The sequence below is a fragment of the Plodia interpunctella genome, chromosome 10, assembly GCF_027563975.2.
Source record: "Plodia interpunctella isolate USDA-ARS_2022_Savannah chromosome 10, ilPloInte3.2, whole genome shotgun sequence".
Classification (NCBI taxonomy): domain Eukaryota; kingdom Metazoa; phylum Arthropoda; class Insecta; order Lepidoptera; family Pyralidae; genus Plodia; species Plodia interpunctella.
The window spans coordinates 368,584-646,704 of NC_071303.1; the positions used below are offsets into that span (position 1 = coordinate 368,584).

General features: G+C 35.7%; 17 protein-coding genes across 32 annotated transcripts; 10 read left to right on the plus strand and 7 right to left on the minus strand.

Moving 5' to 3' along the window:
• Positions 1-17,963: 17,963 nt before the first annotated feature.
• On the plus strand, positions 17,964-100,250 carry fz2 (frizzled 2). 2 transcript variants are annotated; one of them, XM_053750445.2, is made up of 4 exons: positions 17,964-18,009; positions 40,086-40,128; positions 96,343-96,537; positions 96,830-100,250. In XM_053750445.2, exons 3-4 carry the CDS (start codon positions 96,367-96,369, stop codon positions 98,273-98,275), a joined length of 1,617 nt encoding a protein of 538 aa, XP_053606420.1. In that variant the 5' UTR covers positions 17,964-18,009; positions 40,086-40,128; positions 96,343-96,366; the 3' UTR covers positions 98,276-100,250. The 2 variants fall into 2 exon arrangements, with proteins under 2 accessions (XP_053606420.1, XP_053606418.1); XM_053750443.2 differs by lacking the exons at positions 17,964-18,009; positions 40,086-40,128 and adding an exon at positions 72,327-72,704.
• Positions 19,494-25,493, minus strand: LOC128672923 (uncharacterized). The gene has a single exon (XM_053750459.2). The coding sequence runs from the start codon at positions 24,504-24,506 to the stop codon at positions 23,310-23,312; it is 1,197 nt and encodes a 398-aa protein (XP_053606434.1). The 5' UTR covers positions 24,507-25,493; the 3' UTR covers positions 19,494-23,309.
• Positions 100,251-101,372: 1,122 nt separating the features above from the next.
• On the minus strand, positions 101,373-107,621 carry LOC128672921 (uncharacterized). 5 transcript variants are annotated; one of them, XM_053750453.1, is made up of 11 exons: positions 107,481-107,621; positions 106,629-106,724; positions 105,519-105,602; positions 104,873-105,007; positions 104,490-104,598; positions 104,098-104,243; positions 103,619-103,796; positions 103,184-103,360; positions 102,254-102,356; positions 101,924-102,020; positions 101,373-101,633 (listed from the first exon to the last, which is right to left on the minus strand). In XM_053750453.1, exons 2-11 carry the CDS (start codon positions 106,719-106,721, stop codon positions 101,445-101,447), a joined length of 1,311 nt encoding a protein of 436 aa, XP_053606428.1. In that variant the 5' UTR covers positions 106,722-106,724; positions 107,481-107,621; the 3' UTR covers positions 101,373-101,444. The 5 variants fall into 5 exon arrangements, with proteins under 5 accessions (XP_053606428.1, XP_053606429.1, XP_053606430.1 ...); XM_053750454.1 differs by having other exon boundaries at positions 106,629-106,736; positions 107,481-107,608; XM_053750455.2 differs by lacking the exon at positions 107,481-107,621 and adding an exon at positions 107,273-107,455.
• Positions 107,622-107,680: 59 nt separating this feature from the next.
• On the plus strand, positions 107,681-127,403 carry LOC128672920 (longitudinals lacking protein, isoforms A/B/D/L-like). 7 transcript variants are annotated; one of them, XM_053750449.1, is made up of 6 exons: positions 107,681-107,820; positions 110,776-110,982; positions 111,422-111,685; positions 115,486-115,717; positions 118,422-118,493; positions 122,191-124,989. In XM_053750449.1, exons 2-6 carry the CDS (start codon positions 110,809-110,811, stop codon positions 122,856-122,858), a joined length of 1,410 nt encoding a protein of 469 aa, XP_053606424.1. In that variant the 5' UTR covers positions 107,681-107,820; positions 110,776-110,808; the 3' UTR covers positions 122,859-124,989. The 7 variants fall into 7 exon arrangements, with proteins under 7 accessions (XP_053606424.1, XP_053606421.1, XP_053606426.1 ...); XM_053750446.1 differs by lacking the exon at positions 107,681-107,820 and adding an exon at positions 110,032-110,266 and having other exon boundaries at positions 122,191-124,984; XM_053750451.1 differs by lacking the exons at positions 107,681-107,820; positions 122,191-124,989 and adding exons at positions 110,032-110,266; positions 120,223-121,093.
• Positions 127,404-132,759: 5,356 nt separating this feature from the next.
• On the plus strand, positions 132,760-134,570 carry LOC128672924 (cytochrome c oxidase assembly protein COX11, mitochondrial). Its single transcript, XM_053750460.1, has 4 exons — positions 132,760-133,123; positions 133,525-133,677; positions 133,796-133,963; positions 134,162-134,570. Exons 1-4 carry the CDS (start codon positions 132,887-132,889, stop codon positions 134,303-134,305), a joined length of 702 nt encoding a protein of 233 aa, XP_053606435.1. The 5' UTR covers positions 132,760-132,886; the 3' UTR covers positions 134,306-134,570.
• Positions 134,571-135,786: 1,216 nt separating this feature from the next.
• On the minus strand, positions 135,787-141,228 carry LOC128673319 (tektin-3-like). Its single transcript, XM_053751092.1, has 12 exons — positions 141,070-141,228; positions 140,829-140,968; positions 140,067-140,210; positions 139,615-139,722; positions 139,445-139,535; positions 138,978-139,119; positions 138,576-138,673; positions 138,393-138,512; positions 137,744-137,876; positions 136,958-137,088; positions 136,478-136,632; positions 135,787-136,035 (listed from the first exon to the last, which is right to left on the minus strand). Exons 1-12 carry the CDS (start codon positions 141,094-141,096, stop codon positions 135,825-135,827), a joined length of 1,500 nt encoding a protein of 499 aa, XP_053607067.1. The 5' UTR covers positions 141,097-141,228; the 3' UTR covers positions 135,787-135,824.
• A 255-nt stretch (positions 141,229-141,483) lies between these two features.
• Positions 141,484-148,365, plus strand: Nubp1 (NUBP iron-sulfur cluster assembly factor 1). Its single transcript, XM_053751101.2, has 9 exons — positions 141,484-141,703; positions 141,791-141,871; positions 141,987-142,147; positions 144,597-144,698; positions 145,452-145,542; positions 145,936-146,007; positions 146,630-146,823; positions 147,220-147,406; positions 147,978-148,365. Exons 1-9 carry the CDS (start codon positions 141,676-141,678, stop codon positions 148,010-148,012), a joined length of 951 nt encoding a protein of 316 aa, XP_053607076.1. The 5' UTR covers positions 141,484-141,675; the 3' UTR covers positions 148,013-148,365.
• Positions 148,366-148,625: 260 nt separating this feature from the next.
• Alr (Augmenter of liver regeneration) lies at positions 148,626-150,572 on the plus strand. The gene is made up of 3 exons (XM_053751104.2): positions 148,626-149,002; positions 149,387-149,610; positions 149,849-150,572. The coding sequence occupies exons 1-3, from the start codon at positions 148,868-148,870 to the stop codon at positions 150,009-150,011; spliced, it is 522 nt and encodes a 173-aa protein (XP_053607079.1). The 5' UTR covers positions 148,626-148,867; the 3' UTR covers positions 150,012-150,572.
• A 61-nt stretch (positions 150,573-150,633) lies between these two features.
• Positions 150,634-165,387, minus strand: E(z) (Enhancer of zeste). 2 transcript variants are annotated; one of them, XM_053751089.2, is made up of 16 exons: positions 165,184-165,387; positions 164,919-165,108; positions 164,524-164,691; positions 162,665-162,783; positions 162,112-162,266; positions 160,477-160,640; positions 158,036-158,136; positions 157,140-157,269; positions 156,667-156,753; positions 155,996-156,126; positions 155,539-155,687; positions 154,384-154,490; positions 153,471-153,633; positions 152,472-152,662; positions 151,980-152,145; positions 150,634-151,526 (listed from the first exon to the last, which is right to left on the minus strand). In XM_053751089.2, exons 1-16 carry the CDS (start codon positions 165,256-165,258, stop codon positions 151,466-151,468), a joined length of 2,157 nt encoding a protein of 718 aa, XP_053607064.1. In that variant the 5' UTR covers positions 165,259-165,387; the 3' UTR covers positions 150,634-151,465. The 2 variants fall into 2 exon arrangements, with proteins under 2 accessions (XP_053607064.1, XP_053607063.1); XM_053751088.2 differs by having other exon boundaries at positions 164,476-164,691.
• A 929-nt stretch (positions 165,388-166,316) lies between these two features.
• LOC128673328 (uncharacterized) lies at positions 166,317-169,985 on the plus strand. The gene is made up of 3 exons (XM_053751105.2): positions 166,317-166,452; positions 168,868-168,951; positions 169,734-169,985. The coding sequence occupies exons 2-3, from the start codon at positions 168,872-168,874 to the stop codon at positions 169,900-169,902; spliced, it is 249 nt and encodes an 82-aa protein (XP_053607080.1). The 5' UTR covers positions 166,317-166,452; positions 168,868-168,871; the 3' UTR covers positions 169,903-169,985.
• Positions 166,596-168,845, plus strand: LOC128673318 (uncharacterized protein). The gene has a single exon (XM_053751090.2). It carries the CDS (start codon positions 166,734-166,736, stop codon positions 168,675-168,677), a length of 1,944 nt encoding a protein of 647 aa, XP_053607065.1. The 5' UTR covers positions 166,596-166,733; the 3' UTR covers positions 168,678-168,845.
• Positions 169,986-170,307: 322 nt separating the features above from the next.
• LOC128673326 (uncharacterized protein) lies at positions 170,308-175,952 on the minus strand. Its single transcript, XM_053751103.1, has 7 exons — positions 175,641-175,952; positions 175,163-175,324; positions 174,716-174,813; positions 174,315-174,393; positions 171,490-173,631; positions 170,776-170,830; positions 170,308-170,461 (listed from the first exon to the last, which is right to left on the minus strand). The coding sequence occupies exons 1-5, from the start codon at positions 175,827-175,829 to the stop codon at positions 173,548-173,550; spliced, it is 612 nt and encodes a 203-aa protein (XP_053607078.1). The 5' UTR covers positions 175,830-175,952; the 3' UTR covers positions 170,308-170,461; positions 170,776-170,830; positions 171,490-173,547.
• Positions 175,953-176,273: 321 nt separating this feature from the next.
• LOC128673320 (uncharacterized protein) lies at positions 176,274-181,790 on the plus strand. Of its 4 annotated transcripts, none has more exons than XM_053751093.1 (7): positions 176,274-176,663; positions 176,879-176,950; positions 177,215-177,488; positions 177,937-178,319; positions 180,294-180,388; positions 180,906-181,078; positions 181,496-181,790. In XM_053751093.1, exons 1-7 carry the CDS (start codon positions 176,559-176,561, stop codon positions 181,741-181,743), a joined length of 1,350 nt encoding a protein of 449 aa, XP_053607068.1. In that variant the 5' UTR covers positions 176,274-176,558; the 3' UTR covers positions 181,744-181,790. The 4 variants fall into 4 exon arrangements, with proteins under 4 accessions (XP_053607068.1, XP_053607070.1, XP_053607071.1 ...); XM_053751095.1 differs by lacking the exon at positions 181,496-181,790 and adding an exon at positions 181,269-181,409; XM_053751094.1 differs by having other exon boundaries at positions 176,281-176,663; positions 180,297-180,388.
• Positions 181,791-182,267: 477 nt separating this feature from the next.
• Trax (Translin associated factor X) lies at positions 182,268-184,105 on the minus strand. Its single transcript, XM_053751102.2, has 4 exons — positions 183,891-184,105; positions 183,606-183,828; positions 182,877-183,301; positions 182,268-182,621 (listed from the first exon to the last, which is right to left on the minus strand). The coding sequence occupies exons 1-4, from the start codon at positions 183,901-183,903 to the stop codon at positions 182,446-182,448; spliced, it is 837 nt and encodes a 278-aa protein (XP_053607077.1). The 5' UTR covers positions 183,904-184,105; the 3' UTR covers positions 182,268-182,445.
• Positions 184,106-184,232: 127 nt separating this feature from the next.
• On the plus strand, positions 184,233-186,599 carry Arpc1 (Actin-related protein 2/3 complex, subunit 1). Its single transcript, XM_053751097.1, has 4 exons — positions 184,233-184,344; positions 184,463-184,568; positions 184,652-184,740; positions 184,999-186,599. Exons 3-4 carry the CDS (start codon positions 184,668-184,670, stop codon positions 186,045-186,047), a joined length of 1,122 nt encoding a protein of 373 aa, XP_053607072.1. The 5' UTR covers positions 184,233-184,344; positions 184,463-184,568; positions 184,652-184,667; the 3' UTR covers positions 186,048-186,599.
• Sec71 (Secretory 71) lies at positions 186,054-195,821 on the minus strand. The gene is made up of 3 exons (XM_053751087.1): positions 195,243-195,821; positions 189,291-194,158; positions 186,054-187,337 (listed from the first exon to the last, which is right to left on the minus strand). The coding sequence occupies exons 1-3, from the start codon at positions 195,367-195,369 to the stop codon at positions 187,197-187,199; spliced, it is 5,136 nt and encodes a 1,711-aa protein (XP_053607062.1). The 5' UTR covers positions 195,370-195,821; the 3' UTR covers positions 186,054-187,196.
• A 249-nt stretch (positions 195,822-196,070) lies between these two features.
• Bub3 lies at positions 196,071-198,528 on the plus strand. Its single transcript, XM_053751100.1, has 4 exons — positions 196,071-196,458; positions 196,661-196,885; positions 197,143-197,413; positions 197,714-198,528. The coding sequence occupies exons 1-4, from the start codon at positions 196,246-196,248 to the stop codon at positions 198,001-198,003; spliced, it is 999 nt and encodes a 332-aa protein (XP_053607075.1). The 5' UTR covers positions 196,071-196,245; the 3' UTR covers positions 198,004-198,528.
• Positions 198,529-278,121: the final 79,593 nt, after the last annotated feature.

The following is a 278,121-nucleotide window of genomic DNA, read 5'->3' on the forward strand; positions in this document are numbered from 1 at the left end:
CGCCACATTTAATTAGTTTCACAATAGTGTTGACGATATCAGTAGCATATTTTTAACCTGTGGAAAGATCTTTGTCTCATCTATCAACAGAAAGCTGGACAGTTAAATTCAAGACTTCACAAGATTTAGGTTTACCACTATATAAAATCACACGATATCTATTATACAACATTCTGCTGGAGCCGCGTGCTTGTCACACGTTTACAATAAATATTATATCTACCGCATTTTTATGAATAAATTATTATTATTATTATTTGTATCTCCTTTTGGGATTCACGGCACTAAGTCCGGTTCTTTGAGAGGCTTGCGTGGGGATATGGATCCAACACGTAGAGGCCCTTTGGAGAATTTTGATGTTGTTTATTATTATTATTAATATATTATTAGAGGACAAACCACACAGATTGAGCTAGCCCCAAAGTAAGTTCGAAACTTGTGTTATGGGATGCTAACTCAACGGTACTATATTTTATAACAAATACATATATAGATAAACATCCAAGACCCGGGCCAGTCAGAAAAAGATCGTTTTCCATCATAACCCGACCGGGTATCGAACCCGGGACCTCTCGGTTCAGTGGCAAGAACTTTACCACTGCGCCACCAAGGTCGTCAAAGAAAATCAATCTTTAAAGAAATATTCCTGCCGTCTGACCGTAATTTCATTTCTCAACCAGAATAAACCACTACGAATTCATCAGTATATAATATAATTTACATAATAATTCATTAGATATTTAGCTCAATGCAATAAAGAAAAAAATAAATAAAGGATATATTCTTATATAAATATAAATAGACAAGACAGATAAAACATATAACAATAAAGTTGTTTTATCTGTCTTGTCTATTTATAAATAGACAAGACAGATAAAACAACTTTATTGTTTTATATATTTTTATATACGAATATTGTTAAAATTTAAATATGACAACATTATTATTACCTGGAACGTATTATACGTTCAAACCGCAATTGGAAATTCAAAACAATATATATTCGACCAAACGTAACTTAAACTTTTCTAACTCTTGTTTTTAAACAAGAGTCGTTTGTCAAAGAAGTTAGAGATCGCAGAGTGGCCGGACCCGCTTGCAAATCAGGCTCATGTCAGTGACGTCACGAGCCTCAGGGCGACGTGAGACCAACTAGCGAAACAATCGTATCTGTTGCAGACGAGAGTGGGCGAAACACGTCCTTTTGTCAAAGATTATTTTTTTGCAGAAGGACGTCTTCATCTGATCATAGTTGAGATGATTCGTTTATTTATAAAATCATCTCACCTTTCTCAGAAATCACACTATCTATTAAAAAATCTCGCATCAAAATCAGCGAGAAGAGACTTTGTTTTATACTATGTAAAAGGCAAATTTTAAGCTCTTTATACCTTCTGACAGAGTGATGTGAGATTACTACGGTGCTATATTGATATTTTTGTTATTACACTTGGTATTTTTGTTATTTTTGTTATTATATATTATACTTGGAAAAATTATAAAGCAGGAGTACTATCTTTCTCTTTCTTTCATCTGAACTTGTTCGCGTTTGAAGTGCCTGTGTGTGATTTTATGATTGACCCTCTGCTCGACGTCAGTCCTCTTTAGCAATACTTTTATATATCAACTTTCAAGGCATAACATCTTGATCTGAAGATTCTGATTGAACTGAAATTGGACTTTGAAAATGTGGACATGATGAAAAAAGAAACTAAAAATGATACCCCTGTGCTTGGTACTTTTTCATGCTACTGGGCAGACAAATGTGCATGCGTCCCACCTAATTACTCTATGACAAAGGTGGGTGTAAATATGCAAGCTGTATATGCAAGTCAGAATGCAGCTGATAGGACGATGGTGGGAGGCAGGCAGTGTCGCCAGATAATATACGACCTCTATGAATCAAGCGCCGGGGGACCGTAGGCGATGTGCTAGTAAAAATAGTTGCACGGTTGCACCTTTGAATTTCGAATAGCCACAAGAATACTTTATTTTTTATTATATTCTGTCACGGAAATCTGTTAAATTATGCCAGTTACATTCCAACCATAGATGAAAAAAAAACTAAGTTTAGTTTTAGTTAAACTGACGAGGTATCCCTCGAAGCGCACTTGTTTTGAGCGCACTCGTCGATGCGCAGCAAAATTGTTCTTCGAACCGCACCAAAAAGTTGCTCTTAGAGGAATACTAAAAATATTTAGATTTGGTTTTTCGAAGCGCATAACTTCGGTGCGCTTCGACGGGTGCGCTCAAAACAAGTGCGCTTCGAGGAATACCTCAAACTGACGATATCTACGACACGACATTGGAGAAACGAGTCTGCGACCTTTTGGAAGCCCGGTAATGCTTCTGCGTTACCCAGGAGAGTAACGGTGATCACTTACCATCAGGTGACCATCAGAAATTATAACATTATTGTACTTTTATATGGTAAATAAATAAAATAAACGTCTGTATTTTTTATTGAAATTGGAGATTATTAATTTTTTTTACGATTTATTATATGTATTGATTTATAAATAAAATTCTTGCCCATAGTAAGCACAATGTCATTCAAGTACAATGCGTCGTGACCATGCGAATGATTACTATGCAGACACAAGTAAAACCCTGAGCTATGGCTTCCCCTCATCACAATGCACTCCACACCAGCTCTTGTTTAAACCAAATCGATGTTGTATCAGCTGTTTTGTATGCTGCGGACGTTTGGCGACGACCAGACGAAATTCCCGATAAACTTGTGCGTATGAATTGATTTGCGAATGGTTAGGGCGCTTGCTGTGAATTTAAATTGTTATTGATCCAAGAAGGAAAAACTTCAGAAATATATTACAAAGAATTCATTTGGAAATAATTCGTGTTAATATAGATGCGTCGATCACGTTAACATGTATTTTACACATTCATTTTAATCTAATTCATTTATGCATGCTTGTTCGTTCGAAGATTGATTCAGAGCTGACAACGCTCTTGTGACAATCCCGATTATTGCAGGTGTCTCCAGGCTGCGGTGACCATGCACCATTAGGTAAAAAAGAACAGAAGAACATATTAAAAGGTCATTTCCTAAAAATTACAAACATTGCCTGATGTTGACAAACGTTGCCTGATGTTGACAAACGTTGCCTGATGTTGACAAACGTTGCCTGATGTTGACAAACGTTGCCTGATGGAAGGTGTGAGCCATCTTTCCACATTTCGCATCTTAAGATAAATATCAAAGTATGATGCGCAAAAAACATCTTTATCACTATACGCAATATCTTATGATTATTACTAGCGGCCCGTCCCTGCTTCGCTCAGGTAAAACCTTAATAAATTATACACCTTAACCTTCCTCAGGAATCAAACTATATATAAGTAAAACCCGCATCAAAATCCGTTGCGTAGTTTTAAAGATGTAAGTATACATAGGGATACAGGGACAGAGAAAGCGACTTTGTTTTATACTATGTAGTGAAGTGATTTTGATTTCGTATGCCTTGCGATTGCAACGCTATGAATGGCTAGGTATCTTTGGGTATCGGTGGGAAACTGTATCTTTTATCAACAAGAAGTGGACAATCAAGCGCCATACCTTAACACCTACAACGGTAGCCATATCAGACTCCCTTCATGCCGCTGCCCACGCGCAAGTTTATGGTTCCTATTGTGTTCTAGACAATAGATTACGTCTTTGTTGGGATAACCATACATCGCACTCGTAGGGAAATATGCAAGGTATGAATTATAGAGGTAATACAACCGTTTACAATTCCATTCATCTTAACACTTATTTAACTCCCACTAATAAATTATGCGACGTTGGTAAGAGTTTGTGAAGGATGTGTGTTTCTTCTTTGAATAAAAAACTGTTTGACAGATTTTTATGAAATTTGCTGCAGAGATGGCTTAAAATCTGTAATAACAACGGGTACATATTATCTGAAATCTTTGTGGGAGCACATCGTCAGGGCGTTGCTAATATTATATGCAAATGTAATATTAGTATTAATATTATGTATTAATAGGTATTCTGTCATCTGTATCGAATTTCTGTGTTATCATTTATATATTATCATCAACGTCATGTCCTGCTCTGTGCTCCTCAGCTGAGCAATCGAGTTGATCTGGCGCGATCAAGATGTCACACGCACTTAGGGTCGGGAAGTTTGCCTTCGGTAGGTGTTCGGTTACATGCAGAAATTATAGGGCTGTCAGAAAATTACATTTTCTTATTATTTATTTTTTAAATAAAATCATTTTTTAGTGAAAGCGTCATCTATAGTAGTTTGTTAATGCGAATATATAATAAAATATTACGCATTTTGCATGTGAGCTAAAATTTTGCATTACATATACATTCGGCAGTTGTTCTTACTCGGCATGACAAATAAATCACATGTTGATTATATTAATTCAGCAAAGGTGTAAATACATTGCTGAATTAATATAATCAAATTTGAAGATCAATATCTGAATAAATATTTAGATTATATAAATAAATTATATAAATAAGTAATTTTCAACCACAAAATATTATTTTGTGATGGAGTATAATAATTGTAGTCATAATAAACTTCCACTAAATACTCTCATTAATCTACGTAGCTTTTAGAATATAATAATTTATTTGTATAGGACATAAGAAATATATAAAAATATTGTATCCAATTGTTGTAATTGTTGTCACAAAGGTAGAGTCTAATTTCGTGCTAACATTATAAAATAAGGTAATTGTCACAAATAAAAAATCTTATCCTTACATGTTCAGATTTACTCGTTCTTATAAGCAATTTATTTTTTTAACATGTTTTTTGTAATAAAACATTAAACATTTGTGAGAAGTGTCAACCCTAGTTGTCCGAGCGTGTGGCGCCCTGCAGAAACCTGATAAGCGGAATGAAGGGCGCTTTACACCTAATGCACCGACTTCATGGTCTTCGAGTTTCAGCGAACTGACGGATAGACAAATTACTGTGACAGATACCTTAGCGTTTGGGATGCGGTTCTTAATTGTACACGGGTAAAAGCTAATCAATATAAACATAAGATATTGGCAAAGCCACGGGGCTTTGCCGATGTGTCCCGTAAATTAATTCTATTATATAATAATTAAATATATACAAATAAATGTTTAGTTTTTCGCTTATTATTCGATTAATGTGAATTATCATATCACAAGATTACCACTAGACATACGATGTATATCTCTAGAGGTAATCTTGTGCTGATACATGATTTTAAAAAATCACATTTTCACACATATATATATAATATACATCATACAACCTTCGGTAATATCACAGGGTTTCGGTGAGTCGCTAATAGATTCAAGTACTTAAATATTTTAGAATCATTGCTATACATTTCTTGTACTCTTCTGGAGAAAGTTAATTGAGATATAGGGTAATCTTGTCCCATACATGTTATTAATTACTTTTACATATGTACTGGAATCGTCTTAAATAACTTGTGTATTTGTATATATCTCGTATGGACGTCACTATCAGTTACGGCAAAGACAAATTTATTTATGGCAAAGGTCAAAAATATGAAGTTTAGTAGTGACCAGTCTATAAGACCTCTGTTTTGTATCAGTTTCAAGCTTCCTCATAGAGTAACTTAGCAGTATAATTAATTACTAGCTTGGAAATAGCAAACATGAAAGCACTAAAGGTGAGATATCAAAACAAAACTTCTCCCATATACGAAAGATTTTACGTCAATAATAATTTATGTTTATATGGCTTTCTGGGATAAGATAGTCAATTAAATGAACGTTACGCGAAACTACTCAAATGGAAGATGCTACCGTTCAGCGCACCAATTGGAATCGCACCTAACAGCTCCGTTTACAGCGTAATTAATAATTAGAATGTGGCATACATTTTAATGATTACTTCTTGTACTTACTTGTGATGGAGTATATTTGTTTTGAAAAAAAAAGAAATTAAATAAAAATTTACAAATATTCAAATTTAAAAACAGCTACCTTGGTTTCTCTAAGAGAGACAAATTTTAATCATTACTCAAATGGCACCATTAAATATTGATTATTATTCTAAATGGTACCGCTGGAGCAATTGGAATTGGTGCGCTGACCGGTGTTCTCAAACGTTTGCTAACATTGACTGCCTAACCTAAAAGGTCACAAATATATTGCACTATCAAACGCTAAAACTAATAAAACAGAGCTATAAACCGCAAGAGCGACACAAGTGATAATAAAACAAGCCCCAACAAGCCATCAAGACAACTCAAACAGAATCTGTGTGTCCGTCTGTGTGTTTATTCCCCAATTACCTTATACGGTAGAAACAAATCTCAAACACGGCCGTCACACGATGCAGGGAACACGTTTGCTAAAACAATACTTGTGTGTAGATTAACGAGCACGTAGAAATACAGCTACGTCATAAAATATTCTTCATATTCCCCATGGCTGAGGGTCGTGGTCATTACGTAGAATGAAACACACACAACAACTTTCTTGACACTACTAATGGTGTGGTTTGCCATTGCCTCCTCAAAATAAGTTCTTTATAATAACAAGTTAGCTAATCCAAAGTATTCAGTATGTAACCGACGTGTGTGAGAGAGGCAAACTGCTATGGCAGCCACTTGTAAAATACCTACCTATTTATTGAAGCTGTTTTATTTTTATAATATGCACTCAAGTAATACTTCTATACTATAGTATGTTTTACAACACCGCGTTAAATTCACAAACTTCTACAACCTCGTATGGTCGCAGAATGGAGGAAATACAACTCTATATCGTTTGTAATAGGAATCATATTATATAAAACATAAAATAGTCCGGTAGCCAGTGAGTAAATATATGCAGTTGGTCGCCATTTATGGAGGAGCGGGACTAACGAAAAATAATTTTAAAGAAGACATCTTCAATTCTTATTTGGTTATATCTCTATTATTTGAAATTCGGTAAACGGGTACTATTTATCCGAAATTTTAATCGAATCGATGCCAGACTGACGACCTCGGTGGCGCAGTGGTAAAGTACTTGCCTCTGAACCGAGAGGTTCCGGGTTCGATCCCCGGTCGGGTCATGATGGAAAATAATCTTTTTCTGATTGGCCCGAGTCTTGGATGTTTATCTATATAATATGTTTTTGTCATAAAATATAGTATCGTTGAGTTAGTATCCCGTAACACAAGTCTCGAACTTACTTTGGGGCTAGCTCAATCTGTGTGATTTGTCCTAATATATTTATTTATTTAGACTACGTCACGACTGCTTAGTTGATAAATAAAAGTATTTAAATAATACGAAACTCCATCAAAATCGGTCGAGCGATTTAGCGACAACGACGAAAGACAAACTTTCGCATAGGTATGTAAAAAATAGGTTTCGCATAGGTATGTATAATAGTAATATACAATACATATAGGTATAGATAGACACTATTTAAGATTTAATACAAGGAAGGTTCACATTTCTGATGCACAATACATTTGCACACATAATTTAGCGGCCAGCAAAGGACAAGTCACGGGAGAAAGCTCGCAAACAAACAAACAAATCTACAAAGGAGCCGCGTACACTGACATGCTCAGTCTATTTGACTTTGCCCAGTGGTAGTCGGTTCGAATCCTTCCGCATTCCTCCTGGTGGTAACTAGCCATTTTTGTGCTATGGATTAATATATTTACCTAATATTGTACAAAAGTGCAAAAAAATATGCACAAATGTTAAAGCTATACGGCACTGTAGTAAAAGTACTAGCCAATATTTTGACCAAATGATGGCACTTTACTTCCTTCTGAAAATGACTCAATAAATACTGATAAGATTGTATACTCTTTCCAAAACTAATCATGCGATAAATAATGCCTAAAACTAATAACATTTTAATAATTAAAAGATTCTTGAAAGAGACGCCAAGTCATTGTGTCTACGTGCTTGTAATATGCCGCATCATTTCCCCAAACAAGAATTTTCGAAATTGTCACAGTATATTTGAGCAGTGGCTACCAGGAAGTCACTGTTAGTCAGTCAGCTGCTAACGACTTAGTAAACAAGCTAGAACAACACGATGATTTCACTGTCTGAAGCAGCACTGTCGATGTACTCGTATGGGCCCACTTTCCATGGTCGGTTTGCTAGACTTGAACATTTTTTTACAAATAAGTATTTTGGTGAATAAGAATTTACTTCTCGTAGATGTACTGCTTGATATTGGCGTGTTTCGTCATGTCTGTCGTATTTCATAGCAGTTTTATTCCGAAAATATTTTGTGAACACGAACTTTTAGAATTTAACGTGTATTGAAAAGCACACCTCAGTGACCCCAAAGTTGATCAGGACCTCCGAAACGATGGAACGCCAGTCTTCTGTCCTGACCTATGGTTGGGCATTCGACAGCTCCCAATTCACGCAGATCAGTTTCCACAGACTCCGCTGCTTTGGTCATCTGGAACGAATTAAGCAGGATCGTGTCAACCCTGCCCTTAAAATATTACTATGTATTATACCAAATAAAATTTGTCTTTTATCACTCTGTGCATCATAAACCTCTACCGAGAACAATAAAGTCATTAACAGCCAATTAAACACATGTTGGCGAGTAAAAAAAAAAAGGGTAATGATACAAAATACATGTGAAAATAGACTGGGTGTGACTCCTCGCTGATAGATGAAGTGTTACATTGTAATTGATTAGTCATTACTATAATCTAGGGCTGGTTCAAATTTTTAAAATAAAATTCGCAAGCATTAAGCAAAGAATCAAATCAACAAAAAATTTTCAATCCAGTCGAACAAATTAAATATATTATGTAAAACGAACACTTGCTGTTTGATGCTTTAGTGGTTCACTCAGAATGTCCCAAGTTAGAATCCAATACTAGTGACTCTTTCTTTTTTTCATAGGCCATTACTTGCTTGTGATGAAGGAAATCATCGTGAGGAAACCTGCACGCTAGTGAACTGATTAGTTCACTGTAGAGCAGTCGTTGTAAAATTCTTATCAAATTCCTTTAGGCGACTTGAATAAAATCTGACACTAGTGTTAATATATAATAACAATGCTCGATAAAACGAAGACAACTGTCGTTATCGAATTCTGGTCCAAATAATCGCGTTTAATATACAACCATCATCTCTGACAGGAAGACGCTAAACATTACAGCCCTGCAATCACATGTGCCTCCACCGAAACACTCACAGTCCGTCCCACATAAATCTGTCATGCGCGTGCGCAGTATCGTGAGCAAATTGTGAGTTTGTAACGCGTTAACTTGTCAACGACTCTCCTGCAGGATACGCCTGTTGTAAATAAATTAAATAAGTAAAAACTAAAAAGTGCTAGCTTGATATCGCCGTGGAGGTTATGCGACCAAACGTCTGACAACTATAGATGCAGAAAACCCAGCGAAGAGAAACAGTGAAGGTTCTCCTGACATTTCACTGACTCTAGGTTCCAACAATGAAATGAAGGTGAGAGAAAATTGAAAAGATATATGATTCTCCTCCACAGATCCCTCTTCAATCGATCGAGTCAAGAAATAGAAGATCGCCAGCTGCATTCATCCCTGCATGTTGGCTAGCGAAGCTAATCCTCTGTGTGAAAAAGCAGTCCGCACTGGAGTCATAAAGTATTGAACTAAAGTTTTAAATGGCACTCCGCGAATTCAACTTTACGAACTTCAAATCATGAACGGAAAATAAATGTCTACACAGCTATTGGAACATCATATTCATAAGCTTTATAAGAGATAAGATAGTCACAATCGACTTTGTACAATAATAGATACTAATAATTAAATCGTTTACATTACATTCCATAGATAGAATCCTCAATGTCTTAGTTTAACAATTTCCAAATCAATGTATCAAAACATCGACTTTAGTTTCTATAAATAACACGTGCAAAGTCATTGTGTCACATAGTTTTCTCAATTTATCTGCTCCGACAGGAAACATTTCTCGGTCGGAATGTGGCACAGAATTTGGAATAATAAAGATAATAGAATTGCCATTTGCTTTTGTACAAATATTTGAACATATTTGTGTTGTGTCATGGAAGGCACAGACATTTAATTTATCTAAGTATTGAATATCTGTGATGGAAAGGCATCGACTGTCTACACGCCAAGAAGAAAAAGACAACCATGTGTAGGTAATTGAGAATTCACTCAACTCTAGTGTGTGAGTGAGAGTAAGCGAAGGTGGTTCAGAGGCCTACGTGGCTTATGTAACGCGAAGTAACGCGTCTGACACTTCTATTGTATTATTATTCTCAGTTCTGTGGGGCATATGAACGCATGCTGTCATTCGGCTGTGATTCACAGCTTCGAAATCAACTGATCGTGCTAATTATGTCTAGTTATACCTAGACGAACTTAGACCACCCACAAGTAGCAACACACTGGTTGAACAAAGGAATTATTTTGGTCTGGGCTGAGCGGTTTATACAATTATCTTGACATGTTGTGAAACATTGTACATTTTTGACGACCTCGGTGGCGCAGTGGTAAAGTGCTTGCCTCTGAACCGAGAGGTCCCGGGTTCGATCCCCGGTCGGGTCATGATGGAAAATGATCTTTTTCTGATTGGCCCGGGTCTTGGATGTTTATCTATATATGTATTTGTTATAAAATATAGTATCGTTGAGTCAGTATCCCATAACACAAGTCTCGAACTTACTTTGGGGCCAGCTCAATCTGTGTGATTTGTCCTAATATATTTAATATATTTATTTATTTTTATTTCGATAATCCATGCTTCCATATCCATATTCAGGCTTAATTTTGATAAAATTTTGAATAGATATAATTTAGTTGATAACTTAACAGACATAGGCCATCGCGGACAGAGCTGCGTACATTAATATGCGCGCGTCATTAATATATAAATAACTTTTACGGTTCTAGCGGTAAAACAATACTGGACCGATAAAGTTTTAACTCCGTTACAGCTCGAATTACATATTAGCGCGATTGAGGGGATGAAAGTGGATAGCTGAAATTTGGTACCAATGCAGATTCCTAGGGAACTGCAGCAGAGTTAAAAGACCCAGTAGTCACACATGAACAGGGAAAACGGTTTTTATGGCGACCAAGCAACAAGCCAAACCTAGATTCTTTTACTGAAATTTCTATATCTTGGAATATTACGCGGAAGAGGTGAAACAATTTGTCTATGACGAATTTTACGGACAGATTCCTAAGATAATAATTTTGGAAAATTTTCTTTGTTATTTTGATTTGAAGCCGAAAGCTAAATAGTAAATATCGACCAGGTCATCAGGACACATCTTGTAGATGTATTTTCTTAAACTTAAATAAGTACCTACTACATTCCACAGATAATGTTTGTTGAATATAATCGAGTGCGGCGTGTTGCCTGTTAGAAAAAGTGATTGATTGATTTGCATGTTTTGTGCAGAGTAAAAACATTGTAGCTATGGTCAAATCATAGTCACGTTTCATTATTGATACAGTCAACAAAACAGAAATAATTAATTTTAATTTAATAAGTAATTTATTTATGACATAACCAGTACAACATACTACTTAATAATCTTATTACTACCTACGTTAATATTATTTCGAATTTAACAGTATTTGGTTAAAGGTATATAGAGTAGTTTCTATCGGTTGAAATAGGATGTTTTTTTCTGAAATTTATAACAAAATTTATGATTAGGCTTGTCGGATGCTTGACCGCGAGAACAAGTGACGTCACGTTTATTACAATCAGACAATCTTCCAAATATATTTGTATCGTGCTACTATGTAGACCGTACCTGCATTATAACTTGTGACCACAGAATTTAGACTTGTAACATGCCAGTTTCATTCTGCAAACAATAATTTACATTTAATTGAAATACGTCTGTATGTATGTATTTTTTATCTAAATATTTTTTACTTGCTACCAGTTCCTTTGTATATTTTCAGTACGCGCCCGGGGCTCCCCCTCGTAGGGATTTCTGGATATAAATTAAAGTAAGAAAGAGTAATTCAATAATAATGTAGCCAAAAAATCAAGATTTTCGCCGGACTGTTTAGACTTCATGTTTCCGGACTTTTTATAATATTAATTTGGATTACCTTGGCCTTCCTGGGCTGTTTATTACAATACTAACAATCCTTCAATAGCAATGTTTCAAAAAAAGACATCGTGTGAAATCGCAGGAGAGGAAGAATCGGCGCAACAAACTTCACTACAGCCTTTTCTGCTATTCTTCTGCAGCATCACATCTCAAATGGACCTATTTTCTAAATGGAAATCGATATATAAGTAATTTTATTGTACAGCAACCTGACATATTAAATACTGTTCTGGTAGATGGCGTGAAGATAGCGCTAGCGTCTAATTGCATTCGCAGAATATGGCATCTGTGCGTAGGGGTGTTGGGACACGTTCCAATTGGTCGAGTGGCTTGTAATACGTTCCATTGTACATAATTAACTGACGCATTGGTCTTGCATGCAACGAAATGTCTTAAACAAATAAAAGTTATTGCAATTATTGCCACTATAATAGAAATAAGAATATCCACAATAACCAATCCTAGTATTGATACAGATGCAGTTGCGATACTCGTAGGCCACGTTTTGTTGTATCTGCTGCACGGCGTTTCAAGCGCACTTTTTCACTTGACTTTTACGATCGGCGCGAGTTCTCTATTCTCATAAAATGTGTGAATCGCTTTTTCATCTCTAGCGCAGATCGCAAAATAAGAATCTTTAGAGAAATAATCCTTTGAATAACTTAAATCTTATCAATTGAATGCGCTAGTTAACGTTATCTAAATTTAGAAAAAGGCGAGTGAGCAAATAAAACCTTTTGCTGTCAAAACATTAGACGGTCGCTGCCAGCGCATGCGCATTGTGAGGTTTAGACGCGGCCATTGTAAATTTAATGATGCTGTAAAGTTAATAAGACCACACAGAATTATATGAATAATTTACAATTTGTACGTCGACGATTGTGAAACTGTGTCTGGTAAGAAATAGTTGCGTTATAGTGGTAATTCTGACCATATGGAGCATACATAAAAATGGTACAAGATGGATTTTCAAATAAAAAGCGCATTTAAATTCTGACATGTATTGTAATGTTCTGCGCAGATAAAATTGAAAACAAACGCTAATTTTTATATATTTATTGATAATCTGAGCGTTAAATATTTTTTGTAAATTAAAATTTGTATACAATATAATATTCACTAATGACATAAACTAAGACAAACAAGCGATCAAGTGAGTGGGTTCCGTAACCTAATTCTCAGTTATGTAAAATACCAACATAATTCCCACTAATTCATTGAATGTTCAAAACGTTTCAGCAGCAGTAGTGCTGTCTCTCTCACTCTCTCTTTATCATTCTTCGGCCAGGTAGGTCTTTCTTACTTTTTCTTCTCCACTTCGCACGGTCTTCGGCATGACTAATACTCATACTATTAACACGTTTATCCTCCTTGTTTGAAGATATCGACCTAGCACTTTCTTGGTTTTCTTCTTACGCTAGAACCTACATGAATCGACATGGTCTAATATTTGTTGCCTGCACTCTAAACTAAACACTCTCTTAAGCTTAACATGCCCCATTTATTGCCATAAATAATATCTCATTGTTAATTTTTGAAATAACGGTGTGTTAAATCGACAAAAGTTTGCCCACGTTATCCATCGCTGCCTCTAAATATTTATCGGGTCTACATTATGAATATTAACAAGGCTCGTTCGTAGAATAACAATCAGTGTGCCCACAAAAACCAACAACTCGTTTGATATAAAAACTGCTTGTTTAGTTCTTTTTGTTTCAATCAAGTTTTTGTTTGTGCCAAATATTTAATTATTGGAACACGGGAGGTTATTGTTGTGGTGATTTAAGAAAGGGCAAGTGTGATAGGTCACATCAAAGAGATTTCCGCAATTAGTTTTCGGTGCTGACAACATTTCTTAATTTTTTTAAAGGAATTTGTGTCACCTACACCCATTATAACACTGATCTAATTTTAGTTTAGATGATATGCTCATAGCCAGAGCCAGTAATGAAATTAAGCGAAATATCTAAACAGCCTAACTTGAATAAAAATCTATGTTAAAATATGTAGAAAAAGATAATTTACGATTGACATAACAAGTAATATTCATTTAGAAAAAAAGCAGTAGTCAAAAGGGTAAATAAGATTATTAACTCTTTAGATTCAACCGGTAATCGGGGTAAATAAACAAACACGATAATCTTTTTGGGCTATGGGCCATAAAATTTGTATCAATGGTCTATCATGAGGGTCGAACGTGCCTACCGCGAGATAAACATATACTTAAATATAAGATATGAATGGGACTACCACGATATGTACTGTTGTTGTTATTGCGTGTAAATTAGAACCGCTATTTAGACGCGATAACTTAACGTTAGCAAAACTACATCCAGGTTTTGTTAACTTATTTACTCCTTAAGAAATTGTGCGCCCCTGAGGAAAGAGGTCACCACAGACAATATTAAACAACTTGTGTTTCTATGGGGATAAGTCACCATAGCGAGCAAACGGTCGCGTTATTTTACCTGCTTAAAGACAGGCATAACCATTACAGGCCAAAACTTATATGAAGTTTTAGGTTCGATTCTCAGTGCGGGATATTAGTATAATAGACAAAGAACAATTCAGACATAGGTACTATTTGTACATATATAGTATAGTACCTCCCCATGTACAGTCATTATAGGTCCTAGTTTAAAAAAGTCTGTATCGTATTCTCACATATCAGCAATTATCCTTTCGTACATCACATTGTATTTCAATCCTCTTTATCACATTCACACAGCTTACGAAATATAACAAAAGATGCCAACGACAGATCCCAGAGATACGAAGCCTTTTCGACCCTTGTTATACGATTATCTATTGATTATTGTCAACAAAAAAAAACAATTGTTCCTTCACGATTCATAATAATCCAACCCGTCAAAACATTTGACGCGTAGACTACACTTGGAGACAAAAAATGTGAACAAGATGACCGGATTATTGTTGTTTTGTTTTATAATCTGTTATCGAATGGTATTTGATATAAACAATTGAGTTATGTATAATAGAGTTTAATATTTACATTTTGTTACTGACAGCAAAGTTACGTTAATTTTATGTGTGATTTCGTTTTGAAATATTGTAAACAAGATATATCATATTTATATTGATGTTAATTTGTTTGTATTTACATTCTTAAAAAAACAATTAAAAGTGTGCTGAAAATGGATGGCAAGGCAACTTGCAATGATAGCAAGATCAAATTTGCGTCTCTAAGCCATTTCAATAAATAAGCCAAAACGTATAAAATTTTTTCCTGTTATTTATCACTGCTTAACTTGCAATATAATTAAAATTGTGCTATGAACCAACTGTTTACCAACAAAAAATTAAAGATTAATTGATATTCGCGTGCCTCCCCATCCATACCTTTGATCATCTTAAGTTTTTGCGCAATACTCATTATTATTATTATTGACGTTTCTATTTAAGTGCCTTTTTTGTTGCCTCAAGTGCACTCCCACTAGCTCATAGCAAGATCAATAAAATATTGATCAATGAACAACACACTTTATTTCCATTTATAATGAGTTTTTATTATAATTATTCAAGAACTGCAGTGTAGAAAAATTAATTAATAAGTGAAAATTAACGATTTTAAAATGTGAAAATCATGAGATAATATATTTGTGTATAGCGGCCTTTCTATGATCCAATTAATTTATTTTTATTTATTTACTAGGTAGATGTGCTAATGGCCTTCGTTCTCGTAGGATTTCTCCTTAGAAATGCTATTGTTACCTATCAGCTGCCTCGGCTTTGTATCCCTTAGTTACCTCGTACAACATCTAGGGGAGGATATGGAGTGGTCATATCGTAGTCATTCGTAATTCATTTAGATCACAAGTTCCTCTAATGACATCATTATAGTGTACAGTGGCGCCATCTCCGGCACTATCAATCAACTAGACACATTACCTGCGTCTTCCGAGAAGTGACAAAAACGGCCGATGTCACGTTTTTGTCACTTTTTCGATGTCCCAACACTGTTTGACTTTTAAATCCTCATTCACGTATTAGCTTTTGGTGTTTTTTGTCCTCATCCGTATTGCTTGATAGATTTTATCGCAAATTCCAAGTAGTTTAGTGTTGTCTTTGATCATTTGATTTAGAGAATGAAATGAGAATTATATTTTGCACTAAGTATACTGTCATCATAAGTATTCACTATTCTAAAAAGATACAAAGAAAAAAAATATCATATCATCAAAGTTGTACAGTCAATCAACCTACCCACCGAGGTATCGGAGGCTCTAAGCAAAAGGTGAAATAGGAATGTTTTACTGTTCTTTATGCTTATTTGGCTACTTGACTCTCTTTCGCTCATCTAGTGTTTTCCTGGTTTCTTCCTCAGCCCAGGGTCACGATAATTTCTTCTTACTATTCCTGTCTGGACACTTTCTGCGTAAGGAGACCCCTTAATCAAGGGTTTTTTGGTAGAAAATCCAACATAATAAAAACCCTTGAAAGATCGTAATGGAATAGCTAGTGTTTTTTGATTCCCTCGGAGATTGAAATAGGTGTCCTGGTGGAACAGGGTAAATCCTAGTGGTACTAGAGGGACCAACACTGTTCAAATCAGTTTCTTTCGGCATTTCTTCTCAGCAGTGGTCGTTCCGAAATGCCAGTAGTTTGTAGCTTGTGAGAAATAACTATAAATATAAAGATTGACGAGAAAAAGTGCCTGTGAAGAATTTCTGAATAAATGATTTGAATTTGAATATATACTCAGAGGTTTTTTTTGTCAGAACGCGCTACCATTCTTTCAGTATATGAATGCCATATGTATGAGAGAAACCCTGTGTAATTCAAAATGCCAAATTCCGGGAGTGGATCCCCTGGGTACAACTAGTAAAATATAATCTACCTATGTGTTCAATATTTCAATTTGTTTGCTCCCAAAGACGACTAACATCAAAAACCACAAAGGCGGAAAGGAAAACAAACGCAGGTACTACGTGGCTTTTCATCTACTGTCCTCCACACGGAATTCAGAATAAAATCATAGAACTGTCAATCTCGCTGCGTTATGTTTCTCATTCTCTATGAACTTCTCAGGAACAGCGTAAAAATATTTATTTTTTAAGTTTTCCTGACGTCAACCCTCTTTGGGAATGCTACTTACGCAGTGTTGATGTCGAACCGGTTTCGGTCACGGTAACAGCTTCAAGAATTTTACTCGTTCGTGTGCTTGCCAATCATATGTGAAAAAAGCATATAAAAACACAATTTGAGCAGGTGGTTGGGTTTAACTCAAAGACCCAGTATAATGTCCCACATTTTCTAAATTCAAATCTGTCGATTAGATTTTTTTAAAAACGCGCTGTATAGAACGGGTAATTCTCCAATCAAAAGGAAGCAGTCTCACTTCTTGTTGTTTTATTATTGCAACTTCTGTGGTTTTCCATCACCCACACATCATACGCGTAGTGATTTCTATGAAAATGTAGCTGTTACTGCGCCCTATTGAAACATTCGGGGAATAAGAGAATTCTTCTGCATGTTATGATTTATCTTGTCGTGCGTGTAACTATTTTTGGAGTTGTTTATTGTGTTGTAAAAGCAAAAAAAATACTATTTATTTATCAATTTGTGTACAGAAGAAACTTAAATTATAGATTACATTATAAAAATGAGTACAAGATGCTACTTATTTAAAATGAAATCTCTTCCAGTTGACCCGTGAGTATGATAGTACACGACTAATCAGTAATCAGATAAAGAGACAATAATATCGATAGCTCAAAAGGAAGTCACTATTAATATTATTAAGTTTAAACTACAGTTGTTAAGCTATAACTTCAATTATCGATTCGATAATTGAAGTTATGGCTTAACAACTGTATGATTCGATCGGCACCACTTATTGCTTGTTAAATATTTTTACTTTTTGACACACTTTCTTCTTTTTACAGATAGTACCATGGCTGTCAATAGTTGATTTGAAAAAACTAAAGTAAGTATTCCATATACTTATTAATTCAAAATAAGTGGCGTCTTTTGCTTTTGTTTGTGTGATGGACTTTTATTTTGAGTAGTCATTCCGACATACTAGTAGTTTGTAGCTTTACGAGAAATAAGTACACATGAAAGGTGTTTTCAATTTAAATCATATTGGAGTACAAATAACTCTTTTAGATTCTATAAACACACAGATAATGAGAGATCATTATCTGTGTGTTTTCCCAGTTCCTTCCGCCGCCATCGCCAACGGAGCTCAGGGTCCGCTTTCCTACTTATTCTTCTCCACTTAATTCTTCTTTCTTTCTTAAGCATTCGGCATTCATAGTTGTCAGACCATTGTCACGCATATCATCCTTGACGAGATCAAGCTAGCGCTTCTTGGGTTTGCCTTCAGCCAGGGCCAGGCGGAAGCAGCATAGTTATTCTGCTGGTTTGCCTCGACATATTCTACAACATTGATCCAATAATTAATCTTTTAAATTATAAATTCAGTTCTGAAAAGATGAACGAAAATCGTCTCTTTAAATTCAACCTTATTTCACCTCCAAATTAATGTACTAACATTTTAATTGTTAATCTGCAGAAATAAAATTAAGATACAGTATAATTAGCCCGTCCTAATTAGGATGAAGTAGATTTGTGTAAAATATTCAATGAGAAATAAAGGGGAGCCGATAACTTCTGAGATAAGCCGGGGTGGACTGGACTTGACAGAGAATAGTAACGTAGATGGGACAAACCAAAGACATCTAGATTCGTTTCTACCTAAGATGGTTCTTTAATTTGAGGTTATATATTTAAGCAGGTACTTGCTGTAGGTAATTGCGTTAATTTCAAACAATTAAGCTTACTTCGTGAACTTTTACAAAATCATACACGCACGTACCCTTTTTTTTGCTCGAACAATGAAATACACTCATTATAGTGAAATGCGAAATTTTAAAATTAATAAGTGTATTGAGTAATTAAATAATGGAATTTTAACTAGGTACCTCTCCTTGTAATTTTGCAAATGTGTGGAGGATATAGTAATTGTTTTTCCTACTACTATATAGGTAGGTATTCGGGCTGGTGTAGGAAGATGCCATGAGAACAGAGTCAAGTGGGGCGTCTCCAGCAATAAGTTTTGCGACTGCGGTGCGGTGCATGGCTCACCTGCCGTCCTGTCCCAACTTCCCCGCGTTTTGAACTATGGCGGACTTTAACGAGGTCAGCGATATAGCGATCAGTGTGACCAGCACCTGCTAGTCGAACCCAGTCTGCATAGCCCTTCCAACACGACAAAAGATGAAGGCATGCAATAGGTACCTACTTAATTTTAGTTTCTGGGTCCGCTGACACGAATTAATATATTACAACATACCACTGGACCTTCTACAAGTTCACATCTTTGTCTGTTATCTGTGCAAAAGCATCGGGTCACAAGTCCGCGGCGCTATAAGGGTGTGACGTAGTCAGGTAAATGAAACGAGTGAATGCTCGAATAATACTACTATATTTGAAGGAATAACACAATTATATAGGTGGTACAAAGATTAACATAATAGAAGATTAAATAGGTACTTAGTCTAACCTCACATCACCGCACTTATTGAAAAAAAAAATGAATTTATATAATATATTTTTTTTTACAGTCAAATTGATAAAATATAATCTATTTTTTACGTTTTATAATAAGGTTTTGTACGGTTTTTATGTACAATGTCTATTTTACCATACTTATTTATTATCTCTACGTTTGGTGGTATGTCCTTAATAACTTTATAAGGGCCTAAATATATATTATCTAATTTATTACTAGGTGTATTATTTTTTACTAAAATTAAATCATTTTCCTTATAGCTTACAGGATTAATATTTTTGTCATACACATACTTTCTATTTATCTTACTTCTTAACAAATTATTTCTAGCCTCTTTTTGAGAAAGTTGCAAACGGTATTTCAATTCATGTGGATAGCTCTCATAATTATAAAGAGGTTCTACATCATTTGTCAGATTACTAGGGAGAGAACATTTCTTACCAAACACCAACTCGTACGGGGTGAAATCTGTTTCAGTATGAACTCCTGTATTGTAAGAGAAACACCAAAAAGGAATCCACTTACTCCACATCTCCGGGTGATTCTCTGTTTGAATACGTAGAAACGCATTCAAATGTTTGTGAGTGACTTCCAGAGCTCCTATGGACTCGTGATGGTGGGCTGTTGAGTTGAGTTGTTTAATATTTAATAATTTACATACCTCTTGAAAAATTTCTGATAAAAACTCCTTCCCTCTATCTGTAGCTATACATTTTGGCACACCATACCTGAGAATAAAATTATTAACAAACGATCTTGCTACTTCATCAGCTTTTTTGGAAATTAAGGGATAACCTTCTACATATTTTGTCAGTTCGCATTGACACGTTAGTATATAAGAATAATTATCATTATCTCTTTCCAAAGGAACCAACAAGATCTAAGAATACTTTTTCAAATGCAGTATGCGCTGTACTAGTAATTTCCATTGGTTCTTTCTTTGGTATTGAATGTTTTTGACGTTGACAACTGTCGCAACGTTTTACAAATTCTCTAACATCTTTATCAATACCAGGCCAGAAATAATATTTCTTTATGTTGTTTGACATTCTTCTCATACCAGCATGGCCACTGCTAGGCAAGAGATGAAAATCATTTAAAATTATTTTTCTATCATGTTTATTCTCAATTCTTTTTACATTACTTAAAATACATATACGCGGTCCGGACCTATTCTTATCGTTTTTTATTTTATCTAATAATTTTTCTATAAAAATTTCATTATCTTTACTCTTTAATATGTATATTTCTTCTAACTTTAATAAATTACAAAAATTATCTAAATCTCTCACAAATTCGCCTCGCGTCATTTGTGATTGAGAATCTAGAAATTTCACATAAATTGTTCTTTTACTTTCAATATAGCATAATATTTTATTTTCTTTTGTGATAATTCCCTCTTTTTTAAATTGTTTTAGTCCCTTAGTATCAATAAGTTTTAATTCTACTGATTCTTTCGGTCTTATATGGGTACTTACGACCTTTGGTTGATCAGGCCTCAAGTCTAAAGCATCCATATCTACCGATGAATCTAGTTTATTTAATTTTCTTGCGCCCGCTCTTGTCATAACATTAATAACACTTTCGTGCATTTCTTTTAAATCATTTAATGTGATTCTAGACAATGCATCTGCAGCTGCATTTTCAAACCTTTAACATATTCTACTTCAAAATTATATTCCTCTAATATGATTCTAAATTTCATGAGCCTACTCGAAGGATCTCTCATATTGAACAAGTATACTAGTGGTTTATGGTCTGTCAGTATTTTAAATGGGCGTCCATATAAATATGGACGAAAATACTTCACAGCCCATACTATTGCTAGCAATTCTTTTTCTATCACTGGATAATTCTTTTCACCTTTATTTAAGCTCCTACTAGCATAAGCTATTGGTCGTCCATTTTTGTTTGATAAAATTGCTCCTATAGCATTATTTGAAGCATCAGTTTGTACTATAAATTTATTTTGTTCCGAAAAATCGGGATACTGTAACACAGGTGGGCTTATTAGTAGTTCTTTTAGTTTTTCAAAAGAGTTTTGACTTTCGGTATTCCATTCAAATGGTACGCCTTTTCTAGTTAATTTATTTAAAGGATATGCGATTTCTGCAAATTTTGGTATGAATTTTCTATAGTAATTCGTGAAAGCTACAAATCTTTTTACTTCGTCTGAATTTGTAGGAACTGGATAATTTTGTACTGCAGATATTTTTGCAGGATCCGGCATTATACCTTCATTAGAAATCACATGACCTAAATACAAAATTTCTTTTTTAAGAAAATCGCATTTTACTGGGTTCAATTTTAAATTGACCTGACGTAATCTTTCAAAAACATCTTGTAAATTTTTATTATGAATTGTTAAATTACGGCCAAAAACAATTAAGTCATCTAAATAAATTAGACATTTTTCATAATTTAGACCAGCCATTGCCAATGTAATCATTCTGGAAAATGAACTTGGGCTAGTTTTAAGTCCCATTGGCATACGTGTCATCTGATACTGTCCTGAATGGAAAGCTGTAAATTTTCTACTGTTTTCATCTAAATTAACATTATAGTATCCTTGATGCAAGTCTAAATGTGTGAAATAAATGCTACCTGACAACGAGTCCAGAATTTCAGTAATATCTGGTAGTGGGAATTTATCGTCTTCAATCTGATTATTCAATTTCCTATAATCTACGACAAGCCTCCATTTTTTGTCTCCTGTTGAATCTGATTTTTTAGGTACTAACAGTATTGGACTAGACCAATCGCTCTTGCTAGGTTCAATTATCCCTTCCTCTAACATTTTATCAATTTGGCGTTTAATTTCGTCCTTTTGAGAGTATGGCAAACGATATTGTTTTGAAAAGATTGGATTTGTATTAGGTTTGACAGAAATAGTATGTGTGTATACATCAGTAGTACTTAATTTATCACCAGGGAGGTAAAATATATCTGAATATTTAGCGCAAATGTTCTCAATAGTTTTTTGTTCCTCAATATTTAAATGTTGCAATTTCATTAATGAGAAAAGTTTTTTCACTCTATTTGAATCGGTCGTTGACTTTTCAAATTCACAAATATTATAGTTACTAACTTTATCAATTTTTGGATTTATTTCTGTGAGTTGAACATCATTTTCAGTAACATTAAGTATTCTAACAGGAATCAATCCATCTTTTGGTGAACATATGGAACTTGCTAAAAATATACCATGTTTTATTTCTTGAGATAATATGACACAATCTTCATTAATGTCCGTATGTATAAAATGTATTGACTCGCTTCTAGCTGGGATCTCAAAAATAACATTACATGTATTTATTAAAGGTAAAGTAATTTTCGAATTAATAAATAATGTCAAAGTATTTTTACTGAAGTCTAATTGAGCTTTGCATCTATTTAAAAAATCACGGCCTAAAATTCCACTTCCTTTAATTGGTAAATTTTGAAAAACAAAAAACTTATGATTGAATGTTTCATTATTAAAAGTTAATGGTAAAAATAAGTATCCTATTGCTTGTACACTTCCACCTAAACCGTTGACTGTTACATTCTCCTTATGGATTGGAATGTTACATTCTATAGCATGTTTATACGTACATGCCGATATTGATGCTCCAGAATCTACTAAAAAATATTTTTTGTTATAATTATTACATGATGATGAAAGTAAAGAAATATAACAATTACTATCACTGGCTAAAATAAATTTTTCACTATTCCTCACGAAAAAACTGATTCAAAGAAAGTTCTGACTCTTCAAATTTTTCGAAATTATTATTATCATTATCATGCATTAAATGAATATTACGATTATTACGCATCCCTTGATTTCCTCTAGTTGAATTAAAAAATTTACCTCTCTGCTGTGGACCTCCGCTACTTCCTCGCGTGTACTGACCTCGTGACCCTTGTCCTCGAGAAGCTAGATGAGCTGCTTGCTGTCCTCGAGCTCTTCCTCTATGTACAGGATAGCGGCAACGTCCTCCACGCCAGCTTCTATAATAATTTGAACCATTGTTGAAATATTTATTATGGTATGGTTTCTTGTACATACCCATGATTTCTCCAGATGTTGAAGGAATTGATACTTCTTCATCTTGGGCTGCCTGTACAGCATCTTTAAGTGAACTATAATTCCTGGCAGAAATAATCGTACTAAGTCGACGATTACGCAAGCCGTCAGCAAATTGCTTAACAGCCATTTTTTCATTAATAGGTTTTAATATTTTATAGCATTGATCATTCCCGTCAGCTTGCGTTATCGTTAAATCAACAAATAGTTCCGTTATTTCTTTACCATAGTCAGCAATTGACAAGTCATTTTGTCTAATTTTTTGTAATTTATTTTGTATTGCCGTTGCAGCTTTCTTACACAATAATACATTTCTCATATCAATAATTAACTCATTAACTGATTCATATTTTGATTTTAATTTTAACTTAGCTTCAGGAGAAAGCCTACTTTTTAATACGAAATTAATTAAATTTTGTTTACATGTATCTTCTTTCAATAAAGTATTATAATATTCAATGTTATCAATCAACTGTTTTGTATTCGACTCCTCATTTGTCATAATAGGTAAAAGATTTAACGCCGTTTTTAAATCAAAAGAATTCATGTTGAACGATGACTTCGGCTTATCACTATTACACAACACTAAAATATTTTCATGTAACTCTAAAAATCGACTACAATAATTTTTGATTAATATAATATCATCCGAACTATAATATTTTCTCTTAAGTTTTTCTTCAAAACCTATCAGCCACGTCTCATATTTCTCATAGATTGCATTAATCTCATTTAATTTGTTTACTAACACTTTTTCCGTTCTTCGACTGGCTCCTAATTTAATTAAATATACTCTAATTTTCTTTAATTCCTCATACAATGATATAATAGTTTCCATTAGTCACTTACCACCATAACGTAGAGTAAAATATTCTTGTACCTGTGCACATAAAGAACATAACACATTAAAAAATAAATAAAAATAGACTTTAAAATATAATCGCGATTACAATTAACACTATCAAGTCCAAAGTTCAGTCACAGTGCATCATCCGTCCGTCCGTATATGGAAAGTCGCTGCATTCCTTACCGATGACCTATATCTCGTACATAAAATTATTATTAGGATATTTGATTATATATTTAAGATACTTTTTTTTTTTTTTTTAAGTAGATTATTGTATTTTATTATTTTCACTTTTTTTTTTTTTTTTAATATTTATTTTTATATAATAAATTTTCACTTTTGAAATATATTTATGCACTTTTATTTTTATTTATTTTTTACACCATTTCTTTTGAATAGATTTTTTGGGGTGGGTTAAGGTCTTCCAACTGTCGCCGGAAAAGTGATCTTCTTATAGTCGCCCGATTTATCTCCTTAACAATCCATTTTCTATGGCATTTTCTATATAGTCGATATATGAAGAACAGCACGCCACACAGTATAATTAACAGGATAACACACAGGATAATATTTGTGGTGCTCATATGAAAGCGAATTTGTTCTGTAGTTGCTTTATTATTGCTTTATTATCGCCAGCCGCAGCATTCTGGATGACCAGGGTTTCTTCTTTAGACTGTGGGGAGCCCATTATTTTTGTGAAATTTTTTATTCACGTGTACACTAGCGTTTAGTCCGAAACAAAGATAGAACTGGTACTTTTCCATTGTCCTTATTAACGATTACACGAGTAACGTCTCAAATTCGCGGCGCGGTGGAAGATTCCATAGGCAGGGTCGCCATATAAGGGTGTGACGTAGTCAGGTAAATGAAACGAGTGAATGCTCGAATAATACTACTATATTTGAAGGAATAACACAATTATATAGGTGGTACAAAGATTAACATAATAGAAGATTAAATAGGTACTTAGTCTAACCTCACAGCGCGTTAAGATGGCGGATAACTGATGACCGTTTGCTTTCCATCCACTTCTCCTATTGTACGCTTATTTTGCGAATTCTGCCCAAGGAGGCACAACAAAATACACAGGTCTTAAAGTGTGAATAAAATGTAAAACAAAAAAATTTTGTTAACCCAAAATTTCCGCAGAAATGGCTCTAGTGTATGTTACAACGTTAAAACAAACCAATGAATCTTTAGCCTTGACTCGAGATAGCGTGGTCAATGTGAAGGTGGCCGCTATCTGCCGGTGCGGTGGTTCGGGTCAGATGATAGCGATAGCGGCTCACATTTATATGTAATTTTAGTAATGAACCCTAACGCGAGTGAAATCACCGCATGAGCACTGTGGGGCTTTTTAAAATATCAACAAATAGTGACATGTACCCCGGGCTTCGGGGCGTCACAGCCGCAGCCAGAGGAGGGTCATAACAGAGTTTGCAACCAGGAACACGTGTCGATGAAAGAGAGAAAGGTACAGGCTATATAGTTACTCTGTTCTCATGGAACCCTCATAACGTAGCCAGTCACATCACAACACAAAATATACATATGTAATCGATTCAATATACGATTGAAACCGATACAATCGAGTAAATCCCGCGCAAGTTGCTGTAAGCCGATTACTTTCGTCTCCAATTTACATATAATCGAGTGTTTGAGCTTCAGCGTGTGATTTTTGTGACCTCACACGACATATGCTCGCTCTCATGTTTATTCAGTGCGACGTTTTTCCAAAACTCGGAATATAAATGCTAGAATAGCTTAGAAGATGAAGGTTTTATCTCGCCAATTTTATCTCCAAAGATCGCGCTTGACAACAGTGTAGCTGTGTGATCTCGCTTGACTACAGCCATAGAAGAAAACTTGTCGTAACTTTCCGATATGAAATTATATAAACAATCGTTTACGTTGAATTATTGTCATATCTAGTTTTCTATTTAATTTTATGGAGCCGTGATAAATTGCTAATGTTGTCTCCATGTCATAATGTAATAACTATTCTATCGTAAAAAACATATTCGAATCTTTATAGAAAGACAAATAATAATTACAAGGAAACAACAAAACTTGTCTGACAATAAATATATAGTTTCCTACTTACGTCATTGATTTTGTATTAATAACTAATTTTTAAAATCAAAATTAAACATAATTTTCTTATAAAATTTCAGTCTTTTTTAAGACTTTTTTAGGTTTGTATGTTCCCGGTCGGAATAGGCTCAGGCAGGTCATATGTACTCTGTAATAGGCGTGGGAACAATCGATATTTTGTTTGTTTCACAATCTTTTGTTAACCGAAATATTGTTTTTGCATCTCATTATTTCGGTATATAACTGTAGTACGACCTACAAAATCTGAATGTCTTTCGCAGGGTTCTTTTTTTGAAAAGAAAGATCAATGAACTAGTACTTCGCCTGTATTTTTATTTATAGTTGAAACCAGCTCTTAACCCAATAATTAAATATATACATTTTACACCGGTCAAATAAATATAGAAAATACTATATAAGTTATGAAACATTGAAGTAAATTATGCTTTTTTGTAGCAACTTTAAGAAAAACAAAAGAAAATATGTATTCGACATCGATATATTTTTTTCACTATCACATCCCTATCCTGCAGGTTACATGCTTAGATCCCGGAAATTGTCTCTCAAGCTCGCCAAATGGCTCGTAAATTCTACAATCTGCACTTTAACTTAAACTCACAGGATAGGAACAAACATCGCAATCTAGCTAACATCAAACAACCGTTACAAAGAGCCATTTAAAGTCAGGTGATAAGTGCGTGACTTTACTTGAGACTGGTACTTTCCGAACTTATACGCGTGATAGTTTGTACTCGATTTTCTGCATTTTCACGATGGGAGTAAAAGTAGTGACTATGTATGTTTAAGCAAAATTAATAGCTTCTGACGCACCGCGGTCTTAGGCAACAAAAGGAAACTGCGAAAAATGTATTAAACCGACTATCTCTTCAGAATACGTAGTCAGCGTCCTGTGTTAGCATCCATAATAAAAAACCAAATTACTTTATAATCCGACTCTGCAAAATTCCAACCTAATAATCTTAAGTCTTAACATTCTTTCGCTCAACTTTATTAATTTTAACTTAACTCTACAATGATTAAAAGCACCAAAGCTCAATAAAACCTTGGGGAAATTTCCGCGAAAATTAGTAAGTACAAAATAAGTGGGCTGAAACTGGGGCTTCGTCCTGTATTTTGGAATTCAGCCAGTATTAGCTCATTGTTACAGCGCGGTATGTCCGCCATTTTGTGGACAATGAACGGCCATCTTGTTCAGCGCACAGAGCGCGGGAAACGACGTCATAAATGATAGATGTGTATGAATTGCTACACCTATTTGCAGATACAACTTTGTGATTAAACTTGACTTGAAATATCTGCTAAGATCTACATGAGATGTTAGATAAGAATGGATGGTGCCCACGAATATGAATTCCTAACGAGTCTTGAGTGAATGGTTCATGAATAATGTTATTTATTACAATTATCTTCAATGTGTATAGCGAAATAGTCGGCACATATTCATAAAAAATATATTGAACAAATGATACAAAATACGATCGATGTGAAGTTATTCAATGATATCAAATAATAACAATATATTGAACATAAAGAATACTTATTGAAGTTTCCGTATGAAAGACCAATATTGTACTCTGTTTTCTGAATACTTCCAACTATCGAATAAGAAAACTACTGAAGAATGATTGTGCAAAGTTAGTCTACAAACTTCCATTGGAGATCCTTTATTCCGAGAAGAACAAATATACTTACTATTGTCCAAAAATAATTTCTTGTCTTAGGGTGAGTGCACCAGACAATTTTGACGTTGAATTTAACATGCTCGCAGCCGATGTTTAGATAAAATGGTGTACTATGCGTTTTTCTTCTCACGCAAACATAATACCAAAGTTAAACGAGCGGTGTAACTCATAAGATAAGTAATTATTTTTGGACAATAGTAAGCATATTTGTGATATGCTTACTATTGTCCAAAACATAAATAACGCAAAGAAAAGAATATTACCAAGATTTATTTTTAATCCAATCTCCAACGGGGGCAGCCCGTAGTGATTGAGTTATTCCGTCTGTCTGTTCGTTATTGTTATTAATTACGAATTTATTGGTAGCTGCGCCCACCGGGTACGCAGTGCTCATGGTGACAGACCGGTGACGGGAGGCGAATCTCAGCCCTTTTGAGAGCCATTATGTATTTACCACTCTAAATAATACCGAAATGAATCCAGTCCACGGGTTAAGAACTTTAAGAAGCTTATTTTTAACAAATTGCCCAAGTCTATATAGTAGCAAACGTGCAAAATTACTTTAACTTTCATATTGGTTTGATTCGTTAACATGTAACATTTTTCTACAAGGAAGATTTTTTGCAAAAACTATCAATAAACATCGATTCTTATACTAATATGTGTACAATATTCGTAAGAGAAGAAATACGTACATAACTTAAAACACGATTTATTTATATGTATAAACCGCTCCGCTTATCACTGTGATTGACAACTTATTACAAATGAATATAAATAACATTTTGACAAGGTGCGTGAGTGTCGCAGTAATAAATAACACAATGGCTGTAAATTGAGGATAGCGGCCGCCAGATAGCGGACGTAAAGTAATATCACGAACTTCTCACGAAGGAGCAGGAGCAGAAAATTCAAATTTAGGAGACAATCTTACGAAATACATAACCTTTTTTAAATCTAAACCCATCTACTTTCTAGCTACTGGATATTTATAACACCCCTAGTGTTACAAGCGTCCATAGACTGCGGTAACCACTTACCATCAGGTGGACTGCATGTCTGTCCGCTTGCAAAAAGAAAATAGTTTTTCAACGTAATGTACCAGAATTTGCTCATGTAGCATGTAAGGCTGCCAAGCTGAAATGGAACTGAGAAAGTCATGTATTCCAATGCTTTGCGACCGTTAAGCTTTTGTAGCCACTATGTGGCGTCCTAAAGTTGACTACCGAAAGAGAGGAAGACCATGGAAGAGGTGGAGCGACGATCGACAGACGAATGCAATCGAGAGGATCTTGTCGCAGGTTGCTCTGGATAGAGAGAATTGGAATGCGACGCGGCAGACCTTTACCCAGCAGTGGGACAAGAGAGGTTAAAAATGAGGGCAAAAAGCGGATACTTCGGAATAATCAGGACTATTGAACGTCTTTACTTTGGACAAGTCTGCGATAGGAATATAAATCAGCATCCTAAGGGACTTCCCGACTATCAATTGATTCGCGTGTGAGGTGTGCATCTCATGTGAGAATATTAAATACGCTTCAGATTTTGTAACTATTTACTTCTAAATAAATAAAATAAATAAATAAATAAAATAAATATATTAGGACAAATCGCACAGATTGAGCTAGCCCCAAAGTAAGTTCGAGACTTGTGTTATGGGATACTAACTCAACGATACTATATTTTTATAACATATACATATATAGATAAACATCCAAGACCCGGGCCAATCAGAAAAAGATCATTTTCCATCATGACCCGACCGGGGATCGAACCCGGGACCTCTCGGTTCAGTGGCAAGAACTTTACCACTGCGCCACCGAGGTCGTCAAATAAAAATAAATATTTTAGTATATACCTAAAAACCACATGTGATCTTGTAATTAGTAAATCTGTAAATGCATTCAACATTCGCGTGCCATCTGGGCAAGACATTTGGTTAACGCTAAACATAGTAAGTACATACTACAACCATTTATGAGCACTAGCAACGACGGACTTATCCGAAGGAGGGATCTCTTCTCTCTATTCTTCTTCTTTCATGTCTCCCGAAGTTGAGATAACGTTATGCCATATTCCTATTTTATTGGAAAGAGTCCTCTTATGCAATATTCAAATCTCGCGCAGCCATAAAACTTCTTTATGACACGTTCAGCAAACATCCAGAGATTGTTTAATTTCTTTATTATGCGGTGAATGAACCGCAGTGACTCACTCGTGAGCTTGAAGGCACAATCGATTTTTACGCGATTCGATATGAAATAAATAAATAAATTTATTAGGACAAATCACACAGATTGATAGCCCCAAAGTTCTAGACTTTGTGTTATGGGATACTAACTCATCGATACTATATTTTATAACATATACATATTTAGATAAACATCCAGACGACCTCGGTGGCGCATTGGTAAAGTTCTTGCCACTGAACCGAGCGGTCCCGGGTTCGACCCCAGTCGGGTCATGATAGAAAATGATCTTTTTCTGCTTGGCCCGGGTCTTGGATAAATAAATAAATAAATATATTAGGACAAATTACACAGATTGAGCTAGCCCCAAAGTAAGTACGAGACCTTTGTCCTAATATATTTATTCAAAAAAGATCGTTTTCCATCATGACCCGACTGGGGATCGAACCCGGGACCTCTCGGTTCAGTGGCAAGAACTTTACCAATGCGCCACCGAGGTCGTCTGGATGTTTATCTAAATATGTATATGTTATAAAATATAGTATCGATGAGTTAGTATCCCATAACACAAGTCTAGAACTTTGGGGCTATCAATCTGTGTGATTTGTCCTAATATATTTATTTATTTATTTAATAATATTATTTATTTAATAAATAATAAGCACTTTACTACTTCGCCACCGAGGTCGTCAAATCGTATTATCAGTGTAATATTAATAGATGGTTTCTTTGTATAGGCTACATAATGTTCATTAGATTAAACATTGTGCCTACAATGAAAAACAAATTGTAAGTACAATTCAAGACATGTCTTCCTGTTACAATTAAAATTTGAAGTTCCGTTAGTTATTATATATACCTACAAACTCATGTGTTTTAAATATACACACTCATATGTTTCGTCAGATATTGCTAGCTTCTGGTGAAGAAAAACCTCGTGAGGAAACCTGCACAAGTGCACACTGGCCGATTGTTTAGTTAGGTTGTGTGTGAAGCGGTGGTGGTCCAGTGGTTATGACAGCCCCATGTGAGCCGATAAGGCCCACGTTCGAATCCTACTCTTTCCATATGAGTTTATACAATAATCTACTGGACAGACTACTACCAGATACGAACAGACAATAAAAAATGATTTATAAAAGTCTAGTAAATCATCTAAACGCTAAACAGAAGCTCGTAATGAAAAGCTCCACGGCCCTCAAGCTTTAAACACATCAGCTTACTGGACGCGAGCTTCGAAAGCTGTTTATTATTTTTGCTAATGAGCTTTATTTAACCGGCCTTTTCAACCCTCACTTTTGATGCATCACTCACATCAGACTAAATAAATATTGGATATAAACCTTGTGTGTTTGATATAAGGTTTGTTTTTGAAAGCTCTTGGAACTTTGTGAGTGATTAGTTAAATGGCGTACTTAATGCTGTCGGTAATTATGTTCTTTTTTTTAATTTCATCATAGATGCGCTTCAGAATTATTTTGCTACCTTTTTCTGTGCAACATTTTTTTTTAAATGAACATTATTTTATTTTTAAACTAGGAATTGGTAATTAGAATAAGTTATTTATGTGGAACAACGATTTCCAAAGATGTGGAACGGACAGAGCTCAACACATAACCCAGGACTGTACGACCTGGGACGTCTGATAACGAGGAGAACGACCCCAAGTAATGGGAACAGGCAACGAAGAAGAAGTACGAAAATCGTCTCTCTCTCTCTCTCTCTCTTTCTCTCTGGTCAACTGATCATCTGAACACCTGAAGCCAGAGTCCGAATACTAAAAGAAATCGGTAAATGTACATGTATTAAAGAAAAAAACTTGAACATACAACATTACTTAGAATTCGATTTCAAAAGACAAAAATATTTACTGATTATACTAAATTCTCAAGTCATAGACAGACTAAAAACATAGCAAAACCAACATGACCTGGCTTATTAGCAAAACGAATAAGCGGAAACGTGTCCCGGGTTATTCAGACTGAGCTTAGAGCTAGATAGCAGGCTCTAATCCAGAAAGCAAGCTCTGTACGCCTATTTAAAACATTAGCACCGAGAGAGCGTGCAATAAAATCGGCAGCTAACTCGCGTTCCACGTGCAAGTTATAGAGATAAAAATGAATAGATATGGCATAGGGAAACAATAACTAATTGTTTATACTGCGAATGAAAGATAGAAACGATTAAGAAATAATGTTGGTAATTTGTATAATCACAATCAGACATTTTATATCGAACCGATTAAAAACACTTATTAGATCTATGTGATCCTGCGGGTGTGCCGTAACTTTCTTCACTTACCTACCTTACTATCCTTTTCTACGTCTCACCTCCACAATTTTCCAACTTTTAACTAACTACGTTACATTATTGTAATGGCGACTTCCCAGCAAGAGGGAGATATCTTACAAAAGCGCTCCATACACTTGAACCGTATCTAAAAAATTACTACCAGTATAAAGAAATAAAAAAAGACCAAGTGACACTTCACTAATCCATACTTCCATACTAATATTATAAAGAGATAAGATTTGTATTTTTGTGTTTTTTTTTTTTATTTGTAACGAATAAATTCAAAAGCGACTCGGCCGATTTTTATGAAATTTGGCACGGATATAGACCAAAACTTCAGGAGTGACATAGGCTACTTTTGGATAACGTTTTTACCTGAGCGAAGCTCGGGTGGGTCGCTAGTGATCTTATATAATAGACGTCTGTCAGCTTCCTAAGTCTGCGACGCAAACATAAAACTTCAGTGGAATGAATTTATTTCGCTGGAGCCGTCCCGGGTTAGCATTGTGAGCACGCTCTCGTGTTTTGCGGAAATCTATCCTGGTAACTCGATTGGCGAGTGTGTGTGTGAGCGGAGCTGGCGTGCACACGCTGGATTTATTGATTTGTTGCTAAGAATATTTTAGCTTTTTTATATTCCTAGTGGCGCATAATCATAATCGTATAACACAAAACAGACAGACACGGTTCGTAGATCTATATACTAGAACTAGAACTATATATACTAGAACTCAAATTCAAATTCAAAATTCTTTATTCAATTTAGGATTATATAGGTACTTCCCCTATTGACGAAACAGACTACTCGTAAGTCTTCAACGGGTCAAATCTTGGGAATTCCTATCCAATCTGATAGTTTTTTCGGTTACTTCCTCAGCCAATAAGCGTCATAACTCATAATTCGCTTTCCTACTGTTTCTTCCCCATTTCACATTTCCAGTTTTTAGACAATTACTACACTTAAAACAATATTGCATTTTCCTCAACATACGCAACTTCTTAATTTTATTACTATCACATCATTGCCACACGATCGAGCACCAAAAGTCCTATAGATGTCACAACATTAATTAAAAAATAACGTTAAAATGTGTCCGCAACCGACACCCGACCCTTATCAGATCGAACGTTTTGTAATGTCATATTTCTCTCAACAAACTCACGATCAATTTCACACAAACCATTTCCATTGCCGCATCGGCTTGCTACCATCATTAATTCAAGTTCAATATAACAGCAATGTATGACAAATAATGTAACTTGTCGTGTTTTTCGAAACATTTGTCAGTGAAGAGCCGTAATATATCACAAGATAGGATCAAGCTTAAATTTCGGAGGCGCTGTTAAATATTTATATTGATTGTTTTAACCGTTTAGGGGGACAAGTCGTTTGTTTATACATTTTTACGTGTAGTTTCTGAGACATGTGTCATTTCTCCAAGTTCAAAGTTTAATTTTGTCATTGTAATTGGAAAATACATACAAAGCTTTGTGAGGTGCCGATGTTGAGTGAGCTTACAAGCTTGCATAGTTGTTGGTTAATGTTATGTTATTCAAATATTATTTTGTCCCACGCTACGGAAAGGCCGTATTTAAAAATCTTCTAACGACGTCTTTGAAAAATCTTTCAAAATGTACATTATACACATGCACATTATAGTAGATAGATATTTTGAAATGATCTACAACTTGTATACAAGTTACACCAACATTTAAAAACTTGTAAATAGGAAATAAGAAATGCATTCCAATTTGAATTTGTGCAACCACAGAGTAAAAACTTTCCAGCGTTTTGCATTTAAATAAACTGCTTCTCTCCAGAATTTTCTTTGTTCTTTTCAAATTTAAAAATAGCTGCTATTTTTTAAATTTCATCTAGAGTTTAATATAGTAACTATTGCAACATTAGTCTCTTTCTCTAAACTAATTGTGTTTCCGGATTTATTCTTTGCTGTAAAGCCTCAGCGCTCGGGGTCCGTTTAAAAGAAAAATTGTTGTTTTAATTTCATACTTTTTCAAAATATTTTATAGTCAGCTACGAATATAAGAACTGCTTGTTAGCGCTTAGAAAATGCTGCATTTTATCTATTTTGGAAGCAAAAGCGAACCACAGATAAGAAATAAGTTATATAGTCGGCAAACAATGATATCTAGTATCAGATACGCGGGTCTGGTCCTGTAGCTGTTATCGGAACTAGTATCGAAATAACAGTATTCTAAATTTGCATACAATAACAAACCAGCATTTCTAAACGAATATACTATTTTTAGACAAGTCAATTTAATTTGTGTAATTTTTGATGAGCTAACATTTTATTTTATTTTTTATAATTAATTTATTCATCGTGAAACATAACATCAAGTATGCATGTTGTGTTCGCTGCAAAAAACTTAAGGTAGGAACTTGTTTTATGAATGTGTTTGGTAAACAATTAAATGTTATTCAGCCAGTATTAGTTAACCAAATTAATAATTGAAAAAAATATAAATACAAAAAATATGATACAATATAATACAATAAGAATTGCCTTGGCCCATCACTAAGCAGATTCAGATTCAGATTTTATTGCAAGCTTTTACAATGTCATTTTTTTATATATTCATTCACTATTTCAGTAAAAAATATATTTATTTCTTTATTCCGCAATTACTATACAGCGCCAAATGCTCCCATGAAAATTTCCAATAAAAAATCCAGATGAACAAAATTCAGTTTTAAATAAAAAAGACAGTTTTTTTAAACCTAAAATTTGCCTCCAATGTCTTAATTGAAGGAGGTTTAAGGTCTCATGCATAATTAATCCCATACAGAATTCAACTTGTGAACGAACTTCAGAAAATCGACAGTTCAACCTACATTGTAATTGCTCAAACTTACTACTTAACTAACTAATATAACTAAAGATAAAATGCGTCCTATATGTATACAGCTTCAAAAAGAAAACTACAGATGCTTACTATCCGCGGGACAGGAAACAATGTACAATGTGTATAATTTCATCATCATTGTCATCGGAAATATTTGTAGTACATGAGCTCTAAAGATGCTATCAGATTCTTGGTTTAATCCATCTAATTTTAGACTTTATGACGACCTTGGAAGAAGAAGGGCTTTGAAGAAAGAATATAGAAAAGTTTATACTGTATCTATAAATCTTAACCTATTTCTCCACCAATTTTAACATTTTCTGTTTAGGACTGACAATGAAAGCCTTAAAGCTATATATTGTTAACCTTAAAGTTGTGCAATAAAGTTTAAACAAATAAATAAATAATAAATTCTGCCTGCGTAAGATCAAGCCAACACCCTTCCGTGCACTTTCATAACTAAGTTTTGTTAACTGGTTAAGAAAAACCCTTTTTTATTATTGTTTTCACAACTGGTTTTTAAACAAGAATACGAAGTGTTCATTCATAACTGACAATCACAAATAGTTAAGAAACGAATAATTATGATTATGTTTTTATAACTAGCTACAGTCAGCAATAACATTTTTCCTTTAACCTTAAATCAAACACAGAATGTAATTTAGGTGAAATTAACTATTACTTAATATTTAAATGGGGCAATTATTTCTAAACAATGTCCAACAGTGATAGACTTATTTGTTAAAAGATGTGAAAAATGTTATTGCTGACTGTAGCTAGTTATAAAAACATAATCATAATTATTCGTTTCTTAACTATTTGTGATTGTCAGTTATGAATGAACACTTCGTATTGTCAAATCACAGTATGGGCAATGGGCAGGGCGCAATAACCATATTCAGTTTCCACACACCCTGCATTATAAATCCTACGCGTTGTCGGACAAATTGCAACCTTATGTCGACGACACGAGAATTAATTTCACAATTTATTACATCCCATTCTAAAATCAAACAGTTTAATCCCACAATTCTAATTTCAACCATAAGTTAAAAGAGATACGGTTCAATTTTGTTTTGTTATTTTGAGATTAATATGAAAATAGACGTTGTATGGTAATCCTTGCCCGCAGTGGATAACACTAATAGAGAGTCCAAGTTAAATACAACCAATGTTTGTACCAAAGAAAATATATATAATAATATAAAAAACGAATGATAAAAATCCTTTTGATTTCATATTAAAAACTAATTAGCACAGCGATTTCAAATTGTCTATTTCTCAAGCCATGGTGGCTTAAGCTATTAATTTTTAGACTTAAATTAGTTAAGTTAAAACATTGAAAACTTTGACAAAGATGGAACTCTGACCGGCTGCGAACCTCTAAAATAGAGGTATGACACAGGTTAATTGAGTTAATTTACAAAATCAGTTTTCTGAAAGAAAAAGACTTGTACTTTATTATGAATCTACTCTGTGTTTGGGCGACAGAATTAGTTCTTGATCAGCTGATTTAATCTGTAAGCAAGTAGGACGCCTAGCGATTTCGCCAGAGCTTATCGCGTGCTTTTGATATTGAGAAATAAGCTTGTGGTGGTCTGAAACGAAAGCTGCCTTGACAAAAACTTGGTAGGAGCTAGATTATGAATAGAAATTATTGATTTATTGTCAGACGCTTTAAATATATGGTGTTAAGAACAGGAAAGACATCGTTAAATTAATAACTGGCTGACGGTAAACAAATACAAAAATAAGTAGGAAAACAAACCCTGGCTACGAAATTTAACGGCTGAGAAAGAAACCGTTTCAAAGATCAACTGAGAACGGCACATGTTCGTATAATCGACTAGACTATCATCTAGGTATAATATTACAAGCACCAGGTAACATTACCAAGCAGGTGTAGATTTCTGGAGCCACTTCATTATCGGCCAGGTAATAAAATAGTCGTTAAATTAACACCTTTCTTTTATAGACCGGTAAATATGTCGCTGCAGTAATATTCCTGCGACTACTGAAGTAAACCTGACTTGACTCTGTTAGGAGGTCTATTTTCTTGCCAGTTGAGTGGAGGAGATCCCTACAAGGGATAAGTCCGCTGTTGCTATCAGAATTTCTGTGTTTTTTATTCCTATGCGTTTTAATATTTAGGCTGAATTGCAACAGTCTACCTAGCGCGCCACTGTCATTGAGATTAAGTCGCGCAATTTGCGTTTTTCTGCGCAGGTTAAAGTTAAGAGTAAAGTTGACTGGTACAACCCACCCTTAGTGTAACGATTGTATTCGCCATCGATACACGCAAAGAAGTCAATGAATACAGCATTCTGCTTGTTAGCAAGCAGGAGTATATATCTACGATCTCGGAGGAAGTATAACAAATTTCTCTTAAGAACTTAACACGTGAGAATCGATAAGCAGTTCTTATTAAATTGGTGATAAAACAATGTAGTCGATAAAAAAATCCAGAATACATACTAAGTTTGATTTAACTTAATAATAACAAGCGCTCCGTTCCGACTTCGCTAAAGTAAAAACACACATCTAAACCTTCCTCGGTTATACACCTAACCTATTGGTGAAAACCACATGAAAATCCGTGCAGTAGTTTTATCGCGAACAGACAAACGCGGCAGAGGACCTTGTTTTATAATATGTAAGGATAACTTGTGAAAAGGATAAGGATATCTTTAACTCAACCTCCTGACCTCAGATAACATAATCACCAGCTCTAGAAATATTTTGAGGTAATATATTTTAGCGCTTATAAATATTTCATCACACACTTATGAGTGTTAATTTATGCGTGTGTATCGTGTTATTAAATTTCTGGACTGTAGATATCCTTATTACTTATGCTGTATTTTATTATTAGTTCAAACAATTTAGAACCCACTTTATGCACCAAAGCCTTGTCTTTATATTATACGAGTGTATAGTTAAGCTACGAGCTAGATTATAATAAGAATCTTTTTACCACTCTTCCCATCTATCACGATTATCTAAATAACATAGACTAACTCGTGAGTACTCGAAATGGTCCAATACGAACCGATTATTCGACCCATTACTTACCACTCAACGATCAGCTATTCAAACTTAACCGTTTAACTGTTAAACTTTAACTATTAAGCCATTAATCTAGAAATTCCGCGAAGGTTCAGTCACGGTGGCCATTTCGCGTTTCCGCGCCCTTTTTACTCAACAAGATGGCGGCAATTGGAGCTCAGGCGAAACTAAACGTCAATACGCACGTGCACATTAAATCCTGTTTCCTGGCGCGTTGTTTACGAAATAATAATTTGCCACGCTCTGAATTGTGCGTCTACAAACTGAACTAGAGAATTTGCCGCCATGTTTCTGCCCTAGTACACATACCACGATTCATAACTCAAGATTATTTAAATTCTCTTTATGCGTGTGCGTGCATGTATACTCTATTATTAGGAGTTGATCTATAATTAGGAGAAACGGATTTTATCAACTACATTAAATTAGGTATTAAAAATACACACATATTAACACAATATCTGCATAACGGAAAGTTATACACACGAATGTAATTCAAACATACTTAGTATGCATTTGTGTAGGTAGATATTTACAATGTATATTATGTTCCCATGCGACACCTTTATGGCACCGCGCAGGTTGATGCTGGCTGATAAGGATTACGAGTTCCTAAAGTTTTGCATGAGAATGAAATATACTAAGCAAACATACAAAGTAGACTTTGTAATTCATGAGCTGTAATGATCCCTAGTAATTCTCGATTACTAAAAAACAAGAAACGTATTGTAATAAATTAATTTAAAAAGCACCAATATAAAAACACGATGTGGTCTAAAGTAGAGAAAAAAGATTATGTAAAAGAGAATACGAAATAAATATACATGTGACTAGGTTATCGCCCCATGTATCCTTAAGGTCATTCCCATAAAATTCACATTCAGTCAAGACACTCCTTATTTATATAAATCGCGGAATGAATCTCGCTTTTATTGCGAGCGTAAATTATATTAAGGTTAAAATTTTGCAAAAAGAAAGTGTGTCCAAGTGCGTACCCTGAGGAACGCCGCATCTTGAGTCGCCCAAATAAATACAAATGCCTTTTGTTGGTTTGTGGGAATTGATATTTATGGATGAAAAAAACGGTATCCCGTCGTCGTGGGGCAGCTGCGGCGAATGTGGAAAAAATGGAGGTTCTTTTTAATAAAGTTTTTGACATCAAACGCCGGATCCAAATCGGGAAACTAATGTTGTGGGAATGAAACGTTTAGTGACTTTATTAATTACTCTGTATCCTTTTGGTTTTATTATTTGTTGTATTCGCGGTATTTGAGAAGCTTACTCAATTAATTAATGAAATTCAATGATTAACATATTTAATCAGTGATGTGTTGATATAATTTTTATTGTATTTTCAGATCAAATAATTTCATCGAGTCTACCCCGAGTGTTGTCACTACTGTAAGTACATCATTTTTTAGACAGTACGCTTTCATTAAATTCAGTTTATCTTTACGTATGATAATTATAAACTGACATAAATATTATCGCTATGTTTCACTATCCGCATAAAAGTCATCAAAGATGTTTATATAACTGAACTTTTTTTATGTAGCTACCATTATCGTTTTAAATAATATAGTTAAATGCAAAATATTTATTCTATATTTAATGCGAACTACGAAAAAAGTTAATTAACTTGGTACTTGTGATAATGGAAATATTTACAGATGTCACGGGCTATCTCCTATAATTATAACTGCACCAAACTAGATATGTATCCTCATTAACATTAACTATAAAGTCGCAATGCAATTTCCTTGGTGTAAATTAAATTAAAATTCCATAGTCTGTGTAACCAATACATATACAGATAGCCGGGACCAAGGAGGCTAGTGATGTGATATTTCGGATCCGGATATGGTTAAGTAGATGCGGACATCAGTTATACATACATTCTGAATTCAGATCAGTTCAGATACTTATCTGATAGGTACCTATAATTAAGAAATTGCACAATTCAAAATATCCCCTAGTTTCAGTTACTGATAACTAATTGAGTTTTTAAGAATGGGAAGGTGAATGTTCAAGATTAGAAATACACGATTAGGTAATACTTCATTAAGACGAAATAATCACACGTATTCTAGAATTCAGAAAGGTAAAACTTAAGTCATGTCATTACATATCGTTCGGTTTTCAGATCCAGAATTATTGGAAAATTGTACTTTTTTAACTACAGAGTTATAAATATTTTGGATATCCGATCTCGAAATCTTTTTTGGACTCGATAACATCCCTACGGTGTCGTGTCTGCGTGATAGGCATTAACATCGGCACCTCGTTACCGAGGATACTTTCATTTGGATGCAAATTGATTCGCACTAAACTAATAGAACGGACCTACCTCTGAACGAGAGAGTTACTCACACGATTATTACATTGACTGTAAAGATTTGCCGTCGCTCTTGAGCAATTTTCTTTCTCTGAATATGAAGAAGTCAACATAATTAATGCACTGACAAAGACATATGTTTTAAATTAGATGATACATTTTCAAATGAACAATCTCAAGCCCATTTTGTAAAACCTATTCTCATTTCCGAAATTGGCAATTATTCACCCTTAATCATTGATTTAGAAGGTACTTCGTACCCTACTAATTCCATGCCCTTAATTTACAAAATTGTTAGACAGTTAGCCATGACAGCGCAAGTGCGTGACTTCTAAATTCATGATAATTTCTTAAAATTATTTACTTACCTAAAGCCTCAACGATTCTTGGCTTCCGATATTATAACCATCAACTATTTTCTGTTGTATTTGTTCGAAATTAAAAGAACAACTAAGTATACAAAACAATATATTGTAGCAAATAGTTACTTCCTAAATTAATATCCTCTTTCGAGAACCATCAGTATCTTCTGGGCTTATTCTCACCGTATGCAAACAAGGCGAGCAGCTAATAACGATCCCATAATAATTACAACCAGATTGATGCTGGTCAGACCGAATTAGGAATTTGTTTCGCTTATCGGCGATCGGACCTCCTTGATTTATTGCCAGTTGAAGGTGACTCTTCATTTACATTGCTATCTAAATAGATGAAAATATCAAAGTATATAAAGAGTCAGATATACGTTTTTATATCTTATTGTCTCTATTGACTTCACCGTTCACAGATTTATATACACTCAACTAAACTCTTTCACTTACGCCGTATGATTTACTTAGATTTTCGGCTAATACGTCATTAATTTTATAACAATCAAAATTATTTTATGGTTAAGTACTTCAGCATTAAGTTTGTTCTCTCATTTCTGCTAAGGGCACTGTGAAGAAATTAAAAACAAAAGACATATAAATCTGATCTGAACGGTTGTTTAAGAGGAATTTACAGTACAGTCCATAGAAATAGTGATTATTCAACTTCAGACTATTTTAGACCTTAACACACAGACTGAAGCGCCTTGTAGTACACCAATGATTGTACAAAAAATAAAAGAATTGAATAAGCTTGGGGACGTGACGAATGCATTTTGAACAAAAACAAACACACAAGACAGTTTGGTTAACCATTGGGACGCCATTTGTAATAATAACATTTTTAATGTTTATATTGTTCTGTGGTTCCTACTACGGAAATTATAAAATCTAGTTTATTGGTTTAAGAGAAATAAACAAATAGGCTCAGAAATAACTTACCTATATACATCATTTTCATGATAGTTTTGCGTACATATTTTAATAAATATAAGTATTTTTTTAAATCTGGTTCCTAAGAATAAGGTGGACCGATCAAGGAACCAGCAAGAAAGAAGAAATTTTTTTTATAAATTATCTCTTTTCTCATTAACGACCTACTTCCCAGTAGGCCGTTAGTGAGTATGTTACAAGTTATCTTAATTTAATTTACAAGTTATCTTAATTTATCTCTTTGGAAACTTGATTAATTTCATTCGACTTGCAATCGAGTAGACCGTAGTACAACCAACATGATTCTATAAAGTCATTGTTTAGGCGATGGTCGTCCGACCACGTCAGGCGTTGGACCAAGAGGTCGATTTTTGAATTTTTTTGTGAAACCAATCGAGTTTTTTTATCCACAGATGGAAAAATATCGGCAGCTAAATGTCATCCTGTATTTTTACTACTAAGATTATGATTTTTGACCTTAGCTTACTTTAAGTTATATGAGCTTCATCAACCTATCTTGCTAATTTGCTTCAAAATTTCAACTATTTTTATAAATACGACGATAATATAGGACGATAATTTCACAAAAAGTCGAAAGTTTATTATTTTTAATGAATCTAAGTTAATTCTAACTGTTCTTGAAGTAGAATTGCATACGTTGTGTAAATCTACAAGAAGGCCACTGCTCACAGGAGCCTCTATTATTAAATGTTTCTTTTAAATCGATTGATCAATTGGGTTAACTCGTATAAAATTTGAAAGCAGATTCGAACGATGATGATCGGTTCACCGATGAGACTCAAAAATCAAGTCCCAGGAGTTTGTCTTTCCCGCATACTTCCCTGGCTGTACCACACACCGCACCCTTCACACAAGTTGTTGTGACATTATGACATGGCATTGTTTGGGCTTGCTTTATTTTCGGATGTCAATGTCGACGTGTGGTTTGGTTTGCTAGTCGAAGGTCGCATGAAAATAAATAAATAATGTGATAAAACTACGAATGTTATCTCTTTTCCTATCTTCATAAATATTGAATCACTGAACATTTGGAAATAAAAAAAAATAACAAAGGTTCCAAGAAACGAAGAACTGATGCTAAAGCAGTTATTATTTGATGTGCAATACAGTGTAAAGTTTTCATTTTTACTAACAAGTATTTGTTTATTAAGTATATTCATTGTAACAAATCTATAAAACAAAGTGCAGGCATATGCTACTTACCGCTTGAAATAAATAAATATATTAGGACACATCACACAGATTGAGCTAGCCCCAAAGTAAGTTCGAGACTTGTGTTATGGGATACTAACTCAACGATACTATATTTTATAACAAATATATATATGCAAACATCCAAGAAATTAGTGATAAGATCAGAAGAGATTATGTATTTAGTTAGCATTTTATATTGTAAGTATTCACGATTCCTGTAGTAATTCCTTCAATGAAGCCGAAAGGTCGCCATTACTGTAGTAATAAATCGACTTCTTCCTATGCAGTTCCTTGCTCCTTCGCGTGTCTATTTATTTTTAATTCCGAAAGTTTACTATCGTTAACATTTTCATATTAACACAGATTGTAAGAAAAACCCCTGTACTAATTGCTTCGTTACTTATCTTATTCTATTCATATTTTTGCATTATTCATTTGTTAAGTAATCAATTCATCTGTTATTTTGTTATTATTATATGCTCTGGAAGTAATCGCACTAGCGACTAGGCCGCCTGCTGTACATCTTTCTAGTTGTCCTGTTCAAAATTGTATCTTGTTTATCTTGTTTATGATACAATAAAGTGTTTTTAATTACTTACTTTATTATTTATGTTACTATTTTATACTAATGTTAGCGAGCCAATAGTTCAATAACTAACGCCAATAATTCAAACTGTTTTTTCATCGTTTATGTAATTTTACTTGACCTGTTACGATGGTCTGTACACATGCTGGTAGAGTAAAACCGCATATCTCATACATGACAAATGATATCCCTATATTAATACCGCAACGAAGCTTCGAGACTCTGTTAGTTATACAATAAAATGTATATGAGCGAGCATCCGTTTCAAAGTAACTAAAAGTTAACAAGATCAGTGACAAACAGGAATATGGAGACAGGTTCGATATGTTTGTTTAATCAGTTGAGTCGGGCAGTTGCTGCAGACAAACAGACACCATTTGAACAGCGCATAGTTCACGTCCGTATGACACATGTGGTCTGTAACGCGATAGCGTGTTTGATCAAATCTAACTTGTGTTTTACCAGCTTTTACGAAACAGATAGATCTAATGTCAGTTTCAGGAAAAACGCAATACTTTACAATATTAATACTATCGAAGACTACAATCAACAGGCTCGACCATAGACCAACTACAAACGACTTTCAAACACACAAAAAAAAAACAAAAGAAGGAACTTTATGACTAATCAAAATATTATGACAAAAAGGCGTTACAACACAAAATTAAGAAGACAAAGAAGAAATAGTTGGTTTAAACACTAACTCTATAGCAATGCAAAGAAAATATGCTGTATCCATATCCTACGTGAAATTAAGTACTTATATAGGCTGTAGAAGAAATGTTCACAAGTTCATGTTGAGTAAATTGAACGAGCTCAATCCTATCGATTTGTTATTGAAATCTTATCCACTTTCGGAACAATAAAAGCATTAAATCAATGGCAACGCATTTCCACATTGATTCTGATTCCATTAATTGCTTATTTTGTATTACCGAAATAGGTGAGGTCAGTACAATAATTCACAACTCCCATCATCATGAAAACTGAGGCGATTGCCCCAACACAAAGGTATTTTAATACCAATGCCAACAAAAAGCAACAATCATTCATACATTTTAATAAACTGCACTATTAACGCCAGTAGCTTTTGTGTGACACCATAATTACACAATTCGATACATGCATTTACATTTGAGGTAAAAAGTGACTGAATGAGAGCGCAGTTCATCACCAGTGTAAATTGGAACACCCTTTTGAGAACAAACCACAAACAGAAATCAACCGTGATTTAGATTGTGCTATGGTTGTTGGGTATCTTGGTAAACTGGGTGATGCATATGAATTATTCACTCGGATAATTATAATTAGTATTCGATGCGAGTTTGTGCTACGTGTTGGGGTGACTCACACGTGTAGATTTTGGGATTTTCGGGGCGCGAAAAACTGATATGTGGGCTGTTAGTTCAGTGGAGTAATGTTTTAAGAGCTTAAATTTAAGATCTCAAGACTACATATTCTCATGTCTTTGAGGCCATAACATATAGGTTTTATAAATGTAACAACATTTGAATACAATTATCTGGGTAAACTGTTTTCTTTGTCTGAAATTTCAAGGAATTAATTTGTTTAACACAAGTTAAAAGACTAAAAAGCTATTAAGTCCTACGACAAATCAATTTAGGTGACATTTATTATTCTGCTAATCGTTCATGAGTCTATAATTTTTAGAACTTGTATGGATTTTCCTAATTTTTATTCATTTAATTAGTGTTTTTAACAGTTTATTTCACTAATACATCCTTTACATGACTGCGCTCATGTGGAGTCATCTCAACATTCAGATAAGTATAAAATGTCATTCTCAAAAATTCCGGAAATTCGTTCCAATGGGAAAGTGATATTTTAATAAAATACACATCCAGTAAACCGGTTACGATTTAATTTTTCAAGTGCTGTCCGGTTCGGGATAAAAAGTTTACGTTCCCATAAAATTTAGTACAATACGTAGGAGGCCGGTCGCTCCGGAATAAAATGTGTATATAAATTCAAATATGGCGAGAAAACAGATTTAATAATGCAAACAATACTTCGTACGGACTCAGCCCGCTTAGGGTGCTTACACACGCAATACTTTTGTATCTAAACCCTCGCGTGACTGAAACAAGAGCTATATTTTTCGTCTGAATAATCGCGTGTGAAACAACCTTAACAAGTTAGCGAGATTTTTAATCGCATTTCTCGGGTGTCCATGTATATGATAATTTAGTAATAAACTGGAACGCTGAACAAATCTACGCGAAAACACAGCTTTATTGGCGGGTTTTACGACTGTTCTTAATTTAAAATACGACTTCATTTTGATGACGTTGCCCGGAGGTCTATCCGGCCAGTATCTTTCTTGGACAATAGTGTTAGGACAACAAAAGCGCAGTGAAATAAGACATGTTGACTTAGGAAGCCAGCGAGATACGGACCACCTACGCTTGTCCATGGAGTGTGTTGTCAAATGTGAAATAGTGGCGATGGTCGAGACAAGATTGAGTGAGTTTTATGATCGAACGGTCCACCCGCCGTGATATATTAATGGTGTCGTTTGCACTGTCTTCTGACGTTATCATAAGATTGATGTTATTTTTTATCTCCTGGATACCTACCCTCTTACTGTTGCTTTATTAAAACTTAAAACTTTTTCATTCTTTGATTCGCACAATGGCGTGCCAATTTTTTCATTCAAATTTGCATATGGAAATCTCAACACGAAATCGTACATTCCGGGTCATAATTCGGAATGCTGTTCATTATTGAGTGGACATGTTCCAAGACGAGCGAGTTCGTGACAGATTGGATCGCTCGTGAGCCACCGGCGCGGTAATTGGAGCGCAGACTATCGACAAATATCTCGATTCTCGAATAAGACGCCATGTTGGTTTTTTTTTTCTTCCTTGAGGCTCGTTAGCGCTCAAGGCGCCGCTGTTTGCAGCCTGTCAGCATCAGACATCTCCTCATTAAGGATACGATGGGTAGCTGCAGGTCTGTGCCTTACTGTGAGGTTGGAAGCGCTAACGTGCGAAGCTACATATGTCATACATATTACGGATTTGACATAATATTATACTTTTTTTATTATGGTTTTAGCCGAGCCAAGCCGGGGCGAGTCGCTAGTATTACATAAAATAATAATGGGATTTATTTTTATGTTCCTAAAAGACCTTGTAAAATTATATTTGCCAAACAAACCATATAAATTTCACCCTATTGTGTCTCTGCGGGGTCGTAAAATTTTGAGCTGGTGATAAAACTGGAACTGTTATGTCAGATTACAGCTGAAGGTCGCGTTATAATAATTGAAAGTGAAAGTTAATTTTGTAAATTTAGTTTTAATTGCAACGTTGGTTTATATTACCCAAGCATGATTTAAGGTTACATTTACATTGTCCACCGGGTAGCAAAGGCCTCGCTTTCTGTATACCGCCAATACTTTTTTTGAAGTTTGAGTTCGCTTGACCTCTACCAAGCCTAATGGAACGCAGAGATGAAGTTAAAATATTACACTCAATCATAATAGTATCGTATGAATTTTTTATCCCCTGTTCTAAGTTAGTTATTTTAAGATTGATCTGTACATACTATACATGTATAATATAAATACCTGTGAATATTATCGTTGACATTAAGCCGAGTATGGCCTGCTGCTGCAAATGTACTTTTTATAGCTTCAGGTGCATTCTGAACAATTCTGGCGTGAATTTAATGGTTCGGTTGGCGCCATAATATTCCAATATTTATCGTACTGTATCTACTATTTTCTTCCATTTTTAGTGTCAAATGTATTGGGGAGGAAATATAATAAAATGTCTCTTGAGGATCAGAATATCGAAACCAAAACTTTTAATTTCAGAAATTACAAAGCTCATTGTCGAAATAAAATAAGTCTCAAAATATGGTTGTTCTTTTTTATTCAAAATTATATTTGAGAGTGTGAGCGTAGATTACACATAAAAACGAGTTAAATATTATGATAAAAATATAAAATTCATAGTTAGGCGTCCCGAACAGGTGGCAGGAAACTAGATACGCGAGTAACGTAAGAAGCCAAGCCACAGACCCACAGATGAGAAATGTTGAGGCGACGATAAAAATGACAGAATTCCCGGTGACAAAAAACAAAATTCCCGATTCTGAGAACGCGTCGCGTGGACGTGACATATTTGAAGATAATATTAGTTCGCTCGCCTTTCCCTGAAGTGTCGCGTTTCTGAACGGTGACGTTGACGTATTAATTACTAATACGTTTTCATGCGCCAAGACGGAATCTGAGGTGGCGACGTGAGATCAATACGACGATGAATGAATAAGTGAGACGATGGTGTCATTATAATTTCCGTTAAAGGGTTAGATGAAATGAACTGTCCAATGACTTAAATAACAGTCACTATGACTTCATGGCATCTCACAACGTCTTCTTCGATAACTAGTTGTATATGAAGTAGCGAATAAAATTATATTTTCATTGTAACTAGTTACATACTTGATATATATAACATTATCGGTTCTTTAGATATAATTATAATTTTCAGAAGCTCATAAATTTTGGAGATTTCGATCAAAATCGGAAATGAAAATAATAGAAAAATTGATATAATAAGTTGGGCATTACTTATGTATGATTAAACTTTTTAATGTAATCATATAGAAATAATACCTAAATATCAGATACAAGATATCACAACTATCAAAAACCGCCAACGGAATCCGAAACATTTAGAAAGTCATTAACGTACGACACGTTGCATCATACAACAGCAATTTCTTAACAAAATTATTTACTCAGAAATTTAATTGTTGTGCCAGCTACAATGACGGAAGTAATTCATCACAATTGGCAGGTAAAATGTTTACTTAAGGACAATTTAAGTTAAAAGCCCATGCCAAATTCCATCATGAACCGTGAGGTTGACACCCGCTGCGTCAAGCCCGGCTGTATCTCGCATCTTCTTTGCCATGAAATCGACTTTGTCACTGACCATAAATCTTTCCGCCAAACGCCAAAAAAAACAACAATATGGCAAATCGCGTTCCGATTCATCCATCGGATGTTTACACAACAGCTGAGGCGTTCACAACGAGTTGATTTTTTGTTGCGAATTTACTTAGAAATGTTTTTAGTACGGTCGTTGAATTCGCGCACTGTTCCTTTCCCATTGTTCGCGTGTTTATTGTTTTGGAATGTTTAGATGGAGTTGTCAAAAATGTTAATATAAAAAAAAATAAAGCGTTTCTATTTTTGAAACAAAACGTTTTGGCGGCCAATTTTGAATATTGCCTTTTTTGTAGCATTTTTTATTTTTTATTTTAATGCTCGCTTTGCATAAAGTGATTTACAATCACCCTTGGCAGCGACATATGCCATTATCGGAAAAATATGATGTTTTTCAGCTGAGCCTGGAATGAATTAATATGGCGTGCGTAGATCGGACCCGCTTCCTTTACAGCCTGGAGTGGTGCCAATAAAGTAGTTTTAAGGCGAAATTTCTGCTAGTGTCGACCATAATTCTTGTCTCTAGAATACTCCGATGGCAATAAACGTCGACTACCTCACACTATCAATCCGTTTCTGCATCCACTATCAGTTGTCTCCATCTAACGGCAGCCATTTCGTAGCAGGCGCGCCAAAAAGGTGATATTGCCATGCCACATGTAAAAAGGAGAATAAAAAATGTGGAGAGACGACGTCTGGAATTGTGGACAAAAAACGTGCCGTATGGCAAGCGTCCGCTGTGGTTTGTACAGGCTCAGCTTGTTTTACGTTTATATTGAGCGTGGATATTTATAGTTCCAACGGGATCTTTTAACTAATTTTGCTAATTTCAGTCTTAGTAATCTCTGTCTTCTCATAGTCAGACTAATATTAGTAGCGTTTTATGGTAAGCAGTAAAATGGAACGTTTTGCGGTTTTATGACAAGTGTCACGTTACTTTACATGCGTAATGTTGGCTATAAATTTGAGTGTTGCCAGTGTGCATTTAGGTTTAAAATGACAGTTGTGTGGTAGGCGGTTGAAAGGCTATTTGTTCGATTGATGGTTATAGTAAACTAAGCACAGATAAAATAAACCTGATGTTGGAGAAATCTTCCTTGCATTTATGCTGCAAAAATGACATCTCCTGTATAAACAGAGAAATCGGATCTGACAACAGGACACCCATATCATTACAGATTTCTCTAGCTAGCAAATCAAAGCTAAGCCAAGACATTTTTTGAAACAGTAATTCCCTCTTATCCATCCATAAGGAAAACCCAGCTGTGGGGATATTTATAGCTGTTGATAATGATGAATCCATCGTTATTTATTTCTCACATTTAAGTAAAATGTGTATTTATCTTGTGTTATGGTTAACTAATATCTTGGTTTTGACGTTCAGCTAGAACAAACATTTTTACCACACCATTAAATCACCACAGTAACCAACAATCTAAAAAGGAAAGCTAAACGCAGTCACACACCCCGGGCACACATCAATGTTAGAATAAAAGTGAAGCGTACGTTATATACATATTTTACACAAAAATTCTTTTTTATTTAGATTTACAACTATAGTCCTTGACATTTCAGATCTTGACATTTTACGACTTTGATACTAAACAACGAAGATTTTGACATTTTGCGACTATGAACATTTCAGACTTAAATATTAAACGTGCGCTAAAATATAATTTGGACTGAAACGGTTCAAATCATTACGGTATGTATGGTACGATCGACATCAACTACTCGTACGTGAAGTTTTTAGCCTAGGGGCCTGAGCAGGAAGCTTCTTTTCTTTACCACATTGATCTGTGTCCGAATGATTTATTTAACGTATTGTTTATGTTCCAAGCTCCATGAATGGCGTCTGTATCTTAAGTTTATATTACAATCGATTATTTACGTTCTCCATATTACTTATTTCCGTGTCGTAAAGTTTAAATTTAACTTTTGACATGGCTAAGCTTGTTATGCCGTGTGGTATCTTTGCCATATTAGTGTTGCAGATGTTTTGAGCGTTATATGTCTGTCGATAGAGTTGTTTTAAAGTGTAAATATAAGTATGGTATTGTAGTTTGTCAAGATGTCGTGGGTGGAGACAATGCAAGCGTGGGTTCCCGGGTGCGCTCGCACATTCTGTCTCACCTCCGCTTTTTATGACGGACATTACACATGCAGATTTTAATGTAGATTAAAGTTATTAATGTCTATCGAAACAGCACCATAGTCTTGCTAGTTAAAATTTTCCCTAAATTCAAGGGGGAACATTAAATTAAAGTATTACAAGTAGTATTTTTTCAGTTTGTTGGCTACGTTTGTGCCTTGTGACTATTTAACTATATAACTCACGTTTTCAGTTACGGGAAGTTAGGAGAATGAAAGTCCGACTACAATTTAAGTAATAAATCTGTAATATGTATTACACAAAATTAATTCTACAATTGACTAGCCATAGCGTAGGAATTTCGAAATTTCTTCTTCGTAATTGTGGCCATCACTATCACATACAAATATTTATTTTGAAATTGCGTAATAAACGCGTTTAAAAATAAAGACTTTGAAGGAATAATTTTTTTATATTATTAGCAAAGATAACGTATAAATATTGGTGGACTTCTTCCATCTGTTATGATAATATACGTAGGAGGGCCCGCTGATTTAGTAATTATATAGTTTTGAGCACTGGCAACCCCGGCGCCGCCTCGTTGGCGGTTAATGGCGCATTATTATGATACTTTATGGTTGTTTGTTTTTTATGACAGAGCAATTTGTAAATATTTATGTGTCGTGTGATATCGTAAACGTGTTAAAATAAATGTTGAATAGTAAACAATGCCGTTTAGCTATCAATAATTTTATTAATATTTGTTTATATCCAATTTGTTAAGAAATAATCCACAGCTAAACCGATTGAATTTTTAGTACACTATCATTCAACTCTTTTCTTTTCATTTCATTAAAAAAAATCGCAATCACGTATTCTTGGTCGAAAATTTTCATAGAGTTGAAAAAATTTCAATGTACAGTCAACGGCACATAAAGTTTCCCTGAATAGACCTTTATGGCGCGGTAATAGCGTGATTGCATTGAATTTGGGTAAGATAATGTGCTGTACTAAAATTATAAGTACTTCTTTCAGTTTTAGGCATTAATATTTCTTTTTTGCTCAGTCAATAAATTAATCAAATATTATTACACTGAATCAAACCAATAAAGATTTCGTTAACACCTTAACAGATTTGATCCGGTAGGTATCTCAATTATTTGCCAATAAACAATTAACATTCGCATCAATCGATTATAATCGAGTATAATGTGATAATCGACTCGTTCGGGGTCTAATTATCCGCGTCGAGCCGAGTCTCGCATTCTAATCGAGTATTATGTTTTCGATAATCAGATCATTGTCCCTTGTAAAGATATTTTATACACGTATATTTGTATCAATTAGTCAATTAGGAGATTTTGTATTGTACATTACATTACTTTATTGTTTAAATTTTTAGAAATATGATATATGACAATAACTTTGTGCACCGAAAATAAATGGCACTGAAATATTCCACAAACCATACCATCAATATTTTTTAATACACTTAATAAATATCATATTTTTAATGTTGTATGAACAAATATCGAAACGTCTTTATTAAGTAATCACCTCGTTTGTTTTATTTTTGTTACTAACATGAGAATTGAAAGGGCTTTTTTAAACCTTTCGACTGTAGGTAATGAACATTTATAACTCGAAGCTTCGAGCGTATTTATCTTATTACACTGTTATCGCTACCGTAATATCAATTACTCGCTTAGCAAATTGCAAGTAAGTATCGCTAAGAAAAATCCATTACAGCACCGCCGTACCGGTTTAATTACGGCATAAATTACCGTAACCGGCGCCGGCTGCCGAGACTTACCGGCCGAATGGGAATTTTGATTTAGTACAGAATTTGTAGAGGATGGATAAGTTCGGGTAGACCAGTGCTGGATACTAATACTGGGGAGGATTAGAAATTATATTGTTACAAAATTATTTATTATGCTTTTCTTGTCATAAATTATGTGTCACTGTATGTGCGTACCTACGAGACTTTATTTTCATTAAAACGAAAATTTTGTGCTATATTACTTACAAATTGTATCCTATTCTTTATTTCAATAAATTATTATTACAATAGTATATATTTTAATTATTACAATAGAATATTTAATTTTTAATTAATTATTACAATTCAAAAATTTCAATATCCTAATTCCTAACCTACACCCCTACATGTTGTAATAAAAAGATTCGCGTCTGTCTATGTATCTGTATGAACGCAATATAATTTAATGACTTAAAAAATACCGGACGGATTTTTGTATGTAAGGCAATTGATGGTGTGATTCCTGAGGAAGGTTTAGGCGTGTAATTTAGTATCGCTTTTCCCGACCGAAGCCTGGACGGGAAGCTAGTAATAAAATCGAAATAGAAATGTATATTTTATTAGTTTTTTTCATGATCAAAAACTCAATCAATTTTACCATGTTTTGAAATGGTAAAATTATAAACAATAGGTTCCAGTTAAACTCAGGCCATGCAGGAATCGTAAAAACGCAATCGCGCGCGACTGCGACCAGCGACGCGCGACGCCGCAAATCGTGCGACTAATCGTCCACACGCGCGACTGCACGCAAATCGCATGCTACTTGCTCGTGATGTTTTTGTTGCATTTTTGTAATAATTTTTTTAACTTTATTTAATAATACTATTTTTATTGTATTATAAACTAGCTTTTTCCCGCAACTTCGCCCGCATTTGTTTCTCTACCTAGTAACGCGAAACAAACTTGAATTCCATACAAACTTTCAACACCATTATAAACAGTTGATTTTCAAAAAAAAGTAGCCTGTTTGAACGGAGTTCTTTAACTATATGCTTAGGTACGAAATTTCATCAAAATCGGTCCAGCGGTTTAGCCGGGAAAGCGGAACAAACTGACAACCACGTACACTCTTACCACTAAAAATACGTTTAAGAAGAAAAATCAATCAACATTATCTCTAATATGGGCGTCTTTTCAGTTGCTTCCACCGTCATAGAGCATTAGAACCAACAGTCCGCTGAAAACTCGGTCACCATCGAGAAAAAATGAATATTCAAAAATAAATTTAATTTTTTAAGAAATATCAGACAATCAGGAAGCCCAAGCGCGCCCCTTCAGCTCGTGAACGTTATCTGTTACCTCAGCCATGTCAATATCCTGTTCTCATGTCACTGCCGTCACACTATCACGATCGTAGCATCGAATCACTATTCCGAATACGTATGTATCGATATGAGCGGACAAAACGACCCTTGAAGACGCAGGGTTGTTTGACAAAACTTGAATATTTTTTGGGACGTGTTTTTCCTGTTGATATTTTTTGTGGGACGTATTTTTTTAAAAGTCTTCTAAAAATAGATCAAATATAAGAATGTATTTGATCTGAAAGAAGTTTTTCGCTTTAAAATGTAAGTATTATTTGATTCGAGTGAGTTTTCCATACTCACTCGAATCTACTACACTAATCACTTCACTCGAATATTTGAAGTCCAAAAATTTTTTTTAAGTTTTAATAATTAAAAGATAAATTTATAAAAACCATATTTTATGATGAAGTTAACTTCACGGATTAGTGTTGGCAGCCCTGTCTCAAAACAATTCAATACTCACGCATACCTTTTGAATAATTCATCCGGTGAGCTGGTCACTTACTGTTTTTCATCAAATACTAGTGTAGGTTTGTTGTAGCTCATTATGAGACCATTCCAAACGTTTTTGTGACCCTTTATGATGTGAAAATAACGCAGGCGTACGCCTCAACTGGTTTATATGTCTGCCACACAGCTTTCTTATAATACTAGCAACAGCTAGTAATGTCCACAGCTCCTATTTCACTTTACAGCCCTTCAACTATCTCCTCAATAAAATCACCTCGATTCAATCCTTCGTTTTGGCGTGAAAGACGGACATACAAACACACTAACATATTTAAAATATTATTATGGATAATATGGATGGATATATTATAAAATAATAATAATTTCTTCTTCAAGTACAATCTAATGAAGGACATTAACGCTAAAACGTAATCCACCACTACCTTCTTTACTTAATAAATTTAGCATAGAATTTACTATTCATTTAGCGACATAACGAAAGAACCAAAGTTTTTAAACAAAATTTAAAATTAATTAATTTTTATAAATGATGTGTAAAACGGGATAAATACCTAAATATAAAATGAATGCGTGTAACATCAGTGCGCATTGTGTGTAGGGAAATAGGGGTATTATCTAGTCATGGAACTCAGAATATCATATAAAGTAAGGCGATTATAAGCGACAAGATGTTGTGTAGCTTAGTAGAAGCGTAGCTTATAAAAGTGCAGGCGCATAAAAACTAACATTCTGAACAATCCGGTTGGCTATGTGTAAATAATACACAAGTATTCGCTTTTCATATCAATGTCTTGTATATAATTTAACGGGTTTACAACCGTCGTAATTATCTAGGGTCTAGATAGTTATTTTTACAAGCTTTTTTATATCGATCTGTATCCAGATAAATCCGAAGCCATTCATAAAAATTACACATACGAGAGACGCATTTATCTTCATGCAATGAATACTGAAATATATAAAACAGTAATTCTTAACCCGTAATTAATTCTTAATTCTTAATTCGTAAATCATAGATAAAATAAAGTATAATACTATAAATGCCTATAAATAATGGGTAGAAACTTCAAATAGATTTTTGTCAAATGTTAGTCAATACCTTTTTTATTCGGATCTGAATGTATCCGGAAGCTCTAAAAGAATGGACAATAGTATTTTTTAAATTCATAGTGCACACCTATTTCGCAAATTATCCATTAAACACACGCCGGATGGAGTCCCAGTTGTATTATTAAAAAATCGTTAAATCGAATAACGAATGCCGTACGTCTCAACTGTTGGCTGTATTGGCAAATTATTCAATGTTTAGATTTATTTATGCTGTTTTAATAACATGTCCGAAGCGTGAATTGAATAATATGGTTTACTTTTGAATTTAAATTGTCGAATTAAAGATATATTTTTTATTTTACGATAATGGGGATCATAGGTAGAATAAATGTTTAGTTTATGCATAATAATAATAATAATATATCTTTATTTCTCTCCACAAACAAGATTGCTTAATACTAGTTGACAATATTGAGGTACAATTGAACAACTTGAGTTTAAATGCATGAGAGCATGCGATTCCCAGTTAAAATATTATGCAATCATTGATATAGGAATGAATGTCACGCATTCAGATTGCTGGCCCACACGAGCACGGCTGCATGAGGTAATACAGTCTGTGGAGAAAGTGAACAACACTTATTTAAAAAAAAACTATATTTTTTGTCATTGCAATACCAAAAAGAATGGTCAAGATTGGTTGATAAACACCCAGTGTTGCCGGCCAATAGGAGACAAAGCCCTCATTAAATTTTGTCAGACTATACACATAATAAGTGTGTCCAATGTAATCAACGTAGAGAACTATTGTTCTAATAAAAAATTATGTAGTTGACTGGTTTTGGAATTTTATTTCAATTTCAGCTTTATTAATGTACAGATAAGAACCGCGTTATGTTGTTAACAATAAAATGCAAAAGTAACATACTTATTTTCAGACGAATTTACAAGTTCATCTATACTTTTGATATGAATTTACTTTTAAACAGTCGATGTCGAATCTGATTCGAGTCGATATGTCGATTTTCAATCAATCGACTGGAGGTGTGATGTTTACGACTCATTTGAATTTGGAATGAGCCATTCACCCGAGATCTATTGCTAATAGATTATTATTTATATTTATGGCCAGTATATTTAAATTAGTGTTTAATAAGCAAATATCTAACGGGTTAAACGCTAGCGAGAATAAAAATGTAACAATGTTTCTTCTAATATATCACTACCATTGCACACACCCACACTCTCTGTCTCTCTCTCACACATTTTCGCGTGTTCTCGGTATTTTGAAGATTGTGACGTCGCAAAGCCCGAAACATAAACTACAAAGTTTTGAAGATTCGGCTGTGACCATACAACCGGCTGCTGACGTCAACCCGCATTGGGAATGATATCAGCTGTCAGGGCTAGATAGTATAATAAGTACATAAGATTCCTAAAACTATAAAAACTTATACAAAAATACTTTTGTAACACGTTTCACACAAGGAGATGTCACATATAAAGATAAAGACATAATATGTAACCTCACAAGGTTGGAACAAATACCTATATCGATTGAGTCGTCGACCATTTAATGATGCGAATTCACGCCAATCATTTTCAATGTTTATTTTCGTATCGTTATAACACGTTTTATCTTAAGTATTACATTTGTTAAAAAACAAGAAATATTTAAAATAGTTGCTTAAAATTTTGTTTTTATCGTTTTCTAGCACAGGTTTCCAGCCAGTTCTGACGGAATAGTGATGGCCAGGTAGTGTCGAAACTCACATGCAATTCAATTACTTTATCGATAGGCACTCTATGTGGACTGCGGTTCGATGCGGTGCGTAGGTAGCGCAAATAAAAATAAAAAATTTACATATCGGACGCGACCATCGTAAATATTCGAGAAAGCGAATACTCGAACGGGTATCGATTACATCTCGTGTATGGACGCCTCACTCTGCCTCCTACGGTGTTTGACCGGCGTTTACGAGATACGACACGATTATGTTACGACAGGCACATTCTGGAAATTCTATTAAAAACTTGTACAATTATATGATATTCGAAAATATTATTTTTCTTCTTCTTTTTGAGTCAAATAGCATACAAATTACATTGATTTAGACCAAATAATAATCACAGAAATAAATAATAAAATAAGAAAACTGAAAAAATAGAAGTTTTTAATATAATATAATTCATATATATATACATATTGTTGCGTCAAACTAGTACATATTACCTGTAAGTTTCAATATATTTCTCTGTGTCATTACTCGTGTTTTGAAACGCAAAATGTTCCACAAATTATTTTTTTGTGTTTAATTAGTGTGTGTTTATGACTACTAAATTATGAGTCTAGTAGATAAATAACATCTCGTAAAGTGTAAACAGACTCTATTATTTATGAGAAAATTACTTAAACAAATAAATTAAATTACAGCCATGTTCCGTTTAGTCGTTAAATAATTCAATTTGAAATTATATATTTTTATCGACATCGATATGAAGCCGACGTGGTTATTTATATCTTCTGCAGCATAAAAGTCGCACCACTACTAAATAAAATGTTTAAGTTTTCCACTTATACATATTTTATAGTCATATTTAATGAGAAGATATTAAGTTTTATTTGTCTAAAGACAGGTAATAAAATGTTAGATTTCTAAATATATTCCTGCATACCACTTACATAAGTTCAAATTCAAATTTCAAATTCAAAATTCTTTATTCAATTTAGGATGATATACATCACTTATTGACGTCAAAAATTACTTAAACTAAGTCTACTGCCGGCTTCCAAAGCGCAGGTGAAGAAGAAGCGGCGCAACAAACTTCACCGCAGCCTTTTCTCCAAGGACGTCAATTAACAAATATAGGTCTTATACAGATATTAAAAATTAGGAGGACGAATTTACATCATTATTAAAAATGTCAAAATTTGAATGAATAAATAAAATAAAAGTTGAATTTCCAATAAAATTATTGAAAATTGTCACACAAAATATATATATACATATATATATATTTATAAATAAAAAGCTAAATGTACAACACGTACGTAATAATATCATAAGGTAAAAGTTTTTTTTAGGATCACACTAGCTTCCAGTGAAGATAGTTAGGTTGGTGATATTTAGATGGCGGTAGGTAGTTGTAAAAAGGATGATGTCAGATGCCTTTAGACGACTTGAATAAAATATGACACCAGTGTTAGTAATAACACACTTTATAAGAAAGGAAAGGAGCCAACTATAATTTGGGTTCCGTCTGACTATGTCGCTAAATGGAATACTGAATCCCACCAATCGAAAAAATAATAGTAAATTTATTCTAATCTCCTTCCAAGCTCCTTTATGATTACAAAAAAAATTACAACTAGGAGAAATTTTCGTTGAATATTTTAACTCTATAGTTAGCAATTACATTCTCACTGATCAATTTCAAAGCCAGATTAACATAAATCTTATATTCTACTAAATACAATAGTTTCAGCAAAATTGACACCAACACTAGATATATTTTAAGACAAAATAAAAGTACCACATAAAACTAACAGCGCGGACTTTAAGACTTCGCGATATACCTCCCTGTGAGCATAATTTAATGATGATGAATATAGTAATTACTAACAATTGATTGCACCAGACAACTCTGATGTTAATTTTAACCTGCACAGAAAAATGTACGCCATTTTGTCTGAACGACAACGGCGCGGAGGTCAAAATTGACTGGTGCAACTCACCCTTAGCATCTAAAGTCTTACTTCGTAAAACCTGTAGTAATCCACGTCAAGACAGACAAAGAAATAGGTTTTTAAAGCAAAATTAAAATCGTTTTATTCATTTAGGAGCTACGATTACGGTTCAGGCCTGTGACGGAAGTTTTCAGACTGCGATCACGCTTGTCTTGGTTCAAAGATGAGGGTTCTTTCTCTCTCTAATCTCCGTAATTCCGTAATCTCTCTAATTCCGGTTGCGTTCGGGGTTGTGACGCCGCAAAGCTCGGGGTCAGTGTTGAATATAATACTTATAATTTAGTGATTAAGATTTGGCTCTGATTACAACTGGCACCTACCTAATATCAACCTTCCTTGAATACCCTATCAACTGCCAAGGAATGTATCCCTTAGTCGCTTTGTACGAGAGGACGTAGAATGATCTTAATCTATGACGGAACCACACGCAATTTGTGTAGTTTCTGTTGTCGACTGTACAAGTAGATATGTCTTGTCTAGTCTAATCACATTACCGTCTCGCCGACGACGATCATCATAATTCATCGCACAAACATCGATATCAACATAAACTGGTATATCGATTTATCGCCCGCGGCCATCTTGTGAATCGTAGCACACGCAATCCATTACGAGAGGATCGAATTACGCGAATTCTGCGCTCGAGTGTCTAGGAAATAGATTGATATCCTAGGAATGTTCTTACTTGCATTTTGTACAGGCATATGATTGCTTAACAAAGCTACGTATTTAACGAGATGCCTATGTCAATCTTTCTAAATCTCAAAGCAAGTTTATTCAGAATTCTCATTTCTTTGTCGCCTTTGTAAATAGTAATAATATTTTACTTTAAACTGATTCAGTTGAGTAAAATTTAATTTAAATCGGTTTAACAAATACACTCTTAAAAGAAAGAGACATGGACGCAGCTCCAGGATTAGCTCCACATTTACTCACGCACATACAGTATATAATACTTGCATAATGTCAACACCAAAATTTATAGCTTACATTTATAACTAACTCCAACTGACTGAGTGACCCAAAGTTACCACAGAATACAAACACATTTGCTCTAGAACCAAAGGCAGTTGCCGCCGCCATGGCATAATTGTTACAAACTAAACCAAACGCTGGCTAATTAGGGTCGCTCTCACTAATTTCAGTTGGATGCAAATTTAACGTATTATGTTAGTAAGTATAGGCGCCAGTGTTGCGACACAGACAGGTCTGGCCGCATCTTTAAGGACTAAATATTTTTTTTTTAAATCAAATACAAATATTTTTTCCTAGCTGTCACAATTTCATTATTTGATCCATCAAAAAGTCAGCTGTTACAATCGCCTTTATATATTTTTTTTCATGTTATATATTACGGGTGTTATTTTACAACTGGACGCCTGCCTTACGTAAAACCCTCTTTGGAAACGCCATTGTTTCCTATCAGCTGCCTTGGCTCCCTTAGTAAGACACCACGTCAGGAATATGGGTACTATTCTAGGGCGGAATCGAATGCCACACGATTTTTATCTATTAAGGGGATAAATAATATTAAGCGTGCTTACCCATCTCATGGCTGCTCTGTGGTTACCCACATCTCCTCACAACTCCGCGTCGTCCTCACGCGTATAAAGTTACTGAAACCAAACTAATGTTTTAACTCTGATACGTTCACTTTGATGTGACGCTAGATACAGTTTCAATTTTACATTCACTAATTGTCACCTCTCTGTTGTTGTTGTAACTTCATCGGTCTGTTGAACGCAAAGGGGCGAAACTTTGTGTTTCTTGATTTATCAACAAGTTTTTTTATTGTAATTTTCTTGTCATGTATGTTCCGTGAACCGGTCTAATGAATACCGAAAAAACATAGTGACAATCTTTTGTAAAATGATATCAGAATTAGTATTTGTTAATCAGTTACGCAAAAATCTTTTTGATTTTATACAGATATTTCGGATTTTTCACAAATAAATTCACACTTTAACCTAGATTATATGATTTTTTTTTAAACCTAATAGTATGTTTATCTATTCGCTCATTACGAGAAAACTTGCCCACAAGAGATTATGTAGATCTAGTATAAGTATCTATACTAAATTATCATCTAAAATTGGATATAAAGGCCTGTTAAACCTTGATCATACGTGTCATTTTACCAGGCCTTCATAGTTCCTGCATAATGCATCAATGTCCATTTTCGTTCCAGGCCTCATATATATTAATCTGATCTTATATAAGACGCCAGATCAAATAAAAAAATATGTCGACATAATATAAATATTATTTAGCAAGGTAAATCACAGATACTTGAAATTTGGAGCACAAGTGCTGGCTTCATGACATCAGGGTATGGCGTGGCAATGTTCTGACAACTAGGGATGCCGAAGACCGTGCGAAGTGAAGATGAACAGAAGAATAGCAGACTCTGAGCTTGAAAAACGGTAAACGGTGAGGGAGAGATCTATAACGGAAAACTACATTGTGTAGATCACTTTTAAACATTTTAGTTTCTTTCCCTAACGAAGTTTGTAGACATAACTAACTATACAGTATCCACTGTTTAATCTTCCTAAACCTTTTAAGGTCTTCGAAAGTTAATTGAAACCTTCACATTGGCCAAGTCAATAAATATCTGTAAATGACTAGGAAAGTAACTATTTATTAACTTTACTTCAAGAGAACCTGTGAAATGTTTTCATTCCAATAGTAAACTAACGAAACTGACCAATGAAACTGGTCTTTTCGGAAGTTTATGAGCTAAAACACGATCTGTTAATTATTTCCTGCGATAGAATACACGAAGACATTAAAAACATACAAGCATAACGAATGACAATTTTATTTGATCTGTCGACGAAAGTAACGACTGAAAGTGTCCTTTCTAATCTACGAGTGAAAGTAAAACATAGAATATACCAGCTGTTTCACCTCCTTTGTAAATTGTAATAGCCAAGGGAAAGGGCTGACCTGGAGATTCTTCTCATAGGCGATAAGACTAGCCTAGACTAGCAATAGCAACCAATCATTGTTTAATCTTAACTTCACCAACAACCAAGCCTTAATGCATCTAAGGTATTTTTCAGAGCGTCAGTCGAACGCTGTGGCCGCGCAGTCATTACAATTTCTCAAATTTTAACAAAGATCAGAATTAGATTTACTAATTTTAAAATAATGAACCTGTACTGTGGTAATGTCAATTTTATGAATTACTGATTTTGGAAATGATCCTCAAGAAAATTGACGGATCGTAATGACACCGCGGCCGCAGCGGTCGAAACGCTCTGAGAGCCACTCTAAACGTAGCCTTCAAGTTTCGCAACTTTTGGTTCCACCTTTTGGTCCGTGGTTCTACCGTAGTTAAAGACTTGATAATGTATCTCAAATTTATTAAATAGCAGCGACGCCCTCACCGAGCCATATAGGTAAGGTTAATTTCTACTTCAGAACGATGTGTACAAAAGCAGGAAGTAATATCGACCAATGTGACGTAAAGTGTTCTAGTCCAGAAATCGATCAGGCCGGGAAGTAATTTGGGCGGTTTAATGACCAGATTGAATCCCGACCAGTGAGTATTTCGCCCGTTTATTTGGGAAAAGGTAAATAGTTTCGTTTGAGATAAATTGAGACGGCTTTATCGCGCGGCAACCGTCTATAGAGGACTATAATTCAAGAAAATCATGAACAAATAAATAAAACTCCGTAGTAACAAAAATGCAAGTCATGAATGTCATGAAAGAGTTTTTCGGCACAAGACGCCCCAGCAGTGATCGCTCTTGTCTAGAAACGCATTTAGGAACTAGTGTTTTCTACTACCTTGCCAAAATTAAGACTAATTGCAATTAAAATTATACTAAAGAAAATAAATAAACTTTGTGTCAAACTTTTACATAATTACGTATTATCACGGCAGTATATCCCATGGGGGCAGAGACGAGGGATTTCCACTTGCCACCATCCTCACGAATCTCGCTCGCTTCCTCAAAGCTTTCTTCAAAATGTTCGCATGGATCAAACTTTTGCATTTTGATAATAGTGTCATCCTTATTTTTTCTTTTTTGTTGAATTGTTGAGTTGAATTTGTTGAATTATGTGTGCCATATACTTTTAAATTTAAGTATAACGTATTATATTTTAATTACAAATTGTATTGAAATTTTAAAAATTATACAAAACGAAATTGGAATCCCCTTCACATGACAAACGACGCCATTCAATTTGAGCCAGATGTCGCAGCGTCTGCACTGATAGCATCAATATTATAACATAATAAACTCGTTGCCTACTTGCAACGGAAATTGAAATTTGTCTTTCTCGAGCTTCAGAAAAAGGTACCTGAGCATTATATACAATTTCCAAAAAGTCAGAAGGTTAAATCGAAGTAAGTATGTATCACAGCTATCGCATTACTCATACGAAAGATTTACAATTACGTTCTGATTTCTTTTAGGCCAGATTTGAGCATAATTTTGTTTATTTCAAATCACTAAAACGATATATTTTTAGTTTTTTTTAAGACTACATCAAAAAAGTAGTTTTTTAAAGATCTCTATATCATCTAAGATTTTTAAAGACTTTATTTTTAAATATACAAAAAATATTAAACTCACAATAAAAAAAATAATATATGATGAATAAGGCGATTGTTTACAAGGCAAACCCTGCAGTCGGAGCCAACTCAATTAGTTTTGGACGACAAATCCATCTCTCTTCCTTATCTCTGGATCACAAAAACATGGAACCAGCATGTTTTTTATATTCGATTATTGACATCCTGATGTTAAAGGAAACAGTATTTTTTAATAAGAGTCGCTTCGCTGTTTGTGACGTAAAAAGAAAGATAAGGGAAATGAATAGAAAAAAAATCATAACTTTAACCACATTAAATTTAACTACTAACCCTCAAACTTAAGGGTATATATTTACTTGAAGATTAAATTAGTGTTTCAGGGAAAATTAAAACGTAGATTAACTTAATCGAAAACAAAAATAAATTAAAAATTCCAGTTATGACAGCTCTCTGCGACACTCCCGCAGGCTTAGTAGATAAGACGTTTCGTGGAAGACATGAAGGGTAACAGATTAGGATCCGCCGGACAGTATTGTGTCAACTGTGTTATCGTCTGTCAGGCCTGAGCTCCGGAACGAGGGTCGAGATTAGCGCAGGTAGGCCGATGATGTGGCTAAAACTAGATACAAAATTACGCTAGTTTAGTTAAATTACAATCCCGGCTCCACGCTAATGGCAAACAGTTTACTGAACTTAGCAGTTTTGACGTACATTGCTGGTTTTTCTTTTATGTAAAACAAAAGGTCACATTCGAACTACGCAAATTACATTCACTGTACCACAGTGTACCTTTCAATTATTCTAATCAAGCGATAGAAGAAGATAGTGAGTAAAGAAAGAGGAGAATATGGCTCCTTTCTTCATAAAAGTTGCTGAAAGATTCCAAAAAGATAAGAGGCGTTCAAAATCTTTACAACTATCTAAATAAAAAATAAACATTAACATTTTTAATAAAAAATAATGCCTATGTATTTTTAAGTGTGTGGCTCATAACCACACACTTAAAAAGAGACTAAATTCTGGCATTTTTTGACTAACTTAGCCACAAAAATTCAGATATGCTACATCTTTATTTTAAAATTTTCGAGCAAGCTTCTAGTCTTCTAGATTATGTTTATATTCGGTAAGTATGTAGAGGTTTTTTTCTTTATTATTTGAAAGGATGACGAATTCTCTGAAAGTTGTTGCTGATTACCTTTCAAAATATGTAATCGGCTTTCTTTTCAGGGGCCATTGTTGTTCAATGGTATTTTCACGCCCTAATCAAAAATAAGTGGTTCCTTGCTGGTTAGTTGTTTTTTATAATATAATGTAGTTTCGTGTCAATATTTTTCGTTTCGCCTGAGTGTCCGTAGTGTCCGTACTGATACTCACAAAGCTCACAATGGAGCTTTCTGGCCGAACTCCAAGTGGAACGTAAAAAGCAGAAATTCGGCGCTTTCCTTCGCTTCAGCCTGAAAGCTTGCGGAGCGATTTCATATAACTATAAGATCTCTTTCTAATAATGAATATTGTTATGCTTTCTAATAGGTTCGTATTTTTCGTTTCAGAAAACAGCTTTAAATAATTTTAATTATTTGAATCGCTCCTGCTGACCAAACACACGATGCGCATTAACTTATTAACAAAAATAAGTTGTTGAAAATTTTTTGAGTAGTATTTTTATGTGAATTAAAATTGAACGAATTGTTAAAATTCATAGAACAAATGTTATTGTTTATGATGAGCTATCTAGTCCTGGTTGCTGGTGTTCTCCATGTCACCCTATTGACATAAACTAAAATATATTAAACAATCGTTCGTTATATCAATAAGAATGATTAAACATTAATTTGTACCGATATTTTTTCAAATATATTACAACAAACGTCCCTCAACCATAAAACAAAACTAAACAGGACATAACGGTCCACTAGCACCGATTCGAACCCGTATACCTCGCGTGGATTTATGACCACTGGTACCTGACCTACCCGCATGCCGCCATTTTGTTTTTTTTTTTATTTTTTAATCTATTGTCTTGCGTCTGCGGAACCTTGCTTCCTAAGATTAGAGATATGTTGAGTGCTTATGGCCATAAATCTGCCAAAAAATAAAAGAGTAAGACATTTTTTTTATATTACGGTTTTTGATATGGGTGATACGGGCAGCTTGAGGCGGGTTTTGTTCGCAAAATTGTTTTAGCTCTGGCATATTTGTTGAGAATTCAGTTGAGAAAATATTTGGATTTACAAATTTATACTTTCAATATACTGCAAGCGTGAATCATCTTAAATGTAAAATCGGACTAAACTTTCTAAGAATGCGATGTCACGCAGTATAGCAATTGGTTTTTTTTGTCATTCATAGAGTTAACAAATCATTCTAGTTTGATTTGTCATTGTTTGTCAACAAACTTAGCCTTTCTAAACTTAATAATTCTCACACAATCTAAGGGATTTTCAAATGGGGTTTGTTAAAAATTTCGAGTAATAAAAATAGAGTGATTTTTCAACTAAAATAATAGTTTGTAATAAAAGAGTTCACAGTTATACTTTCATGAGAAAATAGCAAGTCAGATTTCCCTTGATTTATTTATTATATATGATATATTTTTCTTAATTTTATTGTATCTGGTTATGACATTGTTCTATTCTTTGCCAAATAATCCTCTAATCATTTTGAAAAATGGTGTCGCTGTGTTCCAAATACAAAATGTCTGTTCAGATTATAATTATCTTCGTTATCTAGCTATAATCCACATTTAATATATGCTAGCAAGACGGATTACCTGGATTTTCCCCCAGTTGAGACAAATATTGCAGCAAATTCGCATATATTAAAGAAAAATCATATACATACTTGAAGTGTCTTACTTTTGACTTCAAAATAGCAATCGACATTCGAAATGTTCTTGTGTATAAAGCTGAAGCTATCTCATATAATTCTTCCTACGAAAGATGCCACGTGGTATAACCAACAAGTAAACAAAGTTAAGAAGACTAGGGGCCCAACATGACTTCGCTCGAAAGAAAAAACAGAAAACGAAAATGCAACTCTTTTCTCTTTTTAACATAGTTTCGATAAATGAAGTCATTTCTATTAGATTTCCATTATGAAAATATCAAATCACATAAATAATTCCTAATTTAATAACTAATAACACTTTTACTTAGAAGTAAATTATTGACTAAACATGACTTCAGCATCTAATAGCGTAGTAAATTCTTTCAATATTCTTGTTCTATGAACTACTAACGTTGCTTCCGAGAAACTGCGCGCGACTGTACCAACCTTACGTGCTGTGTGTGCAGTCAACTGAATGTCAATGTACTCTGCTCTGTATGGACCTTATGCGGCGGTAATAGAGCCGTGTTTGCTGGTAAACCTGCACCACGGTACATTTAACTTCATTTCAAATGCAGTCGAATGATGCACTGTCTAAAAATACCATGTTTTACAAGCCATGAAACCATAAACAATGACTGAATCAAATAGTGAATGAACTTCGGATGTTATGTTCATCTAACTCCACGAGTTTACTGTTCTTGATAATTTTCTATTCGTTTGAAACTGTTGTTTGTTAGTAATAAAGTTGTAATAGGGTGTATATATAATAATTGTGCGTATTGTACAATGATTGGCAGATGAGATTTGAATAACATATAGAAAGTCAAGATGGTGGATACAAAAAGCATAGGTGTAGGCTCTCTATGCTGTAACGTTTTAATTTTTTAAGGAACGATGCTATTTCCTCATAATTTTAACAATAAATAATAGTGAAGTAATTTTCAAGTCCCTATATCTTTATTTATCGTCTATATATTTTAGAAGGGCTTAGGCAACAGATGTTAAATCCCTTTGTTAGTGAAAATAGCTGAATTCAGAGCTGGAGCCATAGACAACAAGGGGAATAGATTACGAAATAGCGAGTGTGTCGCTAAAGATCTGAGATTTTATTTTTCAGTAATAGACACATATGATATTGTGAATTTTTAACTACAACCCAAGAATGGTATTTACCGTAACGATCCGAAAATAATTACTAAACTATTTCGATACTACAAAGTAAATAAATAAAAAATAATTTATTCCAGACTTCCTTCGATTCATACAATTTCCATTTTTTCATCTTTTTTAAAAAGTATTTCTGTAATGTTATTAAATGAGAATTTAACAAAATTGCAGAAAATTAAATTAAATCTTGAATTGTACAAAACTTGATATTAATCTAAAATAAAAAATACAACGGTTCAAAGGTAGCCTGCAGCAATTGCCCAAAAGGCTGCATATTAATCTGTTTATATATCGAAGATTCTACAACAATTTCTAGATCGAAATTTTATGAAAACGTCCGTATAAGTATTAAATTCCCGTATTATTATAAAATGTATCATCGAATTAACAACCCTAGTTAAAATTTTACCACACGGAATGCAATATACAATGACTTTTGATGTTGATAAATTAATTCATTATCTACTTCCAATAAAGGTCTGTGACATCGGCAAGGTGGTTTCAATAAGCGCAGTAAAGGGCTTTGAATTATGGATTATTGCTGCTGGTTCTGATTTGTGTGTACTTTAATTGTTGATAATTTTACGGGTAATGGCTGTTCTTATTAAGATTTATATTTATTTGATCCAAGAAAAATATATTTTGCTGAAGCCGTGAGGGTATTTTTCTACTTAAAGAAACTCATATAGTATTATTTATACGTATTTATGTATGTTTTCACCTATAGCTATATTTACATGTAAGTATTCATATGTATTATAACTGTTATAACAAATCCAAACATAAGTATGTTCATTGCTTTTTTATTCGAAAAAACCTACCATAAAAACCAAATCAAACGCGTATTTTATTACATAATAAATATTATTCTAACAGTATAGTTAATAACCACAAAAATATAATGTCCACACAAGGTTACATCACACACCAACCTATATTCAAGCGCATAGACGGTAATAATTATACGCTTGAAACGAGGTGAGAATTTCACAAATCTTGTGAAACCATTTGATGCAGAACTCAAGCTAGAACTACCAAACGGCCATAAAGCAAACAATAGTATGCTACTGGTACAATTAAGGTACACATAATTAAACAATATTGTTATATATTAAATAAACTAAACATTGCCAATGGAGGCAAAAAGCGCCAATGTAGCGTATGGATAACGATTTTTCCCAATATATCGGCACCCAAATATGCCACATTGTTGTACATTTTCACAAACGAATGCTTACATAATGAAAGGATTAATAAAGTACTCTAAAATAAACATTTTAATCGACATAGCAAAAGGCGGCAAAGCTTTTGTGTACCTAACATACAGTGCTGTACTCTGGCGGGATAAATGTGCAGTAAGTAATACTCCCTATTGGCAATAGTTATTGTTTATGGCGTCGAATAAATTGAGAATAATAAACTAGTACTGGCGTAGAATAAACTAATGCCGGTGCCCGTTCCAGATTTATTATTTAATTATTCACGCAAATCAAAATGGCCGATAGCTAAATAGACCGCGATAAATTATACTCTGTGGTTATCGTTCCTATTTCAATGGAATTGGTAAGTTATGACTTTTCAAAAATAGAATTTGTCCTCAAATTTCATTCGCGGTGGTCTGACAATAAAGACTATGTTTAGTACCTATCTATAGGTAGGTGAAACAAGAATAAACTTCAATTCAAGATTTACCCTTTTATAAGGTATTTTTATTATTTTGTAAACTATTTCGATACTACAAAGTAAATAAATAAAAAATAATTTATTCCAGACTTCCTTCGATTCATACAATTTCCATTTTTTCATCTTTTTTAAAAAGTATTTATGTAATGTTATTAAATGAGAATTTAACAAAATTGCAGAAATTTAAATTAAATCTTGAATTGTACAAAACTTGATATTAATCTAAAATAAAAAATACAACGGTTCAAAGGTAGCCTGCAGCAATTGCCCAAAAGGCTGCATATTAATCTGTTTATATATCGAAGATTCTACAACAATTTCTAGATCGAAATTTTATGAAAACGTCCGTATAAGTATTAAATTCCCGTATTATTATAAAATGTATCATCGAATTAACAACCCTAGTTAAAATTTTACCACACGGAATGCAATATACAATGACTTTTGATGTTGATAAATTAATTCATTATCTACTTCCAATAAAGGTCTGTGACATCGGCAAGGTGGTTTCAATAAGCGCAGTAAAGGGCTTTGAATTATGGATTATTGCTGCTGGTTCTGATTTGTGTGTACTTTAATTGTTGATAATTTTACGGGTAATGGCTGTTCTTATTAAGATTTATATTTATTTGATCCAAGAAAAATATATTTTGCTGAAGCCGTGAGGGTATTTTTCTACTTAAAGAAACTCATATAGTATCATATTTTGTGTGTGCTTAGGTGTTATTTTATAACACAGTGTATCGTAGTATTATTTATTACGATCATACATTGTAGTTAAAGGCATAAAAGGCTAAAATAAGTAAATAATAAGAAAAGGATAAAATTACGAGTTTAAAGCGCGAAAGTTCAATTAATAAATTAAGGCCATTTCGTTTCAAAATCGGTTAATTTTGATTCCTGACTAACTTACAGTTCGCAATATTTAGATTACAAAGCTATCAATTCATAAACAAAAGCAGTTTGTTTACCATTTAAGATTAAAGTCACAATTAAGTTTATTTATTCGCTCATTTCTCGGGACCTGTGACGTTTTATATGGGCACGTTACCCGCGCTTATCAATATTTTTATAGCGCCGATTGACGAACCTAATTGTTATAATTAAAACTATTAAGATAAGCAGCTGTTGATAATACTCCTGGAAATAATAATAAACAATATTGGGGATTTATACATTGTTTTATGCAAAAATAAATAAAAAGGTCATCAAAGTTTAGGCAATTTTTGTTATATCGCACATAAGTGCCTACTTTAAAGAGCTGATGATTAAAAGAGATGATGATGACATGTAATTATTCAATAAACCCTGTAAATGTTTTTATAATTTTAGATAAAAAAAGACTGTAACATAACGGGTTATTCACCAAACAGTACGTTATGCCTGATAACATTTTTTGTTCTTTTGTGGTGTTTTTGTGGTGAAAAACAGTCTAACTGCCTGATAGACATTTTTTGTGTTATTTTTTTCAAGAATCTTCTTATCGCACATCGGTAGTCATCATAATTGATTTAAGGCGTTCTCTACAGACTATAAATCAAAGTTATCTTCTCGTATCGCGGCCGTGCGTTAGTCTATTGTTTATGGTTGCGACTCGCGACTATCATCTGTCATTCCATAGACAATGTTTATGATGCGCTATGCGCTGCTAGAAAGCTGATAATGTAATTTATAATAGGTGTAGTTTTTGATAGTTATTGCTTAATCTTTTACTCACTGTATTTTACGGCAAAGTAAGCGCAGAAGACGATATATGTAGGTAGTTAACTAAAAGCCAGTGATTTATTTCCCTATCGCGAACGAAGAAAGGCGAACAAACTTATTCGAATTCGAGAGAGTCGGAAAATTCGTTCATTATCATGAAAAAAATCTTGGATTTGACTACAACCTACCTACGATTACCATCAATTTTATTTCCGTTTAGGGAAGTCATTTCAAACCCATAGAATTGAAGAGTTCCTCCATAAACTTTAATTGATTTTCACTTGCGAATTCGCAAATAAAGGTCCAATTCAACCCCAGGAATTTAAAAAAATTTCTATCTCCACGAATCGAAAGAAAATTATTCCAATTCTATTTTGCGATGTCCTTACAGAAATGCAATGTACACATTAATTTCCGTCACATTATCACGACAAATAGAGGAAATTTAAAATGCGAAAGTGGATTCGCGTAAATTGATTCCAGATTCAGTCTGAGCGAAGGAAGCGACCAATCGAAGAGTAAACGTTCGGGAATCATTTGAAAACGTTTTCCTAATTTATAAGGAGGCAGGCGGGAGTCTCACCCACGTAATTATTTTAACGCGATAAAGAAAACCACACAGCCAGCCTGTGGAAATACGCGTGCCGCCATCTATCCGCACGACATACGAGTTATGTGACGTAAGTCGCCCGCTCGCCCTTCCTTTCCCCCTGAGATGAAGCGAGCGAACGACGGACGCGTTCTCGTTCTCGTCTCGCTCATTCGTTCATTCACTCAGTCAGTCTGCGTTCGTCTCGATGGGTGGACGTGTGCGTGCCGCTTCATAACGTGTATCGATATTATTGTTTCAAACATTCGCACAGCTGATCAGTGACAATAAGTTACCTTCGTCCACAATCTCCGGCAAATCTGAAACGCGAGTGCTGTGAACTCGGTGGTGAATAAATAAAAGCGAGGCAATCGAAAATATCTCGAGTCGAATGTAAAAATATAAGCGTCGTCGAGGATCGAGGAGCGTTGCCGCGTGTGACTGATCGATATTTTAAATGATAACATGGATTCAATTAGGTGTTTAAGAAGACGGTGAGATAGTGCATTAGTGTTGTGAGGGACTGGACTTGGCACCGTAGGAAAACTGTAAGTAACGATATTGATTCCGTGTGGTTTGGAGATAAGGCATCGAATTTGTTTTGAGCCGATAAGAGGCCGGCGAGATAGCCGGTGGAATTTGCCTGTTGTTGCAATAATTTATCGTCAACATTGCTGGTCACTCGGTGTCTTTGCCCACACAATGTTGCAGAGCGGTCAAGTAGATACACCACAAGTACACCTGTCTTTACTTCTTGAGACATAATAGCTTTATTTACATACTATAACCCGATGAACCGTTGAATATCTCGACATGCTTTATTTTAAAAATATCACGAAGTATCTAAATATTACACGACAAAATAAGTTACGATGGTTAATGTACCTCAACATACCAACTTAGTTACATAGATTAACCTACTTAATAAATACATTTGTAGAACACGCAAATAGGTACTTCCCAGTTGGGTAATGTAGGTGCTAAAAGGCATTAGTAATTTATTACACAATTGACACTAACTAATTGCTTTATTATACTGCAACACAGACATTATGAGGAGAGAACCACACCTAATGAATAAATTTGTCACGTATAAATACAATAAATATACCCAACTAGAATGGCTGTGTAGTACCTACCTACCTATAGGTGAGTATAGCTGACACAGGTAGCTGTGTAGCGGTTGATTCATTGCAAATTGCAATTTACTTCCATAGCCATTGGCTTCTTGTGATTAAGTAGTTATACCTATATAAGTAGGTACCTAAATATTGACAGGCAAGGAAGGTTCCGACGAAGGCTTACGATTACTGCGGAGCCTAAAATTTACAAATTCATACACTAGAACTAGGTAACCTACCTACCTAATAAAAACCAGTGCAAAATGTTGACGAACCATTTTTCCGCATTGCCGCTCTGAAATCAAAATGAACTATCGTGAATGAATGTTTCCTGTGGTTTCCTTGGGTTTCCTGTAAAAACGGCAAAATCTAAACAATCGTATTATTGAACAATAGCGAACGCAACCGACGACAGTGCAACACCCGTCGCCAATCGAAACGCATGGCTCAGGTAGGTACCTACTGCTGCCACTGAACACGACTATAGGTTATTCCACTGCACTTTCATTTGCAAGTCGAAAATAGCTCGAACCGAACACCGACTGACTCACGCTTTTATTTACGATCTTTCCATAGCCATCTTCCTGCGAGACTACTTTCCCGCCTAAATATCGTGTTCCACAATTTTCAAAAATACCTATTTTTTTTTATTACATCTAAATGCTTTGTATACCTATACAGCCAGTTAATGTATTACCTCTCAGTAGGTAGTACTTAGGTAGGTACTTCATTTATTTTAAAAAACTAACGGCGCCCCGGGCTCTTACACTCCTATGCACTCCTGTAAAAATTTGTGGTACCTACTCTGGTAGATAGGTCTGTCGTTAAAGTGGCAAAACCCATTCCAAGATATAGGAATTCTATTGCTGTACCAATTTTCATCTAAATCCATCCAATAGATTTCTCGAGTTTTACTAGCAAACATCCTGGCTCGCATCTTATTTTCTCGCATTTAATATTGCATATAATATTAATATTGGATAATGCCAATATATTTTATGTATTTTATCTTTTGCGTTATATCGTGTATGTAAATTAAATAAATATTTAGGAGATTTATTCCGATGGGTATTTCCATCACATTATCGTTAACATAAAGCGTCTTGTCGTCGTAACTCCCGCTAGAAGCTCCGTAGGGTTGCCAGCACAGCAGGCTACCATCAACTTTTACTTGACTTTTACTAAACGAATCACAAATAGGTACGTAGGTACCTACAACGCGAGTCAATTTAGGAACCTCAAATGATTCGCAGTTGTATTAATTGATAATAGCCTCCAGATAAAGAAGGCCAAGATCTATAGATAAAAAAGTAGACTGGCGAAACAGCGGTTCTTAAAAAAGAAGATTAATAATAGTTAATTAAAAATGTATTAAATTACCCAAGACCTTGTCGTGACCTAGAACGTGTTCCTTGTAAAACTAAATATACATAAGAATATTTATCATAATAATCGTGCAGATTATGAGACATGTTGCGCAATGAAGATTCGAAAGCTGTGCCAAGACCGGCGGCAACCCTAAGCTCTGTTGTCTAAAATCCGAGTATGTTTACAATAATCATTACATCGGCCATAGCTGTGTTTGTATTCGCGATGAAGCGTAGGCGATATGGTGGAAACACCTCATAAAGCAGTCTAATCGTATACGGAACTCTGTAAACAAGTCTGTCGAAACCGTTAAACACTGTTTCACATTTTGTAACACCTTCTAATTACAGGTAAAACGCATTAAATATAATTAGTGCTTATTTGAAGGGATATAAAGGTGTGGGTTCGATGGCCGGCAAGGCAAACACAAGGAGATCGCTCTACACTCACGCGGTTGGTCCACAATGCCGTGTTTGTTTCCGCGGCGCTCGGAACACCAGCCGAACACACACTCATTCCAACATTCATTAATTAATGCTGGATTACGTGTACCGTTTCGTTTCATTATCTATACCTTACACACGAATATTAATTAAATCTTGATGCTTTTGAAAAAAGAATAATTGCGTTTTTTGCACCACATAATTTAGGGTTTAAAAAATATGTTTTATTCTGTATCTGGCCAAAAATATTTTAATTTGGAATATGGTGCTAAAACGTGCAAGATTTGCATAAAGGTAGATACCTAATAAAAATCAAACGCTTCTATCGAGCACAAACGATTAAAAATTCCACAAATTCGGATACACGCACTGAAAACGTCCTGTCCTGCCTGCATAAAACGATCGCCGTGCGATTAACGAGCAGCGTCATGCACGCCCGCTGCGCTACCGTCGGCTTCATTTATCAAATTATAAATACACACGGCGCACACAGCCCACCCATCGCTTCGACCCTTGAACGACGTTTTTTTCTTGACCTTCCTACTTTACAATCATAAATATTCCTTATTTTATAGTTTGTTCGTATTTAATAGCTTGATTAAATTATAAAAAGTGAACGCGAGATCCGAATGTTTACTAGGCAGAGAATACATTTTCCTTGTCCATTTTAGACAGAGACACAATTATTTATTTTTATATGTACCTATTCTTGTAGAAATCTGTAGATGAAGCTACTGATTATATCTACGTCTAATCTTAAAGTGAATTAAATCACGTAGGTACTTATCCGCACCAGGGAAGCTCTAATCAAACAGATTAACTACCAGATTAACTAGATCAAAATAGATAGAACACTATGGAGTGAGCCAACAAAGAGCTCTTCATGTTCGGATACACGGACAATGATAATTATTATTAGGCACAAGTGGTCGTACGTAAGCCAGACCAGAAACCATAATAGACATATTTGATAAACAATTTATCCATGGTTTGTTTGATACTGTCAATTACTTTATACAATTTAGAATTAAATCCCAAACAGCCCTACTTACTCCATAATATTAAAAACTAATAAGTAATAACTGCCAAACGAACACATAAAGTTTCTTCTATGTAAGAGCTTGAATGTTTCTGAAAAATAGCGCAGACACTAATAATAATTTTGCCTCTAGTTCTAAAGTAATCTAAATCTTCGTCCGAAAATTATCATCGTATTTGATGGGATACGTTGACAATAGAATTTACACTGTGTTTGAACAGATGTCAACACAAAAGTTTTGTCCTATCCGAAGCCAGGTAAAAATGCTTACATATCCACCGCACCCGCATTTGAAACGAGGCCAGCTAGTTAACACATAACACTATTGATACCTAATTCCAAGTAGGTAAAATTTTCTGCAAAGTAGATTTAACAATAAATGGTGAGAAACTAAGATTTTACGCGGATTTTATAAGCTCATAAATTAGCTAATTTCCTCATGAGTTAATTATGTACCGTGTAATAAAATAACAATACGTTTGTTTCAAACCATTAATCCATGTGTTAGTAACAATAATAACCTTATAATCTAGTGTAAATGACCAAACATAGACCATAATAAGTAACTTGATTTCTTCACCAAAAGGCACACTAAATTTCATTTCTAGATTAACCCTTATTTTACCGCATATGCTGCTAAAAAATAAAATAAATGTTATGCACTAATAATCTAGAAAAGAAAGACTATTAATTAGGTCCTTTCATACAAGTTATATATTCAAATTAGTGTTTTTACATATTTAAATCGTTCAAGTGCACCAACGTGCTCCTTATCTGACAGACACTGACGTACGATTTACATTTCAAATGCACGCGAGTTAATTACTCTTTAATCCGCACTAATCCTCTTTAAAACATCCATCAAAACCAAAACGTATCACGGGAAAGCATATGGGAGTATAACTGTCATTCCACTTTTGATATCTCCCTATTTTTATTCACTACATCATTTTAACTGTCTTCATTAACTGGCTTGTTTGTCATAGATTAATGTTATAAATGCGAATGTCTGTTACCTCTTCACGTATTTACTCAACCATACTTGGAATTTTGCATATAAATAGAAGAGAACCTTTTGTCCCGGAAAACCTTATCCCGTGGAAAATACTAGGTTTTGCCCGCGCAAAATCTAATAATACATAGATACTAAATAAATCTTGCAATGTAAATTATGGAACTACAGTTACAAATATGGATTGTGTAGGTCAGTTTGTAGTATGAACCTTCACATTTAAAATGCACATCAATTCGATAGAAATTAAATTTGTATTATCACACAAAATGACAAAGGTATTTTTTGTGGGTATTAATAAACCTAACCATGCTTAGTATGTTATGCTCGTATTGGTTATTCCTACACATAGTGGCATACAATTTCGGCGTTATTCGTTATCAGTTATCGAGTTCTATCAATAAATCATCGAGTCTGTATCGATAACGATAATTAAACAGCATGATCGATCATATGTCAAGCTGTATGGTGCTCCTGCCTGGCATGGTTGTCCGATAAGCTGTGCTATGGAAATTTTAAAAATCGATTTCACTGAAGTTTAACTTCATTCACTATGTGGCAGTTGTGTTTTTTTTTTCATTTCTTTCTGTAGTAGAAACAGGAGTCAAACGGACTTACTATTTGATGTTCAACTTTGCCTCTGTCAAAGATATAAAATTAAAAAAAAAAAACGAATTTATCCTCTGATCCTCTGCAATTTCATTATCATGACAACATCCTTTTACATATTATAAAACAAAATCCTCTGCCGCGTCTGTCTGTTCGCGGTAAACTCAAAAACTACTGCAGGGATTTTCATACTGTTTTCACCAGTAGGTAGTGATTCCTAAAGAAGGTTTACATTTATAATTTGTTATATGTTTACCCGAGCGAAGTCGGGACGGGCTGCCAGTATTATATATTGTTCAAGCGTCAAAAAGCTATTATACCAATATTCAGCAGATAAAATGTAAATTTTTGTTTTACTTTTCCGAATTTATTGAGGGCAATAAAATAAATATTGCATATGTAGATATTCGATATGCATTGGAATTGGAATGCGTAAAACTGACAATTTTGTGCGTAAAACGGTCAATTTTTACTTTCGCCACCGTCACCGGATCCGCCCGCGATCCCGGTTTATCCGTCCGGTGGTTTTTCGGATAACGGATCCTGCGTGAACGTAGCGGACGTTGTGCTGTGGACAAATGACATCAATTACTTTGTGTTATCATATGAAAATACCCTGAATAATCTAAAACTTCCAGCTAAAGAATATTGCTCAATAATGCAGCTATTTTGGTATTACAAACTGACAGAATTTTAGCTGATTTCGTATCTTTTAGTTTATCTACTACCTATATGTTATCTGGCAATCTGCTTACACCATATACCTTGTAAGACATGTAACGAGTATTATTACACGACTGTGATATGTTTTCTGACAAAACTAATCTTATAAACGTTATCGGTGCGATATCGAAAGGATCATTTCTGATTTTGTACTCCGATTTTCGTTACTAAATAGACTGTGATTAAAAATATTTTTTTCTAACAGAAGTTATTGACAATTTTGGACACTTTCTTTCATAAACGCTTAAGAAAAAAATTCAAAAAATGGTTTTCATAGGTTCAAAAATTAGCAAAAAATTACTGTAGGAATTTTAATTTCTCATTAGCTTTGTATTTTCGCATTTCAATGGACAACATACAATATTATTAATAGACATTAATAAATGTAATAAGTGTCAATTACAGCTGGTCTGATTTTTTTCTAACAAAACTAATGACCGGGTCGAATGCTTTCCATATACGGTCGTTCCCCTTGCAGCTATTAATACAGCTTATTGCACCCTGCTCGGCCTGATATGAGCGCGATTTATCACCGGTATAAATTTAAATTCTCATTGAAATTTAGCGCAGAGCACTTGTATTGTCCAAATATTTCTAGAGCGCACACGGGTATTTTCGTAGGACCATTAAAAACGGGATGCGCCTTAACTAACAACCGAAAATAAGTCTAATTTATAATGTACTAAAGTCAGTTTTCCTGTAGCAATAACGAATCGATTATTCGTACAAACAGGGCTGTAATAAATCATCCACTCCCGGTTACCTGCTCCGTTCGATCGATACGAAAAAAGCCCCTATTTTAAACAGAGGGAGTGACATTTCTAACATAAAGGCGTCGGGACTCGAAATACTATGGTATTTGGTAAATGAGAGTCATTTGATGCCTCGTTTGGGTGAAATGGCAAGATTTGAAAAAATAAGGTGATATTCTCTAGGTTCAGTTTTTCTTATTAGAAAGGTACCCCTTGTGAACTTGTCCACACTGTGCAGTGCATGCCTATTAAATTAAACATCGATAAAAATTCTCCAGTTTGTGTCCAATTTCTTAATTTACTTGAATCCCATTTCGATCACAAAAGTTTTCATTTAATATTTTTTATCACACAGATATCAGTATTATACATCTTATGTACCCAACTAATATGTATTTTTATATGCATTGCTTTTTGTTTCTTATAGTAGGTACACAACTTTTTATATGCATTTTAACCTTATTACCTTCCTACTAGAAATACCGTTTACACTATTCAACTAATATTTGTCGAAATCCTCATTTTCTTCACTCATCTTTGCATATACTCAATAGTAGCTCTTAAGGCTTTCTTCATAAGGTATATAATTTTAATTTGAATAATTTAATGAAACAGTGGTTGTCTGATGAAGTTATAGCAAGTTGTTAAATTGCTGTTAAAATCTCTAGTGGCTGGTGGCAAGCAGTAAGCCCATGTCGCGATTTCTCCTTGTCTCAAACCGTTAGAACATAAAGCTATACAAACTTGCTTAGTATTTAACGAATAGTGTGTACCTGATTACCGGCATCTGAACCGCCTAGTAAATCTACAAATTTATGGTTAACATTTTTTTATGCTCTAATCAGGAAAAGGCATTTTTTCTCTTTATTCGTCTTGACTATACGTAAAATGTTATGACGATGTTTAAAATAAGTAAAAATATTTTATGTTATAAGAAGTAGGCGAGTGTAGCAATTTGTTTTAATATTTATTGTGTTCCTTCGATCTCAATTACTTTACAGCAATATAACTATAATAGAAGACAAAAATATTTACAGCCGTAAGCAAAAAAAATCGCAAACAACTTCTGTGAGATGTCAGATGAGAAAAACTTTCGGCTTGGCATTATATTGGAGCTAATTTAGGCAGAAAAACTAAATGGGCAATTTTTTTGTCGCTGGCGAATTTCTTTGCCCACCAATTTAGTTTTATTGCTCTCCTTCCTAGACAAACTGGTGGAATAAAACTCATTGTCTTTTCTGTTTTACTTGTGCTTCATTGTGGACAATGCTAAGGTAAATGACTTACTAGATGGTGTCTTGTTATGGTCATTTGCCGATAAGAACTGTTCGTTTTGAAATTCTGAAATATCAATTGTTTTATTTAAGGTTGGCATTGGATTGTTCTAGTCTGTGAGTTTTCTTTATAATTATTTTTTTTTAACTTGGATACTTGGAATGATATAACAGTTAATTATTTCTTACTTTTGCTTTATTAATTTAATGATTGTTATAAAATAGATTAAATTTTGTCATGAATGAAAGGTTTGAAATGCCTTTCCTTGAAAGCACTGGTCCATGAATACTGAATAAAGTTGTTACACAAAGTTGTCAAATAGCCGTCAATATGATATGTAATTCTGAACTTTCCTAACAGCTTCTACTATTCAGGGAACGGGTTCCAATGAATATTATGTGATTAAATGCTACATAGGGTAATCGAGTTAAACTATTAATTAGTTTGGCAAATTGGTCACCCATCCCGGATGATTTGAAGTTTGAATTTTAAACTAACGTGGAAGTTTGGAGTAACGTTAATTAAGTATTCGAGGTTAGTCTTAAGGATCGACTAAAGAAGCCGAGTTTAGAGAAACTCGGTTACCGGTCCGGTCAGCCGGATGAAATGTAAATTCTACTAATTTCACTAGTTTGAGGAATAAATCACGGACTGAAGCGTATTTCAAATGGTATGTCCTACACATCACATAATGTTTACTAGAGAGAAGGACTAACTAATAAATATTGAGGTGGTGTTTTCCTAGAAATAGGGCACTTATTTCTTATGAATTTGGATAGCTCATGCTCAAGCTGTTACAGAGCGGTCCTATTTATGGTCGTGCTACCTTAGACTGAAATTCAATTTACAATTACAATACAATTTGACAATTCAATTGCATTGTTGTAATAATTTTTATTATCATCGGAGTTACCTTTCAAAACCTCCCATAAAATGAAGTATCGGTCTCGTGCAATATAACTAATTAATTGGAGTATTTACTTACATAGGTATATTAATAACTAGCTAATTTGGCTTCAGTCTGGCTAATTTTCGTCTAAAATATTAATAAGAAGTAGTCTAGTAGTACCCGAATTCATTCCAAAATCGGCCCTATTGCGACCACGTAAAGGACCACGTAACTTGATGCACGGTTGACTGTACGTGAAAAGGCTCCGGTAGTCTCGAGTATAATATTTCACTCCACTACTATAAAACAAAGTCATGATAAACATCCGTTATAAATGGAACGTAAACGCGCCACCTAAAATGGGTATAAAAGATAATCATCTTTATTTTACATCAATTAATTTCACTCAAAGTCAAACGACACCTGACATATTGCTTTTATGGCATTCTGCCTTTTTATTATTCTCGAAAAAAACTTTAGATCTTCCAAATGAAACTTCCTTCTTTAGTTTTAATTTTTTTTATGGCCGAGTTAAAAACATGTGGAATTTGAATGTGGGAGTACTTTTGACGACCCAAATGTTAACAGACATGACATCTGCTCTGCTAGTTCTTAATAGGCAAAGTTGACATCTAGCAGTCATTTGAATTCACGTGTCTTGGGATTCGAAACATGTGGGAAATAGTTAATAATCTTTATTCTCTATCAGACCAATAATTACTAAGTTGTAATGTTTTTTTTTATATTGGCAAAGTAAGCATGATTCAAAGTTTTTAATCAATTCAAAGCGTAGTGTGAAGTCCACTGCCCGTTGTAATGTAACAAGCTGCAAGAAGGATGCCAGACTGAGCGCTTGAAAATGGATATTTTATGGCTTGTACCACAATGAGAAGCAAGTTTGATTTGTCAAGCGTAAAATTGGCGGGAACAAGAAAACGTTGGTCCAAGTCTCGCAAACTAATGGACGTTTTGCTACCTCAGCAGTTTATACCCGGGAAAAAACCCATCTCTGCTTCGTGATCTTAACTTAAAACTCCACCTTAAACTAAGGCTGCCAAACATAAAAAAAGCGTTAGTGTGCTTAGGGACACAGCTCCCGTAATAAGTTTCGGTATTAAAATCATTAAATGTATTCCCTGATATGGGTTTCCGCCCGGTCATACGTTTTTGGGACGTGTAACGTTAGTCGAAATCCGTACAGTGCAGTGCGTGTACGATCGTCAAAATAACATATAACATCCATTATTTAACTTTTGTTTTAGCTTTTGTATATAATAGCTATGTATATCGTCCCAGTTACTATGTCTGATCGCTTATGATAATCTGTACTAAAAATTGTCTAGTCAAAGGCTTCATCCAACTTGGCACAAACACGGATAGTTCAAGTAGAATTATTCTCACAACTAGTTTCTTTTGCGACCGTTAATGTTTCCATTCCTTCCTTACAACTTTGTAGTTTAACTATTAGAACTTCCATTTTTTATCACAGTTTATCTTTGAAAGCCGAGATATATTATTTTATATTTTCTTGTTGTTACAAGTTTAGATTTAGTTACCATTTAGATTTATTCATATCATTCAGAAAAACAAAATTGAGATTTATTTTACGACGTGAGATTTTGTTTACCCTTCTTCATATTTAAAAAATATATATACGAAATTACTATACGAACAATATAGTAATTTCGACACGTTTCCAGGCGAAGCCGCGAGTGGTAACTAGTCTACATAACATTGCACCCATTATGCTAGTTACATAATGCGCACACGCCGCTAATCACGTAGCGATCGCTGCCGAGAATAGCCGGGTGAGTCACTAGTGTAGATACCAGAACAATACCCCCTTCTTATAGACTACAGAGTTTATTCATGAGATCGCTCTGATAATGTACTGGTTTCTTTGCGGTTGGTCCTACAAACAGGAGCGAAATCTCGCTGTATTTATTATAATGCTTGGAATTACGCATTTTAAACAAAGATTTCATGTATCTCGTCGTTATCTAAGGTGATTATATCTAAACAAGCTAATAACTATAACAGTTATGTTTAATTAAACTTGAATGAATTCTGCTGGTAGATTCTAAAGAGCGTTTAGGCGCAAAATGTCCGATTCTCAAATGATCTCAAAGCGTAATATTAGAAATATTGCCCAGATTATCAATATTTCATGAAGCCAAATTAGCACGGGTCATCTTCATAATCTCAATTTCAATTGAATAACCCACATATTAACATATTCAACCATTTTGCAATAGACTTACATAAATACCATACAGAGATGCATACTCCGAGCATATTATGTTTTGGCCCAATTTCCGCCCGGGCGGAAACCCAACTACGAGATGGGTATACGCCGGGCATCAACATTTAAGCCGATCCCCGATTCCATGTGTTTGAATAATTCATTGTCCGTCCTGGCGTCGAATCTTAGTAAATGTTAAATGCAGCGTATAATTTACTGCCTACTCCTGTCATACAAACATTATCATAGCTATTTCTGATATGGAGGTCACCTTGTTTCTGTCCGCTTGGGCCAATGGTTTTGTTATTGGCATACGATAAATCATTCGTGCTAGCTAATACAGAAGTTTTAAAAGACAAACGAGGAGGAAGCAGAAGAAAAGTAAATTTTAATGTTTTTAAATAAGAATAAAGAAAAAAAGTGATAGTGTTTGTTCAAGAAAGGAAAACGTAAAGACACGTAACATAAAGAAAATCTCAAGGATAGTTGAAACGGTCCTACGTTTAAACCTGTGATATAAATCGGTAAATTCAATTACAAGTTGTATTAGACAAGTCACCATGCCATAACTCTTTTTCATAAGTGGAACACTGTTCATGCCTTCGAATACCATCCGCGCCTGGAAGCACGGATGCTGATGTTGTGCTACCACTATAAAAAACCACTTTGTGTCCATCAATACTGCTAAAGCCAATGTCGTGTGCTTGTTCAGGCATCATACCTGAGCCCAGAAAACCGTCACTCCTTTAAAGAAGTCATATAATCAGTCTTAAGTTGTTTCCCAACACACTACATATTTGAGATGACCTGTCCACATGATTATAATCGCCATATAAAGCCATCATCATTATTTAATCCGGTGATTGACACTAACGAAGTTACATTTAGTTGGAAGTTAATTTGGTATCAAGTCGCAGGGGACATGGTGACTGGCACAAGTCATGTTTGTGGAATGTTGCGGATAATCGGCGTACATTGCCTAGTTTTGTCTAGAGTGGAAACTAATCAACGTTATAACTGAGCAATGTATTGGCCGCAACGCAACCTATACCACCGTAGGCTTGCAGTATTAGCTGTGATTTTGCTCTAAATAGTTTTGATTCTCAGTGACAAATAAATAGGCATTAAATGAATGACTGACTTTGTTCGAGAATAAGTGATAAATTACTAATGAACTTAAATTTAATCCTGTCAATAGATATGTGTTGTAAATTCATGTTCATGCCTTCTGGTGATTTTAAATAGGTACCAATCACTAAGCTCAAAAAGAGAGTGAAGGCCCTACAATCAGTAAGGACCCCTTACTACTAAACTAATAATCCCATTCTAAGCGTATGTTGAACAATATTGTTTCACACCATATTCCTATGTCCTAGATACACATAATCAAACCGTTTTCCTGTTTTGTCACAATATTGAAAACAGATTTTCAAAACGCGTTCCTCGTAACTGATTTAGTATGCGCGCTTCGGCTTCGCATTTCCTCCAATGATACGTGCCGATCTAATCGTTTCCACGGATTTATTAGCCACAGACGTAAAACATTCCAAATTATAAAAAAAGAAAATATGTTACAAAAATGCTACATTGACTTTTTTACAATTCGTCTTGCAAGAGTTGGAATTTGTACTTATTTAATGGTACAGTTCAGTCATTGAGTTATTTGAACATGAGCTAACACCAAAAGGATTGGCTCCTAAAGAGGATTTTTTTTGCATCTGCGTGTTTGAAACTCATCCGTGTTCGATGACTTCCAAAAATAGATGTTTTCAAATTATGATTTCCTTGGTTATTAGTTTATGGCCGCCACATTTCCTCTGCGGCTTCCGAAACTACTATATCTCTTCCAATCGCAGATTGAACCAAACGACATTCCACGCTCGCGTCAGCACTTGCCTAATTGATACTGAACATTATAATTACGTTAGAACTAATTAATCACACAAAAAAGCAGCTTTACACAAAAATTGTATACTAGAAAGGCCAACGTTCAGAAGATTTTCCTTAAAACTCACATTATTAGCGTTCTTTTGAACGTAAAGGGATTTTTTACGATATTTAAATTACTACAAAAATATAATTTATCCTCCAACGTCTTTACAGCTTTCTAAACACCTAAAATAGCAGCTTATTAAAACAAAAATATCAGCCACATCTTAATTTTTTTATTGTAAACGTGCGAACGTTCCCAAGCGAAACGCTTAGAATGTGATTTTCCTTTCAATATCATAGAAAGTCGAGTTTGGACCGACACGGGCCAGTGACCATTGGGTTGACATTCTCTGGGCTATTGTCAGGTTTGTGGGTCAGTCGTGACTAAGGGACACTGATATTGTGAACTTAAAATATTAGGATAAGCGCAATAGATATATCATATTTTGCAATCGATTTTGTGATAAGCGAAATTGTTCTTCATCTTCGTCTGTATGTGGAATAAATTAGCTCGTTCCATTGGTTACGACGGTAAAAGTGTACCTACTCGAATAACTTACAACCAGCAACGTCCCTGTGACGCCCCTGGTACTGCAGTTGTTTCTGGGTAGCGGCGATACCATCAGGTGATCCGCTTTCTAGTTTGCCGTCCTATACTATAAAAAAAAACTTGACAAATTCTGTAAAACAAGGTATTTTTAGCTACAACACTGGAATTATAGACGAATAAATCTTTGTCAATGAGTTAGCGATGTAGCTTTAACTCGTGTGACATCCAGTCAAAATTGCATGGTATCTAATTGAAATTGCAGTTCATAAAACCCCGCGCTTGGGCTGCATAATATGTCAACAAAGAACTCGTTAATCAATATGACATTCCTTTCACAAACAACTTACTGCAAGCACGATCTATGTATAACTACTCCTACATTCTCGCGCCTTATTTGACTAGCCGCGCCCCGCGACGCCGCGCAAATAGGGCGAGGCCATGCGGGCCTATTATCGCCAATAATGTTTGCCAGTGAGGTCAGCCCAATTGTGGTGACCTCTGCCCCGGCTATGAAAACAGGTGGACAGGCAAATACATTACGCTGTTAACTCATACACGTGTTAAGGAATTATATTCTTATCTTCATTTTCAATATGTCCCACAGCTCGGCCTAACCTCTTTTTTGCAACTAGTTCTATCTCTTCAAATTCAAATCATTTATTCAGAAATTAGACCTTCACAGGCACTTTTTCTCGTCAATCTTTATATTTATAGTTATTTCTCACAAGCTACAAACTACTGGCATTTCGGAACGACCACTGCTGAGAAGAAATGCCGAAAGAAACTCATTTGAACAGTGTTGGTCCCTATCATGCCAGATCGGCTTACCATTATTGTTTCTTACAATGTTTTTTTTTTCTAATAATATATAAAAGTACGTAATGTACATAGTCAAAAGGTATATCAAAACAGGTTATGATTGTAATCCGAGTGCAATTCTCCATTGTTATTAGTCACAACAACTCATATACATAGGGTTTTTTTTTTTGCAAAATACGGCTAACATGGCCAATTAGTTTTGTACGCTTTATCTTTCACTATACTTACGTTTTCCTGATTATTATTGTCTATTGTTTTGGAACGAAATGTTGGTGAACGAATGTTATAAATACACTTCCTAAAGAGCCATGAAATTGTCCAACCTATGCCATATTTCTAGAATATATCACACAAATAGCATTCAGTTTGTGCACCGTGCTAAAGTGCTAAAATAGTTCGCGCCATAAAGGTCCTTCCTCAATAACGATTGGCAGTATTCTGCCTGGAGTCTAGGGTTGCCAGTGTTCAAAATTCCAATATTAAAAACGTCGTAAAGTTGTATTAGGTATGTGACCAGCCCATAAATTGATCGCACATTTGGACATAAGTAACGACGTGATGTGAATTTAAATAGAAGTAGAAGATATGGATGATGTGCTTTCAGCAAGATATAGCTAAGATTAATTAACAGGTATAGGTAGACTGATGATGAATATCGACATATAATATAGTAAGGAACTATTTCTTAACATTTTGGTAATCTTCAATCTACTCAAAGCTAATTTATTTGCTATTGATAAAGCCGTTGAAATGGCACAGCTGTTCTGGCAAGGATTTGACCTATGTAGCGAAATAACATTTACTTTTCCTGTATAGCTCTGCAAACGTAGCCAATAACGCTAGCAAGCAAGCCTTGTGTCCTCAGTATAAAAAAATACAACGCAGCCTTTATGGTTTATAGGTTTAGTTTTTATTGTCTCGCTAGCCCTGTCAGCAGGATTCTGCAGGAAACCAGTCTCGTAAAGACGAACTGTTACTGCGACCCGCGGTCACTGTGGTCTCGCCCTTATACCCACTCGTAACTTTAAAGACCTAGTGTAACGAGTATTGCAAACGAAAATATCCGAGCGACGGCCGGACCGATAGACATTCCAAAAGGCCAGCTTCAAACCTGTTAGGCCAAAACTGGGCGTTTTGAGTGAAGTGGACAGTTTGCCCATGTCTGGTTGTTTAGCTTATGGTTTTGCTATTGCGGTGTTTAGGTTATGAGTCTATGCATATTGCTTTTTATGCGTTGAAAACAAGTGCTGGCAACTTGGTTTTCGCATTTTAAATGCTACGCATTTGAAAATCGAAAAAAAGATTTTAGACTTACTGTTAAGATTGCACTTTAGTTTCTTCAATTACTGTACAATAAAAATTTGCTTGAAACACAGTGAAAATCGTTTTCACTGTCGCAGTCATAAAGCAAGCTAAAATTATGCATTACACCTATTTAATTTGTAACGCGATGTACACGCGTCGCATAATGTACTTAATGTAATATTGCAAGTTCGGCCACCTCCGCATATCACCTCCCTATGCTATGCAGATATGCACTGCACGCTGCATTAGCTAGTCTAATCTGGTTATAGCCGGTTGGAGTTAAAATCTATAGTCGACCCTTATATTTTTTTGCAAATTTTATTGTTTATGTCTAATAAATCCGTTTTCCTCAATATCTCATTTTCTCCTCAATTAATACGTTTTTAGTTATATTATCCAGTGTCACACGAGCTATCATATATATATCTGAAATATCAGACAGTAGTCAGTTTCATAATATTTCAACAGCACATATAATGGTAGCCCCAGCTCGTGTGTCTTCATTAGCAATGCCTAATGCTTTCTTGGAAGCCCAACTGGAAGGTCTAACGTTACGGTCACATATCATATTGTTAACGTGATATGCTCCGTCGGCGACAGACGTACAGACGCCTGATTCATCCAGGGCTGTTCAGTGTTTCGAGATTTCAGGAGGCCTGCCATCAACTATTACGGCACGATTCAAATGCAGCGCAGTTCAATTTAGGAACCTGAAATTAATCGAATTGGCAGATCAGTTTAGGTCCGGGGGCAACGTGGGGTAACGCGATCCACTTTACGACCTAAACTGAACTGCATCGCAAATTCGTACCATCGACTTAATTTTTTGTATGAATGCGATTCATTTCAGCTTCTTAAATTGAACTGAGCTGCATTGCAATCGTTCTGTAAAAGTTGATGGTAGGCCTACTGAAGTGGATCGCATTAAGAGTATTTAAAACGTCTGACTCCCCGGAACGAATCCTATAATTTGACTTCTTTTCTGAAAATTCCTAGGAGAATATTGGCGTACTAGCATTGTTCCACTGATGGACGATGGGAATGGGATTTTCTATGTTTCGTTCCCCTCAAAGGTGAAAAACTTAAATACCTTATATTTACGTTATACCCATCTTTAGCCGAACCCTTATGCACATACTGTGTACATATTTAATTGAACAAGTATGTTGTACAGTGCTGGCAACCCTAGATCCAGTGGAATTTGCCGGCTAACTGGAGCGGGTATTGTTTCAGAATATATTTGTAGGTCAGATGTCTGCCGGGGCTTGCCGGATTTAGAATATATCATGTTGCCATCATGTTATTATTACAATGGAATTACTTACATTAACTATTAGCGATCCTACTAGCGGTCCGTACCGACTTCGCTCGGGTAAAACAACAATTCAGGATAGCGTGATTCCTGAATTACCTAATGCTAAAAAAACTCCCGCATCAAAATCCGTTGCATAGTTTTAAAGATTACATACAGACTGCGAGAAGCCACTTTGTTTTACACTGTTTAAGTCATTTCCCTAAGTTTAATTTTGAACTAAATCATTATGACCTCCTTGTATACTTATACGACACCGCAAACTTTACAATAAATATGCTGCACTTAGGTCTAGCCGGATAACTTAAGCGTAGCCGGGCTTTTCGGGGTTCAACCGTAACCAAAAATAGATAAAAATATCTCAGTATCAACTCTTACATTCTATTTTAATGCTTTCTCACATTTGGTTTTACAAATTCACAATGTATTTGACAACTGTGTATGTTTGGCACATTTTATCGACGTAGCGAGATAGTAGTATCTCCTAAACCGCGATATCGACCAGCCACGTGCACTGATCGTTTGAACGTATTTTCATTAGTGCAGTTACGATGAATACCACCTCAAGGCATGAGAGTCAGCGATAGTCGGCAGAGCCGGGTTTATTCCCGAGCGCAAAACTGACGGACGAAACGAAATGATTTTGTAAGCTGTCTTAGAAAGAAAAAAGGTTTTGGAAGAAGAAGACATGTCACGTACCCCAGGTGTTGCAGGCGTCCGTCCTGTGGTGACCACTTCCCATAAATTCAGCCGCATACCAGTTTCTCCAGCTTTGTAGTTTTTTTTCATGTAGGCTCCACTACCGCCCAACACTGACAGATGCCGACGCGAATGCTTGAACATTGTATTGTAGTTTGCACAATTGCTTTTATTACCGCAATGAATAAAATTAGCAATATGCACCGAATCTGCTAAAGTTTAGCAAAACGGATAGTGTGGAGCCGGCTTTATACTACTTATTAAAGCTGGGAAACTGGCAAGCATCTTTATACAAGATACAGCTGTTTTCTCCAACCGCCTCCGCCTGCGTCTCGTGCCAGAATGGAAGTTACATTTAAACAGCCTGGCGAGCTGCCAGCCGATCGGCCGTCAACCCAGCAGACATGCCAATATCGGCAGATCTAACCTTATTGATGAACTAGCTTTGATGCTCGGTTTCACCTGCGAGGGAATTGGTTTTGAACAATAAGAAATTCGGAATGAAAGGTTTGCATGTCATCGCCGTAGACGTAGAAAATTGGGTCTAGGACTGACAATTACTTTGCCGTGGAAAGTGTGCCGATATTTGCGATGAAAGGTGATCAAGTGATCGATTCTGCAACCGTTCAAACTATTCAGATTGACCCTAATCTCCTGCGCGGTGCATGTCTAGATTCTTCGGATTTCAAGATCCAGCCAACTGGTTGATAAGTCCATTTTAAAAAAATATTAAAATTTGGCACTAACCAATCGATATTGGTTAGTGCCAAATTTTATGACTAAACTTTATTTTTATAATTTTTTAAAATGGACTTATCAACCAGTTGGCTGTATTCGTATCCACAACAGTTAATATTTCGTATTAACACAATGATCTTAGATACATATATCAACGACATATTTTTTACAATTTTCTGACCTTGTCATCTACCCTATTGTCCTGTAGACGAACAGTCCAGTGGTCGTTGGAGAACGGTTGCAGCATCCAAGTGATCTCGTTCTTACGTAACTTAAAAAATTTAAAAATAAAGTATTAATTATTGAGTTCATTCATAAAAATATCTTCATTTCTTGAAACAAATTCGAAATGCAAACTCGCTGATGCTGGTTTAACTAGTGTCATATACGATTCTATGATATATCGAATAAACTCCAAACAAGAAGATAATAATTTACGTTATTACTTTAATCCAGATTATTCTGCATATTCCAATTAAAATTGCAATGGAATAACCGATAAATCGTCAGAAAGCGAATTCATAAAATGTTCGCAACAAGGATGGAACCAGTTGGAACCGGATTGCCGGACCTGGTGCTTGGCCTATCTGAGTCTGCAGGGGTGCCAACGATCTGGAGAAGACCAGAGAGTCTTATCTAAGACTGCACCACCTGAAATGATGTCGAGTATCTCAAACATACAATTGTCAGACATACGATCTCCAAAATACCAAATCTTTGTAAAGCGACGATGCGGGGGAGGATGAACGTCATACAGGTACCAAATTTTGAAAAAAAAAAAAAATATACCAAAAACAATGGAATATGGAAAGAAATGCTAGAGGCATTAATCCAACGTTGAGTTGCAATTACTGATATTGTTTAATAAATTCTACGTCATCTTTACCCTTTTCCCATTTTTATGGCGTAGCATAATATTATGCAGCGTAACTAGCTAGCCAGCCCTGCTTTAGCCGCGGGCTGCGGCCAATAACTCAATCATAATTGGCGTGAACGCGCAATATAAACAGAACAACGTGCGCCGGCGCAGGAGACACGTTCCGCTTTAAAGAACCTTGTTCACTTGCGGAATCGGTTTGGGTTAAAAGCTCGTCTTAGGTTTTGTTCTATAAATATCTGACCACAATTCAAAGAGAATTCCTTTAATTATAAAAATATCATTGAATAACGATATTTTTGATTGGAAGTATTGCAAGTGAAACGAAATCACCGTAAAATACACGTGCGTTACTTAATTTCGCTTTGAAATTGTTTGTACTGTCAACAACACGTCAACCTATCCAAAATCATTGAAAATTCACCCCTATTACCATTGTCAAGTTGACGACATGCGGCTGAATGTGTGACTTGCAATCTTTTGCAATAAATAAATCTTCCTGAATCTCGGTCATAAGCTGGGTCCGTAGTGGCTATTCCAGTGGAGCGGAATAATCGCCAGCTAATAAACTGAATGCAGAGTTATGTGGGTTCGGTGAGCCGTGGTCCATGTGTCTAGTATAGGTTTGCATACCCATACCAATACGTATAATAAAAAGTACTAGTACCTATACGTTCAAATGTGAATAAATAGGTAGGGGCTTAGTTTCTGTGACCATATGGGCTATATATATGTCATTGAAGAAGGCTCACAAGATACCAAAAACGACGTCTCTCGACTCTCTTTCATATTTCGTCACCCGCTGTAAATACTTGGAGCCCAGGGTGGAACTTTTCTACTTGCCTGTCTTTTTGTTTGTAGTCTCTCCCATTAAAATGTGTTCCCGCGAGTTCTCTTCTTCACTGATTAATGCGTTTTCAGTATCGTGTTTTGTTTTTTTAACAAGGTTTAATATTCTATGGGGTGTATCACTAAATCTATATTACATGACATACTTAGGTAATAAGGGGAAGAAAATATCGTGTTTATTATATAATCTATGAATCAGTCAAGTCAATGATGGAAACTTCTAATCATCTTTCGAATAAAGTCCGTCCTTAAAATGTACGCAAGTTCACGAAATAAATTTTCATAAACAAAATTACATCGCCTGTTTTTTCGTTCATAGATTTATTTCGACGCGGCTATTAATAAAGTGTTTTATTATGTAAATATTGAGCGAGCGATCATAACACCAGTTAGCTGCCGATAATTTATCATTCAGATATTTTCGCAGATAATAATCGTAGGATATAACGGCCCCGCCCACTATGGGCCCACGTTTCATTTCACGCGTCAATTCTGTATGAAAATACGCGGTTTTGTTACTAAATTGCTTAATTGATTGACGTGATTGTGGAAAAGTGGTCAATTAAAAAAAAATAGGTATAACTAGGTGGTTTTTTATTAATATTTTCATGTCATTCTTCCTAATGTGTGACGTCATCATTGATATTTGAAATGGAACACAGCTATTTTCTGACTTTTGTTTTCATTGTGTGGTCCAATTCGTGAAAACTAGCCAACAAAATTACACGTTAATTGTTCAGTTTCCTCGCAGTTTATTGACAAACATATTTTACGCCATGCAGTATCTATTCTATGTATGTAGCTTCACACTTTAGCCCGTATAATTCGAGAGTAAAGCCGAATGTTCACAACGAAGCAAACAAACTTATCCCACTTAGCTGTACCATTGTAACGGTAGCTTTAGTGAGACAGTTTTCCGAAAGTTTATGTAAATCTGGCTCATCTTTGCGAGCTGAGATGTCCTTCACTACGATTTAAAAGACTATCCCAACACTAGAGAGGAGACTCCCGATTCCCTGACGGTATAAATAAATAATACCTACGTAACATTGCATATTAACTCGAAATCGCACATTTGCATGACTATAACTTTAAACCCTCCGAATAGAACCCAGGCCAACATATTTCACATTAAATACGTCCGCAAGTGGCGCTTACACTGTCTTATTCATGAGCTAGACTTCAATACTGGTTTAGCTCAGCTTTAAATAGGTGTTAACTGCGCTTTGATAACTAGCTCCTGTGTCAAAGCTGCCCGGAACTTTGAATATGCAGATTATTAGAATAACGAATCGTTGCCGTTGGATTTACGGCCAATGTTACCCAACTGTAAATTTGGTTTTTGGGGATAAATTGGGAAAATAATGGGTATTATCCATTCTATAGTGCCGTGGGGCTACACGAACAGCATACATTGCCTGAGGTATATCTCGACTCATGCAGCTTAGGTAACCTAATGAAGGACCATTTTTCAGGTCTAATTTAATTACACAGTTGCAATTAGAAATGTCCCGACTCTGTCTTTATTTTTCTATAGTATACGTGTTATGATCATTTTCCAATCCTTATATCGTCGTCCAGATTGAATTGGTTACAGACTTACAGTTACATATTCTTGTATTATCTATGGAGTAAAATACGGGTCGCCCTGAATATTTTTTGTAATTCGGAATTTTGGAAGTTCTTTGTGAAATAGTACATAAGTTTCTTCAGCATTTTCTCAAGAACCGGAAAAATAAACCCAGATCTCAATTTCGTCATCAGCAAATCACAGTCTTTTAGTTTAGTGACTGTTTACAACCACATTCCGTCGGAACACGCAATAAACGATCGTTTTTATCTGCCAATGTGCATGTGTGTCTGTCTGTGGAGCCTGCAGATAGCACGTGTCGTTAAAAGCACATTAAGCCGGGTCTGATTCGGTCCGGCGACCGGGGCGTCCGTGGCGTCTGCGCCATAGAGGATTTGGATGTAGAAAAGAAAATACGTGCATATGTTTGCCATGGACACAGATTGCATAATACCCCGCCATGGATAAACTCGAAACTACTTCACTGATTAGGGTGAAATTTCCGCTTCTTCTTCGTCGCCTAACTGAGACTACATTGGTCGGTCTCACTAGTTTGTCAATCAAGAATTATTTTCCTCGTAAAGACTACGATAGAGTGCAATTTTTAATCGGGAACAGCCTGCAGGGAAATAGGTATCGACATAATAAAAAAAATCAAAATTATTTATTTTCTAATAGAATTTCAATACTATCTATGCTAGAGAACCCTGTTATTCAGCATATAGTCGGGCATTCTATAGTTGCCCCCCTTTTTCTATTTCATAAGTTTAAAGTTTCGAAAATGTCGAACATAAAGATACGTCTCCTAGAGACATCTACTCGCCTCTCTAATCTCAGTTCATAGCAAATCATCTCCGTATATTTACAGCACATGTTCTCCCGAAATAAATACAACTATTCAACTTAAACGAAACCTGTCCGTTCGTCGAACCTGCCCACAAACATACAGACACGTGCATTTATAGAAATTTACCTTTTACGTCCGTAATTAGTTTTCCACAGACTGGATTACACGTCCGTTTAAATTGAGATACGTTATCTTTGAAGATAAATGAAGTAAAAATATCGCCAGTGAAATTCGCAATTTGAAAATTGTAAATAATCTCGAGAAGTTACATAGAAGGTAATCTAGCCCTCCCCTAGTATTTTTTTTACGAGTTGCATTGGAAATAACAGCAACTATTAAAAAATTCAAAGATTTTATGATTGTGTTATCGATGTTAATAATTATTGCAGATTTCCGTAAAAATCTCCGAAAGTTGTTTTTCGCCATAAAAGAAATTGAGATAAAAGCTATTTTTCTCTTATCATAATTTAATGATCCTTTTCTCTATAACTTATCTCCGAGTTAAAACAAGCAATAGATATTTCCAATATTTTATTTCAGTTATCGTCGTAACGAACAGTAGCGCGAACACGGTGTAAATGCGTATCATAATTGCTGATAAAGTATTGCTTATCAGGGCCTTATCGGCCAGATCCGCGAGTGACCTTCGGTTGTAAATAGATAAAGTATACACGTTTGGTAAGACTTGTGTGACGTACTATAATAAGAAAACGGATACAAGATATTATGACGTTATAAATGTAGAATTCTTGTGTGTATAATTCGATGTTGTATAATTACTCTTTCATTGATTTATTGCATGTACCGCTTGCACACAATTGCTTGTAAACGTACAAATCGATGAAATATGATGCCTTATCAATTTATGAATGACTGAGCACTCGTGTTATAAGCCGGAAGTAAACCTACGATTTACATTCTCACTAATATATAACATTAGTTTTATTATTTCCTTTTAATTTTACTTCAACTAACTTCAAAATTGAATTCACAAACACTGAAAAATATGTTCTCATTTCGACTGCATTACGTGATCTTTTTCGTATGCGTATTTATGCAGCAATTGTAATGCAAGAATTTTCAAAAAAATTCCATACAAAGCCACATGCGTTACGAAGTCTGTGTGCATTGGCCTTTACTTAGCTTATATCCCTCTACTCTATCTATTTTTCCAATTTCCATTTAAAATAGTCACGATTAACTCTTTCTTTCCAGATGCGGTAGAATCTCAGAATCGACATGTGGCGTTGCGCGTTGACGCTGGCCTTGTTGGCGCTAGCCCGGGTGCAGGGCTTGCAGCAGCCGAGGTGCGAGGAGATTGTCATCCCGATGTGTAGGGGGATCGGCTACAATCTCACTTCGTTCCCCAACGCGTTAGATCACGATACACAAGAGGAAGCTGGGCTGGAGGTCAGTACCATGTCTTTGTGTTTCGAGTGCTGTCCTTGCTGGGTTGGCTGTTGGGTCAATGTCGTGTAACGATATTAACTAGAGGAGTTTGACGTGATTATGATATAGTCTGTGCTAAACGGGAATCTACTAGCAGATTGATTGGTCTTTGACAGAAAGACCATTTGGTGTAAGCTACTTGTTTATCATTATTTAGATAATCTCGGTAATGAAAGATGTTTGGTGAGGTAATAGAATCCCTATTTTATTTAAGTAGAAACTCCAACCTAACAGTTTTTTCTTTTAATTACAGGTCCACCAATACTGGCCCCTCGTGGAGATCAAATGTTCAGCAGATCTGAAATTCTTCCTCTGCTCCGTATACACGCCCATCTGCATCGAAGACTACGCGAAACCTCTGCCGGCCTGTCGAAGCGTTTGCGAACGCGCCCGAGCCGGCTGCGCGCCCCTCATGCAGCAGTACGGCTTCAAGTGGCCCGAGAGAATGGCCTGCGAGAAACTACCGCGCATGGGCGACCCAGACCACCTATGCATGGACGAAAACGACAGGGAGCCCGAACCGGAACCGACGCGGCCTCCGCGGAAGACGTTCAAGCACTGTAAGGATCCAAAAAACTGCGAAAGCGGCCCGGCTGCAAGCCCGGGCTCCGGCGCCGGCGCGTGCGCGTGCTCGTGCCGGGCGCCGCTGGCGGCCGCGCGCGCGCGCAACGCCAGCGTGCTGGCCGCCGTGGCCGGGCCCGCGTGCGCGCTGCCGTGCCGCGGCGCCTTCTTCTCGCGCGAGGAGAAACAGTTCGCGGCCGTCTGGGTCGCGCTGTGGAGCGGCCTCTGCGCCGCCTCCACGCTCATGACGCTCACCACCTTCCTCATCGACTCCCAACGCTTCAAGTACCCGGAGCGCCCGATAGTCTACCTGAGCGCGTGCTACTTCATGGTCGCCCTCGGCTACCTGGCTCGCCTGGCGCTGGGCCATGACGAGGTCGCATGCGACGGCGCCGTGCTCAAGACTTCGGCCAACGGCCCCAGCGCGTGCACGCTGGTCTTTATATTAGTCTACTTCTTCGGAATGGCGTCGTCGATCTGGTGGGTCATCCTCTCGTTTGCCTGGTTTTTGGCGGCGGGGCTGAAATGGGGCAACGAAGCGATCGCCGGACACGCTCAGTACTATCATCTCGCCGCATGGCTCGTCCCTGCAGCTAAGACGGTGGCGGTTCTTCTCGCCGGAGCGGTAGACGGGGACCCCGTCGCCGGAATCTGCTATGTCGGCAACTCCTCTCCCGAGAACCTTCGGAGATACGTCCTCGCACCTTTAATCGTCTATTTCGCTTTGGGAGCGACGTTCCTCCTGGCCGGATTCGTATCTCTATTCAGAATCAGATCTGTGATCAAGCGACAGGGCGGCATCGGAGCAGGCTCGAAAGCCGATAAACTGGAGAAGTTGATGATCAGGATCGGAGTGTTCAGCGTGCTTTATGCCGTTCCTGCGGGCGTCGTCATCGGATGTCTAGCATACGAAGCTAGCGGCTACGAATCGTGGCTAAAGCGAGTGGCGTGCGGCGCCAACTGCGGCGAGAAGCCCTTGTACTACGCACTGATGCTGAAGTACTTCATGGCTCTAGCTGTAGGGATCACATCCGGGGTGTGGATCTGGTCGGGCAAGACGCTGGACTCCTGGCGGCGCGTGTGGCGGGGCGGGCGGCCGCAGCACCGCGCGCTCGTCAAGCAGGCGGGCGGCGTGTGACGCGCGGACGGCGGCCCGCTGCCGGCGCCGCTCACCGCCCCGCTCACCGCCCCGCTCACCGCCCCGCTGCCCGCGCCGTCGGCCGCCTCGCACAACCCGCAGCTACCCCCGTCGGCGCCGTCTGCCCGCTCGGGACAACCTTTATCCGACTACGGACCTGTTTAGTGGACTGATCTAGTTTCAGTGCGATTTTGAAGATAAACCGGGTGTAAGTGTTGAGTGCCCCGTGTGTTCTGCGACCGTGTCGCGTGTGCCATTGACGATGTGACTATAGACTATAGAGTGAGAGACCTCCCGCCGCGCGCTGTCTAGTCGTAGAGTATAAACGCGCGCGGCAAAACATATACGTAAATAGATTTAAGTGAACGGAACGGTGTGGCGTCTAGTGCCGCTTCCCGGTACGACTTGCGATGGTGTACCGTGAGTTCGACGACTCATCTTTGATGTTAAAAATTGGAAAGTTTACGCGACTGTATAACACTAGCAACATATTCGATAATATTAATACGTAACAGAATATAGTATCAGAACTTTTAACATCAATTGCTAAAGCAAATTAAATAGGACTTCAGAGAGTTAAAAAATCGACACAATAAACTGTACATACACACTAGTAAAATACTTTATTAATTCATAAGGTTTTCTCAGATTATTTAAAATAATCAGTTCTGTATACGCAAAAATAATACAGTAAATTACTGATGTGTATTGATTCTATATTAGCATGACTGATTTTGTAAATAAACTTATTATGAATTGTATACATTTACTGTTATAGATTTAGATTAACATATAACTTAATATCAACCAAAACTAACAGTAAATATGTACAATTATAATGTGTTCTGTCAAGCCAGGTGCAAGAGGCGAAATTAAATGTAAACGAATAAGCAGTTGTTAAGAATCTAGTGAATAGCACCAGTCAAAGAAAGTAATATTGTGAATTTTGTTACTTGGGAAATAACAGGACTCGTCTGAATTACTTACATGCCAATAAAGTATTGATTTTAAAAAAAACTTGTAATAGGAACGTAGCATGAAGTCTTTTTTGTGGCGGCCATGTAGTAATATAATCGGTGGCGAATGTAAACTTGCCTCCATCGTGATTGTAGTCAAAACCCTCAGTCACTACAATAAGGTTTCGTTTTAAGTTCCTGACTATATAATGACAAGAAATTACAATAGGTTATTGACATGTGTTGTAACAAACAATATTGTAAATACTTTTATACTCTCAAAACTAATGAAGACATCTTGTGATTAGCCTGTACAGTCCCACTGCCATTGCCTTTAGATTAAGAAAAAAAATACAATGTACACTATTTCAAGTTAAGAATTTGTAATATAACGATCTCGTAAATCGATATTTAAAACGTAATCACCATTATTGGAGTTAATCTCATTAAAACGCGAAATTTTCTCGTGCAAAATACGTTAAGCTCAAATAGTAACTTCATAAAAATAGGTAGATTACTGTATCGCGTGCAATCGTGTAATTTTGTACAATATTGTTTTATTTATGTGACCATTGACTTCAGAATATGGACCAGTAGTTGCAACTGAACTATTTATGTTGTATTTTAACAAATCAACAAATTGAATAGACAGAGTCTACACAACACAGTGTCATTGTATTGAATTAATTTTAAAGCCAAGATTTCCTAGGACTATAATGAAATATGATATCGTAATCAAAGAATAGCCACCTCATGTGTGTGACGTATAGTGACGTATAACTTTGCAATATTTGTACGTCCGTTTACGACTCGACGTACACATTGAAAAGTTATACGTGAGCTTTTTAATACCGCAAGGAAAAACCAGCAATGTACGTCGAACGTTTGAACTGGCTGGTCCATGTTTTTGAACCGAAAAATTGTTGATGACCGCGGACGCCGCAGCCGAACGCAAAAATTATGTAATTTATTTTATATCTAACTGTAGATAACAAATAAAACGACTTTTTTATGTACAATCCTCGTATTTTCATTTTTATCCTAAAAATGAGCCATTGAGAATAACGAAAGCGAGATCAGTCTGTAAGTATATTTAAAAAGACACAAAAGCGATTATTAATATAAAAACTAGTTAAGTATTGCTAGTTTGAACATGATTACTTCGTACATACATCTACATTTTGAAAATTTATTGCTGTAGTTATTTCGTTATTAAAGGTAATAACGCCATCTATCCATTTCTTTTCATACTTAAAACAGTACAGCGCCATCTGTAATTCCCTTCCAGAAATTAATAATAAATAATTCTCAACAGATGGCGCTACTAGTTCAATGCTCTAAGTTCTCAAAACTTATCTAAAATTCTATCACATTACAAATTACGTATATTTGTCGATTGGACAGAGCTTACTACAAATACAACAGGTGTCACTACGTTATCACGAAAAATGCTTATTCTTCGGCTTAAAGATAGCCTAGATACCTGGCACGGAGAAATATCTTACTAATCTCAATAGTTATTCTACCCTCATAAATTACGTATCTTCGTTATTATAGTTCATCCTACTTAAAAATAAGTCTAGCAGTTCACTAATAATCTAACTCTACAAACTTAATAAACGGTTTTAAATCAATCACTAACCATTAAATATTGAAAACAACCATATGCCTTCTTGGCATGTTTAAAATTAAGTAGGTAATACTGTGAAAATCTGTTTCTAAATTCAAACTACAGCCATTATAGAACGATGAATTGAAAATCTTTTCACTTTAGGATAAAGTTCACTCTCTAAAACCTTATTTTTGAGCAATACAGTTGAAAAATTATACAAAACTGTTATGTCTACAAAATCTGTGTTTTGGTCATGGAATTAGTAGGAACCACTTACTAATTCCATGGTTTTGACTTTTTGGGTTTCAGAGTAAAGTGGTTTCTAATAAGCTGCACATCGTTATAAATTAGAATTTTACAAATTAACTAGTAACGAAATGTGAATGCCATGAGCAAGAGAGGCAGGACCACAAAATGGCGGATCTAGCGATCTCATCTTCATGACAGTATTGTCTCCTAAAATTGGACACCAGAACGTTATTACGTTCAATTCTAGGGAAAATGTAACTTTCTTAATAATAAAACGAACTAATTTAAAAACCAACACAGCCATTATTTTAGCTTTGGGTCAAGGTGCCTCGCCATACGAGGCCCCGTACTCTCAACTGACTCCATTCTGATAGTAACTCTGGTAGTCAAACATCTGAATACTCTGAATGTTTTGCATGTCTATCATTTCGTTAGGTTGCATGTACTGTCCCTGATGTTGGTAGTAAACCTCGTGCGGTTGGCACACCTGCTCCGTTTCCTGCTTTTGGAAATCTGCTTGCTGCATCATCGGTTGGAGATTCTGAAAATTATAATAAATGGAATTAACTGTAACGTTTAACAAGAAAAAACTGAAACCGACTCCATTAGCTTTATGTTCGAGAAACCGGATATTGCGATATACGAAAAAAGCTTGAAGGTAATATATTTAATACTAAAAACGATTTTACTGTGTTGCCATCATCAAAACCAACCAATACGTACTATACGAATCACTTCGACACAGCATTCGTGTTCAGTTAACAAAGGAAGTTTTGACAAATGAAATACTGAATACTGAGCGAGATACCTACTAGAATTTTAGATGCTCACCTGCGTTTGGTATTTGCATCTCTTGAACCTTCCATAAAGGGACGAATACGGCAGGTTGTAGTGAATTGCTGCTTGATTTATAGACATTTGGCCCACTCTGGAAAAGAGTTAAAATTTTTGTTATAGTTAATTTGGATAGAATGGAAAATTAAATATAGGGTTGGCGCATAGTTTGCCTTCGTGTAGGTAACCTAACCTCATTTTATTTGGCGACTGATTGAACACAGTATTGTTGCCTGTACCTGCCACCGCAAACGGTAGTTTAATAAAAAGTTATGTGTTGGAAAGTCTGGTAGATGTGTTGGAGACAGTTGGAGTGCAGCTTCATACCTGACAGCAGCGAGCGCCTCGCCCATCGCGTCCTCGGACCAGGGCGTGGGGTTCGAGCGCGACAGCTCGATGCCTTCGCGTTTGCAGCGACCGTACAGCGTTCCTGGAAGATGATTAGGTATCATGTTTCAAATTATTTTTGGCTATTTTCTCGGTATGTAGCGAAGAATATGAGATTATTGCTCCCATGAACCTCAGCTATTTCATATGAACATATTTTTATTATGTTAGTTAACGATTTCAAGGTTAAATGGATCTTCCCATGGATGTCGTATGAGTCGACTAAGTTACAAATAGCTGATAGGTAATTACAGCATTCCCAAGGAGGGTTGACGTCAGGTGGCTGATTGTAAAATCACAGCCGAATATTCAAAATCGTAAGATTATTTTTACGAAGACACGAGGCTTTGCGGCGCCACAGTCCCGAGGGAATCGGGAGATGAGAGACAGAGAGAGAAAAATAAATAAGTATTAAATTCGTCTTCTTTTCGAGTCGAAATAGTAAACAAATTATTTTAATTTAAACCAGTACGTAGCCACAGCAATTTCCTAGTCATTGGCCTCATTCAGGTCTTCCATGGAGCAGATGTTTACCACGATGTTTATTGTGTGCGCATCGTGTTAAAAAAAAGTGAGGAAGTGTAGACGCAATAACGTACTACGTGTTTAATGTTTGTTTGTTGCCCTGCAGGACGAGGGACAGTTTGGATAATGAATAATATTGTCATCATCATGTTATTTAAGAGCGAGGTTCTTCTCTTCGGAGTTCCTTCAATGGAAGGAAAGAAGTGAAGGAATTTCTTCAAGGAAGGAAATTCAAGGAACTTCACCTTCGAGGAAGGAACTTCAATGAAGTTCTTCAAATGAAGGAAGTTCCTTCCAGTGAAGTTGTCTTCACTTCTTGATACGACTTCTTGCTAGTATATGTACCGGTAGGAATCCCGAACTGTGCGGCGGCGCGCTGCACGGAGCTGGCGCCGCGGCGCACGGCGTCCAGCGCGCGCTCGAGGTCGGCGCGGCGCCAGGCCGTGGGCGCTGCGTTGAACGGCGCCGCCAGTCTGATGCCCTCGCGCCGCGCGATCTTGTACAGCGTGCTGCTGGGAATACCTGCACATCGTGTTTTTTACATTAACATAGTAGCGTAGGTATGGACAGATGAAGTACGTATGGAAATATGGGAACGTGATATAATATGACGTAGTGTTAGTAAGGTTACATCTGATTGGATAAATTTGCTTAGACCGTATCTCGTCCGGATTACATTCGAAACGGGTTTTAACAAATAGACAAAAACTTGGAATAAGTTACCATTATGCATCAACCTCATATAATATGGAGGCAATAGAAACATGTACAGCGTCTCACCATAGGCCTTGCTGGCCTTGTTGGCGGAGATGGCGCCGGCCCGCAGCGCCCGCAGCGCGCCGCGGAGGTCGGCGTCGCTCCAGCACTTGGCGGCGCCCTCGCGCTTGGGAGTGTCGATGCCCAGGCGGTGCGCGCGCTGCCACAGCGTCGTCGACGGGATGCCGTACGTCGCTGACGCCTGACGAACAACATCGAGCTATACTGGAGCCCGCACTCCTAACATAGTATTCCTAATTTGATGCAAAGTATTTTTATTTGACACGACGAGGAAAGATGTGTGGACAAGATTACGACAAGACAACTTTATTTATACCACACTATCTATTCAGTCCTCAAAGCTCAAGTTCCGGAAAAAAATATCATTCTAGGAGTAAGACTGCTATATTAAAATCTTTTGCATAATGTATCTAAGTAGGTATATGTCATTGTGTAATTAAGTAGGTACTTCTTAAGTCAATAAAATGTTTAGTCAAATTTACCTTAGTAAGACTCATGTTGTGTTTCCTCAGCGCCTCGAGCGCGTTGTCCATGTCCCTCTGAGTCCAACTCTTGGGGCTGCCCCTCGACAGCGGCTCCGGCGGCCCGCACGAGTCGCTGGTGTCTTCCCCGCTGTACTGGTGTTGTTCTGAACGACATATTGATTTTGACCATTTATAGATAGAAAGAAAAATTATCTGACCAGATAGTAAATTAATTAACTTTTCGGAAAAAGATTCTGGAAAAATACGAGATGAAGCGTTAAAATGGTCCCAGTCAAGTTTAATTTCTACAGTTGGGTATTAAAGTTGATAGCCAGCGAATATCGGAATAGTTACAGCACAAATTTACTCGAATTATGAGGGGTCGTAAACTAAGAAGCAAGAAATCATACCTCCCTCTGACATTGGCTCGTCTTTCACAGTCATCAGCGGCATGAAGTCGGACGATTCAGGTGCTTCGGAGCACAGCATGGACATGTGACGGTCGAGCAGCGTGGCACCCTGGACAGTTTCAAATGGTTATTTAATTTGTTCATTTAACTTTATAACAATGGTTATTGATAATGACTGGTTGATAACCCAGTAGCATAGATATATGCTAAATGCTAAATCTAACCGATCAAACTAACACATAAAATCTATGTTAACTTCTTCACTATTTATAAACTGTTTTAATCCACTAAGTGGAATCCTAGTTGCCCTCTTAGTTTGCTGAGCCCTTGCAGGTAATTCTAAACTCGTGACTTGCAATAAACAAATCTAGTCAATGGTTTACCGTAGCGTGAGGAGCCGGTTCCAAAGTCTCGAGCGAGGTTGCTGGCGGGTCGTCGGTTGGTTCTTGCTTCACGCAGACCGGCGTGGCGGCGGGGCCCGCCGGCGCCAGCGGTGCCAGCTCCTCCAGTCCTTGGGACTGGTAATAGAACTGGTTAACATTTGAGGCCTATTTCACGAGACATACCTACGCCTGTCCAGGTCCCTATACAGTTCTATACAAGTTCGTAAAAATTGTTCGAAGTAGTAACCTTAATTATTTTATGATGTTTATTGATTAACTGATTGAAGAAACCAGGAAATGCTCAGATGAGAGAGAGAGAGAGAGAGAGAGATGCTCATTAATAAACTAAATGCGCGCGCAACGTAAATGTAAGATTTTTATTTTGTGGGTAACCGTTAAAATCATCAACTTTGAAAGAAAACAAACATTTTACAACAGTATCATTATTTGTCACAAGCTTTCGTTGTCATCAGAGAGAGTTGTTGCATTCAACGCGTTGAGCGCGCCGAGCCTGGATGCACCATCAGGTTATGCTTATCATAATAATATATTGCCGTAGATGGACAGACTGAGTTGACCGAAAATTTTCAACCCTGCATGAATATGTGAACTAAATACGAGCTTGTAAAAATAATTTTATTCTTACCTGTAAATGATGCAGAATCTGCGGCACACTATCGTCATGACTGCTCCCACGTTCAGGCTTCACGTGTTGTCCCAGCGAAGGTAGCTAAACATATTGCTCGTTATTTCGAATTTAGTGTTGGCTATCAATAGCCGAGTATCGAATCGTAATTCGATAGACTATCCATAGTTGAAGCTTAACCATGCTAAATTCAAAGTGACGATATCGACAGGCTATAGATAGAATATAGCTTTTATTTAAAAACATCGATGGTATTGCCTCATTCCTGTCAATTCTACCAACTGATCGATAGTTGAACTAACAACAGCAATGCACCGGTACCACTATTTAGTGCCTCTACGATTGTAGCTACCTACCGTCTTATGAAAAAAATAAGAGTAGAGACCAAAAAAATTGTAAATCCCGTAATTAATAGAACTGATCAATTAAAGTGACATTTTATTATCGTGTTTTATTTTTTAACCAGTCGAATAGCCTATTTGGTATCAGCCTTTTATTTCCGGTTCCGTTGGTTGTTAGTTTCATATTATTTCGTTTAAAAAATATAATTGGCGTACAAATGTTTATTTTAATATATTTCGAATAAATTGCAATATTACAAAACAAGCTTAGTTGTATGATTAGACACTTGTATAATTAAAATCGAATGCAAAATGAAAACTTATTAAATTGTAATTATTGCGAATCGATGTAAAACTTAATTTTAAAATTGAATAAGTAATTTGACTGTTTGTAAACCACAACAATGATAATTTGAAACGTAATTCTATCATAATCTACTTACAATTACAAGTATTGAATCTTTGTATTTCTTTATCACGATCTTACTAGCATGCTTTACTAGCACAGTTTGAACGTTCAAATTCAAATTCAAATCATTTATTCAGAAATTAGACCTTCACAGGCACTTTTTCTTGTCAATTTTTATATTTATAGTTATTTCTCACAAGCTACAAACTACTGGGATTTCGGAACGACCACTGCTGAGAAGAAATGCCGAAAGAAACTCATTTGAACAGTGTTGGTCCCTATCAACCATACATCAAGAATTTTCTGTTTTGTTAGGTTGATGCTGCTTGTTGATAATATAATAATGAAGTATTTTTTTACCTGATTGGCTAAGTAGGTATGAGCGAACGGGTTGCTGTCGTCTTCGTCCGAAAGAGGTTCGCGTTTTATTTTCGTTGCCCCGTTGCCAGGCATCTCCTGGAAATTACACTATCACTTATTCTAAACAAAGTTCAAATATTTATTCTGGATACATCTTAAATCAGTACTTTTCAAAATACAATTGATGTTAGTAAAATGAAGCTTATCATAAATATTATTTTGAGCATGTATTTACTTTCCCAGAACTGGATGGATGGAAAGCTATGCTCCATTTTCAAAACTGATATCGCGTGCCCGGAATCGAACAGTCGCAGTTATAAGTACATTTACATAGGCAATTAGACAAAAGGAAGCGAGCTTTATTGAATTTTTTCTCGATTGGTGCACAAACGAAGAGTGCAAAGTTGTTCCATCTCAGTCGCACACAGCGGCCCTCGCGACTTTTTTAATTCCATTTGTTTTCGCCCGCTCGCCCACAAAAACAAGAACAAGACTAAGTGCGATACGAGTCGATATAAACTACTACTGAAAGTTCCATAGGTTACAAATTTCCCGCGTGCCTATTTCAAAACTTTATCGTCCAGTGTCAATACTACATGCGACTCTAAAGAGAGGTCAGTAGGGTGTAAAACGCCGCGCATCACCTGTCGCGGTTTTAGTGAATGTAAAGTTTCGCGGGTAACCCTCTCGTAGTGTCCATGCCTTTCCTAAAGCACGTCTGCGCGACCCACCGCCACTTAACCGACACATTCACTTTCATCGTCTTCCCGGACGAAGGACGGTGTAAAACGGGCGCCGATAAACGCGAGGGAAGCGACACCGAAGACGAGGGCGCGAAATTCACTCACTCACCTAGTCGGTCAGCGGAAGCCGCCGCAAACGCTCGCCCGCGCCACACATGCAACGCGGATGCGGAACACTGCAACTTGACCTTCAGGAGACGAGGAGATGTCGCAAATGAAAGTGAATTCGGCACACACCCGGCCGAGTCTGCGTCGCTGCGTGGCGCATGTTTAGGAGGTGCAGGGCGGCGCGTGCTGATTTTTTTCCGCGCCGAAGAAATAAAAACAAACGCCTTTTTGCCGGAACCGGCCGCGGTGGCATGGCTACCTCCCGCCAGCGACCGCGACTGCTATATTTGCATCTTAACGTAAAACTTGGTTAAAGTCACTACACATACTTTGTTGAACAGGTACGCACAAGTTTACAAGTTAGCGCTAAGTTTAAAAAGTACTCAAGGAAGTACGTGGAAAAAAACTGTACAGTACGATTGGGGGGGTAGATGCAGTATAGCGCGTGTAGGTATGCAGAGAGTGGAGGCGAGGGTGGGCTCCCGCCCGACCAGTCGGCGCCCCGCACGGCGCCTTCTCTCTCCGCTCCGATTGATTTTTATTACAAGAATTTCGCTGGTGGTTTTTTTTGTTTCCCGCACACCGAAAGCCTGGCGACGCACACAACGGGATTCGTATAATTCGTTTGTACGGACTTACTAATGCTATTGATTTTTATAACGAAGCGACGTTCGCCGGGAAGGCGGAGTGGAGGCTTTGGCCCTTTGCATACTGACTGAGTAATGTTTTGTCGTTCCAATCCTATTATCAAGGATAAAATAAAGAAAATACAATCAAAACAAAATATAGGTACAAACTATGGATGAACTTATGTCATCAAGTCAAGTACTTATGCATTAGGTAGGTACTTATAACTACCAAGTTTAGAATGACCAATTACATTCAACTTATTTTCGTGCAATAAAGTTATTACAAACAAACTTTACGGCGAAGAGTTACGCAAATATTTTATGAATATGTATTAAAATTGGAAATAATCAAATCTTCATGTTAACATAAAAGAAGGTAATTAAATTTTATTTTAAAATATTTAATAAAATTATTTTCGATATACTAAATATTTTTTTACTGAAAACTAAAACCACGTGTAGTGTTAATAATTTCAAAATGCCACTAGAAAAGTAATGTACATAAAGCATAAGCTCTAGTCTTATCGAACGTTTCATTTAAATTCATGTTATCATGATCCTAGTAAGATCCTTACTGTTTGTCTCTTGTGTACATAAACTATCAACTAACTCGCTGCTATAAGAATAACAAACATACATATACACATATATCCTCAACTTTCGCATTTTTAGTAGCATAAAATAAACCCCTGTACTACTATCCGTATTAATAAATAAATGCAAAACGATTACACGGCTTTAACTGCCAGGCCGATTTTGGTAAAATTTGGAACACATATAATGAATAACATATGCTACCGCGGGCGGAGCTGCGGGCAACGGTTAATAATTAATATAATAAGCATGGTATATTACATCACGGATAATTATTGACATTTGCTGAATGTCAATAAGTGATGTATATCATCCTAAATTGAATAAAGAATTTAGAATTTGAATCATTGTTTAGTAAAGTCAGTCAATTGTAAAAACTGTGTTATGACTTAATATTCGAATCCAAGTATCTCCAATAATCTCCACGCCTAAAATCGCACAAATTTGAACTCTTATGTTTACCGCTCGACTAGTTTGGATTACAATTATTTTTAGCTTTATCTAGGTAGGTTATATTTTTTCTATTATGACGAAATAATCCCAATTTTTTACTCAATAGTGTTCAAAATCCTGCTTTGCACTGTTATTGTTTTAAATTAAATAGGTACATTATACTAAATAAATTATAAATACGATTAGTCTGTCTTTTTATACAATTTGGAACTTATAAATAAAAAATAAAATAAAATAAAAATCATTTATTTCAGGTTTAAAAATCAATATAGTGTTAGAACAGAGTGTCTTACAAACTATGTTAGTACATCTATATTAAAATTACGAGAGCACTTGGTGTCCTTAGCTAGGTGGATGCGAGTCCAGTGCTGCATGAGAGCGCAGTCCACGTCCAGCCTAGCAGCTACGGTCTTCACCAGGCTGTTGGTGCTGCGCAGCACTCGGTGCATCAGAGATGCTGTACGCTTCCTAATACAGGCTATCGCGGGGGGAACTGCGAGCAACAGCAAGTTGCAAGTTAGGTATTAAATATGTTAGTTTAGACTCTAATGCTTTTAAATACCCATTGAATTTGAAACTGAACTACATATTTGAATAATTGAGTCGCTCACTCGCTCACTATTTAATTCAATTGTTTGAATTAGCCGCGCCACAAGTAAAGTTAATTAGTACATTGGTTCGCCAACAGATGACACCATAGTGTACATTTGCAGTCTTGAAAATATATAAAATATTTGATATTGTCTAACTTTTTACATCACAAATAATAAATTAATCATTAATATTATCATAAAATACTACTAAAAGTTTGGCAAATATTAGTAAATTATGATTATAAGCTTTGTGATTATTTGCTTATGGCAACATTCATAGAGCTTATTTTGGGTCACTCGCGTCGCTTCCAATCCAACTTGTATCGTTTCGTTTGGATTTTGTAGAGGTGCCTTTCTCTAAACTTGCAACATAGCATAGTTTTTATTTTAGTGTTTTCAAGGAAGAAAGCTGGCGGGTGTGCAACAAAACTGTAAAATTAGTGTGTGGCAGTATTAATATAGTTTTAAATCTCGATTCGGAATTGTGACTCTTTACAATAGTTAATGAAATAGTCAAGGTAAGTGTTAGACGTTTCTTCGTAGCATCGTAAACGTGATAAGGGCTTACTTACTGCTACGAGTTTTCATCTTGAAAATTTCCACTCTCTGTGAACTTTTGAAGCAAAGTTTCGACGAAGTTCCTTTGTTGACTTCAACTTTTCCAAACTTTGCCCCATCGGGATCCAGCGTTGAACTTGAAACAGCTACAAGTGTCATGAAAAGTTTGCTCAGAAAATAGTAAAACTTAGAATTTTCGTCGCCATTTTATTTTTTGTCGTGCTGGAAAAGCGGCCATTTTCTTTGTGCCGCGTCGCTTACGGCGAGACGTATGTGGTCCCTAAAGTTAAATTAGTTAAGTTGGGGCGTGATCTCATCATATGAAGTGATTCGGTGAGATATTGTGACATGGAGTAACAATAGTGCAGTGGAACATCTGTGCCGTAATGTTTTCCTAATGGCCTAGTTAATGCGTGGTGTTTTAGACCTTTGTTTGGATGTGATTTTGACCTGGTGCTTGGTATTATAGAGAATTGGGCGCGGCGTGAGGCAAAACGGTACGATGGACGACGACCAGCAGTTCTGCTTACGGTGGAACAACCACCAATCCACGTTGGTGTCTGTATTCGACACTCTGCTCGAGAAAGGCATTCACGTGGACTGCACCTTGGCTGCAGAAGGGCAGACGCTTAAGGCTCACAAAGTAGTTCTGTCAGCATGCAGCCCGTACTTCGAGGTACGTATCTAACGCGCTCTAATGTATTATGTAGGTCAATTGGTATCGTGTTTAAGTTACTTACAAGGCAGCACAGTTTTGCTCTAATAAACATTCCATTTGTTGCATTCTAGCTTTCGTGCGTTAGCAATTAGTTTACATTTCGTACATAAGTAGATGAGTTGGCAACTGAAAGTTGTTTCTACTACTTTCCTAAACTGCATGCTTTCAAAATCCCATGCCAGATCATTAGCTAAATTACTTTATTTTGGTTAGAAACATTCAGTAACGTCTCATGATTCATGTTATTAATTGACAATTAAGATAAGTGCCAAGCGTTGTTGATCAAAATGATTGGATTGTCATTGTTAATAAATTCTATACAGGCATTTGTTTTTACTCATAAAGTTGAATCTCAAAGTAAACAAGCTACATAAACAAATGAATGTTATTGTTGCAGAGTGTATTATCTCAGCAATATGACAAACATCCAATAATAATCCTGAAGGATGTGAAATATGCCGAATTGAGGGCAATGATGGACTATATGTACCGTGGGGAGGTGAACATCTCCCAGGACCAGTTAGCGGCCCTGCTGAAAGCAGCAGAGTCGCTACAGATCAAGGGTCTGTCAGACAACAAGCCATCCCGGCCTCCGTCGCGCCCGGCCGCCGCTGTCGCGGCCCCCGCACACCCGCCTCGCGCGCCTTCGCCACCGCCACAAGTAAGATTACATTTTCAGATTATTAAAAATATTAATTCTCCACAAAATTTCCTCATTTTGTCTCATAGATAATCGTCCCCAAAATATATTGTACTTTTGTTTTGTTCTAGCTGCGTGGTAGCTCTCTTCGAAATAACTAAATGAAAAGTTCCTTATATCATTCAGATATAATGTACCTTACTGGTGAAATTCTGTTGAGTAGTTCTGAACCCACTACACACAAACTTATTAATATTTACTATTTATTCTCTTAATTTTAGTGTCGAAGTTGTAGATAGTCTGTTCTTCTGAAGATTCTTTCCACATTACATTTAAGAAATCTTAATTCATTTTCTTGATAAAAAAAGGAGTGGACATCACTTACTTCAATACAACATACTGACTGTGTTAGTTTCATTTGTTTATTCTAAATATGTTTAGTTACACATATTTAGAAACAGGGACAAATGAAACTAAAGGTAATTAGTTAATTACCTTCAAATATTAATAACAAAACATGTCCTAAACCCATGTGTCTTTCTAACTATAACAAACTTTGTATCAAAACTTTAATAATTTGACCTAACTCGAAACAGGGATGTTTCAAGTTGTACTTAAATCTTGCTTGTATTTGTAACTGGGATGACAATGAATATTATTCGGATCACAACCTGTATCCTGGCTTTTACTCCCAAAGTATGTATGCGAGAAAATATTTCTAGTAACACCCACTTACTTTTGTAAAGACTACATTATTATTACAGTAGTAACTATTCTCCATATACTCTTTATTAATGAGATTTAAGTTACTTTTTTAAAAAGTTGTATTGCACTCTTGGAAAAAGTGTGTCACTTTCTATTTCGAACAGAACTTTAGAAACCACTTAATGAAAAATTATTTTGGCTAGTTGTATGCTGCTATCTTTAAGTACCTATAATAAATACAAGATCGATAAGTATATAATTGAATGTAATGTTGTATTATTTCCTTATAATAAAGGTTAACATACATTGTCATATCATAACATGTTACTATTTTAGATAGCATAATCCTTTTCTAAACAAATTTCTAGAACAAAATTGTTTTTCAATAATTATTTTCAACGAAGTTTAATATGAATGTAATATCTAGGTAGCATATGTGTAATTGTGTAGTCAATCGCCATCAATCATATATAACCACCACTTAGGGTTCCCGGCTGCATAACTTGTCCTTCAGTCTACTGAACCTCAAGTAACAATCAAGTGAGTTTATTCTCGTTGCATCACATGTTTCCTATGTTGTTTATTATCAAATAAACAAAATAGTAAATAATTTGAAGGCTCTGTTTGTTTAGTATGCCAATGTTGGCTTACCTGTTTAGCATTGATGATTAAAATGTCTTATGTTAGTACATAAATACATAGATTTGAAAATATTTCTGGTGTACATGTCTAACTTCTTTTTCGTTATTTTATGAAAGTAACATAAAGGCATCTGATATAACTTTTAAGACTACTTACCGACTTCTAGCAGCAAGTAGTCTCATACACACTAGTGAACTTAAATTGTCAACCAATATGCAGGTTTCCTCACATTGTTTTTCTTCATTGGAAGAAGGAGGTGGTCTATAAAAATTACTTATTATGCACGAGTCAGATTGCTATACAAACTCATGTGGCACAAGTAGGATTGGTACCTGGTACCTTTCGGTCACAGGTGGACGGTCTTAACCTACTATCACTACTACATGTCAAGCAAATCTTTATTTATCATTAAATATAAAGTACTTATCAATTATCAAATCCTGACTAATATTATAAATGCGAAAGTAAGTTTGTTTGTTACCTCTTCATACTATATCTAGTCAGTCAATCTTCTTGAAATTTTTTATTAATGTAGTTTGAAGTATGGAGAAGGACATAGCTACCTTGAGCTACCATAGGTACCTTTCCTCCAGGAAAATTAACGCGGGCGAAGCCGCAGGCAAAAGCTATTATTTTTATATGTTGTGTTCAACTGGTTGGGATAAGTAAATTCCGGACTAATTTCAAATAGTACGACCACAAACCACTTAATTTGCGACAAACTAGTAGTGACCTACTTTCATAAGACTAAGCTTCTTGAGCAGTGTGAGTCAATCCTACTACTCTGTATGTAAGATCAACTATTACCATTACATAAAATGACTAGCTATGTCCTGGATGCCTGCCCTTGTGGGAATTTTGGGAATTTGACAAATCAAATCTGTGTTATCTTAAGTTTATCTCTATTACTAATCTATACTAATATTATAAACAACAAATGTTTGTGCAAAGGGTAATATTCGGAACGACTCAACCGATTTCACTAAAATTCTTACATTATTCCTCAGTGACATAATGTATTCGTGTCCCGGTATTCCAGCTGGAGCGAAGCCCTGGGGCGCAGAAAGCATGTTTTGCATAGCTTCATAACTTGAAGCAAACCTATTCTACCTTTACATACAAGATTTGAATAGAATTGGTTCCATTTGAATCGTCCATTGTACGAAAATTTGCAGTTGATATAGTGCAGAAACTTGCAAGTAAATTATCTGTGCACAGCACATGTTTAGAATGTTACAGATGTTTAGAATAGCAATGACAAACAAAACACTATTGTTTTATTTACTACTGTGCACTAGTATAAACAAAATGCTACATGATCTTACTATGATTTGGTTAGGCATTGAATGACTAGTAAAGTTATGATGGTATCAATTTGTACATCTTTGTTTATATTTTGATCCAACTAACTAACTAAATAACTTGATCCCAGAGCTTTATAGATAAAAATATAACACCCACCAATACAAGTTGATAATCATGATATTTAAGTAAGTACAAATTTCATCAAAATCAGCTGAGAGGTTGATGATCCATAAATGCAATCATAGGAAACAAAACGATCATGAACTGATATCCTAACAGATCAGGAGTCATGATAACACTACATAGATTTCCCTTTGTTTCATAAAAAATTTCACCATCATCCCATTTTAAATTTTAAAGTTTTTATCATTCTCAGGCGACAAGGAAATATAGTTGATTGTTAAACAAGGTTTGAAAGGGTACTTTTTCAATTTCTATCCAAGGTACATAATATGATTTGAGATTTTATATTTGGAATTGATGACTTCCTACTTTTCAATTTTAATTAGTGGGTAGAACAATATTTAGCTTTTCTAAAATCTTTATTGCTAGATTTTGAATCTATAGTATTTATTACGGTTCAGAAGCACTTATTTTTTTATTGACATTGGCTGTTTATAAGTGACATCGTATCTATATACGAGACACAGCATTGTCTTTTTTATCGATATATTTCTTAAGTAGCTGCGCCTCGGGGCTCTCTTCCGTGGGAATTTCGCGATAAAAAGTAACCTCTGTGTTATACTATGTACCAAATTTCATAACAATCCAGTATACCTTATAATGCGTGAAGAGGTAACAAACAAACTTACTTTCGCATTTATAATATTAGGTGGGATTATGCCACACTGGTCGAGGTCAAATTCAGTTCTATTTTTAAATTTCCCGCATATGATAGAGCATCAAATTCTATGTCTTTTCCTATTGATAGTGTTATTCTACATTTCCTAATTTTTATTTTATCAGAGTATGAGAAATTCTTACATAATATAATATGTAAAAAGAAATTCCCCTGTCGCGTGTATCTGTGATTCACTGACAAACTACCAAATGGATTTTAGAACCGTTTTCACATTAAATAAAGTGATTCCTGAGGAAGGTTTAGATGTTTAATTATGGTTTTACCTATTTAGTGAAAAATAAAATAAATAATCCGCACAATTTCCCAGGTCAGAGACGGCAGTATAGACAGCCGCGAAGGCTCGGTCAGTCCGACGCGGCGCCGGAAGAAAGCCCGGCGCGGCAGCGCCGAGGTGGCGCCGGCCGCGGCCGCCCCGGAGCCGCAGGGCAACGGGGAGGAGCACGCCTGCAAGGAGGAGGCGGCGCGCGACGGCGTGGAGGACCTCACGCTCGACGAGGAGGCCGACGACCCGCCGCCCACGCACAACGACGTCGTACGCAGTAAGTGCTTCTCGACATCCAGCTGCTTTTAGGAAATGCCAGAGCAGATAGATGACAATTTAGTTCACTTGTGTGTATACAACTACTTGCCACTAGAAGTCGGTGGGTAGTCGTAAAAGTCACGTAAGATTGCTTTTTAGGCCACTTTGTTGCAGCTGGCCCGTGTTAGCAACAACACACTCGAAAAGAAAGAAGCGCAACTGACGATTTATAGACCACTGTTTCCAGCAGGTCCGTGGTAGCCTATGTTTGACTTCGATTCATTCGAGTCATTCAGCTATGCTTCGGGATTCGATTCAAATAAAAGTCAACTTATGTATTACTAGTTGCGCACCGGGGCTTCGCTCTCGTGGGAATTTCACGATAAAAGTACCCTATGTGTTACTCCAGGTTATATTCTACCCGTGCACCAAATTTTATAAGAATCCAGTAAAGTCGATTTTGTATGAAAGAGTAACAAACATATACACATACATCCTCATAAACTTTCGCATTTATAATATTAGTAGGATTAACGTGCAACCTCGGTTGTGGTAGGTGTGTGACCTTGGTTCATTAACTATATCTATTCCAAATTTCATCAAAATCTGTCCAGCTGTTTAACTGTGAAAGCATGACAGACACACCTATTAGGAAAATTGAACAAAAGAATGTTTGAAAACAGGAAAGACACTCTTGCAGGTTGACTCTACTAGGCGATTCGCATAGGTATCTTGGAATAAATGACTAATTCTTGAATAAGTGTGATTTCTTTAAAACTGCTCTGGAAATTGTATGATACTTAGTAATAGCTATAGGAGAAGACTGATATGCTGTACCAATCCCACAATGGGATAAGGGTAGGCGGATGATGATATTATATATACATATATATTCTGTGCTTATTTTACTGATATTGATTACAACACTGTAGAAGAATGGTAAAAGTATTATTGGCTTTGTTTATTATTGTTAACAGAACTAAATTTGTGTTGTTATGTTACGCTATTGGTTTAAGAAAACCAAAATAATGATAAAGATTATCAATACCTATAATTTTTCTTTAAAGAGCTGTTGTTTTCTGTGTAGTATATGTAAAATATATCTATTTTATTCATGTTTTCTACACTGTCTGATTATATATTTATTTGAACTTTATAAACGATTATTTAATCATATAATTAAGCCTGCACAGGTAGACTGTTAACCTGTGCCATTGTAATCGCTGTGTATGTGTCTACTGCCACTAGGCGACTTAAATAAAATCTGACACCAGTGTTAGTCATAACACACTTGATGTAGTCTTATTACTTTCCACATTATTGATTTGTGTTTGGAAGTAAACCTGTTGATTTCTTGGCATTTCGACTGGTTTACTATTACCTTTTAGATATAAACATAAACGTATATTTATCAGATACTACAGAGTGATTTCTCATACATTTATTTTACCTACATGCTCAGTCCACGGTACTGAACAACTTTTCGTATGGAAGCAACAAAAATTGAGCTGATCTATACATTTTCCTCAAGTTAGGTACTTATTTAATTTTTGTATAGATCAGCAAATATTTTTTTCGCGATTTCGGTGTTACCCCCATATTAAAAAAAAATTCAGAATCATGGACTTAGCATGTAGACAAAATATTGCCAATTTATTAAAAGTCATGCCCTGCATAAACACATACAAATATATAGGAATTAACATTTCACACTTAATATGTTAAATGTTCATTCCTATTGGTTCATTATGATGTTTTCAGTGACCAACAAACATCTTGTGGTCTAAGTATGTATTCAGATTGATCTATACAACAATCAATTGATGATTCGAGTATAAACTGCCGGGCAAAAGGACAAACCATACTTTGATAGAGATGGAAATTTTATATTTGCATAAAACGAGACAGGAATACCATTGATTATGTTTAAAATCTAATTTTTATGAAAAAAAAAACAAAAGTAAATATGTATTTATTTATTTAAAATGTTTGTCTTGGGAATGTTCATTGGAACTTTTATATTTTGATGAATTATGTTCACAAAATACGTTATCCTAGGTATTTAAATCTAGGTGTTATTAAGGAATTTTTAATAGCAAATCAACTTTTATAACTTTGTATATTTATATTGTATATTTATAACTTTGCTAATGATGATTCAATTATTGATTTATACAAGCCATCCGTGACTAAATGAAAATATTTCATTACTTATTTAATTTGGTAAAATTACGTATTGCCAAAATAAACATAGTATATACATACTTTATTTTACTGTTTCTAGTTTTACTTAAAACAAATCGAAAGCGTGACACAATGTTTTTATATCTTTGGCTTTTAATCTTATACTTCCATATTAATATTATTTATGCGAAAGCTTTCGCGGCTAAACTGCTGGATCGATTTTGATACGTAATTTGGTATGCATGTAGTTAAAGAGCCCCATACAAACAAAAACATTTTTTTTTTTCAAAAATCAACCCTCAAATGATTATAATTGGGGTGTGAAAGTTTGTATGAAAATCATATCTGTTCCGCTTTCGCAGAGACATTCACGCTTATGAAGCCGCGGGCAGTAGTAAAATATGCATTTAAATATAGAAACTTTTGAAAACGTAAAATTGCGTTTTAACAAATTCATACACCTAATTTTATTAATAATTTAAAAACTTTGGGCTAAATGGACTCGTTTGTACAATGAATAATAATGTAATTTTTTTCAGATTTCCAATGGCATATGGAACGATCTCAAGATGAAATCATGAACTCAAGTGACAGTGTTCGAGACTCGCAAGGTAAGCGTGCACATTTTACGATGTAAAACGCCATCGCAGTTATTATTTTGATAATAATTTTATTATAATATACAGTAACATAACTGCTATGGCGTGGCATTCACAAACATATTGCGTTAATGTATTAATTTTAGACAAAAACTACGACGCAACATGTTCAATGGGACACAAGATTGAAATTCTAGAACAATCATCTTTACCGCCTTTAATCCATTCATCTTTCAACGAAGTTCGAATAATATATTTAACAGTCTGGCAGCATAAAGTTTATTGTTCTAGACGTACAAGGAACGGATGAAATGCGCAATGTCTTCCCATAATTTGAATCTAGACCAACAGTCATTGCTTAAAATAATCTATTTATCTTGTTATATATAAATATTATATTTCACAACAGCGGATACAAGAGTGCTAGTGTTGTCACATGTGAAACTTCAACCCTATATTATCTTATATTAATATTATAAATTACTAATACTATTAAAGTTTTATATGTTTTTGTATCAATATGATCTTTTTGAGATATTTCAGTGCAAAGGTAAAGGTAATAATGGTTGTGAAGGTATGATTTTGTAGCCTTTTTAAGGCGAGGTATATAATAGGGTAAGTATACGTTTTCATTTATTGTTACACCAGTAGTGTTCCAAGACTAGTACCTGCTTTATAACTGGGGTCAAGCAACATGTAGACATTGCATGCTTCTAGTATTAATTACATAGTGTGTAGACGCATAGTATACAACTAGTGCTAATAAGTACATTCAAACTAACACTGGAATGGAATGTCACGTCTATGGTAAGTAAAATTTAACCTATCCATAATATATAGAATTTTATTATAATTTTAGTTTATACGTAGGTAGAATATACATATAGCTAGTGCACTACACCTCACTTCCCCGTTGTTTTCGTTGGGATTATCAAAAAGGCGGGTAATAGAATAAATGATAAATATTAATGACAATACCTAAAAATAAATAGGAAGGTTGTTGCGGGGTTCTTTACAATGGAAATTATGCCAGTATAAATTGACATGTTATCATCGAAAACTCGGTTTACTAAATATCGCGAAGTGCGAAGCATTGACAGTGATTTAATACATGTTTGTTATAGAAGAGAATTACTGACGCTCCAACTGCTGAAGATGAAAAGGTAAATTCCAATTACTATCGTTGTAGTTTGATGGTTGTGTGGCTTATTTATCTATTATTTATTTTTTCTTTTTTTTTGCATTCACATGTGATTTCACAGCAGATATTTTTCTTAGCAATTCATGTTACAACTAGGACGATTCCGCGCAGGTATTTTTGATCATGCATGTCTACCAGGTTACATAAAGATTATCGGAAGCATGTATTCATACACTATGTCCCAGTGGATGCGCATTTCATTTATCGATGATTTAATCACTTTTACACAGCGTAGGTTAATTTGTATGTTTACGTAGGTCCTCTTGTATGAAAAACCATCTCCGACAATCCGGATCCTGGCCATATTCCTCGTGTGTTCATTAGCATGGCAGCAGCTTGTCTTATCTACAGGATTATATTATGCCTTAGTGTATTTTTATTTCACCATCTTCATATTTCTGCACTGCTCGTACCATAACAAATCTGTAAAAAAAAATTTAAACACCTTTGCATTTTACTTCTGCATTTTTATCTTTGTGGCTAATATTTTCTGCTTTATATTAAATTTATTATTCTGCTTTTCATGTTTTACCCTTCCAGAACCACCCAAATCATTCACAGAACTAACTAGCGCACTGCTTTTCGAAAAAACCCCTTTCCCCTTAACCCGAGGTTATCTTAAGAACATAGAGAAAAAAGAAAGTCCTGACGACAGTAAACCACGTCGTGGAAGGAAACGAATCAAAAAGATAATAAAAAAGAAAATTGGCATAAAAGGTTCAAAAAAGTTAAAAAGAAAACAAGGATGTCGCGGCTTGAAAGCGAAAAGCACAGATAATAGTGAAACTAAATATCTTTGCTCGATTTGCAAGAAAAAGCAATACAAGTACAGGAGGAATAAGTTGAGACATGAGAAATATGAATGTGTCACGGGGCCTCAGTTCGGCTGCGACCTGTGCGGAAGAAAATATTCTCAGAAAAAAACACTCACTTCCCACATCGCTCTCAAACATCCTGATTGGATTGAGTTAGAAACAGCTGTGAAAAAAGAATAATTTTTGTTTTTATGAAGTTAATTTTGATTTTTTTTTAATAAGTTAAACATGAATTGTTAAGAAACTGTAGAGTTTACAGGAGTTTTTTTTTACGTTTATTCATTTCTATAGAATTTAGGTAAAAAGCCACAATTTGAAAAGTTTATGGATTATGGAAGCTATATTATATTCCTGTAAACACTAACCAGTGATCTGGTCTCTTTACATTGTTGATTTTCTTTAGTTTGTTCAAAGATTCACATTTGTCTGATCTCCTAATATTAGTGCCATTATGTTTTCTTATTTTTTGTTACATAGCCAAGCTATAATTTTTGTTTCTTTATTTTTTTTAGATTAAGAACTTTAAAAATTTATTTAGGATACTTTTTCCGTTATTTTTTCATATGAATATATTCCGTTCGTTATAAATTTAGTTTTTATTTCCGTTGCATTTATTTTTAGAGTTAAGAAATCACATATTATTTATTTATAGGCGATCGAATAACGGACTGTATTTGAATTTTCTATTCCAGGTCGAAAAACAACGCCCCCACAAAAAATCGAGACCCGTAATAAAAAATTACCAGCGGATACTGTCACTGAATCTACCACCTTCGCGATATTGAAAAATGTACCGTCAGCAAATCTGGCGAAGGAGGACAGCAAAGAGAACAAGAAACAATCGCCCAACGCGCCGACTAAACCTTCTCCGAACCCGTCCATTAAATCTTTACCAGAGTCTCCTCTGAACCGATCCTCGCTCACCCCAGAAAGGAAATCAGTATCACCCTACAACATATTCCCTAAAAGCGGCCACCAACTGCCCTGCGCCCAGTACAAGACTGAGAAAGGCTTCAAATGCCCGAACTGTCAAAGATTATACAACGCGCGTAAGAATCTCGTGAGACACGTGACTCTGGAGTGCGGCCGCGACCCCAAATACAAGTGTCCCTTCTGCTCGTACAGCAAGCATCGCCGCAACGAACTCACTCGGCATATACAAAAGAAACACCCAAAACACGCCAGCCAAATCGCAGATATCCGATCCCCAGTTGACATCAAAGACGACTAAACAGTGTCTTAATATTATTATTAGTGCTTTATACTAGTGCCTTATCTCTGAAAATGATCTTCCTTATTCAAATTACATATATAAATTTTATATGAGCCTTGTATACTTATTACTTATATATTCATAATTTGATTGATATTTGATAATTTTTAATTATTAAAACTTGTGAAAGAGCAACGAGCTTTTCAGTTACAAAACCCGAATGTTAGACCCCGACCCTAAAGATTTATGGGAAGATAAGTTAACGAGATTCAGTTTTGGATTGTGCATGTTTGCATGAACATAGAAGCTTCGCCTTAATTTCTAACCGAAATTATATTTTTTTTTATATTTTTTTATTATTATTATAACGCATTTCTTTGGTTCCTTAATTTTATTTTAGCCTTTGGTAGTATTAACAAGTCTCCGTACGTAGTTCCGCTTAACTTTTTATTTGCAATACCTTAATGTGTTGTATTGCAGAATTGCACAAGGAGGCGTCGTTACCGGCGCTGCTTTCGCTGCTGTCCGTACAGCAGCAGCTCGTGCCGTCCTGCATCCAGCTCACAAACATCCAAAAACCCACCGGCGCCAAAGATATCAACTTCCCGCAGTTCCCCAAATTGGCTATAGACTCTATTCCGGACAATATCAAAGCCCACCTTCTCCAACAAGCGTTCATGCAAAACAATAACAGCGTTGGGCAAAGCACCGACTATAAACCCACCAAAGAGGAAGACTCTGATGCAGAGTACGACGACACAGACGATATTGTTCTTCAGGAGGAGGCAGAAGGGTATTACGATAACGGCGCATACATATCCGGCGCCGGGAACATGACGGGGGACATGTTCGACAACAAGTCGGACACCAAAGGGCATTACGGCAAACGAGACGGCAATAGCTCTGACGACGCCAGCCGCCAGTTCGAATGCAGGCACTGCGGCAAGAAATACCGCTGGAAGTCCACACTGCGGCGCCACGAGAACGTGGAGTGTGGCGGCAAGGCGCCTTCCCACCAATGTCCCTACTGCTCGTACAAAGCAAAACAAAGGGGCAACCTCGGCGTCCATATCAGAAAGCACCACAACAACGAGTGGTACATCTACGCCAGCAACAAAGTCAGGCGAAACAAAAAGACGTCGATCTAGATAACGTTTACGTTTAAAAATGAATTAGACCAAAGTAGATACCTAACCAAATCGGTACTGCAATAATTATTTATATTTACAGTTACGTTTTTTGTTGAAACATTTTATTATTTACTAAAAGGTAGATATAATGTGCACATTCCTTAACGGCATTAGCGTTAATTTGTTGTTTTTGTTTTAGAGTTTATTGCTGTAGTTAAGACTGACCCTAAGTATTTCATTCGAAAGCATATGGCCGAAGGTCGAGTAATTTATATAATAGCTTATGTTAGGAAGCCGTTCGACTAACGTTTAATTATTTAGTACACGTAAACCACCTCATTCCAAATTATTTTTACGAACGGCTTATGATAATTTAATTACATACCAATAACGTTGTCCATCAAATCTCGAATTTTCTAGTTTAACTACCATTCCTGGAGAGGAAATTCCAAATTTAGAACTTAGTGCAATGATATTATAAGAAAAATATAGATATTTATAATGAATTATTATTATTATTAAAACCAAACGTATAGAGTTCTCTTTATAAAAGTTTTATTGTGTGTAGTTAGTATTGATATTTTTATCATCTGTCACGGGTAGAGAAAGTAATTTTTATTCTCTTTTTTGAAGGTCATAAGAATCGTTAACTATGTTAAATGCGTTATAAATATTAATATAATTTATTATTTTTGTTTTCTTCCATTTCTGTTCTTAGTGAGAGGGACCACGATTGTATCTTCCTAACATTCTTTTTAGAAAACCCAAAGTTTATTTTTAAAGTTGTTTATTTAGTAGAATAGTAAATATATAGGCTGTTGAGGTCTTATTGGAGGGTTGTTTACCTCTGACGATTAGCAGTAATTAAACTACTGCAATATTAAATTAAAATGTTTAGATAAATTTACGAAGCTCATCCATAATGTGCCTACAATGTTACCTGTAGATGTATGTAATGTGTAATTTATTATATAATAACAATGTAATGAACATTCGATGTATTTTTCAAAAAAAATAAGCTGAGATAGAAATGTGTTCAAAATTTTAAAAGAATGTTATCTTTGATATTAAATGATATTGAACTACAAAAACCCAAGTTCGTATAGCATATTGACTGTTAATATTTTTGTTAAAACTAGGATAACAAAGCTATTTGACCAAAGTCAGTATTAGTTGTAAACGTGATGATAAGAAATGGAGGATGTTACTTGTTGTTAAACACTCGAGTCATTGCTAAGCAGTAATTTTTGTTGATGCAATATTCCCATATCATGTTACGTTCTAAGGTACTGATGTATGATTAGAATTAAATTTCATGTTATGAAGTTTACATTGTTTGTTAATATTATTGGAGAACTAGTTATTGAATAGTGTGATTTTATATATGAATATATTGGGGTTCATTTGGTAGAAAATTTTGAAATATAGTTATAGTATAACCACATTTTGAGTTTTCCTAGTCCTTTTTTTAAAACCTTTGCTTTTTAAATAGGATTCATGTTCGTAGTCGTATTGTTTGGTAAGTTTGTTTTCCTTTTTTTGTTTACGATTCATTGAATTTTGTGTTAACAGAGCATGTATGCATGTTTTTTGTTGAATTTTTGAAACCGTCACAGCTTGCGTTTCGAAATGCGCATGAGGCAATGATTTTCCCTTTTCTTTTTCGTTCATACTAATATAATTAATACATTTCAGGTAGACAAGAAAACCCATGGGTCGGGAGACTACATAAATTAACAATGTTTTATAAAATTCAAAACCAGTGACTAAATTTTCGATCCAGTAACACCATGTCATATCTTGATATTGACGCTAGTTTTACACTTGAACCATTTGTTTATTATTGTGGCTATTGTTTGAGTATCATGAAAACCCGGATTAATCCTCAATACTCAAGGATTTAATCTAAAAATAAACGTTATGATTTCTTTTTTGTTCTTTTTTTTACTTTCCTTTTTTGCAAAGCTTTCATCACAGCACTCGGTGGAAATTCACAGTAGATATATCTTTAGTATATATGTATATTCTATATAAGTTTATGTATTATATGAGTACACGATCTATCTTATATGTATATAACATCTTCAACGTATCGCTTGTAACTGTCGTTAACCACACGGGAATGTTGAATGTTGCGTTTGTGTGCGTGCGCGCGCGGTGTACCCCTTTATGACTGTTCTCGCGATTTCAGGCGGCGGGGGCTGCGCGCCGGAAGACGTGTCTTTCACTAGGATCGGAGGGTTGTCGTGGGAGCAGTGGTCGGCGCGCCTGGCGCTGCCGCTCGTGGCCGGCTTGCGGCCGCCGGCGCCCGGCGACTCCAGCTTCAGCTGTCCCGACTGCGGACGAGTCTACAAACTCAAGTCTTCACTGCGTAATCATCAGAAATGGGAATGCGGCAAGGAACCACAATTCCAATGCCCATATTGCGTGTACAGAGCTAAACAAAAGATGCACATCGCCCGCCACATGGAAAGAATGCACCGCGAGGTTCACATGAAACCGGAGCAATATCTAAAACAGGATAACGTCGACGCCTGTACATAGTCATGTACGAGACGCAGTGAATTTTAGTCACTATTAAATACTCCATATCGTTAAGTATGTTGATTGCAGTTTTCGTGTTAGATTTTACATATCATTGCCTTTTGATATTTTTATTGGAATATGTTTTGTTAGTTCCGGTTTTATATTTATATGTACTTGTAATCGATGTAAAATCATGGAGAAAGTACACTAAAATTGACAAATCTATTATCAAATTTCCAAGTTGTTCAGATGTGATAAATGTGATGAAATCTCTCTTGTGATAGTGGCACCAGACAGTCACGTTAGATGTAATCGCCTTTCCTAAGGTCACAAACTGTGCCTTCAATCGTTACCTACTCGACTCATAAGTGATTATTGATTAACATCTAAAACTAATGACAAAATACATAGAATTTAATCTCTTGACGAATTACTCCTAGTATTGACACTAGTTACATTAGAGTTGTAGCAGTGTAAGCAACTGTTGCATTTATCCAGTATATTAAGGAAAGTGATTTGTATAGTTACGCTTTTACTCATTTTATATATTTTTATGTACAGCATTTACTATGTAAACTATCATTCCTGGTTTATAATTACGTATTAGAGGGGAAAATCAATGATTTATGAAGTACAAGTTGTTTGGTTAAGATTGTTACCAGTTGCAGTTACTATTTTTTTAATTTCGAGATTTGCCTGACTGAAAGCTCGTCAGTGATCGCTTGATAGTTATAAAGGATTGTTTAAAAAAGATAAACTTTGTTCACTTTGTTTCGCTAGTTTCAAAATTATTGAAATCAGACTACAAATCAAGTTTTAGTTTTACACGTGTATATCTTAGTTGTAATGAAAATGAAGCTATTTTCGCTTAGGTAGCAAGCTCTAGTTCTTTGCCATAATGCATGTTCCATTATATAATTTTAATACTCATTTAAATTAATTTTTTATTTCAGTTTATTTTTAGATCTCTTTACGTCTTATGCATTTATTTTATATTTTAAGCCTACAGATGAACCCAGAGTTATCGAACCCAATAGTTCGAACTCATTATTTCCTCGCAAAATTGTTGGACGCTTTTTGTCAATGTTGTATTTGGGGCCAAATAGTGTTAGTCAGGTCCGTTAAAAAGACTAGTGCCTTACAGTTTTAGATATTTTGCGAAATGTCAGAAAATGACGACACTGCCATTAAATATAAACCCAATAGTGCACAAACATGTTAGACGTTCAAATAAATCTTCCAAATAGACGATAAGTATTTTATACACATTACCATTTAGAAATTATAATAAGTTAGGGTAGTACTATGCAAACTCACACCATTCGCGACTCCATAGGATAGCCTCCACCCACAGTTACATCAATATTGTCACAAAAACATGGAGCGAAAATTGCGTGAATTTGCCTACAACTTACCACATTAGATGTATTGTCCGCTGGAGTTACCATCATACAATCAAAATGTAACTATGTTCACAAGTACAACCATACAATTCTTGTCAGTATAAAACTAAGTGCCTTTCAAAAGTTAGTCATTAGGGTTTAAAATGTTTCCGTTAAAAATATTGCGTTAAATAAATCTTCATATTTTAATACAAAATTTCTAGGTTGTGATTTGACATTCATATAATGCATTTTTTTAATGTTGTGCCTTAAACTTTCGGACTATAAGATGTGTTTATGGCGATCTTTTTGTGTTATTTACTACATACCCAAACACATGTCTAATATGTCCGAAAACTATCAAAAGATATATCTCTCGTTCCTCATAATCTAACAGACCAATAGAAATTTATATACGAATACTATGTATATAAACAAATAGTGAATAGAACCGCAACAGTATAAAGATCCAAGTGATGTTTATGAACAAATCTAGTTACTTTTGTAGTAAGAATTGCTACCTAGAATATTTGTACCTAGTTTAGATCATTCTTACATTGTAATCTGCCAACACAAAGTTACAGTGATGAAATGCATTTGATTGTATTTTTATAACCTTTTTTGTATTTTATAATAAAGTTGCTATTCTTGATAAGAATTCGTTTCAATCGCTAAAAAATTTCAATTTAGCGTAAATATTATGACAAGATGGGAAGGCTATTTAATGAAATAGAACTCGTGTTACTAAAATTAATTCTATTCCATTAAGTTACCATAAATTATGCATGTTAAAGTTAAAACTAACCAATTTTTATACATAGTAATGTCGTGTATTTAACGGGATGGTTCAAAAATTCTACTGTTCTCTAGATTTCCTTAAATGCATCACAAAGGTTGCATGCCCTGGTACTGGAAGCTAGATACCGATTAGTTCTAGAATAATACCACTAGTTCTAAAGCAAATTAATGGGAGACATGGTGCATTCCTCTGCTTTCGTATAGTAGCACATTATTTCCCTAAGGTGGCTTGGCTTTACACAGTTCGGTGGTAGCTTAGTGTCATTGCACGTATTTATTTTTATTTGCGTTTTAATTTCAGTTGCACAGTTTTTCTCTCCTTATATAATGGGTTATGGTAATCCTGGGTTGAGCAGCAGTAAGGCCGGGTGGACGCTGTACGAGTGCGTGGACTGCGGGAACAAATACAAACACAAAGGCTCCTTGCAGCGGCATATAAAGTACGAATGCCGAAAACAGCCTAGTTTCAAGTGTCCCTACTGTGTGTACCGCGCCTATCAGAAGCACAATCTCTTATTGCACGAGCGCCATCTTCATAAAGACTTGCCGGAGAAGGTGGATTTCGTGTCGGAATGACCTGCCGTAACACAATGTCAGTACAATATCAGATTTGTGATAAAAGATTTAACCAACTAATAGAATTACTGAATGGGAATATGGGAGTACTAACAGTTCTAAATTACTAATTTTATGTCGTGGTATATTATTTGGGGGTCAATCGATGCTCAATTTGCACTGCCGAAATAATTTTGGGATAATTATGTAATTGGACTAAAAATTGGATTTGTACAAGACACCTAAAATCACGTTTTAATTTAATGGTGGAATCTTAAACCTGGCATAAGCTTCATATTATGTAGAGCATGCACTTAGTTTCAATTAAAGAAATGTACAGAAGAGCACTTTTACATAAGTGATACACTTATTTATGAGGAACGTCATTTCTTTTACAGCATATCAAAAGATATTTCCAATGACATGAAGAGGACCGAATACTTAAATGAAGACTTCCAAATTCGTAAGAAGATATTGGTGAGAAATTCTTCTGTAAAAAATAGACCATCTGTCTATAGAATACAACACAACTTAGATAATCGAAAATAGTTTCAGAGTTTGAGCTAAATGGTAAAAACAAGTTAAAAAAGTTTTATTAAACTCCACTCTAATATTTTTTAATTTTTTTAAGTGCGAGTGAGACACCTCAATAGTAATATACATTTTACCTACATAAATATAAATCTTTTAGAGTGAAGATTAAGACATTACCAGTAAATTGAAGCATGAAATTACTGCTATTTATATAAATAGCAGCAATTTTATGGTTTAATGAAAACCAGACCGATGTGTATATACTAAAATTAGGAATACCCTAAAGCTAAAACTCTGACCATTAGTAAACATTATTGGCCATCTGTCCGGATAATCAAAGTGGTAAATTAGATTGTTTTAGTAAGTGAAAAATTGATTGTTCTTCTTACAAGCAAGTAAAGTTCCAAAAAATGTCAGTCCCTTCTAAGCAATATATTGAGATTAACTACGTAATGGAAACTTAAAACATTTGATAGTTTATTTAAAACTATAAGACTTATTCAAAATTTCGTATTAAAATAGCAGCTATTTTTGATATGAAACACATTATACTGCATAATATTTTCTGAGACAATAAATCCTTAGATACGTAATAAGAATAGTTTCCTAAGAGACAAATCAGATATATGCATAATAACCATGTAAAGTAGATTGTTATATTTTCTTGTTTTGTTATTGATGTTTGTTTAGTGTGTTCCTTGTTACCAAAGAAAATATCAGACATTTTGTAACTTTTGTATTACGGGCACAGTATTCCTGTTATTATAATAATGTTTAAATATTATATTTTTTGCATTTGTTACTGTTATTTTAAGTTACCTTGAAAGTTCAAATCTTCAATCATGCAATATTTTAAACCAAAGAATCTGTCAGTTGATTCATAGCCATAAGAGTGTAGTGCCTACAATTATAAATGTATTGTTATTTGTTAAGTAAATTATGTATATTTTAAGAATTCTAACAGCGTTATAGAGGCAGCTACAATTTTATTGTCATTTAAAGTGTTGTGTGTTTATCACAATAATGTTTAAGTGGTAGAATAGTTTACTAAGACGACTAAACCAAAATACCCACCATGTAGTTAAGCTATTTTCCTGAACTGTCGGTTTAATGTTTATTGACAACGATCTAACTATCCGGAGTGTTTATATTCAAAGTTATCTCATATTGCAGTTACAGAAAAGCGCTTCTGTGGTTATATTTAATTGTGCAAGTGCATACATATTATTGATGCGGTGCGTGCCTCACGCTCAGGACACTTAAGTTTTCAATGTCGTGGTGTACGAGTATATTAGTTTTTTTTATTTATCCAAAAAATAATCGTTCTTCTGTTTGTTTCTCCGCAGAGACACGTGTCTTGGGCTAATGATAGGTCTAAACTACTATACGGTGCTAATCATATTATATTGGTCCAAAAATCAACTCATAGCTCATCTTAAATGCGAATAGTTAAACGGGTCAATTTCAACTTGGACGTCTTATATGAAAGGAGCGAATGTTCTATCACCACTCTCAAAAAAAATGATCTGGCCACAGGCTATGGTGTAGTTCAACCTTAGATGATATAACAACTCTTGCGACCCAACTAGGCACTAAAGATGGCGCAAAATGGCTTCATAAGTCGCAAATAGAAGCTACTGATTAAATCAGAGAGAACACTTAGAACTTTTTGAAGCAACGTGTTCATACCTCAAGTATTTCTTTCCTCTAAACGCGAAGTCTGCCCTCGGAGGAAAAAATAGCTACTTCTAACTTCAAAAAGTTCTTTGCTGTACCTACCTGTGTTGTTTTGTATTACCTTTCTACTGTAAAACTTTAAGTATTAAGTTGGTATAACTAATAGTGTTATTAGAATGCGTATTACCAAAAAGATTTTAAAATTCGTTGATTTATACTTCGAGTACCTTAGAACAAAGTATTGAAAAGCAATGCCTAAGTATATTTACACGTTATTTGAAAGTTACCAAATAAACTAGGCTTAGTAGTAAGTGCCTACTTAGTTATAATAATTATTGTTTTGCAACAAAGTGCCAAAATTAAAAGTTTACGAATAGTTTCTTCTCGAAGTGTAATGCAAGAGTTTGCACCTTCTGTAAAATATAAGCTATTATAAAATAAAAATTATGTGTTAATCTAAAAAGTAACAAATAGGTCCGATTTATCTTTTAATTTCATAGTTTTATGTTAACTTTTTATTTTACCCGACTGCAAAGGAAGCGTATTGTTTCTATAGAAGGCGCCACTCTTGCATAAGTATTTACCTTTAATCAAACCGTTTTCGTACTTGTACCAGTGAGTTTAATATTTCAATCTTCCAATTAAGATTTGTAAACCAATCTTGCCAAATTAGATGCCTATTCTAATTTAATGTTAAAGAAAATAGCACAAATATTGTGTCTATTTATTATTGTTTGATCGTTTGATGTAATTTTATTTTTCAGTGACATGGAGTGTGTTTGCGTTTGTTCTTTTTAAATTGGATTGTGCATGTGAAATAAATGTTCTCGATACAATATAAATTCGTTTGTCTGCTTATAGATATCCTTTCCGCTCCATAACTTTGTAGCAGAACATATCGGTGATAAATTGTTAAGAATTATCCAAGGTAGAGTAAAATGTAATTTTAAATCTAAACTTCGGCTCGTGGCGTCATGTGCCTAAACTTCTCGTCAGTTTATAAAATATTAAACCGACGGACAAATATTTCGACTACTATGTTTAGAACACACTAATGACGTTGGATTAGATTTTTCTTCCTAGTTATATACTTATTGGTTGTCACAACTGACGCTACGATCCAAAGATTACCAGGAGTAGTTTCATCGTGTAACTTCTAATTGTTTAGATGCATTTCGTTGTTGCAGGTGAAGTGGATTTTTTTAAATCGATGATACAGAACATGATGCCGGTTGTGCCAATGAAGACAAAAAACTATTGGTCACAGTACGACATGTCATACGAATGTGAGAAGTGTAAACGCAAATATCGACACAAGAGTACGTACAGGAGGCACGTTACATACGAATGCGGTAAAGAGCCCATGTTTCGATGTCCCTTCCTCGACTGCACCTACAAAGCCTATCAGAAAACCCACACTGATGCACATATCAAGACGAAACACAAACTGATGTCGGTAGAATATAAACGATGATGCACCAGTATATTATTATAACAGTAAAATGTGATATTAAAAGTTAAATTACTTGTAAAGTCTTATGTTTGTTTTCTTTATTATACTTATTCAAATTTAAAGTTTACTTCGCGTGCTTGCAATGCAAAAAGTACCGGTAGGAAATGATCATAAGCGTAAATCTACTAACCGAGTAATTATGTTATAGTTACGTTAAATTAGAAATTTTAAGCGCGGTTAGTATTATCAATAATATTTTATAGGCAAAGCACCAAAGTTTAATACTGACTAAATATGTAGAAACGTGTGGCTAGCTACCTATGACTATCTAATGATAATTATTGATTGTGCAATAGTTATGTACACTTAATAATTTTAAAATTACTAATGGAATATCCCATTTTATTATTTACATAATTTTAATTTCTGAAATTGGCTGCATCTAGTTATGATCGATAGTCATCGGTAATTTATCATAGATGTTTTGATTTCACATCAAAAATAAAAAAAATTCTCGAAACACATTTATTTATAGATTATTTTGTGAAAGATAGTACATAGCCCGACAGAGGAACATCGATGTATTTGGAAATATTGTTGATTTCCCATTATTATTACCAACATCGTTCATCCTTAGCGCCATCTTATCGCCACTTTTTTTTGCAATAGTAGGAGTAATTTTACATTGCTCTGAATTTTGGACAATCAGTTGACCGCCGAGACAGACGGATTTTGGACGGACAGAACGCTTGTTTATTTTGTTCGTCTGTGTGTGTGTGGTTGTTCAGTGTTCATAAATCTGTTACACGGAAACTCCGATACTTTCCATGTCACAAATATAAGAACATTGTAATGTTCTTGTATAGCACTTGCACCGTGCACGCATTAAATCAATGTCAGGGGCCTTATTTTGACCATAATGTTGGCTAGCCCTACTTGCCGTTATCATTATAGGTGTCAAAGTCAAAAATGGCAATGACGGTTTCTGTAGGACTGACCGACCGATGACAGAGATCAGTGAAAGAAAACTCGTCGCAGATTTTGGGTTACTTTATAGTAACAATTTTCGTTAGAAATAATGTTTACTTTAGTACTTGTCTAAAATAATATTGTAAAGTAAAATGAGCCGTTTACTATGGTCGTCTAGATGTTTCTCAAACACATATAAGAGTAGCATTTTTATAAATTCCCCACCGTTTTTAGCACCAACTAAAGCTTTACGAAATGTTGTGCTTATACGGAATGCTCATGACCAGAAAAAGAATATTCGGTCTACTCTTAATTATGTTATTGCCCTTGGAGTTATGACTGTAGGTTTAAGTTATGCTGCAGTACCATTATACAGAATATTTTGTCAGGTAAGTAACCTCAACCTTTTTTTATGAAACATTTCTTAAATATATACTAATCTGAAATTAATTTTGATAATCATGAAATAAACAATGGTCTTGAACCAATAATTCAGGCTTTATGATTACTGTCTGTAAAACTTGTTAATACTTACAGCTTTATTAACTTTTACTACTGGCAAATTCAACTACTTGATATATATTTTATTATGTTTTTAATATAGGATTATTATAGCAACTCTAAACAAAGTTAATGAAACTTTTAAACTATTGAAAATTCTTTATTCATTCAGACAGCTATAAATTACTCATCATCATCAGTTATTCTACTAATGTCTAATTGAAGTATGACTACCCAGCATATGGATCCTATGTAGATTGGTAATTCATTGATATCTATTATATTTCAGGCATATAGTTATGGTGGAACGACCTCTCAAGCGGAAGGTGATACTGTGAGCAAGATGACAGCCGTGAAGGATAGACCAATCAAAATAAGGTTCAATGCAGACGTTGCCTCCTCCATGCAGTGGAACTTCAAACCCCAACAGCTGGATATTACGGTCAGTCACTAAGCAAGTAATTTTACATTATCTGCTAGGATTTTCCTTCCATAATTTTTTTGGGAGCTGTCACTGGCCAATCATAACGCAGAACAGAAATTATTTATTTAACTTACAGGTAGTACCTGGTGAAACAGCACTAGCATTTTACACCGCCCGCAACCCCACAAACAACCCAGTGACGGGGATCAGTACCTACAATGTGGTCCCATTTGAAGCTGGACAATACTTCAACAAGATCCAGTGCTTTTGCTTTGAAGAGCAGCAGCTCAATCCTCATGAGCAAGTAATTACAGTTAATTTTACCAGCCCAGATCATAGTCTTTTGCACAGCAAGTCCATGTTTACACATCACAAGTTGGTGGTAAACTCGGAGTTTTAAGAAAATTATTAATGATACTAGATAGGCTATAAAATTAGGAATCTTAATTTCATATAGGCAGAAATTTCATGTAGTTTCATATGCCTATCTTGAAAATTTCAGGTGGACATGCCAGTATTTTTCTACATTGATCCTGAGTTTATGGAAGACCCAAAGATGGAATTTGTTGACGAGATAGTTCTGTCCTACACATTCTTTGAGGCTAAGAAAGGCATGAAACTGCCCGTACCATCCTATGTGAAGTAATGAGGTGGAAGATAATTGTAGAAAACTGTGTGATATTATTTATTTGTAGTTCACATTATTATCAAGCTCAAGTTTTATAAGACAAAAAAAGGCTTCTGCTAAGTCACTTGAGAAATAAGTAGTACAGTAAGTAAGTACTTTTAAGCAGCTTCAAGGCTATTTCAGAACATGTTATATGATTGACATTGAATGAATTGAAAGATTAATTATGTGGACATGACTATTAAGTTTTATTAGATGAAATAAACTGTTGTTATTTTTTGGATTTCTTGTTTTTAATGACTGTGCATCCAGGACGTAGAAAGAAAAATAGGATGCTATAAGTAGGTACCTACCTATGCTTCATGTACCTACATATAACAATATTAATATATCCAAGGTATTGGAAATCCAAAGAGTAAAAGTTTACTTGTAGGTACATCATCATTTTTGTACCTAGGTATACTACTACTTGTATATTATGAGCAATTTGAATCTAGTTTGGATTCGCATATTTTTTTTAAATGGTGGCTCCGCTGTAGAGCACGATATAGGTACCTATTCTAAATTTTGATGGATTCGGCATAGGTATTTAGGTAGGTACCTACTTATATTGCTGGTTTTTTATATTGACGGCATTTTTGTAAATTGGACAATTTGGTGCAGTGGTGCATTCTGATATTGCGGTACTTTTGATATACCTAGTAGACTTTATTGACCGCTGTTATGACAACGGCGTGAGTTTGACGTGAGGAATAGATGGTTGTGAAAAATAGACGGTTGTCAAAGTCACCCACAACGTTTGCCTTGTTGTTCAGCCACGTTGTGAAAACCATTTATGCTATATAACGCCCACTCGTAAGGGCTTGGTAACGTTACCAAATTCACACTAAAAGTATCGTTAATTAACGTTATTTCTCCCTAAAGTTAAAACTGGTAACGGTAAGACTGGTATCGATACTACAATTCAAAAACGTTACAATAACATTACCAATTAACGTTAAATATATGTTTAAAGTATCGTTACTTATTTCGATTTAGTTCTATTGAGTTGCAAGATTCTACCCTAATATTGGATGTTTAATAGATTATAAATTTCCCATAAAATACTTAGCTACCATTTTACACCGATTAACCGAATAGCCCTAAAAGATCCCATAGATCTATTTCACGAAAAACCTTTTATAAAAGACCAGGTGTTCCTGCTGAGTATAGACACATGATTTTGCTTTGTAATAGTTCGCTATACTCTGCCTGTGTACGATTCTAGCTCAAGAATAAAGCGAGGAGAGCGAGATCTTCAAAAAGAAAAACATAGCGTAGCGATCGTGCGACACTTTTATCGTTATTACTATTGGTAACGATATTTGGTTTAGCGGTATTTTTTTTAAGTATCGTTACCTTAGCTGCTAAACGTTAATCACATTTGACAGCAATAACATTGCGTAATTACGTAATTTCAAGCCCTGGATTAGACCCCTAAAAAGACAAATGAAACGGCAGCCAGTGAACACTTTTATTGAATTTGGTTGGTCGGGCACTAGGACTTGATGGCGGCGGTGACGGGATAGCCCCTGCGCAGGCCCATGCACTGGTCGCGGTCGATGAACAGCGTCGTGGACTTGTTCCGCAGGTCGGCCTCCAGCCCCGCGCGCACGCCCAGCAGCGTCTGGTGCGTGCCCTCCGCCGTCGCGATCTTGCTGCGCAGCGTCTCCATCGCCTCGTGCAGGTCGCACACCTCCTTCACCAGTCTGTGGGGCACGATACGAATGTCTTCTGTATCGTCACGTAGTAGGATGTCATGTCAACCTTAAGGGTACTTGAACAAATTCTGACACCAATCAACAATTTAACACATTAGAAAAGCGGCCCTTAATTTCTCCCATTTGCCTCCATTCTTTCTGTCATGATAGAGACAGTCGAGCTTCTAAACTTGAGTTTTTAACACTGACATTTTTACGCATTACGCAGTATTGATACTTACATAATTTAAAATTTGTCGTGAAAATGCTTGTGAACATCTAATTTCTGAATAAGTACTTTGACTTCAACATCGTCTAAACATTCAACCATTGCAAGTTCATCAATGTGGCTTTTAGTCTCTTGCGATTTTTCGACATCAACAAAAGTGTTACAACAATAAAAAAGTCTTAATGATACGATCACAGATTGTCCAGAGCCTGTAGTTCTTACCTGTTCTGCGCCTCGTCCCTGGTCTTCTCCAGATGCGGGCGGTTGGTCCGGGCCTGCAGCCGCGTGTGAGCCACCTTCATAGGCTGCAGCTTGTCCTCTATAGCCTTGTTCAGCAACTCCAGCGTCTTCTCGATGTCGAAGATCTCTTGTTGGACCTGGAACGACAGATCAGGTCAGTTTGTTTGTGGTTATAATCATAGGTCTAATCAATTTCAAATGAGTAGATGAGTAAATACCAGTATTTTCAGGCAACATCAGGGCACATGTTGAAATAGGAAAAGCCGTCTGTATTAAGTTTGTCGCCATAGGCGTGCCTTATGCATAAAATAAAAATAAATAAAACCTAGCAGAGCAATTAAGGAAAATCTTCTTCTCCCGTGAATAAATAGATTTTCATGAGATGGTCGGTCCTTCGGGATCAACATTCCATGACGTAAATGTCGAAGATGGTCCTTCGAGTCGGATAAACCAGAGCCAAACCTTATGCAGATGCAGCTGCAACTTGTTCTTGATCTCGATGGTCTCGGCGATGCGGCGCGTGAACGCGCTGTTGCTGTTGCTCCATTGGTCCCAGATCTCGGTCGCGGCCACGTTGATCATGTTGTCCGCGTCTGTTGGACACATTTCGTGTCATTACACGTGATTCTATACATCCAGTAGCAGTTTTCCTTAAAACACGGCGGCCCCACTGCTTTGTAGTGTTTCACCGATTTATATAGGTTTGCTATTGACGTACGTCGGCGAAATATCATATTGCTTGACAGAGCGCAACGAAACGCACAATGAAGCAATAAGTCTACGCTTTAAACTCCTATATCTAATATACAACACGAAGTACAAGGTTGAAGAAGGCCTCACAACGAAAAATTGCAGACCCGACTAAAAAACAAAGTCATCTATAAACACTAGAACAAGATCCATACAAAGCATCTGAGATTTTACATTTCTGAAGCAAGGTTCTCTGATAATCTTTTAAATAGGAGGATCCTTGTCTTCTATCTTTAAATTACAGGCGAAACTTCGTCTGAAATTTTACTTTTCAAGCAGATCCTGGGGGGCTATCATGAAACATTAAAACATGTAGCACGCCAGTGCGTCCACACGTTCTCTTTTTTTTGAACGATGTGCACAAGATATGGGAAAAATAGACAGCGTATGGACGATACTAATGTGTGATAAATGTTTGTATGTTTCGTGGTAGACCTTCTAGTCTCCACGGCGTCACAGCCAGCACAGAGAGAGACAGAGAGAGCGAGACAAGGTTACCACTGAGCATCTGAATAGCCTTGGCGCGCTCGGACTGCGAGCGCTGCAGCGTGGCGGCGCTGGCGGCGGCCCAGCGCTGCGTGTCGCACACCGACGGGTCGTAGCGCTCAATGCCCGCGTAGAATTGCAGACCCTATGGAATTACCCTTCTCTTCATCGTCTACACTAATGTTATGAAGACAAATACCTTAGTATTTGTGTTTAGGGGGTATCTTTAGAACTGCCTTTCTTTCACCAATAAGAAGTGATATTATTCCTTAGTGACATAGGGTGTTAACATCGGGATGCTGATTGTTTCCAATATTTTAATTTAGTATTTAGAGGTAGGCATTACGGCGGGTCTGTAAAGTCGACCTAATTTTTGGATATTCTATGCTAAGTTTGATGGTACGTGGTCCTTTCTGTCTCGATGTTTCTTTAAAGGCGTAGTCTCCTAGTAGTATAGTATTCTAAGTCCTGATTACTTTCAAGCGCTTAACGCATTCCTTTATTGCGGGCCTTCTACCAAGCAGATTCGTAAGAGAGGAACATATACTCTGAAAGCTTATCATCAACATTTGATTGTTTCGAAACGGCCAGAAAATCTATCGTTGCAATATTTGCAAATTCAATATTGTCTTCAATCTCCAGCCAAAAATATCAATCGTACCTTAGAGAAGTTGTTCAGCTGATGACACATGGAGTCTATACCAAGAGCATACTCCTTATTCCTCATATCGGACTCCAGTTCGTGCTGCGTCGCACGGCAATTCTTCGACTGCTGTCTGACCTGGAAAGAGAAAGATAAAAATAAATATGTGGGTCTGTGAGCGAGAAGCTACGAGCTTTTTACCTTGTCTAGCATATTCTTGAACTTCTCTTGACTTTCCCGGAGTATGGCGACTTCTTTGAGCAGACTTTGCTCAACCGTGTCGTGGACTTGCTCCAAGCCTGAAGTGTGAAAGCTATTATTGTTGTAATAAGTCTTAATAAAAGGATAAAAGTAGGAGAACAATTAAGATAATGGTGTGCAAAGTACAAAGTATAAGGAAACACAAAACAGACAGATGTTTAAAAAAATATAAAGATGGAAAGATTTGATAGATCGTATAGTATATCCTATCTCTTCAATCAGACGCAATGATTGCTATGTGTTTTAGCCCCCCTGGTATATTGATAACAGGGGGCTACCATGAAACATAAAACACGTGTTTGTATGTTTCGTGCTCGGTTCGGTAACCGTGTCAAGCCATACCCTGCCGCTTCTCCCTGTGGTAGAGGCACTCCTGCACGATGTGCAGCGGGCCCTCGATGCCGGCCACCGCGCGCTCCAGCTGCCGCCGCATGTCGTTCAGGCGCTCGCACGTCGACACCAGTCGCTCCATCTCGATCGACACCTGAGGGGGAATTCCCGGTCTTCACTTGGACTTTCCGAGTTCCCCATAGAATAACTAATATACTCCATATTGGCTTCTTTCTTATCGTGCGATACAGAGTCAGATTATATTCAGGTATGCCTTATTATATGCCTTTCAGTTAGTCTGCCGTATTATATGCCTGTCAGACAACCGAAAGACAACCGGTGTGCTTTGTCATAATGTTTCCTTCCACCAGAAGCTAGTGGTGGCCCATAAAAACTAAACAAGTGTCAGACTGGTAGTATATAAACTCATGTAGCACGAGGCGCTTTCGTGTTAACCGAAATACTATATGAATTCCTACCTCATTCCTCCAGAAGGTAGTATCTGTGATTCGTTCTCCGATACGTCTGCCAGAGTCCCTCTGGCCCTGTGTGCCGATCTCGTCCGTCTCCCTAAAACGTTTGGGAATTAAGTGTAAATGCTTGGAAACAGTAATATTACTTTGGACTTTGATCGAATATCTCAACTCACCTAAGCATCCTCATGATATCGTTCCGGACGCGCTCGGAGAAGTTCCTTTTGGCGTCCGACTCATTGTAGTTCTTTATGCTGTTCTGATTCCACTCGTACTGGGTGTACCTGCGTCATTCCATTGTATTAATTGTATAAAAAAACTATCTTAAAATTTATAGCTTTCACTACTTCACCATCACTGATGCAACGAGTATGCATGCTTGACGGATACTTCTCCTCAACATTTCTGTGAAAATCTGTGTAGATCACACCCCTTTCCAATAATTTTATAATAGTATTTTGATTTAACATCGTTCGGCGTAAACTTTTGCTATTCTTCAACGTCTTCTCCGCTGAAAAAGTAGGAAAGCGAATCATGGGCTTCGGTGCTCAATGGAATTGAGGAAGGAATCGGGAAAACGGCGAGAGAGCGGACGATTATATAGGTAAGAACGTCTTTTAAATCTTACCTCGTATACAAAGCAGCTCGGGCGGCGTGCTCTGGACTCCGATCGAAGCCGGTCACCAAGTTGGGGAAGCGCAGTGGTTCCGCCGCCATGCCCGCCGGCGTGTAGCACGGGTCCACCATCGTGTTCGTGATCGGTTGGGACGGCCTGGTGGGTGGGTGTTTTGTTAATTACGAACTTCGCTTGGCTTGGCCACGCAAAGTTAATTTTAACCTTTTGGAGTCTCGGGCCCAAGTGCCAAAGTCAGAGGCCGACAACCCTATCTAGTAATTAGTACGTGTAAAAGTAACCTAAGTAGGGTTGTCGGCTTCTAAATTCAGCGATTGCTAATGTAAGACAGAATGACTTATATAATGAATGAAAGAACTCTTAACTTAATGATCTCGTGATTATGACCAAGGTTCATACGTCTATGGAAGTATACCTGTTTTGATATACCTTTTGACTATGTACATTATGTACTTTTATATATTATTAGAAAAAAACATTGTAAGAAACAATAATGGTAAGCCCTTCTGGCATGATAGACCAACACTGTTCAAATGAGTTTCTTTCGGCATTTCTTCTCAGCAGTGGTCGTTCCGAAATGCCAGTAGTTTGTAGCTTGTGAGAAATAACTATAAATATAAAAATTGACGAGAATAAGTGCCTGTGAAGGTCTAATTTTTAAATAAATTATTCTAATTTGAAGTACGAGTAAGCATGATGACAAAAATTTCTGTAAATTATGATGACTCAATAAAGTAGTGTGATATTAATCCTCACATTGGTGTCACTTCAATCTCCTCGTAGCCCATGATCGGTCTCCAAGGATGCTTCTTTGGCGTGTGGAAGCAGTAGCCCACCTGAGGAGGTTGCGTGGCGGAGCCCGCCGAGTCCTTGACGGGGCTCCATTTTTGGAGTTGCTGAAATAATATTAAAAGATTGCCAAATGAGTTAGGTTCTTGCGAAGTAAGAGAAGATAAATATCTTGCTTTTCTTTAAACGATAATATAATGATAATTACTGTGCACATGGTAACTTCTTTAGCCATCTTGATGAATTTGGAAAACTAAACTGCTAAATAATTATGTAATGTAATAGAAAATTTTATAAAACTATGTTACTAAACTAAAGGCTAAAAGAATTTAAAATATTTGAAATTCGTGTCATTTTTGTCATAACTAATTTGCCAACCAAAAAAAATTGTTTTAATGATTGCGTTCAAATCTCGCATTTTCAATTTTGTAAAAGTATATTATGCATTTTATTTGCAATCCTGATATTTTTAAGTAGGTATTAAAAATAATCTTATTTCTTCATGAAATGACACAGTAAAACTTGACACAAACATAATAGGTAGTTTACGAAATTATCTTTTAATGGAAGCGAACGCGACTAGACCTTAGACCATCGGTACGTCAAATGTTTAAAAAAAAGTATGTCAATGTCAGTCAGCAGTCGCCGAGATCGGTCATCTCATTCTCATTCTTATTTCATTTTAGATGTAAATTCCGAGAAAGAAACAAGTGCAAAAGAAATGTTTTTATTAATATAAAACCATTACTGCCTATTTATATGTTTGAGAGACTGCAAAATTAAATAACCGTTGTATTTATATTGAATTACGAACATGAATGTACCAGACAACGCTCCGCAGCGTAAGTTTTTTTCCCTTTTTATCAGAACCGAACGTGTATTGAAATGAAGTAAACAGTAACCAAGTTATATTGATAAATGTTATTCAGATTGTCCTGGAACGCAGAGCGACGATGCTGGTAAAGCTTCAGCATGTGCGGGATGTCCAAATCAAAACATTTGTGCTTCAGGTAAATACATAGTCATTTAGTTTATCATGCATAACATTACTGGTTTCATAGGTATTCAATACATAAACCAGAACATTCTTCCATCATAATTGACTGTTTATTATTAATACTCTAGGGGCACCATCACTCCCTGATCCAGCCATAGACATAATCAAGAATCGATTAGCCACAGTGAAGCACAAGATTCTAATTCTATCAGGGAAGGGAGGAGTTGGAAAAAGTACTGTTACGTCTCTTCTAGGACACGCACTGGCTGCTAAGAACAATGATATCAATGTGAGTTCTTTTTTTTAAATCCTTAATAAAGAAGATAAATAAAATCTTTTTGTGGGTTGTGACTGGCCACTTGGCAATAAAAAGTTGAACCAAGCATTGGGAATGTTTTTTGTATGTATTCTTCAGATATTGATGGAAGTGCGGCTGGGATTAACTTCTATATGAAACTAAGTGTGAGATGTCAAAGACAAAAATAAGAGAATGAATTTCATAAATGAAATCCTGAAAGTACCAGTAGTACAAAGAGAGTGAAGTTTTTTATTATTTATGTAATTAAAAACTTTACTTAACTTCACTATAATAAAACTGGCCAATCATTATTTAGTAAATAAATAATTAGCAACAGTATATTTATAAGAATATTTAGGAGAAATATCATCCATTATTTTCATTCAAGTACTTTATGCATAAGTTCATTGGTTCTCATTTCGTTATAGGTTTCAACAATGTGAAAACAAGTACTAAAACCCTGACATACCTACAACATACCTACATCCTACAAATTGATTTTTAAATCAGTAGCATATAAAATTATGTTTTAAATGTGTATATAAATGCGAAAATTGGCTTATAACAATTACAAACAAGTTATATTTATGTTTGTTTGGTAATCTTCTTGAAATTTCACACATGCATGTGGCTCCAGTGACTTTCGGAAATCCTGATTATTTAAAGTTTTAAGCAAAAGTTCCTGTGGACATCTTATTTCTGAATAAATGCTTTGATGTTGACATAAAGCTAACTTTATGGAGATAACACTCTCATTTGTTTTTCACAACTTGTTGGACTACAATCCATTTCTTGATAAGATAACACAAGTGGGTATCACATACTGATTGGAACGTGTCTGTTATGGCTTCATTTTATTGTCTCTGGGAGATGATTGGGAACCCATTAAAGTTCCATTCATCTACATTCAGTTATGTATAAAAAAAAATATAGTAAAATTATAGACAAAACGCTCAGTATTGGAAAGCAATTAAAATTAATTGAATTAATTAAATTTAGATAACATTTCATAGGTACAAATTTACATATTCATGCAAAATCTACTGGATGGATTGTTATGGAATTTAGTACATGGGTAGATATAACCTGGAATAACGCATCTAGGGTACTTTTTATGCCCAAATTCCCACGGGCGCGATGCCCCGGGGCGCAGCTAGTATTTTATGAAAGTGATAAAAATCAATAAATATCCAGATACAGATACAAACGAGTACTCAATAAGGGATATGTTTCTAAAGTTGGTACCCTTGAGCACTAATTATAGGCTTGACCTCATAGTTGTTGCAACTACGAATATTTACAATATTTTTTAAATAGTGGAGCATCCTGACTTAGTATGGTTTTATTGGGATATTTATAAAGATAAATATCTTTAAAAAAATTTGGTATAGATGTATAAACTGAAGACCTAAAGCTCCAGTATGAATCCAGCGCTGGGATCCAGGGTCACTGGCTGTATCCAACTACAGGATCAGTGTAAATAAACCTTGCTCAAAGATAAATTCAAGATGTTTCTCCCTAATGGAAGTTTGCAATATTTTTCATACTTTAAATTACCCTATTGTATCTTGATCTCCGCTCGATTTCATTTCCGAATTCCATTTTTTAAATAATAAAAAGAAAGTTAAGACACAGCACAAACACTAATTAGGCAATGGCCTTAAAAAATAAAGGGCACAGGACACCCGTGTATCGATCTCGAATGCCGTACGGCAAAGATTTGCAACGGCCTGTAAAGGCGAAGGTGCCAGGCGGTGCCAGGGCTTGTCGGCATATAGGTCAGGTTTTATTGTGTTCACATCATATTTGCTTTTTTGTGCATCGCTCTCTGTTTACTAGGTTTTGCAAATGGTTTCGTCTAAGTATTATCGTCATTGGTACATCTGTTGTCTTTTACTTTGATGTTATTGAACCCATTTGTCAAAAATACGCTTAAATAGGAATATACCTAGAAATACAAATAAAATTATAATGGCTATTTTAAAATTGAGTAGGTACATGCTAAAATGCCCAAATTGCTTTTAAAAATAATAAGGGCGCGTCTCATACATATACATCCTTATCGTACTTTCATCACGCAACACAATTTAGGGGTTGAGTACAATATGTGTTTGCGGGATTATAACGACCTTGAGTGCCCTTGATTGCACTGTGTAATATTACTTTTGGTGTTGGTTCATTCGTAGTTCAGATGTTTCACCGACCTAGCACCCTGTCTAAACAAGAAAAGGTGTTAAAAACATAATAAAATCAGAGTTAAAACAGACATCGGAACTTTTGATGAAACGTGTAATTCTTCTTCTTTTCGTGTCGATGGAATCGACGAAATCATCGCTTTATTGGGTGCTAAATATATTCTTGCCAGAACCGAGCCACTCCGATGGCTTCATCGGAAGCTGTCATCAAGTCATGAAATTGTAATGAAATGATTTAATTCGAGGTGGGTATCCTGGACGCCGACATCTGCGGCCCCAGTCAGCCGCGCGTGCTGGGCGTGAGGGGCGAGCAGGTACACAACTCCGGCTCGGGGTGGTCGCCCGTGGTAAGTGCCCGCGGGATCATCGATCGCTGATTCATGTCTTGACAATTATATTAACGTTGTCTGCAGTTAACTATATTTATTCCTTTATTTTAATAAAACTTTATTTTATAAAAGCCCAGCGATTTCGCCGTGAAAGCGTGACAGCCAGACAGAGATTCGCATTTATATTATTTAGTATGGATTTCATATTATATATGCGATACTTATTATTTGTCCTTTCACGTAAAACGGAGCATTGGATTGAGGTGATTTTTGGTGTGGAGATAGACATAGAACTGGAGAGTTTATAAAAATTAAAGTTTTTAATTTTTATCCCAAAAATATTTCACGAAGAAAACCCATTTTTTTATCTTCTGTCTCTTGGCCCCGAAAGCCTCCCCGACTAAAAACAAGCACGTTTTTCATAGTACAGAACGAAATAATATTAGTATTGTCTAACAAACCAGATAACTAAGTATAATCTAATCCGTTTATCAGCGCGGTAAACGCCACTTAACACACTCGTTAATGTCCCATGTTGTAGATCTGATAATGGTTAATACAATATATACAAGATTCTTATATCCATACCGATATTATAAATATGAAAGTGTGTTTGTTTGTCCCTCTTTCACGCCAAAAAGTTTATTATTATCGAAATACAACAGTTCGTGTGTATACTATCATTACATTATTTAAATTAGGATAACATTGCACCCGTGAGTGAACCGGGGCGGGTCGCTAGTTGTGAATAAAAATATGAATTAATTTCAGTATGTAAAGGACAACCTGTCGCTGATGTCCATTGGTTTCCTGTTGAGCAGTCCTGATGACGCCGTCATATGGAGAGGGCCGAAGAAGAACGGTGAGTATTTCATCCACGAAGCAAAAGCGAAATACATAAACTGTTAAAGAAATAAGAGTAAATTGCCATTTCTGTGTCAGAAGTTGTGTGGCTAAAAAACTGAATAAACCCCGCCCATTTACGTGACGCATTACAAAAAAATCCATACACAATTACACTCCCATTTAAATGTCAACGTTTGCATGTATGTGTGGATGTTTCTTGATCAATCATACAAAATATAGTTGACGGATTTAGATTACATTTGGTATATACTTAGTATATGTATAACTTAGTACATCGAATAATTTTTATTCCGAAATTCGTACCGGAGCGAGGTCCGTTGCACACAGAAAATTATTTTTTTCTCTGTCAAAAGCTCGTATCAACAAATTTTTTTCTTACTTTCAACAGGTATGATCAAACAGTTTCTGAGCGAGGTAGACTGGGGAGAATTGGACTACTTGCTCATCGATACGCCGCCAGGTAATATCAACTAATAATTTTATAATATCAAGTAATATGTTTTTATTCCGTTGAATAATAATTTAGTCGCCAGATATACATTATCCATTTTATTTATTTTTTGTTATTGTGCATATCAATGATTTTATTGAACATTGAAATAAATTTTATTTTCACATATGAAATTGTAGCATTATACTCATTTTACAATAGCTTGCATTGCAATTAGTAGTGATGATATGACAATTTTATGTGACCTTTATTGAATAATCGGGAAAGTCGAAAGAAATAATTTGGACGAGTAGGCTTATTGGGAAAAGTCCGTTTGTACAAGTAAATCGACCGGGAAAGTCGACCGTTTTTACATGTAAACTGACCAGGAATATAGACAAGTAGATGAGAAAAGACCATTCGTTTCGGAGAGGGATTTGGTAACCGCAGTATATATATGTAGTTTTTTTTAATAGACTTTTCATCAATTCAACATCCTCCTAAAGGTCATACACACAGCACAGTTGTATCGCACCACTCTCATCCGGCAAGATGACGTTCATCGAAATATGTGCTTTAAATCGTCGTCTGTAGACATATTTTACATTGACAACACGAGAGCTGGAAGTCCGCAATTTTGTTGTTATTGCAGGCACGTCCGACGAGCACCTGTCGTCAGTGCAGTACCTGTCGGCGACGGCGCTGGCGGGCGCGGTGCTGGTGAGCACGGCGCCGGAGCTGGCGCTGCTGGACGTGCGCAAGGAGCTGGCGCTGTGCGCGGCGCTCGGCGTGCGCGTGCTCGGCGTCGTCGAGAACATGGCGCTGTTCGTGTGCCCCAACTGCGGCGTCAGTGGATTCTCTAATCTTATACGAATAATAAAAAAAAAACTAAAATCGTAACACATAAAAAAAAGAAAGCGAGAAATAGAACACGTTGGGAAAAATTATGACAGATGTTTTGACGGGTTAAGATTTAAAAAAAATGTAATGTATTCTATTTAGGAAAAAAAATTACACGTCGATTACAAAAAAGAAACTGAGAAATAGAACACTAAAACACTAAACATTGTGACTGATGTATTGGCGGGTTAAGATGAATATAAGTTTGAACATACCTATTCTATTTAAGCAAATTTATATGAGTTCATATATTTTATTATGAAATTTCAAGTGCATTTTCGGTCCTCCCCAACATATTAACTCACGTTATCCTCAGTACTCTAAACAAACAATATCCTTCAGACCCGCAGCGAAATCTTCCCGGCGACGACCGGCGGCGTCGGACAGATGTGCGCGGAGCTGGGCGTGCGGCTGCTGGGCAGCCTGCCGCTGGAGCCGGCGCTGGCGCGCTGCTGCGACCGCGGGCTCGACTGTCTGGCGGAGCTGCCGCGCTCGCCCGCCGTGCTGGCGCTCAGGGACATTGCTGACAGTGAGTGCCGAGCTTTTCATTAAATGGCTCTGAAGCAGAATCATCATTTTACGCAGAATGAGCGCTTCGCAATTTGACACTTCGCAAAGCGTGCATTTCTGAAAATGTGCACTTTTCAAAACGTATTCTTAACCAATTTTGTTGCACATTTTGCCAAAATACACGTTAGTAGATTTTAATGCACATTTTGCGTCAAACCTGTATGTATGTATGATGTTTGTTCGCGTCGAATAGTGCAACTTTCAATAGATTGAGCTGCAATTTTAATATATGTCTAGTTTGGATGACAATGCATTATGATATGCATGACCCACCCAGGATCTACTCGCAATAAAGGAATTTCTCAACGGTTCAAAGCACGCTCGTGAAATTTTACACGTAACGTAATCTATCACTTAAAATAAAGTACTTATACGATTCACAAAGAACTGTTTATAACCCTCGACTATGTCTCAAGCCTTAAGATACTCTTTGTAATCTGTCACCTTCTTTTATCGGTAAACAACGTACTACTGTACAATTTTATATTTAAAGTGTTTTTGTTAAATAAATAAACCACATTTGTTCACAGAAATAGTGGCCGCCGTCGAAAGTCCTTCGAATTGAGATACTGTCCAATTCCCTCTGCGCGCCTAGTCAAGAAATCGCCTTAATTGAAACTGTATATATATATAAGCTAACATTATAAACAACAACATTAATTTGTTTGATGAGTTTTGATGATTATTTTAATATTTTTATGATTATTGAATTTTATGCACGACATAGATGTATAGAAAAAAATCGTGTTTACCTAATGTTATATCGCTATAAAATAGAAAATAAAAAAAAAATCATCAGATGAAAAAAATTCAAGACTTGAGCGAGAATCGAACCCACGAATCTGTCTAAACGGGATATTAAACGTGATTGATTGTTGTGTGATGGTTAATTAAATAAAAAATATATATGCAGTTTAAGTTTAGAATTTATTTCGTTTTCTTATGAGGTATCTGTTGGTCAAATGAAATTAATACATAATTTATTAAATACTGCACAATTTCATAAAATCCTGTCTTCTGTATAAATAATGACAATAGTAAGAAATGCCAAAGAGTATATAATAACATGCGTTGTTTATGGGTCCATTTATTATTCGCATTTATTCTGCCAAAAGCAAGCAAACTGAAAAAGTTTTTCACATGGCAACACCGAATAAAACGTCACTGTCACGTGCCATCTGTTTCTGTTTTGGAAATGTCACTTCGACAGATCTTGATTGCAAGAAAACTTAGTAATCACCGGCGAAAATTCGGGAAAATTGTTCTAATTACGCAAATTCACCACATTGTATTCCTTTAGAATTTTGTCTATATTGCGTCTAATAAAAAGTTTTACTGCGGTTATTAAACCTCATCGATGTGAGTGAGTTGCGTTTGTGTTGCATCAGATCTTCATGGAAGCGACTAACAGGTGATTATAATGCCTGGCCATGGAATTGACGATGAAGAGAAACCTTGCAGAGCCTGCTCGGACTTCAAGACATGGGCCAAACAACGAAAACAGAACGGCAGCGGTTCGAGTTCTACGAAAACTTTTGAGTCTCCACACAAACAGGTGAGGTTATAAATTAACTCTATTAGTATCATCTTATCACCGTTCATGATAAGTTATCACACCTTCTAAACTTATTAATTATAGGGATTATTAACTAATATCATTACTTTCCTGGTTTATATACAAGCCTCAAATATATTTTGAAGATAAACACATTTTTTCCCATCCTTCCACAATGCCTCAATGAAAAATATTTTAGTTTTGCTTGTACATCCCCTTCCAAATTGCTAATGCTGAAATTCAAATTTTAACATGTTTGCAGACACTAAATGCATTAATGAGAACAAGTCTATGAGATTATATGCAAAATTTTGTATTGTATCTATCAGTGTTTTATACTTATACAAAAACATGTTCCATTTTACCAAAGAAATATTTTTGCAGGGTTCATCTGAAGTATCGGCAAGCCCCCCGGAGCTAACAAAGAGAGGTGACTGCCCACTAGACAAGGATGAACTAGGAAAATCAACATGGGGGTTCCTTCACTCAATGGCATCATATTTCCCAGACTACCCTACAAAGATACAGTCCGAGAATATGTCGAGATTTTTTTACATTTTTGCACAGTTCTACCCGTGTGAACCTTGCGCTTTAGACTTTCAGGAAGAGTGAGTTTTATCACTATCGCAGGTTTTATCACTATAGGTTTTAAAAAATATCCAGTGACATTGTCACTGTTACTTTAGTTGTAGAGTTGAAAGCTTCTTTGTAAATATTACATAAAATATTGAATATTAAAATTAGTCAGAAATATATCTGAAAATTTTCACTTTCAGCATTATTCTTCACCAACTTCCTGAAAAGACCTCATCAAATTTTCTAATAAAATCTGAACTTTCTTTACAGTATAATGAAAAACCCACCAATGACGAAATCCAGAGAAGAATTAGCAAAATGGCTGTGCGAGAGGCACAACACTGTCAATAAGAAACTCAACAAACCAATATTTGACTGCAGCAAGGTCAGAGAACGGTGGAGAGATGGGTGGCTGGACGGCTCCTGTGATTGAACACTTATTGAATATGGCACAAAACTATGTTAACTAATGTGTAATTTTCGCTTGACTCGTCCTCAATCACTTTGAAAATCATTAATTATACTATTTACTGCAATGTGGTTTCAGCCATTTCTGCCGACGGATAAGTAATTATTTACTGAAAGTACAAACTACCTCATGAAAACCACATTATATTCAGATTTACTTGAATTCTGCGTTAAATTTTATTTAGAGAAAAGATTTTTGTTCTAGAGATCAGATACCCTAGTAATATTTTGAAGTACCTTACGATACGATTACGATATTTTATTACGTAACTTACGCATGAACAACTATTTTCTTTCAAAGAAACATTTTATTTGTGATGAATTTAAGTTTGATTAGTGAGACCTACTGTTTAGTTTGCATATATAAGCCGATGATGCTTAGAGTAGTCAATTTACAGTACAATGCAGCAATGTTGCAGTTTTATGTGAGTTTATAGTATTTGTACATAATGTATTGTGAATAGTTGTATTATGTACAATATAGTTTTTGGGAATTGTTAATCTAATAAACTCTATTGAGTACTGATTTACAGGTGTTTTTGTTTTAGGAAAGTTTTTGGACAGATGAATACTTTTAAAAAGAGACCTTTTGTGGAGTACAACATTTTATTCAAAAATTCATTGAAAAATACAAGTCAAATTGAAACATACAAAAATGAATCCATCACTCAAACAATTCAGTCTATCATTCAAATACAACTTTTATATTTACTCAAGATTATTAAGTAGTATACACAACATTATGTGACATTATCTTACCATGAATGCGTCATAATGACTTATAACTTACACAACAATCATGACAAATATTAACATTAACATATGGTTTAATGTCAACTTGCTAACTTTTATTTTCACATATGTAGATATTTATCTTTCCATTCCTTGTAAATTAGCACTTTTATTATATATTACAGCACCTTTAAGGACTTATCTACTCATATTATTTTTATAAAATATATATTGTGTTCAAGAAAGCCAAATCTTAATTTCCATACTTAAATATGTAATGGTGTCAATTGCATAAGTAGAATACAGGCCCACTTACTTTAGGCACTAAATAAAATATAGTATTCGACTGTATTTCACAGCTACTAGTTTAAAAATCTAAGTAATAAATGCTAGGAAAAATAAAAAAGTGCGCCATCACAGCATGTGGTTCTTCTAAATTTCTTTAGCTAACACTAACAGTAATGTTTAGTTGTACTAGAGTCAACAACAACGTGGCCTATTAGTACTTGTGATGATATAGTTCCTTGCAATTTTTTTAAAGAATTTCAAAAACTAATTTGCCCAATGCCGGGCAGATAATTACCTTAACTCTTATTAAAAAAAACCGTATCCAGAAGCCAGTTACTCTCGTTTCAAAGTCGGTAAAGTATCAGCCTCTTCCGGACCGATTCACAGTTTGGGTTGCTCTCATAAGAATTCCATCTCCCGCTCGATGCCAACAAATTTCAGCTGTTCCGTTGGTCCATATCTGCAAATAAAAGAACACTCATTGGCAACCAGTTTTGATTATATTGATGCATTTGTAACGAATCTCGCTCGTAGAAAAAAAAAAAATTCATGATTTAACACAAGACAATTGGGCGATATTTGGACTTATCAAAACGCACTTACGTTCCTATTACGTAAGGCCCTGCGGTTTAGCCGTTAAGAGTTACGAATTTGTAATATTAGTATGGTTATACTATTTTTTTATGGGTCACTGTTTTGTTACCTGTAATGAATTAATTTTATTTATTACATCCACAGACAGTCTTATAATTGGGAAGGGGCATTGCAGCAGAAGAATAAATTGATTTTATTAATTAATAGAACCACCTTTTTCTTTTCGAATCGAAATAACAAACAAATATTAGTTTAGATCAGTAAGTTGCCTTGTCTTTGGCCATATCGACATCTACGGTATACTCTGTACAATACTCACCTGTAATCGAAGAAGAGTTCCTCTCCGGGCTGGATGGCCCTCTTGGCGAAGATGCCGATGCGGTGGTCGCCGTTGACCATCATCACCTTGGCGTAACAGTTGGGGTTGATGCTGTGGTTCGCGAATCGGATCTTGTTGCCCTTGCGCGTCGCGTCCACCACGAAATCTAGACATATTTATCAATATTTTGTAAATAGTCATTATAATGTAATATATAACAATATACGTTAATTGACAATTCAATGATGCAGAAATTATAGGATTTTTTGTTTTCATGTTTGTTTATTTGTTTGTATTAAAATCTCAAATTTAAATATCACCAACCCACCTCGTTCTACAGAATTGAAATATTCCATGTCGCTACAATTTCCATGATAATATATATCATGAGCATGACCTGATGGTGCACTCAGTATAGACTTCCAACGAAGGAACTCCTCAATGGTATATTAGAGCTAGGAGCCGATGAGAGGTGAGAGATGAGGCGGTTACCGTTGTTGAGGTTGAAGAGGAAGCTGCACATGTACTTGTCGTAGACCTTCCCGCGGCGGTCGGCCTCGTCCTGGGAGATGATCTCCCCGCAGTACTCGGAGATGAACTCGTTCTTGTTGGCGGCCTCCTTCAGGAAGATGCCCCAGCCCGCGACGTCGCTCGGCGCCAGCAGCAGGTGCTTGTGCAGCCCTCTGCGCACACACGTCATTACATACCGCCTGTCTGTTCGCGACAAACTCAAAAACGACTCACTAAAAGATAGTTATATAGATACATACTCTCTGTTTGTATGTATGTGTGATTCCTGAGAAAGGTTTAGATGTATAATTTATTATATATTTACCCGAGCGAGGTCGGGACGGGCCTCTTCTTGTTCTGACTAGATGTTGTCCGGGGTTTCACTCCGGGAAATTTGAGATAAAACATAACCTATAGCAATCTTGGATAATGTAAATTTCTAATGGTGAAAGTATTTTTTAAATTGGTTATGTAGTTTCGGAGATTACCCAAACATACAAACGAACGCTTACCTTTATAATATTAGTAAAAATATTTAACTCTTTGTACTTACCCGATACCCGCGATACAGGCCTAGACTATGTTATTTTGTTATGTGTAATTCTATTCGAGAAAGGAATTATTATTTCTGAGTGTGTTAAAAGCTAACACTTGGTGTTGGTTTTTATTCGAGTCGCCTAAAGGCATCTGACATGACTTGCGACTACCTACCTCGTCCAGTGGCATGTAATCGCATACTGTGAAGTGAACTCAGCGCTGTTATTAGCGTTATCGGTTGGGGACCGGCGGCGACCAGTTCTCACAATCTGGGACTGTCATTTCTTTTTGAGTTTGTCAAAATCAAATCATTTATTATGAAATTAGGCCTTCACAAGCACTAATTCACTAATTATATCCTATATTATTTATTTGGGAAACAGTTATACAGAAAAATAATAAATAAAAACTTATACTATACTATAAAATATCTGTATTATTGACCTCTGAACGGAGACATTCTTGCAGCAAACAAGGTGTGGAGCGGCTATGTCCGCGCCGCACGCGGTGCAGAGGTCGGGGTCACACTCCCGCACGCCCAGGTAACAGGGACACTGCTTCGTGTTGCACTGCGCCTTGCAGCGACACCCGGGGAAACGATTTTGACCTGGGTTAATTAATGGTTAGATTACTGGAAGAAATATGACCACATTTTGCAAATTTGTGTATCTCTTTTGGTAGTAAAATACTGTAAAATTAGTTAAAAATAATTAAAATATACTAACACTGACCAAACGGGACCAACGCTGTGCCGAAATGTACGTTTGGACAAATATTATTTAATTACACACAGAACACTTGCTATTCAATTGTGCTTATGAATACTGTGTTTTTAGTCTGGTTGTGTATTGTGTTGTTGTTTTACAAATAAATGATTATATATTTCTATATCTATCTATCTAATTTGTAATTTAATGTGAAAAAGCGTCAGTGAAGGCCTAGTTTCTGAATAAACGTTTCGATTTTGAATTTGCCAGCGGCTCCATTGTTGGGGAGCATTAAGAAAGGATTTCCCGAAATTCCCACGGTAATGCGAAAATACGGTAATCGATTATTTCACTCACTGAAAATCGGCAATAAAGAGGGCTATTCTCCCATCTTCCCGTTTTTATTAGGGGCTGTGAAGCTCGTTAAAAATAAAACCTTAATATTTTGAAGATTATTCTGTAATTTTACTTGGGAATCTTGCTGTTAAACTGTTAAGGCTTTGTGTCCCTTAGTCGTCTATACTGAGGCGGAAATACAATATGCATTTTTTTTTTTTGGAAATGTCACTATTTCCTATCAGCTTCCAGCAGCTAATAGCAGACATGCACGGGTGTATGTGCAGTGTGGTAGCAGAGGGCGGGGCACTCACAGTCGCTGCTGCACTGACAGAACTTCTCGCAGAAGTTCTGCGACTGCAGACACGGGCACAGACTGTCGCAGGGCTGGTTGGGATGCTCACACGGCGTGTAGTTGTAGCTGAGGGTAGACCACAATCGCTTTATTACTTTGTTCATACTAGCGGCCCGTCCCGGCTTCGCTCGTGTAAAAATATAATAAATTATACACCTAAACCTTCCTCAGGAACCACATTATCTATTGACGAAAACCGCATGAAAACCCGTGCAGTAGTTTTTGAGTTTATCGCGAACAGATAAACGGACGCGTCGTCAGAGGATTTTTTTTATATAATATGTGAGGATTATCAAAGAATCCTTATCACGATATATTATACAAGTGTTTATTTGTTAGACAAATTGAAAAACCCCCGATTTTCAATATTCATTTCACTACAACTTTTGAACGGCTAAACCGATTTTCATGAAACATAGCTATGAACACTCGGGATAAAATAAACTATGACACAAAAAAAAACAATTAAACGAAAATCGGTCCATCCGTTTGGGAGCTACGATGCCACAGACAGACACGATAAACTATACCCCTCTTTTTGCGTCGGGGATTAAAAACAATGGCCTCTGAACGAATTTTCATGCAGTTTTCATCAATAGATAGAGTCATTCAAAAGGAAGGTTTAGGTGTATATGTTCTAATTATCGCAAATAATTATGACTTATAATGTAGTAGAAAAGTCGGGAATGACCAGTTGCGAAAATGACAAACTGAGAAAGTGACATTTTGCTTAAATACATTTTGCGATATGACATTCTTGTCACTTTCGCAAATTAAAAAGTGATATTCTTGTCACTTTCGCAAATTGTCATTTTAGCAAAATGTCATTTTCGTAAAACGTCTGTTTCTCAATTTGTCATTTTCGTAAAATGTCACTTTCTCAGTTTGTCATTTTCTCAGAAATTAATGTGACCAATTCTACAAATCATCGATTGGCTAAACGATGGAGCCATACAATTAAGAAGTGAAGTGTGAAGTGACCAATTTTTCAAAAAGGACCACTTGTCTAAATGACACAACTCGAAATCTCTTATTTTTCTCCATATTTCTATAAATCCGTTATAACAAAGATTTGTCAAACGACTAGACGAGTGTAGAGGTGAAGTGAACTCACACGTGATGCGAGGCGGAGTCCTTCTTGAGCTGTATCTTGCGGCAGTGCACGGACCACAGACGGTGCTTCTTCTTCTTCTTCCGCGGCGGCGTCAGCTCCGCCTCCACGCGGCACTCCTCCTGTCCCGTGTTGATCCAGTACGTGTACACCTGCCGGGTGACGTCGTCATGTCCGATACGATCATTTAAAAAACTTGACGTGAGAAAGTGCCTGTGAAGGTCTAATTTCTGAATAAATTATTCGATGTGAATATATCTAAAGTGTCTGCTGTAGACAATACTTTGATGTCATAGGAAATGACGTTTACATTGTGTTGCCAGTGTTAGAAAAAAATTTTGCTATTAACAATATTTGTTAGTTTACCATAAACAATTTGTTTTTCTTAAACAATGTCAGTTCATACAAATTTTTGAACAGCAAATTACTTGACGATAGGCGTTTCTCAAATGTAACTCACCTGCTGACAAGTTTTGGACAGCATCACTTGAGCGATAGCGCAGTAGTTGGAGAAGAACACCTTGTGCAGAGCTCTAAACAGTGATTGGTCGGAGCCCGTCCACTCCGCGTCTATGTCTCCCACCGTCAGACCTGCGCCGAGACACACTATTATATGAGCTGTGGGCCTAACGTAAGCTGTAATATTAATTTTCAAATGATTCATTTTCAATTGAAATTTTGCAGGGAAATAATTTACTTTTTTATTTATGGGTTGGTAATTTTTTATTTATGGTATGAGTAACTTGAAATTAATGAATTTTATATTTTTAATTCATACTAACATAGCCCGTAAATTAAATTGTTATTAACACTTTATGAATTGCAAAGAATTTGATATTGTTATTATGAAATAACTAGATGTTGCCCAGGGCTTCGCTCCCGTGGGAATTTTAAGATAAAATATAGCCTATAGCAACCTTTCTAATGTTGAAAGAATTTTTGAAATCGGCTCGGTAGTTTCGGAGATTATCCTACCTCAAACATACAAACTCACAGACACTTACCTCTTTATAATATATATAGATAGATAAAAATCGTGATCAGATATCCTCCGCTCTAGTTAACAATAGCAAAATATAGAAGGTTCTCAATTCGTCGAGATTTTTTATTATGATGAATGCGATCAGGTACCTAAAGCGTTGTACGCGGCGTCTGCGGAGTCTCCGGGCGGCTTGAGGCTGGCGCTCCAGTTGCTGTTCGAAGAGTTACTGTTGCTGCCTGCGAATATCAACATAAGCACATTTAAACACTGTATTAGACAAACAAAACTAGAATTATATATTACTAGATGTTGCCCGGGGCTTCGCTCCCGTGAAATATATATTTTGAGATAAAATATAGCCTATAGCAATCTTGGATAATGTACCTTTCTAATGGTGAAAGAATTTTTGAAATAGGTTCGGTAGTTTCGGAGATTATCCGCCTCAAACATACACACTCACAAACGCTTACCTCTTCATAATAATAGTATAGATTGGCTGCAACAGTCCAGTCATAATTATGGTTATATTTTTATTCCCTGGGAATAAGGTTCAAAAATATGACTGGACTTTTGTAGGCGACTGTACAATAGCAGTTATTCCATGTAGGCTTATTGTCTGTACCTTTCTGGAAGCGGTTGCTGTCATTGCTATCCTCTGAGGACGCGTCGTTGGGAGAATCTATAGCCTTGCTGCCCTTCCCGGCTTCTTCCCCGGCCGCCTTCTCCAGGGCTAGCTTCTCACGCATCCCTTCCTATATTGGAAAAATGTTATTGTTATTAAACACCTGTGATTTCCCTGTTTTACAGTCCCGCAGTTATTGTCAGTGAATAATGGTTTTTAAGCTCTAGACCACAAAGTAAAATCTTCGGGTATTAATTTACTTTTTGGTTTAAAAAATCTCATACAAAAATAAAATACTCAAGAGCAAAAAAAGTTAAGATTAATGATTGTGAAGTGTTTAATAAAATATTTTACTGTCGAGGTGTATACTTTCCTTTCATATCGGTTGCAAGGAAATTGACGACAACATTATAAACACGTACTCTAATATTCGTGGACGTACGCGCTTGTTGATCTTGGCCAATTATATTACTGACAACGATTTACTATTTTGTTCTAGAGCACTTTACTTTTGTATGAGATTTTTTTAAGCAGAAAGAAAATTAATACCCGAAGATTTTACTTTGTGGTCTAGAGCTTAAAAACATTATTTACTGACAATAAACGCGGGACTGTATTTTATTTTTATTTTGCGCTCTTGAGCAAAAAGTATTTTTTATTAGTCTCGTCTACAACGCTTCGCTATATACTATCTTAGCGTATCTCTACTATCTTAAGTCTTTCACTTACTTCATATACCAAATAGACAAAATAGTGAATTAATTCCAGATTACCTAACAGAGTAGATCCCTTTTGAATATATATTTTTTTAACAAACGAGTTCAATAGCAAGACTTTATTGATTAAAAACTATGAAAAAAGAGGACAGTAACATATGAAATAGCAGCGAATCTCACCAACAACATGTAGCAGCTGGGGCCGCAAGGCTCGGAGAAGGGCTTGAGGTCGGGGCCCTTGCGCCTGGTCAGGTTGGGCCCGGGGTGGCAAGCCTGCAGACCTGCTTACATTGTCACACTGCTTAGCCAGGATAACCACTACACTAGCGCCACCGTTGCATTTTCATCAATTTTGTTTTACTCAACAGCGAAAAAAATAAAAAAATACAGATTATAAGCGCGTGAGTTTTACAAAATGTAGTCGCAATTTACAGATTTTGGTGGTCATTTTTTTGTTTTTAGTAAATTGTGGCAACTGTGTTTACTAGGAAACTCGAATACTTTCATTTCTTTCTTTATCTAGTTGCATTAATAAAATTAATTACAGGAAATTGATAAACATTGTGGTGGCGCTAGTGTGCTCAGTGTTAATCCACGCGGAATGTTACTATGTATAGCAACGGGCAACACAAACAATTAATTATTTTTTGCACATAAATTAATGCTTTAGATTGGTCGTGGCCGCTTGTATAGATGAGAACGACCAGAAATAAGAAGCTTTCTATAATTATAGGTAAATGTTTCGTTCGGTAAATAAACAAATTCATGCAGATGCTATTTTTTGGCAAGACCCTTTACTATACATAGTTATGTGACGAAAGCGCAAAAGTTAAAAAAAAACGTCAATTCGAAAAGTTAAGGAGATGTTAATGGGTAAATCATACATTTGGTACACAAAGCATTTGGGTACCTATCTAAAATGGGAAGAAGAATGTGTTTAAATTGCAAAAATACGTATTAAAATTAATGACGAAATGGTATTTTTGATCCATACATAAAATAGGAATATGTGTGTCAAACAATAAACTGGAATAGCTAATAAATAGGATGACATATGTAAGGAAAATAATGTAATCGTTGATGGATGATCAGAGATGGGTTTAAGCCCGGGAACAAACTGGATCCCATTATCACGCAATCTATTTATTTTACCAATTTTCTCCTGTACTTTTGAAGGTGTAACACAGTTCTGCATTTATACAAAACTAGACTAGACCTGTGGTTATTAACACTATATATATATATATATATATATATATATATATATATATATATATATATATATATATATATATATATATATACATATATATATATATATCTATATATATATATACCAAATTTTAACCAAATCGACCCAGAGGTTTAGCCGTGAAAGCGTGACAGACAGACTTTCGTATTTATAATATTAGTTTGGAAGTCACAACGAATCGATCGATCGAACTCTTTCGACTGTGTATTTTCTGACGACATTCGAAAAAAAAATCTGACGACATGAGCAACTCTGGTTGCTTTCGAATCGGATCCCAGACGTTTCTGTACGAGCATAAACCATCTCTGAAGGTGAGCCATGGCGAAGATAACGAAAAAAAAAAACGTCTAACATGACGTCACATCCGGTCTCGCGACCTTACCTGCCTGGCTTCCTGTCAGCCAAACAAACAACAAACAAATAAAGCCTATATCATATATACTTTACATCTACATATATTACAGTATTAAGCTTAGTTACAAACTATAACTATACACGATGTTCCAGTTCAATAGCTGAATACATATGAATATGTACATAAAATACAAAATCTATTTTATTATGGTCTTAAAAATAAATTTGCTTTGACGTCGAGAATTAAATAATATCTCAAAGTCAAAACCATTTATTCAGAAATTTACAGAATTTTCAGGTCATATTTCAATTTACACCGTAATATTTCTGTCAAAGCCAAAAACTATTAGCTACAGTTTAATAAATTATAGTATATGCACAATTCCCGTGTTTCTGATGAGAATTTCTCTTCGAAATCTGCGGGAATTCTCAGGGGAGTCAATTTCCGAGAGCGTAGAACTTCTCAACGGCACGGCACGTCGCTAATCGTGACCGCTTACCATTGTTACCATTTGGTAACAATGTTTTTGTGTGGTGTGGTGTCTATCAAGCGTTACCATTTGGTAAGTGAACACGGCGCTGTCATTTATTTTATATAGTTCATCATCATATCGAGTGTGTTATTGCTAACACTGGTGTCAGATTTTATTCCAGTCGCCTAAAGGCATCTGACATGACTTTTACGACTATTTACCGCCATCTAGTGGTAGGTAGTCGCATACACACTAGTGAACTAAACTGTCCACCAATGTGCAGGTTTCCTCACGATGTTTTCATCGAAAACAAGTGGTCTATGAAAACTACTAGTGAGTCAGATTGGTATACAAACTCATGTGGCACGAGTAGGATACGAACCTTTCGATCCACAGGTCTTAACATTACACCGCAGAGAGACCATAATGATGGACGGTACTAGAGTCAGTACTTTTTACAGTAATTTTTTTGACGTCAATAAGTGATGTGTATCATCCTATATTGAACAAAGAATTTTGAAATGTTGAATTTGAGTACTCACGGTGCAGGAAGCAGTCGTACTTGAAGCAGCGGCGGCAGAAGAGCGTGTGGAAGGAGTGCATGGTCTGTTCGCGGGAGACGGACTCCGCCAGCGGCCCGTCGATGTTGGGCGTGCACTCGGGCGGCAGCGCCAGCGGGTCCCGCAGCGACGTCAGCTCCACGTATCTGTTGTTCACATCGGGGGGCTCGATTCTCTTGCAATCAAGACCATTTCACCAATTTTTTTGAAGTGAAAACTTCTTTAGCGGCGTTGTGCACTTTTTGTGATGGGTAAAAAAATTTGGAACTCGCGTCAGGACACGTGACCCTGATCGAAAATTCGTAAGATGTCAAAAATGCACGACGTAATTCAAGTTTTCACTTCTGCGCGCACTCCCGGAGTGCAACTCTTTTTTAGAAGGTTTAACACGGTTTCTTCACTTAAGAAAAATCACAATTGAAAGAGTTCGATTCAATGCATCGGTCGATCGATTTCTCCCATTGTAAATTAGCTTAAAAACTTAGGAAAAAAAAATTAGAAAATTTATGATATGAACTTCGATTGCGCGTGAGAATCGGGCCCCAGGTGAGTTTAGTCACAGTATTTTACTAATTTCTTCCGACACAAACATAAGTAATAGACGAGTTTGCGCCGGACTTTTTGTAGAGCCATTCTACTATTTTACCCACAACCAGTGTATATAGTGAACAATAGTTTTCGCTAAAATTACAGATGATGATGATGTCTCTATAGAAACAAAGAAAGAAAACATTTATTTGCCAAAAACATGAGTACAAATATACAAATTGATGTCAAGGTGGATTAAACATACATTTTTAACCGAATATAGGTATGCAAATATAAATAAATAAAGAGGAGCATGCTATCCACCACAAATAACAAAAAAAGAATTATAATGTATACTAGCACCAAATTCTATCCGAGTCTATCATTAAAGAAATCATTTAAAGTATAATAACATTTAGCAGTTAATAAAGACTTAAGGTGCTTTTGAAATAGATTTAAATTTAAGCTTTTATATTGATTTGGAATTTTGTTGTAAATTTTTCGGTGCCATACATACTGTGCTATTACCGAGTAAAGCAGTTTTTGATGGGTACATGCATAATCGATAGATATCTCGATGATTCCTCAATACAACATCAGCTAGACGAGGGAATAAATGAGATTGGTTTTCACAAATGTTGCTACCTCAAGTGTGTAAAGTGACGGAAGTGGAAGAATTTTGTGTTCTTTAAAAAAAAAATATATATATAGACATAGCGTCTGATATTATGGAGACATCGTCAAATCTTTTTATTTCGATTGTACAATTTTTAGGTTAATTTTAATGACGTTAATATGCGATGTTCATTATTTCAATCGGGACTGTGAAGCCCTAGAGTATCAATAAAAATGAAAAAGCAAACCTTTGAAGGTTAGGAAATACTATAACAGCTGCCAAGGCTATGTGTCCCGTTAGTCCTTCTTCGTATTTCAAAGGACATATGTGTATAAAATTTCAAGAAGATTGGTTGAGTACATAAAGCGTGAAGTTAATAAATAAACTTTCGTTTTTATAATATTAGTTGGGATTTAATCGGGTATAAAAAAAGTTCGTGTACGAAGAAATGAAGAAATAAATAAAGCACTGACTTCTCCCGCAGTTCCGAGGGCGTGCCCTTGTCCGGGAACTGACAGCTGATGGCCTGGAAGATCGTGAACACCGGGAACTGCTTCTCCGAGGCGGGACGCAACGACTTGCCGTCCTTGTCTGACTCACTCTGCTCCTTGCTCGTGTCCTTGTCTTTCTGTGTCAATGATAAATACATCATATATCACAGCAAAATTATAATTTTATTATAAACAGCACACAACAAAATGTTCGTTACTCGATTGATGTAAGATTCGGGTTTAGTAGGTACATACACTATTAATTCTGCGGCGTTTTCTTCGGCAATCGAATTTAATCGCTACATAATATAAAAGCTGTCTAAAACTAAAAAACTGATTTTGATGCGGGTTTTTTTAATACATAGTGTGAATCCTTAGGTGTATAATTTATTATGGTATCAACCGACCGAAGCCGGCCAGGCCGTAGTAGTTTACATGACGTGAAACACATGCCTGTACAGGTTTAAATTTCTGAACGATTTGATTTTGATTTTGCAAAGCTATATTTGAATAATCTCGAAAGCAAACTCCTCACGTCTCTCTCGTCCCGGGAGTGCCTCTCGTCCGCGACCTCGTCCTTGGTCTGGAAGGCCATGAGCGCGTGCACGAGGTCCACGAACAGCTGGTCGTCTATGAACCCGCCCTCCTTGTCCCCTGCCGACAATATCATGGTATCAATCGGGTTAAAGGTAACAATGCGGCCCGACTTTCAAACCTTTGAAGTTATCATAAATGGTAATTTACATGCTTATTACGGAATATGGAGATATTCAAGGAATTTCGAATTAACCTCTATGAGATAGGTAGTAAAGGCGAATTTACAATGAAATTTGGTAAACTGTTATCTAACTAAATCTTTTTTTCTAAGGGATGGTTTAGCTTTCAAAATTTATTTTATGTTTTAACCATCAAGGATTTTTACAAATTTCACAATACTTTTAAAAATTGCTAATACATACACATAACCATTAGTATTGCTATATCCTATAACTAGTGCTTAATAAGAGGGCGCATCCCGCACGCGAGCGCCGCCATCACATCTTTATCAATTTCTATAATTCACTTGCGAAAACTAAAAAGTAATCAATACAAATTATGCTACACTAGTACAAGGATTACACTATTTACTAACGGTTGCTAGTGACCACTGTTTTCAGTCTTGTAAACCATATGAAGCAACTTTGTCCAATAGAAAACTAATACTTTCTAATATAATCATTCATCTAGTGTAGAACAATGTGTAAAGATTACTTTATAAATCTTCACTAATAAACAATAGAAATTGATAAAATGCACACTAAAGCAAAGATGACGAGAGGAAAGCACAAATGAAGTGCATGGCAGTGATGGTGCTAATAGACATCAAAATCAAAGGTATTTGTGATCAGATTCCGGTAAACATAAATGTTGTTGTTGAAAAAAAACTTTTTTTTTTTTTACGCACTTTCATACGCGAGTAAAAAACGTTTCTTCCCATTTTTATGGGAATTTTGGGAAGGCAACAAATCCCAAAGTATCTATACCAAATATACTACACCCAATAGTTTCAGCTATGCACCGTCAGTTAATCAGCTGTGGAAAAGTTTTAAATTGTTGATGATTTGTATGTTATAGATAAACCAGTTCTTCCTATTTACAAAAAAAAAAAACGAGTGAACAAATAAAAGACTAAGTCATCACACATCAGTACCTGTATGATTATGTAGTGAAATGAAGAATAAAAAAAGTAAAGAATGAATTTGTGCACACACACCTGTGTAAATTAGTCGGATGATGATGTGAAGGCTTGTGGACTGAGCCCATGTTGACCATTTATAAGAAATGGACAGATTAAATTGTAGTCACATCCTGTTTTATAGCTAAGGAACCCAAAAAGATGTACAAAGTTACAAAATTGCTTACATTAGTCTTATAATTCACGAAGTATATGCAATAGCACCTAGCCTATTTGTATTAGTGAAACATTGAAGTAAGTATTAAGATATATCATTTAAAATATGATGGACACAACAACAATGAGAATTATATGTTGAAATATATAATTTATATTAAACTGTGGTTATATCTTGTTGCCGACTTAAACAAAAATCTTGTTCAACAGCACATTAGACAACAATAAACTATACATTTCACAATGAATTAGGATATCACTGGCTTTTTTTATCAGACCACATTTTTTTAATTCCACTGAGCAAGCAAATGGGCATGTGGCCGACCTGATGGGCAGTGGTCACTGTAGTCTGTGGAGTGAGAGATTAAAGAATACATGACAACCCACTTGCCAAAAAGGCACATGCAACAAGGCCCTGTCCACAAACAAAATAGAATGATGTGAAGCCGATGTACCATGCACTTTCCCGTCGTAGTTCTTTATGAGCTCCTCGATGAATGTACCGTCCTGGTCCAGCACCTCGTCCCCCATGTATGGGATGTTATGGAGCACCGTCTCATCCTCCACCATGAAGTTCTTCTGGGTTGGTGCCCATGTGTACATGGTCGGGATGGGGTTCACGGAGTTGATTATGCGAATTGGCACTTGTTGTGTGGTAACTACTCCTGATGCTGAAAAAAGAATGCAGAAATTACTATAACAAGCATGAATTTTATATTTATTTAATTTGTAAAAAAAATGTCATAACCAATATCTCACATAAATTGAAGATTTTCATTTTTTTGGGGCTCTCTTTTATACTTGTGTATAAGATTTTTCGAAAATTTTATAAAAACAAAAATAGTTGGACATGCAATAGGACAACAATTTTTGAATTAGAAGTTGAAGTTCTACTTACAATCAGTGTAGGAAACCTCGGCGCGTTTCATCAAGCTCTCATGATTGGGAGCCGGCGCCGGTGGCGGCCAGAACGGCCTGCGTCCTCTCTCTCCAGCGCCAGTCTCAGTCTCCCGGCTTTCGATAGCCTCTGACATAATCCCCAAATTCCGAGCCCATGCTACCTTTACTTCGTCTGCACGTTTGAAACGCTACAAAAAGAACAAAATACTATAAAACTTGATTTTCACTATGTGATATTGAAGTTATGAAAGGTTTCCCCTTACCTTCAGTTGCCGGAGCCTCATGTACTCCGATTTCACTCTCTTCTTCCATTCTGCTGAAACTTTAGATTTACTCATATGCGACACAATTCAAAAATACTTCCTTTCGGAAAACCTAAGTTTTCTAGCTCCACTTTTTACACAAAGAAAATAGCGCGCAACGAACAAATTGCTCGCTGTCAGTGCTTTGTGCTTTTCGTTGTCTTGTCTTCCTTGTTTGCCGTTGTGTTGAATTGACATATGACATTTTTAATGTTGATGTTGACATTTTTCAAATAATTTTTGTCCGCGTGGTCCGGTCCGGTGTACAACCACAGATGGTCCAGCCTTGTGTGCAGTCTGTCTAGTGATGGTCAGGTGGTCGAATAGGGGATATTACGCAAAGCTCAGCGCAGATGTCGCTACTAGTACAACTAAGGTACACAAACATTGCCAATGGAGGCAAAAAGCACAAATTTTCAATATTGTTGCAGATTTACGAACAAAAATACCTTCTACGCAATCGTGGTGCGAGTTTAAAGGAAAAAGAAAGGATTTAGTGGATTATCCTGAAAATAATAAAACTATTTTCACAAACGAATGCATATTTTCACAAATAATGAAAGGATACATTACATAATAAAGTACTCTAAAATAAACGTTTTAATCGACATAGTAAAAGGCGGCAAAGCTTTTGCGTACATAACATAAAGTGCTGTACTCTGGCGGGATAAATACTCCGTATAGGGAGTATTACTGTAAAGGCATTCATGTTTTATATACTTCTGCAGAAATGTAAAGGTTACGTTAAACACTATACTGCCTATCCACGCGTTTAGTAGCAGGGACGGTGCGCACTAGGTGGCTATACCCAGCCCAGTCCACTTACAAAAAAATAGAACACGCTTCTAATCACTTTACTACGTAGCCAACTAATGACTTGCACTAATCTGTCCACTCATATTTTCTCCTTAATCAGTAATCATATCTGCAATAGTGATCTGCACTAATCACCAATCAAATTACAGGTTTTTATATTTCACCCACCGTGTATGTAGGTACCCCCATCTCTTTCTGTACGTACAGACCTACCAATTTTGCTATGACCACAGATTTACAAACATAATTTTTATATCTGTGCTGTAATTCTGACGAAAAAAAAAACCTTAGCTTTTCTCTATTCTATTCTATATTGTCTATGATAACAGTTCTTGTTTGTCTATTTTTGCTGTGAAGGAACGAAGTTTCGCCATTTTCTTGTAATTTTATCAGAAAAGTCTAATTTGAGAAAAGGTGAGCATAAGTAGACGGGTATTATTTTATTTTACATGTTGTTTTGCGCTTAACAAATGGCATGTTTAGTCGAAATACTTTCGCGTTTACGGCTGCGGATTACGTAATATGTTGTTCCTCGTCACAAATCATTTACCACGAAACATGAAAAAATCATACGTAAAGAGTGTCTCTCCAACGGTGATCGTTAGAGTTGCTGTCTACACCGAAAAGTTATTCTGTTTGTAGGTGTGTGCCTACCTACATACTGCAGCAGGTTATGCGAGGAGGCTCATATAAGTATGTCCTCGTATCCGGGCGGAAGCGCGGCGGGCGGCGCGTGGGACGGCGGGCCGCCCGGGGCCGAGGCCGAGTACGCCCCACCGCAGCCGTACGTCGCCCCGCCGCGCGCGCTGCCCAGCACGGACCCCTGGACCGGCGTCAGCTACAGCCAGTACGCCGCGCCCGCCTACGAGTATCCGGCCTATAGCGCCCAGGCCGCTTACCCTGGTTACAGCTATGACTCTAGCTATTATCCCCGGCCCGACCCCGGCTATTACGACGCCCGAGCGTATCCGCCGCACCCGCCGCAATCTTCGGGCTACCAATACCCACCTCGCGATAGGTCTCGCTCTCCCCCTCGCAATTACACCCGCTCGAGATCCTACAAGTCTAAATCGCGGAGCATTTCCCCATATGCGAGAAAAACACGAGCTTATTCCAGAGAGAGCAGCTATGAAGAAAGCAGACGCCGAAGGTCTAGAAGCCGATCTGCAAAATCTAAACGCACTAAATATTCCTCGAGCGACAGATCAAGTTCTAGATCTCGCTCTTATTCTCGAACTTCATTGAAAAAAACGAAGAAGAGGTCATCATCTTCAGATTCTTCAAATTCTGATGAATCTTATAAGAAAAAGAGCAGAAAGGATAGAAGTCGGGAGAGTTCTATGACCCCACCATTAAAAAGTAGGAAAAGCGTTTCAAGTTCACGGAGTCATTCCAGGACTCGTCATTCAAGAACACCTAATGTAAGAAGATCACAAAGTAATTCTTCTAGGTCTCCTACTCCTAAAGTTGAAAGAAAGAGACTGAGTAAAGAGAGAAAATCCTATTCTAAGGATGTGAAAACTAAAGACCGTAGGATTGACAGTCCCTCAACAAAGAAACACAATGAAAAATCAAATTTGTCTAAAGTCCGAATCAAAACCGAAAGAGTGTCCATTACACCACCACCGAAAAGTCGTAAAAAGGAAAGCTCTGTTAATTCACTAAAAAGTTATAAATATAAAGAACGACAGTCTGATACTCCACCTAGGAAAGTCAGAGAAAAGAATAGAGATAGTTCATTGACTCCACCAAAAAGCTATGCCCGTGGTCGCTCATCTACTTCCAAGTCTCATTCTCGGTCTTTGACGCCGCGTCCTCTGAAACGCAAGCGGTCTGTAACGCCTGACAAGCGGCGTAGTAGACCTCGTTCAAGGTCAAGTCACTCATCAACCCCTTCAGTAAAGTCAAAGTCTAAATCAAAGAGACGTTTAAAAAAATCTAGATCAAAGAGCCGTTCGAAAAGCAGGTCGAAGTCCCGGCGACGATCTAGGTCTCGAGGGAAAGGAAAACGATCAGTCACCCCCAAGAAATCTCGATCTCCGTCGCATAGTTCCCGATCTCGCAGTCGTTCGGGCTCTGGTAGTGACGATGAGCGACGCGGGCAGTTCACAGTCGCTGACAGAAAAAGATTTTGGAAGCTGCATAGGAACAGGCAAGAAGAGAGAGATAGGGATAAGAGTCCAGTCAAAGAAGTCAAACCTCCACCAGGGGCCATTGAAACTACTACTGTTGATGACATTGAATATGGAGATCCACCAGAAGTGGAAGGCCCCAACTTTGCCGAACTCCTACCATCAGCCGAACAAGTTATGCAGACAGCTTCCTCATCAAAGTCTAAAGCCATATTGCCTATTAAAAATGATGGTAGCTTCTTAGAAATGTTTAAAAAGATGCAAGAAGCGAATAAACCTGTAGAAGAACAGAAGCCAGCAATTAAAAAGCCTACCTTGCCTTTTATTGGGAAGAGAAGAGGTGGCCGGGTGTTGAAAACCGGGATGGTTAAGAAAGCGAAGGCCATTGATGAGCAAACTGCTGACAATGCCCCAAAAGATGCTTGGTCACTCTATATGCAGGAGGTTAAAAAATATAGAGAGACATCTTGTGAAGAAGAGAGAAAAACCAGACCACTGGTCAAATGAATATTACTTTTAATTTATAGGATTAAGATTTTTATCGTGACCTCTGTATTAATATTGATGAGATATTTTTTTTACTTTAATTATAACCTTTGTTTGTATCGATGTCTAGACTTCCTTATTTTATTTTGTACTGTGGAACAGACTGCAATAAAGGATTATAAAAATGAATGTGGTGTTGGTTTGTTTACAGCAAAATGCCTGAGATGATCAAATCGCCCGCCGACATCAAAACCGCACCTTTCGACCCGCGGTTCCCTAACACAAACCAGACAAGGTAATGCAATGCAGTTAATTTTTACTTCGAAGCAGACTCCCAAGACTAATCTGCGACCCGGGCACGTGAGGACCTCAGGACTAATACAATCATGGAAAAATAGTTCCTTATGATAACTAACAAATTTTGTGTTGATAAATATGCTAATACGATTACTTTCATAAAAACTTGTACTAGCACTTGTGTTAATTAAATCGAAATTCAATTAGTTTCTTTTGTGTAAAGGCATCCAACATATTTTTTACGACTGCCTACCGCCATCTAGTGGCAAGTAGTCACATAAACACTAGTTAACTAAAAACTCGCGATGTTTTCCTTCACCAGAAGCATGTTTTCATCTGCCACTAGGCACTCCCGTAATGTCGAGGTAGCAGCAGAGTCTGTATACAAACAACTCATAGCACGTGCAGGGTTTGAACCTGGGACCTTTCGATCATAGGTCTTAACCACTGGGCCACTTGGGCAACAGAAAAAAGGGCGCAGAATTTTTAGAAGTATTAAAACTGTTTTGATAGAGAAAAATATTTTACGAAATCGCATGGTCTATTTTTATCAAATTTTAATGATCACAGCACAAATTAGAATGATCCATAGTACTTTTATTGTTTGTTAGTTTGTATCTTATTGTAATTACTGTGATTTTACTAATCAAGAACATGAGCTTTTATTTGAGATAAAGTTTACTCAGTTATACCTACAAATATGTTTTCTAGTGTCTTCTCCTAGACAGGAGAAAGTGCCCTAAAATATTTGTAAGATTCCTTAATAAGTCTCGTCCGCAGGCACTGTTACCAAAGCTACCTGGACTTCCACCGCTGCCAGAAGGTGCGCGGGGAGTCCTTCGAGCCCTGCCAGTACTTCAAGCGAGCGTTCAAGTCGCTCTGTCCCAACGAATGGGTGGACAAGTGGGACACCCAGCAGGAACAGGGCATCTTCCCGGGCAGAATTTGAATATTCCAACTATAATTTATTGCAAATTTTATGTTAATTAGGTCTGTGAGTGATATAGGCAAATAAATGAGTTGAATTAACTAGGTATTTGTTTAATTCTTACTGAGGGGCGGGGGTTATTACCATTTCAATGTAATGTTCTTATTATCTGTGGTATAACATGTAAATTTTCAAAAAAAGGGTGAGCCTCCAGATTGACAACAGTCTGTAGACTAGACGAGCAACGCGGTTGACGCAAAATTTACAAATTCGCAGAAATTTCCCTTTATGGACGATTGAACAATGTTTTTATTTACTTAAAATCATAGCAGCGTTTTATCATTGGTCATTCTGTGAAATTCAAGTTTTGCAAACTGACATTCTACGAATTACTTTGGACACTATCGCAACAATAAAAAGCACGTGCGCATTTTCCCCTTTATTCAATTCAAGCCTTCGACATGACAACACGATCAGATGGGTCCAGGGAAAGCTCCTTTATCACGCAGCTCGTCCCAGTGGGAGATCCACGCATTAGGGCAGATGGTTTCAAAGTATCTCTTGAAGATCTTGCAATCGTCTACCTGGGTAGGAAAAATAAGCCACGAATACACTAGGGAACGTAACATCGTTTTTTAATTTCCTCGCCTAGGATCCAGTGGCCATCCTTCACCATCAGATGGTGTCATGATAGAAATTATTTGTACTATAATGCATCCGATATGCAAAGCAATACATCCGAAAGGAATACATCATTATTTTAGCCCACTGTTGGACACAGGCCTCACCCAAAAAGGAAGCGGCTTGCGTTCAGCGCACTAGCGTTGCCGTGCGTAGCTTAATACATAATCTAAAAATACATTAGCTATTCCTACATAAATGAAAATGTATTACCATTCCTAGGAGACGAGTGCATTTGTAGTAATCACAGTAATTGTCGTAACATGCCCTGCGACAGGAAACAATCTTACTTTTAACTATAATATAAATGAGAAAGTTAAGACAGTTTTAGGCATTACCTTATTGTGGTTAAATATTATACAACCACAGTACAATACTCTTTCGGTGGTACAACCTCGCGTTTCCAATGTAATTGATTATTTAGGAACCAATCGACGGTGCAGTCAGGATTATCGGTAAGTAAAAAACAAACTCCTGTGGTTAAGTACCAATACGAAAACAAACGATATCGAAACAATAATAAAAGTGTATTACAACTCCCTTTACCTAATATACATGGCATGTTGGCTAAAATCAATACAAAACGTGAACTAAGTCGAGAATTATATAAGTACTTAGGTACCTAAGATATTCCTAAGGCTGCGTCTATCATGTCGTGTTAAGCTATTTCACGATGTGTCTGACGAAGTTTTGTCCCGTCATATGTATACAAATGGTCTGTGTATGTACAGTATGATTAGGTATTAAATATATAAAACTTCATTAGCACCATTTACAGTGCAAATGAAACTAATAAGTACTATTTTCTGCATCAGGCAAAAAGAACAAAAAAATAGCCTGCCCCCACAGAATTATAATAATACCACCTGCACCAGCAACGGCGCATTAAGGTACAACGGGAAATCTTCTAGGTACGTAGGTGCTTACTTAGTCTGATTTGTAAATGGGTACCGCGGATCAATCCGCAACGTCCTAAATTCCTGGTCACACATTTTGCTACAAAATAAATAAAATTATAAGACTATTCTTTATAAAGAAGCAATACCAATATCGGCATTGCCAACTAAACGTCTAGATGACAAAATAAAACAAATGAATAGTGTCTGTTTTTTATTGCTATTTGAAACTCCGTGCTTGTGCAAGGAGTAACAACTGGTAATTTGTCAATAGAGAAACGGCAATGCTGAGAGTGTAGTATTACCATTTCAATAATAGTTTACATTGTGAACACAAATTAATACAACCACAAAAAGGACTATCTATTGAGTAACCATTGGGACACGATTAAAAAAGTATGAAGGCACTATTGGACTACTATTGACAAATCATTGTTCCCAGGAACTCCAAGTAGGATTTCAGGAGTAGATCGTTATAAAAATAAAGGTGGGATACATTTCTTTTATCTATGTGGGATACCAATTGTTACGATTGTTTTCTTAAGTAAAGATCTACACAGATTTTTCAGATTTTTTTGCATTTTCTTTTTACAAGTATTTATACAGGAAAACACTGCACATACTGCACAAGCAGTATTAAAGTGAGTCTAAAAAATCAAACAAGAAAAATATCTTCAAGACTTATATTCATCAGATACAGATAATAATAATTTCATATTTATTCATTTAAATACCTGGGAAACTTTCTATCACACACGCGGCATACATTTATTTATATAGGTACTGACTACCCCACCATCACTGCTAAATATAAATAGATATCATATCTACACACATGCAAAATATACAAAGAATGGAGATCATTTCTTATTCACTAAGAAGTTAAATTAAAAAAAAAAATAGAATGTTCTATGTTTTTTATGAAGGCTGATTTACACCAAGCGAGCAAAGGCTCATCTCATTCTTGTTCTTATGTAGGTACCAGCTGAAAATCAGCTCTGTGGCTTCCAGTCACGGCACAAAACTGAGCTGGGATCCTTTTCGGCATAGACCCCTAGTTTGTACATGTATAACAAAATGTATAATAAAACTGTAACTACCTATGCTTTTTTTGCCGAATAAAGCATTTTCTTTCTCTTTCTTTCACTCAAGTCAATGGCTGGCCATTACATAGCAACCAATAGCTAGGCTACCCATAGCCTGTGGCCAACTCGGCTCAGCCATTGGTTGGACAGACACAGTGGGGATATAATGATGACGATGATTAATTCACTGGTTTTGGTGTAAATGCATCTTGATAGGAAAACATATTGCATTTCCGTAGATTAAAATAATACACCACGGAAATTCGACTTCTTTCACACAATTTTAATACTCGTCCTATTTTACATTTTATTCTAATATTACAATAAACTCTTGGAATTTCAGGATTTCATATAATTTTTTTATATACTTACAGTTACATACTTCTACATGAGTGTGCACACACTTCACATAGCACTATGTGCACAGAAATTGTTTTTCATGATTTTTATTGTTTCTATGTTTGACAAATAAATTGATTGATTGAAATCGAAGAACAAGTTTCAGAGATTAGCCTGTTCAAACAAATATACAAAAACTCTTCAGTGTCTTCACTGAATGAAATATTTAGCTTTATTAACGCATTAAATCTAAGCATTATAATCTAGTGACAGGCATGGTTTTCTATCAAGAATTATTTTGGTACAATATTTACACGATTCCTAAATACATTTCGAAAATGGGCTCGCTATGAGCTACATTCATAGACGCACGAACGAAGCAAAATCAAAGAGCCTTATTGCCATTCTAACAAAAGTAGGGAAACGATACGCGAGGCTGAGGCAGACGAGTGGGGTAGCGGTTCCGTCCCCTCAAGAACAGAAAACGAAATTAGCCTCGCCTTACGCGGCGTCCGCGCGTCTTATAGCAACCGCACGCCGGGAGACCTGATGCAGTGCACACGGAAGGTCATGGCCTGGTTAATATTGCTATTGTAGTGCACAAGTTGATCCTTCTCTATATTTAGTCCGTGGTCGCAGGAGCCCGCCTGAACAAAAGGTCTCGGTCAGTGTCCGAGGTCGGCGCGCTGCGAGCGCAGCAGCAGCCCCAGGCACTGCAGCAGGACCTGCATGCTGGCCGCTGACGTCGCCTGATTTGGACAAAAATTATGTTTCCTTTTTCTGGTAAAGGCTTATAATAAAATATTTAAATGGATTCGTCTTAAGTTAATAAAACATTAAAAACAGGAATCGAGAGGGATAATGAATAAATTATTGTCAGCTCACGACAGATATCTGACGTATGGTTTGCTTGCACAACACCTAGATCCACAGTAACTTCATGAGATTCATACATTTGTTTGACGGCCTGCTAAAGATAACAGCTGCCAGCGTTAATAATGCACTGAGGGATGTCACAAAACTGTATCTCGATATATTTTATTAGTAAGTGGTGAGTAAGCTGTGTAAATCTTATAAATTATACGTCTGTCTGTCAGCTTTCACAATTATGATGACATTTGGAATAGACATAAAATGAAATATATTACCGCTGGCAGAGCAGCAGACAAAAGATAAGAGCCTCTAAAGAAATCCCCTTAAAGAGATATTTTAAGAGGATTTTTAGAATAAGTCCCATAAATAGCTACCCACCAGTCCACCAGCATTGGTTGTTTTCAAAACGAAATTTATTTTTGACTCATATTTATTGGGACAAATTTTATTTTCACCAATTTATCACTTTGAGTAACAAATGCAATGTGAACGTATTAATTCGCCTGATATCTAACGCCTTATCTAGGTACAAATATAGGTGTAGTAGACTGACACTAACCTTTAATAGTAATAGATCAGGATCTGTGTGCGGGAATGGTGAGTCTGCTGATTCTATGCATCGAGCCAGAGCTGCGTCACTGAAAGTAAAAAATATATTTGTCAAAAACATTTTATTGTCAGCTCTCTAATGAATCTCTAATGAAGATGACTTCCACATACTACTACAAAGAAAATTATAAGAAAAACAACAATGGTACCTAAGCCCTTTTGGCATGATAGGGACTTACATTAAAGAAGTTCTTTTGTATTTTCTTGCAGTTGTTCTTCCAAATTAATGAGTAATTTGTAGCTTTACATAACAACATTAGGTAATTTAAAATTTGATGTCTCTGTGCTTCACTTTATCACAGTGACAGCCCCAAATGGAACTGAGAACAGAGAGATAGAGAAGTGTCTGACCTGAGTTCCGTGGCCTGCAGCTGCTGTCTAGCAGAGGCCATGGCGTCGTGTACTGCCAACTGCTCGCGTGGCTGCAGCGGGGGGTTGGCGCCCATCACCTGCACAAATAGCCTCAATTTTTAATTTCCAAGTGATACTAACAACCAACATCAGTGAAGAAGTGACACTGCTCTAGAATAGGACCACTCCTATCTCATATGGGACTTAATGCCAGGGCATTAAGTACACAGGGCATTAAGTCCACAGGCAACTAAGCCTTTTGAAGGAGGCTTGATGTCAAGCAAGTGGCCAGTCACAAAATTGTGGCCAAATTCATGGATGGATTCGAAGTGACTTCATAAAATGAATTGACTATAGAGCTTCAGTCTCATCAGCTTCAAAAAATTTCCTGTAATTTAATAAATAAAGTAATTCAAGTAGTTTTCAAAATAGGTAATAGGTCCTCACTTTAGTGTGTATTTCAGCTATAGCACGGAGGCCATTGACCCACTCCTGACGCGCCCGGGCATCTGTAGCTCGCAGCTTGAGCATGTCGCCCGAGGCGCAGTTGATAGTGAAGGTGCGGGAGTCTTCATCACTTGGGCATATCACTGCTGCTGCTAAATGTGCCTGAAAAGCAAAACTAATTAAAAAATTGGAAACAGGCTGTAATAATAATGTACATAAATCCTCTACCGCGCCTGATTGTCTGTTCGCAATAAACTCAAAAACTACTGCACAGATTTTCATGTGGTTTTCACCTATACAAGGTTTAGGGGTATAATTTATTATTTTTTACCTGAGTGAAGCCGGGACAATGCATTTTTGCATAACATCTACTTGTACTGTTAAAAACAAAATTAGTTTGACAAAAATAAATAAATATTCAGACTTCTACGAATAGTTTACAAAAAATGTCAGCATGATTTAGAAAAGGACCTGTTACCTCTCCTCTAGCAGGCTGTCCAGGCTGGATAGTGTCCCCAGGACCATCATAAAGATAATAAGATAGGACTCCAGTCTCTGCGTCGACTGCGAACCATCGCTGTTGCCACCCTTTAACAACGTTGGTGTATTTGTATAACTGACCAGATAAAGGCCTATTCGTCTGGGATCCTAATGATGATTTTATCATTTTTTGACTGTAACAATTTTTCTTTAAAAGAAATTAATTTAATTAGGACTTCCAACACCATTCACGCAAAATGTTTTCTTCTTTTGTTCGATTTTTTTGGACCAGTTTTTATCTGTCGTCTGTCAGTCAGCTGTTGCCATTTTTTTATTTTTTTGATATAGGTACTTACTTACATACAGTCAAATCAAAACTACTCCACTCAGCCTGCCCTCCTGCCCACGGATGCACTGCCTGCGGATGGTAGGTATGTACGCTGTGTCGCCAACAGTGTCATTGCCGCATGCCACCCGCGTCTTATAAGTTATGTATAGCATTCCTTTTGTCATAACCCATTTGTTTATCATAAATGGCGTGGAAATAGAAATGACTCCGCGCGCGGGTTTGTATCGTGCTCATATGCTGCATTGTACTGCATATGCAAGAAGTAAATTGTCACGATGACATTGACATTTATATTTTAATAACTTCTGTTGTTGTTCAGTTGTGTTGTAGGTATTTGTGTAGATTTTTTTCAGTTTTCTTTCTCAGAAAATAATTTTTGCTCAATTTTGCTGTTTGGTTGCTACGAGTATTTTTTTATTAACATTTGCTTGTGATTAGTTTGATTGGTGTTTTATGTTGTCGTTTCTAGTACACCTACAAAGCTAATATATAACGTGTGTATATGTACCTAATATGAGATAGAAACAGTTGTAAATTGTGATACACTCATAATACAATTTCATCGGAATGGGCTTCAAACTACAGCGCGTTGATGTAAATGGTGTAAACGATACATGCCAAATTCAGTTAGAAGAAGGGAAACATTTGATCGGAAGAGGGAAATTTCTGCATGTGAGTTTCTTCATGTTATCATTATAGTTGAAAAGAAAACAGACACAACGCGCCTATACTTTGACGTGACAAATTATCGCGCAAGAATGACATCACACGTCGAGCCAAAATACTTATTATCTTGGTTCGATGTGTGATGTCATTCTTATGGTTGATGATGATCTGATGATTGTTACAATTAAAATTTAAATCTAAGTATAAAATATTTATTTCAGTGTGAAGACAAAAGAGTATCAAGGAGCCATGGGGAACTTGAGGTTACAGAAAATTCTGTCAACCTTAAAGCAGTAAGTTATCTGTTATCTTTACCTTCTAGTAATTAACAATATGTAAAAGATGAGAATTTTATGTTCAGACAGGGTAGAAAAGGGCTGATATAATGATGAATGAACAAAATAACATAAATATTTGAATTTTTACAAATTAATTTATAATTAGACTAGTTGTTCCAGAGATTGATGTTCATACAAAATCAGCTATATGATATTAGTTTGATCAATAAACTTCTACTAAAAATAATTTCTTGATCATTTATTAAAACAATGTTTCAGCTGCACACAAATCCATGTTTTTACACCAGAAAGGATACATTAACTAGAGAGATGCTGAAACAAAATGACAGCATAGATCTCAGGAATGGCGACAGATTTGGTTTGCTGCCAGTCAACTGTTGGTACAAGGTTTTATACACCACTGATGATGTGGAAGACCAGACATCTGTGAAGAAAGAAACTCAGCTAGAGAATGGACAAAGCGAAACAAATAGAACAGTGTTTTTTGACAGCACACAAGTTGATAATGGTTTTACGGACAGAATGGACACAGGTAAATTTTTGAGCCAGAGAATTTTTCTCATATGTCCAAATCATAATTTTTGTTGTTGGTAGGAATGAGATTTTTTCCATTTATAAGATTTTGGCTGTGTTGTCTTTTGTTGAATTGTCCAGGATTTATATTAGATACATTAGCTACTGAGAAAAGAAAATAACAAGTCATGATGCATTTTAAGTTTTATCATATTGACTATTGTTTACATATTGATAGATGAAATTCCCACCTACTGTCTAACACGTAAAATGTTGTTGGAAAAGTTTAGTTAAATTGCATTACCACTACTATTGCTATTTCTTTTATCTTACATACACCATGAATGAGATAACAATAAGATTAGACAAAGAATTTGGTTAGTGGAATGGAGACGTAACATCTGAATTGACTTCTTTTTTTTAAATGGAAAAATTAAAAAAATAATAATTATATTCTTCCTTTTCAGCACCACAACCAACCAATGACAATGTCAGCAATCCACCACCACCAAATGATAATGAACAGCCTCCCAGTCCTAATGATAGCAATGTGTCTCAATCTCTCATGCAGGACCTACCAGAGGCCCTCCAGTGCATTAATGATCTTACTGAAAATGAGAAATCCCCTCGAAATCCCACAGACACAGACTTGCCTGTTAGGATAAAGACTGAACAGGTTGATCTGGATCCAGTTCCTCTAAGTCCATTGAAGAGACCATTTCCCAGCACATCTGAAGTGAAATTGGAGCCAGAACAAAATGTGAAAAAGATCAAAGCAGAAAATGATGATGATAAGTTTTCTGATGATGTTAAGGCTGGCTCTAGCAATAGCAGCAATGGTCCAGATGCAGTAAGTTTCAGTTTTATTATTTATTACAGACCAAGTTTTTGTTCCTATTAGATTTCAGCTATAAGATACATCATACAGTATTACTTTTAAAACAACATCAAAATCACAGGATAGATGAGTGATGTAATAAATAACAATGATTTTTTAGTCGTTTTATGTGCTCCACGTAAGTTGAGACCTGGCGTGTCTGGCTTAAATTACTGGCGTGACTGGCTTAAATCATCAAACCAAATCATCTATGTTTGCGCCTTTGCAATAGTACTTTCGAGTAAGAGTATTATAGAGTGTTATTTTAAAGAAACAAATCTAATTTTAATTATTGTTAGTCACCTCTTACCCCTCCTTCAGTCAACTTGAACTAATCGTCTATTTTCTTTTTTCTTCTTTTATAAGAAAATAAAAACCTAAACTACGATTAAACTTTCAAGTATGGGGTAGGTGCAAGTGATATAATTTTTATTAATTTGGGAATTAGATACTTTTAGGCTACGTTCTTTCGGATGAGCGGAATTATTACTTTGAGTTAGAGTTAAGCGTTAACAAATTTCACCTTGGTATCCACAAAGCTCAAACATGTTAAACGAATCTTTAATCAGCAGTACTCATTAGCTCTTAAATTTCGAGCTTTACATATATATGTATGAATGAAAACAAACTTGAAATTTGTTAACTTGATGTAAATGTAATGATACTACTCATTCTATCGTAGCCTTAAGGGTGACATTTAATAGACACTTTGGTGTAAATCATCCTTTAGCCAAATAAGTGCTAGTGGATGCAGAGGTGATCCAGATTGGAACCTTACGTCCGTAAGTACTTGCCCATACATTATACATATACCAATAACTATCATGCATAAACACTTTAGTCTCTAGGTTTATCAATAACTTTTTAAATTTGTTGCTTTATGTTTATATATTTTTTTGCCTTGCTTTGGGAAGGGGAAGAGGGGGCAAACAACTTCCATCACTTGTTGTAGTATAACAAAATAGCATGCTAAATATGCTTTTTATTGGAACAACTTGCCACAACATTTATTATTTTGAACTTTTACTATGCAAAAATCTAACAAACAAATATCATTAGCACAGCCCCACAATATCTATAAACTAAATATGCTCATCATATAAAAGACAAATGAAATTTATGTCTATTTTAGGCGAAACAGTATGCAAGATCTCGAGTGCATTCAACAGAATCAAGAAAGACTTGCTTAATGGATGAAGTTCTGGATAAAATCAATGCCTTTGGTCAGGCCACGAGCATGGATCGCTGGGACCATGCGGCGAAGGCGTGGGCCGCAGCTCTGAGGGAGCTACCCAGACCACAACAAATTTTGGCAGACAAATTGATCAATGATATCCTGTTTGAAGCCCAATTTCACTCGCTGACTCGCCAAAGTCGTATTAACGTGGGATCACCAGCGGTGACCATTGCTTTAACAAATTTTTGTAACAAATAATTATGGAATTTATTCTTGACCATATCATGCCTTTGTTATATAGATTTCAATCTAAGTCTATTTTATAGATTTATTTTTATCACTTTGTTTCAATTAGTTAAGTTTTTATAATTTTAAGTTTTGATTGCCAGTACAAATTGTGATAATCAATTAGATGTAAAATAATGTTATGTTTTAATCGTGATAATTATATGTGCTTAATTAATAAATGATCTAAGTTACTTTGGGAGTTTTACTTATTAAAGTTTTTTATCTTTGTACAAAAACAGATTCTGCGTATGTCATCTATTTAGTTAACTTTTACAGACATTAGGACTCCGCTTGCCTGCACACTAACAGATAAATATTTTTTAATTTAAGTTAGCGAAAAATAAACATTTAAAATGTTATCATTATTCAGTGTGCCAGTGTGCGGGTAAGTGCCCTCTTAAAACAGAAGTAAAATTCAGTTTTTATTGATATCAACGACAACCATAAAACCATTGAATAAGAAAAAGATTTACGTTCTCCAGCAGAATCCGGCGCCACGTGCAGGACCTGCGGGTAACCTGCCCCCGGCGCAACCACGATTGCGAGAACGGTGTATGTACGGCGCTAATTGTTACAGGTAATTTAACATTTCTGATTAACTTTTTTTAAGGTACGTGTAGGTACTTAACCACAAGTAAATAAATTAAAAGGCATTTATATTAGTTAGGAGTAGCTGCGGCTCGCGGTTTCGATTATGTGGTACCTATTCTACCTATGCAGCAAGTTTTATTTATTTATATACACTTTATTGCACAACTTGAAAAGTTAACAATAGTTGGACTGACATAAAGCATTTTCTGCCAGTCAAACTTTGGGACCAAATTTTAACAAAATATGTTTAGTTGATTTTGTTTAATTGAGCAACAAACATCCTAACATTGCACCAAAGAAAAAAAAAAAGAAATATGAACACAAATACAAATAAAATCACAAAGCCTTATTGGTGTACCTACGTCTGGGAGGTATTTGGTAGATATTCTAGTACCTAAAGAGGGTTTCCTTATCAATTTATTAAAACATTTTTTCTACCTTTTAACTAGTTAGATGCATCTTTTTACCTAGTAGGTAGTGTAGATTATTAATCTATCTTCCAGACGGAACCCGGTCCACAAGCAGGAGTTCAGTCACCCGGCGGACGCGGACTGGGGCGCCGGCGCGCGGGGCGCCTGTCCGTGGGGCGCCGCCTGCGTGCGGCGGAGCCCCGCGCACTGGGCGCTCAACATACACCCGCCCGGGACTCTGCCCCCGGCGCAGAGGGTACAACAAGGTCAGAACTCCTTAACATGTGGAAATTATAATTCTTCATTCAGATGATATACATCACTTATTGACGTCAAATTTTTACTTACGAACTACTAACGAACTAGGTGTTTAATGATTTGTTATCGATTTTTTAAAATAAATTAGCGACCCGGTCCTTCGGCAATTTAAAACATTGTGATCGTTTCATTCAACAGGTAAGCAGCGTGTGGTGGAAAGAAATGGCAATATATTTTTTATTAGTAACGTGAACGCAGTAAACTTTTACGACGACCATTTCCAAGTCGAAGATTCTGATGGAGACAGCGTCGATTACGACTATGAATTCTAAAATTAAATAACTGGCTGTAAAACATTTCGAACTAAAAAAATATTTGGTTTGAGATAAAGATTTTTTAGTTAAAAAAGGAATTATTTATGGCAGGTAATAAACAGAGAAGGAAGAAAAAACGGCCAAGCACAGATAGTGAAGCTTCGGGCCAAGACATGGCCGATTCACCTGACATTATTTTGACGGGAAAAAGAGCGCGAAAGAAGGTTGATGTACAAAAGTGGAGTGATTCGGAATCAAATGATGAGGATCCATTTCAAACAGACGATGAAGACGAGTGGCGCCCTTCTGGAAGCTTGGATACTGATTTCGACAGTCAGATCAATTCGCAGGATGATTGACGTTATTGTGTTAAGATTTTATTGAATTATATTGTTTAAAATGTGTACACTATTTGTTTATTTAGAAAAATCTTTTTCCCTATCAAAAACTTAATTCTATAATAGGCTTCGTCATATCGTGATAAAACTCTTTGATAATATAAGAACCTAATGTTTATTCTAAATAAATTGTATTTTTTTATCTTATTAAAACTCTTACTATACTATTAAATTATAGAATTTTTAAGTGAAATAAGCTTGCCTTATTTGTTCTGCCCATTGAAAATAAAAGCTCGGTAATATATTTAATATATAATGTGTGTTTCAAAAATTCTGCATTTTTTAATTTTTTCGAATAGGGTATTTTACTATATTTAGAGAATATTCTCTAAATAATTTTTAAAATTCAAAACAAAAGATGTTCCTTTATATGTAACAGGCATCATTGAAAAAAGCAAGCATAACTGTTCATTTTACCTGGATCTACACAATTTTCTCTCTAGTAACAATGTTACAAAATATGTCCTGCAATGAGAACTACTTGATAATCATCACATCATTATATTTCCCACTATGAATAATACTGGGGTCCGCATTGCTATCTATCTTATTCATCTGTTGTCCAACTTCTCTGGTGGTGCCTTGCATCAAAAAGTTCTTGGGAGTGCAGGCTGCAGCAGAGGAGTGGTGGAAAACATGAACCTATCTATAAGTTGACTAGTTTTAATAGAACCCTTCATCATCCGAGGGCGCGTCGCCCCCCCAGCCGGCGGGCGGGAGGAGCGGCGGCGGCGCCTCGCCGCGGATGCTGAGCGCGTACGCCGCCGCCTCCACCTTGAACACGTTGCTGCGCGTCACGCTGCTCTTGCGGCCCAGCTCCTTGCCCATGCCGTGCAGACCTGCAGTCATTTCTTTTGTTTATTCTCTCTTTTTCATCACCCCATGTTGCAGAGTTCGGGGCTGTGACGCCGCGAAGCTCTACCGTAAATAAACCTTGAACTTTTGATGATTTTATTCCAGTTTCTACCAGGTTTTCGCAAAAGTAGAGAAAGGGTAACAAACATTCTCATAAACTTGTTTACAATGTAATCAACATTAAACCAGTTATAGAATACCAAATTGACTAATGAGACAGTTTATAAAACATTTCTCACCTATGTATCCTCTGTACAAATCTCTAACAACCTGGCAGGCATGATAGCACTCATCTCTCTCTCCACTCGATAATGAATTTATCGCTCGTCTCATCAACTCTCCTGTCAAATCTGCCAGTCCCAACATATAATCTGTATGAGGCATCATTGCAATCACTGTTCTTTCTTGCTCCGCATCGCCACCATCATTTATCTTGTACATCAGCTGTTGCTGAACTTCTGTATATGGTATTATCTCCTTTTTCTCCATCAGAGTGCATAGTGTCCATGCCTCAATGAATTCCTGGTAGCCGGCCGTGACGGCGTGAGAATGCAAGTAAGCAGGGCTATTTTCAAGTTCTATAGCAATGTTTTTGATAGGCCCTTTGATTAGCTTTTGAATTCTGTCATTTGCTTCAGTTACTGCTTTCTGAGATGTCTCAGCTCTGAAAAAGTAAAGGATATTATAAATCCTTTTTTGTTGTAGGGATGTGTGGAGATAGTGATCAATAATAAAGACACAAACTAAATTTGGAAATAAATAAAGTGTAAATTAGTTTTTATTTAAATATGTTGACATTACTGTATATGGTATTATATACTTGTACTGGGGTTTCACTGCCATAAAAACTTTGGAATAAAAGTAAATTATATTTATATTATATATAGGTATATTTATTACATTAGGTTGGTATAAAAACACTATTATAAGACCATACAATGCATTTGATAAATGAACTAAATACTCACGTTAGACCCGAATGTAGCAAAAATATGATTCTCTTGCTCTCTATAGTGATATCTCGGGAAAGTTTCACTAGCCGTTCGTGGCGATCTTGCCTCTCATTGAGTTTCTGAGCAGCCGACAGGAACATAGCCAACACTGGACTGTCTGCTGCGATTGAGGCTGCGGTCTCCCGTGCCACCGATGATAGAGTCTTCTCTTTCCTATTGCGGTTATCACGGTACCTGCCTAATACAATTTAATTAAGAATTTTTAACGTATTTATAAAAGAAAGCTGAAAAGTTACTTACCTCGTCCGGACATGATTTCGACAGCTTGGTTAGTTCTTCAAATGTAACCGATATGTTTAGAACAGCCTATTCTTTTTATTTTAAGACCAAATTTGAACCGACAAATTAAACCAGAAACGCCGGTATCAGATGGATGGAAGATGGAAATGGAAGGAGGGATCAATCAACCCGAAATATGGAACAACAAACAGCAACAAACAAACAGAGACAAGCAATTAGCAAGGAGTCAACATACCACAGAGTACTTTCTATTTATAAATACCTATACAGCTATATAAACCTTTCGACATTGACATTTTTTAAAGAACTAGCCATCTTTTGACTTTGGCAATAGGTAGGAAATTTTGACATGACATGACCGATTGACACTTGCTTGGTTGACAGCTAGTTAGCTACCTAGTCTAATTGACAATTGACATTTGTGTTCTACTCTTGCTTTGCTGGAGTTGAGTTTGTAAGTACCTATGTAAAATAAATACCTACCTATGTACTCTAAAATTAAGTTTTCATTACCTACATATCATTGCCAACCTCTGAGATAATAAGCATCACGTTGTTTTCGGGTGTTTCAGGTAACAGGTTCGCGTTGACTGACCAGAGTCCGCGAAACACCATCGCCCCACACCTAGTTAGATAGCCGGGTGTGTCTGCTGATTATATCAATATTTTCTTTAAAAGGTAGCTTAAAACAGGGGAATTATAATCATTGAGCATACATTAGAAGGGAAGATATGAATATGTATTTGTATTATTGGTTTTAGGAGGTGAACAGTGAAGATGTCTCAAACTCTTACTTTTGGTGACTCATGCGCTCCTATTCCTTGTCATGCATGGAATAAGGATAGAACTCGTAAGTAACCGTGTCAAATATCCTCTTTACCCTTCTCAACATATAAAGTTGGTGGTCTAGTCAAGATAAAATCAAAAAGTAGTTACCAGATGGATTTCTTTTTCATTAGCAGTTTTTGCCAGTAAGGGTGATTCATGAGGGAGGTTAAGTGTATAATTTGTTATGCCCTGAACGAAGCCGGGTCTACTAGTATACATATAGGAATAAAGTATTTGGAGCATTAACAAGTATGTAATATTGAATTTTTTTTGTCAACAGAGGTTGCATTCTCCCCCAACAACAATGAAGTTCATATTTACGAGAAAGAAGGTAATGATTGGAAGCAGACTAACAACCTCCGCGAACATGACCTCAAGGTGATGGGCATAGACTGGGCTCCGAACACCAACCGCATCGTCACCTGCTCTGTGGATCGTAATGCTTATGTCTGGACCCAAGGCCCAGATGGCAAGTGGACCACCACCCTTGTACTCTTGAGGATAAACCGTGCTGCCACATGTGTGAAATGGTCCCCGATGGAGAATAAGTTTGCTGTTGGTTCCGGAGCTCGTTTGATCTCCATTTGCTATTTTGAGAAGGAAAATAACTGGTGGGTTTCCAAGCATATCAAGAAGCCCATCCGTTCCACTGTCACTTCTCTTGATTGGCATCCTAATAATATCCTTCTGGTTGCTGGCTCGGCTGACTTTAAGGTTAGAGTATATTCTGCTTACATCAAGGATATTGAAGACCAACCAGGCCCTAATGTTTGGGGATCAAAGCTGCCTTTAGGACAGTTGTTGGCAGAGTTCCCGAATTCGCCGTCTGGAGGTGGATGGGTGCACAGTGTGTCATTCTCTGCTGATGGAAACAAAGTAGCCTGGGTCGGACATGATAGTTCCATAAATGTAGCTGACGCTACACAAGGGAAGGCTGTCATTAAACTAAAGACTGAATACTTGCCATTTTTGGGTTGTCACTGGATTACAAACAACTCAATTGTGGTGGCAGGACATAGTTGCATTCCATTGCTGTATTGCTTTGATGGGCAAGAGATTAAGTTTGTGGCAAAATTGGACAATACCCAGAGGAAGGAGTCTGGAGGTCTCTCTGCCATGAAAAAATTCCAATCGCTCGATCGTCAAGCTCGTATTGAAACTAACGATACTTTCTTGGATTCAATCCATCAGAATGCTATCACTCATATTTGTCTTTACAAAGGGACTAAAGCTAACATGGACAAGTTTAGCACGTCCGGCTTAGATGGACAACTTGTCATTTGGGACATAGATGTTTTGAAAGCTATGGAAGGTCTCAAGATACAATAAAAAGTATTTCGCATTTATAATCTTTATTTAAGGATAATGTAATAATATAGTGCGAGTTCTGAAGTCACTCTTGAAAGGATAACACGGAAAGCTGTGGAAATGAAAACATTGCAATCACAGTCTGATCAGTCTAGCTAGAAAACAAGAGAACAGGCGAGTGAGTTCGGGTCGCAGCTTGTAGCGGCGCGTGGCGCGGAGCGTTACATGAACATTGTAATTCCTCTTTCATTGGAATATTCATACGCGAGTTCTTGAGTGTAATAAGCGCCATCTTTGAGTGAATCAACAAACGCTAACGCTCTACACAACGCCCGCGTGTCAATAAACGAAGCCAAACAGTAAAAACTTCAAATATACAGTATAAACTATAAATTTATAGATACAACTTCTATGTTTTTTATTATAATACAATTATAATTTTTAACCAATGATAATAAAATAATAATTTATATAAATTACGACGAACTACCCTATTTATAATAGATCACTTTTAATACTACTGAAGTACTGATTGCTGTCAATATTACATTAAAATTTAAGGAATCAACGAAATGTATTTTTATTTAACGTTACAACGAAGTCAGTTTACCTACAGTACTATAAGGCCATATTTTTGTTAGGGCCCACCGGTAGTAAAGTCTGGGCTCACGAGACATGACATCCGCATGAACAAAACATTGACGTATGTAACAGAAAATTTACTACAGGAGAGCGCTATGTTTAGCTTTATCACACTAGCGAATACCAAGTCAACAATGAAACAATTTTAAAACATCTATATAAATATCAGAATCTGAATGAACTCTTCTCTAAATTAGGTACTTATTTTCCACCACCAAAACTACGTAGTTGACTTTTAAAATAGGGTTGGTATATTGGTAATACTGTTATAGAGATTATTGTCGATTGCATAAGAATTAAGTAAATTAAATCAAATACAATACAGTTTCCAAGTTAAAAACACTAAAGAGGATTTTTTTTTATACACGAGCCCTACCACAACAACTAATGCGCTTAATAAAACATCCAATGATATCTTGCGCCATTGGGTGTGAGATATTCGCAGTTCCGCACTACACTTCTAATAAATAAAAAAACATTCGAAATTCCTAAAACTTATTCACTAGTGTGACAAAACTTTAGAAGCGCTTACTGCGCGTTCGTGACGATGTTGAAAACAGGTCCGATGCGTATGAAGACGCGGCGGAGAACGGAACGAAGCTCGGGCTTGAGGTCGAAACACGTGATCTCGCAGAGGAGAGGGTAGTAACTGGAAACGTGCGCCGCAAACTGGAATTTAAAAAATATTATTAATACTGGTTAGAAAGTGTTGGGCGCCAAATGTGAATATATAAAAGTGGACAATAGTCGACGGCCCACACTAAGCACTAATTGTATCACAGTTCCGATGGACACAAACACAGCACACCCAGAAGCGCAGACAAATATTTGTGATTAAAGGTACAAATGTTTGCCGGCGCTGGGAATCGAATACAGGACCTCCAGACAGCGAACGGTCGTGGTGACAATTACGCCAAGGTGGTATACTATAGTAGGCAATCGAGCACGCGGTTCGTCTGGTAAGCTAACACCTATGGACACCAGCAACCCGATAAAAAAAGTTACTGATTAGTTGCCAACTTTGTGCCTTAGAAATGAGAATCTGGCTTGCTCTCATGAAAGGTGCCAATTTTAAATTACTATCCAATAGTAAGTATATGAGTATTATCTTAGATCGAGGCCTATTGCGTCAGTGAAAAAATAAAATTTTTGTCAGGTTACATACACTTTTTTGTGATGTGTAGTTTTATTACAGCTATTTTGCTACATCATCTAACCAGCTCGGAACTGTCATACAAAGTGAGCTTGTAAAAATAAAAACTCAGATTTACTATAGTATGTGAAAGTAAAGTTTGTGATAATAATTCTCAGGCATATCACGGGTTAGTAAATGAGATTACATCGCATATCTCAATGCACGCGACCGCAAAACCACAGAAATAGTGCATTGAAATAGGTACTTGTATTACGCAACTAGTGTACCTTTAACTCTATGTACTGTACATATACCGCGATGATCTCATACGGATTGAAAAGGACGAAACTGCGCATCTGTCTGCGCGTGTTATCGTGCTGTGTTGAGATCCACAGTGATTATAGTGATTAGTACGTGTTTGACAAAGAGTTAGCATAATAAGTATGTAATGCAACATGTTTTAATCGTCAGTGCCCAGCTTTAGGACTGGTTGAGAAGTAGAGTTTTATTAGTTTTATTATTATGTTAGAGTTTTATTATAATAATAATGATTATAATGTCACTATAAGACATGGTTATTGCATGCCAAATAAAAACTTAATTGTCGAAACGAATAGAGTAAAACAGCAATAAAAACCTTACCTACAAGATTATTTATCTACACGAAAGACTTATGAAATGTACATTATTGTGGAACTGTATATTTCTTCTTGAAAGAAAATAAAAAAAAAAATGAACTGTAATGAAAAACACAAAAATAGGAAATGGCTCCAACAAGCTTGAAACTAATATTAAGGCTACCACGGAGTATGCTGGATGGACTATCGAAAAAAAAACACTCAATTTGAGTATGGTCCTGCCATTACCGTTATTTGGCTTAATTTGTATGCAAACAGTTGATGAGTATAAAATTACGTAACGGAATTAAATGCGAGGATTCGTCTCACCCTAACCATATTATGAATATGCAATTGACTACATAGGAAACGGACGTACGCGCTAATGCACCTTAAATAATTGTGTGGTATTTTTTGTGGTTGAGAAATAATATGCTTAGTATTGCTAGTGGATAAAAGAAAATTTATGAGGCAATTCTTGCCTACAAAAGTTAATTAGGTACCTATATCTAGATCACAAACACAGAAACCTATTTTTTTTGTGCATCACATGTTATTATTAGTTTCGAGAGCTTTCGGCCGAAAGGACATAAGTATAATATTACCACTCAGAGATAAAGATGCACTACCTGTTTGGGCTAAGGTCCAAATTGCAAGAATGTTATTTGAGTTCGTATATGAATAAATTGAAAGGTCTAGGCTGTCACACACTTTCACGGCTAAACCGAGAAATTTAAAACAGATATATTTAATGATCCGGCCGGGGTCAAACATAGGATTCTATGAGCGGAGCAGGAAATATCTACAAATTTATTTCTGGGCGAAATACGAACAATTTGTAAGGTTTTTGGTATATATGAAATAACTTACTCTTTCGTCGGGCATCTTCAGTATTCTCGTTAGGATCAGCAACAGGATCGACGTCCAAGCATCTCTGTGCGCTTCGTTCGTCACACTCGCGAAGTACTCCAGCGCTTCGCAGCAAATACTGATCAGACTCTTCTGCACGGCCGGCCAGTGGTCTCTCCTGGCCTCGTCACTGTACATCTTGAACAGTATCCGCAGAACGCAAGCTAGGGACTGCGTCTCTTGCTTCAACATGTTCGGTTTCACGGACCCCTTGAAGTTAGCCTTCCAAAGCACGTTCCTTTGCGCGTTGTTCGTGTTAAAAGTTTTAGCGAATCGATGACTGCACATAAGACATTCGACGAGTCGTAGCAAATGCGGCGAACTAAGTAATCTGTACATCCCTTGTTCTTCTCGTTGACATTCCTGTTCGGCGCCAGGGGACGAACCTGTCAATTCCGCAGCGGCTAATGCCAGAGTTTCTGCGTCTTCTTTTCTAGAAGTCGCCGGATAGAAAACTATATTGTCTATTGTTTGAATCAATTCGAGTTGGACTACGCATTTTATTAACAGGCTGTTGAAAATCCTGTTTGAAGATTTCAACTCGTCGCTCCCTTGTGACTTCTTTAGTATCCCATGTCGAGGAGCTTCTCCCTCATCGCTTTCCTCCGGTTTCCATGTTAAGAGGGTAGTTGGTAAAGTGCTGTTGAAGATATCCAACATTATTTGACACGTGTTACTCCACGTATCCTCATTGAATTTGGTTCCGTTCGAAATGACTAGATTCTCCAAACAGTTGGTTCCTGATCTGGCTAGTTGTTCATTATCTTGTTGCACGCACCAGTGTAATTGTGCATACAACTGCTCTAAAAGTAGTGTCCCAAGAATATCAAAGTATTGGGTGAATACGTCGACGATTGCGTACAAAGCGTGATTGCACGTAGTGGTCATCCATTCGTTCTTCTCCAATTGATGTTCAGGTAATTTCATATTGTCAAAGATCCTGAATAGGATATTGAATAAATCTCTCCACCAATGCGGACGGAATGAGTCACCATGAGTTTTTATAATCTCAAATAGAACTGTGAGACCTCGCGTACGAACATCGAGCTTGCACCGGCTGACTACACATGACAGCGAGAATAGTAAGGGAAACCATCCTCTAAGCCAAACCCTGTCTTCTTCAGGGGCTCCCTGTTCGCCTTCTAATCCGGCGTGTTCTGCAAACAAATGCGGCGACGCGCCAACAGCAGACGCACACGATCGTACGAGTCTTATAGCTTCCATCGAGGTATCAGGGAACTTAGCATTGCACGCGAATTCCGACAAACACTTCACTGCGTCTTGGAATGAATCGATCATGGCTGGGAACTGCTTCTCGTACAGTTCCGTTATAATCTTGCCTGTCGTCTGGAATGCCAAGTCAACAATTGCTTCGTCTTGATCGCTGGCCGCCAAATGGAAAACGGAAAATATATTCTTCCAACCGGATTTTATATTCGGCGCTTGTGAATTCACCATCTGCGCAATACAGCGCACTACCATGTCTCTGATCGTCGGGGAACTGTTCTTCTTCATTATGTGTTCGAAAGGTCGCAAAAAGTCTTTTTGGAATTTAAAGTTGGCGAATTCTCCCTTTTCTATAAATTTCATCGACAACTGTCTAAGAGAATCGACAGCAAAGAACGATATATCTTCGTTGCCACTACACCCGACTTTATTGAAGTGGTCTCCAAGAACTTGCCATATACGGGACCATTGCAACCTAATACGTCCCATGTTGTAGTAGGAAATCTCGACAATTTTCTGTAAAGAAAACATTCGAGGATTGGTGGGATGGCTCAATTCGTCCAGTGAGACTTGACACAATGCTTTAACGAAGTCTACTATGGCGTCACCGTCGAGTCTCGTAGACCCAGTAAATATTCTGTCCACAGCCACTACAACACTTTGGGAACTGGTTTCTCCGATGTGTTCCTTAACACTGGGGTCTAGAGCCATCAAGCTAAACTTCAGAGCATCAGGTTGTGGTTTTATTCCTGACCCTGACAAAAACTGGGGCCGTACGCCTGTTCCTATGAGTTGCGCCAATTCTAGTTGTGAAATGCATTTCACGACGTCCAACCAACTCGAGCCTAAATAGTTTCCGTCAGTATGCGCAACCGTTATTAACGTTTTTATCGTGTCAATGTTCTTAGCCTTCATTTCTGTGATCGGCGAGTTAGCAGTCAGAAGTGTGAACCGCGCTAAAGCTTGGACATACGCGTCCCTTTCTAATGACATATGGAATATGCAGGCTATCCTGATCGCACATCGGATGCCGTCGAGACACAAAGAAGCTATCTCAGGATCATCACAGTCCTGTAGCCCCACTGAAAATGCAGCGAGGAACGGAGTCCAAGCCATTTTAAACATTGGCCGCACATGTTCCACGTGTTTTGCGGTCGTAAAAGGCGTTTGGACGTGCGATACAGACTCCATAAGATTTTTAGCCGCTGTAGAGATCTGCTCCATCTCCATATTCCATATAAGTTTCCTTTTCTTTTCATTCGCAATCATGTGTTTTCCGGGCTTAGATACGTTCTTCATTTTGATCTCATGGCCGGCGATTTCGTCATAAATCTGAGACAAATACTCGCGCGGCAAGTCATTATTGTCGCTTATGCCGCTATTCAGCTTTATATATTGTTCTTTTGTCATTTTGTTTTTTACTTGCGGCGAATGCAAATCAGTCGTTAACATTATTATTGAGAAGGCCAGAACATAAACTGTATCCGCGCTCATGAATAGCGTGTTATTAGGATTGCATTCGCAGTAACGCGAAGCGAATTTTTCCATCAGTCTGTCAATCTTTTGAGCTTCGCCAGGCAATCTGAAGCCCTCTAAGAAGTATCGTAGAGCCGCCACAATATCCATGTTGGAGAAATTCATCGAATCTACATACGCATACATAACTTCTTTGGAATGATCGTCATTTTCACCTAAATACTCCCCTATAAAAGTCTTGTCGAGTCTCTCATCTGTTAACAACCATTCAGCAATTTCTTTAGTTGAAGTACCTAACAAACTCTGTTCTTGAAGAAATGCGACACCTTTTTTAGGTTTTCTGTTGAAAAGATCAATGCCAGTTTCCCAAACTTCTTTCTGTTGCTTCAGCACTTCAAATTGTTCAGGTGAATCTAACGTTTCTCTATTGCCAATATTGCTAGACCCAGTGGAAACCAAACTCAGACTAGACCCTCCATGGGATTTCATACTATGATGATCAGTGTCTTCTTTAGTCGTTCTTTCACCCAAAGTTGTTTGCAGGTTTGGATTGATGTAAAGTTCCTTACTCCATTCTACCATACATTTCAATATAGAAACTAGACATTCAAGACCTCTAATGCGCATAGACTTCTCCTGATTGGGCGTTGCACCGAGTTCCAAGGCTTGCCTGCCTTGAGCGATTTTAGAAACATCATTAACGAGCCGTTGGAAAAGATTAGCGGCTGATAAATCGCAGTCGTAGTTAACATAAATATCGACTACGCTTTGCGCGTCACCACAAATCCTAGTTAGGGCTTGAATCACCATCCATTTGTGTTCAAATGAAGAACTTGATGTTTCCAGAATATTCATAAAGATTTCTTTGAAAAAGACCTCGATCTGCTTCTTGAGGTGAACTTTGAAGTTCTGAAGTAGTGCCAAGAAGATGGCTAAAGACAGTTCGAATACTTCTGGTACAGAACTGACTCCATTTTTGGACAAAGCTACACAAAGGTACTGCTTTATTGCAGTGATAAACATCTCATTGTTCCTAAAGACAGGTCCTGCATTTTGCAAAATAGATAGAAGTAAATGCAAAGATAGGATTTTTGATCTCAATTCGTGAGATTTTGGGTCAGGGGTGCCTTCAGGCAGGGGCTTCATAGAGAGCTTGCATAAGGCTCTGAAGACAAGGAATGCATCTTTTTGGAGAACATGAGTGAATTTTGCTGTCACTGAATTGTCATTTTCTGATGCAACATCAACACTTTCTTGAGAGGGAATCCTTGTGATTGTGGCTTCTGTACTGACTTGACCATTACTATCTAGAGAAACGCTTCCATTGTCTAAAGACTCAGAAATATTCTCATTGTTTTCTGTTGCATGTTCACTTGAATCTTCTGAACATTTCTTAGAGGCAATAGAAATAGCATTATCTATGACTGAATCAACAATTTGCTTAGCAATAATTTTAGCTTCTATTATATCGTTAACTTGTTCATCTTGTGGTATAACTGTTGTTTCTTTGTCATCTTCAACTGCATGATTAACATGTGACTCATCATTGACCACATTTCCATTGGGCATTTTAAGTTGTGTATCTGTTGAGTGTGCATCTGATTCTAATGCCTGATTCTCCATTTTAGTGAAAATGACGTTAAGCATTTGGGTGAGAGTAGCTCTAGCTGTTGTTTGGTTAATTAAATTCTTACTGGCTAAATAAATATTGTAACAAGTTCTAACTGCAAGGAGGACAGTTCCTTCGTGCACTTCAACATGCTGACTCGTGATTACAGTTAGTAGTGCTTTGATAATTTGTAGTTGTACTCCTTCATCGGTCTGTGGGCCGGTGAAGCAGCTACAAATAGTTTCGACAATGCGATCTATCAGAAGTTTTCGTGGAGTGGTGGAATCTGGAATGTTCCCTGTGAGATGACCATATGCAATTAATTTTTGCAGGCAGTCGAGTGCTGTCACTACTATCCTGGATGCTTTGCTCTGGCAAGCCAGTTCGAAAGGCAGGAAGTATTTTTCAGCTGTGATGATGTTTGATGAATCATTTTTAGGAAGTGGGAGTGTTCCCGATGTTGGACTCTCTGATGATTCTGGCTGTCCACCATTCTTTAGCTCGGCTTTGATTTCCTCTGTAAGTACAAATTCCATTTTATGTCCAACTCTATGGCAAATAGAATGCCCTAAAGCAAGTTTATAATGTAAAAATCAGGAACAGTAAATAATAGAAAATCAATTAATTTTAATATGTACTTATCATATTGTTAGTATAAATATTTCTTTATTTCATACATATATTTAAGATTGGCATATAATAGATAAATAAGATATAATTTAATTAAATGTGCAGTTGTGTATTCGGTTATATTATTATTCAAATTATAATAATTATAGTTGAAAACAATTTTAATTAGGAGCATTAAAACCAACAAAAAAATTCAATACAAAACAGTTGCAAATTAATCTACCTGAAACATTCAAACAGTAGACCGTTTACATTAAAATGTAAATTTTGTTTTTTAATAATTGCCAAGATTCTTTTACGCTGCTTGACAATATACAATGAACTTGTATAAAGTACTTGGGATTATCAGAAAGGTTATTAAAGATGTAATTGTAAACAAAACAATAAAAAATAAAACTTAGTATTTTTATTACAAATAAAAATACTACAATTTAAATGAGCGTACATAATTGGTGGCAAACTGATAATATCAACAACTTTACAAAACTGTATAACTTCCACAAAATTCAAAAGGAAAACAATTTATGAATCATTACTTTTGCCATAAGACAGTGAATCAAACAGAGAACTTCCTCTTTGAATTTAGTTAGAAGAAGTGGAATGAGGGAAAAATATTGTTGAATCTTTTGCTACAAATATTACTAGATAAATAAATCAAGGAAACTATTATATCAATTAATTGAAAACGCTAAACCATAATCCACTTGAGCTAAAACCATTGTGTGATAAATTGCCCAACCAAGTAGGTATGTACTTGATTACTGTGATAAGGTAATAGGTACCTATGCAGTAAAGTAGGTCTACACTTTCATTTTCAAGGTCATTTCCCATTCACCCACTAATCACTTACTATTTATCTAAAAGAGGTGAACTGTGTATCCATATGTAACCTAATTAGCGGTTGTAAAATGTATTGTAGTTATATATTACAATAAAGTATATGTACGGCGCAAGATCTGTCTAATACATACCAAGGGCTACTTCACAGGACTTCTTCAGTTGACTGTGATAGGACCTTTTAATATCCTTATCGGCCAATATCTTCTCTAAAGCTCTGACTATAAACATTTCTTTAGTTTTGAGATTAGTTTGCATCATTATTCTATCAGGGAATCACTCCATTGGTTCCTATTGGAATCGACTTAGCTGCGTGGTTTTACATTCATTTATGATAGCTTTTCGTAGAAACTGTTGTATTTTATTAGTAGGGTTATATATCCGCTAAATAACAGTCCGTACGCAACATCACAAAACTTTAACGAATCGAAAAATTTATATGAAAACCATATCTGCGAGACGGAGATTTCACGATATCACACCTCATCACAAACATGTCAATATTGCGATGCGTTCACAATTCCTAATTTTTATTACTATAAAAAATCTAAGTAAGTAATATATTACAATTGTCACAAAACTATTTATTAATATGAAATTAATAGATTGCAACAAATTTATAGACTAGTTTTAGGCAAATTTTATAAAGTTAAAGAGACTTTTAATTTATTATCTTGACTTCATGCCCCAAATAAAGTTGCGTTCCGCTTATTCCTACACGTTTAGTTTAATTCCCAGTCCAAACAAAAAATAAAAATATTCGTTGGTGAAAACCATAGGAAAAAACACATCACATCACACGTTGCTTTTATGCGTTGTGTTAATATTTGTATTTACCGATTCCCTGGATATTTTCTTGGAAAGGACATTTTTATATGGAAAAAAAATTATCACAAAGAAATAAAAACAAAACTTTATTAAAAAAAAACGCTTTTTGATTGTTGACAATAGAAATTCAGATGACATTGGCATTTTCAGCTTTTAGCTTAGGTTTTTTTAATCTGAGCTAAGTAGAACGCGCTTCTCTGCGGATAAATTAGTTTTATTTTAGTTTTCGACGGTATTTGATGTGAAAGAAAACACGATAATTTTAGTTTGTTTAGTGCTTTATAAATATCAAACAAAATTGCTTCCACAATGACAGTAACGCGGGTTGCAGAATCCCGCACCGAATTCAAATTGAAGAGTCTACCGGAGGACTGCATATCAAGTGTTAAATTTGCACCGAAATCTAACCAATTCCTGTTGGTGTCATCATGGGATTGTTCTGTGAGACTGTATGATGTGACTGCGAACGTGGAACGTCACAAATACAACCATGAGCTACCTGTTCTTGATGTTTGTTTCAGGGTTAGTATTCGGACCACTTTGATTCTCCGACTTTATAATTGAACAAAAACATGCGACTTAACATTTTTGCTTTCATATGTTATGTCTAATATGGTTTTTGTACACTGCAGCAGCAATTAAGTACCTAATGAATAAAAAAAAACTCATCTATTTTATCTTTTCAATCAATTCAATTATTATTACTATTTTAATCTTCTTTCAGGATGCAGTACATTCTTATAGTGGAGGTCTGGACCAAACCCTCAAAATGTATGACCTGAATGCAAGTACAGAGACGATTCTCGGGGAGCACAAAGGTGCCATCCGTTGCGTGGAGTTTGCTAATGAGGTGAATACAGTGCTGACTGGCAGTTGGGACGGCACTGTCAAGATGTGGGACAGCCGAGTGCCGAATTGTGTTGGCACTTACAACCAGGGAAATGAGAGGGTAAGAAACATGATTAAAAGATGTCGACTGGGATATTTATAAGTACACTCAAGTATTACATAACTTTCTTTTTTGATGATTTCATTACAAATTAACCAAATTTGAAATGTTTGTACTCTATTGGTTAAGACACTAACCTGTAAAATGTTGGAATGAAGTGTATTCTGAATGGCTGATTTATATTACAATGATTATGATTATATATTTTTCTTTAACTAGTTTTCTCTATAAATAAACAATTTTTTTTTTCTGTCCAGGTATACACAATGAGTATAGTAGGCGAGAAATTTGTTGTTGGCACATCGGGGCGCAAGATTTTCGTTTGGGATGTCCGCAACATGGGCCACGTGAACCAGAGAAGGGAGTCGTCTCTGAAGTACCAGACCCGTTGCATCCGAGTGTTTCCCAACAAGCAGGGCTATGTGCTGAGTTCCATTGAAGGCCGAGTGGCCGTGGAGTACCTTGACAGCAATCCGGAAGTGCAGAAGAAGAAATACGCGTTCAAATGTCACAGAATCAAGGATGGCGGTTAGTAAAGTTTATTAGTGATTTTAAGGCAAAATTTTATCTAAATCAGTGTAAAAAGTAGAATAATTTTTTATTGTATGTGCATGCTTATTTTTTAAACTATTGGTTGGATTTGAAAAGTTCTTTAGCTGCATGACTTTCACACAATACTATCCTTGCTCTCAGTTATCCAGAAAAACTGAAATTTCGATAAAAATTAAGCTAAAGCAAGCAGATAAACAAATGCATGACTAATTTTATAAAGGCTCATCTGAATGATTTATGAACAACACCAAACCTCACTGTAAAAATATGTTTCAGGTCTAGAGAAGATCTATCCGGTGAATGCGATAAGCTTCCATTCTGTGTATAACACATTTGCAACGGGCGGATCAGATGGCTACGTCAACATCTGGGACGGGTTCAACAAGAAGAGGTTATGCCAGTTCCATAGATACAACACAGCGGTGTCTTCTCTGAGCTTCTCCCACGATGGCTCAGCGCTAGCCATCGCTTGCTCACAGCTCGACGACACACAAGTTGAAGACCCCAAACCAGAAGACACCATTTACATTAGATATGTAACTGACCAGGAAACTAAGCCAAAATGAGTTTTATGTGTTTGAAAAGCTTAGTTATAGCATTTCAGATTTTTTTTCCCAATAACATGTTTTAAGTCCGTAATAGATATACTTCAATACATGGATATGATACAGTATCGGTGAAATGGTCCCAGATAGAAAAGAACAATCAAAGCGCTGGTGTCCACAACCAGGAAAAATAAATACAATGAAAACCGACGTAATTAACAATGCGAAATCTTGATAAAGAAAATTAGTCTTACCTAGTGTTTGCAACTGTTGGCAGCGCCAGTCCATTTACGTAGATATATCAAGTAATATATTATCGTAAACTGTACGTCAGAAAAGTTTTGAAAATGTATGTAGGAAGAACCATATTAACCTTTACGCGGTACTATATTGTACTTCTCACAAAGATGTACATTATTATATTTTTGAAAATGCTATAACAAAGTTTAATCATTGAATAGATGAAATAGTGTGGTGTATTTAAGCTAGCAATTATTTACTTCTAAGTGACGACTTAATATTAATAAAATATTAATTTTTACATTCTCTTTTGTTTTTATTCCACGCATGGATTGAAAGGACACCTTGCTGTAGTAAACATAGTAATTAATCAATTTTATAGAAATTTAAAAAAAAAAACACGAGCTTTCAGCTTGCCATTTGTGGAGTGCCATGTATTATAATCAGCCTAGCTTATGGCAACCATTATCTATGGTAATAGAATGATAACTCGCAAATCGTTATAATTCTGATATACGCCTTGTATAAGAGTTATGGTGGATAGAAGAAACTTACATTCGTACATGCATGAACCCTGAAAACATAGTACTTCCTTTTTTGAGCAATCGTGTAAAATCATGTTTTTTTGGAAAACCGGGCTTATTCCTTCTCTTTTCACTTTGTATTACATAGCTTACTCCTGAAAGAAATCTATCGGCAATGTACTGTGACCGTTGGCGTATTTGCCTGTATAATTATATCAGTGTCACCGTAAGTAAGCATGGGCGTAAGTAATTGCAAACTAGTAATTTACATAAACATTTTTGGATTAAAATTAAAGAAGACGAAGCAGACAATTTTGTGAAAACACTATATACCTAAGTACTTATGTTTTTTTTTGAGATATGTATGAATGAGGCTTGTATGCAGGCATGCGTGGTGAGTAGGTACAATGCATGCACTTCGTCAATAGGTATTAAAATGTATCTGTCGCTGCTAGAAACACTTTTTTCGTAAGAACACCTAACTATCAAGTTAAAAGGGAGGCAAGTTTTAATCCAATACGTTAACATAACATTTAAACCTGTAGATGTTACCTAGGAAAGTTTTCGCCCTCATCCCGCCGGAATGCCAATATTACTCGAAACCATACATTACAGAGCTTTTACAGACTAAGAAACGTTTCAAATTAGCACATCTGCGCCTGCCAGCAATTAAACCGAGTGCTCTGTACTTCACAACTTCAAAACCACTGAACTTGGAATAATATAAGCCAGGTAGAAGTGACTAATGCGTTTTTTTTTTTGTGTTTTAAACGTAGGCAGTTTAGTTACGTGAATGTTCCAAGAATATTATGGAAGTGATAAGTAATTTATGGTCAAACCTAAGTATCAGAGTGACATAGTATATGTATATTCGAAATGAAAACTGATGGCACTTCTATCAGCTGCTTCTAAATTCTGTGACTAAAATGAAACCTCAGAAACTATGTGTTCTATGTGTATTTATGGTATTCTTTGCTCGATCAAGGAGCTAGACAAAGATCGTGGTGCTTGAAATCCACGGTTCTGTAAAAACATTTGCGCTTCTGAATATAAACACTTTACTAACTACTTACCTTTCCAAATATAGGTATTACTTGTTTCGAATAAACGAAACGACCCAAACAATTACACAATATTGATATGTCAAAGTCGTCATTTATAATAAATTTGTAGACAAAATTTAACACAGTAAGTACCTACTTATTCAATATTGTTTATTAGTTGTGTTGTTTTATGTTCACTGTAAAATGACAAATAGATTAAAGGAACTTGAACTTGAACACAATAAGCATTTTCACATAGCCTGTAGGTGCAGAACAGAGAAAGAGCGATGACAACAAATCCGTAAATGTGATTTAAAAACATAAATTATCGGTCCCGGAAATAAAAAATAACGAACTTTACTTTAATGATAACTTGGGTACCTATAGTTAGTACATATTTATCTAGAAAATAACCACAGGCAATTATATGACAGGAATCATAGACATATATATATATATTTACTAATAGACGTTCATCATATTAAAATATTGTAGAAATATCGAATACTCCTGGACTATGCGTAGAGGGAAGCTGGCATTCAAATTGGCGTTGAAGAGCTAATATTTGCGACCACCAGGGCTTGTGCACAGACTTGTGGAAAATTATGGTTTTGTTTGCGGACGCCATATTCCGCACCAGTAGTGATTATTCAAAGTGAACACTAGTTTTTGTCTGCTGCTGCGTGCGTCTGCTGTTGTGTGAACTTAGTAGATATGTTTTTAAAACCACTTTTTATATATGTTTTGTACTACTTATAAACACTATTTTATTATGTTATGATGCGTCACAGCACACACACGAAGGCAACCGGGAACACGCGAGGATGACACAGTCTTGACGCAAAATATAATTTTTTTCTCAAGTGTAGACCCCCTCGTGAGAAAAAAAAATAAATTTCTTAAATTTTCTCTATTAAATAAATTAAAATGCGACATATGCGAAAGTGAAAAAAAAAAATCTTATCCAAATTTATTTAGATTACTAACTTTTCAAAGTGACATTTTGCGTACCTGTGTGTAATTTTGCGTCGATATTTATAACTGATTTTGTTGTAGGCTCTACCTATCTACTTACTAATTGAGGAAGTAATCTCGCTAATGTAACATCATGTCTGTATGTTTATGCTTAAGCGATCATTGTTATAGCGCAAATATTTGCTAAAATAGTTCTAACTGTTGCCTGGTTTAATAGCGATGATACAAAATGTTGCCTTGTGTTTCGAGGAAGAATGAAATCATTGTTTTATGATATGAGTTTGTCCACTCAATTAGTAATATTACGCCATTTGTGTAGCAAACAAGCCATACAAATAATATATATTTTATTGTTTTTAGGGCTTTATTTGGTGTAGAAGGATGTGGTGTGTGTTTTCACCGTAGAATAAGACCACTCTGGATACCTTTTGTAAAAATATAATTCTAATTCAAATATAATTATAATTCATTCGACTAGCATTTATTCTTTCATTCATTTATTCATACAGTCATTCATTCACTCATTCATTCAACCTATGTGACCAGCCTTTGCAGCTAATAGACAACAATAGAATTCAAAGAGGGTTGACGTTAGTCAGGTCGGTAAATTCACAGCCAATTCTTCAAAATTATAAGGTCTTACTCCCGAATGCAACCTAAATACGCGAAGAGAGAGAGAGAGAGAACATGTTTTTAACTGCAGACAAAGAAAGCGGAACTTGGGACCTTTCAGTCACAATAATTGTCACCAGTCGACCACCTCCAGCACCTCAATAGCCTCGAATACAATAAATAAATTCGGAGTGTATCTCGTTCCCACCCCGCCTACATGACATCCACAATCAACAGCTTGTTCGGATCAATGTTGCCTTCCTACTGTCTTACATTTACGCATTTCAAAGCCTGTTTACACGGGCACAGTAGTGATTTCTTTTATAAGATTAAAACAATAAGAATAATTAGAATTAATAAAGTTTAATTAATTAATAGCTTGCGGTATACCTACACGAATACATATAAATTTGATTATGTTGCTGTGATTGATGTAAATTACATCAATCATTCTATTTATTTCTATTTCTATCTTACATAGAAACTTTTTGCTTGTAATTACTTTTTTACGGGCTAAATCTCATGTTCTAGTCAAATGAGAAAATTTTGTAAAATGAATTTCAAAAAGTTATTTTATGAAATTCGCAGTTTAAAAATATGGCGTTAACAATTACAATGTTCTCATTCCTACCTTATTTAATAGAAGCGGTAGGTACCTCTTGTTTTCATATTTGTGCAGTTTAGAGACCCAGGTAACTCACGGACTCGCTCCGTGTAAACCCTCCTTCAGTCCAGATCCGGAGTCGTACGCTCTCGCATTTTATTATCCCTCAATTTATTTCGTATTAGCACCTGTGTGTTTGTCTTTCCCACACGTCGGGAACTCACAATAACTTTATTGCTTATGTTTAGGCGTAACGGTCTCGGAGACATTAATGAAATTATATATGAATTAGACATTTTTGACAACAGTATTGTGGTAGCTAAGCAAGCGCAATTTCGGGATCAATTTTATTAAATTTAGTGTCAAAATCTCCAGTTATAGCCATATAATAATTTATTATGGCACATTTAAGTTGAGCAGTACATATTGAAAAAGAAATAAACGACGTGCCTTCCCGATATACTCATCTAGATAGAATATAAACAGAAAATAGGGAAAAGTTTACAAATAATAATACATTTTTAGAGTGTCACGAGTTCAAGTGTTATAACATAATTTTCCATATATTGGCTACTATCATCTTAACGTGCATAATAGAAACTTTCCAAGTCTAAAGTAGCTGTTAAAGTCGCGCTAAAAGTCTCAAATTGATATCCAAACAGAGATATTTCTTGACACAGCTCACCAGGAGATGTTTAGAAACTTTTTCACTTTCTAACTATAGAGTGCTTAAAGCATGCAATTTTTATTACATTCATACACGAGGCGTGTAGTCATAGAATGAATTCACTCTAATGTCGTATGGACGTCGTATAATGCGTCTAATGGATAGGCCTTGACAGCTAATAGGCAACGGCAGCATTCCCAAAGAGAGTTAACCTAAAGGGCGTTATTGGGTTTCATACTCAGCTGTGACACGCGAGAGAGGCACTGTTCTTAGGAAAATTTTGGGATGAACGCCTATGTGTTACTGTTAATCCAGATTTTATACTTGGTGTACCAAATTGAATGAATGAAAAATTCGTCTATTTTAGTCAATTTTGCGCGAAAGCGTGTCTCCTATCATCCATCCATCTAAAAAATATACTGCAAGAAAATAAGACTACTTACTACGAGTACTTCTTCATAGTCGTATTCCTCATGGCTGAGGGTCGTGGTCATTACGTGGAATGAAACACACACAACAACTTTCTTGGCGTTATTAATGGAGTGGTTTGCCATTGCCTTCTCCATTTCACACACAAGTTAATAATAATAATCAACCAGTGTGCAGGTTTCCTCACGATGGTTTCCTTCACCGGAAGCAAGTGGTGCTCGATGAAAACTACTATATATGAGTCAGATTTGTATACAAACTCATGTGGCACGAGTAGGATACGAACCTGGGACCTTTCGATCCACAGGCGGGCGTCTTAACCATTACACCACCGCCGCTTCTACGAGTACGAGTACTTACACATCGATAAACACAATTAATATCTGCGCAAATATTCACCATAAAGTGACTAAAGTATTCCAGATAGTTTTCGAAATACGTATTCATTCCGCAAAGATCTCTTAATACGCAGCAGATAACACGAGGTGGAACACTAATCTTCATTAGCAAGGTCTAGACTAGGGCTGAGAGGGTCTCCACCCATTTGGAACGATAACAGTGGCGCTAGACCTAATTAAATGCGGCACAAAACAGAGTATAATGTTTTTATTATGAAATACATTTTTTGTTATTTGCTTGTAATCGACATAAACATGGTGGTGGTTCGCGATATGTAATGCTATGCGGTTTTCACAGTTATAAATACGCGAGCGAAGCCGCGGGCTAAAGTTTGTAAACTTTAGCCAGCGGCTTCGCCCGCGTGAATTTCCCACGCGAACAATTATTTTTCCGGAATGAAAGGTCCTTTTCCATACTTCAAACTACACGTAGCGAAATTTCAAGAAGATTGGTCCAACAGATAGTGTGTGAAGAGGTAACAAACAAACATATTTTCGCATTTATAATATTAGTTGGGATGGAATTGTAATTAATAAATAGTTTCTTTTATCAAAAAGCTGGATAATTATTTTGCATTTTAAGGGCAATAAAGTAACTGTTTTGTATTGTTGTGATACAGTACAAGTGTACGCAATAACGAGCTAAGGCTTTATAAAATCAATTAGAAATGAGAGAAAATTGGTGGCAGTAACTTCGCTTCAAACACAGAAACGCGCGGCGCGGCGGGCGGAGCGGCGAGCGGCGAGCGCGTTTATCTCTAGATCGCACGCCTTTTTATGTTATTATTATTATTATGTTATTAACTACAACTTTTTCTCTTGGATTATCTACATAGAGACAACATTGTGCGCCAACCCCAGATATGGTAACTCGCTGTCCTAGATGAACGACAAAAGCGGCAAGACACGCGACGCGATGCAAGCCTGCGCCGGCCTGAGCACCCGAACGCGTATGCTGTGGTGTGGTAATTGTGGTGCGTGCGGTGGCTGCGATTCATACGTGTGCACGCATGTGTTATAATTGTTATGTATAAGGGCTGCAGAGCAAATGCATTCAGTTGGCATCGGACTTAAATGTATTGTGACCAAATTGTGATCTGTTGTCTCAGAATTAATAAATAGTACAGCGTCGCATTGCATCATGCCCTATCGCTCACTTATGTCACCGGGTAAAGCCACTGAATATGATCGGCACCACCGGTAATAGTGAATAACTGAACACAGTACTATTTATATTATTAATAGTAATTGGATAGATAATTGGGCAACTTTTATCACGAATAGAATGGTACCTAGTTAAATTATTTCTTTTAAACATTTTTTCTTATTCAATGTAATTGTAATTGCCGGGTCTTGGATGTTTATCTATATATGTATTTATTATAAAATATAGTATCGTTGAGTTAGTATCCCAGAACACAAGTCTCGAACTTACTTTGGGGCTAGCTCAATCTGTGTGATTTGTCCCTATATATATATATATATATATATATATATATATATATATATATATATATATATATAAATTAAATTATAGAAGTCTTGGACAATGTGAATGTGAACAATAGACATGTCACCCAGGAATATTTCTCTTCGGAAGTTACTTAAAGTTTATTCCAATAGTTCTTACCTAACCTAACTATGTCAAGCAGAACTGAATTTACCGATTATTTTAATACCAGCTTATTTTGATTCTGAGAAACCAAAAAAATTTTTGGCGAAACGTGCTTACGATGTAGAGTGATTCTGTGAATTGTGACAAGGACACCCCCGTTTTCTCGGTGCATTGTACCCACAGTTTGCACCGTCTTTTTTTTAATTTATTGAGGACAACAAACAATTTCACATCTGCTAAATATGCTTCGTTGGTTATCGAACCATTAATACACATATCTGGTTGACTACAAAACTTTTAGGCTTAGTTTCTTCTAATAGGATTCGGGGAAAATTTGTTAATGCCCTAAAATAAATGTAAATGTTACTAAAATTTAGGATCTAAGTTATCTGAATGGTTATTATTATGTATCTCCTTTTATAAATTCACGGCACTAAGTCCGGTCCTTTGAGTGGCTTGCGTGGGGATATGGATCCAACACCTTTGGAGAATTTTGATGTTGTGTAGGTCTCCCGCCAAAACCCGCTCGCGGATATACCAATGAAATGATATGCCCATGAGCAGGTCTCGGCGGGAGTGTGAACTATTGCAGAATAATGGATAAAAGTACTGGTCTATAGAATTATTATTATAAATTCTGATTAGCCCCAAAAATGTTTGTTGTGTATTGTTGTTGACACATTGAAAGAGATGTAGTTGAGGTCTGACCAGAACGAATCACCGGGAGAACACGGTCTGAACGAGCGAACATTTTACGAAATATATATTCAGTCACATTGACTTCCATTATTTCGTAAATATATGTGATGTAATTAAAATAAATAAATGAAATATATCAAAGATACCTTTACCGCCGCAGGCAACAGCTAGTGTGACAATAATTTGTCAACACAATCATCACGGGCAGTACAATGTGACCATTAGTACACATTACTCTCGCACCCACGATTGATGTTATAAATTATCCCGCAATGAGAACATATACCAGAGACAAAAATAACAATGGCCACGGAGGGCTACAGTGTCCATGATTTATGTCTTTACAGGAATATTTTTAGTAAGTCTTTTTTTCTTTTCGAGTGAGTTAATTTCTAACACTGGTGTCAAATTTTAGTTAGGTAACTTAAAGGCAGACAATAAAATGAAATTATATTTGTATTATCTGTATTTTAGGAGGGTAAATAAAAAAGGTAGACTTATCCCCTGAATGGATTTCATTCAGTCAACCGAAATAAGTTCGTATATAAATATAGGATATTTTATTTTCATTCTAAACTAAACGAATAATTAAATAAAAACAAATACCTAATAATTTCTAAAACTAATTAGTTTAAAAATGTGAAATAGAATTATGTGCTTACGAGTACATACCTACATATATTCACAAAAGTCTTAAGGTAAATTTAACATTTTAATTTATTTAGTATATTTTCGAATACTATATGTATTTATTTTCTTTAATACAAAGTAAATACTTATTAAGAATCCTTGGAAGAATTGATCTGGTCAATATTGCAGTAATAAATTTAGTCTTACTTTCGGACACTTCGTTCCTCAGTTTTGGTCACCCTACTGCCGGAGTACACTAGTGCACCAGTCATCGCGTCTGGGAATGCCTGAAGTCTGTCTGTCGATTGCTCTCGAGCACAGAAACAGTGTTCGGATCACTTCGATTTCCTTTCCCACCCGTTCGAGTGCCCTCCACTTTTTTAATGACACTTCAGTGTAAGAAAAACAATGTTATCGCTTGTCTCCGATTGTGTGAATTCAATGTTGGGTATTCAAAGTAGTAATATTGCTTATATTATTTAGAAGAATAACTAAATCCGCTAAGATAAAAAATGATATATAAATTTATGTTTAAAAAATGGTAAGCCCTTCTGGCATGATTGGGACCAACACTGTTCGAATGAGTTTCTTTCGGCATTTCTTCTCAGCAGTGCATGGTCGTTCGGAAGTGCTAGTAGATTGTAGCTTTGGTAAATATTATTTAATTTAGAATATGACGTGAAAAAAGTACCTGTGATGCCCTAATTTCTGAATAAATGATTTGATTTTGATTTTTGATTTGATTGATGAAAGGATTTTTTATACTTCAAAAGCAAACAGGCATGCGATCCACCTGATGAGAAGTGGTTACCGCCCGTGGTATGGTACGACACGGGGGGTGTCCAATGTGCGACGATCTCATTTAGTCTACATGTTTGAAGGGAGGACGATGGACACTCCATTCGTCCTCCCTTCAAACATTTGTATAGAATCTTAATCTTCATAGTCGTATGCCTCATGGCTGAGGGTCGTGGTCATTATGTGGAATGAAATACAGTGGTTTGCCATTGCTTTCTCCATTTCACACACAATTTGATAATAATCAACCAGTGTGCAGGATTCTCACGATGTTTTCCTTCACCGGAACCATAATAAATTATTGTATATACACGAAGGATTTAATTATAAAGGGTCCAGTAACCAGGCTACATCCACAAAGGAGGTCGTTGGACCCGTGCACATATGAAAACATTACAAGCTGTTGCTTTGGCCACGAAATATGTCTCTAAGTATCTTCATCTCAAAAATCTCCTCAATCCAATGAATTTTTATAAATAACAATAATAAATCTTTATTAAAATAACATATGGATAAGTAATATATAACATTATATAAAGAAAAAATACCTATATTAAATAATGGTGCCTGAGCCTAATCATAAATGCTCCGTTTTGATATGAAACAAGGATAAACAAACACTTAAATTTATAATAATTGTGTCGAGTATGGATTAAGATGGCGGTGGTGGTGTAATGGTTAAGGCGCTCGCCTGTGCATCGAAAGGTCCCAGGTTCGAATCCTACTCGTGCATGAGTTTGTATACCAATCTGACTCATGTATAGTAGTTTTCATCGACCACCACTTGCTTCCGGTGAAAGAAAAACATCGTGAGGAAACCTGCACACTAGTTGATAATTAACTTGTGTGTGAAATGGAGAAGGCAATGGCAAACCACTCCATTTTCTAATGCCAAGAAAGTCGTTGTGTGTATTTCATTCCACGTAACAAGGAAGATCTGGGCCGTATAAAAAAGGTACGAAGGTATATTTTCACTTTCGGGTCAAATCTTGAAGGACCACGTGGCAGTTAGCGCTTCTAATCTAAACAACTTTTATGACACCACCGAATAAGCTTTTTATAGTTCGCTATCATTAAAATGTCAATACCGATTTAAAGAACTTAAGAACAAGTTTAAACACATTATTTTTGGTTAAGTCTTTGATTTATGAATCATAAAAGTTTGCAATCAAAATAAAATAATAGTTATAAAGATGACGCCCCGGGTGACATAGCTACTTATTTTAAACACATATCAAAATTAAGTATTTCGTTTCATCTTAGTATTGATAGAATATTTCCATCATTAAGGAGCGAGGCTCTTGTCGGTGGAGTTCTCCCTCCAAAGCCAACTCCTTTGCTTCTTGATACGACACGACACCGTCATTTTCTTTAATTTGTTTTGTGTAACCATCTCTTGGTCTTCCTGGGCCCCTTCTTCCTTCCTTTCCTTCTATAATAATTCTGAAGAAGGCATCGTGTCGTGTCAAGTGTCCTAACATTTTCCCACTTCTGCTTTCAATATGTTTCAAGATGTTTCTTTTTTCCCTTAATTCGGTTAACAAGCTCTTCGTTGCTTATTCTTTATTTCCAGCTGATTCTCTCTAATCTCCTAATTAGAATATTGTATTATTTTTAACAATTTTCTTTTTACCGTGCTATTGTCAATCTTGTTGGCAACATCATCAAGATATAGCAAGAACACAAGAAATAGAATAAGAAATATCATCATTAGATAAAGTTTGCCAAATTTTGGTGGATTCGGTATACATTGCTGGTTTTTCATTGCGGTAAATAAAAGTTATAATACAATCTACGTAATGTTCGTGCATTCCCGTCGACATCTGTCCGAGTTCGGCGACTGTGTGCAGCCGGCTTAACATTCTACTCCATTAGTCATTGTTCAAAGTATCGCTTTACCTTCGGGTTAATTCCCATATTAATCGCCGGGTGGTGCAAAATATAAACCTTCATATCCTATTATTTTCTGCTAAAGAGAAACAATAAACCACTTTCTCACTTCAAATGACAAATTGCGAGTGAATTAATACCGAATACGTTCGTTCGTATAAATCAAACCGGCCAGCGTGGTTCGATGGAACTCCTATTACCATCTTATTTGCACATTTATCTACCATCTTATTTCAATTACCATAAAGTTGAAAATTGTTCAATTCGATTTCAATATAAGTTTGAATCTTCACAAATATAACATTGCAGTTGCAAATATATTTATTATTGAGTATGTAGAGTATATAATCGTTTGTTTCATGTATAGAACGTTGCTATAATACTGGTAAATATACTAGGTCGCTTCAGGATGTTATTGGTCAGTGTCTTCGCGACTAGTGAGGGGAAATTTAAGGATTATATTAATTTATTACATCAACTTAAATATTGTTTTAGATATATGTTATTTCTTTATTATTATATTATATGTATTCAATAAATGACCGCATGGAGATGACAACTCACGTGAATACGTGAATAAGTTAAAAATGTTTGTTCATCTCATCATATTAATTGAGATGCCTCCGTCTTATTTAATACAATTTTTACAAACATTTAATATTGTGTGCCCTATTGCCCCATTTATACACGTATAAATAAATAATTTAAATAATGAGATGTACAGATTTTTTTTATATAAAATTAGTTCAGAAGCATGTGTGACACGCATATTCCAATACCTACGTTTATTATATATTAGTGAAACATCACTTGAATATATTGTTAGAGAAAGTCCCATCCCTACGTCACCCGGGGAGCGCGGGTCGAGTTAGTAACAAATGTGGTCATTACGCCCGGGCCGAGGTGTTACATACGTCACCAAATGGGTGGCAAGCGGCTCTACACCTTTTCCCGAAATTCCCACGGAAGCAGAACCAGCATGGTCATTCATTAAGTTTGAACTGTGATCTATGGAAATTCCTTTGATGAAAATCTAATTTGTTCCCATTATCGTATTCCATTTTCTTTAGCAAATAAACAAGATCGATTCGAAAGCATTCCCGAGGAGGGTTGACGGCATGCAGGCCGACCGCAAATGATAAGGAAGACGATGACCGTATCACATAATCTATCGAACTTAGAACTTTTGGTTGTTTGTAGAATAAGTTGTAGTTGTAGAATCTCCAGTTATTTGAGTTCTCGGCGATGCCCAATGACTTAGAATAAATTTACTTTAGAATAAAATATGTCATAAATTTTTACATTACCTCTGAACGAAGGTCTTTATTCTTATTTCTATTTCATGAAAATATATATGTTATATTTTCAGTTCAGTTTGTTATATTTTCAGAATAACGACCATAGGAAATTGTGTAAAAAGAGCACAGACTACTTAACTTGGGCTCCAACGATTAACGATCGGGAATCAACCGGGAATCTATGGTTTTCGAAAAAAAAAAATTGATTTCGAGTATAACATTCTTGGAAATGACGTTTAATCCAGTGGAGGAAAACATCGCGTCGTGCGAAACCTGCATTCTAGTCGTGTGAAACGGAGAAGGCAATGGCAGACTCCATTAATGTTGCCAAGAAAGTCGTTGAGTGTATCATTCGTTTTATTGATCACGACCCTCAGCCATGTGGTAAGGAAGGAAACTTCAATAACTAATGTTTGTTACCAAAGGGTCACTTGTATTGATTTAACTCAAACCTACATCTAGCAATCAATGAAAATTAATCATCAATCTGGGATTCTAGATCCACAAGACAGTTACGGGTGACATCCACATATCGACTGACCAATAAGCGTTGATATTAGCAATGCAACGGGGCCACCCAGTGTTGAGTCAATATCATTGTTATTTACAATACACTACATATATATATATATATATATAGTTTATTGTACAGTCAAAAGCATGAAACTTAAACATAGTGCCACTATTATCGACGTACTAGCTTTTGTCCGCGACTTCTCCCGCGTGTTTTTGCCTGCTTTTTCCTGCAACGTAGGTTACGTTCTAGACAGTACCTATAGTATCTATGCGAAATTCCAAGAACATACAAACTTAGAACATACATACAAAGGGAATGTAATATTGGTGGAATTTAACGAATACATATATATTTATCAGAGGGCGAGGTCCGATGACCTATACTAGCATTGATAACAAGAATATCCCCCCTCGCACTCCAATACTACTCCTAAGAAGCTCTCACCAGGTGGCGACACTGGCTACTTCCACTGAGCAGTCTGGAAGTCTCTAAACAGACTCCAGACCGGATAAGGGGACAGATAAGATGATAATTTTTTTTTTTTTATAAATTACATAAATGAGTCGCGGCTGGCCCCGGCTTCGCTCGGATAAAACCATTATAAAAAAGTAGCCTATATAACTCCTGAAGGTTTCGCCTATGAGGTGCCAAATTTCATCAAAACCAGCGTCGTACTTTTTAAGTTTATCCATTACAAACAAAAATACAAATCTTTTCTCTTTATAATATTGGTAGGGATAAGGACCAGGACAAAACATAGTAATGTATTGACAATTGATAATTCCTGTCGTAATAAAAAAAATTGTCTCATTTCAACGACCACTTCCAAAAAATTAAATTCATTTGGTCCAATGTTATCTATTTAATAAACTGATGTGACTGATTGGCAAAGCTACCTTACGTCAGTAAGTTTAAGTATTATGTTTCCTGTTAGCATATTTTTTTTTATGGCAAATAACCAAGATTTGATTAACGTTAATACGTTAATTAAACTACCTACGTCTTAGTTTGGTTGATACAGAGCTCAGTTTGTCACGCTCAAATATTAAATTGACGTAAATCAAATCTACTGAACTGCTCCCGTGCGAGGGACTCAAAAAACACCGTGATAAGTGTAGTCTCAGAAGGCTGGCAACTGTTATGAAATTGTTTGGTAAAAGCTTCAATGTTGCTCAGTCTGTAAAAATATAGCCGTGTAATAATAATAATTAATATTATAAACTATCTGTTGCTAAACCCGTGTATATTTTCCACGAGAACAGTTATTTTTCCGGGATGAAAAGTACCATGTGTCCTTCTCTATACTATAAACTACATTTATGAATGATTTCAAGAAGATTTGTCGAGTAGAGTGCAGAGGTAACAAACAAACTTACTTTCGCATTTGTAATAATAGTTAGGATGAAGAATCTTCTTGAAATTTTGCATCAAATTGTTTAAGTACCGAGAAGGACAAGTACCTTTCACATCGAAAAAATAACCACTCATGTGGGAAATACACGCGGGTGGAGCCGCGGACGCAAGTATAATATAATTTTCACCTAGCTTAGTATTAAAGGATGCATAAAGTACCTACAACTATTAGCATATTATGCAGATTCTATCGAGGTGACTATGATCGAGTCTCGCTGGCGCATACTGCATCTACGACTGTCACGAATCAGGGCAGAAATTGCTTAACGCCCCCTTTCGCGGAAAGAAAAGGTGTAAGACCTCTAAAGTTATATGTGTGGAGTGTTCTGTTACATTAAATAAAATTCAGAACAAGACCTACCAAGTACCAACGACCCCACGACAAAACTGCTTTTTCATTCTGGAATTTTGCCTGAAGTGTTTATAAACATATATATATATATATATATATATATATAAGTATATTTGCTAACTACAAAAAAATATGCGAATTTGTGTTTTTTTTTTTAAATTACCACTCATACATATTTTCTGCACAATTTATGTGCTGAAAGATATAAATAAGATACCAATTTTATTACGCACCAATCGTATGGGAAAACAGATTAAGGCGCTCCCATGAACGCGACGTCCAGGGCCCGGTCCTCTAGATCTGGACCTGCACACACACGTCCGATAATTAGCTCTTGTGAACGTATATCACGACGTCCTGTGTTCTAGCTGGAGTGTAATTTAATGAGAACAGATACATTTTGTCACTGTACGATTTGTACAACTTGATTCTTGTGTTCATGTAAATGAACTGACTGATCGAAGCAGTATACTTGAAGTAAGTGGGTTGCACGAGTCAACTTTGACGTTAACTTTAACCTGCACAGAGAAATGCAAAGTACGCAATTTTATCTGAACGTCGTCGGCGATGCGCAGGGGGCTTACCATCATCTCTTAACGCGATCCACTTTACGACCTAAACTGAACTGCATCGCAACTTCGTACTATCGACTTTGCGACTATCTGAGTTGCATTGGATCGTTCTGTAAAAGTTGATGGTAGGCCTGCAGGTTATAGTTAACGTCAATGTTGACTGGTGCAATCATGGTGCAACTAACCATCTCTTAGTAATGTGGTCATTTTGTTATGTTTTTACAAAATTTTAACTTGCAATGTAACTTTATATCATATAGACAAAGTTCTACACCGTTGAAGTTACTGACTTGAAAATTTAGTGACAATAACAAATTAATGAATACGTGTTTCAGTTTTTCTGATAATTAATCCTCAACCTTCAAAAGGGGGAAGGGGGGGGGGTTAAAGATTGTATGGGACTTAATACAATTTTCAAGATAAAGAGCTGAAAAATCTTACTGACACTTACTTTTTGTAGTAAATAACAGTAAATACAAAAAATGATTAATTTAAGTTTGTGGTTAATAAAAAACCGGGAAGTAAAACGTCATGGAAAATGGAACGGCACGCGTTGGGAAATGGGAAGAAGGAAACGGGACGGAACACATTGCGAAAAACATGATGGCACAATATATAGGAAACTGTACGGGATATCTACATTACATAGCAGGAAGCGGGATTGGACAAGTTTGCGGGACGAGACACGCAGCGGGAAACGGGAAATCGAACTAAAGATGAGAAAAAATGTGAATTTAAATCATATATGTTTACCAGTCTTACAGATACAGTATGTATACCAGTACGCGATAAAAAAATTACTGAGATTTTGCTATGAAATTCACGCGGGCGAAGCCGCGGGCAAAAGCTAGTATATAATAAACGACATAGATGAATATGCCACTACCTACTTTGACAAAATGCTACTTAAAATTAACTTTAAAAAATGATCCTGGGTTCGACTCCTAGCGCGGAAGTATGGGCCGTTGAGTGTGTATCCATTGAAAATAAAAAACATACCGTTCTTATAGGAAATCACTAGAACTATTAAACTATAGAATTTGAGCTCATACCGTGCATCTATTTTCTCAATTCTGACTTTACGAGCAATAACAAGACATGATACTGGCATAGACTAGCCTACTCTATAAACACGCTCACTACCATCAATCATGAGGGCCCTGGGCCTTCTTGTAATGCGGTGTTGCCATGTCGTATAAACATTTTCTGCTAAATTCACATTTAATTAATAAATTGACAACACTCAATGGAAAATACTAAGACCTAATCTTTCGCGGATCCTATGAACACAAACGAACACATACACCCGGAATAGCTGATAAATATCTGTGATCTCCACAAATATTTGTCAGCACTGGGAACCGAATCTTCCGATAGTGGAATGGGTGTGGTGACCACTGCGCCGCGGAGGTCGTATAACCTAGCAAAAACAAAATCACACCTGCTTATGAGACTCTGAGTAATTTTTTAAAACTATAATTAACTTCTTAGTTTTATGCGGAAAAAATAACTCTAAAAATTAAAACAAATATTCAGAAAATCGGTCTACTATTTGACGGAGTTATCGTTAAGTCTTCTGTCGCGTCTGTCTGTGTATTCGCGATAAACTCAAAAACTACCTGTTTAGATTTTCATGCGGTTTTCACCAATTGATAGTGTGATTCCTGACTGAGACAGGGCGTTAGAAAAAAATAAGTAAATTGACACTCGAACATAGAGCCTCCTCCCTTTTGGAAGTCGGTTGAAAAATACCCTAAATTTGGGGAGAAACACCCAGGAGTTGGCAACCCGGTTGTAATGAACAGCTGATTTACGGCTCGTTTACGGACCGACAACGTAATGGCCACTAAATGCGATACATATTCAGACAATGTTGCCGATACTTTGTTGAGAATGACCCGTGGTTCGTTTACTGCAAATTGGACAATGTGATGAAAATCCTAACTGAATAGTTAGGTCCACTTACATACATGTCTGGCTGCTCGGGTCATATAACCTTTAGGCGACTTTAATAAAATCTGACACCAGTGTTAGCAATAACACACTCGACATGATGATGATGATATAACCTAAAGAGAAACAGACCTGATAAAGGCGTTAGTAAAGACAAAAATATGACTTTACAAAATTATGTTTGAATTTTGAAATTTTCCAAATTTAATCACCTTTAGAATGGTTTACATCTTCCAAATCAAAATCAAAATCAGATCCTTTATTCATAAATTAGACCTTCACAGGCACTTTTTCACTTCATATCCTAAATTAAATGATATTTACCAAAGCTACAAACTACTAGCATTTCGGAACGAACACTGCTGAGAAGAAATGCCAAAAGAAATTCATTCAAACAGTGTTGGTTCCTATTTATGCCAGAAGGGCTTAGGATTTTTTAAATATAAATTTATGTTTATTCCGAATCAAGGTCATGCTGGTGACAAGTGGGAGGCGTTCATGAGTTGTGTTGTGAGTAGCGTTGGGTTAATGGATAGGAACTACGCGCGATCCTGAGGAGTGAAGTATGAAACCCTATGTCAAGCCTGTTGGCGAGCTGTTGAGTCCCAAAAGTTTGCATCGAGAATCTATGACGCATACGCTGTTATCGATAGTTCCTTCCATTCGGGGTTTAGATAGGATCCAAGTTAAATCCCTGATACAGCAACTGTACAATTGTCAAAGGGGTTCTCAAATAGGGAGAAGGTAATAGGAAAAATTTAGTGGAATGTTCCAGATCTTCAAAGATAGGCTAGGGTATCGGTGCGAGTGTAATAATGTGTGTTTATGTCTACATAAAACCTTTGATCGGGTTGTGGACTTCTGGGTCTAGCAAGAGAGTACTATTTCGGAGTAACTCTAGGATCGTCATAAAAACACACAAACCTCTTAATTTCATGCACTTCAAGGTTCTGTCGTGCGTAGACTTAAAATATATGGTTTATACGAAATCTCGGAAGACAGGACAGGTATTTGGAGCATCAGTCTCACAGATTTATTTATATATTAACCTCAAGGTCAGTCTACAAGCTGGCGCAGGTTTCGTCACATAGACAAATGTCTTATAAGACTGCACCATTGCATCACACACCCGTGGGATCCTCGCACAAACAAAACAAATTTATAACTGAATTACGTTAAATTAAATTCCACGGGTTGAATGCTTTTTCATGTAGCGAGAGCTTTCCATTCATCCTATTTAAGTTCGCGCCACAGCCAACTTTTCAACTTCAACTTAAGGAGGTTGTAAATTGTGCGCATTTATAGTGGCTATGAGCGCCCTGGGTGGCAGTCTTACACAATTTTATATTTACCAATAAAAAACTGCATTATCCTTCTTATTGTTGAGTATTTAAGGCCGACTTTTATTGTTTAGGCTGTTGAGATACCGTGGGAAATTGAAGTGAGTTTCAGAAAGCATTATGGGTATAGTAAATCTATCAGGTGTTAATGACTTGGTCACAAATGAGGCTACAGTTTTTGTTTTCGATGTTGTGTAACATTTTTATGTTATAAAGGTCATTGATTTACTTATTTCAATGTTAAAGGTTTCATTCATATTCATTTATTTGCCCAATTAAGTACACAATGGAGGTATTAAAATTAATTTTAATTAATTAAAACCTTTTGCAGGTATTGCGAATAGAAGCAGCGCTTAATATAATATAATTAAATAGAGTTAAATATATTAAATATAGAATATATAAAAATATAATTAAATTAGTAGATTTTCCATTGACACGCAAATATAATGTAACTAGCGGCCCGTCCGGGCTTCGCTCGGGTAAAACCATAATAAATTATACAGTTAAACCTTTGATCAGACAGATTGACAGATTGCTCACTCTATCCAAACAGTATTCATAGGTTCATTAATGCCATCTTTAAATAAAAAATTATGTTGTACCTAAGTAAAATTTGCGTGTATCTTACAAAATATAAAAGAAAATAATTATGAATCATGTCATGGGATCGTGGTGAACCAGTCGTTATATTTATAATATTTTAAACATATCACAGCCACATGGTGGGTGTGGTGTGGTATCGGCCGTCAAAAGAACAGATTTTTTTGTTATATTGACCTCCGATGACCCCACAACCGTAGTCCATTGATGCCTCTTTCCTTAATTTACAGCTTTTAAGAGCTTTCAAATACACGCGACATGTTGTCATTCACAATCCTCTATTCATCCAAGTTTACAATCTCCCAAATAATTATTTATAGACATACTTGACCCCGCTAAGGCACAGTTCCGCCCACGCACTATAAACCTAGCCAATTTACAACGAAAATCAATTTTTACATCAACTGGATAAATTTCACTGATATAGTACAATTTTATGAATATTTCAAATGTTGACAGTCAAAAATTTACTTTACTAAGTTACATTTAAGGCATGTTTTTGTATACACTGTGATATAGATTATTATTTTTGGGGACGTTCTATAGTGGATAATCTGGCACGCCTTTGAATATTTGATTGTTATTATTATTAGTTCAATATTGATGGATATTGTCTATGGTATCGTAAGTATATCGATTCATAAGAATCGTTTCGAAGGAATTATAGAATGACAAATTATAATGATGAGTTTGATTTCTATTACGTATCTTAATAGGATTTCGAAATTAATCGATTCTCAGTTTGCGGGATTAGTTTTTTAACGATACAATTTTATGAAGTTTATTGATTTTGTAATCTAAATATATCCAATTTTAGAATTACATGTTTAATGGCTGTTCGAAGATTGACGAATAATGTTGAAAATAAAGATTATTTTACCGTAAAATGCTTTTGTATTTTCAGACAACAGATTATGTACTACTCTAGTACGTAACGTATTTATATTGAAATAATTTCATTTTCAGTAGTTGACGGGAGTTAACTAAATACTTCACAACTTAATAAGAAACAGTAATGTATCATTACTATTTTAATCAATTGATTTTATTTTAATCAATTTGTTTTATTTACGATCATAATACTTTTTATTACACCAACTCAGCAGACAGACAGAGGCGGGGGGCGACTATTCTATGTAGTGATTGTTAATATTGTGATACTAGTTGTTTGCCGCGGACTTAGACCTCGCGAACACAAGAAATTTTTGATGAATTTTGAATTGTGAATATTTACAAAAAAGACTTAACCGATTTTGTTGCACCACGAACTTACGAATTCTATTGACAGATCCTACATACCTTTTAAATTTCATCAAAATCAGACCAAAACGGTTCGAAAGTTATCGCGTTACATATATAATATATATAAAATTTATTTTTGCCCCAAGTTGATTTGTAAACCTTCGCTTCGTTCGCTCAATCAATTATAAACTAAAATTTATAATACTCATTGCCCTCACCAGTTAAATTGATTATCAAATATGATTGATCAAATATATTTTCAGTCCATATATCTATATGGTTTTTTGGACTGCGTAAATTTAGTTGTTGTAATTTTTGGAAATAAAAAAAAAAAACATTCTCCATAAAAGCTCTACAAGCACATTTAACACCGATCTACTGAGCTTTAACGAGGTGAGCTTGGTTCACACCGTCACACCAGGTTCTAATAGGATCAACGCCCGTAACAATTCAAATTAAGTTTTCCAAATCTACATTTACATATTGTCGTTTGTTCTCAGTTTAACCTAAATAGAGCTAAACTATGTTGAGATGATGTGAGAGACTCAAGTTCAAAATCAAGAAGTTCAAGTTTAATACCAATAAAAATCTTAGATTGTTAAATGGTTTTGTATATTTGAATACAATATATAACCTAATGAATATTGGTGCCATTGACTTGAGAGTAGCTATATAGAACAGTACTTCCAAGTTTAATTTCACCAAGCGCAACTAGTTTAATTCAAAAACGTCCACCAATTCACATGGAAAATTATATACGATTTCACTATGAAAGAAATTACTATTTATTATAATGGATTTCCTTTGGAAACAATTTAATAAATTGTTGATACAACTACCTAAACGAAACTGGAACATGAAATTTTTATGTAACATACAAATGAACTTATAGATACGAGTATATAAAGTGAGACCTATTCATTTTATGATTGCTCACATCTAGAGCCGTTATTGTTCCCCGTTTAAATTTAAGCCAAGGGTGATCCGTTGTAAGCCGTGGGTGTCAAGTGTAAACTTATTCGACTTAGTAAGCACAGTTAGCCGCACAGTTTCTTTAAATTACGATTTTAACGTGACAAAAACGCATTTAGCTGACATTTCCTTAATCGAATTAGGTATTTTGGTTGTCGTGCCCATTGCATTTACATTTCATTTAAATACGTTTTTTTTAAGCTGGCTAAATAGGTTTGAATTGATTTCTTTTGTTGTATTTGATGGCCAGTTATCACGGATTCTTCAGCGTTTATTTTTCAACAGAGTTTTTTTTTTAATTTAGGCATCAGCTTTTTCCTGCGTCATCGCTTTCGTGAATTCCCATGGGAATTGTACTATTTTCCGATATTAAAGACTTCTTCTCAGTACTCTTAACTATATGTATGCGGCATTTCAAGAATAATAGGTAACAGACAAATAAAGAAGTTGCGATTCAATACAACTCAAGACTAAAGACCGCATTTTTTACGTCACACACACGTCACGTGAATGGACGCTGCCTACTTGATACAATTATTGTTTGTACTTTGAATGTTGATGCCAGTGGCAAGGCTCGTGTCAGATCTCGTGTTACATTACACAGGCGGCCACTGCACCTAAGAACACTTGGCCACCTTTAACCACAGAAACCTGCCTAGTTTTATTATCGATCGGCGTACAATAAACGTAAAATATCCGATATTCGCAGCACTATTCGATATTCGAGGCTCCCTCGTAAATAAGGCTCACAATCGAGAGATGAGCCGCGGCTAAAGTTTAATCCCTTAACGGTCTATCGGTTGTCGGACTGACAATTTCTGTATTCTAAAATTTATACTATGACATAATCGCAAGCGATTTATTGCTAAAAGGAACTCTTGGTTGTCGCGAAGTGCGGGCGAATTTACATGATAATATAAGTATTTATTCTTCTTTCTTAGATACTGGGGTGCAAGGTCAGGCGACCCGTGCATCCTGGTCAGAGTTCCTACAGTAACTAACGGCTTTGGAAGTAGTTTATTGATTTTGACAGGAATGTCTGTGCGGATCGTAGAATGTGGACCATATTAATTTATTGGTACTTAAGAAGATTTTCTTAAAAGAGGCTCAAATCATTTTTCTTTACAGTGGAGGTTGTGGAGCCGGTTCCCAAAATTATTCATTCAGATATTTGTCTGCAGTTTAGGGGTGCCTATTGTGTTGTGTGTGTGTACATACTAGTTTATCAGAGCAGCGCATAATTTTATCCAAATTGTAGTAAATACAATAAGTATAAAAATTCGGGGAGACTGTCTATTTTCACTGACAACGTTTGTATACATATTTCTATTAAAACATAAAATGATTCACCCTTGTTGCTTATGATCGGTACGGCACACCACACAAAGTTTATCGGCACAGTTTTCAATTTAATTGTGCACCAAAGTGTGCGGTTATAGCGAGCACACGTGGACACGGTGGGCAGAGTTTTGTAGTTGATGAAAGAGTCGATGGACAAAACACAAGGCTCCATATTACACTTGCCGTAGTTAGTTACCATCTAGATCATCTATTTGTTATATTTGTAATAATTACAGTTCTTTGTTCATATTAGTTTTTTGATCTAGACTTACAGCACATGCAAGCTATTGAGATGAAGAAAGGAAAAGAATTGAAAGCTCACTGGATTTTTTTTGTTGATCTATGCCAGATATTGACGTCAAGACTTGCCCACAAAAACAAATATTATTAACGTACTCAATACATATAATAATTGACTTTGACGACCTCGGCGGCGATATAGATATATATATATATATATATATATATATATATATATATATATATATATATATATATATATATATATATATATATATATATATATATATATATATATATATATATATATATATATGTGGGAGGGTCTAAATAAAATAATATTTTATGTTAACTCTGCATTCTTTTATTATTAAATCACAAAAAAAATCTTACGCGCTCCACAATGTCCTACAGTCTTATATCTGTCATTCTTTTTTTTTTTTTTTAGAGCGAGCTAGCTACATCCGCTCGTTCGGAAACCATCAACTTCCGAATTAGCCTTTCTTAGCGTTCAGAAATTAATTAACAAAAAAAAATCCTACAGCTATATATATATATAATATACAATCTGGTACATGTACACATACAACAATCTCGTATATGTATATATATATATATATATATATATATATATATATATATATATATATATATATGTTATTAAATATAGTATTAGTATCTACAAGTTTCGAACGTTGGGTTAGTATCTACAAGTCTCGAACTTACTTTAGGGCTAGCTCAATCTGTGTGATTTATCCTAATATATTTATATTTCAGTAACATTCAATATAAGTGAAGTTTGTTGCGCCTCGCTTCTTTACCTGCGCTTAAGGAGTAGGCAGTAGATTTATCAGTTTGTACATTTTTGACGTCAATTAGTAATAATTTCCATGCTATGTCATCCAAAATAAAGAATTGGAATTTTCTGTCCATCTCAAATTACATCTTCAATAAATACAAAACAGATGAAATATGACCCATTCTGTGTTATTTGCATATGATCAACAATTAGAAGACCTCCCATAGCTTTATGGACTGAATGTGTATTTTAATGGTATTTATTATGTATATAAATGTAATATGGCTTCGGTCGTGTGTCTGTGGTGGCGTGGCTATGAGAGCTAGATGGCGCTGTGCACCGGGAGCCTAAGCTCAGTTTATGTGAGTACAGTTAACAGCATATGAACCTACCCAAATTCATTGCAAACTCGCCGCTATTTCCGCGCCATAGAGTTTCATGCAGGGTAACTTGATGTGCTGTTGACTGTACGAAAAAACTAATTCAGAGTTCACGCATCGACTTATATAATAAGTACAATAGAATTTTAAATTTAATTATAAAAGGATTTATGTTTTAAAAACAAATAGTGATATTTTACAATCTTGTTTTTCACTTGAATCATGCATTTTGTTTGTCGTAAACTAATCTGTTAAATTTATTAACATAAAAAAATGTTTTTAAAAGTAAGCAACCTCTGAGATAACCTAAAACTGATATTTGCATTTTCTAGTTGAACTAGATGTATTGAAATTTGAAACTCTTTTTATTAATTTAAATATGCACGTTACACAGACATAGTCCAGTTACAGTTTTATTATAAGCATAGATAACTGTAGAAAACTTTCTTAGGGTCGTAATAGGGGTTGCAAGAGGCGAAGGTTTTGTATGGATTGGAGGATTTTAGGGATTGATAGTGTTGTTGTTATACTAATGTCAGACTAATCCGTGAGAGAATTTCTTTTGAAATATTCAAACTAAACTACGTACTTGGGGCCCCAAATCTTATTTGCAGCACGGACGACAGTTACTTAAATACGCCACTCGTGAAGTTGTGACTATAGTTCTGTTAATGAAGCGCAGATTAACTATCTAACTCATCATGCTAGGCAAATCACGGAATTTATGTAAATGTTACCGTAAAATTATAAAATTTTAGGTTAATTAGACTGGCCAAACGGTGACAATACTAAATAGAGTGTTTAGAATAATGGAAGTATTAAAAATAATTTATAGCAATATCATTTGTAATGCTTTAATTATTTACAACACTGCGTTTTATTTAATAAACAATGAATTTTATTCAAAACTTTAAAAAACACAAATGCAAAAATGCCGTTTTTTAAATAAAAATAATCTTTCAATGCGCCACAGAGAGGCAACGTGCCCAGTATACTGGCAGCGTTGCCCCGTTGTATCGCGAGACTTACACGCTGAGCAAAAAAGCTGCCAGTCCTCGAGTCTCTTGTCCCCTCCACGAGGCGCGTCGTGACGTCTCTTAAAAATAGTAAATCGTTCGTTTAATAAACTAACAATGGTTTTAACAGTATTTTATGTTTCCATTTTGTTTTGGTAATTTAATAAATCCTATCCTAAATTCAAGATGTGAGTGCATGAATGATTTTTGTGACGCTATCACGTAAAATCTACGTGACAGACGTTGGGTACACGGTTAGAATATAACCTACAATAGTACATAGCTTTTATCCTGAAATTCCTACAGGAGCTGTCCGCCTAGACGCAGCTTATTCTATAGGTAAATTAATATTATTGAAACGGCGGTGGCCCAGTGGTTAAGACCTTCCGATTGTCGTCGATACGTCCTAGGTTCGAATTCTACTCGCTATATGAGTTTGTATATCAGTCTGGCTCATATATAGTAGTTTTCATAGACCACGACTTGCTTCCGGTGAAGGAGAACATCGAGAGGAAACTTACACATTGGTGAACAGTTCACTAGTGAGTATCCGACTACCTGCCACTAGATTGCGGGGTTGTTAGTTGTAAATGTCGTGTCAGATGCCTTCAGGCGACTTGTATAAAACCTGACACCAATGTTAGCAATAACCCGATAAGACGATGATTCTATAAATGTATATATGCATGATTAATATGAATATACATATATGAATGATTAATAATCCCAAGTCTAAGAAGGTTAGGATTCAACTATTATACTGATATACTGATTATGATCATAGCGATAATCTTGCTAACTTCTATTCATCTTATTTAGACATTCAGCCCTATACTAAGACAAAAACATAGGAATATATGCAGTTTGAGTGGAGTCAGTTATTACCCAATTAAAGCACTGGTGTAAAGCTTAAAAGATTACATTTGAAAGCTCATCTAGTAAATTGCTCATCAATATTTATAGGTATTTGTTATGTTCAAAGGCGCCTCATTTTATGCACTTTAATTAATCTAAGTTTAAAATGGTGTTGAATTATGATTAAAGTAAAGTTTAAGATTACCCATTAAAACGTATTACAACACGAAACGGTACAACTTCATGACTTTTGTATGCGAGCGATTGTTGTTTGGAACTATGTGATAATGTGCTTAGTTAACTGTTTGCTTTCTCATAACTTTGTTTCTCCTAAAAAGTTAATGCAGATCATTCATTTTGTAGAATACTATCTCAAGCATCTAAGCTCAATTGTGACTTATTTTTTAAATAAATAAATAATAAATATATTGGGACAAATCACACAGATTGAGCTAGTCCCAAAGTAAGTTCGAGACTTGTGTTATGGGATACTAACTCAACGATACTATATTTTATAATAAATACATATATAAATAAACATCCAAGACCCGGGCCAATCAGAAAAAGATCATTTTCCATCATGACCCGACCGGGGATCGAACCCGGGACCTCTCGGTTCAGTGGCAAGAACATTACCACTGCGCCACCGAGGTTGTCAAAAGAAGAAAAAGGTTAAAAAGGTTGTTAAAGAAGTATTTTAGTCTATTTGGACAGCTCCAACCACTTCCATCCAGCACTTGGGTGATTGAGACCGCAGTCCGAATCTAGTGGGCCCTATCGGCTAACAATATATAGCTGGATGTCTGGTAGGTATAAGACAGACAACTAGAAAATGATTGGAACAAATACAAAACAATATATTTTGTAAAACATCTACAAATTTTTAGATGTGGCTGATACAATATGTGGCAGTTTCATCGACGAATATGAAAAAAAAGAAGCCTTGCGACCAAAATGCTGGCTGGTCGAATGATATTACGTCGTATTTAAAAACATAAAAAGAACATATTATCGATAAAATTTATGACGTTATGTAATCGTGATACAATAATGTGGAGACTGCCAGTCGCCTTGACCCGGCGCATCGCACGAACCTGGTATGCACAGATATTTTGTTATTTATGCATATTTATTATGGTGAAGATCAAAAGTCTTTGTTGATAAATATAATATTAATTACAATATTTAAACTACTTTGGATCCAGGAAGCTATTCAATAATTTGTATTTTTATAATATTCTATTTAACTTGCAAATATGCACGTTCCGGTGAATTTTGTAACTAAATTTTGATGCAGATACCTTTAACCGTTGAGCTGTAACACTTTGTACACATGTTTAGTTTGGATGATATTAGATGATATAAGCATAGCGTGTTAGTGCACCCATGAATAGCTCCCGACGAGGGAACTCCTCAACGGTTTACTGCACAGACATGGCTTTTTTATCACAAATGCAATAAGATCTCTCTGACAACAATAATATAATAATAAAATAATAGCTTGTGATTAAAATTTTAATAATATATATTTTAATATTATACTTTTAGTTGTACATAATTTAACCGCCTCAGTTCGAAAAGTTCTATATTAGAAACTTTATTACATAAAGAAACATTTTAAATACAGTTTTTATTTATATGCGACTGTGAGTAATTTTCAACAATGTTTAATTAATACAGCATTCAACTACTTCTATCAGCGGCGGTCATGACAGTGTCTGATCATCTGACAAATAACCTTGTATTGGTTTACAAACTGATGATCATTACTTATTAATTCTCGCGAGATTCGCGCGCATTCGCGGCTGTGATAAAAGAAACCCGGGGCCGTGGGGTTAAAAATTAACCCAATTTTGAAGATTCGTCTTTGACTATACTATATATCTATCCAATTTTATGTAAATAAAGAATTGAATGAATTTATGATATGCCTAACGTTAACTCTGATTGGGAATGTCATGGTTGCCTTGCAGATACCAAGTTTATATATTCCTTCTCTTCATAGTCGTATTCCTCATGGCCGAGGGTTGTTGTCATTACGTGGAATGAAACACACACAACAAATTTCTTGGCATTATTAATGGAGTGGTTTGCCAATGCCTTCTCCATTTCACACACGAGTTAATAATCAACCAGTGTGCAGGTTTCCTCACGATGTTTTCCTTCATCGGAAGCAAGTGGTGCTCGATGAAAACTACATGAGTCAGATTGGTATACAAACTCATGTTGCACGAGTAGGATTCGAACTTGGGATCTTTCGATCCACAGGCGGGCATCTTAACCATTACATTACCACCGCTTCCGCCGCCAGTCTATATTCCTTAGTGATGATAAAATTCGAAAATAAATAACGTTTAATAATCAGGTGATTTTAGAAAACATCAAGAATTATACAAATATTTTACATTAAAATACAAAGAATGATAAGATTACAATGTTACAAACGACCGTTGATTTATAATATCATTTTTTACTAAATTTGCGTCCGCGTTTTAGCCCACCTGCGTCTCTTGCTGGCCCTAAATTATTTTGTATGAATGATTTGACAGGTTAATAGTAAGTGGCGACACGCCCGAATAATTTAAAACTAGCCCCGTGCCGCGGCGTTGCTCGCTTTATTGACCAATTAGCCTTACCGCCTACGTATCATATGATTTACATATCATTGGTATGATTAGTTTGTTCTTATGAGACCTGTGGATTTGACCCACTCTAGTATGTAGAGCTTAATAACGCTGTGGTTTATGCCTTCGGGCTGAGATGTAGTGGTGGTTAAGTTACCTTCGCAAAGGACGGTCAAAGGATAGGTGACCTAAAATGTATTATCTATTTCCGTGTTTCGGAAAGCAACGTTGGCCTGTATTTCAAGTCGTTAAAACCAATTAATCCGCACAGAACCGGCTTGGTGGATTTTTATCCATCATTAATACTCTAGATGAGTAAAAAAGGTTAAAGCCTCGACTATTGTTACCCTACAAGTTTATTAGCTCGACAAATTAAAAGTCCCCCAACTTTCAATATTCATTTCGCTATAACTTTTGAACGGCTGAACCGATTTTGATAAAACATATCTAAGGACATAAATATTAGCTATCAAATAAAAAAAACCGCATCAAAATCGGTTAACCCGTTGATGAGCAACGGTGCCACGTATATAGATAGACACGCTTAGCGGTCAAACCTATAAAATATTTTAATATTTTTGCGTTGGGGGTGAAAATTGTTGGTGATGATAAAAATCATTCCTGCTGATTTTGATTCCCTCACATTTACACATTCCCTACATAACCGATTGGATTGTTGGGAAAAAGCGTATACAGTCAACCGCACGTCAAGTTACCCTGTACAGAAGTATATGCAACGGCAATAGCGGCGATTTTAAATTTTGAATAGTTTTTTTTTGCTGTTCACTGTACATATTACTAATTTCACAACTATTTATTAATTCCTTTTTCAAAATACTTTATACATATATATGTTGTGATTTTATTTTCTGTATGCACATAATAATAATATTTGGAATACATCTAGTGCCTATTTAAACAATATGATTACACTTACTTTGATTGTAATCTGTTTGTGTTTTTTGATGACTTTTTGACATGACAAAATTGTGAATATTTCAAAAATGACTTAACCAAAGTTTTAACTGTAAAAAAAACTGACAAAATCTCGACCTCTGGTTGTCTGACAAACTCTAAAAATAGTTACTAAGGATAATGCGTTATTCTCAAGATCAAAAGGGAAGCTAACAATTGGTCCGCGCGCTCCCCGACCAACTTACAATTACTGTCCGCCATTAGGAATCAATGAGATATGGTTTATAATGATTTTAAACTCAGTAATTAATGATATTTACACGTTCCGTTCCATTGTCGCCATTACAACCCGGTTTCATAATGATCGCTTCTTCCACTACGTAGTATGAATGCGTAAATAAAAAAGCCACGCGCAACAGCATAATCTATACTATTATTATAAAGAGGTAAGCGTTTGTGAGTTTGTATGTTTGAGACGGGTAATCTCCGAAACTACTGAACCGATTGCAAAAATTCTTTCACCATTAGAATGGTACGTCATTCAAGATTGCTATAAGTTATATTTTTTCTCAAAATTCCCACGGGAGCGAAGCCCCGGCAACACCTAGTATGTTATATAATAAAGTTGAGAGCCTTGAGTTCCATCCGTGTGCGCTAGCACACAAGTTTTGAACTTACTTTGGCGTTAACACAATTTGTGTGATCTGGCCATGAAAAATAGTTTCTTTTGGATTTGTTGCTACATATTTTTTTTGAAAATATAATAACATAAAGCGTAAACAAATTGGAATTCACGTTAAGTCTGCCTTTTCCCGATCTTATTTTTAAGAAAATGTAACTTACGGCCATTTATATCAAGCAATGTCATATAGACTCTTAGAGCGATACTTATCAACGTTCAAACTCAAAGGTTCTGTATGGGTTTTCATTATCCACCATTAACATTTATGTTTAGTGTTTCTAGGTGCTCGCACCCATTCGTAATTTTATCTCATAACCAGCCGTTAGCCGTAGGAGCCGTCTCTGTGAACGGCACCGAAGTCGTAATTTCTCAACTTTGGTACATCAACATGAAATAGTTTTGAAATGTTCACTTATTGTTTTAAATATAGCTTCATTTTGAATGATACCTTATACATATATCACAAGGACCTGTAGGACATCAAAATCAAAACTTATGTAAACAGTGACATTCATTGTTTTTTATTGGTATACGATATAATAATGAAAGGAAGTCTAAATTTTTTTGTATTAATTCCAGTTCTGAGATTCTAGCTACCAGTGGGTGCAAGATCTCTTTGAATAGTGACCCCGATCTGATCAAGCGCAGCTCATAAATAATGTGAACGAATCCGAGATCCGAGTTTCGAAATCGATGTCAAAGTTCGTCGAATATCAATCGGATTCAATGGCGGCTCGACGACGGAATCTCAGGAGACAAATCGTACAAACAGCTCCACAGCAATTCACCATATAGAAGCGAGCATTTGTAATGTCCGCAGAGAAATCCGAAAATGTCACTTTAAATAATCGTGTTCATTAGTAAACATTTAAAACACGCATTAGAAATGCTGGGTGCCGGCGCCCGACGATCACAATCTACGAACCTACGCCCGTCCTTATCTCACCTATTACTAAATTCTTCTCGCGAGCGAGATGCAAGATACAAGAGAGCAGTTTAAAAGGGATAGAGGTGAGACTGCGATTGTATCGTGTCGGGATACGTACTAATTAAGGACCAACTCTTTTCGATAAATGGTCCTCGGAGTTCTAAGATGTTGCACAATTAAGACATATACTTATTAAGCGTGCGTCGATTCAAATCGATATAATCGATTGTTCAAGCCGCCCGTCGATTAGTATTTCAATTCGGACACAATGTTGACGACCCGCCGCGCTTTAATTGTTGATAATTTTTTTAATCGATATTGTCGTTGCTTTCTCGATTGAGGTAATTTATTTTATGACCTGCCAGTGTTTCGTGAGTTTTATGGACTATTGTTGGTATTACTTCTTAATTGGTTAGGTTTGACATTTAACTTTTTAATTACTAACTCGGTATCCGGGGATAGCTGTGTAGTATATTATAGTAATACCATTATATTTCTAAATATATTCTTGGTGACGTAAACGAGTTATTGAGCTGTTTGAAGTTGAAGATTCACCGACCGTTTGAAACATAGAATTGAAAGGGTTTTGTATGGTAGAAAGAGTGTTATTATACATTCAAATAATAATTCAAAATATTCAAATTAAGTTTTTTTAAATATATTTTAAACATTATATGTACTAAATACCCTTCTTGATGAAAATAATATATTTAAAGTAAAGTCTATTGTTGACTTCCAGACCGCTGTGATTGCGCACCTAGTAATATTATAAATGTTTGTGTGTCTTTCACACAATCGGCAGATTTTGATGAAATGAAATTTGGTGCTCTGGTGGAATACAATCTGCCATATAGTGAGTTCCGTGGGAATTTCGGGATAAAATAATTTGTATATGATACTTTGGTATATGGGTAGAACATAACCTGTTATTAACACATAGGGTACTTTTTATACCGAATTTCCCACGAAAGCAAAACCCAAGGCGTGATTAGTCTTAACTTTTCTTTAGTAGGAACTATCCTTTTACGGGTTTTAAATCTATAAGGGGGTATTAAAATATGAAGGATTATAAAATCATATTGGACTTTAATAGTTGTACAGTTACAGTAATCACTTGAATTACATAGACCTTTATGCGATAGCAATAAGGGGTAGTTTGTAATGAATTAAGAGTTTGATGTGCGATTCACTGTACAAGACGCATGCGGAGAAGAGTTATTACTCCGAAATACTTTTGATTGCCAAACGCAATTATAATTTTTATAATTCTATTTAGTTACATGTAAACTTAATTTGAATTTAGGGAATAGTACATTCTCCGTCCGCGTGTTTTTCCCACGGGAATAGTATTTTTTCCGGGATAAAAGGCAAACTGGATTCGAAATTAGATCAATTACACTTCTACGTCAAAAATACCTTTCAGAGCTACAAACTACTAGCATTAAACAAAACTAACAGTTTTATCAAATCCATAGTGTTACCTCTTAATTAATATCAGCGATGCTCTAGGTTTGGCTATCAGGAGTCACGGTCAAACAGACACCTCTCGCTGATACCGCCCGGCCATGCTTGGAGTTTCAACGAGATACGCGAAAAGAGATAAACACGTGTTTGGTCATACCTTGCGATATGTCAAATGGAAAGAAAATGAAGAGTTTACTGACATAAATTGAGTGTGAATTATACTATACACTGGAGGATATGGAGTGGTCCTAGTCTAGGACGGAACCACACGTAATTCGTTTAAAATTCATGCCTTCGTTTAAAATTTATATTTTATATATTATTAGAAAGAAAAGAAAAAAAAAAAATTTTTGTAAGAAACAATAATGGTAAGCCGATCTGGCATGATAGGTACCAACACTGTTCAAATGAGTTTCTTTCGGCATTTCTTCTCAGCAGTGGTCGTTCCGAAATGCCAGTAGTTTGTAGCTTGTGAGAAATAACTATAAATTTAAAGATTGACGAGAAAAAGTGCCTGTGAAGGTCTAATTTCTGAATAAATGATTTGAATTTGAATTTTGAATTTGAATTTGCCTATTGGTTTGGATGAGTCAAGACATCGTATGAATACGGAACACCACACCAAGCTGACATAAATGATTGGATAAGACTGAATTAGCTGACAAGTGTGAAATTAATTCGATTATTCTACCAAAGCAAACAATAGCAACTATTTCTGTACGTTTTAGCATTAATTTTAACATAGATGTAAGGAGAGGTTGACGATTTAATGATTTTAAGCCACGATTCCACTGTTGCGCCGGTTCTTCTTCACCTGCGCTGTGGAAGTCGGCGGTTAGTTGACCGAGCGAGCTGAGCGACGTCTACTCGTACATGTCAACTTGGGGTAAAAATACATTTTTTGTATGTATTTTTGTAACGCGATAACTTTCGAACCATTGATATGATTTCGATGAGATTTAAAAGGTATTTAGGATATGTCAGTACAGTTTTTAATTTCGTGGGATAACAAAATTAAATTTGGTTAAGTCATTTTTGAAATATTCACAATTTTGTCATGTCAAAAAGTCATCAAAAATTTATTGTCATCGCGTGCATGCAACTAGTTTTAAGTAAAATTTTGACGTCAGTATATCATCCTAAATTGAATGAAGAATTTTGAATTTGTATTTTCCAACCCATAAATGATCAGTGATATAATTCGTAGGTCCGACTGCCACGACACTTTGCTTGCTTATTTTTGACTATCCTACTTCCTACTAATATTATAAATGCGAAAGTTTGTGTGTATGTATGTGTGTGTGTATGTTTGTTACTCTTTCACACAAAATCTACTGGACCAATTTTTATGAAATTTGGTACACGGATAGAATATAACCTGGAATAACACATAGTACTTTTTTCCCAAAATTTCCATGAGAGCGAAGCCCCGGGGCGCAGCTAGTTTCTTATATTTTCTATTTCCATGAAGGTTTGTGAGTTTATCCAAAACCCATGCGGCTGTTGTGACACGATTAACTGCAAACAAATGCACGTGTATTAGTACCATACCACAAAAACATATGTTTACTTACATACCATATACATGCATACAAAAAATGTTTTTTACGGTATTAAATTTTTTGTTATTTTATATTATTTTTTTTAGTAAATATCATCTCTCTCTTTCTATGTTTTTTAAATGTTATCAAATATAGTAGGTATTCACGTGCACAGTAACGGAACAGTACCTTAACACGCAGCCCTAAGAATTAGCCAGATATCGTTAATTGCGCTAAGTGTTGGTGACACGGTCACTCGGATCAACGTGCGCAACCCGCTCTCCAGTTTATTGCCGCGATAATGGGTCGATGCCGTTGGGAACCAATGCTGTGTGTAATTGAACTTCAAATGTTTATTATGATTTTAATTTCCGTTTGTTTTAATGAAGAAATAGCATAAACCTGATAACCAAAATTTTTTAAAATAAATTCATTATATCGAGTGAGTTATGCTAACAATGGTGTCAGATTTTATTCAAGTCGCCTAAAGGCATCTGACTTGACTTTTTACGACTACTTACCGCCATCTAGTGGGCAGGTAGTCGCATACACACTAGTGAACCATACTGTCCACCTGTCTGCAGGTTTCCTCACGATGTTCTCCTTCACCGGAAGCAAGTGCTGGTCGATGAAAACTACTATACATGAGTCAGATTGGTATATAAACTCATACAATTAAAATCGTTAAAAAATATTGTAATTTTTTGAACCTAGTTCGAAAAGGATTTAAATTGTAGATGTATGTATAACGTGAATGTAATAATAGTAGTGCAACATGCTGAATATAATAATTATAAACATAACGTATGTATTCAATTATATGTATAAACATAACGTATGTATTATATAATAAACAAATGGCTTTTTATAATTAAATTTAGTTTGAGAAACTTTGTACTAACAGATAACGTTAACATTGCAACGGAGAAAGCCCGTTGATGTCTTTTCTATTAAAGCGCATTCTTACTTTTTAACGTATTACAAAATTTTGCATAAGGTTATTAATGTTATAGGTATTTATAAGTGTTTTATTATTATCGGTAAGTTTATGCTTTTCCACTGTAACCCCAAAATTAAAAGAAATACTTATTTTCATACTTTACTAGGATATAATATTTGCTCTTTCCACGTCTTGCGGCTTAAATAAAAATAAATATGATTTTGATCCTTTTTTAAAGCCATCTCGGGGGTTTGAGTGGACTCGATGTATGATAATATCTCTAAAGTAATTATAAAACCTTTAGGTTAAAGTGGGATAAATGAATCTAAAATTACGAGAACAATGCCCTGGGGTTTAGTGGAAGTGATTTATGTGACTGGAGCTGCGGTGGAAAGAATATAAGGACTTTAAAGCTTTCAAAACAATGACTTTAAGGTTTAAATCAATTTGCTTATCATTTTGGGGTTAAAGTGGAAATAAATATAACGGTTAACAATTCCTTTTGAAACCTTTTTGGGGTTGCAGTGGGAAAAACCAGATAAACATCTTGGGGTCGAAGTGGAACGATATATATATTATAATCAGCACTCGGATCACAATCATAACCTGTTTTGATATACCTTTTGACTATGTACATTATTTACTTTTATATATTATTAGAAAAAAAAAACATTGTAAGAAACAATAATGGTAAGCCGATCTGGCATGATAGGGACCAACACTGTTCAAATGAGTTTCTTTCGGCATTTCTTCTCAGCAGTGGTCGTTCCGAAATGCCAGTAGTTTGTAGCTTGTGAGAAATAACTATGAATATAAAAATTGACGAGAAAAAGTGCCTGTGAAGGTGTAATTTCTGAATAAATTATTTGAATTTGAACGATTTTTGAGATTCAGCGGAATAAGCCATATATTTATGAGTCTGTATATCATGTACTTGTGAGTTTATATATTTATATTATTAGTTTATATTAGGTAAGTTTTCTGTTTATTAGTTGCACTTTATTGCACCAACTTGCTATCTCTGTCTTACGGTAGACTGGGAGAGAATGCCATATTGCATTAAGTCGACTATTTGTACAGTCAACCGCACATCAACCTACCCAAATACATTGCAAACTGGCCGCTATTACCGCGCCATAGAAGTTTGTGCCGGGTAACTTGATGTGCTGTTGACTGTATATTATTTTTTTAATTTGTGTAATAAAGTTTTTCGCGTCTGTCTGTATATGAACGCGATAAACTCAAAAACTACCGGACGGATTTTTGTACGTTTTTCATAATATAATAATATATTAGGTCACACATCGCACAGATTGAGCTAGCCCCAAAGTAAGTTCGAGACTTGTGTTCTGGGATACTAACTCAACGATACTATATTTTATAACAAATACATATATAGATAAACATCCAAGACCCGGTCCAATCTGAAAAAGATCATTTCCATGTTCATGTCCATGACCGGGGATCGAACCCGGGACCTCCGGGCATGATGACCATTAGGCCATCGTCAGCATACAGATAGTGTGATTCTTAAGGAAGGCTTATGTGTATAATTTATTATGGTTTTATCCGAGCGAAGCCAGGACGGGCCGCTAGTAGAATGTGCAATTTTCTAACTTCAACATTTAACAGATTACTCTCGATTCTCGATACACCGAGATAAACGGTATCGATTTCACGACAATTATCGATTATAATAAACTAATAGCGAGCAAATATAGATTTTCCGATCGTTGTCAAATCTATTTCACGCGGGGTTTGTCTGTCACAAATTATGTATAGTTTAGATAAAGTACTTCTTTCATAGTCACTTTTTATATATTTAACCGTTAGACTCCAACTAGCGGCTCGTCCCGGCTTCGCTCGCGTTAAACCATAATAAATTGTACCTCTAAACCTTCCTCGAGAATCATCTATTAATAAATCCCGCATCAAAATCCGCTGCATAGTTTTAAAGATAGCATACATAGGGACAGACAACGGGAAGCGACTTTGTTTTATACTATGTATTGAGAGTATTTGAATTGATAAAAGTGTGTCATATGTCATACATAATTTACATGTAAATATATAGTTATTTTTCCGGGATGAAAGATACCCTATGTTCTTCTTCATACTCCAAACTACATGTATGCAAAATTTCGAGCAGATTGGTTGAGTAGATTGAGCGTGAAGGGGTAACAAACAAATTTACTTTCGCATTTATAATATTGGTTAGGATATAATAGATTTTTGTGCCTACGCATATGGTGGGTTGTACAATTCGTTATATGCAAGTTAAGTATAACTTAGGTTTTTTTTTTGTTAACAAAGAGTACGAACAACCAAAATCATAAATATTTTCTTGCTCCTTCCCTCTCACCACAAGATACACTTAAAACACATGCGACAAAATATAATGGAGTTAGTGCATGTATTCTACATTCACGTCTATATCACGTTTGTTTATATTTAGAAAATAATAGTATTGATATTTTCTGTGTAACTGAACACTTTTTTAGAAATGAAATTAAATTAAATTTTCCCGATAAGTATATATTAGCAAGTGCATTTGTAAGACAAAATGCCGAACACGGAGGATCATTAATACTATTAAATAAGAGTTATAAGTATAAAGAAAGGAAAGACATAGTAAGTCTATCAGTTGAATGTACTATAGAACTTTCTTGTGTGGAGTTGGATAAATATATTATTATTTCTGCTTATAGACCTCCATCAGCTTGTTGCGAAACTCTTTTAGACGTTTTGGAGGAAGCACTCAGGCGAGTTACATCTAACAATAAGCATATAATTTTATGCGGTGATTTTAATATAGACATTTTAGTTTCATGTTCGGAAACCAATGGATTTAAAAATCTACTAGACTCATTTAACTTAAAGCACACATTCTTTGAACCCACTAGAATAACCTCGACCTCAGCCAGATGTATAGATAACGTTTTCTGCGATTGCGCTGTTTATAATCAAAAACTGTTCGCCTGTCTGGGGTCTGACCACCTGGGTCAACAGGTATCACTTATACGTGACGGAGAGTCTGACCTAAGCACCGCTCCTGTAACTTGTAGGCCTCTAACTAAGCAACGTAAAATGCGTTTTCGCGAATCCGTTTATAACAAATTGCCAGATGTAGACCTCACAAAAAACCCGAATGACCAATACAATGAGGTGTTCAATATAGTAGAAAAAGAATTCAAAAAATCTTTTCCTATCAAAACTTTCATCAAGAAAGATAAACTTAACTTTTGTGATTGGGCCTCAAACGGTATCTATATTAGTAGAAACAGACTTTATGAACTTTATGGCCAAAAACAGTACAATCTTAATGCGGAATTCATAACATATGTTAAACGCTATTCTAAAATTTTTAAAAAAGTATGTTCTGTCGCGAAATCTTTGTATTTAACTAATAAAATAAAAAATTCGAGTGATAAGATAAAGACCGCCTGGTCCATCATAAATAAAGAGACTGGTAAAATTAACACGCGCGACGTAAATTTTGTATTAAAACTTGACGGTAAAACCATAAGTGCAGATGACGAAGTTTCCAACGAATTTAATAATTTCTTTTCCAACATTTCTAAGAATATCACAGGATCCCTTTTCTCTTGCTCCTTTGCGGCAGATGATCTATTAAAAAGAAATGCTCCGGACCCTAAGTCCACTTTTACATTCAGACATATTACACCAGATGAAATTATATCTGCTTTTAAAGCCCTAAATGTTAAAAACACTGAGGACCTGTGGGGGTTTTCCGTCTCAGTATTGAGCAGCATTATTGACCTGATTGCTCCTCACCTAACCATAATATTCAATAAATGTATATCTGAAGGCGTGTTCCCAGACTTAATGAAAATAAGTAAAGTAATTCCTCTATTTAAACAAGGCGTTAAACATGATCCCACAAACTATAGACCTATTTCTATATTACCCACTCTAAGTAAAATATTTGAAAAAAATATTTTCAGTCAACTTGTGTCGTATTTTAATATAAATAAAATTTTACATAATCGTCAATACGGTTTCACCAAAGGTCGTTCAACTACTGATGCAGCAGCCACTTTAGTCGAAATAATTAATGAAGCTTGGGAATCCAAGCAAGATGTTGTAGGTATTTTCTGTGACTTATCGAAAGCTTTTGACTGTGTAGATCATAATATACTCAAAAATAAACTTCAACATTATGGTGTCACTGGCGCGGCTCTTAGTGTTCTTTCGTCTTACCTAGATAATAGAACACAGAGAGTAGAAATTAACAAAACAATTTCCGATAGTGCACCTGTTCACATAGGCGTACCTCAAGGCTCCATTATCGGTCCCTTTTTATTTTTGATTTATATTAACGACCTCCCATGCCTTGCCCAACATTTATGCGAAGTAGTTCTATTTGCAGACGATACATCCTTATTATTTAAAGTCGATAGAAAAAGTGAAAACTATAACTTTATAAGTAATAGCATGTCGGTAGTGCTTAACTGGTTTACAACCAACAACTTAGCTCTAAATACAGAGAAGACAAAATGTATTAAATTTTCTCTCTTAAATAACTCGCACAATGTTATACCTTTAACAGTAAATGGTAAAGCTCTGGAATGGGTACATAGTACTAAATTCCTGGGCATTACTGTGGACGACAAATTAAAGTGGGATAAACATATTGAAATCACGGCCAAAAAACTTAGTACGGCAGCTTTTGCAGTGAGAAGGATCAGACAGTGTACGAACATAGATACAGCTAGACTTGTGTATTTCAGCTACTTTCATAGCATTATGTCCTACGGACTATTAGTTTGGGGTAATGCAGCTGACATAGGAAAAAATTTTGTATTACAGAAAAGAGCTATCCGTTTTATTTATGGGTTAAAACCTCGAGATTCTCTTCAAGAACTCTTCAAATCAATTAACATCCTCACTGTGGTATGTCAGTATATCTTTGATGTGCTTATTTTTGTCAAATCAAATTTACATTTATATAAAAAATTAAACGAAGTAAATAGTGTAAACGCTAGAAATAAGCACAAACTTTGTATGAATAGATTCAGGCTTAAAAAAGGTTCGGCGGTCTTTCGTGGGTCAAAGTGTAAAATTATTCAATAAACTCCCTGCAGAGGCTATTAATCTGCCAATGAAAAATTTTAAAATTTATGTTAAGAAAAATTTAATGGATAAAGCGTATTACACAATTAACGCCTATTTGACTGATAAAAACGCTTGGATCCTCCCGACAACTTTGCCACTCCACACATGATCTCCTAATTTTTATTTTACTGTTTTTTATTATTTTATTCACAATTTTGAATTTTGTTATAATAATTCGTATGGCATTTAAATTTTATTTGTAAAACATGTACGTGATTTGTGATCTTCAAGTGTCTGAATTATACTTCTATTTCGACGAATAAGAATTGTAATTATGAAGTCATGGGAATCGAGTGTGTCATGCTCACTCAAATGGTCAATCTGGTGGTGGCGTCGTGGGCCGGGTCGTGAGGTTCCCTCTATTATGGTTGAGCTACGCGATGGCTGTCCCATGCGTCAACTCGTGAACGGGTGCTGCCAGAGGGAACTGGTCATCTCGTTTCTCATATATTTTCATGTAAGTTAATTGTGTTTCACATCGATATATATATATATATATTATAATCAGCACTCGGATCACAATCATAACCTGTTTTGATATACCTTTTGACTATGTACATTATGTACTTTTATATATTATTAGAAAGAAAAGAAAAAAAAATTTTTTTGTAAGAAACAATAATGGTAAGCCGATCTGGCATGATAGGGACCAACACTGTTCAAATGTGTTTCTTTCGGCATTTCTTCTCAGCAGTGGTCGTTCCGACTTGCCAGTAGTTTCTAGCTTGTGAGAAATAACTATAAATTTAAAGATTGACGAGAAAAAGTGCCTGTGAAGGTCTAATTTCTGAATAAATGATTTGAATTTGAATTTGAATTTGAATTTGAATTAGATTCAAATTCAAATTCAAATTCAAATTCATACCTCATACCATTTTATAATTCGAGCAATCTCAAAATTGCCAGTGTGACGAATCGATTGAATATAATTCCGATCCGATCCTAATAGATCCGAATCAATATTTAATTATCGATCTTTATGGTGAATGGTAACGCAACGGATTCGATTGGTTTTTATGGGAAACACAGAAATCGGATTGACATGTCAACTAGGTTTTTTTTCTCTCCTAATCTTAGTTTTTGATTTTATTCTTAGCCCTGAAACCTAGGAATAAAATTTACATTTGTTAATTGATGTCTTTGGAGAAAAGGCTGCGGTGAAGTTTGTTGCGCCGCTTCTTCTTCATCTGCGCTTTGCAAGTCGGCAGTAGATATAGTTTAAGTTTTTTTTTTGACGTCAATAAGCGATTTATATCATAACAAATTGAATAAAGAATGTGATATGATTTTTTTAAATTTTGACTGTTTGAATTTTATCGCCACGTTTAAAGATTTCGCAAATTGTTCCTATTGCATAGTAAAGACAATGTCTAAATTTTTTTATTTATCATGGCGTCTGAATCTTAAATTCGTCGGAGACTGGTCTAGCACGAGCTAAAGCAAAGATATTCAATCGAGCTAATCATAGTAATTACCATTTTATTATCGGTTACTTGAGTGGGCGATTGGGCACTGACCCGCACGCGATGTCAGTCTGAAATATCGATACATTTTGCTGATTCAAAATACTTTATATAACAGGATAATAAATATCACTTATTGACGTCGAAAGCGCAGGTGAAGAAGAAGCGGCGCAAGAAGTTTCGTTATATTTTTTCTTCAAAATACATTATATAGCCTTTTCTCATTATGTAATAGTTATTAGTGGCTATTAGTAGTTTTTAGAATTCGCTCATCCGTCGTTTTCTTCCCCTTCTTTCAGGCGGAATTTCTGAATCTTGTGTGCACACAAATTATAGTTCACAAAATCCATGACAAAAGGAATATCAACCAAAATTGAACTACATAAAAGTAATGTATCAAATATGTATGAATGTAGTAATGTATGAATACGTATTTGGATGTGTATTGTGAAAAGAATTAAATACTTTGATATCTACTTATCTTTACATATTATAAATCAAAGCCCCCTGCCGAGTCTGTCTGTTTGCGATAAACTCGAAAACTATATATTATGAATTTTTGGACTACGGATTTTTATGCGATTTTCACCAATGGATAGTATGATTCCTGAGGAAGGTTTAGGTAAATAATATATTAAGTTTATATTCGAGCGAAGCTGGGCCGCTAGTATACAATAAATGTATTCATCACAATTTCTTTTAGATGGATTGATAACATGTTAAACGATATACCACATTGTATGGAGCCCATAGAGTGTTATCGACAAGTTTATCGGGCAGTTTATCTTCCAGTTAACCATCAATCACTCGTCGGCAGAGCCTTAGAGAGATGAAGACGTTACTGTAATAACACCTTAGACACAAAACATTTTCAGTATAGAAGTAAAGTGAGATTGTTGTGTGGGCGTGTGGTTCCTGGAATCCCTGGAATTCCTGAAGTCCCTGGAATCGGACCACTCCATATCCCATGGATTTCGTACTAGGTGATTAAGGAACACATATTCTTAGTAGCTGTTAAGCAACAATACATTCTCGAAAAGGGTCGACACAGACTGGCGGTTAGTTGTAAAATCACAGATGAATATAAAATTTTTAAGGTTAAATATTACTCTAACCTTGGGCTTCGCGACGTCACAACACTGAATGCAAGCGGGAACACATGTGAATGAGAGTCGGGTAAAGTTAAGCATATCTGTGAGTTATTTCACTTCTTTGTTTTATCATAATGTAAACTATTTTTTATATATTTTGCTAAGAAAATTATTGAGTAGTATATAAGACAGAGACATATAGAAGGCCCCAGATCGAGATCGAGCCAATAAAGGACAAAACAACGTGTTTCAAAACGAATCGAAACTTTTAAGACTTGCCGGGACAAAGTTTATTTATCAATACCGATCCAGCTGAAGTTAATGGCGTGTTCAAAAATTTAGTCACCCTTTTTTCTGTATACTATCACTGTTTTGCATGTGAAAACATTAGAGGTGCCGCTTTATTAGATCAATAACTTTAATAATGCAAAACGGTTTATAATTACATAATTATACATCTATTATATAATTATACAGCTATAATCGAGTGTCGATTAATTGGAGTATCGTAAGCAATCGTGACGTGATGAATCCATTGCAGGTTTTTTTAAAAAGTGTTAATATGTAGTCCTGATTAATTCTTTAAGATAAAGGTCATCGCTCATCGATTCAAAATTATATATAGTTTTTTTCATACAAAGACAATACATACAAATACATTCAATCTAAAAAAGGTGATATTATTTCTTGAAAACATTATTTTTTTTAATTTTAAATAAGTATAATGTGAATAATCGACTAATGCCGGCACACACTTGAACCGAGATGATGACGCGAATGCAAGAACATTGCGTAGCTTGTATGTGGGCTTTTATTTACCGCAATGAAAACGCAGCAACGTATGCCGAATCTGTCAAAGTTGGACATACTGTTCCACGACAATACACACCGTATAAGAGAAGTGTTTTGAACATATAATATATTTTTACAATCATGTTGAAAATTTCCAGAAAATTGTTCAGATTTCTTTAAATTTCCAGACTGTTTAATCCATGATATGAAAATGTTCGTTGTGATTTTCAGACTCACCTCCATTTTACGGTCAGAGCTCTGTCCGCCCTGTCAGTGATGAAGACGTGCACATTTATATACGAGTCAGTTATCGCGTGATCTTCGTTTAATGAGTTTTCGGCCGAGTTAATTTGAGCAGAGTCGGGATAAATGAGATGTTTCTCTAAACTTATGTGCGAGCCTCGGGTAGTTTATTGGCGGGAATGCTCGCCCTCACAGTACAGACGATCTCGTGGAAATCTGACACCTTTTATTTCACTACTAGCGTCTCACTCCGGCCTCGCTCGGGTAAAACCATAATAAAAAGTAGCATAAGTCACTCGTGAAGGTTAGGGCTATCTCTGTGACAAATATCATCAAAATTGGCTCAGTAGTTTTTGTGTTTATTCATTACAAACATAAAAACAAAAACACAAATATTTCCTCTTTATATGTTTCCTATTTGTAGTGTGGATTAAGGGACAGGTTATAATGACAGAAAGAAAGAAAAAATAATTTGCAAAAAACGTGAGTAATAAAAATTGGTGTTGTGAAAAAGCTAAAAGTCTACATATTTTACCGCCTGCGTATGCACAAATCATTAAATGAGAAGCATTCTATGAAATAACTAAAAAGTAACATGCGTAATTCTAAATTTATTATGGGCTTCGCTTGGGTAAAAGCAAAAAAAAAAAGTTATACGAGTACATTGTACAACCAAAATTAATTACACAATTAAAAAATTATAAACCTTCCTCGGAAATCACACTTTAAAAAAAAAACAGCATCAAAATCCGTTGCGTAGCTAAGCCACGGTAATACTATCTAGTATTATCGTGTAGCATACATAGGGACGGACAGACAGCGGGAATCGACTTTGTTTTCATTCTATGTAGTGATGATATTCATCTGTAAACCTCAATAAGCACTTTACAGATAAGAATATTAATAACTAGTTTTTGCCCGCGGGTCGACCGCGTAATTTCCCACGCGAGCAGTTACTTTTCCGATATGAAGGTACCCTATGTCCTTTCTCGTACTTCAAACTATATGTATATACATTTTCAAGAAGATTAGTTGAGTAGATAGAGCGTGAAGTGGTAACAAACAAACTCACTTCCGCATTTATAATATTACCTGCATAAAAATTTAGTAAAATTTTATACGAGGTAAAATACGGATAAAAACTGGAGGAGTTACACAATGGACAGAGATGGTTGGCGAAGTAGAGAGGCGTTTGCCCAGCAGTGGGACACCACAGGCTACAATCAAATATATTACACCAGGTTGACCTGGGTTGTATGCATGGGCCAACTTTTTCAGCCGTTAAACAGCATTGTTGTGTTGTAGTTAGAAGGGTGAGAGAGGCAGGGTAATTACAGGGTATTGAGGCAAAATATGTTAAGTCACAAAGTAGGCAACACCCCTGTTTCCGCAGACGTTCGAAGACTGCAATGGCCACTTATTACCAGACGCACGATGACCTGCTTAGTTGTAATAAATTAATCCAAAAACATTTATTTATTTATTTATTTAATTTATATTTAAAGAACAAATAAATGGAAATTAAAGTTAAACACAAGAAGCCAATTAAAAGTCTCCACAGGTAGAAGAGAAGTAAGAAATTGAAAACATTACGCATGTAACACAGGGTGTCACATGAAAAACAATGGCCAGAAGTTATGTGGCACTATGTACACATTAGCAGTATAATTTACAGGGGAGGAATAGTATAGATGCGTCGAAAACTATAGAAATATTAATAAACAGTTGGATCATACTCGACGTGTTAAATTTATTCGTAGCTGAGTATACTGGTTACGTTTCTGCTTTCATTGGCGGGGTGTTTATAATTATTAGCCGTAATGGCCATATTGAATAGGTAATTATTGTCGATTTGATTGCGAGAAAGTTCGTGTTCACACTTGATGTAATAGACTACTATATGAGCGTTGTAAATTTTGTGGGGAATTATTAACATTTATTAATATAATTTTAATTTCAACTAATATAGTCAAAGCGCGGTCAATTTTCATACACTATTTGATTATCGTCAATTACTCGTGTATATATTTATTCAATAATAAACAGGCGACTTCTGCAGCTGATGCGTCTATGCGTGGAAAATTTTACAATCAATGGCCTCAAATCAACGGGCCTTCCTTACGGATGGATAAGGAGTTTGAGCCATGACCTACCACGAAGCCCGTCGGATTTAGCGACTGCAGATACAACCGGGACCAACGGCTTTACGTGCCTTCCGAAGCGCGGTGGAGCTCAAGGTTATTTTGGTCACCATTCCAACGACCGACCATTGTGAGAGTGTCTTAACCGCCACTATCACAGGCCGAGTGCGCTAACCACTGCGCCATTGACCATGAAATTAAACTAAATGATATTGGAACGATTGTCAAAGTTGCCATACGAAGTTTTTCGAAATATATTGGCTTGTATTTGAAACAAAACGCATTTAACAAATAACAGCATTGGGTAACCCAATAAACCAATAATTAAGGTGTACAGATTAAACTAAAAACAAACAAGTCCTCGGTACGGCCTATTGCCAATACTTGTCCACCTTAATTGAACACACACGTTCTACACGCAGTTCAAAGGTAATACTAACATATCCATTAATTCCCATCTTCTAATTACCTACAAGATAAGACAAAATATCAAATAAACAAGTCAATTTACACAAGGGAACGTTTCATTAATAGACTATCATTAAATTAAAAGTTTTACATATAAAACGGTATTAAAACGAAACCAGACATTTGTAACCAAACTGTTATCTGTATATCGAGCACCCCGTGAAGATAATATACGGGCATAATGACAGGAATCCAACGCTTAAAAAGTAAAAAAAAAAACAAACTGACGCCATACTGTATCTGTGGAATTTAAGGCGCGCGCAACATGTTCGTTATTCAAATTGAAATCCTATACGCGTTATTGTCGAGATGGTTTATTTGATCTATTTATTTTTTGAATATTTAATGAACACGTTTTGTTTTTCCCACGGATTTTAGTTGGATTAATTTACATTTGTTTAATGAGCGTTTCTTTCGTTAAATTGGTTGGGGTGATCTCTGTATTGGAAAGTATGGAAGTGTGCATTGATTTATAATCTTTCGCGTTATTCAATTACTGTATGCTTGTAGTCAGTATTTCTTATTCCCTTACCGCATACGAAACCAAATTTGGACGACGAAGTTCATGATTTTTTTATAGGCTAGTTATAAATATTATATTAAAAAACGAACTTACCTATATCTGAACCAGAATTTCATCGGAAACGAAATTATTTTGCACATTGCAAATGACATCTGTCAAATATATTGAATGTTATGTCATCTGTTAAATATGTTATGTTCAGCGTGTGCGATAGGTTGCATTTTGTAATTAGAAAATAAATATCACAAAGGTGAGTGAAATGAAAAAAAGAAATTCTACGTTATCTTAAATTTCTTAAATAAGGCAAAACATTTGTTTTAGCTGTTTTTTACTTTGTGTATTTTTTTTTGCACTTTTTCAAACCTGCTATATTTGGCTTCGTATGTATTCCGCTCAAAAATTTTACCGTCATATGTGACTTGGTATGCATTCAAGGTTACTTTTATTGCTCATTTCAGAAATCGGATCCAGCACGCTTCTATGGCACTGCTAAGCATGTAAATACTATTCCTGGTGATGTGAATGTGAGTGATGATAATTTTGATCCAAAAAGAAACATTATCATACTCGAGTCTGAATCTGATTTTTCTGAAGAAGATGACGTTCCGTTGATTAGTTTACAATTTGCAACTACTTCTAAATCCAAAGGAAACGATGCTAAAAATAAAAGGGTTGTTTGGAAAAAAGGGAAAATGTCAGCTTACGATGTCAACAACTTTAAATTTAGGAGTAACACAGATTGTATATGTTTGGTGGAGGTGTAGTATAGTGGTAAAACAAAAATAAATTCAGTAATTAGACCTCAGTTTTTGTTGCATTGTTTCATGTAAGCACATTATACACGTTATTTTACATTTCTAAGTAATCTGGTCTATATTGTGTCAAAAAAATGGTGAACTAAATATTCAATTTTCGAAAGTATTACAAATGTTGCACTTAAGTACATTTGTTTCCACTATAACTCTTAAGATCATGGGTTGGTCCACTTGCCTGGGATTACATATATTGGAATATTTATAGGCCAAAACCTATCAATAGTTAATTCTTTATTTTCATCCCTAATGTGAGTAACAGACCTTTCTTATATATAATAGCACGCAGCAATTGAAGAGGGGCTGACTTGTCTATAAATTAAGTAATATTGATTCAATTTCAGTAAATCAATAACTTTTCTGTTGATAATTTGTTTCTTCATTATTATTTGTTATTTATTATATTTATTTTGTTTACAAGGAATCATCACCTGGCGTCCTAACTGCGCTGCGGAACGCGACACGCGCATGAATTATCACGGTGACAACGTGCGAGGATTTGGACGACTGATCGAGACGGGTTCGTTTTAAAACTTTTATTGAACTCTCTCTTATTGAAATACAATTACTATATCTTCTATATGACATGCTCGTTATTTAGAGAAATTGTGTTTTAATCGTTCAGAATATTAATGCATCGATGTGGCAAACTAAACAGCTCACAGACAATCATTCTTTTATCACATAAACCGTTAGGTAGGTATGTCTTCATATTTCACGATAATAATTTAAATAATATCTTGCGGATTGTTTTTAGGTTTTAGACAATAAGCCCCGTGCCTCTTTTAGGTTTTTTTTTTATAATTATCCAAGTCCAAGTCTCATTCTATCCATGAATCAAATTCAAACTGCATCTAACCATTAGTTTTTGCCTGAAAGATTGACAAACATCCATCCAATCCAACAAGTTTAGGTATTAGGTACCTTGGTTATAATTAGCGAAAAATATAAAAGCAGCTGGATGGTATATCTTCATTAATTCGCAAAACGAGACAGCTGGCCGCTATCTCCTACATTCTCTCACAGAAAAAAAAGAAATTACACATACAACAGATAAAAAATGCCGCGATTAAGGCTGCATCAGACTGGCAGCGCGTAACTCCTGCTATCTGGTGATCTGTGAAGCGTCGCGCGGCGGGTCGTCCGCCCTTAACGGGCCGAATTATTGTTATTGCCACCAAACTAATGTAATTATTTTAGTACAACGAACAGTGAAGGCTATGGAGTTGCTGTTTGTATCGTATCCTCATTGCTCAACCTTCAGGTGGTCCTTAACTAATCTCCGCGTCGCCGCTCGGATTTGGTCTTCATGATGCTATGCTATTAGTTTATGCCAGATTATATTTAGGCAATGCGGGATTTTTACACTTCATTAGTAAAAAAGTGGGATTATTGTGGCAGACGCGGAACATATCCTATATTTTGATTTACTTTTAAATGTGTAAGTATATGAAGGGCATGTTTATTTTGCGTCTGGCTACATGACTTTCTCGACTCGACAATTGTAGAGTTAAAAATCGGGACGTCCGTCCCGCCGAAATCGAGTGACGTTTGGCAACGCTGTATGCTATGGAGATAAAATAATTTGTTATTTATTAGGTGTCGGTTAAATAGACTGCATATGAATTGAAATGTCATAGGTTTGAATAATGTATTTATAGTTATTTTAATATACTAATACTTTCTTACCGTGAAGGAAAACATTGCGAGGAAACCTGCATTGTAGTCGATGCTTTATCAGCTGGAGAAGGCAATGACAAACCATTCCTATACTTTATTCTATTATACTGTTTATATTATAATACCTATACTATTGCCCAGGAAGTTATTGTATGTGTTACATTCCACGTAACAGTAGAAGAGGAAGAATAGGAACGTTACCTATTATAGGTATACTTGTCTCTCAAATTGAACAGAAATATGAAAACAACTTTTGTAACAGAAAAATACAATATGCCAATGACCTGTTATATTTTTATTACTACACTTTGAACCAATCTGAATATATTCAAAAGGCGACAACATAATATAATTCTTTCTACAACGTGACAAACGGCATATTTGCGAGATGAGGTCAACCGATCCATAATTCTGCTTCGACATTTTGAATTGCCACAACATTAATGGTTTAATACAAATTTCCAGAAAAAATATTGACCAATATACATAAAAAAAGGCGTCTCGAGCAGGTTCAAGTATATTGAAAATGTATTTGAAAGGTTAAATATGAAATAGTTGTGTAGTAGATAAAATCTATTAACCATTCATTTTGTTTTTTTTTTAATAATATCAACCGAAAAGTCGATTTCTTCTTTAAATAACATCTTTTGTATTAGATTATGATCTGTGTTTATTCCTTAAATTGATAACTATTATTGCTTACTTCTTTAAAGTATCCGGACTTCTCATATAAATCTCATACAAAAATTTTAGTTAATATTTGTTGAAAATAGATTACCTATCACTTCAGTATTTGTACGCTCACACGCTTATTAGTAGTGTATGACATTTTAGATCATGTCAGTGTCAAAAAAAACATCAAATGTCTTTTTGACACTTTAACCTACGTAAAGAAACAGAATATGATCTATTCTCTCGCGTCTCTCGCGTCAGCCACCATTACAACCACACAGACCTTAATCTCTAACCGTTATATTTTATTTATAATCAATGTTTATTATGTAAATCTGTGTAAATGTGTAGTTTCTTTTGTCAATAAAAGAAAGGTGCATATGGAATTAATCAAGACGTTTATTTATTTCAATGGGAAAAATCTTCTTAGTGCTGTTTCCCACTGACACTGCGAGAGGTCTGCTCAACAATATTTCGTTAATATTTTATTGTTTTGTTTTTTTTTTATTAATTTAATATTAGTAGACAGAAAGGTGTGCGAATATGTACGTAGTTATTAGAGGCACGTAATCTCTAATAGCTAAATGTAAAATTCTTTTGTGGATTTTTTTCGAATGTGTTGACTCAAATCTAACTAAAAATACTCTTCTAAAATATAATTATTTGTTTACAAGTTGTTAAATCCAATTGACAAAAAAACATATTGCTCAATTTTGTCTCAGAAGTGGAACATAAACAAATATGCTAAAAATGTCAAAAATAAATTAACCAATAGTGACTCCACCGCTTCCGCTGTCCTGTCGGTCACCAAGGCGCATGTAGTAGTACACAGACAGTCAGACAGGCATCACATAATTTACGCGCTTCTAGGCTGCGCGCGCCGATCCCGCGCCGTGGGACACTGTCTCCCGGATTCGGGATTTGTTATTAGTATTACATTGAGCGAGTGAAAATTATTTTAAATTAGGTCATCGATAAATTATTTTGAAGAGAAACGAAGCATGGCCTCGGTAGCTCAGTGGTTAAGAGCATTCAGGGGCGTTGGTTCGGTACCCACTGGAATTCTGAATTTTTTCATCTAATCTATGAGATAAAATCAAATATTTGCTTTAAGATTTTTTTCAATATTTCAGACAGTTGCGATAAAACATATCACCTACTGAGAAAATATTTTCTTTTGCTAATGCCTTACCTCATTTATATAAGAGGAAACATCAATAAAATGAGATAATCTCGACAAAATTTGAATTGCCGAGTGCTAGTGTTATTTATCATACTAGAACAAAACTTCAATTCATTTTCAACTACTCGCTCTTCAACTCGCCGACACACTCGCCCAGTGTGAACCACACGGTCTCCCCATATGCGTTGTTATTGTCTTTACCAGTAATGTCCAATGTCACATTGGATTTATTATTTATTAATTGACTCTAGAGCTTTTTTGGATATGTATAAAATATAGTTTATGTTCTCTGTGTTTTATGTCGCCCGTTATGGTGGAGATTAAATGAGTGCATTTGTGATATCATCGATGGCGTCTTGTAAAGCGAGAATACGTTTTTATAAAGTTGAAAATCGACTAATAGTTAATAAGAAATCGTGTGACGCTTAAGACCGTGATGTCCTGAAATAGCTGATCAGTAGAAAAACGTCGAGGTTTCCTCATCGTCACTTTTAGCACACAATGTTGTGTTCTCTCAAGATACATTAAACAGGAAGCTGCGGCTCCACCCCAAGCAAAAATACAATATGTTATCACGAAGGAGTTTTATTATGTAAAATATTTTTCTTAATATTTTAGACGTTTCAGTAATGTGGATGAAGGTGGTGTAATGTTTAAGACCCCCGCCTGTGGATCGAAAGATCCCAGGTTCGAATCCTACTCGTGTCACATGAGTTTGTATACCAATCTGACTCATGTATAGTAGTTTTCATATACCACCACTTGCTTCCGATGAAGGAAAACATCGTGAGGAAACCTGCACACTTGTTGATTATTATTAACTTGTGTGTGAAATAGAGAAGGCAATGGCAAACCACTCCATTAATAATGCCAAGCTTTCTTGGCATTAGCAAATGGAGTGGTTGTTGTGTGTGTTTAATTCCACGTAATGACCACGACCCTCAGCCATGAGGAATACGACTTTGAAGAAGTAATGTGGATACTTAAGTTAATTTTTTCGTCAATTATAATACCTAAGTTTTAGATAGATTGAGCTCTCACAATATACGTCTAATATCAGTTAGAGACAAGTTTTTCTTACAAAGATTGGAAATATTTATTCTTATAAATACAGAATATATCTCGATCATTTGTTTTTTTACGTTGATCTATGATTTTGATACTTGGTGACCTCTATACCTTATGTTCATCTTGCCGGGCCGATGCTACATCGGAGGTCCCGAGTTCGATTCCCAGTCAGGTCAAGATAGAAAAATATAATTGCTCAGATTGTCTTGGGTCTTGCATGTCCATCTATATGTGTTATACGTTATATTTAACTAAGCTATACTTTACTATGTGACTAACTAAATCTGTGTGATTTGTTGTTATGTATTTATTGAAAAGGTGGATTGTTCCTCGTCGCTACGTCTCCCGCTTCGGTGGACGCTGGCCCTAACCCTGCTGGCCACCAACGCTTCAAACCCATTTCATCGGGTTTATAGTTTAGTAACATTAACGTCTGTCGATCATTATTTAGTGTTGGATATCGAAGACCAAATAAGTAGTTAGCTCATTAAGCTCTGAAATCCACTGGCGTTTTATGACGTCTATAACAAAACCATAACTGCCCGCTCTTGGCTTTGCCCGGGGTCCAGTATAACTGTAGACGAACTTTCGATGGCAGTGGAAGATTCGACCACCAGTTCTCTAATTCTTGCGACTTCTCGGCATCCTTGGCTGTGACGTCTAAAAGCCGGAGTACGTATAAAGTGTCAAAATTTCTGTTTGACATGAAACTTGGAATTTGTCGAGAATCTTATATATCCCATCGATTTTGAGAATGTTGATGACTGTGATGACCTAGTCTAGCCAAAATATAAGCCTAATATTTTCAAAAAAGAAAAAAAATATTTTTCTATTGCAAAATATTGTACACTGTATTGGCGCTAAAATAAGAAAAGACAATGAAAAATCATATAAAAATAACGGATTCCAAATTCGAATGTAATAATTTGTTTCTTTTTAATTGTAACGGTATTTATGGCCAGACTAAGCAATACAAAAAACATAAAAATGACTGTAATAGAAGAGATGTGAGTGAAAACATTGAGAACGTAACAATAACCAATGATAGATCACGTTATGCACTACAGCACTTAATGCACTAATAACATCAATTGTTTGGGAAAACATCCTGTAAGCTGTCGAACTAACCTCTGTAGCGTAATAGTTAACACGTCCAGCACTCGGGAGGTCCCAGTTTCGATATCCGGGTTGTTTTTATACGCTTAATGAATTCTTTACATTGCACATGTCCGGAATATGGCCCCGCCCTAGAATACGTAGCTACATCCTCCCATGAAAGAGTCCGAAATTTTTGACGCTACGGGACAGATAGACTTATTTAGCGCATATTATGTATGACACAGAAGTATCTATATCTTCCTCCATATCCATACTAATATTATAAAGAGACAAGATTTTTTCTTTGTAATGAATAAACTCTTAAATTAGTGGACCGATTTTGATGAAATTTGGCACAGAGATAGACGAAAACTTCAGGAGTAATGTAGGCGCTGGGCCCCCAGTATTTGATATTTTCGTACAGCTTCATTTTGTCTCAAATAGGTTAATGCTAAGTATTGTTGTAATTACCACGCAATTAAAACTAAATAAATTGGATTTGTTTGACTACTGCTCGAAGCAATTGATTAGTTTTAATTAGCCACTTAAATTAATAAAAATACAGTGTATCTCTATACAGAGTATTGTCTCAATTTTAATGATCGTTAAACAGCTAATCGTTCTATAACGTTGAATCTTCAAACTACGTCACTAGAGGCCAGCACAATTGAAACACACTTGCATTCATATATTTACCACAGCCGTGGTTAAAAACAAAAAGCGACCGATCAACAATGCGATAGACCATATTAACTGTGAAAACGAAACCATATCGAGATTTAAAATCTGACACCGCCATCTATCGGCGACCGGGTACAATTTTATAATTCGAGTCGACATTCGAATTTGGAATTTAAGCTATTGTTTATATGAATTTCAACAGTAACTGTTAGCCACAACTAAACTAACATATATTGCGAGCAAAATAAAATACGTAAATAATTAAACACTTATTAAAACACGTATACATCTAGCTGCGCCACAGGGCTTCGCTGGCGTTTCCCGTGGCAATTTAGGGATAAAAAGTACCCTATGTTCAGGTTATATTCTACCCGGGTACCAAATTTCATAACAATCTGTGCACTAGATTTCGCGTGAAAGAGTAGGTAACAAACATACATAAACTTTCGCATTTACAATATTACCCGTCGTAAGATTAAATATTATTAAACATGTAAATATTCCAGTTGTTAGTTTACTATAATTAGCATGGATTTACTTGAATGTCATTAGAATAGCTAGGAAAAGATGGCAGATACAATTATGTATTCCCAACTGGCCTGAAATGGCATAAGCGCTTAAGATTTTCTCACGTAAATCCTTATAAGATATTGATCTCGGTAACTATAGAAGGGCGTATGACGATCAATATTCTAGTTACGTTTTTGCTGGCATTTTGCTAATAACAAAATTGTGGTTTGCTTTGAAATATCGTGGTACATCGTTTATGGAATGTCATCATTATGGGATCTAAGGACTGGGCTTCATTTGAGTGGAAATAGTTGAGAGTTCTTTATTTATGTAGAAGATATTAAATATTTAAATTGTACCAATATTTTGATTAGTTACAGTAGATATGCTGTGGATGTCGTACGAAGCGACTAAAACACAGCCTACGCCGTTGATAGGCAAGAATAGCATTCCGAAGGAGGGTATATTTCGGTTGTAAAAACACAGTCGAATCTTCAAAATTTTATGAATTTTTTTTACGCTGACTCTTGGCTTCGTGGCTTCACAACCCCGAAGACAACTGGGATGCCATGCAGAAATGAGATAGTGAGATAGTATATATATCGACAAAGAAATTTTTTATAGACTACAGATAATTCTCTATAAGCATAAAAAATAAGCCATAATGTTCTGTGTAATGTATGTAGTCGTTTCGTAACTGCATATATACTGTATTATGATAATGATTTTTAAGAATAATGTTCTTATGCATAACGGTTTATGCATAACTATTTGACCTAATCTAACCTAAAAGTTAATTATGGCCCATTTACCCGTATGCCAAAAATCAATTATGCCTTAGACCGTCCTGTGATGCTCCTGGTATCCTTACTCATTATAAAACAAAGTACTCTGCCACGTTTGACTGTCTGTTCGCGGTAAACTCAAAAACTACTGCAGGGATTTTCATGTGGTTTTCACCAATAGATAGTATAATATAATAGTTGTGAGTCCCGAGGAATGTCTAGGTGTATATATTATATTTTACCCGAGCGAAGCCGGGCTTCTAGTTGAGTATAAGTCTCTTGTTCCTTGGTACTGGTACCTTGCGCGTTTGTCGCCCCATTCGACAAAAAAATAGAAATCCAAGGAAATAAGCCTCTAGTGAAAACTTGCCTTAAACCGATAGCCGACTTCAATTTGCAATCGTTTAGAACCTTTTTACTCAAGATACCGCCTTGACATAACATATTATGACTTTAAAACTTATGAACTTCACAATAAGAGTGATCAGTACGATATAGTTTTAGACAATTTTCTAACAAATTCAGTTGATGTCAGTTCAGTCATGATTCAAATGTTTAGCAGAAGTTTGGACGCTCTTTTAGTGATGTAAGATCTAGTTATCCGACTGTCATTTTAAACGTTATGGTGAATTAAATAATTACAATAAAGCAAAGACAATTAATTACTTTATGAAATTCAAATATCTCAGATTTAATCTAGGTGACGCGGTGAGCTCTGTTTATATATCAAGCCTAATGAGTGCTTTATAAAATTATTAGACTAATTAGTATGCATGTCATCTTTGTACTTTGACATCAAGCATTTCTTGAATTCGCCCTTTCTGTCAACACCAGGCGGAGGCGGTATAGCCAGACATCTGTCTCTACCCATTTCAATGCCACCATTAGTGACAAAGTTAAAGCATTACCTTCAACCACAGGTCTTCATCACATACAGTACCATTGGAAATTTACATGGGAGAATACACGGGCAAATGTTATTTAATAATTATCCAAGTTAAAGTCGTTTCGGAACGCCACTGCAGTGCGGAGAAAAAATGCCGCATGAATCACATTTAACAGTTCTGATTTCTTTCAAGCTAGTGTTCATTTTTTATTATATTTGTATTCCTTTCCGTGTCAATTTGGGGATATATACGAGTACTTATTTGTCATCTCAAGTTTGTCACTGCGTCTTTACTTTTTCCTAGTTGTATGTTTGTCCGGTAAACCGTAATAGTTGATAATTGTCATGAGCCCGCCCAGTCGCGACTGTTTACGACATTTCGATCACGAGCGGAAAGTAATTGTCGGACGACTGAAACTCACGGGACACGATCTAGTGAGCGAGGCGAGCCCTAATTTCATGAAGGTACATAATTTTATCTATATTTATATTATTTATTTTATAGTTAGGGGCTTGTATACTCTTTTATTATGCTGTGACGATAACGAAATAAAAAGATGTTCAATATTTTTTACCTTTCAAACATAAAATGGAGGTCTCTCTCTCAATTCGTCGAGTTATTTGTTTTTTATTAAATCTGGAATAAATATTCTTGCGGGCAGCGTAAACATAGATATCTAAAGACACTTGTACTATTATGTATTCTGTGCTAAAGGCTACAATTCGCCCAATGTTTCTACAAATTGATAAGTTTCGAAGGAAAGTTTAGGTTTAACAAGTCGATAAATTTTATATTTAAGTCAAAAGAAATCTAAATTGCAAGATTTGTTTACAGACAGACAACGGGACAGGTGAAACTAAATAAAAGCTTGTATTTTTTAAAATAATTATATAATTTTATATAACATTTTTAATTTTTTATGTAATTTTTTTATACACATATAATAACTTTATTTCTACACAAAATTGTATTTTTATTACAATTTGTATTTATAAAATCCTAGTCACAAGAGTTACATTGATGAAACTTTGTTTATCATAAAATGTTGTCGTGGCTCATAATTTCCTTAATTTTGTTAACTATTATTGTCAATTTATTCGATAACATATCATTTTACCATGATCCTTAAAGCAGTTGTCAGTCTGTACCAACGTTTGACCTATGCATATTGATCGACGTCCAAATATGTCTTTTAATAAATAACATCTCGATTGGACAATAAACGATCTCAGGACATAGATCGTTCTGGATATTGTACAGATTATGTAGATATACAGGAAAAATATATATTCGCTATTCATAAATACATTATCCACATATACCCACGAGTAGAACATTACAACTTCCTAAATTTTATAGTGAAGAACATGCCAACAAGTTTTTTTTTTACAAAAATATCATTTTTACCACAAGCTTTTATTGTCGTCTTATGGCATTTAACGCCTGACAAAAAACCCATGTCCATGCTGTAAACGGTTGAGGAGTTCCCTCGTTTGGAGCCGATCCGGGCTGCATCAATCAGTTCAGGTACATGCATACATTGTCATCGAAATTGATTACAGACAGACAACGGGACAGGTGAAACTAGATAAAATCTTGTAAAAAGGGCATCTAGCTTCCATTTGAAATTTATTTTTAAAACAGTTATGTTGATCATTGTAAAGATTTGATATTTCGCTTTAAATGTATATAATGTATATATAGCTATAAATTATTCAAATACACATATTATTACTTGCATCAATTTATTGGTAAAATTATCAAGTGTCAAATGTAAAGCAAATGCTTATAAGTCTGATTTATTTATCCAAGACAAAATCTCTTAATTTTTACGATCGAATTTAGTATAGATTTATGCGCACTATATTTCTTACATCGATTTAATGTGTTTTACTAATCGATTTAAAATTACAATCGTGATTTGTTGTCTGTGATTAAATGTTACGACTTTAGTCGTAAAATTAAAATGTTTGCCGTCAAAACTAAGATACAATTATAAATTAATTTGTGTTTTAATTAACACTTCATAATATGATTTTCTTTGTATAAAAGTAACTTGATAATGTATAAACAATACGAAGTAATAGCACAAGTATGAAAATACAGTAATTCATTTAATATTTTATTTATTGTATTTCTCCTAAAATTTATCAAGTACAAAAAAAAATTGTATGTAGATAACAAATATGTTATCTACATACAATTTTTTACAGGGTTTTTTTTTTGTACTTGATAAATTTTAGGAGAAATAGAAAGATTACATATGTATATCAAGCTGCCCAACGAGTGGTATTTGTTGCTGATTTCCGATTGATTTTCCATAAAATTTTACATATTTATATATGGCTCTGTATATTCAAATACTCTGTGTCTCTCATCACTGGATGGCCCGCGACATAATAATGTGAACAATCCGTTAAGCGCCGGTCGATTGAAGAGATTAGAGCCATTAGGGCTGTGCTTAGAACCCTGTGTTAGATCTTAACGTATTGCTCCAAAAAATAAGCGTTCCGACAAAGCGTTTATGAAGTAGTTATAGGTATGTGAAAAATACATTTGAATAACAACTAGGGCAAACCCATTCTGAACCGTCTCTTACGTCTGTGTGATTCTTCACGAGTATTTATTGGCGAAAATCTCAGAGACATTGCAAACAGATTAATTTGCAACAGGAAACTAGATTAATTTGCAAATCATGTCAATTTTTTCTGATATTTTGAAAGAATCCTCACAGTTTTACTTATATAGCCTTCGCCCGCGGTTTCAACTATATTTATGTGTTTTTGTAAACCTTTTAAGTTATTTGATCATGTAAATATATTCCTGCTTTAATCACATATTAAACAAATGTTATATTGTTATTAACATTATCTGTCTTCCCCACAGATTGCCATTAGTTTTATTTATTTAGTTTCTTTGCCCCGAGGCGTTGAAAGATAGAAAGCCCATTTTGTTAACTAGGCACTTGACAGCTTTTTATTTGTCATGGTTTAGGAGGTTTGTTCGTGGTTTATACTATTTTAGATTGAGAAACTTTTTAAACATTGACAATTAACATTTTTTGGTTATTTCTAATTTATCATTGTGTCCTGAATAAAGGTTATTCGATAAGGATGTTTTACACTGTATATATCATGTTTTTTCTATGATCTATGTCGAGTTTGGCACGATTTAGATTAGTAGCGGCTCGTCTCGACCTCGCACGAAAAATTTAATAAATTACACACTTAAACCTTTCCTCAAGAATCTATAATTCCTCAGGAATCAAACTATCTATTGGAGAAAACTATATGAAAATTTGTCTAATAATTATTGAGTTTATCGCGAACAGACAGACAGATGCGGAAATAAAAATTTGCAGAAATAAAAATGTCTACTTTTAAGAGGAGTTTTATGGTGGAGAATAATATTGATACTTCAACAAGTTTTTGTACAGATTTCTTTGTAAGATGTGTTCTTTGTACAATAAAGAAACAAACAAGTTTTTTTATCAGACGCAACCCTGTGTCTAAGGACACATCTTTCTCAAGGCACGTGCCTTGCGGCGCAGTATAATATACTTTATGTACCCAGCTGCGGACGCTAACAGATGGCGTTATTTGCTTTGTTTACTTATCACTAGGTCATACGGCAATTTTGCTAAAAATAATGGAAAATTCTAATTTATCAGAAGCCAAGATCCTCCTCGAGTCGATGAGCCAGCGAAGTAACATTTTGCATGTGTATGTGTGTCTGATTAGTTCTTGAAATTTTATGAAAATATACTTGGGATTTAGTGAACATTCTAAAAGGATTGTGAAACTTGAAATTAGATTTTGCGAAAGCCGAGAACGATGTTTTAAGTAGGGCCTTCAGCCCTTATAGTATGGTTTGATCAATTCTTTTGGAATGTTCATTAATAATTAAAATAATTTAAATACACATCATTTTCCGGATGGATCCTCATCATTTTCCATCATTGGCCGGATCGCCGGATGTTCAATTTATAACAATTTCCAATTTATAATTGACAATAAGGGTACCTATGTGCTGGGTTTGAAGGTGTTCACAAAAATTTCATCTTTATAATATTAGTGTGATAAGTGGGAATATCATTAGTTGTGGTCTTACCTGAGCTTAGCCGGGACGCCAGTCGATCGTAGTTTCAGATAGATATATTGAAATGAAACAGCTATTTCTGTTGTCGTGATATAATGTTGGTCGTGGATGTCGCCTTGGTTCCTGCGGTCCCAGGGCCCGGGTCACTGGCGTGGTCCATATTACACCTTAACAGGCAAATGTCAGAGGTAAATCATCGTGGTTAGGTTCTATCAGGTGATTTGGGAAGATGACATTATCACGATGGCTTGTGAACACATTAAACTAGCAAACTGTCGTTATAATGTTTTAAGTTGTGGAACCGAAAATGTGGGACACGATAGAATTATGATTTTTTGGTCAAAAGCGAAATCGAATCGTTCAGTCAGTAATATTTTTTACAAGCTTTTATTTAACTTGCAATGTACTCGTGCTACATGTATGTTCCAGTCTCGACATATCTTCGACATATCGAGATGAAATGTTGTATACACATAATTTAATTTAGCATAACAAGTTAGGCATATGTATTTTTGACATAATAATGTTTTGACATACTTGTTTCTTGGCATACCTTTTCAATAAGCATAATTATAGTTTAGGCTAATGTATTTTACAATAATTTTGATTTGCATAAAGCTATAGTGTAGCAGTAGGTTAAGGTGTAGCGGGGTGGCCCTTGGTTACCTATAAGCCGCCAATATGCTTTAGAATATTATGCCTAAAAATAGTTATGCTTATGGTAGGTATGCGTATGGTGCCAGAATAATTTGTCAGTGACACACAAAGAAAAGACTTTATTTTCGCGAAAAACTTATTCAAGTCAACATATATAAAAGAATGCCTCACAAAACTGCGCTTCAAAATTATCCAAATCTATTCAGAAGTAATGATTCTCTTTACATACATATGTATTGATATTAATACATCAAGTTTTAGTGTAACGCAACCTTGTTTAGCATACCTCGATTCACTGTATAAAGAAGCTATTTACTTTCAGTTACAAATATGTAATTTATTTCAATTAATAGCCGTCGAAAAATAAAGTATCGTTAGTCAATCATGTTGAGTGTTTAAGCTGCCTGTCCACTGTACTATAAATATCATAACTGCCTTTTTTAACCCCCGACGCAAAAAGAGGGGTGTTACAAGTTTGACCGCTAAGTGTGTCTGTCTGTCTGTTTATATGGCACCGTTATAGACCATATCTATACGATTATTCCTAAGAGATAAGCGTTTGTGAGTTTGTATATTTGAGGCGGGTAATCTCCGAAACTACCGAACCGATTTCAAAAATTCTTTCACCATTAAAAAGGTACATTATCAAAGATTACTATAGGCTATATTTTATCTCTAAAATCCCACGGAAGCGAACCCCCGGGCAACATCTGGTATATTATATAGATGCTACTCAATCGAATTTTATGGATCAGTGATAGATTTTATTTTAGACTTTTTAAAAGTATGCTATTCTTTGCGTTGTGGGTTTTTAAAATTTTTAATTTAATTTCCATAAAAGATTTTGTTATAAATGTCACACATTCAATTTATTCACGTTTATATTGGCGTGGGTTCGATTTCCGCTCGATTCCGGATATTTTTCTTCTCATATTTTTTATAGTGGTATAGCCAGGCTTTAAATCCCCTGGTCACCTCGTACGACATCTCCGGGAGGATGTGGAATGGTAAGATCCGAGATTATATATATGCCATATTAAGTAGAAAAAAAATAAGAAAGTCCGGTTTGACACTGACATTATAGCATAGTTTAATAGATATGTTGTTGTCTGATTGATATTGATGGCGCAGCCTTCAGTGTCTAGATTGGCTCTTTGATAATTCGTTTTGAAACTAACATGGTCGTTGGGAGATATTTGCTAAACAACAATTTTAAAAACAATTTAATAGTTTGCCTCTCTGGCATGACGAGGACCAATGTTAGTTTCTTTCGGCATTTCTCCTGAGGAGTCTTTCTGAAATGCTAGTAATTTTTTCCTTTGAGAAACGTTATATAATTTAGAATTTTACTAATAAGCTTTGAGGAATCCCGACTAATATTATAAATGCGAAAGTGTGTTTGTTACCTCTTCACGCTCGATCTACTCTCTCTTCTTGAAATTTTGCATACATGTAGTTTAAAGTATGGAGATGGACATAGGGTAGAACCATTCACCCCGGAAAATTAACTGTTCCCGTGGGAAATTCACGCGGGCGAAGCCGCGGGTAAAAACTAGTATTATATAGTTTTGACTTTGAGCAATCGTTCCACCTTCACTTAACTACCTCATAATTGCCCTGATCAGGTAAAGGTGTTCAACAAATTACTATACGAACCACGTAGGTAGACTGTGGTGATAAAGCATGGGTTAGTGGGTAGACACCTTTATTGTTCGGACACTGTCAGACGCACAAACATACATACGATTAGAGAGCAATGTTTATCACACCATTTTTAATGTTTCTTATATTCATGAGATAATATGGGAATCGATTGAGCTATCAAACAAATGTTTTGGTTGCGTTCACACTTGGACATTCACTTGCTAAGTTCATTAGCTAGTAGGTAATGTAGAGTAGATAGAATACTAAATAAACTTTTAATTTTGTTACACACATTAGTGTGTAACAAAATTAAAAGTTTATTTAAGCTAACAAGCATGATAATTCATGCTTGTTTCCTATGGGGGCAGAGACAAGGAATTTCCACTCGCCACGATCCTGACAAATCTCACTCACTTCCTCTATACTCATCGCTCTCTTCAGGTATGTTCTCCGGTTATGGGTGCTCCTAATCTTTTTACAGGACATTGTGTCAACTGTGTCCAGTTAAAAGTATAATACAATATATTTACAATAAAATTAACTATGTAGTGAAGCATAATCTCTTGTGGATTTTTTTAGATTGTGCTAACAATTAAATGAAATTGATAATACGAGACAGAGTGAGCGAGACCCAAGATTCAAGCACCTAATTTTGTGACGACTAGTCAGATAGTTATGCCCTATCTGATAAATTTAAATAAATGTACCTAACTGTAGTTAGGACAATGCACAATAGTGTGATTATATTGGAGAAGTAAATTTTTTAAGTGTGCGGGTTGGCTCAGTTATAATAGGCGAGTATACTCGACCAATGTAGTCCCAACTTTTAGAACTATTTCAAATGCAGTCGATCGATCATAGTCCGACCTAGAGCGTAACTATGATTTTTATGGCTCCCCGAATGAGTGATGCACGTCAAAATCGAGTCTTGTTAAATCGATTGACTTATACGAATGTTTAGTCACGGCACACATTTCGCACATCGATTCGAATCGAATCACGATTTGCTTCGATTCGAGTGAACGGCAGAACTACAAATAATTGTTTTTGCTAAATATTATAACAATTAGCCTTTGGAATAATTTGTCCTTGCTTTTAACCGACCTTGGGAATAGAGAGTATACATTTTACATATCCATCTAATGTGCGCTTAGCACATAATGTTTTTAACTTTAGTACTCTTGTAGACTTTTAATTTATTAAATTTGATAGATTAAGATCCATTATATACTTTACTTCCTCCGGCAATACAGTGCACGATTTTTGTATTAACATGGAAACAATATCTAGATCGGTCACATAGGGAGGTAAAATGGCTTAGATGATTAAAGAATTAGATGGAAAATGCTCCACTGACAAGAACAAAGCTCTTAAATTAATTGATCTAGATCGAACGATTGTTAAATTTTCTATTATAATTATATTATACTAAATGACGTACCTACACAGTGTGATGCTGCAGTGTTATTTGTATCTTTTTCTATTTATTTTATTTTATATGTATTTGTGTATTTTCCCACGGCAAATAAAATTGCAATAGCATTTCAAAATTTACAAAGCCATCCAATAAGCTATGGAGTAATGAATAAGACGAAATTTAAAATTTCTTGTACACCTCACAATATTTATGTGCTTCTAATGGGCTCATCAAATTATTAAAACTGATTAGTGTAATAAAATTTGTAAACAAATTGTGAGCCGATTTTTCTTTTTATACGAGATGACTATAAAAAAAATAGAAATTAATATATTATACACACGAACGAGGTTATTATGGATTCATATAGGAAATGAGAAGTGAGGTGTGGACCGGGGGTCGGCATCTACGCATAACTCATTCAGGAGAAGTAAAAAACAAAGCCGAGAGCGAATCCGGATTATATGTGTAGGATTCCGTACCATACTTCATCCTAATTCATTCTGTATGCAGCCATACAAATGTTATGTGAAAGTACGTTTATTAGTCGCGGTTTTTTGACGAAATTTGGAATAGACCCAAATATAGGGCGGGCCAAAAAGTAATTATCTTTTAACTTTAATAGGTCTTTTAAAACCATTGTACAGTCAACAGCACATTACAGCATTACAACCTGGAACCACGGGGGCGTTACCGAACTTTCAAGAGAATCGAGTCTACGACACTCGTTTCTTGAAGTTTCAGAAATCGTATCCCAAAACCACGTGTTACCGCGGTATAATGATCCACGCTCGGTAAATTTACATGTGGTACTTGGTCAAGACTCAAACTTTCGACCACTGAAAATAAAGGTTCCGTTCCTTTGAAGTCAGATCCCTAAAAAGATGTAATATTTTCCGAGTAACATTGCGCAAGTTGCAGAGTCGGACTTATTTCAACAATTAACTCACAAATGCAAGCATTAATAATTGTTAGGGTTATAGTTCACGTGTGCGACTGCGTGTTGTAACACCGCTGATCTTGTTCGTTGAGATATTACCGCCATTTGTTTTACAAGCGCGATATTGCAGCTAATTGGCGGATGATGGCGGCTAACATAAAATAATAAGAATTCAGAAGAATTAATAAAATAAAGTATAATAAGAATATGTAAATGTCAGTACTTTTAGTTTTTTGAGAAATTATTACTATGTAATATAAAATTTGACGTGAAAAATTGTCTGTGAAGGTCTAATTTCTGAATAAATGATTTACTTTGAATAGTTATCCTGTGACATAGAGCGAATATTACTTTCATGTTGTAATTTGTGTGACTATTTCTCTCTCCCTCACTCGAGCACTCTTAGAGCACTTTTCCAGTTCCTTCCTTAGTTATTAAGCGTCGGAATGAAGGGTCCGCAAAAGTTTTTTTTTAATTCACAAAAAATATTCAAATAAAGCGTTTATTTCGAAAACGATATAAAATCAAGATTTTGTAAATAATGTTAATTAGGGCATATTACGTGAATATTCTGCGTTATTTATAATTTGTTACAATTTTTTCTTGTCCATAGATTTATTCATAGGATTGAGCGTGCAAAAACTATTTAATACATTTGAAGTTTCGCAAACACGTAGGGAACCCATTTATCAGTATATTCAAGCCTAGTAAAAATTATCATGTCAGGTCACGTTTCATATACTTTAATCTCCAACACGCGAAATTGCCCAACAAACATCAAATCATCCACGATATTTGTCAGATTATTTTACTATAAAAAAGGGTATATTCGTCCGAACAGCGGGTAGGAATCTCTGCCTCAATACCTAGGTAAAATCCCTTTCAGGAACAGCAAGTGAATTTTAAAAATAGAACTGTATTTGGTATGTAATTAAGAAAAATATAGATAAAAAAGTAAAGACGATACTGTGTGTATTATAAACAGCCAGTGTCAAATCTGTTTGTATTAATTATTAATAGCCAGTGTTATTAAGAAACATGATAAGCGGGCTGTGTGTCGCGGTGTATTCCATATTTTGAATTTTAAAAATACTTTTCGGATATCTTGAGTTTCTTGCCAGTGGCATTATAAACTCCTCTTCGATCAATATTTTAGAAAACGACTATTTTTCTTGGCTTAAATTCGAAATGAAAAGCAAAATGTTTTATATAATTGAACGACGTTACCTCCAACTCGGATAAATCATCGTACAAGAATCGATTCCTTTCGATTCGAAACTTGTACAATTTACCATTAAGCTGCCATAACACTAAGATTGGGCGAAAATCAAATATTTCAAGATCCAGAGTGATTACTATTGCTAATTGCTTTGGAAACACCGCGATTGTTACCATATCGTTGCGTGATACAAACGTTTAGTTGATTTGCAGAAATCTCGATAATCTGTGAGTTTGAAGGTGTTGAAAACTTATCTCTAATAATTGCAGCTTTTGAAAGCTCCTTGTATTTGTTTTTACTGTAGATTTAATGGTAAATATTTATCTATCTCCTTGGCGTAGTGGTCACCACGTCCATCCGCTATCCGGAGGCCTTGGGTTCCATTTCCAGAGCGGGCAAATATTTGTACCTGTGCGTTGTGCCCGTTTCTGTGTTTGTGTCCATTGGACCCGCGATACAAGGTTAGAGCTGTGTGAGCCGTTGAGTGTTGTTTATTTGTCCATTTATATTAAAAATGCAAAGTGGTCTGAAAATATTATATCTCAGTAACTTTTTACAATACGTTGCTAATAAGTATTAATTCTAAAAACTAGTTTATTGAGCCATTTTTGTGTCTACTATTGGGGCTTAACCTTGTCTAAATGGTCTTCTTTGTTTTTATTTATTTATTTGAGACAAACAGGTTACATACAAATGTTAGTTTATATCAAAGTTATTGCTATTGAGTACTTTTCCATGTTATTTTGGGTGATAATACAGAAAATTTTATCTAACTTTGGTCAATATGTCTATCGATACGTCTTTCCATTGAAATGCTAAAACAGCTTCGAAATTGTAATCGATTAAACATACGTATTAATAAGATACCAATATCTGTCAAGTAGTTAATTTAATTATCTATATTATATATATTAATTATCTATATTATAAAGAGGTAAGCGTTTGTGAGTTTGTATGTTTGAGGCGGGTAATCTCCGAAGCTACTGTACCGATTTCAAAAATTCTTTCACCCTTAGAAAGGTACATTATCCAAGATTGTTATAGGCTATATTTTATATCAAAATTCCCACTGGAGCGAAGCCCCGCGCAACATCTAGTTAAATATAAATTGCATTTGTTCCTCTGATCGATATTTCTCACGGTGCAATCGATGTTTAATCGATTACAATTTCGCTGTAAAACTTTCCAGTCCGTGAAATCTGCAATCGATAATGTCAGATCAAATTTGAAGATATTAAATTGATCGTATGAATAATTATTTACACGGCGTCATAAAACATTCAGTAAAAATTCACACTTTCAAAATTATGTAAAAATATAACTGTTGGCAATTTGTGTTTGATGTTTAGTGGCGTTTGGTGCTTATCATATATGTATATGTTCACGTGGATGTCTGAGGGACACATAGCCTAGGCCGCAGATTAATATCTGCTTTTACCCGAGCGAAGTCGGGACGGGTCGCTGGTATAATAAATAAATATTAAATTTCTTTATCAACGTTGTGTGTTTTTCCCTTTAATGTTAATCAACATTAGCATTCCCATGGAGTAAAATGACATTGGAATCTTCAAAAATTTTAGTTTATTTTTCTTTTTTTTGAAGATGATAAATGGAAAGAGACACACACACTCGTTGATAAAGAAAATTAATATTTATTTATTATACCAGTGGGCCGTCCCGACTTCGCTCGGGTAAAAGCATTACAAATTATACACCTAAATCTTCCTCAGAAACCACACTATCTCTTGACGAAAACCGCATGAAAATCCATGCAGTAGATTTGAGTTTATCGCGAACAGACAGTTTATAATTAGTAAGGATATTTGTTTATTTTCGCTGTTAACTAGGAAAAGTATAATCTGTACCAAATTTATATTAAAATGTATGAAATGAACAAGGAAAATCAAAGTTATAGTCTCATAGACAAAGTGGGCTTAGCGTACCATTAACAACGTTATTTTATTTATCAGCCATCGCGATCCCACTGCTGGGCAAAGGACGTTGGAAGTGATATTTATAATGATGCTCCAAATAAGTAATTTCTAAGCGGCTATAAACGGACGAACACACAGACGGTCAGGTTATTAGATAATTAGGTTTGTACTCATTAACATCACTACTAGTGATTCTCGAATGAATTTACTTTGAGATTTATTTTTTCGATACCGCACTACGCAATATATGTGGAAAATCATTAAAAGTTAAGCTAAGCCATCAGAATAGATATACCATATGGCTACCGCAATACCATAGGTATTTTTTCCTAGAATAGTACCACTCTACCACCTCTTTTGGATGTCGTACGTGGCGACTAAGGGAATCATAGCCTATTATGTATTATTAGTATGAGTTATTGCAACGCTTGTGTCAGTTTCTATTAAAGTCGCCTAAAAGCATCTGACAAGACTTTTACGGCTACCACCAAGGTAGTTGATAGGTAGTTAACAATTTTATTCCAAAGGAGGCATGGCGCCAAACAGGCGGCTGGTCATAAAATCGCAGCCGAATATTTAAAATTGTAAGGTTATTTTTTAGGCTCATGCGCTACGCGGCGTCACAGCCCCGAACGAAGCAGCACATGCTGAGATGAGAGAGAGCTTATAGCGAAATTCCCAAGTGACATCGGGGTCACTAACTAATAAAAATACTCTAGGATATTATACCCCTTTATAACCTTCTAAGATGCACTATTAAACCAAGTAGAAATGTTTAGATAAAACATTGTGTATTATGTTACCGCCATAGACATCGATGTATATTAAAAATGAAAACCATAAACAACGCACGACAACGACACAAATAATTAACAGTGTATGTAAATTATTACAATGTTACACTGTGGTTGGGGTGAGGCGTTTTTTAATCGGGAAATAAACGCGACCGAGACGGAATCGCACCCACACGTCGCCAATCGTATTAATTCTATTATATCATCGTTTTGTATTGAAAAAGAAAAAATAAATTAATTTTTTTTGATTTTAGTATTGGGATAACCATAAAGCTTTTGTTGCAAAAATATGAAAAGTAACGAATAAAAAAAGAACAGTGTACATTTTTGGAGTCAATAAAATGCATGTATTTTTTAGACATATTTACAGTATATTAACAGTAACGTATTTTATGGTGAGAATTTAATATAATTTAATTAACTTATTAAGCAGTGGGTCACGGATTGCTACCGATGATGAGGATAGTAATATTTGAGATGTAAAAAAAAAATTAAAATACTTGTTTTCGTTTTCACATACAATTAAACTTCTGCGGCCATAACGTTATAAAATCTTGACAATTCAGAACTTTGGCGACTCTTCACTATATGGTAGTAAAATACGAGTAAAATTCATATACCGCTGTCTGTCTGTTATATATAGGACCAGATCTTTCTAACTACGCAACGGATTTTGATGCGGATTTTTTTTATAAATAGAGTAATCAAAGAGGAAGATTTATGTGTATAATTTATTATGCTTTTACCCGAGCGAAACCGGGACGGGTCGCTATTGAAATTAAACGCTTTGACATTAAACGCTGGTCATAATGTTTCTCCTTGTAGTAAATTAAACAGGAATATGTTGATTCATATGAGGTCGTTGGACGATTGGGTGCGTCAAACGGAGATGATATCTGGCGGATATCCCGCGGCGCGGTCCCAAGGATAGGCCTTAACTTGCGCTGTTTACTGAGATCCCGGCTAAATACTGCGCTCTCACACAGAGCAACTCATAGTCCCTCTGTATAGAAGAGTACCGGGGGCGTAGTACGGGATTTAATTTGACTTCTGCGGGCTGCACTTCGGCGAATGTGCTCAGGAGTTTTATTATCTTATTAGCCCAGCACAGTTTCGCTATAGAACGACGCGGTTAGTCTCCCTACCCCTCCCCACCCCTATGTGATCGATATTCCACCGCATCGTACTTCCAGATTTAGTTCCTTTTTCCTACTGCGAACTGTTGACATCTGGAATTCTTTCCCCGCTTCGACTTTTCTTGGGATCATCAAGGCAAGAGTGCATAGGCATTATTTGAGCTTGCGTGTAATCATCTCTGCTTCCCATCAGGCTAGATAGAAGTCAAACTAATTCACAAATGAAGACAAAACTTACAAATTTCTAATAATAATAATAAAAAAAACTTCTCACTATCAATTCGATTCAAAGTGAGGCATAGTGAACCAATCGTATTGCGGTGTGGTTGTCGTTGCGTCCCAATGGCGCAACATGATTGGTTAGCTGCGTCTAACTGCGAATCGACTCGATGGTGATATTTGAATAGCTAATTACGCACAATGAAATTAAGGTGACGTATCGCTGAATAAATACGACGCTAAGATTTCCATTAAGAACTAAAATTTACGTTCAACAAAATCGAATGTTGTGTTCGCAATCCCGTGCTGTCAGCTTCCGCGTGATGGTTATCGCGCATTATTCTTTATTGATTTTATTTCTGTAGCACCTAATTATTATTACCGGCGAATACTTGATCGAAACTTTGATCCATAAAGGCATTATGTACCGTTAGTTAGATTGTCAATTCCATGAGACCCCCCGAGAGGTCCGCCGATGTTGCCTAAGCTTCTCAAAGGTCCCCCCTAGTTCTGACCCAACCTGTCTAACTAGCGGTGACCTGCGCCTTCACCCGCGTCAAATTGATGGCCGCTCGCAACAAAATAAATACTTTTTAACCACTATCTGGAGAGGTAATTATGGCACATGTTAATTTAATTATGTACCGTTAGTTAGATTCCTGTGAACGTAACCTAATAATCAGATGTTTAGTTCTTATGTAGCTTCCGTGTTTTTAATAAATGTCATAAAGTATAGACATATTTTTCATTTGATTTTATGATGAATTATATATCAATAGGTAAAATAAATTGTATTTTACTTAATAATGTTAACATTAAATTATTAAATTCCAGTTTATATCATGCTAAATTTTTTTTAACACTTTAGTTTTTTTAACCTGATAGTCTGAATCTAATTCCAAGTTAACCTTTTCTACTAATCATAAACGCAGTTTGCAATTTATAAACCTGTTTAACCGAGTTAAGTTTCAAAATGAAAACTCCGGTACTTATGTTCTAAACGTACTTTCACATTTAACGCCAATTTCTAGATTTCTGTTTCAAATTAAAATCGAAATTTCTGTAAATTGTCGTACCATGTCTGATGCGCAATTTAAAAAAATAATATTAGTCGAATTTTATAAAAAATAAATGCTCTGTTTAGCACCTATATTTATTTTTCTGAAATAATCAAGGCAATATTATTTTTAGTAATTAAAAACAATACTGAAATCGTATGTTTTTCTTTTTATGGACATGGTCGAATAAATTTGTTATCTTTTGAAAATATCCATGGTACCTATATAGTGGCTTCGTTCCGGTGGGAATTTAGAGATAAAATATTATCTATAGCAATCTTGGATAATGTAACTTTCCAATGGTGAAAGAATTATTGAAATCGGTTTGGTAGTTTTGGAGATTACCCGTCTCAAACATACAAACTCATAAAATCACAAACTCTTGTACCTCTTTTAATAATACTATTATATTATAATATACCTATTGATTACTTATTTAAAACACATCGCTAATGCGTGTGTGTTTTGGAAGTTTGGAGATTTCAGCTAATATGATGTAGTTCATAAAATCTTTCTCAGATATCTAACGGTCGGTTACACCGGTAACACCACCACACAGCGCAAAGATTGACGTTTCATCTAATCAACGGTGGCGCATATTAAAGTTAACGTCAAAGTTAACTGGTGCAACTGAGGTAGTTTCTGTTTGTGAAGGTGTATGTTTCTGTACAATAATTTTCGAACCCCAGTGACATCAGTTGTGTTGCAGGCGTACATAGGCTGCGGTGACCACTTACCATCAGATGGGCAGTATGTTAGTTTGCGTGCTCAGTAGTACATAAAAAACTTACAACGCTAGTTTTGAACATTCTGTTGATTTTTTTAGATTAATCTAACGATTTATCAAACAAACTTCTTGTTTAGAGCTTAACATTCGTCTTGTTAACAGAAGTGCAAAGAAAGCCCAAAAAAAGTTGCGTAATCCTCCATATTCATGAGCTACGAACTAACAGACAAACAGACAGGTGAGTTACATGTTGATTGACTGCCTAATTCGGACCACCCGCGATATCTCGGTAAGTGTGAATGTTTGTTTGTGAAACGATTGTGTCGATAGCTGCGCGTGCGCGTTGGCTCACGATGATGTGAAATGATTTGACGGCATTCTTTTAATTTGAAGTTCTTTAATACATGTCTCATTATTCATTAATTGGCGAACAGTTTTATTTTTCTTTCTGTCTTTTTTTACAAGCTTTTATTTATTTTGCAATGAAATTTTGACGTTAACAATAACGTGCGCATAAAAACGCAAAGTATCTACGTCATTTTGTCTAAACGTCAGCGGCGCGCCGGTTAAAGTCAACTTCAAAACTGACTGGTTCAACTTACTCTAAGTATAACATCAGTGAATGTAAAACGTTTTTCGGATTCTTTCGAAAATTATCACGAAGCCAATGTTTTCAACCTATTGAGCAAAAATTGTACACACGTTTGGTGTGGACGACAATACATTAGTATCATATGCATGACCTGATAGTGGGGTGGTTTGGCTCTCGACAAATTGAGTTGACGTCAGGCGGGAAGCTGGTCAAATCTTCAAAATTCGATGGTTTACTTCTAACTCTAAATCCGGGCTTCAAGGCGAAATAGCCGTGAATAACAGTGAACACGCAAGGATGAGAAAGAGATAGAAAATGACAATGGAAACAGTTCGTAACCGCATCGTTTATCAAACGGTTGGCGCGGTCAATTAGTGAAGTGCGTTCGTTAATGGTATTGTGGAGATTTCGCTTCAGTCCTCGATGCCCGGGTCAGAGGGTTACCGAAAATAAAATGTGTGAATTTTCTTCATCGGAAAACATCCAGTGATAAATCTGCTAGTTTGAGTTAATTTAGTTCAATCATTGAGCGTTTGAAAACCGGGAAAGCAATGAGGGACAAAAGATATTAACCAGTCTCTCTCTCTCTCTCTCTCGTCTTCGCGCGTTCCCATCTAATATGCATTTCTCTCTCCCGCACGAGCGAAACGAAAGATGATACGAAAGAGTATAGGTTTTTCTATCTATGAGTTATAATCATTATAACATTATGTCATTATGATCGTCAGGTGCGGTGTCCAATACAGCCTGAGTCAGTTATTTATAACTCAAAATCGATACTAACTGATTGCTGCAATCAAAACTTTGATTCTCTATAAATATTTATATATATTTACGACAGCCGCTCATTATTTTATTGAATACTAACTTTTGTTTGTGGCTTCACCGGCGTGAATGTCTCTGCGAAAGCGGGACAGACACGGTTTTCATACAAACTTTCACACCCCAATTATAGTCATTGGGGGGTTGATTTTTGAAATGAAGTAGGCTATTTTTAAACTTGGGGTCTTTTATTTAATCAAAATCGGCCCAACGGTTTAACAGCAGCGTGGCAGACAGACTTAAGCATTTATAATATTAAATTAATATGGATATGAAAGTATATGTCCAATATCAATACAAATATACATAAATAATTTTATTTTGATCTACAATACTTTGTTTCATTATAATTTCCACTCTGTCTCTCTCTCTCATCGGATCTCTACTTTTTCGTCTCCACTTCGCACGATCGCCGGTATCCTTAGTTGTCAGACAAATCAAAATTTCCCGTCATCCACATACAAACGACACTAACGCGCCTCGCCCTTTATTGGATTGGTTTGTAAACGTGCACACAAACTTCGTGTAACTTTTATAACTTGTTCCCAGGTTATTTTCTCTGTTATGAAGCCTCATAGTCCGAAAAATGAACCTTTTTTGAAGGTTCGACCGTAGAGGTATTTTGTTTGTTTGTTTGTAATAATTTTTGTAATCTTTTGGTGAAAACAGCATGAAAATCCGTGCAGTAGTTTTAGAGTTTATTGTGAACTGACAGAGGCGGCAGAGTACTTTGTTTTATAATATCCAAGAACGTAAGGATACTGCACAACATAATGACGGACTTATCCCAAATACTTATACAAAAATAATGATGGTATTACACATGTAACTTTGACCTCTGTACGTATGTGTAACTGTGGGTGAACCAGCCCGTACCAAAACAAGTAATATCTCAGAACAAAGCATGCAAACCGATGAAATTGAGACATCGGCGTTAGGGCTGCTCTGATGTTTTTGATTGACAAATTGATCATTTTTTGTGTCAGTCGCCCAGTGACGTACCTTTGCAACACGGTCCGAAACATCTGGGAAATAAAAAAGGTATGTGCGCGTTTAATACCTGTCGATTAATATATATTGTTTTTTTTTTTCAATCAATGGTCAATCCAATTAATCCTAACTAATATTATAAATGCAAAAGTAAGTTTGTTTGTTTTCAGGTTTTGTTTGTTTGTAGGTTTTCATCGTTACCTAAATGATTTAGTACCTACGTGGAAATTCAGTAATAAAATCAGACCTTTTTATCACACTATTCAAACTGTATCAGGATACAGTACAGGGAACAGCACAACAAGTTACCCAGCATAAACCTCTATGGTGCGGTGATACGCGCGACTTTGTAATGAATTTGGATAAGTTGATGTGCTGTTGTTACTGATGACTGTACTCCTACCGATCGCTAAAAGCTTTAATCACTTTTTTTATTGCCAATAACAAGTTGCTTGTCTGTTTACATTCCCGTGGCAGCCCTACAGCTGACCCATGCAGGTCACATATTGTCTCCGGTTGGCTCACGAATAGGACCCATGAATAAGTCATTAAAAGTTATCGTTGAACTGCGACCCGTGTTCATTCAGCCACTATCAGCTATCTAATTGTTTATTGTGCTTGAGAAATTGGGATATCGAATCCGAAAGGATTTGGGGGTAGTTTGTAATTAAGGGGCCGACGGAGCATGGATTTCCCATACGAATTAATTAAGGATTTTTTCTATATATACTTATATATAGAGGGTAAACGTGCATGCTTGCAAACCAACATGTTGGCCCATGGTTAGTAATATAATTAAAAAAAAAAAACACAATAACAAAACGGAAAAAAGTAAAAAAATGTATGTATACATATGTTATATAGTGATCACTTACCGTCAGTCGGATTGCATGTCTTTTTGCCTGTTTGGTAATGTAAAAAGAAATATGTGTTCGAATTTTGAACTAGATCTAATAATATTACCACTTGAGAGGTAGGTAACGCTGATCGCTGATGGTGGTGTGGACCTTCAGAGTTTTACACACGGACACTCGCGACAACTTGCTACAAAATTTAAACGTCATCTTTGGAAAATCACTCTGTCACTATTTCTACTTAGGGTTTCTGGTGAGGAGCATCACATCAATTATCTTACTATAAAGCCAAACATGGCCGAAATGTAAACACACAATACTGTATATTAAAAATATAATTATAGAAAGAAGACTGCTCTCAATCAAATTCGTTTGTGTCTAATTTTGAGTGGTTGCTTTATTGCAGATTTTTTATATCTGTGAGATGAATTGCCATTTCCTTTCGTGTCGTTTACTATCAGACCATTTGACCAAATCCTCGTTCACGGGATTCGCGTACTTTCTGGATAAAAAGTACAGTTTGTGTTAATCCAAGGTATCAGCTACCTCAATACCAAATTTCATACAAATTGGCTCAGCTGTTTGAGCGTAAAGAAGTAACAAACATATTCACAAACTTTCGCCTTTACAATATTAGTGGGATTACTATTTCACAATATTTTCACCTCGTACGATATCCACGGGAGGATAAGTCCTAGGGCGGAACTAGACGCCACAATAAATCGTTTCGTCGGAATTCATTAATTATAACAGAACCATACGTATACATGTTGCCATCAACACGCGTCAGCCCTCATCATCATTATGAGTCACGAAGTCAATAGAATACGATAATTACCAGATAAAATCAATAAAATAAATTACCAAAAACCAGTCGAGAGTTCGTCCGGAATGCGAGTAATCTACTCCGTCTCGACGATTGGATTTACATGTTACGTTAATTTGTCATAGAGTAAACATTTTTATACTGCGTTTTTAACCCCCGTATGTAACCAATTAACGTGTCTGTTTATCTGTGTGTCTGTCCGCGGCATCGTGGCATCGAAACGGCTGAACCGATATTGATCCAGTTTTCTTTATTCGAAGGATAATTTAATCGTGATTGTTCTTGTGTCGTGATTGTGTTTTATAGCAGACTAGATGTTGGCCTTGGCTTCGCTCCCGTGGGAATTTTGAGATAAAATATATAGTAATCTTGCATAATGTAACTTTCTAATGGTGAAAGAATTTTTGAAATCGGTTTGGTAGTTCTGGAGATGCCTCAAACATACAAACTCACAAACGCTCAGCTCTTTATAATAATTGTATAGACGTGAGGATGACAGCAAAATGGGGAGTTTCTTGAATTTTTCAATTTATTTATTATTTCTATTGATTGATATTGAGTCCTCCCATGTAAACAATCTTCTCGGTGTTCTCCTCCCATGTTAACAATCAATTTTTTCAAATCGAAACATATCAAAAATGAACATTTTATTGTCGTAAAAACACAGACTTATATCAAGCAGATCCCGCACATGTATGTACTTCGCGTGTAAAATGGTTGTATGGCATCCAACGATTTAGCGCCATGCATTTATAAACAAAATATGTTTATATACATATTCTGTTCGGTAATGAGATTTTTTTTTAAACAAATTCAGACACCTAATAAGTTTCACGAATACATTAGCGACTTTTAGAAAAAGCTACAGTCTTCTGCCTGTGTATCTACAATTTTTTTTGCATCAATAGATTTTCTTTTTTGCCCGAGAGTGCTATGTTTTAAAAATAATGAGAATATGTTGCGCGCGCGCAGCGGGGCGCAGAAATATGGTGACAAGTGTCATAGATCACAGTATAGGGGGAGATTTGTTTTTATTGTCTTGAATTATCGTGGGACAGACTTTAATTGCGCAGTTATTAGGTACTCGTTTTAAAATCCAATTTGTTGGGTAAATAGGGAGTTTACGGAATTTGTGTGGTTGCGAACACTAAATGAAGGAAATCGGTATTAAAATAAATGTGAAAGATTTTAAAGAAAATAACATGATTTAGTCTATGGATTTGCCGATCGATGCCGAAATATAAATATATTTGTTCACACGTAGCAAAAAATTGATTTTTCTTTCCTTTAATTTGTAAAGTTCTAGCTGCGCCCAAGGCCTTTGCTCCCGTGGCAATTTCTGAATATATCCTACCCGTGTACCAAATATTATAATAATCGGTTCAGTAGATTTTTCACGTCATATTCTAAATTTAATAATATTTACTAAAGTTATAAACTAAATTACGAAAAATAGAATTAGCAACCTTTCTAGTTTTAGAAACAGATATAAAACTCGACCTATTGATAATATTTTGACATATTTACACCTCACACTTAATATGATAAAGTGTCAGTATTTAAAAATATGCAATATCCAATTCGTTTTACTACAAAGGCAGTTATTTCACCTGCTGGCCCCCACTGAGTACAGGATATATGTAGATTGAAGTATTTTTGCTCCTACAAATCATTTGGTAAATAGTATTCACATTTATGGCAACTGGAAGGGGTGGTGGCCCAGTGGTTAAGACCTTCCGTCTGTAATCGAAAGGTCCTAGGTTCGAATCCTACTCGTGCCACATGAGTTTGTATACCAATCTGATTCATGTATAGTTGTTATCATAGACCTTGCCTCCGGTGAAGGAAAACATCGTGAGGAAACCTGCACACTGGTGGAAAGTTTAAATTTAAAACCGTATAGGTATGCACTCTTGTCATTTTATTTGTGAAATAAAACACACTGTTTTTTTTGAAAATTAATCATTGTCATTATTTTTTCAGTTTCTCAAAGTTACTGTACCAAACAATATAGTTTAGGTTTATCAGATAAATATCTATTTTTATTAATTTCGAATGCGTTTAGGTCAGGTCTACAGGCAAGCTCAAGAACGCATATTCACTCTTGTGTATAATTTCTTAAATTGTAGGATCACAGAAACTATGTTATATTATCTAACATTCCGTTAGATCCTATGGTCGTATTATGTTGAATATATGTTTGTCTGTCCGCCGTCCGTCATTGTGCGCTTCACTACTGTTACACAAGTGCAATCCACTTGCGATAGGTATCGTCCACGCAGATACACAAGTACTAGATGTGGACTATGTCAAAGGTCAATTATTGAGCTAACATTGTTTTGCCACCTTTGGCCGCTTCCACTTCATCTTGATAGAAGAAGTGGATCAAAACTGAATCATAAATCAATGCTGCCGTTCTTCCTCAGAACAACAAGTTTCGAAGATAAACTGGTAATCGAATCGCTTAAAAATTCAATTGCAATCCAGCTATAGTGATTAGCACTATTGGCGGCCCGAGTGGGTACTACTTTCTTTATTAAATTAATAATTTCAGTGCGTTTGATCTCAATCAAGCCTAATTAAATCCTTAGCGAACTTAGAACTACTATGAGCAGTTACAACAATCAAACTTATTTAATGTCTTTGTCAAATGTCACTTCCAGTTCTCTGAATCCTAGTGGAGATGGGCTCGTGTCGTCGGGTCAAGGCGCGCCGCTCACACGCGTCGGAATTGCCTATTAAACGCAACTACGTTACGACTCGGCTTATGGAAACCGATAATATTTAATTTTAAGTAGGACTGCGCGCGCAGCGGGCACCGACTTTAACGATAGTTTCGAAAATAGAACGTCCTCTTTCGGTTTTTGAACCTTTTTGAAACACTATATCTGTCGTTGCAAGATGGGATGCATAGAACATACATATTTTCCCTATGTGTTCAGAGCGGGACGTGTTAGAGCGTATATTGGTATTTTGCCTCTTTCTGCGCTGATAATATTAATGTCAAAGTTGACTGCAACGCACCCTTAGTTATAAGTAAATGTTTGACGTCAATAAGGGATCTATATCAACTTAGGAGTTGAATAAACAATATTGAATTTGAATATCGGAAATCCGTATTTAATGATTCTAACAGATAACAGAAATATTATGTGAATTGCTTGGATAAAATTCTCTTTTCTCATTTTAAGTGGCATAACCTTTTACTTAACAAAAGACAATACTTTAAAAGCCAGGGCTTCTTGATCGATTTAGATAAGATGTATACGAAATCAATTCCAGTCAAGTATTGCACTTACTCCCGTCTCGACTTTATATGTAAATGTGCATATTATGATGCAAATACTGTGGCAGGCGTCGCAGTATGATAAAAGATATCATTTGTTTTTATTGGAAGTACGATTACCATTAGGGAAATTTATCAGCTTATAGCTTTAAAATGTTATTTATCAATGAACCCTCATTACTAGGGTCGCTACTTGAAGTCATTTTAGAACGTAAAATTTTTCTTTATGTTGCTTATAATTTACTTATTCATTCTTTGGCGTTTAATTAAGCACAAATAAAGTTTATTTTCCAACAGATGGTAAAGTTTTCCATAACTAATCAGTGGATGAAATGAACCGCTGAGACGATTTTATGAAATTTCGAATTGTAACTCGGGGTCAAATCAAATCACGTTTTTTTTTTAATATTTATAAACCATTCATTTATTTTCACAGGCACATTTTCACGTCAAATTTTATATTATATAGTAATTTTTCAAAAGCTACAAGCTAAAAAGTGATATAGGCTACTTTTTATTTTGGTTTTGCTCGAGCGAAGCCAGGGCGAGCGGAAAAAAAGCTCTTTTGGTATGAGAGGGACC

Excerpts from the sequence above, each read along its gene's own strand:
- LOC128672923 (XM_053750459.2), bottom strand. The coding sequence starts at position 24,506 with ATGGAAACTATTATATCATTGTATGAGGAATTAAAGAAAATTAGAGTA.
- fz2 (XM_053750445.2), top strand. The coding sequence starts at position 96,367 with ATGTGGCGTTGCGCGTTGACGCTGGCCTTGTTGGCGCTAGCCCGGGTG. Across the intron at positions 96,538-96,829 it reads AAGAGGAAGCTGGGCTGGAG|GTCCACCAATACTGGCCCCT; the intron begins GTCAGTACCATG and ends TTTTAATTACAG.
- LOC128672921 (XM_053750453.1), bottom strand. The coding sequence starts at position 106,721 with ATGCCTGGCAACGGGGCAACGAAAATAAAACGCGAACCTCTTTCGGAC. Across the intron at positions 105,603-106,628 it reads ATACCTACTTAGCCAATCAG|CTACCTTCGCTGGGACAACA; the intron begins GTAAAAAAATAC and ends CAATATGTTTAG. Across the intron at positions 104,244-104,489 it reads CGAGCCAATGTCAGAGGGAG|AACAACACCAGTACAGCGGG; the intron begins GTATGATTTCTT and ends TATGTCGTTCAG.
- LOC128672920 (XM_053750449.1), top strand. The coding sequence starts at position 110,809 with ATGGACGACGACCAGCAGTTCTGCTTACGGTGGAACAACCACCAATCC. Across the intron at positions 111,686-115,485 it reads CGCCTTCGCCACCGCCACAA|GTCAGAGACGGCAGTATAGA; the intron begins GTAAGATTACAT and ends ACAATTTCCCAG. Across the intron at positions 118,494-122,190 it reads CAGTGTTCGAGACTCGCAAG|AATTGCACAAGGAGGCGTCG; the intron begins GTAAGCGTGCAC and ends GTTGTATTGCAG.
- LOC128672924 (XM_053750460.1), top strand. The coding sequence starts at position 132,887 with ATGAGCCGTTTACTATGGTCGTCTAGATGTTTCTCAAACACATATAAG. Across the intron at positions 133,678-133,795 it reads CCCAACAGCTGGATATTACG|GTAGTACCTGGTGAAACAGC; the intron begins GTCAGTCACTAA and ends TTTAACTTACAG. Across the intron at positions 133,964-134,161 it reads AGCTCAATCCTCATGAGCAA|GTGGACATGCCAGTATTTTT; the intron begins GTAATTACAGTT and ends TGAAAATTTCAG.
- LOC128673319 (XM_053751092.1), bottom strand. The coding sequence starts at position 141,096 with ATGGCTAAAGAAGTTACCATGTGCACA. Across the intron at positions 140,211-140,828 it reads GAGATTGAAGTGACACCAAT|GCCGTCCCAACCGATCACGA; the intron begins GTGAGGATTAAT and ends CCCACCCACCAG. Across the intron at positions 136,036-136,477 it reads AGGGACGAGGCGCAGAACAG|ACTGGTGAAGGAGGTGTGCG; the intron begins GTAAGAACTACA and ends CGTGCCCCACAG.
- Nubp1 (XM_053751101.2), top strand. The coding sequence starts at position 141,676 with ATGAATGTACCAGACAACGCTCCGCAGC. Across the intron at positions 144,699-145,451 it reads GCTCGGGGTGGTCGCCCGTG|TATGTAAAGGACAACCTGTC; the intron begins GTAAGTGCCCGC and ends AATTAATTTCAG. Across the intron at positions 145,543-145,935 it reads GAGAGGGCCGAAGAAGAACG|GTATGATCAAACAGTTTCTG; the intron begins GTGAGTATTTCA and ends TACTTTCAACAG.
- Alr (XM_053751104.2), top strand. The coding sequence starts at position 148,868 with ATGCCTGGCCATGGAATTGACGATGAAGAGAAACCTTGCAGAGCCTGC. Across the intron at positions 149,003-149,386 it reads TTGAGTCTCCACACAAACAG|GGTTCATCTGAAGTATCGGC; the intron begins GTGAGGTTATAA and ends ATATTTTTGCAG. Across the intron at positions 149,611-149,848 it reads GCTTTAGACTTTCAGGAAGA|TATAATGAAAAACCCACCAA; the intron begins GTGAGTTTTATC and ends CTTTCTTTACAG.
- LOC128673318 (XM_053751090.2), top strand. The coding sequence starts at position 166,734 with ATGTCCTCGTATCCGGGCGGAAGCGCGGCGGGCGGCGCGTGGGACGGC.
- LOC128673328 (XM_053751105.2), top strand. The coding sequence starts at position 168,872 with ATGCCTGAGATGATCAAATCGCCCGCCGACATCAAAACCGCACCTTTC. Across the intron at positions 168,952-169,733 it reads CCTAACACAAACCAGACAAG|GCACTGTTACCAAAGCTACC; the intron begins GTAATGCAATGC and ends TCTCGTCCGCAG.
- LOC128673326 (XM_053751103.1), bottom strand. The coding sequence starts at position 175,829 with ATGATAAAATCATCATTAGGATCCCAGACGAATAGGCCTTTATCTGGT. Across the intron at positions 174,394-174,715 it reads CTGCAGGCCACGGAACTCAG|TGACGCAGCTCTGGCTCGAT; the intron begins GTCAGACACTTC and ends TTTTACTTTCAG. Across the intron at positions 173,632-174,314 it reads CTGATCTATTACTATTAAAG|GCGACGTCAGCGGCCAGCAT; the intron begins GTTAGTGTCAGT and ends TGTCCAAATCAG.
- LOC128673320 (XM_053751093.1), top strand. The coding sequence starts at position 176,559 with ATGGGCTTCAAACTACAGCGCGTTGATGTAAATGGTGTAAACGATACA. Across the intron at positions 177,489-177,936 it reads TACGGACAGAATGGACACAG|CACCACAACCAACCAATGAC; the intron begins GTAAATTTTTGA and ends CTTCCTTTTCAG. Across the intron at positions 178,320-180,293 it reads GCAGCAATGGTCCAGATGCA|CAGAATCCGGCGCCACGTGC; the intron begins GTAAGTTTCAGT and ends TACGTTCTCCAG.
- Trax (XM_053751102.2), bottom strand. Across the intron at positions 183,302-183,605 it reads TTGCTACATTCGGGTCTAAC|AGCTGAGACATCTCAGAAAG; the intron begins GTGAGTATTTAG and ends TTACTTTTTCAG. Across the intron at positions 182,622-182,876 it reads TTTGTACAGAGGATACATAG|GTCTGCACGGCATGGGCAAG; the intron begins GTGAGAAATGTT and ends AAATGACTGCAG.
- Arpc1 (XM_053751097.1), top strand. The coding sequence starts at position 184,668 with ATGTCTCAAACTCTTACTTTTGGTGACTCATGCGCTCCTATTCCTTGT. Across the intron at positions 184,741-184,998 it reads ATGGAATAAGGATAGAACTC|AGGTTGCATTCTCCCCCAAC; the intron begins GTAAGTAACCGT and ends TTTTGTCAACAG.
- Sec71 (XM_053751087.1), bottom strand. The coding sequence starts at position 195,369 with ATGATGCAAACTAATCTCAAAACTAAAGAAATGTTTATAGTCAGAGCT. Across the intron at positions 194,159-195,242 it reads GTCCTGTGAAGTAGCCCTTG|AGGAAATCAAAGCCGAGCTA; the intron begins GTATGTATTAGA and ends TTGTACTTACAG. Across the intron at positions 187,338-189,290 it reads TGAAGATGCCCGACGAAAGA|TTTGCGGCGCACGTTTCCAG; the intron begins GTAAGTTATTTC and ends TTTAAATTCCAG.
- Bub3 (XM_053751100.1), top strand. The coding sequence starts at position 196,246 with ATGACAGTAACGCGGGTTGCAGAATCCCGCACCGAATTCAAATTGAAG. Across the intron at positions 196,459-196,660 it reads TTCTTGATGTTTGTTTCAGG|GATGCAGTACATTCTTATAG; the intron begins GTTAGTATTCGG and ends ATCTTCTTTCAG. Across the intron at positions 197,414-197,713 it reads TCACAGAATCAAGGATGGCG|GTCTAGAGAAGATCTATCCG; the intron begins GTTAGTAAAGTT and ends AATATGTTTCAG.